This window comes from Macaca fascicularis, chromosome 4 (assembly GCF_037993035.2).
Source record: "Macaca fascicularis isolate 582-1 chromosome 4, T2T-MFA8v1.1".
Taxonomy (NCBI): Eukaryota; Metazoa; Chordata; class Mammalia; order Primates; family Cercopithecidae; genus Macaca; species Macaca fascicularis.
The window spans coordinates 111,868,930-112,157,287 of NC_088378.1; positions in this window are offsets into that span (position 1 = coordinate 111,868,930).

The following is a 288,358-nucleotide window of genomic DNA, read 5'->3' on the forward strand; positions in this document are numbered from 1 at the left end:
CAACAAGTAATTAATTGCTAGTGAATTCTGAGATCTGCTGCTGGCATCTCTCTGCCTGTAACCCCCAAGCTCTCAGCACTGCTTAGACTCAGCTCTGTCTGAGCTCAGTCTTGCTCACAGCATATGCCACCAAAGTTATAGTAGAGGAGTATTGGGCTTTATTGTCAAAATAAAGTTGCCACCTTTGGAAATCTGTCATGCTCAAGTCCCTTGACATTTCTAATGGCATTTTCCATATGTCTTTTGCCAGCTCTCATATCTTTCTGAGAGCTTTATGTGTATTTTGGATTTGGAAGATTTTCCCTTTCCCTTAATTTCATTGAAAATGGAGTGTGTAGGATCATTCCAAGATAGAAGAATAGGAACATCTCTGCTCTGCAGCTTCCGGCATGAGCGATGCAGAAGACTGGTGATGTCTGCATTTCCAACTGAGGTGCCGGGTTCATCTAATTGGGACAGGTTGGACAGTGGGTGCAGCCCACGAAGAGTGAGCTGTAGCAGGGTGGGGCATAGTCTCACCCGGGAAGCACAAGGGGTTGGGGAATTCCCTTTCCTAGTCAAGGGAAGCTGTGACAGATGGTACCTGGAAAATTGGCACTCCTGCCCTAATACTGCACTTTTCCAACAGTCTTAGCAAACAGCACACCAGGAGATTATATCCTGTGCTGGCTCAGGGGGTCCCACACCCACGGAGCCTTGCTCACTGCTAGCACAGCAGTCCAAGATTGAACTGTGAGGTAGCAGCGAGGCTGGGGGAGGGGCGCCCACCATTGCTGAGGCTTGACTAGGTAAACAAAGTGGCCAGAAAGCTCAAACTGGGTGGAGCCCACCACAGGTCAACAAGGCCTCCTGCCTCTAGACTCCACCTCTGGGGGCAGTACATAGCTGAACAAAAGGCAGCAGACAACTTCTGTGGACTTAAACATCCCCATCTGACAGCTTTGAAGAGAACAGTGGTTCTCCCAGCATGGAGTTTGAGGTCTGAGAATGGACAGACTGACTCCTCAAGTGGGTCCTGGAACCCCGAGTAGCCTAACTGGGAGACACCTCCCAGTATGGGCCAACTGATACCTAATACACCCGGTGCCCCTCTAAGATGAAGCTTCCAGAGGAAGGATCAGGCAGCAACGTTTTCAGTTCTGCAATATTTGCTGTTCTGCAGCCTCCACTGGTTAAACCCAGGCAAACAGGATCTGGAGTGGACCTCCAGCAAACTCCAACAGACCACAGCGGAGGGTCCTGACTGTTAGAAGGAAAACTAGCAAGCAGAAAAGAATAGCATCAACATCAACAAAAAGGACATTCACACCAAAACCCCATCTGTAGGTCACCATCATCAAAGACCAAATGTAGATAAAACCACACAGATAGGGAGAAACCAGAACAGAAAAGCTGAAAACTCTAAACACCAGAGCACCTCTTCTCCTCCAAAGAATCACAGCTCCTCACCAGCAACGGAACAAAGCTAGAAGGAGAATGACTTTGACGAGTTGACAGAAGTAGGTTTCAGAACATCGGTAATAACAACCTTCTCCGAGCTAAAGGAAGATGTTCGAGCCCATTGCAAAGAAACTAAAAACCTTGAAAAAAAGATTAGATGAATGGTTAACTAGAATAAACAGCATAGGGAAGACCTTAAATGACCCGATGGAGCTGAAAACCATGGCACAAGAACTACATGATGCATGCACAAGCTTCAGTAGCCAATTTGATCAAGTGGAAGAAAGGATATCAGTGACTGAAGATCAAATAAATGAAATGAAGCAAGAAGAGAAGTTTAGAGAAAGAGGAGTTAAAAGAAATGAACAAAGCCTCCAAGAGATATGGAACAATGTGAAAAGACCAAATATATGTCTGATTGGTGTACCTGAGATGATGGGGAGAATGGAACCAAGTTGGAAAACACTCTTCAGGATATTATTCAGGAGAACTTCCCCAACATAGCAAGGCAGGCCAACATTCAAATTCAGGAAATACAGAGAAAGCCACAAAGATACTCCTTGAGAAGAGCAACCCCAAGACACATAATTGTCATTTCACCAAAGTTGAAATGAAGGAAAAAATGTTAAGGGCAGCCAGAGAGAAAGGTCCCACAAAGGGAAGCCCTTCAGACTAACAGTGGATCGCTCAACAGAAACTCTACAAGCCAGAAGAAGGTGGGGGCCAATATTCAACATTCTTAGAGAAAAGAATTTTCAACCCAGAATTTCATATCCCACCAAACTAAGCTTCATAAGTGAAGGAGAAATAAAATCCTTTACAGACAAGCAAATGCTGTGAGATTTTGGCACCACCAGGCATGCCTTACAAGAGCTCCTGAAGGAAGCAGTAAACATGGAAAGGAACAACTGGTACCAGTCACTGCAAAAACATGTCAAATTGTAAGGACCACTGATGCTAGGATGAAACTGCATCAGCTAATGAGCAAAATAACCAGCTAATATCTTAATGACAGGATCAAATTCACACATAACAATATTAACCTTAAATGTAAATGGGCTAAATGCCCCAATTGAAAGACACAGACTGGCAAATTGGTTAAAGAGTCAAGACCCATCAGTGTGCTATCTTCAGGAGACCCATCTTACATGCAAAGACACACATAGGCTCAAAATAAAGGGATGGAGGAAGACCTACCAAGTAAATAAACAAACAAGCAAACAAAAGCAGGGGTTGCAATCCTAGTCTCTGATAAAACACTTTAAACCAACAAAGATCAAAAGAGACGAAGAAGGCCATTACATAATGGTAAAGGGATCAATTCAACAAGAAGAGCTAACTATCCTAAATATATATGCACCCAATACAGGAGCACCCAGATTCATCAAGCAAGTCCTTAGAGATCGAGAAAGAGACTTAGACTCCCACACAATAATAATGGGAGAATTTAGCACCCCACTGTCAACATTAGACAGATCAATGAGACAGAAAGTTAGCAAGGATATCCAGGACTTGAACTCAGCTCTGCACCAAGCAGACCTAATAGTCATTTACAGGGCTTTCCACCCCAAATCAACAGAATATACATTTTTCTCGGCACCACATCACACTTATGCCAAAATTGACCACATAGTTGGAAGTAAAGCACTCCTGAGCAAATGTAAAAGAACAGAAATCCTAACAAACTGTCTCTCAGACCACAGTGCAATCAAATTAGAACTCAGGATTAAGAAACTCACTCAAAACTGCAAAACTACCTGGAAACTGAACAACCTGCTCCTGAATGACGACTGGGTAAATAACAAAATTAAGGCAGAGATAGAGATGTTCTTTGAAACCAATGGGAACAAAGACACAATATACCAGAATCTCTGGGACACATTTAAAGCACTATGTAAAGGGAAATTTATAGCAGTAAATGCCCACAAAAGAAATCAGGAAACATCTAAAATTGACACCCTTACATCACAATTAAAAGAACTAGAGAAACAAGAGCAAGCATATTCAAAAGCTAGCAGAAGGCAAGAAATAACTAAGATCAGAGCAGAACTGAAGGAGATAGAGTTACAAAAAACTTCAAAAAATTTATGAATTGGGAGCTGTTTTGTTGAAAAGATCAAAAAAATTGATAGACTTCTAGCAATTCTAATAAAGAAGAAAAGAAAGAAGAATCAAATAGATATAACAAAAAACGATAAAGGGGATATCACCATTAATCCCAGAGAAATACAAACTACCATCAGAGAATACAATAAACACCTCTATGCAAATAAACTATAAAATCTAGAAGAAATGAATCAATTCCTGGACACATACACCCACCCAAGACTAAACCAGGAAGAAGTAGAATCTCTGAATAGACCAATCAAGGTTCTGAAATTGAGGCAATAATTAATAGCCTACCAATAAAAAAACGTCCAGGACCAGACAGTTTCACAGCTAAATTCTACCAGAGGTACAAAGAGGAGCTGATACCACTCCTTCTGAAAGTATTTCAATCAATAGAAAAAGAGGGAATCCTCCTTAACTCATTTTATGAGGCTAGTATCATCCTGATACCAAAGCCTGGCAGAAACACACACAAAAAATAGAATTTTAGACCAACATCCCTGTTGAACATCGATACAAAAATCTTCAAGAAAATATGGGCAAACTGAACCCAGCAACACACCAAAAAGCTTATCCACCATATGCAGAAAGCTTATCTGGCTAGCCATATGCAGAAAGCTGAAATTTGATCCCTTCCTTACACCTTGTAAAAAATTAATTCAAGATGAATTAAAGACTTAAATCAGACCTAAAACCATAAAAACCCTAGAAGAAAACCTGGGCAATAACAATCCGGACATAGGCATGGGCAAGGACTTCATGACTAAAACACCAAAAGCAATGGCAGCAAAAGCCAAAATAGACAAATGGGATCCAATTAAACTAAAGAGCTTCTGTACAGCTGAAGAAACTACCATCAAAGTGAACAGGCAACCTACAGAATGGGAGAAAATTTTTGCAATCTACCTATTTGACAAAGGACTAATATCCAGAATCTACAAAGAACTTAAACAAATTTACAAGAAAAAACAACCCCAATCAAAAAGTGGGCAAAGGATAGGAACAGACAGTTCTCAAAAGAAGACATTTATGCTGCCAACAGACACATGAAAAAGTGCTCATCATCACTGGCCATTAGAGAAATGCAAATCAAAACCATAATGAGATACCATCTCACACCAGTTAGAATGGCAATCTTTAAAAAGTCAGGAAACAATAGGTGCTGGAGAGGATGTGCAGAAATAGGCACACTTTTACACTGTTGGTGAGAGTGTAAACTAGTTCTTCCATTGTGGAAGACAGTGTGGCAATTCCTCAAGGATCTGGAACTAGAAATACCATTTGACCCAGTGCTCCCTTTACTGGGTATTTACCCAAAAGATTATAAATCATGCTACTATAAAGTCACATACACACATATGTTTATTGCGGCACTATTCACAATAGCAAAGACTTGGAACCAACCCAAATGTCCATCAGTGATATATTGGATTAAGAAAATGGGGCACATATACACCATGGAATACTATGCAGCCATAAGAAAGGATGAGTTCATGTCCTTTGTAGGGACATGGATGAAACTGGAAACCATCATTCTCAGCAAACTATCACAAGGACAGAAAATTAAACACCACATATTCCCACTCAGAAGTGGGCATTGAACAATGAGAACACTTGGACACAGGGTGGGAAACATCACACACCAGGGCCTGTTTTGGGGTGAGGGAAGAGGGCAGGGATAGCATTATGAGAAATACCTAATGCAAATGATGAGTTAATGGTTGCAGCACACCAACATGGAAAATGTATATATATGTAACAAACCTGCACATTGTGCACATGTACCCTAGAACTTAAAGTATAATAAATAAATAAATAAATAAATAGAAAGTAGAGTGTGTGTGTCTGAGACATTTTTATTTTCCATGTTGCCTGGAATGTTTTTCAATTTGCTCAAAATATTCCTTAGAATTAGCAACTCTTCTTAGCTACTTTCTTGGTGATAAAGAAATGATTATGCTTTTAAAATTGTTACTTCTAAATACTCCATCAATTTCTGCTGTTATTCCTATACAACATAGAACTCCTTCCAATTCACAATGCTTATTCTTCGTTATCTTCATATGATTTACAGTAAGCTAACTTTTAACATGCAACTTTTCCTGTAGAAGAAATTAGAGCCATCCCTGTTCATGAAATTTCTGTTGTTTTGAGTTAAACATTACATCTGCAAAATCTTGTGTTTCTAACCTCAGTTAATTAACAAAGGTATTTCAGAAAATATATATTGATATACTGTTCCTGAGGGATTAAGTTGTAAAAGAGTATTAACTTTGAAGAGACATATAAATCTCATCTTTTTTTTTTTTTCTTTTTAATGGAAAGGAAAAGTCAAGACATTAACTTATGTGTCTGTCCTGCATGATTATCAAGGACCACAGCATGAGCGGGGATTATAATGCAAGATGTAAATTTTAAGAGATCTCTTGGAATTCACTGTATTTTAGCAATTATAATTTCTTCTGCAAGAAAAAACAGATCTTCCATAAGCTCCTATCACTTTATGAAACCCAAAAGGGTGGTGGCCTGCTATGGTAGAGAAAAAATTTACTAGTTGTGTAATCATACAGATGTTATTTAGACGGGATCATGGCAGGCAGGAGGCAGCACTAGATTGCAGCTCTGGAGAGAGCAGCATACGGAGGCTCGCATTGTAAATTTTAGCTTCAAATACACTGCAAGAACAAACTATCAATCCCGAGAGGACCCACAGATCCTCTGAAGGAAGTGGACTGCTCCTGCAGGACTTGAGAGACACCCCAAATTCTGTCAGTGCCCCAACTGCGGAAGTGGGAAAAGGAGACCCTCCTCTCCTGACCACACACCTGCACTGGAGAAGCTGAAAGTCCATTTACGGGAGAAGTTTCCGACTTTATCTGGAGCCAAGTCAAGTTAGAGAGCCAAGCCAAGCGAAATATAGGGGTAGAGGAAGTAGCAGAAAGGCCCTGGGAGCTCACTGGGTCCCCAAGCAGTCCATTCCTGCCTGACACCACAGGGATCCATCAGGCGAGTGGCCAGAGGAGCAGGGGGGTAAAACTCCACAGGGAGAGGAATTCTGTAGCTGAACTTTGTAACAATTTGAAGGGGAGAAGAAGCCTCCTGTCCAGAACTCGGGGGAGGGTGCGAATGAGGCTTGCAGACCTCACAGGCCAGGGAGAACTAAAACCCTTTTCTCTCACAGCTGGGAAGTGGATAGTCTCGGGCAAGTTTTCAAGCCTGTCTCATCCTCTGCCTGGGAACAGACTCGTGGTGTTGTAGGGGGTGGGGGGCATTGTGGGAGTGACACTGGCTCTTTAGTTTGTGTGGGACCTGGATGAGGTCTGTGATTGCTGACTTTCCCCCACTTCCCTGACAACCTGCATCACTCAGCAGAGGCAGCCGTAATCCTCCTACGTACACAATTCCACTGACCTGGGAATTCACCTCATCTCCCACAGCAGCGGCAGCAAGACCCACTCAAGGAGATTCTGAGCTCACTTAGCCCACCCCCACCTGATGGTCCTTCCCTATTCACCCAGAATAGACAGAAGACAAAGGGCATAAAATCATGGGAGTTCTAGGGTCCCACTCACTGCTGGCCCGTCTCTACATTACTACAACTGATGCTTTCTGGAAAGTGCCACCTCCTTGTAGGAGTCCAACCAGCACAAAAATAGAGCATTAAACCACCAAAGCTAAGGACCCTCATGGGGTCCATTGCACTCTTTGCCACCTCCATGGGAACAGGTGCTGGTAGGTGACTGAGAGACCATAGATAATTCACATCGCAGGACTCTGTACAGTACCAGCATGGAGCTGGGTAGACTCACTAAGTGGCTAGACCCAGAAGAGTGACAACAGTCACTGCAGTTCAGTTCACAGGAAGCCACATTCATAGGAAAAGGGGGAGAGTACTACCTCAAGGAAACACCCCATGGGACAAAAGAATCTGAACAACAGCCTTCAGCCCAACCTTCCCTGTGACAGAGATTACCCAAATGAGAAGGAAACAGAAAACCACCGCCGGTAATATGACAAAACAAGTCTCTTCAACACCTCTAAAAATCACACTAGTTCACCAGCAAAGGATAAAAAGCAAGAAAAAATCCCTGATTTACCTGAAAAATAATTCAGGAGGTTACTTATTAAGCTAATCGGGGAGGGAACAGAGAAAGGCAAAGCCCAATGCAAGGAAATGCGAAAAAATTATACAAGAAGTGAAGGGAGAAATATTTATGGAAATAGCTTAAAGAAAAAACAGTAAAAAATTCAGAAAGTTTTGGACACACTTTTAGAAATCCAAAATGCTCTGGAAAGTCTCAGCAATATAGTTGAACAAGTAGAAGAGATAAATTCAGAGCTTGAAGGGGTTAAGGACATGAATAGACAATTCTCAAAAGAAGATATACAAATGACCAACAAATATAAGAAAAAATGCTCAACATCACTAGTGATCATAAATAACTAAAAGTAGAACTACCATTTGATCCAGCAATCCCACTACTGGGTATCTACCCAGATAAATATAAGTCATTATTCGGAAAAGATACTTGCACCCGGATGTTTATAGCAGCACATTTCACAACTGCAAAAATCATGAACCAACTCAAAAAACAACCCATCAATCAACAAATGGATAAAGAAACTGTGGTGTGTGTGTGTGTGTGTATGTTTATACATATGTAATATACTATGTGTTTATATTATATATAATACACTATATGTTTATATTATATATAATATACTATATGTTTATATTGTATATGTATATAAAATACTACACAGCCATACAAATAATGAATTAACAACATTTGCAGTGACCTGGATGCAATTGGAGACTATTACTCTAAGTGATGTAACTCAGAAATAGAAAACCAAACATCATAAACATCATATGTTCTCACTGATATGTGGGGCCTAAGCTATGAGGACACAAAGGCATAAGGATGATACAATGGACTTTGGAGACTTGTGGGGAAGAGTGGGAGGGGGGTGAGGGAAAAAGGCTACAAATATTTTCCAGTGTATACTGCTGGGGTTATGGGTGTATCAAAATCTCACAAATCACCACTAAAGGGCTTACCCATGTAACCAAATACCACCTGTACCCCAATAACTTATGACAAATAATTTTTTAAATATGTTATTTAATGTTACTGAATCTCACTCTTATCTGTAAAACAGGACTGAGAAGAATATTTCACATAAAGTTATGTTGAAGATTATAAAAACAATAATTTATTATAAAACATATAGCATATTTTTAAGCGGTAATTATTATTTGGTGGAATGTGGTAAAAGGAACACTTATACTCATAAGAAAAGTGGCTGTATGTATTGAATGTTGTAATGTGCTATCCAACTTCCCTGCTTGGTGATGGTGGAACTCTTTCTTCTTGCTGCAGGGACTTTTGGCTGATGACAGATCGGAGCTAAACCTAGTGACTGATTGATAAGGATTTCAAAGTCCCAGCCCCCCTGCCTTAGTGTGGCATCTCTGAGGACTGTCCTAACTCCAGATGTCCCTATGTGGTTGGTTGAGGCCTCTGCTGCAACTGCATTGCAGTTCAACTTCTCCCTTTGCCCAATCTTTCTTTCTTCTCTCTCTCATGAGTGCTGCTTCTGAGGATATTCCCCAAGAAACGTCCTGTAATCAAATCTGTCTCAAGAGTCTGTGTCCAGGGCGTTCACCCATGAGTGTGTAACTTGAAGAATGCTGTAATTTCTCCCCCTGCTGGCTTATGTGAACGTCAAATGTTAGTGTCAACCACTCATTCATTCAATACTCACTTCTCTTTGTTGACAACCTGCTACATGTCAAGTGCATCTTTTTCAGTTTTCTTAAATGTGTCTTTTCTAACTAGAATGAGGAACTACTCTTAAATAGGGACAAAACATTCTAACATGTTGACAGCAGTGAGAATTTCTGATTGTCTATTATGTATCAGCTAGTAGGAAACTTTCTGTCAGCTTTGCTAGAAAACATTTGCTAAGTAAAAGAAATATATGTTTGATTTATATTGAGAAAAAATGTAACAGCATGAATAAATTATGAAAATATGCAATTATAACACAGGCAGTACATTAGAATAACAGATGCAAACTTGTTTTGTGAATTATTAGGTTATTCTCAAATTATGTATGATTTTATTCTCAAGCTGTTCATTATATCTTTTCTCCTATTTCATTTTATTTGAAAGCATGTTTTTCTAAATGGGAACTGTTTTATGCTGTAAAATTAGAGGCAGCAGGGTGAAATGAGAACATGAGTTTTAGCGTAAAAAAGATTTGGGGTTGAATTCCTTTACCATTTTATAATTGCGACCTTGGAGAAAATGCCATGTTCTCTCATAAGTTAAATGAGGATACTATTACCTACTCAGTAGAGTTTTAAGATAATTAAACAAAAGCATACATGTAGAAAGCACAATGTCTCTTTAAAAGAATTCAATGATCCCCTTCCCGAGTCCAAGTGATCTCATTGTTCAGTTCCCACCTATGAGTGAGAACATGCGGTGTTTGGTTTTCTGTTCTTGTGATAGTTTGCTAAGAATGATGGTTTCCAGCTGCATCACACACCGGGGCCTATCATGGGGAGGGGGGAGGGGGGAGGGATTGCATTGGGAGTTATACCTGATGTAAATGACGAGTTGATGGGTGCTGACGAGTTGATGGGTGCAGCACAGCAACATGGCACAAGTATACATATGTAACAAACCTGCACATTATGCACATGTACCCTAGAACTTAAAGGATAATAATAAAAAAAAAAATAATAAAATAAATAAAAATAAAAGAATACAATGAATAACGATAATTATTGTTGTTATTATAGTAACTTGTTCACATATGATGCTGATTAAATGCATTAAATGCACACAATTAAATGCATTACTAATACCTGGGAATTCAGGATTCCCAAGTGATCATTTGAGAGGTCACATAACAGAAAATTCTCATGTAGACCAATTAATTCAATATTGTGAGGATTATATGAGTTGATATAAGCACATGCCCAAATCAGTTTTTTATACTAGTTAATGAGTATATCCTTTAAATAGTAGTTTGTTAAATACATAGTGGCTTGAATATTTCTTTTTTTTATTTCTGTTTTTTTTTCTTTTTTTTTTTTAAATTATACTTTAAGTTCTAGGTTACATGTGCACAACGTACAGGTTTGTTACATATATATATATATATATATATATATATATATATATATATGCCATGTGCTGCATCCATTAACTCATCATTTATATTAGCTATATCTCCTAATGCTATCCCTCCCCTGTACCCCTCCCCACAATAGGACCTGGTGTGTGATGCTCCCCTTCCTGTGTCCAGGTGATCTCATTGTTCAGTTCTCACCTATGAGTGAGAACATGTGGTATTTGGTTTTCTGTTCTTGCGATAGTTTGCTGAGAATGATGGTTTCCAGCTGCATCCATGTCCCTACAAAGGACACAAACTCATCCTTTTTTATGGCTGCATAGTATTCCGTGGTGTATATGTGCCACATTTTCTTCATCCAGTCTGTCACTGATGGACATTTGGGTTGATTCCAAGTCTTTGCTATTGTGAATAGTGCCACAATAAACATACGTGTGCATGCGTCTTTATAGCAGCATGACTTATATCCTTTGGGTATATCCCCAGTAATGGGATGGCTGGGTCAAATGGTATTTCTAGTTCTAGATCCTTGAAGAAACGCCACACTGTTTTCCACAATGGTTGAACTAGTTTACAGTCCCACCAACAGTGTAAAAGTGTTCCTATTTCTCCACATCCTCTCCAGCACCTGTTTTTTCCTAACTTTTTAATGGTTGTCATTCTAACTGGTGTGAGATGGTATCTCATTGTGGTTTTGATTTGCATTTCTCTGATGGTGAGTGATGATGAGCATTTTTTCATGTGTCTGTTGGCTGCATGAATGTCTTCTTTTGAGAAGTGCCTGTTCATATCCTTTGCCCACTTTTGATGGGGTTGTTTGTTTTTTTGTTGTAAATTCGATTGAGTTCTTTATAGGTTCTGGTTATTAGCCCTTTGTCAGATGAGTAGATTGCAAAAATTTTCTCCCATTCTGTAGGTTGCCTGTTCACTCTGATGGTAGTTTCTTTTGCTGTGCAGAAGCTCTTTAGTTTAATTAGATCCCATTTGTCAATTTTGGCTTTTGCTGCTGTTGCTTTTGGTGTTTTAGACATGAAGTCCTTGCCCATGCCTATATCTTGAATGGTATTTCCTAGGTTTTCTTCTAGGGTTTTTATGGTTTTAGGTCTAACATTTAAGTCTCTAATCCACCTTGAAATAATTTTCGTATAAGGAGTAAGGAAAGGATCCAGTTTCAGCTTTCTACTTATGGCTAGCCAATTTTCCCAGCAACATTTATTAAATAGGGAATCCTTTCCCCATTTCTTGTTTTTGTCAGGTTTATCAAAGATCAGATGGCTGTAGATGTGTGGTATTATTTCTGAGGGCTCTGTTCTGTTCCATTGGACTATATCTCTGTTTTGGTACCAGTACCATGCTGTTTTGGTTACTGTAGCCTTGTAGAATAGTTTGAAGTCTGGTAGCGTGATGCCTCCAGCTTTGTTCTTTTGGCTTAGGATTGTCTTGGCAATGTGGGGGTCTTTTTTGGTTCCATATGAACTTTAAAGCAATTTTTTCCAATTCTGTGAAGAAAGTCATTGGTAGCTTAATGGGGATGGCATTGAATCTATAAATTACCTTGGGAATTATGGCCATTTTCACAATATCAATTCTTCCTACCCATGAGCATGGTATGTTCTTCCATTTGTTTGTGTCCTCTTTTATTTCACTGAGCAGTGGTTTGTAGTTCTCCTTGAAGAAGTCCTTTACATCACTTGTAAGTTGGATTCCTAGGTATTGTATTCTCTTTGAAGCTATTATGAATGGGAGTTCATTCATGATTTGGCTCTCTGTTTGTCTGTTATTGGTGTATAAGAATGCTTGTGATTTTTGCACGTTGATTTTGTATCCTGAGACTTTGCTGAAGTTATCAGCTTAAGGAGATTTTGGGCTGAGACAATGGAGTTTTCTAAATATACAGTAATGTCGTCTGCAAACAGGGACAATTTGACTTCTTCTTTTCCTAACTGAATACCCTTTATTTCTTTCTCTTGCCTGATTGTCCTAGCCAGAACTTCCAACACTATGTTGAATAGGAGTGGTGAGAGAGGGCATCCCTGTCTTGTGCCAGTTTTCAAAGGGAATGCTTCCAGTTTTTGCCCATTCAGTATGATATTGGCTGTGGGTTTGTCATAAATAGCTCTTATTATTTTGAGATATGTTCCATCAGTACCGAATTTATTCAGAGTTTTTAACATGAAAGGCTGTTGAATTTTGTCAAAGGCCTTTTCTGCATCTATTGAGATAATCATGTGGTTTTTGTCTTTGGTTCTGTTTATATGCTGGATTATGTTTATTGATTTGTGTATGTTGAACCAGCCTTGCATCCCAGGGATGAAGCCCACTTGATCATGGTGGATAAGCTTTTTGATGTGCTGCTGGTTTCAGATTGTCAGTATTTTGTTGAGGATTTTTGCATTGATATTCATCAGGGATATTGGTCTAAAATTCTCTTTTTTTTGTTGTATCTCTGTCAGGCTTTGTCGTCAGGATGATATTGGCCTCATAAAATGAGTTAGGGAGGATTCCCTCTTTTTCTATTGGTTGGAATAGTTTCATAAGGAATGGTACCAACTCCTCCTTGTACCTCTGGTAGAATTTGGCTGTGAATCCATCTGGTCCTGGACTTGTTTTGGTTGATAGGCTATTAATTATTGCCTCAATTTCAGAGCCTGCTATTGGTCTATTCAGGGATTCAACTTCTTCCTGGTTTAGTCTTGGGAGAGTGTAAGTGTCCAGGAAATTTTCCATTTCTTCTAGGTTTTCTAGTTTATTTGCGTAGAGGATTTTATAGTATTCTGTGATGGTAGTTTGTATTTCTCTGTGATCGGTGGTGATATCCCCTTTATCATTTTTTTAATTTCGTCTATCTGATTCTTCTGTCTTTTCTACTTTATTAGTCTTGCTAGCAGTCTATCAATTGTGTTGATCTTTTCAAAAAACCAGCTCCTGGATTCATTGATTTTTTGGAGGGTTTTTTGTGTCTCTATCTCCATCAGTTCTGCTCTGATCTTAGTTATTTATTGCCTTCTGCTAGCTTTTGAATGTGTTTGCTCTTGCTTCTCTAGTTCTTTTAATTGTGATGTTAGAGTGTCAATTTTAGATCTTTCCAGCTTTCTCTTGTGAGCATTTAGTGCTATAAATTTCCCTCTACACACTGCTTTCAGTGTGTTCCAGAGATTCTGGTATGTTGTATCTTTGTTCTCATTGGTTTCAAAGAACATCTTTATTTCTGCCTTCATTTTGTTATGTACCCAGTCGTCATTCAGGAGCAGGTTGTTCAGTTTCCATGTAGTTGAGCGGTTTTGATTGAGTTTCTTAGTCCTGAGTTCTAGTTTGATTACACTGCGGTCTGAGAGACAGTTTGTTATAATTTCTGTTCTTTTACATTTGCTGAGGAGTGCTTTACTTCCAACTCTGTGGTCAGTTTTCAAATAAGTGCTATGTGGTGCTGAGAATAATGTATATTCTGTTGATTTGGGGTGGAGAGTTCTGTCGATGTCTATTAAGTCCACTTGGTGCAGAGTTGAGTTCAATTCCTGGACATCCTTGTTAACTTTCTGTCTTGTTGATCTGTCTAATGTTGACAGTGGGTGTTAAAGTCTCCCATTATTATTGTATGGGAGTCTAAGTCTCTTTGTAAGTCTCTAAGGACTTGCTTTATGAATCTGGGTGCTCCTGTATTGGGCGCATATATATTTATGATAATTAGCTCTTCCTGATGAATTGATCCCTTTACCATTATGTAATGGCCTTCTTTGTCTCTTTTGATCTTTGATGGTTTAAAGTCTGTTTTATCAGAGATTAGGATTGCAACCCCTGCTTTTTTTTGTTTTCCATTTGCTTGGTAGATCTTCCTCCATCCCTTTATTTTGAGCCTATGTGTGTCTCTGCATTTGAGATGGGTCTCCTGAATACAGTAAACTGATGAGTCTTGACTCTTTTTCCAATTTGCCAGTCTGTGTCTTTTCATTGGACCATTTAGTCCATTTACATTTAAGGTTAATATTGTTATGTGTGAACTTGGTCCTGTCATTATGATATTAGCTGGTTATTTTGCTCGCTAGTTGATGCAGTTTCTTCCTAGCATCGATGGACTTTACATTTTGACATGTGTTTGCAATGGCTGGTACCTGTTGTTCCTTTCCATGTTTAGTGCTTCCTTCAGGATCTCTTGTAAGGCAGGCCTGGTGGTGACAAAATCTCACAGCATTTGCTTGTCTGTAAAGGATTTTATTTCTCCTTCACTTATGAAACTTAGTTTGCCGGGATATGAGATTCTGGGTTGAAAATTCTTTTCTTTAAGAATGTTGAATATTGGCCCCCACCTTCTTCTGGCTTGTAGAGTTTCTGCTGAGTGATCCACTGTTAGTCTGAAGGGCTTCCCTTTGTGTGTAACTCAACCTTTCTCCCTGGCTGCCCTTAACATGTTTTCCTTCATTTCAACTTTGTTGAATCTGACAATATGTGTCTTGGAGTTGCTCTTCTCAAGGAATATCTTTGTGGTATTCTCTGTGTTTCCTGAATTTGAAAGATAGCCTGCCTTACTAGGTTTGGGAAATTCTGGATGATATCCTGCAGAGTGTTTTCCAGCTTGGTTACATTTTCCCCATCACTTTCAGGCACGCCAATCAGACATAGATTTGGTGTTTTCACATAATCCCATACTTCTTGGAGGCTTTGTTCATTTCTTTTTACTCTTTTTTCTCCACACTTCTCTTCTCACTTCATTTCATTCATTTGATCTTCAATCGCTGATACTCTTTCTTCCAGTTGATCGAGTTGGTTACTGAAGCTTGTGCATTTGTCACGTATTTCTCGTCTATGGTTTTCATCTCTATCAGTTATTTTAAGGTCTTCTCTGCATTGATTATTCTAGTTATCCATTCATCCATTCTTTTTTCAAGGTTTTTAGTTTCTTTCCACTGGTTACGTAGTTCCTCCTTTAGCTCTGAGAAGTTTGATCGACTGAAGCCTTCTTCTCTCAGCTCATCAAAGTCATTCTTGGTCCAGCTTTGTTCCATTGCTGGCGATGAGCTGCATTCCTTTGGAGGGGAGATGCGCTCTGATTTTTTGAATTTCCAGCTTTTCTGCACTGCTTTTTCCCCATCTTTGTGGTTTTATCTACCTTTGGTCTTGATGATGGTGACGTACTGATGGGGTTTTGGTGTGGGTGTCCTTTCTGTGTGTTAGTTTTCTTGTAACAGTCAGGACCCTCAGCTGTAGGTCTGTTGGAGATTGCCTGAGGTCCACTCCAGACCCTGTTTGCCTGGGTATCAGCAGTGGAGGCTCAGTTGAAACCACCCATCTTCTGTGTCACTCACGCTGGGAGCTGGAGGCTGTTGCAGTTCCTCTTCGGCCATCTTCGGTGCCAATCCCCGAATATTTCTTGTTTTAAGTAAGTATTTTGTTCTATTGTTAAAATTATTGGTCTGCTTTAGTTACAATAGCATGGGTCTTACAACTTTTATCCGTTTCCTAGGAAGGCAAACTTTTCTAAAAATTTGTTCTAAAATGGTCACAGATATGAACCATGTCTATGTATGTCTGTGTCTATGTATTTAATAGTAAAACAATAAAAATAAAATAGAAAAATTATTGAACATAACTTTGATGGAAATAAAGCTTTAAGAGAATTGTAGTTCATACATTTTCTCTGACTTCTACATCAACTAATACTTTGTTTGAGTTTTCGCAAATATACCTAAGATGGATGTAGACCAAATGCTTCAATGTAGACCAAAAGTGAGGCTCAGTTCACTTTGAAGGTGCCAGATGAAAAAATAGGTTTTTTTTTTTTAGTGGTCTTCCTACCTTGGGAGTTTTGAGATATTTTCTAGAATGTCGTTTGTAGTTAGTAAATACTAGGGAAAGACCTTGGTGCACTTTGATATTGTCACGCTAGTCACAGATCTGAACTAAATCTTAGATATGGCATAATGCCAAAAAGACCACCTTGAAATATATGACAAATGCATTAGCTTGGAGCAACAGAGATTCATGTATCTTAATTTTCTAATACTTTAAAACTGGTGTGGCATGGAAAATAAGTGATTTGGTAGCAATTATGAGAATTTTTCATCCCTGGGCCACATTTGTAATAGTTCCCAAAGAAGAAAAAAAAAAAGTCTTCAAAATGTGTGTGTACATGCGGTTATAGCTTTAGTGTCTAAACTTTGGATGACTATTATAGTGCTGATTAGGCTACAGCAAAGTAGCAGAATCATCTATGGAGAGGATAGCCCACTCTACACTTTAGGGGGAGTCATAAGGCAGGTGAGGGATCCAAAAAATGCCATGGATCTTGTTATGGGGGAGCCTATGTGATAAAATGACAGTGAGAGCCACAACAGGAATCCCATGTGAGTACAGCTAATAGAGTATTTGTCTACTTGTGGTAATGGCTTCCTTTAGTAAGGTCAAATTCACAGAAAAGAAAAGCAAATGTGAATCTTACATCTTTGTTATAAGGGTTATAGCTAGTCAGCTGTGTTCCTTTAGGCAAGTCACTTTAAGTATTCATGACTGCTCTACCAAGGGTGGGGGCATAATGTAATTAGAAGGACGTTGAAAAACATAAAGTGCTACATAAACATAAGTTATTGCCATTTATAATTTAATTCATTTTTAGAAGCTTTTAAATGTCAAAGATATTTACATGTTTAATTTTCTTCTAACATAGTGTTGAGAATACCATTTCCATGGTAAAGGGCAGAAGAGAGTTTCCTTTCTGATCCTAGAATTATTTTTCATGAATGGCTAATGGAGATGCTATCAGATAGGCTGTATAACTGGTTCCAAAGTTTTTTTTATTTTGTTTTGTTTTTCAACTTTTATTTTAAGTTCTGGGGTACATGTGCAGAATGTACAAGTCTGTTAAATATGTAAACATGTGGGTGTAGGCATTGAGTAAATACACCCCATTCCATATGGGAGAAATTGGCCAAAACGAAGGCGCTACAGGCCCCATGTGAGTCAGAAATCCAGCAGGGCAGTCATATCTTAAAGCTCCAAAATGAACTCCTTTGACTCCAGGTCTCACATCCAGGTCCTGCTGATGCAAAAGGTGGGCTCCCTTGGTCTTGGGCTGCTCCACCCCTGTGGTTTTGCAGGGTACAGCTCCCCTTCTGGCTGCTTTAAAGGGCTGGTATTAGGTGCTTGTGGCTTTTCCAGGTGCACACTGCAAGCTCTTGGTGGACCTACCATTCTAGGGTCTAGAGGACAGTGGCCCTCTTCTCACAGCTCTATTAGGCAGTGCCCCAGTGGTGGCTCTGTGGGGGCTCTGACCCTACATTTCCCTTCTTCATGGGCATAGCGGAGATTCTCCATGAGGGCTCTGCCCCTACAGCAAACTTTTGCCTGGACATTCAGGCCTTTCCATATATCCTCTGAAATCTAGGTAGAGGTTCCCACACCTCAGTTCTTGACTTCTGTGCACCCAAAGGTCCAACACCACATGGAACCTACCAAGGCTTGGGGCTTTTAACTTCTGAAGCAATAGTCCAAGCTATATATTGGCTCCTTTTAGCCATGGCTAGAGCAGCTGGGATGCAGTCCTGAGGGTGCACGGAGCAGGGGGTCCTGGACCCTGCCAGAAAATCATTTTTTCCTCATAGGCCTCCAGACCTGTGATGGGGAGGGCTGCCATGAAGGTCTGTGACATTTTCCCCATTGTCTTGGTGATTAACATTTGGCTCCTTGTTATTTATTCAAATTTCTGCAGCCAGCTTGAATTTCTCCCCAGAAAAAAAACAGTTTTTCTTTTCTATCACATCATTAGGCTGCAAATTTTTCAAATGTTTAACCTCTGCTTCCTCTTGAATGCTTTGTCATTTAGAAATTTCTTCCACCAGATACCCTAAATCATCTCTCTCAAGTTCAAAGTTCCACAGATCTCTCGGTCAGGGGCAGAATGCTGCCATTCTCTTTGCATAACAAGAGTGACCTTTAGTCTAGTTCCCAACAAGTTCCAACTGAGACCACCTCAGCCTGGACTTTATTGTTCATATCACTATCAGCATTTTGGTCAAAGCCATTAAGCAAATCTCTAAGAAGTTCAAAACTTTCATATTTTCCTATCTTCTTCTGAGTCTTCCAAACTGTTTCAACCTCTGCCTGTTACCTAGTTCCAAAATCACTTTCACATTTTCAGATATCTTTACAGCAGCTCTCCACTACTTGCTACCAATTTACTTTATAAGTCCACTCACATGCTGCTAATAAAGACACATCTGAGACTGGGTAATTTCTAAATTAAAGAAGTTTAATTGACTTATAGTTCAGCATGGCTGGGGAGTCCTCAGGAAACTTACAATCATGGTGAAAGAGGGAGCAAACACATCCTTCTTCACATGATGGCAGGAAGGAAAAGTGCTGAGGAAAAGGGGAAAAAGACTTATAAAACCATCAGATCTCATGGGAACTCACTCAGTATCATGAGAGCACCAGCATGGGGGCTGCTCCCATGACTCAATTACCTCCCACTAGGTTCCTTCTATGACATGTGGGCATTATGGGTGCTACAATTCAAGATAATATTTGGGTGGGGACTCAGCCAAATCATATCACTAGACATATTATTTCTGAGGAATTATTTGACAAGCAATTATTTGCATTCAAAAGAGACAGGCAGTTGATGATGGTGATATATTTTGCTGAAGCTTGGATAACTGGGAGAATGAATGATGAAGGCATTTGCAGAATGGCATTTCTCCTAGGTGATGCCTAGAAGACAGAGGTTGAAAATAATGAACATTTTAGAGACCTCGGGTATTATACTGAAAACAGATATTTAAATAAAGATGTATGTATTAAACATTGACACCTCTGTTATTTTTCCCTGTTTCACTCTAAGTATGATGATCCCAGCACCACAGCTTTCAATCCAGGGAACAATTGAGAATTATTATTATCATTTTTTTTTATTGAGACAACGTCTCACTCTATTGCCAGACTGGAACACAGTGGCACATCATGGCTTACTGTGACCTTAAACTGGGCTCAAGTGATACTCCTGCCTAAGTCCCTCAAGTATCTGGGAGTACAGGAATGTGCTATCATATCTGGCTGTGCTTTATTTTTTGTAGAGACAGAGTTTCACTGTGTCGCTCAGGTTGATCTCAAACTCCTGACCTCAAGTGATTTTACCTCAGCCTTCCAATGTGTGGGATTACAGATGTGAGCCACCACACCTGGCCAACAAATCTTTCTTAAAGAAACTGATGAGATCTATGAATATGACTATTTTGAGGATGTCCCAACAAAGGACAAGATTTCTTATTGATCTCTCCAATATGTAGTGCACCACAAGCCCGTTTAATTACATATTGCTTCTAGTAAGCGTGGATAAGAATTTACTTCTAAATATCACAGGATGACAAAATATTACTTTATATTTTGGGCAATTGTCTAACCATAACAACAATAATAAAATCAGACAAAACAAACAAATGACAAAAGAAATTCAGAGAAGACAGGTTGAATACAAGCACCTGAAGAAAAATGCAAAGACACCTGTAACTAATATTCTTGGAATGAAAAGAGAATATGTGGAATATAAAAATGTGGAAGAGGATACTATTAAAATAAATAGTCAACAAAAATATTTTTTTTAGGAATAAAATGCTTAGAAAAGTTAAATCTAACAGCAAAAATACAATAGCAGTTTCACTGAAAATGTTTTCCAGAAAATAAAAAGAAAAGGAAAGAGGATTCAAAATCCAAATGGTAAGATTTCCAGAAAATGAATGAGAAAATTATTAAAGAAAAATTCCAAGATTTTAAAGAAATTTCCCCAAACAGTAAGCAGAACAGTAAGTTGTGGAGTGAAGGCCCAGTGAATATCCAGTTAAAAAAATGGAAACAAGCCAATGGCAAAGAGATTCCTATTATAAATTTATTGTCTGCCACACAATGACCTTTTAGTTAGTGCCCACTATTGCAGAGAATGACCAGACATTTGTCCCATTATTTTATTTCTTTTTTTGTTGTTAGAATGTAGCAATGAGGACATGAGATAATTGAAGGCAGTGCAATGGTAGTTAAAAACATAGTCTTGGATTTTTATGTATCTGAATTAAAATACTTAGTCCAGAGTGTGAAACATCTGAATTCTGAAAAAATGTTTGCTATTTATATTGATAGTAGATATTTTCCTTTCATGTTAATTGATAACTGCTTAACAGTTAGGTTTGAATATAATTCATAATTTGTTTCTGATATGATGTATATCAGGAAATAAAGATTTCAACAATAATAATTAAAAATATTAAATACATATTTACATATTATATTGGTGTTGGTTTTGATGCTGCTTTGTTAATGTTCCTAAATCAGATGCTATTTTATTTTATTTTCTGAGCTTATAATAAGAATAATACACTACAACTGAGCACATTTGTCCTCACCACCCATATTTGTTATTGAGCTTCTAATACATTTTCCATTTCATTAATGTGTATCACAATTGATTTACCACCTCTAGGAAAAAAAATTGCATATGATCATATTGTGTTTGGAAATTTAACACATCTTTCTCTTCTGGCATTGGAATGCTTGGAACATGTATAACAATAGGACAATATCTATGTCGGGAAGAGAATCAGTTGAAGCCCCTGGATGTTACTGGTTCTGGACTGTTTACCTTCCAGACTTTTCAAGCGAGAAAACCAAAGCAAAGCAAGCACATAAAAACCATTTAGTGGATTTAAACCTTTGTTAGTTATTTTAATTATGCGTGCAGCATGATTCTTTTCCTAATACAACTAGACTTAATTTATAGTAATATCTGAATTACTATATTCACAACATAGTTTTATTGGCTTACAGTAGCCAATAAAATTTGTTGTTTCCTAAGGGATCCATGCTATGGAAAACAAGTGTGAGTAAATTGGAAAATGTCTTGGTTTCAGAAAAGGCTTTTGAACTCGTTTCTCTACTTTGATGATCTTAGCCCAGCTACTGGACCTTGAGTCTAAGTTCAGTAGCTAGACTCTGACACCTTGAATAATAATAGAGAGGACATTTATTCATGCATTTATTGAAAATATTTTTATATGTTTTGAAGAGTGTTTATTTTGTTAGGTTTGCTATAGCATAATACTAGTTTTGTAAAACAAATTCAATAATATTTCATATTTTTTGAAAGTTGTGAAGCATTCATATAGGGATAACCCATTTCTTAAAAATTTGGGAAAATTTCTCTAGAAATATTTCTGAGTCCTACATTGCCCTTGAAGTTTATTCTTTGAGACTGTTTCTTATTTTCTCATGGTTTTGTTCTATTTAGTTTCAATTTCTCCTTGAGATTGTTTTGATATTTTAGATTTTATTTTAAAATTTCTAATTTTATTTCTTCAAACTTACAATTTACTAAATAAAATTCAAGTTAACCATCTGTAAAAAATAATATTTATATAATTTATATAATTTTCAATTTGCCTTTCATATGGTTGTGTTTCATTTTTATGATAACCAGTGTTATAGTTTTGTAAAACTGAATATTTTGTAAATTTTATTTGGGTTTTAAAAGTAGCTCTAACATAGAGCAAATTCCGCAATAGGTCATTCAAGGACATCTAACTCCTTCCAGATTTCTGGTTTCCTGTAATTAGCACATAATTTTCAACCCCGTGTTTAACCCAAAATGTTTTCTGGAAACCCAGATACTCTTCACAACTGAGTTCAAGGCAGAAAGCAAAAACAAGAAGGAAGGTAAAAAGAGAAGCTCCAGGCAATACATCTCCCTTACATTTCATTGGTCTCTACTATTTTCAAGGGTAGCTGGGAAATGTAGTTTTGCAACGGGACATATTGCCCAAGTTGTTAGTAAAGAAGGGGAGGATGGCAATTGGGTAGGCAATTCTCAGTGTTTGCCACACTAAAATAAATAAATAAATAAATAAATAAATAAATAAATAAAAATTGTGCATACCACCTAGTCCAAGTTGTGGGAAGATCTATTGGGAAAAATGCTTGAAGTAATTTATTACTGGTTCCTTAGCGTTCACAGATAAAATTAAGGTTGTTCAAGTGTGATTAACAAAATTCTACACTGCTAAATACCATTATATATTGCAGCAGAATTATAGTGACAATTGTAGTTTAGAAACCAAAATTTGTTATGCTCATTTCTTTTTTGGCCTATAATAAGCATTAATAAATTAATTTTTCTTCATTACAGAGTTGACTATATCTTAGTCTTTGTTTTTTATTTCCAGTTGTGTGTTTTCACACACATTGGCTTAGTTTTTCTCTCAAATATAAAAAAAAAGAAAAACATTGCTTCACTAACACTTTTCTCAGGATAACAAAATGAAATATGGGTAGTTTCTTTTGCTGTGCAGAATCTCTTAAGTTTAATTAGATCCTATTTGTCAAGTTTTGCTTTTGTTGTGATTGCTTTTGGCATCTTCATATTGAAATCCTTGCCCAAGCCTATGTCCTGAATGGTATTGCCTCAGTTGTCTTCCAGGGTTTTTACAGTTTTTGGTTTTACATTTAAGTCTTTAATCGTCTTGAATTAATATTTTTATATGGTAAAAGGTAAGGGGCCAGCTTCAATCTTCTGCATAGGCTGACCAGTTATCCCAGCACCATTTATTGAATAGTGAATTATTTCCTCCATTGCTGGTTTTTGTCAACTTTGTCAAAGATCAGATGATTGTAGGCATGCAGCATTACTTCTGGGCTCTCTATTCCATTCCATTCATCTACATGTCTGTTTTTGTACCAGTACCATGCTGTTTTGGTTACTATAGCCTAGAGTATAGTTTGAATTTGGGTGGTGTGATGCCTCCAGCTTTTTTTTATTATTACTTGTTTTTTACTTTGTACTGCCTTGGCTACTCAGGCTTTAATGGTTCTATATAAATTTTAAAATAGTTTTTTTGAGTTCTATGCAGAATGTCAGTTTCAAAAGAAGACATATGTGTAACCAACAAGCATGTAAAAAAAGCTCAACATTGCTGATCATTAGAGAAATTTAAATCAAAACCATCTCACACCAGTCAGAATGGCTGTTACTAAAAAGTGAAAAACCAAAACCAAAACCAAAACAAACAAACAAAAAACAGATGCTGACAAGGCTGTAGAAAAAAGGGAATGCTTATCACTGGTGATGGGAGTGTAAATTAGTTCAACCATTGTGGAAAACAGTGTGGTGATTCCTCAAAGAGCTAAAAACAGAACCTCCATTCAACCCAGCAATTCCATTATTGAATATATACCCCCAAAAATATAAATTATTCAATTATAAAGACACATGCATATGTTCACTGCAGTACTATTCACAATAGCAAAGACACGGAATCAACCTAAATGCCCACCAATGGTAGACCGGATAAAGAAAATATTTTACATATACACCATGAAATACTATGCAGCCATAAAAACGAAAAGTTCCTGTCCTTTCCAGGAACATGGAAGGAACTAGAGACCATTACCCTTAGCAAACTAAGGCAGGAACAGAAAACCAAATACCACATTTTCTCACTTACATGTGGGAGTTAAATGATAAGAACACATGGAAACATAGAGGGGAACAACACACATTGGGGTCTATGGGAGGGTGGTAGGTGGGAGGAGGGAGAGGATCAGGAAACATAATTAATGGGTACTAGGCTCAATACCTAGGTGATGGAATAATCTGTATGAAAAAATGTATGCCCATGATATACATTTACCAGTGTAACCTGCACATCCTGCATATGCACGCCAAACTTAAAAGTTAATTTTTTTTCTTCAGTGTAAATATACCAGGCATCTGCTTAACTAGATCACTTAGAATCATTATGGTAAGTTCATTTGCTTAATCAATATAAGGAACCACAACAAGATATTCTTCAGCTTTCCCCTTTCTCTTTAGAAATGAAAAATTTTAGTTCAATAATTATAAATAAATTATATTTAAGGAAAACACATGTAGAATTGGGCTCAATTCCAACAAGAATTTGTCTAATCTAGGTTAATTGTTTTGTGAAAATAAATTATACATTTAGTTCCTGTGTATATGTGTATATACATTGGCAGTAGCATCAGCCTGCAAGTTGATTGAAAATATATCAACTATATATTGACAAATGTTTTAAATTATTTAGTTTCTATTTTATGATATTTTGTTTTAATTAGCATAGGTTACTTAATAGTTTTGGCACAGCAAAAGAAACTATCAACAGAGCAGACAGCCTACACATGAGAGAAAGTTTCTGCAAACTATGCATATGACAAAGGTCTAATATCCAGCATCTATAAAGAACTTAAGCAAATTTACAAGAAAAAAACATAAAACACCATTAAAAAGTGGGCAAAGGATATGAACAGAAACTTTTCAAAAGAAAATTCTTTATGTTTGGTGGCATTTCAAATGTATTATAAATTATGATTTATTTTTAACTCGTGACTAAAGTTTGTTGATAGAATTAATTTCTTATATTAGCTTTTTTATGTATTTGATGATTCCATTTCTGTCACCTAATAATTATTAATCCCTAAGTGACCTCTGTGGTTCTGCTACCACATTTCTAAAGTAAGTATATTATGGTACCTAACGTTTTAGTTACTTGTGAGAAAGAGATAATAAGTCAACACTTTCAAAGAAGTGTCTGGCTTATAGTAATAATTTTTTTTGCAATTAGGCCAAATATTAATATCATGATCATCATCATCACAAGTATTGATTCACTTATTAATTTGTGACAGGGTATAGGACATTAAACTTGGATTTAATTATCTTGGTCCTCCACTAACTAGATAACTCACATGGGGCAAGGCACTTAAATCTTCTGGGTCTTATTTCTTCATCTGTAAAGTCAAACTAACTATAAGGAACTATAATGCTGTACAACATAGCTTTTTTCCTATATACATGTACTAGCCACGCAAGGAACTGAATATTACTTCTAAATAGGACCATGTGGCTGATAGTTATCATATCAGGAAATGCTAGTCTATAATATTCTGGGATTCTAAATTTAAATACATTCATCAACAAAACAAGGCTATAACTGGAAAAAGTAGTTTTGAGACCCATGATATTCATTTACTCCCAGAAGTGGTCAGCTTTCAGGGAATATCTGAGGTGCTGGGTATTACTGGGCTGAGATGGCCTTATTTGTTTTCACTTATACACAAGTCAATTTATTTTTCCATTATATTTGCATATTTTAATCATGAGTGACCACTTTCTTAATGAAGTCTATGCTTGTTTTGTTTGTTTGTTTGTTTTCTGTTTTTTTGAGACAGAGTCTTGCTCTGTCAGCAGGCTGGAGTGCAGTGTCGTGATCTTGGCCTCTTGAGTTGAAGCAATTCTTATATCTCAGCCTCCCAAGTGTCTGGGACTACAGGTGTGCACTACCACACCCAGCTAATTTTTTGAATATTTAGTAGAGATGGCTTTTTGCCATTTTGGCCAGCCCGGTCTTGAAATTTCGGCCTCAAGTGATCTACCCACCTCGGTTGCTCAAAGTGCTGGCATTACAGGTGTGAGCCACCATGCCTGGCCTATGCTTGTGGTTTTAATTGATATATTTTAAAATCTGGTGATTATACTGAAATTGGCTCACAAAAGCCCAGAAAAATAAATCTATGTCAATAGTGAAATGTATAGGCTTATACAGTAGTGGCATTTCTACCCTGGATACACATTAGAATTACTTGGGGGATGGGGGTTTTAGAAATCCTGATTTTTGAATCCCATTCTCAGATTCTTATTTACTTGGTATAAGATGGGGCCATGCTTTGGAATGTTTTCAGGTGATTCAAATAGGCAATTAGGGTGAGAACCATTGGCTAAAACCTTTGGGGAGAGTAACATAACATCAATTCTCACAGCATTCCAGGAACTGGGGCCATGAGCTATTATGTACATTTCAGAGTCACATTTGTCAAATCTCGGTATGTGTAGAATTGCGTTAGGGGCTTACAGGAATCTTCATTTTGGTAGGCGCACCAGTGATGCTGATGCAGAAGTAGCTTGGGAGGTAAAAGATCTCCAATGAGAACACAAAACACTGCTGAAAAAAATCATAGATGACACTAACAAATGGAAAACCCTTCCATGCTCACAGATTGGAAGAATCAATATCATTAAAGTGGCCATACTGCCCAGAGCAATTCAGCACTATTCCTATCATACTACCAACATCATTTTTCACAGACATAGAAAAAAGCTTTCTAAAATTCACATGGAACCAAAAAGAGCCCGAATAGATAAAGCAATGCTACACAAAAATAACAAAGGTGGAGGCAGCGCATTACCTGACTTCAAACTATGCTATCAGGCTATTCACAATAGCAAAGATGTGGAATCAACCTAAATGCCCGTCAATAATGAATTGGATAAAGAAAATATGGTATGTATATACCAATGGAATACTACTCAGCCATAAAAAGAAAGAAACCATGTCCTTTGCAGCAACATGGATGCAGTTAGAGGTCATTGTTCCAAGAAAATTAATGCAGAAATAGGAAACCAAATACCACATGTTGTAACTTCTAAGTGGTTGCTAAATGTGGGGTACACATGGACATAAAGATGAGAACAATAGACACTAGGACTGCTAAAGGGGGGATGAAGAGGCAACAAGGGTTGGAAAATTATCCAGTACTATGCTCAGTACCTACATGATGAGATCAGTCATATCATAAACATCTGCATCACGAAAGCATCACCAAATACACCCATGTAACAAACCTGTGCATGTACTCCCTGAATCTAAAATAAAAGTTGAAATTATTAAAAAAATAAATTTTTTAAAAGAAGGAGTTTGGATTACATGTTGAGAACCTTTGTGTTTTACAGCACTCTCTTTCAAATATTCCACATATAAATGCTTTGTGTTGCTCTTTGATGTAGGTATAAATGTTAATATAAGTAAATATAGTTGTCCCTCAGTATCCAAGAGAGGAATTGATTCCAAGACCTCCCTTGGATGCCCAAATCCATGAATGCTCAAGTCTCAGATAGAAAATAGCATAATATTTTCTTATAACATAAACATATCCTCCTATATACTTTAAATCATCTCTAGATTACTTATAACATCTAATATGATGTCAGTGCTATGTAAATATTTTTATACTGTATTAGTTAGGGAATATGACAAGAAAGAAAAGTCTGTACATGTTCAGTACAGATGCATTTTTTTCTCAAATATTTGAATATAGTAATATTTGGACTGTGGTTGGTTGAATTCACGGATGTGGAATCCATGAATACAAGAGGCCAACTGTACTCCCACTGTGGCTTCAAATCTAATTTGTTGTACATCCAGTTTATTTTATTTTTACCTTTATCTTTTTGAGACAGAGTCTCACTCTGTCACCCAGGCTGGAATGCAGTGGCACATCTCAGCTCAGTGCAACCTCCACCTCCAGGTCCAAGCAATTCTCGTGCCTCAGCCTCTCGAGTAGCTGGGCCCACAGGTGCAAGTCACCATGCCAGGCTAATTTTTGTATTTTCCGTAGATATGGGTTTTCACCGTGTTACCCAGTCTGGTCTCAAACTCCTGACCTAAGGTGATCCGCCTGGCTCGGCCTATCAAAATGCTGGATTTACAGGTGTGAGCCACTGAACCCAGCATGTCCATCCACTTTGTTCAGGATATAGTAACATTGAAATAAATGATTTTTAAAATAAGAACAAAGAAAATGTTTTTCCTTCCAGAAGGGAGCAACATTCATATGAAGACCAACAACCATATAAAGAAAAGATTAACACCACTTATTGTTAGAGAAATGTAAATCAAAGGTACAACAAGATATCATCTCACACCAGTCAGAATGGCTACTATTAAAATAAAAAAACAATAGACGCTGGTGAGGCTGTAGAGAAAAAAGGAACACTTATACACTGTTGATGAGAGTGTAAATTCAACCATTGTAGAATACAGTGTAGTGATTCCTCAAAGATCTAGACAGAAATACCATTCAATCCAGCAATCCCATTACTGGGTATATATCCAAAGAAATATAAATCATTCTATCATAAAGACACATGCACGCATATGTTCACTGCAGCACCATTCACAATAGCAAAGATATGGAATCAATTTTCATGCCCATCAATAAAAGAAAGAATAAAGAAAATATGTTACATGTACATCATGGAATACTATGCAGCCATAAAAAAGAATGATATCGTGTCTTTTACAGGGACATGGATGGAGCTGGAGGCCATTATCCTTAGCAAACTAATACAGGAAGAGAAAACCAAATATCACATGTTCTCACTTATAAATGGGAGCTAAACAATGAGAACACATGAACAAATGGAGGAAAACAACACACACTGGGGCCTATGGGAGGATGGAAGATGAGAGGAGGGAGAGAATTAGGAAAAATAACTAATGTGTACTAAGCTTAATGTCTGGGTGATGAAATAATCTGTACAAAAAAAAGCCCATGACACCATTTGCCTATGTAGCAAACTTGCATATCCTGCACATGTATTCTGAAATTAAATAAACATTAAAAATAAATGTTAAAATAAATTAAAATAAACGTTAAAAAAGATACAAAAAATAAGCATGCATAACTTTAACTTTTAGTATTGCAACTTTTTACAGAATACTCTGCTACATAAATGAATTAAGTGTACTATTTTGTTTAATAGCATTTTTACTGTTGTTCTTCAATCACATCTCTAACATAAATTCTTTAAAATCAGGCAAACTGGTACTGGACACTGCAAAACATACCAAATTGTAAAGATCATCCACACTGTGAGGAAACTGCATCAACTAGTAGGCAAAATAACCAGCTAGCGTCATAATGACAGGATCAATTTCACACATAACAATATTAACCTCAAATGTGAATGGGCTAAATGCCCCAATTAAAAGACACAGACTGGCATATTGGATAAAGAGTCAAGACCCATCGGTGTGCTGTATTCAGGAGGCCCATCTCAAAATAAAGGGATGGAGGAATATTTACCAAGCAAAAGGAAAGCAAAAAATAAATAAGTAAGTAAGTAAATAAATAAATAAATACACAAATAAATAAAAGCAGGGATTGCAATCCTAGTCTCTAATAAAACAGACTTTAAACCAGCAAAGATAAAAAATGACGAAGAAAGACATTACATAATGGTCAAGGGATCAATGCAACAAGAAGAGCTAACTATCCTAAATATATATGCACCCAATACAGGAGCACCAGATTCATAAAGCAAGTCCTTAGAGACTTACAAGGAGACTTAGACTCCCACACAATAATAGTGGGAGACTTTAATACCCCACTGTCAATATTAGGCAGATCAATGAGACAGAAAATTAACAAGAATATTCAGGAATTGAACTCAGATGTGGACCCATCAGACCTAATAGACATCTACAGAACTCTCCACCCCAAATCAACAGATTATACATTCTTCTCAACACCACATCGCACTTATTCTAAAATTGACTGCATAATTGGAAGTAAAACACTCCTCAGAAAATGCAAAATAATAGAAATCGTAACAAACAGTGTCTCAGAACACAATGAAATCAAATTAGAAGTCAGGATTAATAAATTCACTCAAAACTGCACAACTACATGGAAACTGAACAACATGCTCCTGAATGACAATGGTGAATAACAAAATTAAGGCAGAAATGGGTAAGTTCCTTGAAACCAATGAGAACAAAGAGACAACATACCAGAATCTCTGGAACACATTTAAAACAGTGTTTATAGGGAAATTTATAGCACTAAATGTCCACAGGAGAAAGAAGGAAAGATCCAAAATTTACACCCTAACATCACAATTAAAAGAACTAGAGAAGCAAGAGCAAACAAATTCAAAAGCTAGCAGAAGACAAGAAATAACTAAGATCAGAGCAGAACTGAAGGAAATAGAGACACTGAAAACCCTTCAAAACAATGAGCCCAGAAGCTGGTTTATTGAAAAGGTTAACAAAATAGATAACCACTAGTCAGACTAATAACTAAGAAAAGAGAAGAATCAAATAGACACAATGAAAAATGATAAAAGGGATATCACCATGGATCCCACAGAAATGCAAACTACTATCAGAGAATACTAAAAACACCTCTACACAAATAAACTAGAAAATCAGGAAGAAATTTATAAATTCCTGGACACATACACCCTACCAAGACTAAACCAGGAAGCTGTTGAATCCCTGAATAGACCAATAACAAGTTCTGAAATTGAGGCAGTAATTAATAGCCTACCAATCAAGAAAAGCCCAGGACCCGACGGATTCACAGCCAAATTCTACCAGAGGTACAAAGAGAAGCTGGTACCATTCCTTCTGAAACTATTCCAAACAGTGTAAAATGAGGGACTTCTCCCTAACTCATATTATGAAGCCAGCATCATATTGATGCCAAAACCTGGCAGAGACTCAACAAAAAAAGAAAATTTCAGGCCAATATACCTGGTGAACATTGATGCAAAAATCCTTAATAACATACTGGCAAACCGAATCCAGCAGAATATCAAAAAGCTTATCCACCATGATCATGTTGGTTTCATCCCTGAGATGCAAGTATAGTTCAACATATGCAAATCGATAAACACAATTGATAACATAAACAAAAACAATGACAAAAATCACATTGATTATCTCAGTAGATGCAGAAAAGGCCTTCAATAAAATTCAACATCCCTTCACAGTAAAACCTCTCAAGAAACTAGGTATTCATGGAACGTATCTCAAAATAATTAGAGCTACTTATGACAAACCCACAGCCAGTATCATACTGAATAGGCACAAACTGGAAACATTCCCTTTGAGAACTGGCACAAGACAAGAATGCCCTCTCTCATGACTCCTATTCAACATAGTATTGGAATTTTGACCAGGGCAACCAGGCAAGAGAAAGAAAGAAAGGGTTTTCAAATAGGAATAGAGGAAGTCAAATTGTCTTTATTTGCAGATGACATGATTGTATATTTAGAAAACCCCATCCTCTCAGCCCCAAATCTCCTTAAGCTTATAAGAAACTTCAGCAAATCTCAGGATATAAAATAAACGTGCAAAAATCACAAGCATTCCTATACACCAGTAACTGACAAACGGAGAGCCAAATCATGACTGAACTCCCATTCACATTATTACAAAGTGAATAAAATGCCTAGGAATCCAACTTACAAGAGATGCGAAGGACCTCTTCAAGGAGAACTACAAACCACTGCTCAAGGAAATAAGAGAGGACACAAACAAATGAAAAACATTCCATGCTCATGGATAGAAAGAATCAATATTGTGAAAATGGCCACCTTGCCCAAAGTAATTTATAGATTCAATGCTATCCCCATCAAGCTACCACTGACTTTCTTCACAGAATTAGAAAACTCTACTTTAAATTTCATATTTAACTGAAAGAGAGCCTGTATAGCCAAGACAATCCTAAGCAAAAAGAACAAAGCTGGAGGCATCATGCTACCTGACTTCAAACTATACTGCAAGGCTACAGTAACCAAAACAGCATGGTGCTGGTTCTAAAACAGATATATAGATCAATGGAATAGAACAGAGGCCTCAGAAATAACACCACACTTCTACAAACATCTGACAAAAACAAGAAATGGTGAAAGAATTCCCTATTTAATAAATGGTGTTGGGAAAACTGACTAGCCATATTCAGAATACTGAAACTGGACCCCTTCCTTACACCTTATACAAAAATTAACTTAAGATGGATTAAAGACATAAACGTAAGACCTAAAACCATAAAAACCCTAGAAGAAAACCTAGGCAATACCATTCAGGACATAGACATGGGCAAATAGTTCATGACTAAAACACCAAAAACAATGGCAACAAAAGCCAAAATTGACAAATGGCATCTAATTAAACTAAAGAGCTCCTGTATAGCAAAAGAAACTATCATCAGAGTGAACAGGTATCCTACAGAATGGGAAAAATTCTTTGCAATCTATCCATCTGACAAAGGACTAATATTCAGAATCTACAAATAACTTAAACAAGTGTACAAGAAAACAACCCCATCAAAAAGTGGGCAAAGGATATAACAGACACTTCTTAAAAGAAGACATTTATGCAGCCAAAAACATGAAAAAAAGGTCATCATTACTGGTCATTAGAAAAATGCAAATCAAAACCACAATGAGATACCATCTCACACGAATAGAATGGAGATCATTAAAAAGTCAGGAAACAACAGATACTGGAGAAGATGTGAAGAAATAGGAACGCTTTTACAGTGTTGGTGGGAATGTAAATTAGTTCAACCATTGTGGAAGACAGTGTGGTGATCCTCAAGGATCTAGAACCAGAACCACCATTTGACGCAGTGATCCCGTTACTGGGTATACACCCAAAGGATTATAAATCATTGTACTATAAAGACACATGCACATGTATGTTTATGGCAGCACTGTTCATGATGGCAAAGACTTGGAACCGACCCAAATGCCTATCAATGATAGACTGGATAAAGAAAATGTGGCACATATGCACCATGGAATACCATGCAGCTATAAAAAAGGATGAGTTCATGTCCTTTGCAGGGACATGGATGAAGCTGGAAACCATCATTCTCAGCAAACTAACACAAGAGCAGGAAACGAAACACCACATGTTCTCGCTCATAAGTGGGAGGTGAACAATGAGAATACATGGACACTGAAAGGAGAGCAACACACACAGGTCTGTCGGGGGGTGAGGGGTTATGGGAGGGATAGCATTAGGAGAAATACCTAATGGAGATGATGGGTTGATGGGTGCTGCAAACCACCATGACACGTGTATACCTATGTAACAAACTTGCACATTCTGCACATGTATCACAGAACTTAAAGTATAAAAATGAAAAAGAAAGAATAAGAAAAAAAAAGAAATTTGATTTTGCCAAGACACTCAGAATGTATCAGGCTCAGTAATGAGCTCACATTAATCAAGCTCACAGAAGACTCATCTATAAAACAGATTGCTAACTCATTAATTCAAATGAAATAGAACTTCTAATGCTCAAGAATATTTTTATCAGCTGGTCAGTATATCTTCACTTCAGCAATAAAGCTTTATGTGGAGCAGGTGTCATCAGAATATTGCTTGGTAAGCACAAGCAAGGTAGATTAGGTCTTCCTTGTACATCAATAGTATTGTATTAATGCCTTCTAAAGTTTATTCATTAAGTTCCTTGACTACATTTCAGCAATGCGTTTTTTTTTCCTGATTTCATTTAGGAAGGGGTTTTCTCATGGCAATGAACTGTGAATTAGCATGAGGATGTTGGTTGCCGTTTTTGCAAATAGCTGATTTCATATGTTACAGTTTTTAACTCCAGTTATCTTAAATTATTATGAAACTGTTAAATATAATTTACCATGAACCTGTGTGTGTAGTATATGATTTTTTAATAAAGCAAAATGGTTTAAAATGTACAAAAATATATACAGAAAAAAATGAATAGAATACTTCATGTTTTGGGCCATAATTTTGAATAAGCATGGTCTACATATCTGTACTTGGTACAAACAACTATCTGGTACAAATAGTTAAAAAATGAGATATATATTACAATTTTAAATACTTGTACTAAACACTTTGATATTATACAGACCCAACAATTTTTATGCAAATACTTACCAAAAATTACCATAGCTATTTATTATGATGTTTAAAAATTTTACTTACTAACATTAACTCATAAAAACGGCGGCCTCTGATGAGTAATGTGCTAGTTTTGCTGCCTTTTAAGATTATCTTTACATATAAATATTAGGTCTTTTAACAAGATATGCTCTTCTTTTTTTGGCTCTGAAACCAAAGCATTAACAAATTTCAAGGTTGGACAAAAAATATTTTTATCATTAATTACTTTTTAAATAGCAACTTTTAGTTAGCAATAATTATTTTTCTGTCAACTAATACTGATGGATTGCACATTATCTGTTAGAAATGTGTAGAAATATATAATTTTATCTTGATTTATTACTTTAGTTATTAATTTTATTTATTATTGCTATTATAATTATTATTTATCATTACCAAGGTAGAAGTATGAATTACAATAACCTTTTTAAAAAATGATTTGACATACTTATTAAAATTTAAAATGTGCATTTCTTTTGACCTAGCAATCCCACTTTTAGAAATATGTTTTTCGGAAATAAAATAATCAGTATATTGGCATACAGGTACAAAGATTTTCAATGAAGATATGATTTATTATTTTAAATATAACAATCTGAAAGTTATCTGATACATCAAAGGATGGGATATCATGGGATCATTTCTTTTTAATTTTTAATTTTAATTTGTGATGGTACATAGTAGTTTTGTATATTTATGTGGTACATGAGATATTTTGATATAGGCACACAATGCTTAATAATCACATCATGTAAAATGTGGTACTCATCCACTCAAGCATTTATCCTTTGTGTTACAAACAATCCAGTTATACTGTTTTGAATATTTTAAAATGTACAATTAAATTATTATTGACTATTGTCACCCCACTGTGTTCTCAAATACTAGTTCTTATCCATTCTTTCTTTTTTTTGTACCCGTTATCCAACCTCACTTCCCCTCCTCTACCCTCCCACTACTTTTCCCAGTCTCTGGTAATCATCATTCTACTCTTTATCTCTATTAGTTTATTTGTTTTGATTTTTAGATCCCACAAGTAAGTGAGAACATGTAATATTTGTCTTTCTGTGCCTGCCTTATTTCACTTAGCATAATGACCTCCAGTTCCATTCGTGTTGTTGCACATGACAGGATCTAATTTTTTCGTATGTCTGAATAGTACCCCACTGTGTATAAGTACCACATTTTCATTATTCATTCATCTATTGATGGATACTTAGGTTGCTTCCAAATTGTGGCTATTGCAAACAGTGCTGCAACAAACATGGGAGTTCAGACATCTCTCAATATACTGATTTTCATGGACCTATTTTTAAATCATAAACTATATCCATAAGTAGTAACTTAGCAAAATATGTAAAATACCAATCACTGTGTATTTATTTCATTTTGTTAAAAAGTAAAGAGGGATATGAATAAATATCCCTCAATTCAATAAATATCCCATAATTACATACAAATATATGTAAATATATGTGTATACATACACGTGTTTCATGGGTTAAGTGAAAGACAAAATATGATATACATAAAATCATTAATATATTTATTTATAAATGTAGATCGGAAGGGGTATGTGAGGAGAAACTATTAGTTGTCATCATATAGCACTATATTTGGTCAATTTGTTTCAATAAGCAAGTATTTTACTTTTTTAAGTTAAAAGAGTAACTTGCTAATACATTCAATTGTTGTATTTTTCAGTTTTGTTTTCATTTTTCACTTAAATATTCTTGGACTTAATTGTGTTTAATATCACTTTTTATGACCACTTAAAATCATTGGTGGACTTTGTTGATCATCCTGAAGCCACTCCAAATATATATAGTCCTGTAAATTTTTGTTGTTTTTTTGCTTTCAAGGTGGAAATTGTTTCAATTCTTTGACACTATTTTATTCATATTCTGTCTTCACTTATCAAGATATACTTACTGGGAGAGCAAGCCAGAGTGAATATTTTAGGCATTGATTTGGGAGGAGGTATGAGTAATGTATTAAGGGCAAGATGGAAGAGAATTTATTGACATTTAGGCACTCATCCTTGACTTGAAACTCAATGTTCTGGGAAAGACAACTAGATCTAGTCCTAATAGACTTGTAATTGATTGAATTGTGTTCTCCACAAATTCATATCTTAACCCTAAATGTGATTTTATTTGGAAATGGAGTCTTAAGTAATTAAGGTTAATTGGATCATAATGATGGGGCCCTAATTTAATAGAACTCCTATCCTTATAAGAGGAAGAGACACCATATCTCCTCACATGTGCACTGAAGAAGGTCGTGAGATGACCCAGTGAGAATTTGTATTGTTTAAGCCACCCAGTCTGTGGTATTTGTTACAGCAGCTCAGATTAATACAAGGATTCAATGGGTTCTTGAGATATAACCTACAACAAGTAATGTGGTAATACTAAAATTGATTTGCCTAATATTGAAGAAAACAGAAGGCTCAAATAGATTCTAAAAATTTAGGCTCATTATTATGTGAGATCAGAAGCATTCATCATCTATGTTTTCTAGATGGACCTATAGGACAACTTCTTAACTAATGCAATGTAGAATACACTAACAAGAGGATCCCTAATATCTGTAGTAAATGTGGTTAACTGGAAGAGAAAGGAAGGAGAATTATGGAGTTTTAGAAAGGCAGAAGCCAGGAGGCAGCAATTTATTTTCAAAAGCAATGTGAATATGAGCCGTTTTTACTCATAACTCTTCTGATACAAAATGTTTAGGGTTTTCCCACACTAACAACCAGTTCTCCAACTCTCTGGACACCAAATGGGTGCCCCACAACCTAATTCAAATATGACCCTAACTGCTTAGAGTTAGCATCAGACTCCAGAGGTTTAAGGGCTCAGTAACAAAAGACTGCCCTCATGTCAGATACCAGTTTCAAGTGCCAAGTACCCAAGGTACTTGCACTTCTGTGTGACTTGTATACAATGTGGGGGTTCCCACAACCCCTACTTCAGGTTCAATCATTTGCTAGAACAGCTCATAGAGCCAAGGAAAGCACTTTATTTACTATTACCAGTTTATTATATATGAAGGAAGAAATTAACAGAGGCACATATATACATAGCATCCTGGATGGGATAAAATGCCTTGGTTTGTTGACTGAGATACTGAAACAAATAGGATTGGGAAGACAGTTCACAAGGAATTTCTAGAAAAGGCATGGGGAGGGACTTATGGGAGTGGACACAGAATAGGCAGATTTTTGTGTCTCATATTAATGCTCATTACAGAGCACCCACCACAAAATAGGTCACTGAATAACTATATGCACAGAAAGGCTCATCCTTTGGGTGAGAGCCAGTCTCTCCTGTGCTGATACAGTAGTCCAAAGTACAGAAAAGGCATAGCTATAGGAATCAAGTCCTGGACCCACTATGCACCTTCTTGCCAAGGCTAATCTAGCTACTGCCACTAACAAAGCTCAGTTACTAGCAAAGACTTATGGTAAACTGTCAATATGGTAAAATTCCTGGAGAAATCAAGTGTCATTTTCTGGCAGGGATAAGTATCATATCAAACTCCTTCTATGCCGGATGGGATGGCTATTTGTTCTGAGTAGAGATAACATCTCATTATGGATCTGTTTTACCTGCCCCTACTGCCTCGACCAGTATCCTCACCTGAGAGCTTACATACTGCCTGATGGATTTTTTTGTCATGATATACCATACCATATCGGCTCAGTGTAAGGGATTTGTTTTACAACAAAGGAGTTGCAATAATTGGTGTGTGCCTGTGGGGTATATTTCTCTCACTATATACCTTCACCTAGAAGCAGCCTATGAGACAAAACAATGAATGTCTTATAAAGACTAAACTAAGGTAACAGCTTAGGAACAACCTCTAGCAGGTTGAACCTTGTCCTCCATGATGAGTGATTACTGTCAACCAACTGCTGATACATAGTGTTGTGCTGCAAGTAGCTAGAATTCATGGGTCCAGAACCAAGGGGAAGAAGTGGCATTGGGACTTCTCAACATTGTTTCCTGTGACTCAACTTGCTGAATTTATTTTTCTGTTCTTGCAACCTTGTATTCTACCTGACTTTGTACTGGTTCTCAGACTTTAGATCAACTGGATCCCTGCCTAGATTAACGGGCAAAGAAAGGAACTATCTAACTGATGACCACAAGGACACACAGTTGCTGCTAAAAATGAGAGATGAGACGAGTGTATATTGCAGCCAGCAGCTTCATCAGAATAATGCTTGATCTTTCTATGTCCAGAGATGATGGTTAAGAGCTATTTTAAAAATCATGACACAGGCCGGGCACAGTGGCTCATGCTTGTAATCCCAGCACTTTGGGAGGCTGAGGCAGGCAGATCACAAGGTCAGGAGATCGAGACCATCTTGGCCAACATGGTGAAAACCTGTCTCCACTAAAAGTACAAAAATTAGCTGGGTGTGGTGGCACGTGCCTGTAATCCCAGCTACTCAGGAGGCTGAGGCAGGAAAATTGCTTGAACCAGGGAGTCGGAGATTGCAGTGAGCCGAGATTGTGCCCCTGCACTCCAGCCTGGTGACAGAGTGAGACTCCGTATCAAAAGAAAAAAAAAATCATGACACAAAAAAGAGTGACTCAACTAAGAGCTCAGGACATTTAAGGATGAGGGTCCAGGTGCCACAGCAGAACAGCAACACTTATTTGCTGAAATGCTATGTTGGAAGGCAAAGAATATCCAGAACCAGTGACAGAAGAGGCAGGTGATCAAAAACACTTAACAGTCTGAGGACCAGCTACAGCAATGAGGACTGTAGTTTGGTTTATTAATCTTCTTTCATTCAGTATTAGTAAATATCATTGCTGTCTCCCCCCTGGAATAAGACTGTATGTGATAGTCTGGACTTAACGCAGGGCACAAACAGACATGAAAGGTGCCATATATGGAGAGTATTGCACAGCTTTTATAAATTACTTCAAAATTAAATCCCCTTGCCCTATTAATCTAGCCACTACCATAGCAACCTATTTCACTAAGGCGTCTATTAGCTTCACACAGGCACAGGTTGACAGTGCCTTGCGTTAGAAGTGCACTTCTTGATTCTTATTTCTTGCCCGGTGTCTTCTTTGATGCTGAGGTGTGGGCACCCATGGGAACCTGTTTGGAAATTACAGAGAGCCCAAATATGTGGACCATATAGTGCCCTGTGTGGAGGGATGGAATTTTGTTCCTAGTGGGCCTCTAGAAGCTAGAAAAGACAAGGAGACATTCTTCCCCAAAGCCCCCAGAGAGGCAGGCAGCTCTGTTTTGACTTTAGCCCAGTGAGACTCATGTCAGACTCCTGACCTACAGAGCTGTAAGACAATAGATTTGTTTTGCTTTAGGCTATTGAGTTTATGAAAATTCATTACAGCTACAGAAGAAAGCTAATATGCCACTTGACCCATTTTATTTACTGATCATTTCCCCTTTACAAGACTGCAGTTACTTTCAATTGTTCTCCATGTCTTCACCTCATTGTTAGGGTAGTATTTCAGGTGCTACAACCTGAAACTCCAGAATCTTCACAATCTAAGAAAAATAGGTAGTATTTTTCTATCTGTACTCCTTTTGCTCCTTAATTATATCTCTCTAACCCAACAAGTTTAGTAATGTATTTGCCAACTACATCTTCAGAATGCAAGCCTCTTATGGCAGAGATTTTTCTTTTCTATAATCATCATCAATGTGTATTTTATGCCATATTTCTACATATATAGATGTGAAAAATATATGTATTTCATATCTATATACATATATAGACAGAAAGAGAATGAATGAGTGTTAAATTAGTGTTTTTTTTTTCAAACTAAATCATACATAGAAGCTTTATATGTAAATTAAATAAATGAAGAACTATTTGGAGAGAGCAGGTAGGGGGCCCAGAACCCCACTAGCTCAAGCCCTTAGGAATAGACCAAACCTGTTGCCCACAGACAAGGAAAGTTGGTTGGCTGGTCAGTCAGTCTCTTTCTCTCTGAATTCTCTATTTTTATGGCCTCCAACTGATTAAGTTAGACCCAAGAAGACTAACCAGGATATTTGCTCTTATATATCCCTTACTTAAAGTCAACTGATCAGAAATGTTAAGTATAGCTACAAAATCCCATTAGAGACACCTTTAGATTTGTGTTTGATCGAATTACTGGGGGCTGTAGACTAGCTGAGCTGATGTGTCAAGAAAGCCATCACAATAATTATAACTTTGTTTTCAAATAAGTAAGAATTTGAACTTTCTAATACAATTAATTTATATACTAAAGGAATATCTAAAATTTCTTTAAAATGTCCTACATCATTACAACCTTCATTATAATTTGGATAATATATTGTTAACAAAATTATTTATTGGAAGTATAAACAGCACTTGTAGGTTAGTGAAATGCAGGTTAATGTTTTTATAGAGAACTGAAGTTCCAAGCTAATAGATCATTTCTTGGAGTACAAAATAGAGAGCAAGGACTTTTCAGAGTATAGCAAGAAAAGAAAATCTCTTTTTAAAATCATTTAAATAGACCGTGTTTAAAGGAAACTTTGAACAAGTGCATCAACAAAGATGAAAAACCTTCTACGAATTGTAGAAGCATTCTTAAAGATATGCCTGCCTACCGACAGTTCAGAGCAGGCCTAATGTACAATACATAATCTACAAGGATTCTTATTTATGATAGAAAGCAAAGAATGACATCAGTTTTTTTTTTTAGAAAAAAATGTATTGCATACCCTCCCCAAAGAAAATTTCAATACTTAAGCACATACTTCATACTCATAATCATTTTAACAAATAATGGAAAACTCAAGGCTTGATTGTTAACTACATCAAGATCTGACTATGAACACTGAAACCATTTGAATATAAAGCAAAATTAACTTACAAGTGTAATAACAAAGTGAATGCAGATACAAAATTCTTGAGATCTACTTTCTTAGTAAGTAATAGCACTGTGAAGAGAAATTACAGATGTTCTTTCTCAATCACTTCATGGAACTGAAAAAGTAAGAGGCAAAACTGTTCAAATTTTGTCTTCAAAAACCAGATATAAAAAGAGATAAAAACTTCTCGCCCTAATTTTAAAAAAATAGAAGATAAAAATCCCAGAAGGTATAGGCTTTTTAACTTACTCATACCTCCCAGGAACTGAACTATAGGAAGGCAACATTCTGGCACTGTTCTATAATATATACAAAAATGGGAGAAAAGAAACAGAAGAAAGTGAGGCTAGAGTGGGAAAAAATCAAGTGGAAAATCACTAAGGTATATACCTTAACCTAGCTTTGACAAAATATGTAGAATTCTACAGAGAAAAGAAGAAATCATCATGACTTGTCATTTTTCATGATGAACTTTGAGGATAAGTTAATTTGGAAAGTATGGGTCTAAGGCAAATGTCCAATTTGGTGTATTGGACTCTGATACAGGATATTTCACTAAATTTCATTTGAAAAGGGTCTGCCCGGCACAGTGACTCACACCTGTAATCCCAGCACTTTGGGAGGTTGAGGCGGGTAGATCACCTGAGGTCAGGAGTTCAAGGCCAGCCTGACCAACATGGAGAAACCCTGTCTCTACTAAAAATACAAAATTAGCCAGGCATGGTGGTGCATGCCTGTATTCCCAGCTACTCAGGAGGCTGAGGTAGAAGAATTGCTTGAACCCGGTAGGCGGAGGTTGTGGTGGGCTGAGATCGCCCCATTGCACTTCAGCCTGGGCAACAAGAGGGAAACTCCGTCTCAAAAACAAAAACAAAAAAGCAAAAAACAGGGTCCTTCAACAAAGAATGTGCATACCTCCAGTAAAGAATATTTACCCAAATGAAAGGGGAAAAATAAAATCTGCAGATTGAAAGGATATATTGTGTTCTAGAAAAAATGTTGTTAATCATGCCCTAGGAAACATATTTTCTCATTCTGTTATGATGTTCAAGGATAAGGAATACTTAGTGATAAAAACAAGTCACCTTGAATAGGGTAGCTGTAATAAAAGAACTAGTATCATGCTGATGACAGATGATAATGGTATGATATCTTCAAAATCTGAAGGGCATGTATAAATCAAGAAGTTAACAAATAGCCAAGTCAAAGTACAATAAGAGTTTAATGTAACAAAGAGTAATCACCATTCAGAAAACAAAATACCAAAATTTTGAATGCTGATAAAGTGCAACTTTACTATTTTGGTAGATAATTGTCAATCTCTATGTCTTGTACCTGAACCGACTTCCCATTTTAAAGAAATCCTAGAAAGGTGGGATTTGTCTTATCTGCAGAATATAGACAGTATTAAATGTTTCCTTTACCCATCCTCTGACAACTGGTCCATGGATATGTGCAAGAAGCATAGCCAAATTCTCCCATCCACAACTAAGACTACTGAATGCAATGTATGTAATAGGGACATTTAGGTATTTTCACAGACTTTGGAGTAGAAGAAGAGGTATATTGTCACATGGAAACAACTTTCCAGAAGCATGGAAATGAATTTGCAGGGGCGTCAAAGTACATTATCATTTCAATGTGTATCCAATCATGTCAATGATCCAAGCAATGGCAAGTATCTACCTAGCTAACTACAGAGGAGACTGATGACACAGCAGCATCTTGTGAATGCCTGGCCACCCTTGACTCCTGCCTTAGCTGAGTTCTCCAATCATTCTGTAAATTCTCTGAATTACTCAATACATTTAGAATAAATGCATTCTCTCATGTTACCCAGTCAATTCAATTTCTGTGTTTGCAACCAAGACTCGCCAATAATGTATAACAAATTTCAGTCAAGCGAGACATGAATCAAAATTAAGACATCAAGTTTTGAGAAGATAGGATATATTTCAGCAATTTCCTTTATTTTAATTAGTTGATTTTTCAAATTAAATGCAAATGAAGTTTAAACATATTTAATAACTTAATTTTAAAATATATATTAACTGTATACTAATATATAGAAATACTATAACATTTATATAAAACAATGGCTATGTATCGTGTTATCTGGTTTTTATCTGTATTTATCTTCAGAAAGGTTTCTGGAAGGTTACTACAAGGCCACAGTAACCAAAACAGCGTGGTATTGGTACCGAAACAGATGTATAGACCAATGGAGGAGAACAGAGACCTCAGAAATAGCACCACATGTCTACAACTGTCTGATCTTCCACAGACCTGACAAAGAACAAGCAGTGGGGAAAGGATCTCCTATTCAGTAAATGGTGCTGGGAAAACTGTCCAGCCATATGCAGAAAACTGAAACTGGACCACTTCCTTACACCTTATACAAAAATTAACTCAAGATGGATTAAAAACTTAAATGTAAAACCCAAAACCATAAAAACCTAGAGGAAAACCTAGGCAATACCATTCAGGACATAGGCATGGGCAAAGACTTCATGACAAAAATGCCAAAAGCAATTGCAACAAAGCCAGAATTGATAAATGGGATATTAATTTTCTATTAATGATTACTATTTTGGATTATAGGGTTTCAGTTGATTGAATAAACTTCTTTGGTACTTTGCTATACTGCTTGAATACTGTATAACACATAATTTTTATATAACAAAATTATTATTTTTAAGACATTAGAAAGGAAGATTTATAGGGCTTAAAACAAATAATATTTACAAGTTCTATTTTCCTCTGAGAACACTACATGTTACTTAAACTGTTCCGTGATTGAGTGGCAGCATGTTGTAATAAAAAGTGCATTGTCCTAAGACCCAGGACTTATTCAGATTCATGACTGCGTGTTCTTGAAATATTGGCTACCTCCACAGACCATTTTCTTACATTGGAAATGAACTAATCTGGCTAAGCAATCTCTTGGTTTTCACATTTATAAAATTTTGTGACTAAAAATTGGAATTAATGACATACTCGAACAACATATAACAACATATACATGTGTATATACACATATATACATAGTTTGATATAAAACTATAATATCTGATAAGGTTACCTTTAAGTCAATGGCACATGATCTTTTTGGCGTCTTGCACAAGGAGTTTTCTGAATACCGTATTTTTCTCTGAATTAGGTCCCATGTTTTATCACTGAGCTCTTTTGATAACTCCAGTTTCAATCAGCATTTAAACAAATCCGCCAAGAAAAAAAGATCTCCTACTATTTATTTGCCAAGTTCCTGTACAGTTTTATAGTCCTTAATTTGCAGAAAAGAAAAATTGACATACAAAACTTAATATAGCACTTAGTATGCCAGCACAGCTTTAAGCACCTTACATATATTCACTCATTTAATCTTGACAATATTATTATATCCTTTCTATAAATAGAGAAATTGCCTAAGATCACATAGCTACTAAGTGGTTGAACTGAATTTAAACCAATGCAGTGAGGCTCCTGAATCTGTGCTCCTACCCACTATGCAGTCAGTACTCCTCTGAGTTACCACCTTACCTCAGGTCACCAGTATTGAACTCTCTTTGTGTCAGATGCTGTCAGGCACTAGAGATTCAACAGGGCATTCAACTCGTGCCTCAACTAACTTGAAACACGTTGCTTATTTTCTTTTGAAAACTTTTTAAAAAATTTCCTTATAGTAAAATAAACCTTAAAAATGCTCAGTTACTTACCTCACCAATGTTTTTCTGACTCCTCAACAAAACAGGCTTTCCATTCAAATCAGCTTAATTTGATTTGCCTCCCTTATACACAACTTAGTTGCTCTCCTGAAAGAGCCCTACTATACATTGGAAAGTCCTTCATTGTTTTCATACCTGTCTACCACCTCCTCCAAATTTAAGGAAAACTCAGTGACAAATACATATCCCCCCCATGTCCTCTCCTCAGGGATCAGTTGGACAAACAACAGTTATCAAGTTTTCAGTAAGTTGAATATTTCGTTAAAGCATCCTTTATGTTGTTCAGGTGCAAGGGTTTATGTGCTTTTATTTGAAAGTGTTTGTGTTGGTGGTCGGGGAGAATAGGGAGATGAGATCTAGAAGTCAGAAATATTATAAATTCTTCAATTCTGAAAATAATTGTATTCCACTCCAAAGCAACTACTACAATTGACTATCAATATTAAAATTGTCCATTAGTTCAACAAATATTTATGAAGTGGCTACTAGATACTCTATAAATTTCATATTATAAAATCAAATTTGATTAACTATTAAAAAAATTTGAGTTCTCTAATTTAAAGATCTTAGGCATACATATTTTTAAAAAAATATATTCATTTTAAATACCTGAGGCTTTTATCCTTAAATATCAGTTTAACCATAAAATGTTGATTAAAGAATTGAACATTTAATAACTAATTAAAATCTGTGTCTCTGATTTTATTACAAGCCATTATTGAATACACAGCTTAATACTGGTTAATGTCCACACACCAGTAAGATGATAACCAAAAATCCTTATTAATCTGGTCCTTGAGTAAAATATCAGTGTGCCTTTGTATAACCTACTTACTACACTATAACAGCTATTAAACTATCATTTAGTTTCTATCATTTTTTATTCTTTACCTAAAATAAAATATAATTCTAACATTATAATTAAATATTTGACATTCCTCCTGACATTGCCCAGATTCTAGAGACCATCTTTTGAAATGTGACTTTTATTTATTTATAGATTAGTTAATGAAAATATTTCCAAACAGTCTTTATTTAACCCATCACTATTTATATAGTGAATATAATTATATAGACATCATCTTCATCCAAAATTAACGCTTGAACTTTTCACATGCTGTTGATCCCTAATCGGTTAAAAAAGAAGGTAATTTGCTTTTCAAATATATAGATTAAATAGACATTTAAAAATCATGTAATAGAAGGAACAATTTAGAAGTTTGGTAGTATGGACTATGTTTACATAATGGCAACAGTGTCACCCTCCCTCAGCTCTCAGCTACCCTAATATTTTAAACAGCAAGGAGTACCATTTGGTAAGGCTGACTGTAAGGAGTTCTAGTTCCTCTAGAAATAGCAAGTGCCTCAATTTTATTGAACATTAGCTATTCAAGAATCATGGTGTGCCTTGTGAATTTTTTGAGATTTATAAACACAGATTCAACACAGTGAGTATTATAAATACCCACTTCAATTGTATTCTAAAGAAAAAAGTTTTTTAAATGTTTACATCAATACTTAAGATAATAAGTTAAATGCAGATATTTACTTTAGAGAACTAGGGGTTCTCTCTTTGAATGTAAACATTCAGTCTTAGGCCAACAAAAAAGAAAATGTTAATTTTTAAATGAGTGATAAATGGGATGTATATTTATAAAATTGAAAATAGGTGCAAGAAAGATTTTGATAAACAAATGAAACAAAATTAACCTTTTATTTTTCATACAGCTATAGTATTTTTGGTGATGACTTTAAGTTTCTCATAATAAAATTTATATATAGTTTTAATAGTACATTCATGATTCTTCAGTTTGGAAAGACGATAATTAAAGTTAATAAAGGACAGATTAATTCAGATAATTTAGTTGTCTTCAAATATTCATTTGTAAGTTTATTATTTGAATTTTGAATGTATTTCCTCCCTTATAGAGACAACACTGTAAATGGTGAATTTTGGTTCTCAGTCCAGCACTCAAATTTTATGAGATTTCTGCGTCTATTGCCATTTTCTCCTCAAACTTGTTCAAGACGATTTTAAAACCACAAGAGGAAAAGAATGGAAAAGGAGCATGGTAATTAACAAACAGAACCTACAGTGATAGTAAAGGAAGCCCAGGAAGAGTTTTATGCAAGAATCTCCCTTACTCCTGATATTCCTCTTAGTTCCCACCCTGCTCCTCGGTTATAAATCCAAACTTGCCCTTATTGGATTTGGAGTCACGCCCAATCTTTCCCCTACCACAAGACCCTATTATAGTGGCCCCTATACCTATCATCATATCCCCTCTAGAATAAATCTGCTTTTCTGTCTTTAACAAGTATCATTAAACACTTTTTTAAAAATAACATCAACCATTAGTGCTTACCACTGCACAGGATGGCAGTGACTTTCAGTCTTTGGGCAGAGACCATTCCATATGAGAGACTTGTTCAAATACAGTTTCAAAACACAAGGAGCAACAACAGAGGGGAAAAAGATGCAGGAAAAAAAATTAAGAAACAAATTTTTGGTAATATCTAAATTCAACTCAGGTATTAAGAGTCTTCAAATGACTCCTGAGTTGGATTTAGGTATCTAATTTTTTAAGTTCTTACTAAGCTAACTCAAAAGTGCTTCAGGTGTTTATGGGCTTGGTTAGGTACTATCCTTGAGCAGTAAAAAAGCTTAAGGTGATGTCAATAAATATTTATTTGTGCTGTTATGATGTTCTGGGAACATCAAATTATTTCTCATTTTCAAGTACATTTGGAGACAGTATAAATGGATTTAAAAGTTTTCAAAGATTTTAGATATAAAATAGAAAATGTCAGGTGTTAAGTCCCCCTCCTCTAGTTTTTTTTACAGTTGTCGGGCCTTACATTTGTAGAACCTCTGTCAACAGAGTCCGAGCTGGTCTTGACCAAACCTAGGAATGTGTTATAAATTATTAAGTGAGTGCTACAGTGAAATTGATTAATATAAGGCCAATGTCCAATAGCCTGTTCACTCTCAGCCACTCTTTCTTCCTAACTCTATGATCATCCTATGATAATACAGGTGGACTTAGTTTCCTGACAGCAGTCCAGCTTCCTAATGGGAAAATATTGAGCCCTATTCTGAATCCCAGTTACTTGGATTGGATCTAGAGGCACCATGTAGATATTATCAGTCATTTCCCTATCTTAATTCTGCAGCTCAAAAGTGAGTTAATAATGTCTCAATGTTTGCTTGGAGATTTTTATTTGAAGGTCTGATTAGATGAGAATCAGCACCATTCATCTGGTTTCCTTCCTGGTCCACTGATGAAGAGCCAACATTCCTAACTGCTACACTACAGTTATTGGAAGCTGAACTATAAATGCTTTCCAGATTAATTCTAACTCTCAAACAATTAAGTTACTTTTCTCTGTATTCACCATCATTTATATTTTCCTCCCCACAGTAGGGATAAATTACAGAAGTTCTTAAAGCAGAGTACATTATTTGGCATGTGTCAGCCAATACAGAAAACATGCAGGCTCCCTGCTTCCTTCCCACAACCTCCAGTCGCAGAGATGGAGACCTTCTTCTTAAAAATAGAACCACACGGGTTTCTGAGTACAACTTCCTGAGATGATGTGGCATGAGTTATTCTTAGACTAAAATGGCCATTGCCTGGCCTCCTTTCAGAGGACAAATCAAGTAGCAGAGTTAGGCCTCAGCTGGTCCTTTGAGATACCCTGAAGGTACATGCCACAGAGTTATTTCCTGCCTTTTGTGGCATGGGCTTTTTGCCTTCAATCACTCAATTGATATATTTTTTGCTATGTACCTTTGAAATTTTATTTGTTCCTCATATTTTTCAAAGAAGTCTCCCTGTTTTTAATAATTTTTCTAAAGATGTCTGAAATACGTTTAATCACAGTCATGCACACAAGGCAACTGCTCGTCAAGGGTATCCAGCAAAGCATTTAGACAAGCATACTATTTGCATAGAAGGATTGGATAATGTATCACATTACCAATAAACACTTTCTTTGCAGTAAATCCTTATAATCTCACAATTATATAACACATTAGCAATGGGGTCTATATAGAAGGTAAGAATTCCTAAGGTAATTTTTTCTTGATCTGTACACTCTTAAGGCTCTACAGATTTGTATTAGCTATCTGTTGCTATATTCAAATTACTCCAAAACTTAGTGGCTTGAAAGAATAAGAAAGAATAAATGTTTATTATCTTACAATCCGTGGGTCAGAATCAGAATACACCTTTGCTGTGTCCTCTGCATGAGTCTCTCACAGGCAGAAATCAAGGTACTAGCCAAGACATAAATCTCAAGGTTAGACTAGAGGAGATATACCTCCAATCTCACTTATGTGGCTGTTGACAGGCATCAGGTCTTCACTGGCCCGAGACATCAGATCCTTGCCAGTAGGCTTCTTAATAAGAATAACTCACGACACGGCAGAGTGAGAGCTGAGAGAGAGAAAGAGATGGGCAGAGAAACAGAGAGCGAAGGCGAGAAACTCAGTCTTTTTGCAATCTAATCTTGGAAGTGAGATTCTGTTACTGTTTTTTAGATTCCTGCAGGTCGGCCCAGCTCACAAAGAAGGAAAGTTGGGATCCATGGAAGCTATTTTAGAGGCCACAGGACTACTGCATAATTTCTTTTTCATTTTCTTTCATTCACTTATTGAAGTTTCTAAGAACATACTATGTGCCTAGCTTTGCTGGTACTGAGGAAATATAAATGGAAAAGGAATATAAGGCCTTTTCATAAAGGACCTTCTACTTGCAAAGGACAACAAAATTATAAAACAGATTTAAAACATAATTATATTTTAACAAGAACCATATTTTAAAATATGCCCTGAGATATATTTCTCCTTTATAAACAAGTTTACTTCTGTCTTAAGGGACACAAAGAATGTGAAGAAAAATATCACCAGACAAAATGTGTTGTCCATTGGTTTCCCAAAGACTCAGGAGAAAGACATAGGGGATGACAGCATTTCAGAGGCATACTCTTTCTCCTCACTCTCAGCTGGAAGTAGGATGTAGTGGGAGGAACACAGGAAACAGGTAAAGATGTTTAGAAGAATTCTGTACCAGAGCTCAGCCTGGGTAAAGAAACATTGGAACAGCAGAGAAAAGACCAGGAGTTTCACTAGGCTTGGGCTTCAACACCGAATGCCTTCTGGGAAATGTGAGGATTCATCCCAGATCTGGAATGAGAAGTAGATGGGAGAAGGGATCTACCAGCTAACGGCTTTTTCTTCAAGCAACATGTAATTAATGCTTCTACTTAATTAGTCACTCTATTCACAAAATTTTGTTACTATTACTTCACTTCAGCTAGATGTCTCATGCCTTTAGGAGCTGCCAGTTAGCTGAATTATATTAAAACTTTAGAACGAATGGTTCAGCACTTTTTGTTCTACAGCAATATAGGCAGCTAAGAACATGCTTAGATCAGAACAAGAAAATATTTGATGCAGTGAAAAAGAAGAAATATATTCTAAGCAGAAAATTTATATTTTCCTGTGCTGTTCCTGAAATCTTTACATCAATTTTTCAGGTATTATCAATAGAGAAAAGGTATATATTTTACTTTATTATTTTTTCATTGAATAACTATAAACCTCAATTTCTGTAATTTGCATTTAGGTTAAATACATTTTGATTTCACTATTTTTTCTACAGAGAATTGACAGATGTCTTAACAAAATATGACAGCTGTTTTTTAGACAATGAAGCATAATCAATTTTTGTGTACAGTTAAAAAATGATATACACCATCTGTAGACCAGTAATGAGTTTTACTGTTTTCCATTATCTGCACAGTATTGTTCAAAATAATAATTCAATATACATTTTGTTAATGAAATCTTCTGGCTCACTCATTAAAATAAACTCTGATTTTCAAAATGTTGCACTCACATTTATTAATCTCTTTATCTCAGTTTTCAGAATATAATTAATCTATATTTATTGGCTTGATATACAAAATGCTCTCTTTTGGGAGGTGTCATCATCTAGCTGGTATTGCCAACTTCATAGAGAAACCATGTTTTTGATTTATTTTTTTTTTAAAACAAAACCTTACAAACACATAAGAAGCAAATATCTCTTGAATAACAAATATGTAAATTAACAACTTCAATAGAAAATACACTCTGGAATACTCCCCCACCAAAAAGTTATTCACATAAAAATATATGACTTTATTGTGACAATTTAAATATACATTTTTTCTGTATAACTTAATAACTCTTTTATCTAGCTAACATTGTTGTATGACTATAGTATACAATACATATACAAAATATGTGTCATCGACAATGGATCAGAAGACTTCTGGTCGACAGTCAGTTATTAGTAATTAAGTTTTGGGGGAGTCAAAGTTACGTGCAGATGTTTAACACCTGCTGGGAGACAAGGGAAGGCCAGTGCCCCTAAACCCTGTGGTGTTCAAGGGCCAACTGTAATGAGAAAAGTATATATCATTTAAACTACTTACACATTTTTAGGAAATGTTTACTATCGGGGGAACCAGCCCCCAATATTTCAACATACGTTCTTTTTTATTTTCCCTAAGTGTCGGCCTGTCTGAGAAATAAAGAGAAAGAGTACGAAAGAGAGAAATTTTACAACTGGGTCTCTGGGGATGACATCACATGTCCGCAGGTTCCGTCATGCCCCTGAGCCTCAAAACCAGGAAGTTTTTTTTAGGGATTTCAAAAGGGGAGGAGTGTATGAATAGGGAGTGGGTCACAGAGATCACATACTTCAAATGGCAATAAAAGATCACAGGGGCAGAAGGACAGAGCAAGGTCACAAGGCCAGGGCAAAATTAGAATTACTAATGAGATTCCATGTCCCACTATGAGCGCATTGTCATTGATAAACATCTTAACAGGAAACAGGGTTCAAGAGCAGAGAACCAGTCTGACTAGAATTCGCCAGGCTGGAATTTCCTAATTCTAGCAAGTCTGAGGGCGCTGCGGGAGACCAGGGCATACTTCATCCCTTATCTTCAACTGCATAAGGCAGACATCCCCAGAGTGGCTGTCCATAGGCTCCCTGTGGGAATGCATTCCATTCCCAGGGTTGTTCCTTACTGGGAAAAGAATTTAGCGATATTTCTCCTACTTGTTTTCTGCAATAAGAAAAATATGACTCTTCTGCCCAACACTGCAGGCAGGCAGACCTTATGGTCATCTCCCGTGTTCCCTGAATATCGCTGTTATCCTGTTCTTTTTCAGGGTGCCAAGATTTCATAGTGTTCAAACACACATGTTTTACAAACAATTTGTGCAGTTAACACAATCATCACAGGGTCCTGAGGTGGCATATGTCCGCAGCTTATGAAGATGACAGAATTAAGAGATGAAAGTAAAGACAGGCATAGGAAATTATAAGAGTATTGATTGGGGAAGTGATAAATGACCATGAAATCTTCACAATTTATGTTCTGCCGTGGCTTCAGCCGGTCCCTCCATTTGGGGTCCCTGACTTCCCACAACAGTTTACAAATTATACAAAAAAGATTTTTAGCAGCAGTATGAAATGGATAATCTTAGCATAAAAGAGTGTTAATAAATATCTCATAATTAAAATTCAGCATATTTGCTTGTTGATTTCAGTTCCCTATAGATTCTGGATATTAGGCCTTTGTCAGATGTGTATTTCACAAATACCTTCTGTCATTCTGTAGATTACCTGTTTGCTCTATTGATTTTTTTTTTCTTTCTGTGCAGAAGCTCCTTACTTTAGTTAGGTCCTATTGTCTATTCTTGTTTTCATTAGAATTACTTTTGGGGACTTCACCAAAAATTCTTTGCCAAGGCTAATGTTGAAAAGAGTATTTCCTAGGTTGTCTTCAAGGATTTTTATAGTTTGAGGTCTTATGTTTCTATCTTTAATCCATCTTGAGTTTATATTTTTATATGGTGAAAGGTAAGGGTCCAGCTTTAATATTCTGCATAGGCTGGCCAGTTATCCCAGCACCACTTATTGAATAGGGAGTCCTTTCCTCATTGGTTGTTTTTGTCAGCCTTTTCAAAGATCAGAAGGTTGTAGGTGTGTGGCTTTATTTCTGAGTTTCCCATTCTGTTCCTCTTTGTCTATATGTCTGTTTTTGTGCCAGTACCAAGCTGTTTTGGTTACTGTAGTTTTATAGTATAGTTTGAAGCCGCTGGCTTTGTTCTTTTAAATTAGCATTGCTTTGGCTATTTGGACTCTTTTTTATTTCCATATGTATTTTAGAATAGTTTTTTTTTTCTATTTCTATAAAGAATGGCATCAGTAATTTGATGGGAATATCGTCGAATCTGTAAATGCTTTGGGAAGTATTCTTTGCAATTTGCCCATTTTTGTAACATTGATTCTTCCAATCCATGAGCATGGAATGTTTTTTCATTTATTTGTGTCATCTCTGATTTCTTTCATCAGTGTTTTGTATTGAAAAATGGTTGAAGGACATCAACAGACACTTTTCAAAAGAACACATTCAAATGGTCAACAAACATGAAAAAATGCTCAGCATCACTCATCACTAGGTAAATGCAAATCAAAACCACAATGAGATACCATCTCACACCAGTCAAAATGGCTATTACTAAAAAGTCAAAAAATAGCACATGCTGATGAGGCTGTGGAGAAAAGGGAATACTTATACACTGTTGGTGGAAATGTAAATTAGTCCAGCCACTGTGGAAAGCAGTCCCAAGATTTCTCAAAAAACTTAAAACAGAGTTACCATTTGACCCAGCAATCTTATAATAGGGTATATTCCCAAAAGAAAGTAAATCAACCCACCAAAAAGGCACATGCACTCATATGTTCATCACAGCACTATTCACAATAGCAAAGACATGGAATCAACCCAGGTGCTCAAGAAACAGATATTCCAACTTATATAAATTATGCTAGAACATGGAGTGAGGGAAGCCAGCTAATGAACACTCCAAGGCAAACATATAGCATTTATTTTTTAAAGTATTATAAAAACTAAATAATAGGTTAATCACACCTACCAATTTAGATAAAAAAAAAAGTCAAAAAAAAAATGTTTCAAAACCAAGTCCAGAGCTACGTTAAGTAAAATTTTTTAAAAAGCATTATATCTAAGTAGGATTTATCCAGAAAGACAAAAAAATTTCCACACTAGAAATCTACAGATGGACTTCTAACTGATAAGACAAAGGAATCGTATTATAGAAATGTTCTGTAAAATACTGCGAAATATATTAAAATATGTAGCTGATTTATTGAAGAAAACGGCATAAAATTTTCAAGTGCCAAAAATAAGAAAGGTCCTTCAAGCTGAAACTATATATATAAGTAAAAGTCTTAGTAATAGTAAGGAAATTGCCAGTGTATATATACCTGAGAGTCTGGCATTTTTTACTCTCCATAAAACAAGCGATAGAAGAAGTCTCCCTGCATCAGATGATATTCAATAATGTGTTTTTAGTGAATGGAAAACAAACACAGAACTCCTAGAGAAGTGTGTCTTCCAGAAAGTGCATCTTATTCTGACCTGCACAAGATTTATATATTGACTGGAAATACATGTCGGTGCTAGATCATTAAATTTTTTAGGAGAAAGGGTAACGTAATCAGGTTTAAAAAGGATTATTAATTTGAAAAGGAACACTTTGAAGTTTATATATTCAAATAAGAGCAGAGTTGGGAGTATGCATAAATTGAACAATGTGGCTATTGCAATGCTCCAGTATGGATAATGTCATTGTGATTGAATGCAGAAAACTATGTAGAACTATCATTTAAGGAGATAAAGGGATTTGGTATTAATAAAGAATGGGATATAAAGAGATAAGGTGAGGGGAATAAAGAAATATCACAACTTACTGTAGAATTCTGGAATGTCATACTGTTCTTTGGAGTGTGAAAAATGGAAGAAGCTCGAGTTTGGAGGAGATGACCCTGAGTTTGGTTTTGTACATGATTTTTTGTAAGATGGCCTTAGGTGACATAAGAAAAAAAGAAATGCATCCATTGATAAATTTGATATGAACCCGAACATGAGTTAAAAATGTGAATCATCTACATTTAAAAGCAATTGAATCTTCAAGTATGGATGATTTTACCTAAGGGAAAGTAGAAGTGATAAGGCCAAGCCTCAGGACTTTAAATCTCCTCCAAAGAGAGGAAATTAAGCTTTCCAAGAAGACCAAGGATGAACAGCACTGATTGCTATTGCTATAAAAATGTCCAGAAAAAGGTATATTTTTAACATCTATTGGAATTAATGACTTAGTGGCTTAAGTAAGCTTTTTTTAATGGAATGATGGAACCAGAAATCAGATTGGGTTAGGTAGATATGAAAGGCAAATGACTAGGAAGAAACAGGAACCTGGTAGTAGTAACTGACTTTAGAAAGAGATCCTGGATGACTGGGAAATTAGAAAGGTGTAAATATTCTTTCACTGTATACATTTTACACATTTTAAAATTTTACACAATTTAAGATGTGTAAAATGTGTAAAATCTTCCACATTCTATCTTTTAGCTAATCATAAATGATATAAGTAAAGGAAGTTTTAGAAAATGGTAAAATGCTGATGTGTTTGCTTTTGTTGAAATGAAAATCTCTCAAGACAAATTTCACAAGTAGCAGCTGGTTTTTAAACATGAACACTAAAGATTATCCTTATATTACATAGAGCCTTATAAAGAAATTGCTGTGAATAATACAGGATTGTTAGCAGGTCTCATTTACTTTTCTTTGTTCTTTGACACTGTAGACAGAAATCATTTATGACCTCTGTTAGTCTATTTTACATTGCTATAAAGGAATTTCTGAGACTGGGTAATTTATTTGTATTTTCCTTTATTTCGCCTCATGGTTCTTCAGACTGAACAAGAAACATAGTACCATCTGCTTCAGGTGAGGCCTCAGGAAGGTTACAATCATAGCAGAAGGCAGAAGGAGGAACCAGCATATCACATGACAAGAGAAGGAGCAAGAGAGAATAGTAGGTGCCAGACTTGGGAACAATCAGTTATTGCACTAACTTATAGACACAGGTAGGGCACCAAGCATTAATGAGGGATCTGCCCCTGCGACCCAAACATCTCCAGGCCTCACTTTCAACACTGGAGGCCACATTTCAATATGAGATTTGGAGGGGAAAAACATGCAAACTATTTCAGACCCTAACCTCCATGAGCTCACTGTAGATCTGTGGCTACACATGATAATACTGAACCTGCAATGAAATTGTGACAAGTAAATTTGATGAGAAATAAATCTACATGAATCAGATAATCTCTGGTAGAATATAACTGATACAATGCTTTACACTGACAACATCTGTCCTCATATTATATGCTATTTAATTATTGTGATAGGTGTAATGTATGGTCTATTCCTTCAGAACAATTAATGCACAATGATAACACCCCTGCTGCTGATCATTCCTCATCACTGGCATAACCCATCACCTCAAACACATATAATGAGCCTTCTAGCTCAGTTCTCCTCAGACTCTGATGCAGCCTTGTGAGATAAAGCCACATGTCTTATCCATGCTCAGATTTGGGGGCTTCTGAGCTATGGAATCCCCTTGCCAGTGCCTGATGTCTCCCCTCCCCAGCATTAGCCCAGCGATTAATTCTCCAGTATGTAGGCCTCCTCTATTAGGGGTTTCAACAAATGAGAAAAGTCTAATTTGCAGTCCCAGTGTGCAGTGGGTTGTAAAACCTCTATCTTCTAAACTTATCTCTGCCTCTGTAATTCCTCTCTCCCAGTTCATTTCCTGTAGCCTAAAATGGAATCATCATCTTTTCTGCATACCTGGAAACTTTGCTTAGGTAATTTTCTACCCTTTCTGTAGTTTAGAGGACCAGAAACATTTATTCTTTCAGGGGGGAAGTTCCAAGATGGCCAAATAGGAACAGCTCCAGCCTCCAGCTCACAGTGTGAGCAACACAGAAGACAGGCGATTTCTGCATTTCCAACTGAGGTATCGGGTTCACCTCACTGGGGTGTTTTGGACAGTGGGTGCAGGAGAGTGGGGGCAGCCCACCAAGTGAGAGTCAAAGCAGGGTGAAGCATCACCTCACCCAGGAAGCACAAGGGGGAGGCAAACGTCCTTCCCTAGCCAAGGGAAACCATGGCACACAACACCTGGAAAATTGGGTCATTCCCACCCTAATACTGTGCTTTACCAAAGGTCTTAGCAAACGGCACACAGGAGATTACATCCTGCACCTGGCTCAGAGGGTCCCATACCCAAGGAGCCTCCCTCATTGATAGCACAACACTCTGAGATCTAACTGTAAGGCAGCAGCGAGGCTGGGGGAGGGGCACCCGCCATTAATGAGGCTTGAGTAGGTAAACAAAGTGGCCGGAAAGCTCAAACTGTGTGTAGCCCACTGCAACTCAAGGAGGCCTGCCTGCCTCTGTAGACTCCACCTCTGGGGACAGGCAATAGCCAAACAAAAGGCAGCAGAAACCTCTGCAGATTTAAATGTCCCTGTCTGACAGTTTTGAAGAGAGTAGTTGTTCTCCCAAAACTGTGTTTGAGATCTGAGAACAGACAGACTGCCTGCTCAAGTGGGTCCCTGACCCCCAAGTAGCCTGTCGGGGAGACACCACCAACTAGGGGCAGACTAACACCTCACACCTCACACTGCCATGTACCCCTCTGAGATGAAGCTTCCAGAGGAATGAACAGGCAACAACGTTTGCTATTCAGCAATATTCACTTTTCTGCAGTGTCTGCTGCTGATATTCAGGCAAACAGGGTCTGGAGTGGACCTCCAGCAAATTCCAACAGACCTGCGGCTGAGGGTCCTGATTATTAAAAGGAAAACTAACAAACAGAAAGGACATCCACACCAAAACCCCATCTATACGTCACCATCATCAAAGACCAAAGGTAGATAAAACCACAAAGATGGGGAAAAAACAGGGAGGAAAACTGAAAATTCTAAAAATCAGAGTGCCTCTCCCCCTCCAAAGGAACACAGCTCCTTGACAGTGGAACAAAGCTGGATGGAGAATGACATTGACGAGTTGAGAGAAGAAGGCTTCAGATGATCAAACTTCTCCGAGCTAAAGGAGGAAGATTGAACCCATCACAAAGAAGCTAAAAACCTTGAGAAAAGGTTTGATGAATGGCTAACTAGAAGAACCAATGTAGAGAAGGCCTTAAATGACCAGATAGAGCTGAAAACCATGGCACAAGAGCTATGTGACAAATGCACAAGTTTCAGTAAACGATTCAGTCAACTGGAAGAGAGGGTATCAGTGACTGAAGATCAAATGAATGAAGTGAAGCGAGAAGAGAAGTTTAGAGAAGAAACAGCAAAAAGAAATTAACAGAGGCTCCAAGACATATGGGACTATGTGAAAAGACCAAATCTACCTCTGATTGGTGTACCTGAAAGTGAGGGGGAAAATGGAACCAAGATGGAAAACACTCTGCAGGATATTATCCAGGAGAACATCCCCAACCTAGCAAGGCAGGCCAACATTCAAATTCAGGAAATACAGAGAAAGCCACAAAGATACTCCTCGAGAAGAGCAACTCCAAGACACATAATCATCAGATTCACCAAAGTTGAAATGAAGGAAAAAATGTTAAGGGCAGTCAGAGAGAAAGGTCGGGTTATCCACAAAGGGAAGCCCATCAGACTAACAGTGGATCTCTCAGCGGAAACTCTACAAGTCAAAAGAGAGTGGGGGGCCAATATTCAACATTCTTAAAGAAAAGAATTTTCAACCCAGAATTTCATGTCCAGCCAAACTAAGTTTCATAAGTGAAGGAGAAATAAAATCCTTTAGAGACAAGCAAATGCTGGGAGATTTTTGTCACCACCAGGCCTGCCCTACAAGAGCTCCTGAAGGAAGCACTAAACATGGAAAGGAACAACAGGTACCAGCCATTGCAAAAACATGTCAAAATGTAAAGTCCATTGATGCTAGGAAGAAACTGCATCAACTAGCGAGCAAAATAGCCAGCTAATGTCGTCATGACTCCCACATAATAACGGGAGACTTTAACATCCCAGTGTCAACATTAGACAGATCAACAAGACAGAAAGTTAACAAGGATATCCAGGAATTGAACTCAGCTCTGCAGCAAGCAGACCTAATAGACATCTATAGAACTCTCCACCCCAAATCAACAGAAAATACATTCTTCTCAGCACCACATCACACTTATTCCAAAATTGACCATATAGTTGGAAGCAAAGCACTCCTGAGCAAATGTGAAAGAACAGAAACTATAACAAACTGTTTCTCAGACCACAGTGCAATCAAACTAGAACTCAGGACTAAGAAACTCAATCAAAACCGCTCAACTACATGGAAACTGAACAACCTGCTCCTGAATGACTACTGAGTACATAACAAAATGAAGGCAGAGATAAAGATGTTCTTTGAAACCAATGAGAACAAATATACAACATACTAGAATCTCTGGGACACATTTAAAGCAGTGTGTAGAGGGAAATTTATAGAACTAAATGTCCACAAGAGAAATCAGGAAACATCTAAAATTGACATGCTAACATCACAATTAAAAGAACTAGAGAAGCAAGAGCAAACACATTCAAAAGCTAGCAGAAGGCAAGAAATAACTAAGATCAGAGCAGAACCGAAGGAGATAGAGACACAAAAACCCTCCAAAAAATCGATGAATCCAGGAGCTGGTTTTCTGAAAAGATCAATAAAATTGATAGACTGCTAGGAAGACTAATAAAGAAGAAAAGAGAGAAGAATCAAATAGATACAATAAAAATGATAAACGGGATATTGCCACTGACCCCACAGAAATACAAACGACCATCAGAGAATACTGTAAACACCTCTATGCAAATAAACCAGAAAACCTAGAAGAAATGGATAAATTCCTGGACACTTACACTCCCAAGACTAAACCAGGAAGAAGTTGAATCCCTAAATAGACCAATAGCAGGCTCTGAAATTGAAGCAATAATTAGCCTACCAACCAAAAAAGTCCAGGACTAGATGGATTCACAGCCAAATTCTACCAGAGGTACAAGGAGGAGTTGGTACCATTCCTTATGAAACTATTCCAATCAATAGAAAAAGAAGGAATCCTCCCTAACTCATTTTATGAGGCCAACATCATCCTGATAACAAAGCCTGGCAGAGACACTACAAAAAAAGAGAATTTTAGACCAATATCCCTGATGAACATCGATGTGAAAATCCTCAATAAAACACTGGCAAACCGAATCCAGCAGCACATCAAAAAGCTTATCCACAATGATCAAGTGGGCTTCATCCCTGGGATGCAAGGCTGGTTCAACATACACAAATCAATAAACGTAATCCAGCATATAAAGAGAACCAAAGACAAAAACCACATGATTATCTCAATAGATGCAGAAAAGGCCTTTGACAAAATTCAGCAGCCCTTCATGCTATAAATTCTCAATAAATTCAGTATTGATGGAACATATCTCAAAATAATAAGAACTATTTATGACAAACCCACAGCTGATATCATTCTGAATGGGCAAAAACTGAAGCATTCTATCTGAAAACTGGCACAGGACAGAGATGCCCTCTCTCATTACTCCTATTCAACATAGTGTTGGAAGTTCTGGCCAGGGCAATCAGGTAGGAGAAAGAAAGAAAGGGTATTCAATTCAATTAGGAAAAGAGGAAGTCAAATTGCCCCTTTTTGCAGATGACATGATTGTATATTTAGAAAACCCCATCGTCTCAGCCCCAAATCTCCTTAAACTGCTAAGCAACTTCAACAAAGTTTCAGGATATAAAATCAACATGCAAAAATCACAAACACTCCCATACACCACTAATAGACAAACAGAGACCCAAAGTATTAGTGAACTTCCGTTCACAATTGCTACAAAGAGAATAAAATACCTAGGTATTCAACTTACAAGGGATGTGAAAGACCTCTTCAAGGAAAACTACAAACCAATATTCAATGAAATAAAAGAGGACACAAACAAATGGAAGAACGTTCCATGCTCATGGATAGGAAGAATCAATATTGTGAAAATGGCCATACTGCCCAAGGTAATCTATAGATTCAATGCCATCCCCATTAAGCTACCAATGACTTTCTTCACAGAATTGGAAAAAACTGCTTTAAAGTTCATATGGAACCAAAAGAGAGTCCACATTGCCAAGGCAATCCTAAGTCAAAAGAACAAAGCTGGAAGCATCATGCTACCTGACTTCAAACTATACTCAAGGCTACAGTAAACAAAACAGCATGGTACTGGTACCAAAACAGAGATATAGACCAATGGAACAGAACAGAGCTCTCAGAAGTAATACCACACATCTACAGCCATCTGATCTTTTACCAACCTGAGAAAAACAAGAAATGGGAAAAGGATTCCCTATTTAATAAATGGTGCTGGAAAAACTGGCTAACCATATGTAGAAAGCTGAAATTGGATCCCTTCCTTACACCTTATACAAATAATAATCCAAGATGGATTAGAGACTTAAATGTTAGACCTAAAGCCATAAAAACCTTAGAAGAAAACCTAACCAATACCATTCTGGACAAAGGCATGGGTAAGGACTTCATGTCTAAAACACAAAAAGCAACGGCAACAAAAGCCAAAATTGACAAATGGGATCTAATTAAACTAAAGAGCTTCTGCACAGCAAAAGAAACTACCATCAGAGTGAACAGGCAACCTACAGAATGGGAGAAAAATTTTTGCAATCTACTTATCTGACAAAGGGCTAATATCCAGAACCTACAAAGAAAACACATTTACAAGAAGCAAACAACCTCACCAAGAAGTGGGAAAAGGATATGAACAGACACTTCTCAAAAGAAGACATTTATGCAGCCAACAGACACATGAAAAAATGCTCATCAGCACTAGCCATCAAAGAAATGCAAATCAAAACCACAATGAGATACCATCTCACACCAGTTAGAATGGCGATCATTGAAAAGTAAGGGAACAACAGGTGCTGGAGAGGATGTGGAGAAACAGGAACACTTTTACACCATTGGTGGGACTGTAAACTAGTTCAACCATTGTGGAAGACAGTGTGGCGATTCCTCAAGGATCTAGAACTAGAAATACTAGTTGACCCAGCCATCCCATTACTGGGGATATACCCAAAGGATTATAAATCATGCTGCTATAAAGACACATGCACACGTTATGTTTACTGCGGCACTACTCACAATAGCAAAGACTTGGAACCAACCCAAATGTCCATCAGTGACAGACTGTATTAAGAAAATGTGGCACATATACACCATGGAATGCTATATAGCCATAAAAAGGATAAGTTTAAGTCCTTTGCAGGGACATGGATGCAGCTGGAAACCATCATTCTCAGCAAACTATCGCAAGATCAGAAAACCAAACACTGCATGTTCTCACTCATAGGTGGGAAGTGAACAATGAGAACACTTGGACACAGGAAGGGGAACATCACACATCAGGGCCTGTTGTGGGGTGGGGGTAGGGGGGAGGGATAGCATTAGGAGATATACCTAATGTAAATGATGAGTTAATGGGTGCAGCACACCAACATGACACATGTATACATATGTAACAAACCTGCACATTCTGCACATGTACTCTAGAACATAAAGTATAATAAAAAATTAATAAATAAATAAAAATATTTATTGCAAAAAATTATTCTTTCAAAATTTTGGCTTCTGCAAAATAAGTCACTTTCAAGTCTACTTTTGTTTCTGCTCCAGGTATTAAAAATTAGATTTGAAAACCGAAAGTGCTTATAAATTCTTTGTTCCTTTTCTCTGGCTGTATCTCCCTGTCCCAAATCAAAGATTATCTTAACTTTAATAAGCAGATAGCTGAAGAGCAACATACATTACTGAGGTTTTTTAATACACTATTTAAAAAGTATTATCTCACTATTATACTAAAACAGAGATGGAAACTGACCCGTGTTTTTTTAACTTGTTTCTTATATTTTGATATCATGTTGGATGATCTGATACAAGCTTGTTGTCTGCTATGTATATAATATGTAATTTTCATGGATTTGTAGAGAAGAAATGAAGTTACCATGAATTAGGAATATTTGTATTGTATAGCTGCTTCTTCTATCTAATTATTATCAAAAAACAGTGTTGCAGATATATTATTGACCAAATTGTTGATTAATTATGACCAAAGCTATTTTAGCAAACATCTTAAATTCTGATTTTTTTAATTTAGCAAATAAAACTAAAAGGTACTCCATTATATTATTCGCATCACTTCTACTAACAATTTACATGTACCTTTTGTCACTAGTTTCTTCAAAAAGTTATACAAGTAACTTATATATCTCCAACCTCAAAATGCTCCAGGACCTTTATTATGTGTCCATGTGTTTGTGTGTACACGTATGGGCATGTGTTTGTCTTGGTTTTTGTTATGACTAAAATAACTGTTCCTTTATCTGCTTTGGAAATCTATTTAGGCAAAAATCAACCATCACATAAATGTGGCTCCAATTAGGTTTCTTTTTGTTCACTTCTAGGAGTACTTGGAATACCATTGTATGCAGACCCTCTCCCTCTCTGAGTTTTTCAATTTTTACCTTGTCTTCAGCTTAGCTGACAATTAAAAATACACAGCTGTGCACTTATTTTATAAAGAATACAAATATTCCAGCCACCTGTCAGGGAGTATAACTTCAAAAGGTCTGCCACTAAATAGAAAGCTTTCAAAAGCCCAGTAAAGAGAAACAGAGTTAATAGATGTTGAATTCATTATTCCAGTAATATAGCAGGAAGTATATGCAATTTATTCATCTTTTAGATAATTCAAAATTTATCCTTGAAATAAGCTAGATCATCTGAGAGCCACACACTTGAGTCTCATTACTTTTGTTCTTTTCTCCTGCTGTAAGTGTGTTTTTGTGCTTTGGTATCATGACATCAATCTGTATTAAGAACATGTAACTAGGTTTATGGTTAAACTTAAATTTCCTTATCAAGGGTAGTTTTGTCTATCTTTATAAAACAGTTTGTTTTTATCTTATAAATTCTAAAATGTAGGCATATATCTCCCCCTCTCTCTGACACACACACACACACACACACACACACACACACACACAGAGACATGCACACACACAAATGGCTGCCAGAAGTTTACTGTCTATTTGTGTCCCACTTCTGGCAAGCACAATATGTACTAATCTAAATAATTTAAGCTGTTTGAAAATTTTCCCGCTCTATTTTTATTTTGCCTTTCATTTTCCAGATTTATTGTATCTTTGGTTTGATACATCTTTATAAAATGCTTTAAATCATTTTTTAAACAAGGAATAAGTGTAAGTATATTCTGTTTTAATTCTTTTAGTCTCATATTATCAAAATTATAATTTAGCACCTTCTTTTTTCTCCTTGCTTAAGGGCATGCATGCACTTGCTGTCTGGCATCTGAACAAAAATATAGAATAGGACAGGTGTGGTGGCTCATGCCTGTAAACCCAGCACTTTGGGAGGCCAAGACAAAAGGATTGTTTGAGCTCAGGAGTTCCTGAGGAACATGAGACTCCATCTCAAAAAACAAAATACACACACACACACACACACACACACACACACACACATACATATATATATATATGTATGTATATAAAAATATCCTCCAGGAAACTTTGGATGTCATTAAATAAAAACTCATAAAAATGTAGACATAACTTGGGGAAACTGTGGGTTCATCTCTAGAGTACCACAACAAGGCAAGTCACAAAAATTTTTGTTTCCCAGTGTATATAAAAGCTATGTTTACATTATACTATAGTCTATTATAATTTGTTCAATGTCACTATGTTCTTAAAAGGGCACATACCTAATTTTTAAAATATTGCATTGCTAAAAAATATTAATGATCATCTGAGCCTTCAACCAGTCCTAATCTTTTGACTGGCTGGGGGTCTTGCCTCAATGTTGATGGTTGCTGACTAATCAGGGTTGGGGTGGCTGTGGCAATTTCTGAAAATAAGACAATAATGATGTTGGCCACATTGAATCTTCCTTTTGTGAAAGATTTCTGTGTAGTATATGATACTCTTTCATAGCATTTTTACCCACAGGAGAACTTCTTTCAAAATTGGATTCAATCCCCTTAAATCATGCTCCTGCTTTTTGAATTAAGTTTATGTAATATTCTAAATCCTTTATTGTCATTTCAACAATGTTCACAGCGTCTTCACCAAAAGTAGATTCTATCTCAAGAAACCACTTTCTTTGCTCATCCATAAAAAGCAACTCATCGTCTGTTCAAATTTGATCATGCATATGTTAGCTCGCTCTTATATTGTTAGAAAGGAATAACAGACTGGGTAATTTATAAAGGAAAGAGGTGTAATTGATTCATTGTTCTGCAGGCTGTAAATGCATGACACGGACATCTGCTTGGCATCTGGGTAAGCCTCAGGAACTTTTACTCATGGGGTAAGGCAAAGTGAGAACAAGCATGTCACGTGGAGAGAACAGAAGCAAGGGGAAGGGTGTCATATACTTTTAAACAACCAGATCTCATGAGAACTCACTCACTATTGCAAGGACAGCACCAAGCCATAAGGGATCCAGTCCCATGACCCAAACATCTACCACCAGGCTTCCCTTCCAACATTGGATTGAGATTTCAATCTCATTTCAACATGAGATTGGTGCAGGACAAATTTCCAAACCATATCAATGCAATTATAGCAATTCAATCACATCTTCACGCTCCACTTCTAATTCTAGTTCTCTGTCCATTTCTACCATATTTGCAGTGACTTCTTTCACTTAAGTCTTGAATCTCTCAAAGTCATCCAGGAGGGTTGGAATCAGCTTCTTTCAAACTCCTGTTTATGTGGATATTTTGACCTCTTCCCAGGAATCACTAATATTCCTAATGACATCTAGAATGGTGAAGGCTTTCCAGAAGTCTTCCAATTGACTTTGCCCAAATCCATAAGATGAATCACTATCTATGAAAGCTATGGCCTTACAAAATGTATTTCTTAAATAATAGACTCGAGGGTCAAAATCACTACTTGATCCATGGACTACAGAATGGATGCTATGTTATCAGGCATGGAAACAACGTTAATCTTCTTGTATATCTACATCAGGGCTCTTGGGTTACCAGGGCATTGTCAATGAGTAGTAATATTTTGAAAGGAATCTGTTTTCCTGTTCAGTTGATCTCAATGGTGGGCTTAAAATATTCAGTAAACCATGCTGTAAACAGATGTACTATCATACAGAATTTGTTTTTCCATTTATAGCTTTTGATTTTTCTTTTTTTTTTGAGACAGAGTCTTGCTCTGTTACCCAGGCTGGAGTGCAGTAGGTGATCTCAGCTCACTGCAACTTCTGCCTCCTGGGTTCAAGCGATTCTCCTGCCTCAGCCTCCTAAGTATCTGGGATTACAGGCACCCGCCACCACACTTGGCTAATTTTTGTATATTTGGTAAAGACGAGGTTTCACTATGTTGGCCAGACTGGTCTCGAACTCCAGACCTTGTGAGCCGCCCGCCTCAGCCTCACAAAGTGCTGGGATTACAGGCCTGAGCCACCCCACCCGGGTATAGCTTTCAATTTAAAGTGAGAAATGTCTAACTCTTTGTTCCATTTGAACAGTTAGAAGGCATTGTAGGGTTATTAATTGGCCTAATTTAAATATTATTGTGTGAATATCAGTGTGTAGGGAGTGAATAGGCAATGTCAGTGAATATCAGTGACTAGGGAGGCTTGAGGGAAGGAATAGGAATGAAGAAATGGCCAGTGGGTGAAGCAGTCAAAGCTCACACAATATTTATTAAATTTGCTGTCTTATATGGGCACATTTCTTGGCTTCCCAAAACAATTAAACAACATCAAAGATCACTGGTCACAGATTACCATAACAGATATAATAATAATGAAAAGATTTGAAATATTGTGAAAATTATCAAAACATGACACAGAGATACAAAATGAGCACAAGGTGTTGGGAAAATGGCACCGGTAAACTTGCTTGACACAGGGCTGCCACAAACCTTTGATTTGTAAAAATTGCAGTATCTGCACAGTGCAACAAAGCAAAACACAATGAGACAATATATGCCTGTAAAAACTTAATTTGTTTCCTTTAATAAATTATTTGACCTTTTTGTATATACAGACATTCATAGTTCTACCAATGTTGTGAAATTCTGACTTATCCTTTAGAATATTACAGTAATCTGTGTGTACTGTTATAATTATGCAATACCAGTGCTATGCACCAGATTTTATTCCCATATTCTCATTCTGCTTACTTCATTATGTATGTTGAAGATGCTATAAAAGTTCTGGGTGATTTTTATTTTCTATTTTTCATTGCTATGATTTTAGGTAGAGTTAGTCCAGAGTAATGTTGTAGCTGTATAGAGCTGATTTGAGCAATACCTGTTCATTATCTACCCATTAAAGCACTTCTTAAAAGTTATAATAAATAATGAATTGCTTACATGCGTAGGTTTCTTTCATTAGTCTCTAAGTTCCTAGAAAAAACAGTCTTACATATTTTGAGGTCTTCAGTGCCAACACAGGATATAGAATACAGTGTGTATTCCATGAACATTGTTGAATAAATTTTTAATGAATAAAATAAATCATATTTTTATTAATTAAGACCTTGTAAAATGAGATGACTAATGATATCCCTTATTAGCTGTCTTAAATTTCCAGCTTCTTCTACCCCATGTCTGTTCTGCTACCCAAAAAGGTTTTCTTACAAATATCCAATTTTCAACCAAGTTTTAATATCTCCCCCAAATTACCACCTTTAGAAATCATATATTCATAGAAGCACACTTTTGTCACTCGATTATTTGAAATATCTTGGTAAAATATGTTAAAAATATATATGTGAGTGTGTGTGAGTATGTGTGTGGAGGGTTGTTAATTATAAAGCCTAAGCATATGGGGATTGTAAAAATAAATTAGAAAAAAATCCCATCCTAATATTTACAAATCGATAGGAGAGACAAGCACAGGTGTACTTCTAATATAATATGTTTATCAGTAAATATTAAATATTTCTTGAATGTTCCCTTGTAAGCCATTATCAAGTTCAAACCATTTTAGTTGGTTTATTTTTCCAGTGTACCAATTTTGTATGCCTTCTCAGATTCATTCTCTTAATTCTTTCTTTCCAAAGAAGATACCTCTTTACAAGCTCACCTAGCTGGCTCATCAAGTTCCTATAGTCACTGAGTTCCTGTATCTCCTGCCATTTTCTTACTTAGATGAAATGCCACCTTATTGGGCAGGGACTATAGCTTCTTGAATGATTGCTAAGTAAAAGGCTGCCACAACCCAGAAATTCAAGGAATTTCATTCTATGGAGTGTTTCTTGACTGGGAGACGTAAGAGAAACAAACAAAGGCATTTATTCTCTTTTTTTCTTTTCATACTGTTCTCTAAGGTATGATTTCTCTTTACAGTTCTTGCAAAGAAAGTCCCACATGTAAAGAAGCCTATGCCTGCTAAACAATGTCTATTTCACCTTGAGAACTGTGAAAGGTATCCACTGCAGTGATAAGCATATTTTTCATTGTTGTCACCTCCTTTTGATTTCACTCTCAACACCCTGGGCTTGCACTTCCCAAAGAATGTGGCTTTAATCCTTTTCTGAGGCTTTGATTTTTACAAGATCAAATCTAAGATCATACTTAAAAATTAAACACAACAGTGTTTTGAATTTTTCTTTCTATTATATAGACTTTCTCCTCCTGTGTGGGGTGATGAACCTACGTATTTTTTTTTTTAAATTCTGAACTGTTTACCATATTTTTTTAGAACATAGTGTCTGTTATTTAAATCTGTATGAAGATCTTCATCAAAGGTAACTTTGTCTTCTAGAAGGATGCTTACCAGAGGCTTAGAAGAGTGGTGGGGGCCTTGGGAGGAGGTAGGGATGGTTAATGGCTACAAAAAAAAAAAAAAAAAATAGAAAGAATGAATAACTATTTGATAGTGCAACAGGGTGACTATAGTCCATAATAACTTAATGGTACATGTTAAAATAGCTTAAAGAGTGTGATTAGATTGTTTGCTTTGAAATGTCTTTGTAGGGTCTCATGTACCCCACAAATATATACACCTACTGTGTACCATAAAAAATTTAAAAAAATAAATTTCAACAAAAGAATACAAGAAGAAGAAAAAAGAGAAAAAAATAGAAATGGTAAACATGCTAAGTGGTGAAATTAGTTTACTATTAAGAAAATCCTTAGAAATCAGTTTTTCTGAGTTTCTCTGTATAACTATATACATCTGTTAAGTTAGGCTGTCTGAAATAGTTAAGCAGGAAAATATACTTGTTTGGAAACTATTTTGAAGGACATAATGAAAACCAGTTAAACTCTTAACTTGAATTTTTTCATAAAACAAAATTGTGAAAAACTTAAGAAAGTTAAAGTGAAGTAATTTTAAAGCTCCCCCTCCAAATTAGTCATTCTTTAAATAAGATATATAACATAGTCAACTCTGGTAATACCCTCCACTGGAGGTCAAAAACATACACGCTACAGGTTAAATATTTGTAAAAGGATAGCTAATTTTATGACCACCCATAAATATTTTTAGCCTAGGACAACAATATGGATAATAAAACATATTCATGATGCAAACCATTCACCTACATGGGTCAAGAACAATTTTTCTTTTACCTATGTATTCAAGCATTTGTTTGGGGTTTTTTTTTTTTTTTTTTTTTTTTTTTTTTGGGTGTATGATATGGTGGGGTTACTTTTTCAAGCATAAAGACACTTGTAGATGGCATAAGTGGTAAATTACAGAATATGGGAAATATCCCTCACACTTATATTTAAACAACAGTAAATGAACTAAATTAGTTGTGAAATTCACTCTTGTCAGCAGCGTGAATTGAACATTACCATATGACTCTTACTTCTCTATGTCATCAATATCACTGCATCTCATAGTTATTTGTAAGACCTTTGTCTTATACCATTTAAACTAGAAATGTATTTATCCCTTCTATATCTTGTGAAGGGAAGATAAATCTTGGGGCCCCCAAAATCACTAAGCTAAAGGGAAAAGTTAAGCTGGGAACTGCTTAGGGCAAACTTGCCTCCCAGTGTACTCAAAGTCTCCTCTCTGTTCACTGCAATAAATGCATATCTCATTGCCTCCTTAGGTCAGGCTATTCAGACATTCAAAAGAATGCAACCATTTGTCTCGTATCTACCTGTGACAGGGAAGCCCCTTCCCTGCTTCAAGTTGTCCCACCCTTGCTTTGAGATGTCCCTCGTTTTCCAAACTGAAACAATGTTCGTCTTACATACGTTGATTGATGTCTCATGTATCCCTAAAATGTTTAAAATCAAACTGTGCTCTGACCACCTTGGGCACATGTAAGGGTTCACAATCTTAAATGATATGTAAATATGAAAGAGAATAGAGACCAAAATATAACTCTCAACAAAGTGTTTTTAATCAAATTAAACTCATAGGAAAACCTTGAAAGGATAAACAGTAATAATAATAATAATAATAACTAGCATGTTGATTACCTGTGTTTCTCTTCCAGATTTATTCTCTTGTCTTATTCACCTGCTCTCTGTCTCTGAGCAGTATGAATTGTATTGTCAATGGCTTCCTTTCCCTTGGGCTTCTGATTACATTTGGCCAATAGGAAAGGGGAACACCAAAGCAGATTAAAGGAAGAGAAAATAGTAAGATCAATTTACTCTAGTTTTTTTGTACGAGGCTATACAATTCCCTGTCAAAGGAAAGTCAAGAAACCTAACTGTATTTTCAATATGGATGTCCATTATCTTTGTTTCTGACTCAGCCAGTGTGAGCACCACCCTTCTCAGATGCAAAGTAAAATGTCTAAACTAGAGGAGCTCTGTATTTTCATCTGGAACCTAGGAGATATTTATTTTCTAATCTAAGTCATTCACTCCATGTATTTTACTATTTCTTTCGACTTTTGTCCACACCTAAATACTCTTCCAATGTCTGCTTCAGCACCATATCCCCCATGTGTTTCTAACCATTAGAAACAATGGAAGCAGCAGTTTCTGAAGAGGTAATGGGGAGCAATGGAAGATACAATAAAGGAGCAGTGGTTGTTCAGAAAGTATTCTCCTGTCTAACCACTGAATTACCAACTCCCTCTTTTTTTCTAACTTTCACCTGTATAAACTACTATGTACTACTTTTAATAAGCATCACTTTCACAAAGTCTCAAGGATGTTCTAATGACAAGCTACAAATGTTTTCATCAATATTTGGAGAAATATGATGATTTTTATGTAAGGAATAATATTTAAAGATTTTAACTTCAAAGTCCTTCTTTCCCATCTCCACTTGCTCTTGCTGGCCCAGAAACTCTTCCTCATTCTTTAACCCTAAGAGTAGTAGGATTGCAACCTGGAATATTGGGAAAGTAAATGAATTGCTTTAGTCAGAGTATAGACAGGAGTTAGAAGCCAAATCATTTTATATGTGTAAGAGTCCCAAAGTTGGAAAGAAAAAAAATTCTGTTATAGCTTTTGATTTTCAAAAGAACTCAGTTTTAGAATTTGAAACAAAACATGGAGGACAAGAAAAAGTTCAGGAAAGTTAATCAGAGAGCTTAGAAGAATGCAGCATGAAACATAAAGACAAATTATTTGTACATGCAAAGATAACAAAAGCCTTCCTGATCAAGGAAGGAACAAGCTTTGGAGAAAATCAAAAGGAATCTGAGCAGGGTTTAAATGTTGCCTTGGTTCTTGAGAAGGTGCCACTGTTATCACTTGTTAGGAGAGGATAATTGGGAGTGGGTACAGCCCTTCACCTGACTTAATTTGTATGAGTATGCCTGTCTTCTTACTGAGAAAATAAAGGGTAGTAGCTCCACCAGTAAAAAAAAATTATTGAAGCAATAAGAATTTTTTTTGTGAAGAAACCCTTTTAGCAATTCCAAATATTATGTCCAGGGAACCACAAGTTTTTACTTAGCTGTGTATGCGTATGTCCCCATTACGTTATAAACTCTTCACACATTGGTGGAAATATGGCACACACTTCGTATACCTGCTCCATAAATGTTAGTTAAATGAACACCTAAACTTAATAATGTAGCTTATCTTCACTTCTGTTGTTACACCACTGGTAGAACTGGAAGAAAGCAAGATTTTCAAGGAGTTACAAAAGTCAGCGTCTGCCAATAACATAGTCCTTTAGCTTCAATTTCCACTCAAGAACACCATCCATAAATATTTAAAACATTTTAAATATACGTTTTATGTCATTTTCACATTAGCTTAAATATTATTTGTATCATATAATTTTATCAATCAAAACCAAACTAATCAAAATCAATTCTCAAATTATATTAGATTTTCCATTCTGATATATTTTCTTAGTAAGTTCAAAGAGATTGCTATAGTTAATCCTGGCAAATGTTCGAATCATTCAATTCAATTTGGAGGGAAGTCTATTCCTGTATGCCCTCTTAGAGTTAAGTTATATTCTATGACATCTTGTATACTCTGAGGTTGTTGAGGCATGTATCTGTGGTTTATGCATTGAAGCAGAAACAGGGAAAACACTTATACAACTGTTTTAATAGTTGTAGAGACTGGTGTTTCCATGTTTACCTTTATTTTAACCCAGTGTGGATTCTAACTAAGAATGAAAGAATCAACTCTGCGGGTCTTTTTAGCTCTACAACAGTGTATAGATTCACCCTGAGTTATTGATTCACCTACCTAGCTACCACCATTCCCTTCACAAAGCCATCACAAATGCTGCCCAAAACTGGTATTGAAGAGCTCCAAAGGTCAGCTGAAGAACACAGAGCATTCTTTTTGCTGAATGTCTGCGGGTTATGTTTTGCTTTCCTTTACTTGCTCCTTTTGGAATTAGTCATGACACATTTTTCTTTTTTAGCATAAACGCATCAGTATTCACAGATACTATGAATAAGTTTTTTTTCCACCTAGGTACATTGAATATCCCATATTTCACAGAATGAAACAGATTTAGCATTACACTTGCTTCTTTAAAAAAAGAAATAAAATAGTTATTTTCTAACGTATTTCTAAATATAATTTTGCCCCAGAAACTATATTGAATACAAGTGTGTTTTGAAAGAACTGATTTTAAGTATTTGTATTTGTTTTATATCACAAGAAATAGTAGCTACAAATTTAGAGACAGATTCTTACTTTTCTAAATTGATTTATAATATTTTTCAAGAAATATTTGTGCTTAATGCTGCTTCTTGAGCAAATTACATCTGGATTATCATTGGTTTATTTCATAATCTAGTTGTGCATCTCTGAGATGAAAAGGCATACAATAATTTTTCAATTTGAATTACAATTTTTATATGTATTTAAAGTATGTATATTAAAACTGTCTACTAATATTTAATACATTAAACTGCATACGTATTAAATATATGCATATACAGACATTCTCACTTAAAGTAGTAACATGGAAAAAAGTCTATTGACTATGCCACCTTTTTTTCTACTGAGTTTCATTAGAAGATTTACAAAGTATTCTATAAGAATTTTTATTTATTTGTTTATTAGTTTGATTTAAGTTTTAACTTTCTGGTATACTTGGAAAAGTCAGGTCCTTTGTCTTACTAATTTATAAACCAAAAGTTGAAGCTTTGAGATAAATATAATCAGTCCTTCCTTGCAGTAATAAAAAAAACTAATAAAGTAGTTAATGACTACATAATGAGGTATGTTTTCCTCTAAGGAATTAGAATGCTTACCATTTTATCTCTAAGTTCCAGAATTAAATATACATTATGTCTATCCAACATGAAAGCACCAGACATTTGGTTAAAAACTAGTTTAGTTGTTTTAAAGCCTACCTCATATGTCAATGGATAGTTGGTAGAACCTATTTTCACTGCTATAAAATATCTGACTGGTATCAATGAAAACAATGTATTTTTCTGACATTAAGCCATGTAAATATCCAACAGCCCCCCTCTTGTCTCTTATTAGTCTTTCACACATTTCATTTTCTCAGATATTTTTTATAGGGCTCCCAGTACAAAACAAATTATCATCAACTTTAATTTCTTAATGATTTAAGTCCCTATTAAAAAAAAAGAAAAAAAAAAAAAGAAAAAAACTACAGCCACTGATTTAATTATAATTACTTCAGTTTCTAGTTCTTTGATATTCAAGTTAAATAACTGTTCTGACATATTACGGATAAATTTTATTAGCATCCTTTCTAAAGGGCTTATGTGATCCAAAAAAGAGACATGTTTTCAGGTTGTCTATTCCTTGTCATCTATTTTTATTCAATGCATTTCCCTTTGAGTAGTAGAAGTTACAGAAGTTTTAAAGGCAGATTTTGAAATTGACATTGGTGTAGAATAATTTCTACAAACTTGTTTCGTATAAAATTTCTTCACAGAAATAAGATAAATGTTTTGTAGATGATAAAATGAACTACACATTCCCTTTTATGAGTCAGTTTCTGCCTCCAGCTTACTAATGACTGTAACTCATTACCATAGATGGTGTCTTATAATTTACAGAATGAGCAAAATTCCTACTCTGTGAAAGAATTAAGCACCAAATCAGATCATTTTTACTTTAAGGAAAATTTCTCATTATCCACACTTTTTCTAAGGCAAGCCTTAGCCCTGTTTCTTCCTGACTGCCAGGAAGATTTGTAGGTAGTAAGACAAATGCAGGAAAGCCACATGTCATGGGCAATTGCCTGGACTGCTAAATTGTTTAGGTAAGTCGCTAACAACTTGTAAAAGAGTACTAAGAGCAGTTAAATGTGTTATGCCCGTTAACTGATTTACACCTAATAATTTAAGGTGCAAATTTTGACCTGTAATACCCAAAAAACTGGGACAGAAGAACGAATTTAGGTTAAGTATCTTATAGTGTTGTATTCATTGTGAGATATGATGAGGTTTCTCTTCAAATAGCCTGATCAATCCTTTATTCTTTAATTCATAGTACCCCCCATCCCTTTTTCCTTTTTCTCTTTTTTCTTCCTTTCTGCCTTTGTTACATGCCTAGGCATGCCACAGTACCAGGCGTTATCAGTACCAGCTCACATTCCTTTCCTTATTTGGAAAGAATACTAACTCTCTAACTCATTGCACATACCCCTTCCCCTTTCCCCTCTCCCGCTTACATGCCCACTTTATCTAAAAAAAGTTCAAATGTTTAGCCAACCGGGGGATTAGTTTAGATTGTACAGCCTGACCCCGGCCAATGGTGAAAAGGTACAGGGGCAGGACTTGCGTCAGGAATAAAGGTTCTTGTGCCCCTTTGTTCAGGTGTGCTCTCATGGCAACTGGCCAAGGAGAAGCACCCCTCTGTGCAGAAGTAAAATTACTTTGCTCAGAATCCTTTGTTTGAGTGTTCAATTTCCTTAGGATTTTAAACATTATTCCCAACATTCGTAAAAAGGCACTTAGAATGAAAGATCCTCTGCTAATTATGAAAAATGTTTATAGATTTTTTTTTAACCCAGAGGAAGCTCTTTTCTGATTTAAGAGTTCCTAGTCAAAGTAAGCCACCTAAAATAGCCCCATTTAAAAAAATATTTAAAATATCCCAATCTTCTTTGATAAATCATACACTTTACCTATTATATCTTTTTTATACTAAATTGTGTAAATCTGTAGATAATGTGCTATGAATTTTAAAGGAAAAACCAGAGGAAAGCTGTTAGAATTAGAATGGTAAAACTTTCAGTCTGTTGAACATAATATACTCTTGTTGTCTTTTCAGATGTTTTCTGACATCTTTTAAAAAGCATAGTGATTACTTTCCATGCCATTTTTTAAAAAGTCATTTGTTCTTTAAGTATATTTTTGTTCACCCAAATAACTAATTCTTTTTTCTTAATTGTATCATTATTTTTTACTGGCATTGTTGAAACAGATACCTGAATACGTAAGTTAATGAAAATATTAGAATTATTAATTTTCAAAATTTTTTTGAGACTGAGTCTCACTCTGTCACCCAGGTTGGAGTGCAGTGGCATGATCTCAGCTCACTGCAACCTCCGCCTCCTGGGTTCAAGTGATTCTCATGCCTCAGACTCCCGAGTAGCTGGGATTACAGGCTTGCACTACTACACCTGGCTAATTTTTTTGTATTTTTATTAGAGGCAGGGTTTTCCCATGTTGGTCAGGCTGGTCTCAAACTCCTGACCTCAAGTGATCCACCCACCTCTGCCGTCCTAAGTTCTGGGATTGCAGGCATGAGCTACTGCACCAAGCCATTAATTTTTAAATTAATTTTAAACTCCCATATGGAAATGTGGCAGGCCAGGTTTCACTAACAACTGTTTCGGTACTGACTGAGTGGTTAAGTTCAATATTAAAGCCAATTCCTTATACGAAGGCTGAGATGTAACAAAAGCCCGTGAAGAGTTTTGCCTAGGCTTTCCTGGGCCTTAAAGCATGACAAAATAATGAAGGAATTCTTAACGGACCCATTTAGAGTTAAACATGTTTTATTGTGGGTCTGAAGAAACTCCCCAGGCCTCCAAAAACAAGTTTACTGGGGATCTGAAGGAACTCTTCAGGGATTTAGTAGGAGACAAGGGTGGTCACCCCAGCACCTGGACCCATTTAGATTACATAAATTTACTGAGGCTCCAGAGAAAGGTCTTCAGTACTCAGACCTTAGTTACAGATTAAAAGAAGTTAATCACTTAGATGATTCTTTAGATGAATGCACACTTACACATATACATATAGCTTAGAAGGTATATAAGCTCTAGAAAACTTTGTAATTTTGAGTTGGTCTAGCAAGAGTTTCCAAGCCTTCTCCCTGTAACTGGTTACAGAAATAAAAACTCTCTTCCTCCCCAGTTCATCTGCATCTCATTATTTGGCCACAGGAAATAGCAGCCTGACCATCAGTTTGGTCTGGTAACAGAAATTTTCAGGTATAGTTTCTGTCATCTCATGCTAAACATTAAAGAACACTTTCAAATAGTTTAATATAAAATTCAGTTTAATATAAAATACAGTTTAATAAAAATGCCATCAAATAGTTTAATATAAGCTTGAATAATTTAATATAAACAAATTTTGTTTACAGTTATTATTTGCTCAAGAGCAAAGCCAAAGTCAATACCAAATAAATAAATCAATCCTGAGACGTGGAGAGAAATGGAACAAAAGCCCTAATGGCATCAGGTCAGGAGCTTGTTCTGCCTCTGGACTTCTTCTCTGGGAGATAAGAAACATTATCATATTTAAGATTTCTTTTATTTTGTAGGCAAAAGTATGCTAAGTGATATAGCATCTTAAGTATGTTTTTACATAAGTAGCTGTAGCAGCTATTTAATGTTAAAAATTTACATGTATTGAATTCATCCATTCATTTTAATACTGCAGATGACTTCTACATTAGCCTAATAAAACAAAGACAAGCCATTTTAATCTTCCAGTGACCTGACTAGTGTGAGTACTTAATGACCATTACTTACAAATGGCACCAAGTTCCCAATGCCTCTATCCTAGGGCAGGATACTCTTACAGTAGGCCATTATCCACTCAGGATGAATGTCAATGTCTATTATGAGATGAGTAGCTCCTTTTGGCCAGCTAATTGACCTCTAGTTCCTCTCCAAGATTATTGTTAAAAAGTCTTAAGAAGTTAACTTTGGGTCAAAAAATCATGCACTTAAGATTTCCCCTCGGCCTCAAGCATGCACAGTGCCTTCCACTACTGTTTCTCCCCTTCTTTCAATCATACATTTAACCCTGACTGATTCATAATAAAATCTCCTATCAATTTTGTTAGGTCAGTAATGTGAATTTATTTCTCATTAATTAATTTTATTCTAAGACTTCTTTGTTGTTGTTGTTGTTGTTTTGTTTTGTTTTGTTTTGTTTTTTTATTATACTTTAAGTTCTAGGGTACATGTGCATAACGTGCAGGTTTGTTACATATGTATACTTGTGCCATGTTGGTTCGCTGCACCCATCAACTCGTCACCACCCATCAACTCGTCATTTACATCAAGTATAACTCCCAATGCAATCCCTCCCCCCTCCCCCCTCCCCATGATAGGCCCCGGTGTGTGATGTTCCCCTTCCCGAGTCCAAGTGATCTCATTGTTCAGTTCCCACCTATGAGTGAGAACATGCGGTGTTTGGTTTTTTGTTCTTGCGATAGTTTGCTGAGAATGATGGTTTCCAGCTGCATCCATGTCCCTACAAAGGACACAAACTCATCCTTTTTTATGGCTGCATAGTATTCCATGGTGTATATGTGCCACATTTTCTTAATCTAGTCTGTCGCTGATGGACATTTGGGTTGATTCCAAGTCTTTGCTATTGTGAATAGCGCTGCAATAAACATACGTGTGCATGTGTCTTTATAGCAGCATGATTTATAATCCTTTGGGTATATACCCAGTAATGGGATGGCTGGGTCATATGGTACTTCTAGTTCTAGATCCTTGAGGAATCGCCATACTGTTTTCCATAATGGTTGAACTAGTTTACAATCCCACCAGCAGTGTAAAAGTGTTCCTGTTTCTCCACATCCTCTCCAGCACCTGTTGTTTCCTGACTTATGAATGATCGCCATTCTAACTGGTGTGAGATGGTATCTCATTGTGGTTTTGATTTGCATTTCTCTGATGGCCAGTGATGATGAGCATTTTTTCATGTGTCTGTTGGCTGTATGAATGTCCTCTTTTGAGAAATGTCTGTTCATATCCTTTGCCCACTTTTTGATGGGGTTGTTTGTTTTTTTCTTGTAAATTTGTTTGAGTTCTTTGTAGGTTCTGGATATTAGCCCTTTGTCAGATGAGTAGATTGCAAAAATTTTCTCCCATTCTGTAGGTTGCCTGTTCACTCTGATGGTAGTTTCTTTTGCTGTGCAGAAGGTCTTTAGTTTAATGAGATCCCATTTGTGAATTTTGGCTTTTGTTGCCATTGCTTTTGGTGTTTTGGACATGAAGTCCTTGCCCATGCCTATGTCCTGAATGGTATTACCTAGGTTTTCTTCTAGGGTTTTTATGATATTGGGTCTAATATTTAAGTCTCTAATCCATCTTGAATTAATTTTCGTATAAGGAGTAAGGAAAGGATCCAGTTTCAGCTTTCTACTTATGGCTAGCCAATTTTCCCAGCACCATTTATTAAATAGGGAATCCTTTCCCCATTTCTTGTTTTTCTCAAGTTTGTCAAAGATCAGATGGCTGTAGATGTGTGGTATTATTTCTGAGGACTCTGTTCTGTTCCATTTGTCTATATCTCTGTTTTGGTACCAGTACCATGCTGTTTTGTTTACTGTAGCCTTGTAGTATAGTTTGAAGTCAGGTAGCGTGATGCCTCCAGCTTTGTTCTTTTGACTTAGGATTGTCTTGGAGATGCGGGCTCTTTTTTGGTTCCATATGAACTTTAAAGCAGTTTTTTCCAATTCTGTGAAGAAACTCGTTGGTAGCTTGATGGGGATGGCATTGAATCTATAAATTACCTTGGGCAGTATGGCCATTTTCACGATATTGATTCTTCCTATCCATGAGCATGGTATGTTCTTCCATTTGTTTGTGTCTTCTTTGATTTCACTGAGCAGTGGTTTGTAGTTCTCCTTGAAGAGGTCCTTTACATCCCTTGTAAGTTGGATTCCTAGGTATTTTATTCTCTTTGAAGCAATTGTGAATGGAAGTTCATTCCTGATTTGGCTCTCTGTTTGTCTGTTATTGGTGTATAAGAATGCTTGTGATTTTTGCACATTAATTTTGTATCCTGAGACTTTGCTGAAGTTGCTTATCAGCTTAAGGAGATTTTGGGCTGAGACAATGGGGTTTTCTAAATATACAATCATGTCATCTGCAAACAGGGACAATTTGACTTCTTCTTTTCCTAACTGAATACCCTTGATTTCTTTCTCTTGCCTAATTGCCCTAGCCAGAACTTCCAACACTATGCTGAATAAGAGTGGTGAGAGAGGGCATCCCTGTCTTGTGCCAGTTTTCAAAGGGAATTTTTCCAGTTTTTGCCCATTCAGTATGATATTGGCTGTGGGTTTGTCATAGATAGCTCTTATTATTTTGAGGTACATTCCATCAATACCGAATTTATTGAGCGTTTTTAGCATGAAGGGCTGTTGAATTTTGTCAAAAGCCTTTTCTGCATCTATTGAGATAATCATGTGGTTTTTGTCTTTGGTTCTGTTTATATGCTGGATTATGTTTATTGATTTGCGAATGTTGAACCAGCCTTGCATCCGAGGGATGAAGCCCACTTGATCATGGTGGATAAGCTTTTTAATGTGTTGCTGAATCCGGTTTGCCAGTACTTTATTGAGGATTTTTGCATCGATGTTCATCAGGGATATTGGTCTAAAATTCTCTTTTTTTGTTGTGTCTCTGCCAGGCTTTGGTATCAGGATGATGTTGGCCTCATAAAATGAGTTAGGGAGGATTCCCTCTTTTCCTATTGATTGGAATAGTTTCAGAAGGAATGGTACCAACTCCTCCTTGTACCTCTGGTAGAATTCAGCTGTGAATCCATCTGGTCCTGGACTTTTTTTGGTTGGTAGGCTATTAATTATTGCCTCAATTTCAGAGCCTGCTATTGGTCTATTCAGGGATTCAACTTCTTCCTGGTTTAGTCTTGGAAGAGTGTAAGTGTCCAGGAAATTATCCATTTCTTCTAGATTTTCCAGTTTATTTGCGTAGAGGTGTTTATAGTATTCTCTGATGGTAGTTTGTATTTCTGTGGGGTCGGTGGTGATATCCCCTTTATCATTTTTAATTGCGTCGATTTGATTCTTCTCTCTTTTCTTCTTTATTAGTCTTGCTAGTGGTCTGTCAATTTTGTTGATCTTTCCAAAAAACCAACTCCTGGATTCATTGATTTTTCGGAGGGTTTTTTGTGTTTCTATCTCCTTCAGTTCTGCTCTGATCTTAGTTATTTCTTGCCTTCTGCTAGCTTTCGAATGTGTTTGCTCTTGCTTCTCTAGTTCTTTTAATTGCAATGTTAGAGTGTCAATTTTAGATCTTTCCTGCTTTCTCTTGTGGGCATTTAGTGCTATAAATTTCCCTCTACACACTGCTTTAAATGTGTCCCAGAGATTCTGGTATGTTGTATCTTTGTTCTCATTGGTTTCAAAGAACATCTTTATTTCTGCCTTCATTTCGTTATGTACCCAGTAGTCATTCAGGAGCAGGTTGTTCAGTTTCCATGTAGTTGAGCGGTTTTGATTGAGTTTCTTAGTCCTGAGTTCTAGTTTGATTGCACTGTGGTCTGAGAGACAGTTTGTTATAATTTCTGTTCTTGTACATTTGCTGAGGAGTGCTTTACTTCCAATTACGTGGTCAATTTTGGAGTAAGTACGATGTGGTGCTGAGAAGAATGTATATTCTGTTGATTTGGGGTGAAAGTTCTATAGATGTCTATTAGGTCTGCTTGCTGCAGAGATGAGTTCAATTCCTGGATATCCTTGTTAACTTTCTGTCTCGTTGATCTGTCTAATGTTGACAGTGGAGTGTTGAATTCTCCCATTATTATTGTATGGGAGTCTAAGTCTCTTTGTAAGTCTCTAAGGACTTGCTTGATGAATCTGGGTGCTCCTGTATTGGGTGCATATATATTTGGGATAGTTAGCTCTTCCTGTTGAATTGATCCCTTTACCATTATGTAATGGCCTTCTTTGTCTCTTTTGATCTTTGATGGTTTAAAGTCTGTTTTATCAGAGACTAGTATTGCAACCCCCGCTTTTTTTTGTTCTCCATTTGCTTGGTAAATCTTCCTCCATCCCTTTATTTTGAGCCTATGTATGTCTCTGCGTGTGAGATGGGTCTCCTGAATACAGCAGACTGATGGGTCTTGACTCTTTATCCAGTTTGCCAGTCTGTGTCTTTTAATTAGAGCATTTAATCCATTTACATTTAAGGTTAAGATTGTTATGTGTGAACTTGATCCTGCCATTATGATATTAACTGGTTATTTTGCTCGTTAGTTGATGCAGTTTCTTCCTTGCCTCGATGGTCTTTACATTTTGGCATGTTTTTGCAATGGCTGGTACCGGTTGTTCCTTTCCATGTTTAGTGCTTCCTTCAGGGTCTCTTGTAAGGCAGGCCTAGTGGTGACAAAATCTCTAAGCATTTGCTTATCTGTAAAGGATTTTATTTCTCCTTCACTTATGAAACTTAGTTTGGCTGGATATGAAATTCTGGGTTTAAAATTCTTTTCTTTAAGAATGTTGAATATTGGCCCCCACTCTCTTCTGGCTTGTAGAGTTTCTGCCGAGAGATCTGCTGTTAGTCTGATGGGCTTCCCTTTGTGGGTAACCCGACCTTTCTCTCTGGCTGCCCTTAAGATTTTTTCCTTCATTTCAACTTTGGTGAATCTGGCAATTATGTGTCTTGGAGTTGCTCTTCTCGAGGAGTATCTTTGTGGCGTTCTCTGTATTTCCTGGATTTGAATGTTGGCCTGCCCTACTAGGTTGGGGAAGTTCTCCTGGATGATATCCTGAAGAGTGTTTTCCAACTTGGTTCCATTTTCCCCCTCACTTTCAGGCACCCCAATCAGACGTAGATTTGGTCTTTTTACATAATCCCATACTTCTTGCAGGCTTTGTTCATTTCTTTTTCTTCTTTTTTCTTTTGGTTTCTCTTCTCGCTTCATTTCATTCATTTGATCCTCAATCGCTGATACTCTTTCTTCCAGTTAATCGAGTCGGTTACTGAAGCTTGTGCATTTGTCACGTATTTCTCGTGTCATGGTTTTCATCTCTTTCATTTCGTTTAGGACCTTCTCTGCATTAATTACTCTAGCTATCAATTCTTCCACTTTTTTTTCAAGATTTTTAGTTTCTTTGCGCTGGGTACGTAATTCCTCCTTTAGCTCTGAGAAATTTGATGAACTGAAGCCTTCTTCTCTCATCTCGTCAAAGTCATTCTCCGTCCAGCTTTGATCCATTGCTGGCGATGAGCTGCGCTCCTTTGCCGGGGGAGATGCGCTCTTATTTTTGGAATTTCCAGCTTTTCTGCCCTGCTTTTTCCCCATCTTTGTGGTTTTATCTGCCTCTGGTCTTTGATGATGGTGATGTACTGATGGGGTTTTGGTGTAGGTGTCCTTCCTGTTTGATAGTTTTCCTTCTAACAGTCAGGACCCTCAGCTGTAGGTCTGTTGGAGATTGCTTGAGGTCCACTCCAGATCCTGTTTGCCTGGGTATCAGCAGCAGAGGCTGCAGAAGATAGAATATTTCTGAACAGCGAGTGTACCTGTCTGATTCTTGCTTTGGAAGCTTCCTCTCAGGGGTGTACTCCACCCTGTGAGGTGTGGGGTGTCAGACTGCCCCTAGTGGGGGATGTCTCCCAGTTAGGCTGCTCAGGGGTCAGGGACCCACTTGAGCAGGGAGTCTGTCCCTTCTCAGATCTCAGCCTCCGTGTTGGGAGATCCACTGCTCTCTTCAAAGCTGTCAGACAGAGTCGTTTGCGTCTGCCGAGTTTTCTGCTGCGTTTGTTATTGTTTACTGTGCCCTGTCCCCAGAGGTGGAGTCTACAGAGACAGGCAGGTTTCCTTGAGCTGCTGTGAGCTCCACCCAGTTCGAGCTTCCCAGAGGCTTTGTTTACCTACTTAAGCCTCAATAATGGCGGGCGCCCCTCCCCCAGCCTCGCTGCTGCCTTGCCGGTAGATCACAGACTGCTGTGCTAGCAATGAGGGAGGCTCCGTGGGTGTGGGACCCTCCTGGCCAGGTGTGGGATATGATCTCCTGGTGTGCCTGTTTGCTTAAAGCGCAGTATTGGGGTGGGAGTTACCCGCTTTTCCAGGTGTTGTGTGTCTCAGTTCCCCTGGCTAGGAAACGGGATTCCCTTCCCCCTTGCTTCCCAGGTGAGGCAATGCCTCGCCCTGCTTCAGCTCTCGCTGGTCGGGCTGCAGCAGCTGACCAGCACTGATCGTCCGGCACTCCCCAGTGAGATGAACCCAGTACCTCAGTTGAAAATGCAGAAATCACCGGTCTTCTGTGTGGCTCGTGCTGGGAGTTGGAGACTGGAGCTGTTCCTATTCCGCCATCTTGCTCCGCCCCCACCTGACTGAAGTTTTAAAAAATAAATTGTATTTGTAAATTCTGGTCAAAGCTTTAGTAATAATTATTCTACTACATACATTATTTTATTGGTTATAACATGGGTCATATGCAGAAGCTATCAAACTTCTTTTTCTGTATATTAGTTTCTTGAGCTCAATAAAACATTTTCTTTTATTTATGTATAGAGAAAATGTCAATATTACATTTCATTAGTTTGAAAGGGCATTTTTGTGTGTATCTATCCAAACCTTTTTGCAGAATTAAATCAGAAAACATTTTTATGGAACAGTTATAAAAATTTAATAACTTTTATTACTACTTAGAAGGCATACCTTGCCTAGATTTTTTTTCCTTTTAATTTTAAAACTTGGATCCAAACTTTCCCTTTTAGTGTTTTTTTGATGCCTTTAAAAAAGAGGTTTATACCAGCAATCCCATGACTGGGTACATACCCAAAGGATTATAAATCATTCTACTATAAAGACACATGCACACGTATGTTTACTGCAGCACTATTTACAATAGCAAAGACTTGGAACCAACCCAAATGACCATCAATGATAGACTGGATAAAGAAAATGTGGCACATATACACCATGGAATACTCTGCAGCCATAAAAAAGAATGAATTAATGTCCTTTGCAGGGACACAGATGAAACTGAAAACTATCATTCTCAGTAAAGTAATGCAGGAGCAGAAAACCAAACACCGCATGTTCTTACTCATAAGTTGGAGTTGAACATGAGAACATATGGTCACAGGAAGGGGAACATTACACACTGGGGCCTGTCGGGAGTGGGAGGCAAGGGGAGGGAAAGCATTAGAACAAATAACTAATGCATGTGGGGCTTAAAACCTAGATAGATGGGTTGATGGGTGCAGTGAATCACCATGGCACATGTAAACCTGTGTAACAAACCTGCACATTCTGCGCGTGTATCCCAGAACTTAAAGTAAAATAATAATAATATAAAAGGGGTTTATAGTAGAAACTTTGGGATTCTCCTAGCAGCCACTTTCCTCTTCACTTTTTTTAGGGATATGATCTTTTAAATGTAATTTTAAAAGTTATAATTGATACATAATAATTTCACATATTTCCTTTTCACTTTCTTACTTAGAGCAATTGAATCAGTGACAGTTCCATGTCTTGATAGAGGTAAAGAGCCCACAAGATGCTGCTAGAATACAGAGAAAGACTTGCTTCCTACTTTGCTGAAGTCTTAGGAAGAGAAGTTCTCTATTTACTAGATTGGTGATTCTCAATCTTTAGCATGTGTTAGAATCACGATTACCCAGAGGGCCTACTAAATAAAACACAAATTACAAGGCACCACCTCCAGCTGGGTGGAGCCTGAGTTATTACATTTCTAATAAATTATGTTATTGATTTTGATGCTAATGGTCCCAGTACCACATTTTGAGAGCTGCTGATCTGATCAGTGGTTCTCAACTCTGTCAGCACTTTTGAGATACCTGGGGAGTTTATGAACACAGGAAGTTCCTGCTTTGCATGGTAGCGCGGGATTGTAGAAATGGCAATACAATCTGAAATCATGCAAAGTGATCTTAATTATCGATCATTAAGAAAATTCAAATTATTCCTTGATTTTTTGGCAAATTATTAAAAACTATCTTGCTGTCTCATTAATGTTGTGAAATTTTAAAGTAACCTAGTATTTATTTAGTAATGAAAACATCACAAACGTTGAGAAATACATTTACTTTTTTGTAGAAAACTTACATAAAGTTGCCTTCTTGTATCATTTATGATGCTGAATGAGCATCTCTTCTATGCTTTTGCAAATTATCACACTCCTTTCCGACTTTAGGTCAGCTTCCAACATTTTATCCTCTGTGCTTTCAATGCCATGAGATATCTCAGATTTCCTTTAATGCAAAACTTCTTGCCAATGTCACTTCCTCTGGAGCATCTTTATTCTCTTCCTCACAACCACTTTCCTCATTCATGCTGATAAGTTTACCTTCACTATATTTGTCTCTTCCACATCTAGGATCTATCAAACAGCAGCAGTGTCAACACATTCCCACAATAGACTATTCCATTTACACTGAATTTTCATTTCACTCCCAGAATTATCATTTTTATTTCTTTGCTGCCCTTTTAACCAGGTTGGCCAATTTCCTTTTGTGATTACCCATATTATAATATGTTACATGGGTTTAGAGACACACTTTGATGTAGTGAACTGATGAACAGTGCAGTGATGAGTCACAAGCATGCTTTAAAAAAAGTGGTGTGATTGATCACTGACCCCATGAGTACCTGTTTTTTATGTAGAAATTTGTGGACTGAAGAACTGACAGTAAAGTTTGCACTTTATACAATTATACAATTCCTCACAATTAATATGCCATCGCAACTGAAATTTCAGCAGGGTTGTTGGGGAACAGGTGTTATTTAACTAAGCCATAATAACTGAAAGCTGCATACAGAAACCATGTAAAGCAAGGACTGCCTTTAATAGCACTACCTGGTCCCCATCTCAGACCAATACCCTTAGAATCTCTGAGACAGGATTCAGGCCATGATATTATTTCACAATCTCCCTCGAGTCATACTAATATGCAAGCTCTAGAACAGTGTTCCTCAAAATGTAGTGTTCGTAGAAATCATTTGGAGGACGTAGGCAGATTCTTAGGCCCCATCCCATGGATACACTTTGAGTAGTTGGATATAATGACAGTTTATCGTCCGAGTGGGAAGCCGACAGCTGTGGCAACTACTTTTGTTACCATATAGAAAGCCACTGGAGCATATATTTGGCACATGAAGGAGGGCAGGACTGGGAGAATTATTGTGAACTCAGGATGGAAATCTGATGAGTTGATGAACCTCAAAATTAAACTACAGCTAGGTTCTCCTTTCCTAGGAATTTTCAGTTACATAAACCAATAAATTCTTTTTAAAGCAGTTTTCAGTTAGATCTTGATATTGATAATACCAAGAACTCAACCTCACAAAAGATTAAATCATTGTGTAAATTTTCTTTTATTTCATCAGTGTGGTTATTTTTTCATTACATATTTAAGAAATGGGCAAAGTGGAAGAGATCTTTGGGTGTTTTCAGGAGAGGTGCAAGTGGGAAAGGAGATGACTTCATAGTGTTTTTGAATAATAAAGCCTCTCTCAAGTTAGGCTTTCATCTTTTAAGGGGTGATTTTTAATATCAGGTATAAAAAAATTATCCAGACATTTGTTAAGTGATACTTGATATATGATTAATTTTGAATGGAAGTAACTTTATTTTTTGTCTATAAGTTTGATAGCAACACTTTTATTAGTGAAAAATTCTGATGAGTATATTAGTGTCATTTATTATACTTAGCAAACAACTGACTTAGCAAAATAACTGGAAAGCTCAATTATTTGCTCTTTCCATTTCATCTAATTATGCATTGCCAATAAATTTAATAAAAACTCTTCACTTAATAAGCCTTCTCATAATTAAACACACATTAAATTTTTACTCAATTTTCTTTCCATTGCCTGGTTTATTAGTTTGGTAAGGCCTGCCATAACAGTACCACAGACTGGGTGTGGTTTAAACACAACAAATTTATTTTCTCACAATTCTGGAGTCTAGAAGTCTGAGATCAAGGTGTCTGCAGGTTTGATTTCTCCCGAAGCCTTTCTTGCCATGAAGATGCCTGTCTTCTCCCTGTTTCACATGGTCTTCTCTCCACGTGTCTGTGCCCTAATCTCCTTCTTAGAAGAACACGGTCATATTGGGTTAGGGCTCACCCTAATGACTGTATTTTAACTTCATTGCCTCTTTAAAGATCTTATCTCCGAATGAAGTTATATTCTGAGGCTCTGAGAGTTGGGATGTCAACATTTGAATTTGGGAGGGGGGCATAATTCAGCCCACAGTACCCAGGAAATTTTAATTTCCTCATTGATCAGTTTAGGCTCTATTTTTCTAACTCCTTCTTTTCCCTCTTTCTCCCCATCTGTCTCCTTCTTCTTTTCTTTTTTATTGTTTGTCCTATAAATTGTCTTCCATTTTTTATGCTTTCTTTTTAATAACTGGAAATGGATGTTAGATAAGATAATTTAAGGGCTGGTGATGAGGGCTGTGCTGCCCAAATTACAAGAACATTTATTTCTTTACGAATTGTACTGTGCTTGGTGAGGTCTCAGTAAAGGGTAAAAATGTGTTAAAGCATATAATCAAACCTCCAAAAACCATTTTCTTTTTCCTAAGGGGAATGATAAATTACCTGTTCATAATTTAAAGTTAAATTTATACCAAGCCTCGCTACAAAGTTTCCAAAGGTGATGTGGGAATGAACGGCTTGACCTTGGCTGAATGTGAAACTTGTGAGTAATACAGTAAGGTGTGTTTGTGGTGGACATAAAATGACTTATGTCTGTTCTTGGCAAATAAGCATTTCCTGTACTTCATGCTTTATTTCACCTTCAAAATAAAGTTCTTGAAAATGTAGCTATATTATGCCACTAAATGATAACTTGGACTGAGTTTGCCAGATGACATTATTAAAAGCTTAAAGTCAGTTAACTCTATATGAATGATCTGCAAGGTAATGCATATTAGATTAACTTATTATTTATATATACACTGAAATTCATCATAAGAATACTACTGACAGTTATTCTCCCATAATGAAAAATTACCTTTAAGACAATAAGAAGCCCTTGTAATTCTCCTATTTTATTGAAATGTAAGAGAACAACTTTTGATTTACACGTTTTGCATTTTGAACAAATGTGTTCATATGTTTAAACATTTCTCTCTTGAAGAGGATTTCTGACTTGTTTTTCTAACTTTATTTAAGGCAATTCTTTTTTTCTTCTATTTTTTCTCTTTTTTATCCCAAAAATTTGCATTTCTTTCCTCTGATTCTTGAAGTATCAAAACTAATATATTGTGTTCTGTATACTATCTGATATTAAAACCTTAGTAATAAGCAGACAGTATATTTGACAAGATAATATTTCAAAAGAGTTCATAACTTTTTGGAAGAATTATAGTTTATTTGGTAACTTATGGTCTCTGGAGTCAGTTGTTTTCAAACATTTTTGTTATGTTTGATTTTATTTTTATTCTTTAAAGTTTTGTTTTAATTGGCAATTTAATAATTGTAAATATTTATAGGATATGATGTGATATTTCAATGCATGTGTACATTTTGTAATGACCAAATATTTTAAAAAGCAGAACTCATGTAACTCCAAAGTGTAAAATAATAAAAAGGCATTTCCTATTGGTGAAGCAGGATAGGAGGGCCTTTTGATGCCAGAGAAGCTCTGATAAACCTTGGGCATCGGTGACATGAGTTTCAGGCCATTAGTCTGAGTGTCACATGCCCCAGAATATTTTTTCTCAGGAATCCTTGCAGTACTTGCTTTACAGAAGATCTAGTCTCTTGCTAGGATTCTTACATAAAATTATGCATAATATTGATTCATATAAAATACAAATAATAAATATAACAAATAAATGTTACATATTATACCTAAAAGTCTCACCAATATTGATGTTACTGAATGAAAATTCACAGGTGCACAGGAAAAAACCAAAGCCAAGGTGAAGAATTTGTTGGATAGGTGTGGCATCAGTTGTATCTGTGTTCTGATGAAACTGCCTGTTTTCTACCTAGCTTCTGCTCTTGTTCAAATTCAACTCTAGTGGATGCCATTTCTATTAATCCTTTAACTATTATTGCTTTACATCCTATTATAATTGTCCTTATAGCCATTTTAATGCTCTGTTTTCTTTCTGAATGTCCCTATTCATGTTACCATCTATGAACAGAACTTGCCCCTTCTTCCCCTGGTAATTTATTGAGCTATTCTTCTGACATTCTCATTTATCCCTTTAATAGCAGCTGCTGCTAATCTTGTCTACTCCTTATTTCATGGCAGTTCACACAGATCTTATACTTGACAAAACTAAAGGGAAAAATAAGCCAAGTTATAATTTATTCTGATCAACAGATATTTCCCTTAAAATATTATTGACTTAAAATTTACCAGATAAAGGCCGGGCGCGGTGGCTCAAGCCTGTAATCCCAGCACTTTGGGAGGCCGAGACGGGTGGATCACGAGGTCAGGAGATCGAGACCATCTTGGCTAACACGGTGAAACCCCGTCTCTACTAAAAAATACAAAAAAGTAGCCGGGCGATGTGGCGGACGCCTGGAGTCCCAGCTACTCGGGAGGCTGAGGCAGGAGAATGGCGTGAACCCGGGAGACGGAGCTTGCAGTGAGCTGAGATCCGGCCACTGCACTCCAGCTTGGGCGACAGAGCGAGACTCCGTCTCAAAAAAAAAAAAAAAAAAAAAAAAAAAATTACCAGATAATACAGCAGCGTAGACTTTCGTTAAAATCTTCCTATTTGAATATTTTGAGTTATAGTTAACTAAATCATCATTCATCTCTATTAGCCTTATTTTAATGAGAGTTGTGGCAGAATCTTTTAAGAAAGGACAGGCATCATTTACTCTGATGAACATAGAAGTTATCTTCTTCTTCTATTCAATAATTCTCAGAGTACATGTTTTTTTTTTCAAAATATAGTTTAAGCCGCCAATAGTTTAGTCAGTTGGCAGCTTAGTTGATATAAAGGATTAAGCTGTTCAGATATAAAAATCTATATAGAGCCAGCAACTAGAAATACATATAATGTTTCAGAGCGTTTATTTGTCAGTACACCAAGAGGCAGTGCTTGAAAATCTTTCTGTGGGAAAAAAAGATTATAGAACTAACTTCTGGCCACTTAGAGGTAAATCATTAAACAATGGTAGTCATATTGTTAGAAAAAGAAACCACTTTATTTTAACAACGAGACCCAGAGAAAGACTAAGTGGCTCAACTAAGGTTAAATGGCCAGGTCACAGCCAACCCAGGGTGGAAATTTTGTCTTCATGTACTAGAGTAATATTCTTTCCATATATTAAGAATTAAAGATTTAATTAATATAAAATACTCACAAGTGATAACTGTGGCAAATCTTATGTATGCTAGATCTCTGACCTTCCTACAGAGCAGTTATTGTCTTCATTTTAATGCTGAGAACTCTGAATCTTGGTGACATTTAAGTTGCTCAAGTTCATCCAGATGGAAAGTGACTAAGCAGAGTTTTGGATGGTGCCTGTAACACATCCAATCTCTGGATCATCTCTACAGTGCAATATAGTTTCTAGTCTCTGAGATAAAGGAAATACTACTGAGTTTACATTCTAACCTTACTGTTAAAACAATCATGATAAGCTGAATTTATTAAAGGTCTCCTAGTACAACTGTTCAGGAAAGCCAGCTTTTAAGCTGTGAACCACCGTTCCCTGCTCCTGTGACCACGATCCTAGGGATGTAATTGATTTAGGTGAACTTTTGGATTTAAGTTTCTCTGTCAATAAAATATTGAATTAGGGGCTATATAGAGTTAAAATTCAATGGCTGACTATTGCCACTATCTGATTACTACTAAAAGCTGCAAACAGTTCAGATTAACTCTACTTTATGAGTTAAATATCTGACTCTTCCTTACTGCAGTTCAACTCTTGTATATTTAGTAGAGATGGGGTTTCATTATGTTGGTCAGGCAGGTCTCAAACTCCTCATCTCAAGTGATCCGCCCACCTTGGCTCCCCAAAGTGCAGGGATTACAGGCGTGAGCCACCGTACCCAGCCTATTTTATATCTTTAAACATCATTAGAATGACAACCAAGAGTTAAACAGTTTGCACCAGACTAATCCCAATTATCTAGAGATTATCAGCAGTAATACCAACCAGAAGTTGGCACAGGGCAGAGACAAATAGATGCTGAGGGAGAAGGTTTGAGTCATAGGTTCTGGGTCCACCACTCAGTGTTGCATAACCTTAAACCTTTCAATTCTTATATGTATGTAAATGGGGACAATAATTTTGTCTGTCCCATAACATTGCAAAAACAAATGGAATCATGTATTTTATAACATTATAATAAATGGAAGGAATTGTTATTAATTCCTATAGTCCATTATGATATAATGTAGACATTCGAAGCAGAAATTTACCAAATAACAATTCATATAAGCACAGCTTTCAGACAACCAAATTTGTAATTTGTTGTAAGGAAAACCTGACACTTTAATGTGTCCTAGAAAAACAAAGAGAATAGAAAGCTCACCACATGCCAAATATCTGTGACAAAGTTGCCCCTTGGTAAATATTATAATAAAATAGTAAATAATTAATTTAGAGAAGAGAAAATAGGAAAACTAATTATCAAACTTGCAGGAGGGTAAATACAATACAAAGGGACTCAGAAAAATAAATTGAGGATATTTGCATCGAGTCAGTCAATCCAAATTTTTAAAAATGTAAAAATTTGCTTATTAACTAACATGAAGACTGACTACAGTCCTCTCTGTGACCATAGGGTTTAAAATATACCAATTTGCTAAAGCTGAGGTTGGTCTCACTCTTGAATAATTTATGGAGAAACTGAATCTCATTGGAGACAGATGTAAGTGGGAAACTTCAGATAAAAGAATTAAAATTCTCTTTTTTGTTACTTTTGCAGTTTAATGCATTTTAAAGTGTACAGTTGAGGGAAAAATATACTAATAAAATTAAGGTTGAAAATTGAATATAGCCTGATAGCTGCAATCATATACTGTTAAAATGATGAAAAAGAAAACTGATACCTCACTGCATACAAGGCAGTTATTGCATTGCCTGAGTTGTGTAGAAACCATTAAAATTCTCCATTTAATATGCAATTTTATTAATAACATATTTTCATTCCTTCCTCAAATTCTGAATTGTTGGGTATCATATTTCACCTCTACATCACTCAGCATGCACTATTTTTCTACCCAATACTCTTTTCTACAATTAATCCCCATGTTCAGTTTTCAAAACTTAAAAAAAATTCACTTTTCATCTTTTCTTCCAGATAGGATTTGCAGTGAACTATTTCAGTAGTCAACTGTCATGAAAAGGCTACGTTAATTGCCCTCAAATATCAGGTACATACATAACAGGCGGGAGCTTATTAAAATGCAGATTTCTGTTCCTAGTCCTAAAGATCATTACATAATTGGAGCTCATGAATCTGTTATTTTAACCAGAGGCAGATGATCTCTAGATACATGGAGAAACCAATAATTTGATATATGTGAACACAAATGAGAGGAATTTAGGGTGTGGTAGCTCTGAGAAATTTAAAAACTTTTCTAAAGGGAAAGAGAAAAGGATGAATATTAATTGGACATAGGCAGATTGTGCTAAGTGCTTTACACATGATGTCTCAATTAATCTTAACAACATCTGAGGGGTGGACATTATCATCACAGTTTTAGTATCGTGACTTGTAAAATAATGAAGCTGGATATTCAATTAAGTTTTTAGCATTAATGCCCATTGGGATTCTGCTTGTTATTACAATTCATTATGAATTTTCATGTTTTAAAAAACTGACAAATAATATTAAAATATCAGTATATAAATATGTGAATATTTAGTGTGATGAAGGCAAGGATAAAAAAACAACTTTAATAGGAAATACTTCCTAAGCGATATTATTAATTAAATCCAAAAACCTAGTACGACGAATTAGTGAAGGGCACATTGTTTTTAGTCACTGGGGAGTTGGGGGAGGACAAATAAAGAACTGTAGGATCATTTAATAATTTCCTAATTTTGCATGAGAGTGTTTCCTATCCTCCAAAAGGAAAGGGGAAAAGACATATACAAGAAGTTGAAATTGGTTAGGATTATGAAAGGGAAATTCTTAAATCACAATTACAGTTCAGAGATTGGGTACTTAAAAATAAATCAGTACATTTATTTTATATTATTCACAGTTAGCACTATATTTTTCATTTAGATACAATAGTGCAGTGTGTGTGTGTGTGTGTGTGTGTGTGTGTGATGGAAGGCAGGACACAGACAAAACTATATTTAAGGAGTGGGAAAATTTTGATGTTTATATGAACCTCAAGATGCAGCTCAGCTTCTCTTACTGATCTTAACTACTTTACCCAGTGTTGTTCTATGAACCTCATCCTAGCTCTCACACCCTGAGTGTCTGAACTACTCCTCTTGTTTGTCAACATAATCCAGCCCAATCTCTTTGCAAATCTAAGGTCTAGCTCCCACAGCTTCTCTCCATTTTTTACCCTAGCTTGGGCTTTCAGGTCTTTTCCAGAGCTCTGATCTGTGGTGACATGCTCTCCCATAAGTATATGAATAATTCTGAAATTTAGCCTTCTGGAAGTCCCCTTCCAGAATTAATTCAAGAAAGTGGCTTCCTCCCATAGCTTACATGTTTGGGTAGGCCACCTCCGTGACTATTCAACTTGAAGACCATCTCAATTATATACTTGGCTTTACCCTCCTTTCTTAATTCAGAGTGGAAATAAAACAGATAAATAAAATAAAACTTCAGAGGATAGACATACTTTGAATATAATCTGACAGTTTTAATTTTTCAGACAATTAAGAATGTGAGTAGAAAACTAGTGACTTGATTTTATTAGTTACTAAGAGTTCAGAAAAGGTCAGTGTTTTAATTTCCAGAATGATTAGCAATTACATGTAAAATTTGCATTTCTGAACCAATGTATTTTAATTGCATTAGACTATTATGCATTTAAGAGGGTAAAATTTTATACAACAGTATACAATGCCATATTTGCTTTTTAGTCAAATAAATATACAGATATGAAAGACATACTTTTTCTTATTCAATTATTTCTTTTCAACCAGTAATATGTAATATATACACAGTAATATATAGTAATATATACATAGTAATATATAGTAATATATATTGCATATATATTGTAATTATAGCATACAGTATTATGTATAGTAATCACAGTGTGCTTTGTGGAATGCACAAGATCCAGCTTCTATTCAATTTTGTATCAGTCATTCAAGAAAAATAAAAGTCATTCTGGGTATTTTAAGCAGGAAGAGTCTTAATACAGGGAATTAAAGCCTTAAAATAAGGTATACGACTATAAGGCTGGAGAAAGCTGCTGTTAGGGAATTCAGAAATGGAGACATCACAGCACAAGGACACCCCAACTATGAGGTTAGCAATCTGTACCGCAGAAGTGAGGGGCCCCTCCAGAAGAGGTCCAGATATCTGATAGCACAAGAAGTGGCTGTCCAAGAGCTCACCTAGCAGCAACAGTGAAAGCAAAGGTAAAATTCCATGTCCAACAGCTGTCGTCAGAGATGAATAGATTCTCCACTTTTGCTTTCTGAATCTAGCATGAACAACTCTTTTTGCTATCATCTGTGGAGAAATTGACTAGAAAGGAGATTTTTTTTTTTTTTTTTGACGTTTAGGGATTATACTGAGTGTAAATAAATCACATCTGAAACAATAAAACAATGATAAGTAATCATTCACATTTTGGGTGAAAATTTTTAGTAATGACCAGTTCTCAAATTCTCAAAACAAATTTCTATTTTTCATTTATTTGCTAGCTCTGAGTGCTAGATTTACCTGAGTTTGAATGACACTGAACTTTTCTTTAACTTGCATTCTTTCTTTTTGTCTGCTCTCTGTCATAGAACATGCATCATAAGCCTTCCTTATTCAAAGGAGGAGGCTAAATAATTCTGAGTCCTTTATAATTTTCTCACATCAAGTGGATTTAAACTGCAATGTATCTCAATATTTTGAGTTTCCACTGCAGAATGTACCTTTGTTTTTATTAACATTTATTTTTTGAGACAGAGTCTCACTCTGTCACCCAGACTGGTGTGCGGACGTGCAATATGGGCTCACTGCAACTTCTGCCTCCACTGCTCAAGTGATCCTCCTTCTCAGCCTCCAGAGCAGCTGGGACTACAGGCATCCACCACCATGCCCAGCTAACTTATATTTTATTTTTATTTTTATTTTTTTGTAGAGACAGGGGTTTTTCCATGTTGTCCAGGCTGGCTCGAGCTCCTGAGCCTGCCTTGGCCGCTCAAAGTCCTGGGATTACAGGCGTGAGTCGCTGTGCCTGGCTTTTATCTTTGTTTTTTGCTGTTGATATTAATGTAATGATGTGGCCTGATCCATGTAGTCTACAGAAGATATATCTTTTTCTGTTAATTTAGCTTAATATTGCAGTGTATATATTTCTGAAACACACATTAACCTTCCTGACACAAACAAATAAACCCCACAAAAACAAAAACAATAGGTTTCAAAATAAATAATTGTCCCTTCTTCCTAATTTCAAATTGTTTTTGACTCTAAATGTAGGATGTTTTGTGATTTTTTATTAAATTTTATTTTAGTCATTTTTGCCAGTTCTAATCTTTCAAGATTTTTTGAATGCAAGCCGTTTTTCTTTTTAAGGCTCTGAATTAATTTTGAATAAGTCGATTAAATTTCTTTTGTATTTAAGAGTGAGGCTATATGAACTATAACTATTTGTACACTTTTTTTTTTTTTTTTTGAGACAGAGTCTCGCCCGTCGCCCAGGTTGGAGTATGAGGCATGATCTTGGCTCACTGCAGCTTCCACCTCCTGGGTTCAAACGATTCTCTTGCCTCAGCCTCAGGAATAGCTGGGGGTTACAGGCATGCACCACCATGCCGGGCTAATTTTTGTGTTTTTAGTAGAGACCGGGTTTCACCATGTTGGCCAGGCTGGACTTGACCTCCTGACCTCAGGTGATCCACTTGCCTCGGCCTCCCAAACTACTGGGATTACAGGCATGAGCCACCATGCCCAGCCATGTAGACATAATTATATATCTTGTTTTTCTTGCTAGAAACCTGCCCTATTGGGAATATTCTTCTGGTTGTGCCTTTCCTTATTCTTCATTCCCCCTCCATGACTCCTTTTATCAATTGCTCTTAGTGCTTCTATCCTATTTTGATCTTGGTCTTTCAAACATGTGAGCTTCAAGTACTTCATTGACATGGTTGAAAGGTAGTCTCAAGAAGACAGAGACACTAAGAGACTATTTACCAAAATATAGTAGACCAAAAGCAAGAATAAAAGTAATGCTAAAGACTGTAATAGGACATTCAAGATGTAATTTGCTGGTGTATTCTAAAATTCATTTGTTACTTTTCCTATCTAAAAATAACAAGTTTTAAGTTAAAATTTAGTGAAAATAAACTGTCTATTTAAATGAACAAACATGAAAAGCTAAATAATATAAAACAGATATGCTTAGCTCATTTTTATTTATTATATAATAATAGATATGTTTGTTTTATCTATAGGAAGTGACAATTTTACTCCTTAGATTATGAATAAAATAGATCTAGGAGAAAAGCATAATTTTCTGAAAGGTGGAAATTTATTATATAATGGCATTATTTTATTATATTAATTGCAGGAAAATATATCTATTAATATCCAAAATTTAAAATACCCTTGAAATCTCTGAGACCAAAGAACTATTCATTTTTCTTCATGGGACGTTCTAATATCACTGTAATGAATGAAATGTCAAATTTCTGCATTATGTATTTACGATATAGAGAACATGTAGAGAAGACAATTGAAAAGATTTTCCTTGTCTTTGATAGCATTGTATTTCTAGGTGCAAATTATATTTGCAACAAAAGCACATAATAAAGCAAACATTTCATATTCTATACAATTTTTATGGTTAGAATTTGGCTTACTTACTCGAGCCACAAGATAGAAAGGAGTTGAATAGTAAGAAAGTGCCAAAAACTAGTTAATGTTGGAGTGGAGAGCTCTTGTCCTTCAGGTAACTATTCCATCATTAACCATGGTCTCTAGTAAGTAGAATTAATTTGGTTTTTATTTTTCTTCCTGAGTTACTAGTTATAACTTTGTTACTTGTAAAAGTTCTTAAGGAGAACAAACGTATATAATACAAACAGACATTTTGGTTCACCCAATAGCTGAGCCATAGAAATCAATATCAAGATCTCTCAAAACCACACAGTTACATGGAAGTTAAACAAACTTACTCCTGAATGACTTTTGGGTAAACAACAAAATTAAGGGAGATATCAAAACATTCTTTGAAATAAATGAAAATAGAGATTCAACATACCAAACTATCTGGTGTGGAGCAAAAGCAGTGTTAAAAGTTTATAGCCCTGAACAGCTACCTCAAAAAGCTAAAAAGATCTCAAATTAATTATCTAACATAAAACCTAGAGGAACTAGAAAAACAAGAACAAACTAACCCCAAATCTAGCAGAAGAAAAGAAATAACTAAAACCAGAGTGGAACTGAATGAAATTAAGATATAGAAATCCATACAAAATATCAATTAAACCAAAAGTTGATTTTTTCAAAAGGATGAACAAGCTCAATAGACTGCTACCTAGATTGACAAAGAAGAAAAGAGAAAATCCAAAAAAGCACCATCAGAAATGACAAAGATGACATTACAACTAACGTCACAGAAATACAAAAGATCCTGAGACTATTATGAACAACTCAACTCTATGTACACAAACTAGAAAATCTAGAGAAAATAGATAAATTCCTGGAAATACACAATCTCCCAAGATTGAACCAGGAAGAAATTGAAGCCCTAAACAGACCAATATTGACTTCCAAAAATGAAACAGTAACAGAAAACCTATCAACCAAAAAAAGCTCTGGACCAGTTAGATTCATAGCCAAATACTACCAGATGTACAAAGAGAAGCGGGTACCAATTCTACTGAAACTATTCCAGAAATTGAGGATGAGGGACTCCTCCCTAAATTATTCTATTAAAGTAGCATCACCCTGATTCCAAACTTAGTAGAGACACAATGCAAAAAGAAAACTACAGGCCAAAATTTCTGATGAATATATATGCAAAATGCTAAACAAAATACTAGGAAACCAAATTCAAGAGCATATCAAAAAGTTAATTCACTGTGATCAAGGAGGCTTCATTCCTGGGATACCAGGTTGATTTAACATATGTGAATCAGTAAATGTGGTTTACCACATAAACAGAATTAAAAGCAAAAACCATATGATCATCTCAATAGATGCAGAAAAAATCCAGCATCCTTCCATGATAAAAACCTCAAAGAAACTAGGCATCAAAGGAACATACCTCAAAATCATAAGAGCCATCTGATATGACAAACCTACAGGCAACTTCATGATGAATGGACACAAGCTGGAAGGATTCCTTTTGAGAACTGAAACAAGACAAAGTTTCCCACTCTCACCACTCCTATTCAACATGGTACTGAAAGTGTTAGCCAGAGCGATCAGGCAAGAAAAAGAAATAAAAGGCATCCAGATAGGAAAAAGAGAATTCAAACTCCCTCTCTTTGTGGATGGTATGATCCTCCGACTAGAAAACCCTAAGGACTCCATCAAAAGGCTCCTGAAACTGATAAATTTAGTAAAATTTTAGTTTACAAAATAAATGTACAAAAATTCATAGCACTTCTATATACCAATAATGTTCAAGGTGAGAACCAAATCACAAATGCTATCTCATTTACAATATCCATGAAAAATAAAACAGCTAGGAATAAATCTAGCCAAGGAGGTAAATGATCCCCACAAGGAGAACTATAAAACACTGCTGAAGGAAATCATAGATGACATAAACAAATGGAAAAACATCCCATGCTCATAGATTGGAAGAATAAATATCATTAAAATGGTCGTACTGTCCAAAGTAATCTACAGATTTAGCACTATTTCTATTAAATTTCAAATGTCATTCTTCACAGAATTAAAAAAAAAAAAACTATTCTAAAATTCCCATGGAACCAAAAAAGAGCTCAAATATCCAGCAATACCAAGCAAAAACAAAACAAAACAACAAGAAAACAAAGTCAGAGTCATCACATTACCTGGCTTTGTACTATAAAGCAACAGTAACCAAACAGCATGGTGCTGGTACGAAACAGGCACATAGACCAATGGAGCAGAAGGGAGAACCCAGAAGTAAAGCAGCCCACCCATAGCCATACGATTTTCAACAGAATCAACAAAAATAGACAATGGCAAAATACTCCATATTTAACAAATGGTACTGCCATGGCTGGCTAGTCACATACTAGTCACATACAGAAGAATGAACTAGACCCTTATTTTTCACCATCTACAAAAATTATATCAAGATGGATTAAAGGAATAAATCAAGATGAATTACATTTTAATGTAAGACCTCAAACTATAAAAATTCTAGAAGAAAACGTAGGAAATACCATTTTTGATATTGATCTTGGGAAAGACTTTATGACTAAGTCATCAAAAGCAATTGCAACAAAAACAAAAATTAACAAGGGGGACCTAGCTAAACTAAAGAGCTTCTGCACAGCAAAGAAAACTGTCAAAAGAGCAAACAGACAACCTACAGAATGGGAAAAAATATTTGCAAAGTTTGCATCTGACAAAGATATAACACCTAGAAACTATAAGGAATTTAAATAATTCAACAAGCAAAAGTCAAATAACCCCATAAAAAATAGGAAAAAGAACAATGAACAGACACTTTTCAAAAGAAGACTTCTCAAAAGCAAGCAAACATGAAAACATGCTCCGCATAATGAATGATCAGAGAAATGCAAATCAAAACTGCAATGAGATACCATCTCACACCAGTCAGAATGTTAAAAAGTCAAAAACAACAGGTGCTGGTGAGGCTGCAGAGAAAAGGGAAAGCTTACACACCGTTGATGGAGATGTAAATTAGTTCAGCCTTTGTGGAAAGCACTTTGGAGATTTTTCAAAGAACTTAAAACAGACCTATCATTCAATGCAGCATTCCCATTACTGAGTATATATCCGAAAGAACAAAAATCTTTCTACCAAAAAGACATATGCATTCACATGTTCATCACAGCACTATTCACAATTGCTAAAACATGGAATCAGCCTAGGTATTTGTCAGTGATGGACTGGATAAAGAAAATGTAGTACCCATACACCATGGAATATCATGCAGCCATGAAAGAGAATAAAATCATGTCTTTGCACAACATGGATGCAGCTGGAGACCATTATCCTAAGCAAATTAATGCAGAAACTGAAAACCAAATACTGCATGTTCTCACTTATCAGTGGGAGCTAAACGTTGGGTACTTATGAACATAAAGATGGCAAAATTAGACCCTGAGACTTACTAGAGCAGGGATGAGGAGTCAAGGGTGGAAAAACTAACAATTGGGTACTATGCTCAGTACCTGAGTGACTGGATCATTCATACTGCAAACCCCAGCATCTTGCAGTATGCTCAGTTAACAAACCTGCATATGTACACCCTGAATCTAAAATAGAAGTTGAAAACAAAAATAAAAGTTACATTACATAAAAACATTACAACCCAAGTTTTATTACTCTAATAGCTACAACTATTTCTTTTATGATCATTCCTCATTTAAGCATACTCTTTTGTTGAGTACTTAAGCTGTTTCTAATTTTTGTACTATTTTAAATAATGTTAAAGAATTTGACATGACATTTTTAAATCGGGTTTGTTTCTTCAAGATTAACAACTAAAAGTGAAATTACTAGATTAGAAGCAGTGATTTTTTTCTTAGAATTAAAAAATAATAAAAATAGCCAGATGTGGTGGCTCATGCCTGTAATCCCAACACTTTGGGAGGGGGGTCAGGTGGATCATCTGAGGTCAGGAGTTTGAGGCCAGCCTGGTCAACATGATGAAACCCTGTCCCTACTAAAAATACAAAATATTAGCCAAGTGTGGTGGGATGCACCTGTAATCACAGCTACACTGGAGGCTGAGGCAAGAGAATCACTTGAACCTGGGAGACAGAGGTTGAAATGAGTCGAGATAGCGCCACTGCATTCCAGCCTGGGCAACAAGAGTGAAACTCTGTCTCAAATAAACAAACAAGCAAATATTATCATACAAATAAAATGACAGAAGACAATTCTTTCTTGAACAGTTATGAAACGTGTAGCTATCTTATGTGCATTATTTATTTCAACTCTCAGTAAGTTCTCAGGGTGGATATTATTCCCCTTTTTAAATAGATAAACTGAGGCTCAGGTTGGTTAAATGACTTTCCCAAACTCATGCAACTAATTGTGTCAGAGTCCCAGATATTAATATTACTCTATCTGCAACAAAACCTCTTTCTCTTTTTCTTAAAAAATGCAAGACAGAAGGGAGTATCTCCTATTTGACTTTTATCATATCCGTTTATTATAATCACAAAAGAGTAAATTTTACCCAAATTAATGTAGCTCCTTCTTCCTGGAAATTTTGCGCCTAAGCCCTGGCATATCAAAATAATAAAAAAGCAGTTGTTATTTTTTAAAACTACAATTGCCAAGAGAAAGATTTATAGCTTTTCTGATAAGTTACTGAAGGATTACAGTGACAGCAAAATATTCATGGTGACAAATCATGCTTTACAAACTTAATAGGAGAAAACCAATAGAAAAAGGAAATTAAACACTGATTTTGTGAATTAAGCACTTCTCATTGTTTTTTGTTTGTTTGCTTTTTGTTTGTTTGTTTGTTTTTTTGAGATGGAATCTCACTCTGTCACCCAGGCTGGGGTTCAATAGCATGATCTTGGCTCACTGCAACTGCAGCCTCCCAGGTTCAAGTTATTCTCCTGTCTCAGCCTCCTTAGTAGCTGGGACTACAGGCTGGCACCACTATGCCTGGCCAATTTGTGTATTTTTAGTAGAGACGGGGTTTCACCATGTTGGCCAAGCTGGTCTGGAACTCCTGACCTCAGGTGATCAACCCACCTTGGCCTCCAAAAGTGGTGGGATTACAGGCCTGAGCCACTGTACTCAGCCTACAGCACTGTACTTTTTGAGTCGTTTTTTCCCTCTAAAATCCCAAAAGGACAGCTAAGGTTTTGTAAGGTTATGTAACTTTCCAACTGGTTAACCAGTCAGTGATGAGGTCAGTATTCAAACCTATCATTCCAATTTCAAAGGTGATGCTTTTTGATTCTTGGTTAGCATATATGCAATACTATAATTCAAAGTTTATGATTAGCAGTGATTGAATAAAGTTGTTAAACTGATATTTATTGAGTGCTTACTGAATGCTAAAACATGTTTAGCATTTTATCTGGATTAGCATAATCCTCAAAATAGTCTTTTGATATAAGTTTTCTTATTATCCCATTTTACAGATTTGGGATCTCAGATGCAGGGAGATAAATAAAGATGTAGCAAGTATAAGAATCCTTGTTCAATTCCAAATTTACCTCCAATTTGATGTTTTTGAATTAAGTTACAGTGCATTATACATTTCCCTAGAGTAGGGTTTAAATAAGCAAAGCAATTAGATGCCAATGAAATATTGGGATTTTAATGCAGATATTTAAATAATCACCATAAAAAACAAGTAGAGATTCAATGTCATATTTATTATATTGTAAATTTTTTAAATAGAACTGAAATGTATAATGTAGTTGATTGCAAATATATGAAGAATTAACATCCTTGTCAAGTCAAACATCCTTGTTTATTTTTTATATAGGTACTAGAAGATAACAAAAAATAAAAATAAGTTATTTGATAAGATGGTGGTATTATGGATTAATCTTGTCCGTAACTTTATCTATTTTGTGATTACACTGTATTTTTTACTTTTTAAGATAAGGGCTGATTTTTGAAAATATACATGATGTTTACATATATAAAAAATACATATCAATGAAATGATTTTTATTGCAAAGAAAAATAAATTTTATGTGGGAGTATGAAAGCTTAAAATAACCTTATAATTTACACTAACCCCTTTGTCTTTAATTTATATGCATGAGTTTTAAAGTCTTTACATGAACTTAATTTTATGTTATTTTCTCTTTTTAATCTGTCATATACAAATCGATGGTGTATATAAGATGAAAATGAAGCATTTCAAATCCATTCAATCATGATTATTTTCATTAGAATAAACTTTTTCCACTGCAAAATCTGTATGTAACATTTGGAGGCTGTGTTTCTGAAACTGGTAAATACTCAGTGTTTTTGTTACTCCAGTCACTATGAGAATTTGCTTTACTATGCCTTCAGTAACAAATTTATGGATAGATTTAGACTTTCAGACATGGCATATTGGAAAATTTTGACCAACTTTCCTGCTGAGAAAAAAATGAGGAAAGATGAATATTTACCTGAAGGCATGGAAAGTCAATAAGGCAATGCAGAATGAGAAGGTTAAGATTTGGAAGAAGAGAGGTATATCTAATATTTGGAGCTGATTTTGCTCTTAGTGTTTCTGTAGATTTCAGATGAGGTGACTGAGTGGCTGAGAAACTGAAAGGGACCTGTGAAAATCTTGTGAAGCGAAAGGGACAAAAAGTCAAGTTTAGTTCATTCTCAGAGAAGGCCCATTAAGTCTCCTGTATTTGGTTGACACTCTGAAGAGTTGTATTCTGGAAGCAAGGGAATGTAATCAAAATAAGTCAGCCTTGTATAGATTGAAATCCAGTTTTGGATCATTTCAAGTCCTCATGTTGGATAAAGATACTCCCAGAATTCTGTATCTTTAACAGGTTGCAGAGACAAATGTAAATATTCTCCTGAGGACTATATCATCATCTGAAGCCACATTAGTTTTACAATTTTAGATTTACAATGCTGCCCATTCAAACATAATAGACACACAAACAGTTAAGAGAACAAGAATGAAAATAAAGAAAAAGCAATAGACAATAGAAACATACCAATGGAGAAATGTATTAGGAAGGAACTTATCAGACACATATGTGTTTATGCATTTATTTTAAAATTTATTATTATTATTTTCTTCTTAGAGACAGGGTCTCACTCTGAACCAAGTTTGGAATGCAGTACAATACCCAGTAGTGTATCATTGCTCATTACAGCCTTGACTACATGGGCTCAAGTGATCCTTCTGCCTCAGCCTCCCAACTAGCTGGAACTACAGGCAGGCACCACCACACCCAACTATTTTTTGTTTTAATTTTGTTTTTGTAGAGACAGGGTCTTGTTTTGTTGCCCAGAGTTGTGTATCTCTATCCCTCTCTTTTTCTCTAGATAGATAGAAAGATAGATAGATAGATGATAGGTAGATAGATAGATAGATAGATAGATAGATAGATAGACAGACAAAGAAAATCGAAGTTTTATAACTGAAAACAAAAATACAATATTTAAAATTGAGAAATCAATGACTAGGTTTAGAGGTAGTTTGGAGCAGGAGCAGAGCAAGATGGCTAAAAAGAAGCCTTCACCAATGACCCCTTCTGCGGGAACACTACATTTTAACAAAAAACTACACACAAAAAAAGTATCATCATAAGAACCAAAAACTGGGTCAATAATAACAGTACCTGGTTCTGGTTTTAACTTTATATTGCTCAAAGAGGCACTAAGGAAGGTTGCAAAGACAGTCTTGAATTGCTGATACCACCCCTCCTCCATCCCCTGGCAGTAGTCTTGTGTCATGGAGAGAGAATCTGTGTACTTGCGGGAGGGAGAGCACAGCAACTGAGAGACTTAGCATTTAATTCAGTGCTGCCCTGTCACAGCAAAGACGAAAGCCATTCTGGGCTCCTCTGGTGCCCGCACATGGAGGAGCATGTGGACAAGACCTAGCCAGAGGGAAATTACCCACCAAAGTGGTTGAAATTTGGTATCCACAAACCTCACCACCACAAGCTGAAGTGCTCTGAGGTTCTAAGTAAACTTGAAAGGGAGTCTAGGATACAAGGACGGCAATTCTTAGGTAAATCTTAGTATTGGGCTGGATTTAGAGCCAGTGGACTAGGGCAGCATGTGACCGATGGAGATACCAGCTGGGTCAGCTAAGGGAGTGCTTGCACCACCTCTCCTGCAACCCCAGGCAGCTCAGCTCACAGAAACAAAAGTGACTCCTTCCTTCTGCTTTAAGACAGGAGAGAAATGAGTAAAGAGAACTTTGTCTTGCATCTTGGATACCAGTTCAGTCATAATACAATAGGGCACTGGGCAGAGTCAAGGCCCACACTGCTGGCCCTGTCTCCCAGGCAGCATTTCTAGATACACCTTGGACCAGAATGGAACCAATTGCCTTGAAGAGAAGGACCCATTCCTGGCAAAATTGTTCACCTGCTGACTGAAGAGTTTTGGGTCCTGAATAACCAACAGCAATACCCATGTAGCATGCTGTGGGCCTTGGGTGAGACCCAGCACATACCCAGCTCTGATGGCTATGGTGAAAAACTCCTTCTGCTTCAGGAAAGCAGAGGAAAACGTAAAGGGGACTAGCAAGAGAAAGGAAACAAATATACAATGGCTCTTCAATACATCCGGCAGCCGACTTTCCATTATGGGGCAGGAGAGAGTGGCACTGGAGAAAACAAAACAAAACAAACAAACAACCCAACTTTATCCTAGAATAGTATATTTGGCTAAAATAACCTTCAAACATAATGGAGAAATAAATATCTTCCCAGACAAATAAAAGATGAGGGAATTTGTCAACACCTGGACTGTCCCACAAGAAATGCTAAAGGGAGTTCTATCTGAAAGAAAAAATGTGAATGAGCAATAAAATATCATCTGAAGGGCAAAACTCACTGCTCATAGTAAGTACACAGAAAAACACAGTATTTTATAATACTTTAACTATGGTGTATAAAGTACTTTTATGTTAAGTCAAAAGACTAAATGATGAACAAATCCAAAAAATAACTATAACTTTTCAAGACATATATAGTAGAATAGCATATGTAGAAACAACAGAAATATAAAAGGTGAGGTTGCAAAGTTAAAGAGTAGAATTTTTATTAGTTTTCTTTTTGCATGTTTGTTTGTTAATGCAATTAGTGTTGTCATCATTTAAAATTATGGTTTATAAGATAGTATTTACAAGCCTAATGGTACCTCAATTCCAGAAATATATAATGAATACAGAAGAAATTAAAAGCAAGACCTTAAATCATACCAACAGAAAAAAAAAAATCACCTTCACTAAAAGGCAAACAGGAAAGAAGGAAAGAAGGAAGAGAAGACCACAAAACAACTAGAAAACAAATAACAAAATGACAAAAGTATGTCTTTATTTATCAATGATAACATTGAACGTAAATGGACTACACTCTCCAATCAAAAGACGTAGAGTGGCTGAATGGATAAAAAAAAAAAAAAAAAGGCCCCAAATCTGTTGACTATAAGAAACACACTTCATCTATAAAGATACACACAGACTGAAAATATATGGATGGAAGAAGATATTCCACGCCAATGGAAATGAAAACAGAGCAGGTACTTTTATATCCGAAAAAATAAATTTCAGGAAAAAAACTGTAAGAGACAAAGAAAGTCATTATATAATGATAAAGGGGTCAATTCAGCAAGAGGATATAACAATTGCAAATATATATGCACCCAATGCTGGAGCAACCAGCTATACAAAGAAAATATTGTTAGAGCTACAGAGAGAGGTAGACATTAATACAATAATAGCTGGAGATTTCAACACCCCACTGTTAGCATTGAACAGATCTTCCAGACAGAAATCCCCCAAAAAACATCAGACTGAATCTGCACTACAGACCAAATGTACAGAATAGATATTTACAGAACATTTCATGCAAAGGCTGCAGAATACACAATCTTTTCCTCAGTACATGATGATTTTTAAGTATGGAACACATGTTAGGTCACAAGATAAGTCTTAGAACATTCAAAAATTTTGAAGAATGTGAAGCAACTTCTCTGACCACAATGAAGTAAAACTAAAAATCACTAACAAGAGCAAATTCGGAAACTATGGAAACATGTACAAATTAAACAACAGGATCCTGTTTAACCAATGGATCAATGAATAAGAAAAAAAGAAATTAAAAAATTTATTGAAACAAATAATAATGTAAACATGATGGCCGGTCGCAGTGGCTCACGCCTGTAATCCCAGCACTTTGGGAGGCCAAGGCAGGCAGATCACGAGGTCAGGAGATCGAGACCATCCTGGCTAACATGGTGAAACCCAGTCTCTACTAAAAATACAAAAAAAACAAAAACAAAAAAAACAAAAAACTAGCAGGGCGTGGTGGCGGGTGCCTGTAGTCCCATCTACTCGGGAGGCTGAGGCAGGAGAATGGCGTGGACCCGGGAGGTGGAGCTTGCAGTAAGCCTAGAGAGTTGCACTGCATTCCAGCCTGGGCGACAGAGCAAGACTCCATCTCCCGTCCCAAAAAAAAGAAAGAAAAAGTTCAATGAAACAAAAAGTTGTGTTTTTGAAAAGGTAAAAAAAAAAAAAAAAAAAAAAAAAAAAGTGACAAACCTTTAGCCAGATTAACTAAGGAAAAAAGAGAGAAGACCCAAATAAATAAAATTGGAGGTTAAAAAAAAATTACAACTGATATCATAGAAATTCAGAGGATCATTAGTGGCCACAAGAAGCAACTATATGCCAATAAATTGGAAAATCTAGAGGAAATGGATAAATTCCTAGACACGTACAATGTACCAAGATTGAATCAGGAAGAAATCCCAAACCTGAATAGACCAAAAACAAGTAGCAAAATCAAAGACATAATAAAAAGTTTCCCATTAATGAAAAGCCTGTGTCCCGAGTGTTTCACTATTGAATTCTACCAAACATTAAAAAAAAAAAAAAAAATGATGCCAATGCTACTCAAACTATTTTGAAATTCTGAGAAGGAAATACTTCTAAACTCATTCCACAAGACCAGTGCCAACATTAAACAAATACACAAAATAAGGGAAATTACAGGCCAATATCACTGGTAAATATAGATGAAAAAATCCTCAACAAAATGCTAGCAAACCAAATTCAACAGTGAATTCAGAAGGTCATTCATCATGACCAAGGAGGAATTATTCCAGAGATGTAAAGAGAGTTCAACTTATGTAAATTAATCAATATGATGCATGATATCAGTAGAATAAAGGAGAATAACCAGTGATAATTTCAACTGCTGCTGAAAGAGCATTTGATAAAATTCAGCATCCTTTTATGATAAAAACCCTCAAAAACTGGGTGAAGAAGGAACATACCTTAATATAATAAAAACCATATACAATAGACCCACAGCTGATATCACACTGAATGGGGAAAACCTGAAAGCTATTCCTCTAAATTACGGAACACGACATGCATGCCCACATTGACCATTGTTACTGAACATAATGTCAGAAGTCTTAGCTAGAGCAGACAAGAGAAAGAAATACAGGGCATCATAGTTGTAAAGAAAGAAGCTAAATTATCCTTGTTTGCAGATGATATGCTCTTATATTTGGAAGAATCTAAAGACTCCACTAAAATACTATTAGAACTGATAAACAGGCCAGATGCAGTGGCTCAAGCCTGTAATCCTAGCACTTTGGGAAGCTGAGGTGGGTGGATCACCTGAGGTCAGGGGTTCGAGACCAGCCTGGCCAACATGGCAAAATCCAATCTCTACTAAAAATACAAAACTTAGCTGAGCATGGTGGTGCATGCCTGTGATCCCAGCTACTCAGGAGGCTGAGGCAGGAGAATCGCTTGAACCCAGGAAGTGGAGGTTTCAGTGAGACAAGATCGCATCACTGCACTCCACCCTGGGCGACAGAGCAAGACTCCATCTCAAAAAAAAAAAAAAAAAAAAAAAAAACCTGATAAAAAAAGTTGCAGGATACAAAATCAACAAACAAAAATCAGTGGCATTTCTATATGCCAACAGTGAACAATCTGAAAAAGAAATTAAGGAAGTTACTCCATTTATAATAGTTACAAATAAATTTAATTACCTAGGAATTAATTTAACCAAAGAAGTGAACAATTTCTACAATGGAAACAATAAAATGCCAATGAAAGAAACTGAATAAGACACAAAAAATGGAAAGATATTCCATGTTCATGAATTGGAAGAATAAATATTGTTAAAATGTCCATACTACCCAAAGCAATCTACAGATTCAATGTGATTCCTGTAAAAATACCAATTATGGCTTTCACAGAAATAGAAAAAAAAAATCCTAAAATTTATGTGGAACCACAAAAGACCCAGAATAGCCAACACCTTCTGATCAAAAAGAGAAAAACTGGAAGATTCACATTACTTAACTTCAAATTATACTACAGAGCTATAGTAACCAAAACAGCATTGTACTAGAATTAAAAACAGACACATATACCAATGAAACAAAAGAAAGAACCCAGAAGCAAATTCACACACCTGCAGTGAATCACTTTTCAGCAAAGGTGTCAAGAACATACAATGGAGAAAAGCCAATCTGTTCCATAAATGGTGGTGGGATAACTGGATATTCATATGCAGAAGAATAAAACCAGACCCCTATATCTCATAACATACATAAATCAAATCAAACTGGATTAAACACTTACTTCTAAGACCTCAAAATATAAATATACTACGATAAAACATCAGGGAAACTCTTCAGGAAATTGGAGTGGACAAAGATTTCTTGAGTAATAACCCATAAGCACAGTCAGTCAAAGAAAAAATGGACAAATGGGATCAAATCAAGTTAAAAAGCTTCTGCACAACAAAGGAAATCATCAACAAAGTGAAGAGACTGCCAACAGAATGGAAGAAAATATTTGCAAACTATCCATGTAACGAGGGATTAATAACCAGAATATATAAGGATCTCTAACAACTCAATAAGAAAAAAAAAAAATCTAAGAATCAAATTTAAAATGGACTAAAGATCTGAATAAATATTTCTCAAAGAAAGACATACAAATGGCAAACAGACATATAAAAAGGTGCTCAACATCATTGATCATCAGAGAAATGCAAATCAAAGCTACAATGAGATATTATCTCACCCCAGTGAAAGTAGTTTATATCCAAAGGCAGGGTATAGCAAATGCTGGAGAAGATTGGAGAAAAGAGAACCCGTGTACACTGTTAATGGGAATGTAAATTAGTACAACTACTATGGAGAACAATTTGGAGTTTCCTCAAAAAATGAAAAATAGAGCTACCATAAGATCCAGCAATCTCACTGCTAGGTATATACCTTCAAAAGAAGGAAATGAGTATATGGAAAAGATACATGTGTTCTCACATTTATTGCAGCACTGTTCACAATAGCCAAGATCTGGAAGCAACCTAAGTGTCTGTCAACAGACAAATAACCAAAGAAAATGTGGTACATATACACAATGGAGTTGTATTCGGTCATAAAAAAGAATGAGATCCTGTTACTTGCAACAACATGGATGAAACTGGAGGTAATTGTGTTAAGTGAACACAAACAGCACAGAAAGACAGATTTCACATGTTGAGGCATGGTTAATGAGCACATGAATTAATTAGAAAGAGTAAATAAGATCTAGTATTTGATGGCACAACATTGTGACTATAGTGACTAATAATTTAATGGTACATTTAAAAATAAAAAAGGTTATAATTGAATGGTTTGTTACACAAAGGATAAATGCTTGAGGGCATGGATATACCATTTACCATGATGCAATTATTATGCATTGCAGGCCTGAATAAAAATATCTCATGTACTTTATATATATACACACACACACACACACACACACACACACACAGAGTTCTCTTTCTATATATATAGAGTTCTTTTATACATATATATCTTAAGTACTTCATATATATACACATATATGCACATACGTATGTGTATATATATATGGTATGTGTACATACCTAATATGTACTCACAAAAATTAAAAATTAAAAAAAAAAGCAGATTGGGTGCAGTTGAAGAGAGAATTAATTACCTGAGATATGACTTTATGACAGAATCAAGGGTGGCTAGAAGACAAAGGAATGGTATCTCCAAGGTGCCAATATAAAATAACTGCCAGTGAGATTCCTAAACCCAAGAGATTTTCCTTGAAGATTAAAGATGAAGACAGTCTTGAAGCCACAATAACAAAAACATCCTGAATTTATTACTAAAGATAAGTTAAAGGAAATAATAAAGACTTGCTTTCTGTTGATAAGAAGAAAATCCCAACTGGAATGCCAATCATGCAGAAGGGAATAGAAAAACAGTGAAATTTTAATTATCTGGAACAAATATAAATAAATAGTTACTCTATAAAAGAGCAATAACAATCATTCCTAGGATTTAAAGTATTTGTAGAATAAAAATTATGACAATAATAATTCAAAAGACAGGAGGTAGGTCAAAGGAATAAAGTTATTTTAGCTCCTTTCATTGTGCTACAGTAGGTAAATATGCCAATTAAGCTCATCCCTGGAATTTCAGAACACCTTATCCCTTTTCCTTCTTTATTTCTCTGCATAGCATTACCAGTTACTGGCTATGTATATGTGTTGGTTACTCATATTTATTGTCTCTATTTCATTCTGATATAGTTTGGCTGTGTCCCTACCCAGATCTCACCTTAAATTGTAATAATCCCTACATGTCATGGGAGGGAGCTGGTGGGAGATAACTGAATTATGGGGGCGAGTTTTTCCTGTGCTGTTCTTGTGAGTCTGAATAAGTCTCACAAGATCTGATGGTTTCATAAATGGGAGTTCCCCTGCCCAAGCTCTCTTGCCTGCTGCTATGTAAGATGTGACTTTGCTCCTCATTTGCCTTCTGTCATGATTGTGAGGCCTCCCCAGCCACGTGGAACTCTGAGTCAATTAAACCTCCTTTCCGCCTGGGCTCAATGGCTCATGCCTGTAATCTTGGCACTTTGGGAGGCAGAGGCGACTGGATCACCTAAGGTCAGGAGTTCAAGACAAGCCTGGCCAACATGGCAAAACCCTGTCTCTACTAAAAATACAAAAATTAGCCAGGTGTGGTGGCAGGCGCTTGTAATCCCAGCCACTCGGGAGGCTGAGGCAGGAGAAATGCATGAATCTGGGAGGTGGAGGTTGCAGTGAGTGAGCCAAGATTGCGCCACTGCACTCCAGCCTGGGCAACAAGAGTGAAATCCTGTCTCAAAAAAAAAAAAAAAAAAAAAGAGAGAGAGAGAAGAAAACACCTCTTTTCCTTATAAATTACCCAGTCTCAGGTATGTCTTTATTAGCAGCCTGACAACAGAATAATACATATTCATAGTATTAATAACACCTGGCTTCAGCAGCTAGGAAAATATATGCCCCAAAACATTTGTTGAATCAGTTAATAATAAATATGGTGGTAAAATATTTGCAAATGTACTTCTTGATATAATGTAGTAATATATAAATAATTTCTCATATGTAGCAAATACTGTTAAAAATAATAAATCTTAAAGGGGTTATTTGGAAAAGATATGTCTGTTTCACTCTGTCTTTTAGCTTTGACTTATCAAACTCAGCTGGATTGGTAATATGATATACTGACATAATCCAAGTCAACATGGCATTTTAATAATTGTCAAAGTGTAAAAAATGAAGGTTAAAGTGGATCATAATATCATGAGAAAGATGATTAATGATTACCTTTATAAATGTTAATGTATTTTATTCTGTGTTATATCAGAGTTATTCATGTCATTTTCCATATATATGCAAATTAATCTAACTGTGGAAGTAGTAGGTTATCATCTTGTCTCTCTATATAAAAATATTTGTAGTTTAAGATAATGACACAGATTTTTTGAATTATTTAAAATGTTTCTATACCTACTTAGAAATGTGACAAAAAGTTTTATTGAATTAAGATGTTTGGTAATGTTAAGTTCTCCATGCCAATCATGTATTTTTCAATTAATAAATCTATGACAGTGGGAATACATTTTGTTAGATGAGAGAGTAAATAAACAGCATTTCCAAATAAATCATCTGGAAGAAGTGAAAAACTTAAAAATATAAACTGTTTAATAAAATGCCATGCATCGGTCAGAGTGCTAGCAGGAGGAGGGGGGGTGGAAACATTTAAATGAGTTAAAGTGAGCTTAGTGAAAGTGCTGTTTATAAAGCGGTACACAGGATATGGAGCACAGAGAAGGGATGGTGTTGTATTCCAGATCTTAGCAACTACAGGGAGCTCCTTCAATTTCTAGGCCTGAGTAAGGAATTGGAGAGAAGTAGAGCTGGGACTATGGTTCTAGGGAGAGATACCCAACAGAAGATGAGGCCTCCTGTAAATGTATACAGCTCACTAGCTGAGGGAGTAAGCATCCTCCCTCATTTTCCTTTTGCCTTCAGAGCTCCGCCTTGTATCTCTCATTGTTCAAATATAATCCCAAAGACTGATGGCAAAGGAATATGGGAGATTCAGTTCATCAAATTTAGTCTTCTGGGAGACCAAGCAGAGTGGAGAAGGACAATTACTACATTTGCAGGGCAAAGGCACAACATTAAGCACATACTCTCAATAACTAAATAGATAAAAGTGAAATAAAACATGAAGCTACAAACATTGCACTGAATTTTTGACTGGTGCTACATGATTTCCAAGTTATTCTGATGATCATGTAAGTCATAATGTTTAAAGTGAATAAATACATCTATCACACAATGAAAACTATTGCTGAAAAAAACACATTTCAGAAGCCTGAAGTCAAAGTGTTTTTCTCATAACCATATTAAAAATCATGTAAATAAACCCTAGTAATGCAACCACTAATCATGTAAGTTGAGGTTTGGGGACAGTAAATGGATGCTAAAGCAATGAACAGAATAAATTTAATGAAAATTGAATCTTAATAAGATTTAAGGCTGTTTCTTAACAAATTATAACTTTTAATCATTTCTAGATTAACCAATGCTTCAAAGATATTTTGATCCATAAGCTTATTCATTTATTTAATCATTTGATTAGAAACTCTATGTTCCAGGGATTACATATCGGTCAGAAATGAACACTGATTTTTTTTAGTCCGCACTCTAAAGATACTAGATATCTAAAATAATTTCTTAGTCTTATAAGCTTGTAGAAAAAAATTCTCTCTAGCATGTTTTTCTCCTATTCTAATACCACAATAATCATCAATGCAGAAGACTTCTGTGACCATATGTGTGGGTATTTTTCCCCCACACACCAAGCAGCAGACACCAGGTAGGTGTTCTCTCATTCAGTTAGAGAGCTATCTAACTGAATTAGACAGTGTTCAGTTAGAGAACACTGTCTCCAGCTAGATACTGTCAGATCCCACAAGTTGAGGAATCAGTCCCCAAGACTGTCCCCCACTTCACACTAGTGGTAAGTCCGAGCCTGTAAAACTTCTAACCAAACAGCTTTAAGTTGGTATTTCCATGACCCCGTGTTTGGGTACAATTAATTTGCTGTAGCAGCTCCAAGAACTCGGAGAAACAGTTATGTTTATTGGTTTATTACATAGGATATTGCAAAGAATACAGGTGAAAAGATGGGATGTATGGGGAAAGGGATATGGAGCATCCATGCCTTCCCTGGGTGCACCACCCTGCAGGAATCTCCACATATTTACCTATCTGGAAGCTCACTGAACCCTGTCCTCTTTTACAGAGGCTTCATGACGTTGGCATTTCTTCCCCCAGGGTATAGGACGAGACTCTTTCATGGGAGGGTCTTAAGATAAACAGTGTTAAAGATGGGGAACCTTAGAGTCCTGCCCTGGAGCAGGTAAAATGAGAGCCTAAGAAGGTCAGAGGCCTGCCCCTGAGAACTAACACACCCAATGTTATAACAACAGACTAACAAGAGTTATGGGAGTTATGAGCCAGGAACCTTCACTGAAAACCAATATATGATAACACTACAGCATGTTAGAACATATTACACATTACTTACATTTACTAAATATTAATATTGGAAGGGATGTCCTGATAGTTGACCATCAATCTATCAAACAAAATATTGCTGTACTCAATGGCATATTAACGGACTCATTTATTTTATAATGAATGTTACCAAGAGGAATTTCTTTAATAACAACAGTACACCCCAAAGGAATAGGATAAAGATATTTTATAATTATATTGATTTTCAAACTTTATTTATTTATTTTTTTGAGAAAGGGTCTCAAAATATTTTGCCCAGGCTGAGTGCAGTGATATGATCATCACTCGCAGTGTTAGCGGTGGAAGAGATCTGGGTTACCCCAAGTTACCAGTGGCTTATCCATAGGGATCCATAGCAACTCCAATCCTTGCCTCCTCAGAAGAAAGAATTTGACTCAGGGGCATAAAGCAGAAAAAGGTACTAAGGCAAGTTTCAGAGCAGGAGTGAAGTATATTTAAAAAGGCTTTACGACAGGAAAGAAAGGAAAGAACCCTTGGAAGAGATTCAGCAGAGAGCTTCAAAGTCAAAGAGAGAACAAACCAAGTGCCTTTAACCTTGAGCTGGGACTTTATAGGCTCGCCTCTTTCTCAGATTCTTCCCTTAGGGTTGGCTTCCAGCATGCAAAGAGTCCTCCTTACCTTTCAGAATTGAGCATGTGCAGTGTGTTTAGGGAGTTATGTGCATATCCATTTGAGGCTTTCTTCCTTTTTCTGGTAGAGTGTACCCAGAAGATCATACTTCACCATTTTTGTCTCTTAATGTTAGTGCAGAAACTCTTGGTCCATCATTTCAGAAATGGATGAATTATTTATTAACTAAGCATAAGTCAGTGTCTCTGAGAAAACAGAATGTATTGAACTGGTTTAAATGGAAAGCATTTATTATGGTATATGTACACGTAAGAGGACAAGAATAACTAAATGATATTGTAACATCAAGAGACTAGAAACACCAGGAAACAATTTCCACCCCTGGGAAGGGCTGAATATTTACTGGAGCCCCCGGAAAGATCTGTGAAAGGAGAGGTGTCATTGCTGCCAGAGTAGGAGCACTGATAGGGGGAGAGAAGCGGAAGGATATACTCTAACTTCCCTCTTTCTACCCTTCAATCTCTATTGTCATTTCCTTTTGTCCAAAATTACTCAAAGCCAGAGGGCAAGGGCTTCAGGTGATATCCGCCAGGGCACCAAGAGGGCAGAAAAAGATATTTAGAGGTAAATGAAAAATAACAAGCAGAATAAGTAACAAGGTTCATCACATCCATCTCTGCAACATACTAATCAAATTTATGTAAGTTTTATTTATCTTTTGGCTGAAAATTCAAAACATTATTTTCTTTTTTTTTTTTCTTTAAACCATTTGTCAGGGGCGAAGAAAACCACATTTTAAAAAGCAGAAGCCATTCATCCATTCATTTTGTAAGATATTTCTATTTTTACAAAGAAATCTCAAGCCACTTCATTGTTGTAAAAGTAAGAAAAGTTTATTAATGACTTCAATTTCAAAGTACTTTTGATTAATTAGAGCCAAGTACAGTGAGAGGCAAACTACTTTTCATTAATGATTGTTTTCATTGTTTCTATTATAAATATCTCTAATTGACAGCACACATTTTCCAAATAGTCGGTATTATTAGATTAGAAACCTGATGTTGTTCACATCTGGGCACATGAGCAAGAAATAATTAAATTTAATAATAGTGAAAAGAACCCACAGTAATCCATTATGCCACTACTCTAGCATGAGCAGTGAAGTTGAGTGGGTGCCAAATTAGAAAATAAATCCCTAAAAATACGCCAATTACTGTAAACATAATAAAATTCCCTTTCAATTTCAAGTAAATATGAACCATCCTCATCACCTTGAATAGAACCTCTTAGGAATCTATTGCTTCTGAATTTTAGATGCCTTGTAATGCACATTAGTTGCAAAAATTTTATAAAAGCTTAATGAGAAGATACATTTTTAAAGCAATGATAACCCCATTGGGATATATAACTCAACTATTGAAACTTATTCCTATAACTGAATATCTATGACTAACGCATCTGTGACTTAATTTGTATGTAATTTGGTATAATTACTCTGAGTTTTAATTGGACAAATAAGAAGTAACCACCCAAGAACATTGAGAGGATCATATGTCGTTTACAATTTTTTTTTTTTACAATACTATATTCCTATCCAGATCTGAGGTTACTTTCATTTAATTAAGTAAAATGTCTAAAAAATCTTTAAATTAAAAACTACTCTCACCATAAATCTTTTAGGAATAAAATAACTCTAATCCCTGAATTACATGGATTTGTGTTAAATTATTCAAAACTGAGAATTTAACTCCAGTATATTTTTCTGTATCATTGTAGGCATGGCAAGGAGCTGAACTTGTAGTCAAGGAAAAGTGAGGAGTAAGAGAGAGAAGATAATCTAATTGTGCACTAGTTTCCACAGAGTAGTGTGTCTTGCCAACTGCAAGAGCCTGTCTCTTCTGTGAGTTTCTGTCTCTTCTACTCGAAAAATGTTCTCTCAAAGCAAAGCACTAAATTAATCTCGGAAAATTCTGTTTCATGTTAAGTAAAATATATATGTCAGGGACTGAATTAAGACTTTTAAATGTTTAATTTGTGGAGGAAGAAAAATCCATTACAGAACTTGCTACTGGAAAAATTGCTGGTTTGAAATTAGAAATATGTTTGTATTCCTCCGAAGAGAGATGTCAGTACCATAGAAAAAGCAGTGAAGTTGAGTGGGTGCCAAATTAGAAAATAAATTCCTCAGGGAGATTGTTTTGAGGAATACACACATATATCGATTGCCAGGGCATATTGATTCCCAGGGCTTGAGACCTCAGCAGTAATTGTTCCCCTCCGAATAGAATTTCCCTAGTTCTTAAGTTGTTTTCCAAGTATGCTGTGAATATTGTGTTACTTCCTTTCCAGAGTAAGTTTTGGGAAGAGAGAGGGGAAGAGAACACAAAGACATCAGGCATATTATTGTTAATAGGAGAGGAGTGGGGTAATAAAGTTGACACACCTGTTTTACAGTTCCTCCCGGGGTCAGGCCTAGAGATGTCCCAAATCTTTAGTAACAATTGAATCACGAGAGAGAATCAATTAGAAGCAAAGCAGATTCACTGGGGAATTGAGGTTTTAAAAAATGAATTTTTGCATCCTTTTCCTTGCTAAATGCAATGTGAAATCCTTCATAATTCTGTACAGTATGCTTCTATTTCTTGAAAATATCAAATTTAAAAAGTAAAATATTTCACTTATTCTCATGTGATGTGACATGGAGGTTTTTTTTATTATTATACTTTAAGTTCTAGGGTACATGTGCACAACATGCAGGTTTGTTACATATGTATACATGAGTCATGTTGGAGTGCTGCACCCATTAACTCGTCATTTACGTTAGGTATATCTCCTAATGCTATCCCTCCCCCCTTCCCCCTCCCCCCTCCCCACAATAGGACCTGGTGTGTGATGTTTTATTACAGTTATATTTGGACTGGTTGAGTAATAGTTTAAGATATTACTTTTTTTCCTATTTATACTCATCTCATTTTCCTTTCTGCTTAAGGCAGCATATTTTCTGTCTTTTGTTTCTAAAACCCTTAGTTTCAGAGTGAAGAGAGGATAGACAAGAGCAATAAAGTGAACTAGGTTAAACTACAAAACTTGGTATAAATTCTAAATCTGGGGAGAATTATGACTCAGTCATGTCTAAGACTGCTTTCAGTTTGGTTTACTACCAAATCAGGACAAATATTTAATGCAAAGGACAAACACAAGATTAGGATATAAGTGAGTAGATATACCTAGTCTTAGTACCTGCATGATGTGAGAATATACCAGATTAGAGGAACTCAGAATTATGGACTCTTTCCCTCAATTCTATTCCAGACTATGGTGTCATAGGAGGGCATGGTGGTATTCCAGTCTCCACACAAGATTATGAGGTTATGACATAAGGGGATTCTTCCTTGGCCATAGTTAGGTACTGTACTTTTAAGTTCTGTTTTACTACATCATCAGGTCTACTCAAAATTTTTATTTGGAAAGCCTAACCATGGCCTATCATAAAAAACTAAAATGGTATTTTTTCCAGTGAAGGGAAAGACATCACACAGATCACACACACACACACACACACACACACACACACACACACACACAGAGAGAGAGAGAGAGAGAGAGAGAGAATCAGTCCAGGCAGAAGTAGAAGGTGTGCTGAACAAGGACACGTGTTAATTTTTTTAACCTTACCAAAAAAAATAGAGACTTAAAATCCAAAAGTAATTCACAGAAAATAATTATACGTCTGTTACACCTGAATTTGTGAACTGAGTTTCATTTGTCTTATAGCCATTAATTATTTTTTTCATTGTATTTGTGAAGTTAATAGGTATTAACTATTAATAGGTTAATAGGTCTTGAGACTCCACCTGCCTTTGAACTTAATCATCTTTATTTTTCTCCTCATTGACTTTTAAAGATACTTTTATTTGATCTCATTATCCAAAATTCATGCTGCCGTGCCCTATTTGTTGTTGGTAACTATGTTGTTATAAACTAAATGTTTGTGTCTGTCCCTATTCATATGTTGAAATCTAATCTCCCATGTGATGGTATCCCCCACCTTCAAAGGTGGGGGCTTTGGAAGGTAATTAGGTCATGAAGGAAGAGTCCTCATGAATGAGATGAATGCCCTTATGCGAGGCCATAGAACTAGCTAGTTCTCTTTCCACTATATAGGATTACAAGTCAGCTGTCTGCAACCCTAAAGAGAACCCTCACCAGAACATGATCATGCTGGCACCCCAATCTTGGACTTTCAGCCTCAAGAACTGTGAGAAATAAATATTTGTTGTTTAAGTCACTGAGCCTATGGTAATTTTTTATAGCAGCCTGAGCTAACTAAGACAGAGGTAAATTATAGCTCCTATTCTATCACTCAGACATCTGGTGATAATGAGCATGACTGCTCATTTCCCACAATGAACAAAACAACATATTTTATAAAGCTTATCTTTTTGTGTGTTTTATAAAATCACATTTGATTTTTATATATATTAAATATATGTATTTAATTAAATCTATATGTTATATATTACATATATTTTGTATATATTATATATATTATATATAATGTATATATTTTATACATATTATATATTAAATTTCCTTGGAAAAATAAATATTTTAGTGCTAGACATACTGAGACTTAAACAAATATTTTCATTAGAATAGTAATCAGTTCTTATTGTCAGGAATGCTTAGCAAAGGAAAATGGAGAAGTTAGAGCATTAGGCCTTTTCAGCCATATTATTATATACTACAGACAAAGTTCCTTCCTTGGCAAGAGAAAATGGATTGTTACTTTTTAAGTGGCAAGAACAATATTGTGTAAATGTCATCTTAAAAACGTGTTGCACACATCAATGGCAAGGCTGTATTATTTTGTTCCATATGGAAGAGAATAAGCCTCATAAGAGTTACTTCATTATAGATTCTCTAAAACAATTTGCAGCTGTCCACATGGACCTTAAAACCTCTGTACAACTGAATATGAAACATTTGAAATATTTTGTTGGCAATTATATGTAAAATGCTTGCCTTTATAGTAACAATTGCTTTCTAGACCACTTTGAAATATTTCTTTAAAAGCAATACAAAAACCCTCAAAAAAAATCTATAGTTTTAAAGATCTATAAATACAAAAATGTATATTTAGGTGTATAGTATTTAAAGAAAATATAATGTTAGAATTATGCCAAGGACAAATTATTTTTATATCTCATATATTGTGATAATTTTATATTTGATATATCTTAAATATCTATTTAATATATGATCCATTTTATATGACTTACATTTTCTAAACAATATTTTTTCTACTTCCCTGCTTAACAAAATATAATACTAGAGACTAGACACATAATTTGAGTGTTTAGAAATTTAAAAATAAAATCCCAATGTTGAGTGGCCTTCAATTTTTTATTTATTATAAAATTAGTAATCTGCTATATGTAAACATTAAATTAAGATATCTGGACTAACTGGATTTTTAGAAAACTGTATCTAATATTTAACTGCATTCGTGAGATGACTAAATAAACTGTAAATTAATATGGATGAAATGGAAGATGCATACAATGTTTCTCTATATTGAATAAACTTGGGAAATTACCAATAGTCAGTGGCAGTTTTGTTTGTGGAGGGATAGGGTGGGTATGCTTTTATCCAAGGGTATGTCTGTGTTTTCGAGGGGGCACCTGTGTGTACGTATCTAAACTTAACATCTCGAATTTTTCCAGAATTTTTATATTTTAAAATATCTTCCTTTGTGCCCACATGTTTATTCATACTTGTCAACCAATTTGTCTCAATTTTTGGTTTAGTAAAATGGTCACCACAGGCATACAAACTCTAGGTAAAATTTGAGCCATCCTGTCTCCTCTAATTGCACAACTGGTTAACACCTAGCATACAAATTAGATCCCAAACACTCTCAAAGTGAGGACTGTCACAGAAAAGACACATAAGGTCAAATAAATGTTTGCTACTAGAGACATGAGAACATGCTGTGCACCAGAGAGCAGAGAATCAATCACTGTGTTATGGACATGAATCTGAATTTAATCCAAACCTGAGTGAACTAAGAGGATGTCACATGGAGAGGTACTTTAGGAAGATTTTAATTCCAAAGTATTTATAAGTAAGCATAGTTTGTGTTTTGATTTTTAAATAGAACACTTTTAGTAACAGATTGCGAAGTAGCACAATGGCAATACAGTGTTTTTGTCACTTTGAAAAATAGTCTTAACAATGAACACAAATTTTCAGGTAAATAAAGCCCACTTAGGATAAAGCTAATGAGGCATTTATTGAAGAAGAGAATATGTGAAAATTACAAAGGCTGGAGAGAAAAAGTCTTGTATTCTTACAGTTTAGGATACTCAGAGTAATATATAATGCTGTAAGGATTAACTTCCTAAATGCCTTCCATTATCATCATCTCCTATTGTGTGTGTGTCCACAGAAAAATAGCATACATCACAGAGTAAATTATTGTTGTAAGAGCAGAAATAAACAAATAGGACATAATATCCCACTTTGGAAAATAATATCCAGAATCTATACACAGACTCTTAGAGAAGAAGTTTCATTCAAAAATGACAGATATTCTGAATGCCTAAAAAGAAATGCTTATACTCATTAAGAAACTTTCCATTTCTTGAAGCATTGTAGCACATCTATGGAAGATAAGTAATTATCCATGGATCCTTAATAATTACAGAGTTTTATTTTTAAAGCATCTCTCTAAAGTTCAGAGGCATATTGTCAAGGCAACCATGAGGTCTGAATAAAAGTTAGAACCATCTCCATGTTAGCACTGTATGCAAGAAAAAAAAAAAGAAAACTGCTTAGTGTACACATATGAAATGCTACCCAAACAGAAATGTCCTAAAAACAGGAGTGATAAAAATAATGTTTCAAACACAGAGTGCCCTTTACCCCAAAGTCAAGCTCCAGTGCTGAGTTGGCTACATAGACTAATGAAAATAAACTTAATATTAACAAAAATGGCCTGAAATAATATAAAGTCACAATCCTTCCTCAGACCCAGAGTCACTAACACAGTGAAACTCTTAGTTGCTTAGCACACATTGTGCTCATTTTGGGTTGGTTTCATGGAACTGACTTATTAATTTCTCAAGATGGAAAAATAAAACAGTCACACAGCTTTAAATATCAGTGGGATTAAAAATGATGTTTATTTAGATTTTAAGTAAATGTACTATATACATTTAGAGGTCAAATTTGTAACATTAATGCTCCTGATAATACACTGGAGAGAAAAGAAGAAAAGTGATTGCTTCATTGTTTTTATATTTATCACTTTCATTAATATGTTTTCACAAAACTAGTAGATTATCATTCACTTGTTTACAGTGTATTATGATGACTATTCCAATAATATAAGAATAAAGGATGGTAAATCTTAATGTTTTTAGGTAGAGTGTACATCCACTATTAAAGAGTTTTTGTATTGAAATGTGGTTTACCAATGAAGAAATGATTGTTGTCTGTCTATAAAGTTTTATCCAATGGAGGCAGAGTAAGATGGCCAGCCATATAGAAGTTTCCACCAATTATCCTCCCTGAAGGAACACCAATCTGCCCTTCTCCCATTTCCTGGCAGTAACTGCATGACACAGAAAGAGAATCTGTACACCTAGGGGAAGGAGAGCACAGTGATGGTGGGACTTAGTGTTGGAACTCAATGCTGCCTGTCACAATGAAAAGCAACACCCAGTGAAACTCAGCCAATGCCCATGGAGAAAGCATTTAGACCAGCCCCAGCCAGAGGTGAATTGTCCACCCTAGCAACTGAAACTTGAGTTCTGTCAAGCTTTGCCACTGCCGGTTAAAATGTTCTGGGGTTCTAAATAAACTTGAAAAGCAGTTTGGGCCACAAGGACTTCAACTCCTAGGCAAATTCTAGTTCTGGATTGGGCTTAGAGCCAGTGGACTTGGGTGGAACATGACTTAGTGAGACACCAGCCAGAACAGCCAAGATAGTGCTTGCACTACTCCTCCCCCAGCTCCAGGTAGCACAGCTTGCAGCTTCGAAAGAAACACTTTCCTTCCACTGAGGAGAGGAGAGGGAAGGATAAAGAGGACTTTGTCTTGCAGCTTGGTTACCAGCTCAGCCACAGTAAGATATGGCAACAACCAGACTCCTGAGGCACCCATTTGAGGCCCTAGTTCACAGATGATATTTCTAGACATACCCTGGGACAGAAGGGAACCAGCTGCTTTGAAGGAAAGGATCCAGTCTTGACAGTATTTATCACCTGCTGACTGAAGGGCCCTTGGGCCCTGAATAAACAGCAGCAGTATCCAGGTAGTACACACCATGGGCCTGGGATAAGACTGAGACATGCTGGCTTCAGATGTAACACAGCACATTGCCAGCTGTGGTAGCTATGGGAAGAGACTCCTTCTGCTTGAGAAAAGCAGAGGGTAAAGTAACAGGGGCTTTGTCTTGCACCATAGATGTCAGCTTGGCCACAGTGGAGTAGAGCACCAAGTGGGCGATTCCATACCTTGGCTCTTGAACAGCATTTCTGGATCAGCCCTGGATCAGAGGGGAACCAATTACCCTGAAGTGTGAGTCCCAGGACTGGCAGTGTGCGCCACAAGCCAGCTGAAGGACCCTTGGGCCTTGAGTGAACATCAGCAGTATCCTGGAAGTACTCCCCCATGGGTCTGTGGTGGTGGTGGTGGCCATGAGGAGAGACTCTCCTGCTTGTGGAAAAAAGGAGAGAAGAGTGGAAAGGACTTTGTCTCATAGCTTGTGTGCCAGCTCAGCTGCTAAGGACTAGAGCACCAGGTAGATACCTAAGGTTTTGAACTCTGTGGACTAGCTGCCAGACAGCATTTTGGGCCAGACCGGAGCAAGGGGGAAATCACCATCCTCAAGGGAAAGACAGAAGTTAGACTGGCTTCACTACCTGTTGATTGTAGAGTTATAGGGCCTTGAGTAAACAGAGGTGGTAGTCAGGTAATGGTTACATCAGGCCTTGAGTGACACTCAGTTGTGCGCTGGCTTCAAGCCTGACCAAGCACAGTCACAGTGGTGGTGGCCACAGGGGTGCTACTGTCACCTCTCCCCCAGCACCAGGCAGACCAAAACAGAGAGAGACTACATTTATTTGGGAGAAAGTAACATAAGCGAACAAGGCTCTCTGCCTGGTAATCTAGAGAATTCTTCTGGATTTTATCCAACACCACCAAGGCAGTACCCCTACTAGTCTACAAGAGCTATGGTGTTACGGGGCTTGGGGTGCCCCCAAATGCAGGTAAGGTTTCAGTGACCAAACAGATCACAACACTCAAGTTCCTTTGAATTCTTGGAAAACTTTCCCAAGAAGGAGGGGTACAAACAAATTCAGATTAAGAAGACTTCAATAAAGATCTAACTGTTCAATGTTCAGACACTGACAAAAACCCACAAGCATCACAACCATCCAGGAAAACATGACCTCACCAAATGAATTAAATAAGAAATCAGGGACCAATCTCAGAGAGACAAATATATGTGACTTCAGAGAGAGGATTCAGAATAGCTGTTTTGAGAAAGCTCAATTAAATTCAAGATAACACAGAAAAGAAACTCAAAATCCTACCAGATGAGCTTAATAAAGAGATTGAAATAAAAAAGAAGCAAGCAGATATTCTGGAGTTGAAAAAAATCAATTGACATACTGAAGACTGCATCAGAGTCTCTTAATAGCAGAATTGATTGAACAGAATAAATAATTAGTGAGCTTGAAGATAGGCTATTTGAAAATATAGTCACAGGAGATAAAGAAAAAAGGAACAAAAATAAATGCAGCATGCCTAGGGCAAATCTAAGAGTTATTGGCCTTAAAGAGAAAGTAGAGAAATAGAGATAGAAAGTTTATTCAAAGGGCTAATAACAGAGAACTTTCCAAACCTAAAGAAATATATCAATATTCAAGTACAAGAGGGTTATATAGAACACCAAGCAGATTTAACTCAAAGAAGACTACTTCAAGGGATTTAATAATTACACTCCCAAAGATCAAAGATAAAGAAAGTATCCTAAAACTGGCAACAGGGGAAAAAAAAAAAAAAACAAGTAACATACAATGGAGATCCAATACATTGGTGGCAGAGTTTTTGGTGGAAACCTTATAGGCCAGGAGAGAGTGGCATGATATATTTAAAGAGTTTAAAGAAAAAAAAATTACCCTAGAATAATTTATCCTTCAAGATTAAGGAGAAATAAAGATTTTCCCAGACAAACAAAAGCTGAGGGATTTCATAAACACCAGACCTGTCCTACAAAAGATGCTAAAGGGAGTACTTCAATAAGAAATAAAAGGATGTTAATGAGAATGAGTAATCACCTGAAGGTACAAAACTCACTGCTAATAGTAAGTACATGGAAAACCACAGACTATTATATCACTGGTAATAGTAAGTACATGGAAAAACCACAGAATATTATGTCATTTAAACTATGGTGTGTAAATTACTTTTAACCTAGGAAGAAAGACTAAATGATAAACTAAGAAAAATAAAAAATCCTACACTAACTTTTCAAGACATGGACAGTACAATAAAATACAAACAGAAACAACAAAATGTTAAAAAGCAGAGATACAATGTTAAAGTGCAGAGTTTTTATTAGTTTTCTGTTTGCTCATCTGTCAGTTAGTTTGTTTTTGCAGTCAGTGTTAAGTTGTCATCAGCTTAAAATAATGAGTAATAAGACAGCATTTGCAAGCCTAGTGGTAATCTAAAATAAAAAAAAAAAACATTCAACAGATGAACAAAAAATAAAAAGCAATAAATTAAGGCATATGACCAGAGAAAATCATCTTCACAAAACAGAAGACAGGAAAGAAAAACGGAAGAGAAGATCAGAAAGCAAATAACAAACTGGCAGGAGTAAGCCTTTACTTATCAATAATAATTATGAACGTAAATGCACTAAACTCCCTCTTTTAATTTTGCAAATTAAAGGACATAGGGTAGCTGAATGGATAAAAACCAAACAAGACCTAACAATCTGTTGCCTACAAGAAACAGACTTTGCCATAAAGAAACATATTGGGCCGGGCGCGGTGGCTCAAGCCTGTAATCCCAGCACTTTGGGAGGCCGAGGCGGGCGGATCACAAGGTCAGGAGATCGAGACCACAGTGAAACCCCGTCTCTACTAAAAATACAAAAAATTAGCCGGGCGTGGTGGCGGGCGCCTGTAGTCCTAACTACTCAGGAGGCTGAGGCAGGAGAATGGCGTGAACCCAGGAGGCGGAGCTTGCAGTGAGCCGAGATCGTGCCACTGCACTCCAGCCTGGGCAACAGTGTGAGACTCCGTCTCAAAAAAAAAAAAAAAAAAAAAAAAAATATTGACTGAAAGTAAAGAAATAGGAAACATTATTCCATGCAAATGGAAATCAGAAAAGAGCAGGAGTAGTTATATTTACATAAGACAAATTGATTTCAAGACAAAAACTATCAAAAGAGACAACAAAGGTCATTATATGATGATTTAAAAAAGGGGGTCAAATCAGTGAGAGGATATCACAATTGCAAATACTTACAGACACAATACTGGTACACACAGATATATGAAGCAAATATTATTAGACCTAAAGAAAGAGATGTGCCTCAATACAATAATAGATGGATACTTAACACTTTACTTTCAGCATTGGACAGTCCTCAGGACAGATAATTAACAAGTAAACATTGGACTTAATGACCAAATGGACCTAATAGATATTTACAGAGCATTTCATCCAACAGCTGCAGAATACATGTTCTTCTCCTCAGCACATAGATCATTCTCAAAGACTGACCACATGTTAGGTCACAAAACAAGTCTGAAAACATTCAAAAAATTGATATGACATCAACTATCTTCTGTGACCAAATGGAATAAAAGTAGAAATTAATAACAGGAGTAAATTTGGGAATTATACAAACACATGAAAATTAAACAATATGCACCTCAATGACTACTGGGTCAATAAAGACATTAAGAAGGAAATTGGAAAATTTCTTGAAACAAATGATAATGGAAACACAGCATACCAAAACCTATCAGATACAACAAAAGCAGTACTAAGAGGAAAGTTTATAGCTAGAGGCATCTATGTCAAAAAAGTAGAAATACTCCAAATAAACAAACAAATGACACATCTTAAAACACTAGAAACACAAGAGCAAAGTAAACCCAAAATTAGTAGAAAAGAAATAATAAAGAATTAGAGTAAAAAACTTTATATTTTAAAAAAGAAAATGATACAAAAGACAAAACAAAAAGTTGGTTCTTTGTGAAGTCAAACAAAATTGACAAACCTTCAATGAAACTAAGAAAAATAGAACATCCAAAGAAATAAACTCAGAGATAAAAAGAAGACATTACTACTGATACTGCAAAAATTCAATGGATCATTAGAAGCTACTGTGAGCAACTATATGCCAAAAAATTAGAAAATCTAGGAGAAATGGATACATTCTTGGACACATACAACCTACCAAGAATACATACTTGGACACATGTATCTTGGACACATACAACCTACCAAGAATCAACCATGAAGTAATCAAAAACCTGAACAGACCAATAACAAGTAATGATATCCAAGCCATAATAACATGTCTCCCAGAAAAGAAAACCCGGGATCTGATGGCTTCACTGCTGAATTTTACCATTTAAAAAAATTACTAATCTTACTTAAGCTAGTCCAAAAGTGGAGGAGAAGGAAATACTTCCAATTTCATTCTATGAGGCCAATATTACTCTGATACCAAAAACCAGACAAAGACACACACACATGCACACGCACGCACACACCCGCACACATAAAACTGTCAAGGCACAGAGAAATCCAAGCACTTTGGAAGGCTGAGGTGGGAGGAGTGCTTGAGCTCAAAAGTTGGAGACCAGGCTGAGCAATAGGAAGAAACACCATCACTACAAAAAATCCAAAAAAAAAAAAAAAGGGAGGTGTGGTTACACATGCCTGTAGTACCAGCTGCTTGAAAGGTTAAGGCGGGAGGATTGCTTGAGTCCAGGAGACAGAGGTTGCAGTAAGCCAAGATCCATTCTAGCCTGGGCGACAGAAAAATACTGTCCAAATAATAATAATAGTAATAATAATAATAGTAATAATAATAATAATAGTAGTAATCAAAATGAAAGAAAACTATAGGCCAATATCACTGGTGAATATTGATACAGAAATCCTCAACAAAAAACCAGCAAACCAAATTCAACAATACATTTAAAAGATCATTCATTGTGACCAAGTGAAATTTATCCCAGAGATGCAAAGAGGGTTCAACATATGTAAATCAATGTGATGCATCGTATCAACAGAATGAAAGACAAACCATATGAGCATTTCAACTGATGCTTAAAAAAACCATTTGATAAAATTCAATATCCTTTCATGATAAAAACCATCAAAAACTGGATGGAGAAGCAACATACCTCAACATAACAAAATCCATATATGGCAGACCCATAGCTAATATCATACTGAATGGGAAAAATGGAAAGTCTTTCCTCCAAGATCTGGAATATGGCAAGGATTCTAACTTTCACCACTGTTGTTCAACATACCATTGTAAGTCTTAGCTAGAGCAATCAGAAGAGAAAGAAATAAAAGGCATCCAAATTATAAAGGAAGAACTCAAATTATCCTTGTTTGCAGATGATTGAATCTTATATTTGAAAAAAACCTAAAGACTAGATCAAAATATTATTAGAACTGATAAACAAATTCAGTAAAGTTTCAGGATACAAAATCAGCATACAAACATCAATAACATTTCTACATAACAACAGCAAACAATCTGAAAAAGCCATCAAGAAAATCATCTCATTTATGATAAAAATAAATAAAATTAAATAATTAGAAATTAATCAAGAAGTAAAATATCTCTACAGTGAAGATAATAAAACATTAATGAAATAAATTAAAGAAGACACAGAATATTTGAAAGATATTTCGTGTTCATGGATTGGAAGAATCAATATTGTTAAACTACCCATACAACACAAAGTGGTCTAAAGATTCAATGCAATCTTCTTCAAAATACCAATGATATTCTTCATAGAAATGTTTAAAAATCCTAAAATTTATATTGAACCACAAAAGACCACAAATAGCCAAAACCATCCTAAGCAAAGTAAACAAAACTGGAGGAATCATGTTACTTGACTTCAAATTATACTACATAGCTATAGTAACCGAAACGGCATGGTACTGGCATAAAAACAGACACATAGACCAGTGAAACACAATAGAGAACCCAGAAAAAAAAACCATACACCTACATGAAACTCATTTTCAATAAAGTTGCCAAGAACATACACTTGGGGAAAAGACCATCTGTTTAGTAAATGGTGGTGGGAAAACTGGACATCTATATGCAGAAGAATGAAACATACAAAATTATATACAAAAACCAAACCAAATGAATTAAAAAATTAAGTCTAAGACTTCAGGCCATGAAACTGCTATAAGAAAACATTGGGGAAACTTCTCAAGATATTGGGAAAAGATTTGAGTAATGGTAACACACAAGCACAGGGAACGAAAGCAAAAGTAGACAAAAGAGATCACATCAAGTTCAAAATTTCTGCATAGCAAAGGAAACAGTCAACAGGGTGAAGTGACAACCACAAGAACAGAAAACCAAACACCACATGTTCTCACTCATAGGTGGGAATTGAACAATGAGATCACTTGGACACAGGAAGGGGAACATCACACACCAGGTCCTATTTTGGGGTGAGGGGAGGGGGGAGGGATAGCATTAGGAGATACACCTAATGTAAATGACGAGTTAATGGGTGCAGCACACCAACATGGCACATGTATACATATGTAACAAACCTGCAATTTGTGCACATGTACCCTAGAACTTAAAGTATAATAAAAAAGAAAAAAAATGAGGAAAATATCTGTAAACTATCCATATGACAAGGAATTAATAACCAGAATATACAAGGAGCTCAAATAACTCTATAGGAAAAAATCCAATAATCCAATTAAAAATGGCCTAAAAATCTTAATAGACAGTTCTCAAATGCTTAAATGAAGACATACAAATGACAAACACACATATTAAAAGATGCTCAACACAGTTTATCATCAGAAAAATGCCAATCAAAACCATAATGAGATATCATCTCACCTCACTGAAGACTGCTTTTATCCCAAACGAAGACAATCAGGAATACTGGCACAGATGGGGAGAAAAAAGATACATATACTTGTGTACACTGTTGGGTGGATTTGGAAGCAACCCTAGTGTCCATCAACAGATGAATGACTAAAGAAAATGTGGTACATATACAGAATGGAGTACAATTCAGCCATAAAAAATAATGAAATCCTGTCATTTGCAGCAATGTGAATGGAACAGTAAGTAACTGTGTTGAGTGAAATAAGGCAGGCACAGAAAGACACACTTCACATATTCTTATTTAAACGATTGAACTCATGGAGGTAGAGAGTAGAATGAGTGTTTATCAGAGACTCGGAAGGGTAGTGGGGAATTGAGAAGAAGTGGGCATGGTTAATGGGTAACAAAAGAACAAATAAGATCTGATATTTGATAGCACAACAGGGTGATTATAGTCAATAAAAATTTTTAATCATACATTTTAAAATAACCAAAAGAGTATAATTGCATTGTTTGAAACACAAAGGGTAAATGTTTAATGGGATGGATTCCCCATTTACCCCGATGTGACTATTATGCATTGTATGCCTGTGTCAAAATATGTACTTCATAAATGTATAGACCTACTATTTACCCACAAAAATTAAACATAAAAAATAGTTTTGGCTGGGCATGGTGGTTCAAGCCTATAATCCCAGCACTTTGGGAGGCCGTGGTGGGAGGATCACTTGAGTCTAGGAGTTTGAGACCAGTTTGGGCTACATGGCGAAATGCCATCTCTACAAAACATACAAAAATTAGGTGGTGTAGTGATGTGCATTTGTAATCCCAGCTACCCAGGAGGCTGAGGTGGGAGAATCAGCTGAGCCATAGAGGTCTAGGCTGCAGTGATCCATGATTACATCACTGCATTCCAGCCTAGGCAACAGAGTGAGACCCTGTGTCAAAAAAAAAAAAAAAAATTAAAACAGTTTTACTACCTTAGTAAATAATTCAATGTAGATGAGAGCCGATTTAATACTAAATTTTATTTTATACAGGCATTGGTACTGCAAAATTATGGGCATAAATAAAATTCAATGTCAATGTAGCTTTTCAATACTAAAATAATCTTAGGTGTTAAAATTTGTGTAACTAAAATCTACAGATTTACCACCACTGCTGGTTTGCTGAAGATAGATTATTGTTATACTACATTTTCCGTTTTGGTTTAATGTTTTCAAATTTTCCTTACAAAAATCCTTTGACATATAGATTATAATTCATGCCTTATACATTATAGGTTTCTTGAAACCTGCAGCATCTCTTTCAGAACCAACAAAAGGAGACAAGAATGCACTGAATGGTAGGAAAAGATATCAGATGTTAGTACAGTAACAAAAATTTGAGTAAGAGAATGGCTATTTACAGATACCTCACTTAGAACAATAAGCAGCCTAAACAAAGCTCAAGACTATCACAATTTAAAATGAACAAAAGATAATCATTTCTATTTATCGACTTTGGCCCATCATAAACAATTAATTTTGTGTTCAATATCTTAAACCATAGTCCCACAGCCGCAGGATCATTTCAGAGACATTATCTTCCTGACAATTCCTTAAGGCTGCCAAGTCTTAATACCTCTCTGCCTATGCTGTTTTTTTTTTTTTTTTTTCCTCCAGATACTGTTTCATCAGATATCCAGGGGGCTTACTGCATGGTTACTTTATGTCTCTCTTCACTATTCTGACCACCAACATAGAACCCCATTCATGTCCTAACTTGACTAAATTTTATTTTACATTCTACCAATTACCTCATAGCTTCTCTCAAACATTCACATATATTTGTTTATATGTTCATTGTCTGCATCTTTCCCTCAAAAAATATTATGTTTACTGCTATATTTCCTGAGTCTAGACACATCTAGTTCACAATGGCAGTTCAAAGATATGTTTTAATAAATGAATTAACTTCAGTGGCTTTTCATTATTGCTCATGCTAAAAAATGATAATGGTGATTAAGAAACCCTTTAAAGCTTTTCACATCATGAGAATGTTTTGTTTTTCCCAAGACAGTAGAAAAAGGTTGCCAAGTGGTAGTTTAGGGAAGGTGTATAAGGCACTTTCCCCTCTTCAGGAAGCTAAACTCTTCTTTAGTAGTCAGAAATTGCTCTGCTTCATACTTTTAGCTGAAGTGTTGATTTCTGTATTTTTTTTTTTGTATATCTTGTTTTTGTAGACTAAATATGAGTATAAAACAATGAAAGTTTATTATTTCAATCAGTGTTAAAATTATACTTTTCTTAAAACAAGAAAGCGGTTAGATATGTAAGCTACTGTTTGGAAAGTTAAGCATTACTACCCAGTCACAGATGTATAACAAGGCATCCACACTCCTCATCTATAAAGTGAACAGAGGAGTAGTATAACTTGACCTGCCTAAATAAAATATTTTACAAATTATAAAAATATGAAGCAGTTCATTTTAATAAAGCCATTGGACATAGTCTTGTCAAAATATCCTGGTTAATTACATAAATTCACTATTTTGTTTGGGCATTCAGTTAATGTGGGCAACACACATCCCTTCTGTCGTATTTGCTTATTGTTTGACGTTTTTACTTTGGCTTTTAGAACAAGTATCATATTGCTTTAAATCTTTTCCAACTGGATAACTGGATTAAGAGAACAATCCTCACTGAAAAAAATGGGAACATGTGTATACAATTATCAATGTATTCAACATCATCTTGCCTTTAGGAGAACTTTCACACTTTCTTCTTATTGTCTGCCCTACATCCCACAGAGAGTCTTTGTACTAGGTGAGTTCCCACTCTGAAACTTATTTCCTGCTATAGTCCATAATATAAGTTTTCTTTTTTTGATACTTCTCTACCAAATAAGTGATGAAACTTGTACAGAAGTTGGATTCACAGCTGTCTTTGTACCCCTTTTACAATCATGAAGGTAATTCAAGGTGTGCCCCCAAAAGAACAAAATGATAATCATGTCTTCATCTCTGGATTGCTAATATCTTGCATCCTATCTAGTGCTCAATAAATCTGTGTAAATGAATGACTGATTGAATGAATAAATTAAAATGACCCATTTTGTAGCCTTATTGTTGACTATTTATCATGTGATATTATTTGCTTTGATGTTATACTTCCATGTGTTTAGAGGAAGCTTTACTCTAAACACACCTCCCTAAACATTGGAGAAGTTTTGTGCACACAAAACTTCAGAGCAACTTTAAATTACACGATCGGGAGCATTTAACAAAATAGGCTGTATTCTCTTTTTGCCCATGACAACTATAATAATTATAACTAGATTATTATCCTATTTCAAATCTTGTCAACACATAAATATATATATATTTCAATAAATTTCTTTCCATGTGAGAGATTTCTCCTTCCCCTTTGTAATTTACTATGCAACAAATATTAAACTATCTCCATTAACATTTACTTTTTCCCCATTTAGGGGAAATAACATAAGATGGAAAAGCCATATTAATAATCTATAGAAAGAGTATAAAGGCATATAAATTCAAGGAAAAATAGACAACTAATTTAAAGTATTATAAAATATTAAAGATTTATTTTATAGCATTTAGGCATATCACATAATGGTCAAGAACATGAGTTCTGTAATAAATTATGTCCATACTGAAAATTAGAATCCTGATTCTCTAACTAGAAATATGAACCTAAGCACATTATTTCACCTCAGCTTCTTTACCCTGCCATTTGGGTTTACAACCATATTGTTTCTTCTAAAAGATAATTGTTGTTGAATGTTCAGAATAGCACCTGCATATAAAACACATTCTATAGCAATTTTCAGCAGTATTATTAATAAAATAATTGTTATCTGTTAGAAGAGAAATCTCAAGCCTTTGGGTGGATAAGGTGTATGTATTTCTAACTAAACAACAATTAATGTTTAAGCTATAATTAAGGGTAATGACAAAAACACATGAAAAATAGAATGTTCACTAATGATACCTTTGATATGTAGGATAGGGAAGCTCTTCAAATGCTGGTAAGTAAACATATTAAATAAATAAAAACCCATCTTAGCAATTTTCTCCTACCACAAACTTTGGACACTTTTAGTGAAAGGCAAACATTTCCGCCTTGCATCATTTTTTCCAATCTCACTGGCCTAACTCCAACCAGAGCCTATATTCATTCAATCCTAGTATAAAAATTTCCTTTAGTCTTCCATCTCTAGACTCTGTTCATCAAATCTATTATGCTCATCAATTTATAAATTAATTTTCAGAAAGCATTGTTTTGGTAGAGTCAGTCTCAGGCTGCAAAGCCTTAACTGACTTCTCTATTGCCTATAGAATAAAGCTCAGGTTCTTTAACTCTCACTCAAAGATTCCTGTACTTAGTCTCAATCTCTATTTCTAAACTTTTTCTTTATTTTCTGTCCTATGTAAAACTTGCAAGTTATAGCCAAGGTGAAATTTTCTAGATATCATGTCATTGTATCACATCGCGTATCATGCTATACTCTGTCTCATCTATCTAGTCATTTAGATTATGTGTACCATATACCTGAGTTGGACAGTATGTTTATAAAATATTTGAATTCCACAAAATAATGGAGTGCTTTGTGTAAAATGTATGCTCAATCAATACTTTTTATGCAGTGATGAATCCTATATTCAAGACTAGACTAAGGAGCTCTTGAAGTAGAGATTAAACCCAGTTTGGACTCAAATAAGTTACCCAACCCATGTCCCTCTTCCCAGTTTTTAATGCTCATGGTAATTCTTTGTCTTAAATATCTCTTTATATCTGATTTCTCTTTTATTCCATCTCGTTGGTCTCACCAAGGTCCCATCCTCTTGTGTCTGGATTATTGCAAGTGTTCTAACTGGCTTCCCTACTTTCAAACCCAGTCTGCTGCATTTCATCTTGCTCACTGCTTCCAGGATGATTCTCACCAAGCTCTAGTCTGAGAATATCCTGCAGTGGGTTTCTCATTGCCTATAGCACAAAATCTAACCTCTTTTAAAAAAACACCCAAAGTTCATAGGTTCTGACCTTCATCTACCTTAATTCATGTTTTATTTTCTCTCTTTCTACCCTATGAAACTATAGTACCTGCAGTTTTGCAGTTCATATGATATTTAGTGAATATGTGCTTTTATTTATTATGGTAGACCCTAGGGTGATCCCCAATAATTCTCAACCTTCAGTGACTACACCTTTGCATAATCCCTTTCCTTGAAATGTGGGCTGAATCTGTGATTAAATTCTAACCAATAGAATTTGGTGAAGGTGATGGGATAAGGCTATGCTCTATGGCAAAGACAAAGGGATTTTGCAAATGTAATTAAGGTCCTATAACAGTTGATTTTTGAATTAACAAAAGGGGGTTTCTCCCAGGTAGGCATGACCTAATCAGCTGAAAGCCCTTAACACTGAGAGTTTCTTCTGCTGGCCTTGCAGAGGCAAACATCCATATTTCAAATGTCCATGGGCAAATCCTTGTAGACGGGGTCTGTGGGTGGTGTCCAGGATCTGAGTGAAGCCTCCAGGCCAATAGCCAGTAAAAAGCCATGACATCAGCACTACAACCACAAGGAAATCAATTCTGCCAACAAGCTGAATGAGTGGAAGCTGATTCTTCCCTGCTTGGAGCTACTAAGTGAGACTGTAGACCAAGCCAGCACCTTGAATGCAGCATGTGAGACACTGAGTACAGTGCTCAGCTAGGCATGCCCAGACCCAGACACATGGAAGTTATGAGACAATTAATGTGTGTTGTTTTAAGCCACTAAGTTGGTAGTACTTTTTTACTCAGCAAAATATAACTAATAAACCATAATATTGTCTTTTCCTGCAATATATTTGCCCCCTATTTTCTACTCAGTTCTATATCCTACTAAAACAATCCTTTCACAATCTAAATATCACCTCCTCCACAAATCCTTTTCTTGTTTATTATTTTTGATTAATTATACATGCTTTTGTCTTCTGAGAGTATTTTCCACCTATTATTGTTAATATGAATCATACCATATTGAAATTTGATTTTAATGTTCATTTTTCTCTATGAACAAGGACTTTCTTGATAGGAGACTAAGCAAGTATATATGCATTTGATACATAACATAATAATTATTAAATTAGGTGATCCAATGTCATCTGCTGTGTTTATCAGCAGTATTTTATGGGTTCTTATTGTACTTCAAACTATCCATTTGAACCTTGAAATTCCCTGCTAAAAAAAAAAGTGGAAACAGAGTTCTCATAAAAGGACACACCACAGAGATTGGAAATGTAGTAAAATTCAGGGAGACAAGACAAGGTTTCATAGTAAAAGAATGATTTTTTTTTTTTGAAGAGTTGACGTTAACAATACTAGTTTTAAAAAGTGATTTGATCTTGATGAGAATGACTTCCAAATTTTACAGTTACTGTGAAAAGAAATAAAATGAGATGAATTACAATGAAAAGTAAATAAGGAAAATAGTTGCTTATACCTTGAGTTCTGACACAGTATGAATGATGATGGCTTCATAGTGTTTGATCTATGACATATGAAATAAGTTTTAGAACCCACTAACATATGGTTAGATTAAAAGGGAGATAATGTATGCTGAAAGCCTAAGCTAAGTATATAGAGCCTGATACGTATATAATTTAGCCTTTTCCACTACTGGCATGGCTTTCACATGATAGCATGTTATTCCACTGTATTTTCACATGCCTACATCACAGAGAAATTGTGAAAATACAGTGGAAGAACATGGGTAACATTTATTTGAAAACTACAATATGCCTTAGAAATACATGCTACCATTTTCCACCCACTAACATATGGTTAGATTAAAAGGGAGATAATGAATGCTGAAAGCCTAAGCTAAGTATAAAGAGCCGGATACATATATAATTTAGCCTTTTCCACTGCTGGTATGGCTTTCAAAGATGCTGAGGAGTTTTAGTAAGCCATTTAATGTAGTATGCCATCATAATGCAAAGAGTTCTCTCTAATCAAAGGAAGTTTTTGTCCTATCCCTTAATATAGTCAGTCATGTAAAACATAAAATATCCATAACTAATAGAATGCTGGTAGTTATCCACCATGGTGCTGTCATATAGCCTATGAAGTGATTTTTTTCCTCAACTCAAGGGTATAATTGTATTAATAGGAAAATAATGCAACAACATCTTGAGCAACAGCATGTTCAAGGGCCTCATGCTGGCTCTTATTTCTGGTTATAGATACTCACTTTCACATAGACTATTTTGACAGTTATCAAATTGTAATTCAGGTAAGCTATCAATACATGTATTTTTAGAATGACTCTTTTTGCTCAAAATTGTACAGCCAATAATTACCAATGCTCAACCCACCTCTCCAGAGTGGCTTCAGAGATCTGTTACTTTATTGTCATTGATCACATGCCAATTAGCTACCATATCAGCTTGCCTCCACCCCTTCATATGAGGAGAGGAAAATAACTGCATAAGTAACTTCTATTATTTCTGCCTTTTTATTTATTGCTGTTAGGATGCTGCCCAGGATTTAGAATCTAGAAAATAATGTGACAGAAACAACTAGAGTACTATTATCACATTATTAATGTGTCTAAGGCCTAATCAAAATGATAAGGGTTTAACAGCCATATCCGGAAAACCTGTGGCTAGATATTTTAATTGCCTGGTATCTGAAAGGTTAGACATATAGCTGCACAATTCTCTGAAACAAAGGCCTAGGCATTGCATAAAATCTTTCAGAGAAGTATCAGGCAATTTGTCAAGCTTAATGTCTAGGAAGGTGTCTATTAAAAAAAGATCTAAGAGAAAATTAAAAAGTACAAAGAAATCTATATTAAGGGATTTCTTGGCTTGCCACAATTAGCTGTAAAACTGTGGGTATATCACTTATAACTATTGAACATCAATTTTCCCATTGGTAAAATTGTTTAAATACATAATAAAATATATCTAAAATTTTTTAATTTGACTACACAGCTAGGCACAGAAATTGTCATATATAAAACACAAACCACATAATGGCTTTTCCCTTTTTAACCAGAGAGTAAAACATGTTAATACACACACACACACACACACACACACACACACACAGATAACAAAAGATATAACTAGTCATTCTAACTTAAGATTTCAGCACATGAAGGACAACTGAGTTTGGCTATAAATAACTTGTCTATATTTTAAAAACAAAATGTAATTAAGCTTTTTTTAAAAAAAAATATGTGTATTACTATTTTAAGTGTGTCCTTTCATAGGAATAGATGGAGTCAAATCGGTGTGAAGGAAAGGGCATCAAATATACAATTTTACAAAAAAGTTAATGAAACTTTTTGGGTTTCAATTTTCCTTTAAATTCAATGAGATATTTGAACTTTAGTCCTATCTGTTATGTATATTTAAGCTCATTTTAAAAACTCAGATACACTTGCAAATATGTATTGATTCTATATCCTGATTTCAAATATGACTTTTTATTTCCAACATAATTTTGAATTATAAGAAATGCCATGCCTTAACTATATCTTTACAAATATTTATTAATGCACTATCCATGCAGTAGCTATCCTTGTGTGGCAGATTTACATACAAAACATGTTTAGACATTGATTTCCAAGAGGCTATAGTCTAACAGAAAAACAAAATATGCATAAAAATGTCAGTACCGAAAATTAAATAACTATATGCCATAAGATATAAAAACATGTCAGTTTAGTGAGAAAATGCATATTTACCCATTTGTTCATTCATTCACTCAACAATTATTCATTATATGTCTACTGAATGGGAAAAGCATGTCTCATAAAGTTACCTTTAATAATAGAAATGTAGGCCAGGTACGGTAGCTTATACCTATAATCCCAGCACTTTGGGAGACCAAGACAGGATAATTGCTTAAACCCAGGAGTTCAAGCCCAGCCTCGGCAACCTCATCTTTACAAAATAATTTTTTGTAAATTATTACAATAATTTGTAAATTATTTTGTAAATAATATAGTGAGACCTCATCTTTACTAAATAATTTTTAAAATAGCAGGGTGTTGCAGTGCATGCCTGTAGTCCAAGCTACTTGAGAGACTGAGGTGGGAGAATTGCTTGAGCCTGGGAAGTCGAGGCTGCAGTGAGCCATGATTGCACCACTGCACTCCAGCCTGGATGACAAAGAAAGATGCTGTCTCAAATAATAATAATAATAATAGAAACGTAGTCAGAAAACTATGTTGTCTTCCATAAGAAAGGAATTTTTAACAATTGTTTTGTTGTGATGTATACTTACATATTTATCATTGCTTCTTTTGTTCATCATACTGTTAGCTATAATTTACTGGGTACACAGCTTATTCCATCAACTATTTTGATAGGTAAAATAATCATCTTGCAAAGATATTCATGCCCTAATGCCTGGAACCTGTGAATATTTTTCTTTAATGGAAAAACAGGCTTTGCAAAAGGAATTAAGGACCTTGAGGTAGGGAGATGATCTTGTGTTTTGTGGGCGAGACAATCTAATCACAACAGTTCTTAAAGGTGGAAAGGAAGAGCCAGAAAGGTCGGAGACATGTGAGGTGAGATAGTCTCAACCTCCAATTGCCAGCTTTGAAGATGAAGGGAGGGGACATTGAATGAAGTAATATGATAGTCTCTAGAACCTCAGAGCTGTCGTTAGTTTATAGTCAGCAAGAAAACGGGGAGCTAACTAAGTCCTATAAACACAAGGGACTTACGTTATCAATAACTCAAATAAGCAAAAATTTAACTTCTCCACTAGAGTTTCCTGAAAGGAAAACAGACACTGACCACTTGACTTTAGCTCAGTGAAACCTGTACCAGACTTCCGTACAGAACTGTAAGATAAAAAATTTGTGTTTATTTATGCCATTGGTTTCTAATCATTTATGTCAGCAATATGAAACTAACATAATTGTATTAAAATATATACATAATTAAGAACAGAACATATTATACACTGTTGAGGACTTTACAGTCTTGCAGTTATTAGGTTATGATGCTTGTTGGCCACTAGGAAAAGAAGAAGTCAAATTGTCTGTTTGCAGATGACATGATTGATTGTATATTTAGAAAACCCCATCGTCTCAGCCCCAAATCTCCTCAAGCTGATAAGCAACTTCAGCAAAGTCTCAGGACAAAATCAATGTGCAAAAATCACAAGCATTCTTATAAACCAGTAACAGACAAACAGAGAGCCAAGCCATGAATGAACTCCCATTCACAATAGCTTCAAAGAGAATAAAATACCTGGGAATCCAACTTACAAAGGATGTAAAGGACCTCTTCAGGGAGAACTACAAACCACTACTCAGTGAAATAAGAGGACACAAACAAATGGAAGAACATACCATGCTCATGGATAGGAAGAATCAATATTGTGAAAATGGCCATACTGCCCAAGGTTATTTATAGATTCAATTCCATCCCCATTAACCTACCAATGACTTTCTTCACAGAATTGGAAAAAACTGCTTTAAAGTTCATGTGGAACCAAAAAAGACCCCACATTGCCAATACAATCCTAAGCCAAAAGAAGAAAACTGGAGGCATCATGCTACCTGACTTCAAACTATACTACAAGGCTACAGTAACCAAAACAGCATGGTACTGGTACCAAAACAGAGATATAGACCAATGGAACAGAACAGAGACCTCAGAAATAATACCACACATCTACAGCCATCTGATCTTTGACAAACCTGACAAAAACAAGAAATGGGGAAAGGATTCCCTATTTAATAAATGGTGCTGGGAAAATTGGCTAGCCATAAGTAGAAAGCTGAAACTGGATCCTGCCCTTACTCCTTATATGAAAATTAATTCAAGATGGATTAGAGACTTAAATGTTAGACCTAAAACCATAAAAACCCTAGAAGAAAACCTAGGTATTACCATTCAGGACATAGGCATGGGCAAGGACTTCATGTCTAAAATACCAAAAGCAATGGCAACAAAAGCCAAAATTGACAAATGGGATCTAATTAAACTAAACAGCTTCTGCACAGCAAAAGGAACTACCCTAAGAGTGAACAGACAACCTACAGAATGGGAGAAAATTTTTGCAATCTACGTATCTGACAAAGGGCTAATATCCAGAAGCTATAAAGAACTCAATCAAATTTACGAGACAAAAACAACCCCATCAAAAAGTGGGCAAAGGATATGAACAGACACTTCTCAAAAGAAGACATTCATACAACCAACAGACATATGAAAAAATGCTCATCATCACTAGCCATCAGAGAAATGCAAATCAAAACCACAATGAGATACCATCTCACACCAGTTACAATGGCGATCATTAAAAAATCAGGAAAAAACAGGTACTGGAGAGGATGTGGAGAAATAGGAACACTTTTACACTGTTGGTGGGACTGTAAACTAGTTCAACCATTGTAGAAAACAGTGTGATGATTCCTCAAGGATCTAGAACTAGAAATACCATTTGACCCAGCCATCCCATTACTGGGGATATACCCAAAGGATTATAAGTCATGCTGCTATAAAGATACATGCACACGTATGTTTATTGCAGCACTATTCACAATAGCAAAGACTTGGAATCAACCCAAATGTCCATCAGTGACAGACTGGATTAAGAAAATGTGGCACATATACACCATGGAATACTATGTAGCCATAAAAAAGGATGAGTTCATGTCCTTTGTAAGGACATGGATGTAGCTGGAAACCATCATTCTCAGCAAACTATTGCAGGAACAGAAAACCAAATACTGCATGTTCTCACTCATAGGTGGGAATTGAACAATGAGATCACTTGGACACAGGGAGGGGATCATCACACACCAGGTCCTATTGTGGGGAGGGGGTACGGGGGAGGGATAGCATTAGGAGATATACCTAATGTAAATGACGAGTTAATGGGTGCAGCACACCAACATGGCGCATGTATACATATGTAACAAACCTGCACGTTGTGCACATGTACCCTAGAACTTAAAGTATAAAAAAAAAAAAAGTTTTTATTACCCATTGGTGCTGTTCAGAGATATTCTGTTTCTCTTTGTAGGCATAGAGTAAGAATGAATGTTTCTGACTCCTTGAGGAAGGCCTAGCCATGTGATTTGATTTGACCAATGAACTGTAAGCAGAAGAGACATGAGTTATGTCCAGGTGAAACACTTTCAAAATCAGAACGTTATTTGCTGTAACTTTTTAAATCTTCTCCTATGACTAGAAATGTTCTAGATTTTTCTGAATTTTTTTATGAGATCAAGCAAAAGTAGAATCCCTCCCTAACCTGGGGCACATGAAGTATGAACAATTTAAAAAACTTTGCTTTAAGTCATGAAGTTTAGAGTTAGTTTATTTTCATAGTGTAACCAATATAGTTTATACTGACTGAAATACTGACCAAAAGAAAAAGGGAAAAAAATGTTCCCCTGGTGTTCTGGGCTGAATAACAGACAAGTCCAGTTAGTTTAATGATATATTCATAAGCAGAGGAAAATATAATTCTTTTGTTCTGTTTTGCAAAATTACATATAAACATAACAGTACAGACGAATTAGACAGTTATAAGAAAATCAACTCCCCCCACCGAAAAAAAAAAAAAAAAAAAACGTTTTGTGCTTCCAGTAAATGGACTACTTTAAGACAAACTCTACTACTGAGGATAAGTAGAAATATGGGGCGTTAGAAAATCAGTGTGCTGGCTTCAGGGAGCTACCAAGGGAGAGAAGATATACAGAGCTAAGATTTGGGAGAAGAAAAAAGCTAAGGCAAGTGATTCTGTTCTCCCCTCAAAACCGTCACAGCAACTTAGGGACTGTTAAGAGATTTCCTCCATCTTATGGGGTTTGGTGATAAAAACTAGTGTTCAGGGTCTGCCTAGCATGGAGCCCTGGAAAGTGCCTTACATTCTAGTTGTGAGAATATGCAAAAACTGACACTAGCCAAGTCCTTAAAATGCCTGAGGCCCAGTTTCAAATAATCTCAATTTCTGATTGAACTTAGGTGACCTGGACCTAGCCTAGTTTTCTGACATAAACAAATTGAATATTTTCAGGAAGAATGGATTATCATTCATTACCTCAAATGACCTTTACTACTTTTCATACACAGTCTCCAACATGTAGTCAACAATAACCATGCATATGGAAAGGCAAGACTTGACCGAAAAAATTCAAGAAAAAAAAGTGAAGACAATAGAAACAGACTCATAGCAGAGCCAGATATTGAATTTACCAATCATGAACTATGAAGTAAACATGATGAATATTTCAAGAAACTCAAAAAGAAGATACAGAACTTTTTCAGAGTTCAACACTAGGAAAATATCAAGTGAAAAATTCTAGAAATGGAAACTATAATAACTAAAATAAAAAAATTAATCATGGATTTAAATTCAGATTGTGCATAGCCAAAATAAGAATTCATAAAATATAAGATAGGATGAAGCTTGAAACATTGAGAGAATAAAAATAAATTATATCAAGGATAAAGACAGCATAAACACAAAAGGGGAGGATGAAGAGGTCAAAGATATGCATTTGGAGTTTCAAAATGAGAACAGAAAAAATGAGGCAGGAGCAATATTTAAAGAGATAAGACATCAATTCATAGAATCAAGAATAATTAAAATGATATGAACAAAGAAAATCCACTTGGTATATTCTAGTAACAATGGAGAAAACCAAATACATAGAGAAAATTATTGTAGCTAGGGAAAAAGACACATTATATCTAAAGGAACAATGATGATTGACAGCTATTTTTTTTTCCATAGGGAGGGTGGAAGCCAGAAAACTATGGACCGATATCTTCAAAGAACTGAAAGGAATTTGTTTTAAAAGAAAGCAAAATAAAGACACCTTTAGACCAACAAAACTTAAAGGAATTTGTCAACCACAGTTCTGCACTAAAAGAAATAGTATGAAACAGGTGGATCACCTGAAGTCAGGAGTTCGAGACCAGCCTGGCCAACAGTGAAACCCTGTCTCTGCTAAAAATAAAAAAAAATTAGCCAGGTGTGGTGGTGGGTGCCTGTAATCCCAGCTACTAGGGAGGCTGAGGCAGGAAAATCATGTGAACCCAGGAGGCAGAGGTTGCAGTGAGCTGAGATCGCGTTATTGCACTTTAGCCTGGGCAACAAGAGCCAAACTCTGTCTCAAAAGAAAAAAAAAGAAAAAGAAAAAGTAAACAAGGCTCTTAAGCCAGAAAGAAATGACTCAGATTTAAATTCAAAATAGAAAAATAAAGAAAAAGCAATAGAAAAAGAATATATGAGTATAAATTTTAAAGAATTTTAAAAATAATATATAAATTACAAAAGTTATGTTATATAATTATATTTTGCAAATATGCTACTTGTTAGATTTAAAGTCATTTTTTGTTATATAAAGCAATAATAATGTATTTTTCATTATAAGATATGTGCAAAATTAAAATACACAACAATAGCTCAAAGAATGGCATGATATTCACAGTGTTAAAATGTTGTAAAATCTTTGTACTATCCTGGCAATAGCAAAAATAAAAAAATACATATTAGACTTTAATAACCAGTGGCTTATGTTGTAATCTCTAGGGCAGCCATTAAAAGAATAGTAAAATAATTTATAACTGTTAGGCTGACTAATAGAGGGAAATATGGAACATTTCTTTATCATAAAAGGGTCAATTCACCAGAGAACTACAACGATCTAAAGTCTGTATGCACCTAAAAATTTAAAAGAAATACATAAACTTATATGCATCTAAATTTGTATGCCTCCTAATATATAAAACAAAAACTGATATCTTGAAAGGAGACTGAAAATCCACAATTATAGTGAGAGATTTTAACACGTCTATCAAAAACTGATAGAATAAACAGGTTAAAAATGTGTAAGGGAATGGAAGATTTGATCAGAAGTAACAAATTTGTTTTAATTGCTATGAACACATTGTATTGACTTCCTTAGTCTGTTGTAACAAAGTGCCACAAACCAGCTGGGTAGCTGAAACAGAAATTTATTGTCTAACAGTTCTAGAGACTGGTAGTCGGAAACCAAATTGTTACCAGAGCCATGCTCCTTCAGAAGGCACTAGGAAATTTCTTTTCTAGGCCTCTCTTCTACTTTTTGGTAGTTACCTGGCTTATGGCATTATAAATTCAATCTTCACATGGCATTATCCCTCTGTGACTTCAAGTGGCATTTTTTTTCTATTTTATTTCATTTTATTTTTCACAATTTTATATAAATTTAGCTTTTAGTTTCAGGGGATACATGTACATGTTGGTTAATGGGCATATTGTGATGCTGAGGTTTGGAGTATAAAAAAATCCCATCACCCAGATAGTAAACATCGTACCCAGTGTTTTCACCCTTGCCCTACTTCTTCTCTCCCTACTTTGATAATCCCAAGTATGTATTATTTCCATTTTTATATCTATGTGTACCCAATATTTAGCTCCCACTTATAAATGAGAACATGTAGTATTTCTGTTCCTGTGTTAATTTGCTTAGGTTAATGGCCTTCAGCTGCATCCATATTGCTGCAAATAATATGCTTTTGTTCATTTTTATGGCTGCATAGTAAATGGCATATATGTACCATGTTTTCTTTATTCAACCCACCATTGATGGGCATCTGGGTTGATTCCATGTCTTTGCTATTGTGAATAGTTCTGCAATGAACATACATGAGCATGTGTCTTTATGTGTCTTTATGGTAGAACAATTTATTTTCCTTTGGATATATATTCAGTAATGAGACTGCTAGATCCAATGATAGTTCTGTTTTGATTATTTGAGAAATCTCTAAATGGCTTTCCACAGTGGTTGAACTAATTTACATTCCTACCAACAGTGTATAGAGTGTTCCCTTTTCTCTGCAGTCTCGCCAATATCTGATATTTTTTGACTTTTCAGTAATAGCCACTGTGACTCATGTGAGATCATATCTGATGGTGGTTTTGATTTTCATTTCTCTGATGATTAGTGATGTGGAACATTTTTTTCATATGATTGTTGGCTGTATGTATGTCTTCTTTTGAAATGTGCCTGTTCATATTCTTTGCCCATTTTTTTTTTTTGAGATGGAGTCTTGCTGTGTTGCCCAGGCTAGAGTGCAGTAGTACAACCTTGGCTCACTGAAACTTCTGCCTCCAGGGTTCAAGCAATTCTTCTGCCTCAGCCTCCCGAGTAACTGGGATTTCAGGCGCCCATCACCTTGCCTGGCTAATTTCTGTATTTTTAATAGAGATGGGGCTTTGCCATGCTGCCCAGGCTGGTCAACAAGTGATCCGCCTGCTTCGGCCTCCCAAAGTGCTGGGATTACAGGCATGAGCCCAACCATTTACCCATTTTTTTAAATGGGCTGTTTGTTTTTGCATGTTTAATTATTCAAGTCTCTTATAGATTCTGGATATTAGATCTTTTTCACATACATAGTTTATGAATATTTTCTCCCATTCCATAGGCTGTTTACTGTGTCGATGGTTTCCTTTGTTGTGCAGAAACTCTTTAATTTTTTAGGTTTCACTTGTCAGTTTTTATTTTTGTTGCCATTGCTTTTCAGGACTAAGACATAAATTCTTTCCCAGGTCTGATTTCCAGAATGGTATTTCCTAGGTTGTTTTCTAAGATTTTTATAGTTTTAGGTCTTATATGTAAATCTTTAATCCATCTTGGGCTAATTTGTAGCTGGTGAAAAGTAGGGGTCCACTTTCATTCTTCTACATAAGTAGTTACGCAGCACTATTTATTGAACAGATAATCCTTTACTTATTGCTTATTTTTGTTGACTTTGTTGAAGATCAGATGGCCATAAATGTGTGGCTTTATTTCTGAGTTCTCTATTCTGTTTCATTGGTCTATTTGTCTTTTTTCTTCTTCAATTTTTATTTTAAGTCCAGGGATAGATGTGCAGGATGTGCAGGTCTGTTACATAGGTAAACGTGTGCCATAGTGGTTTGCTACACAGATCATCTGATCACCTAGGTATTACGCCCAGCACCCATTAGCTATTCTTCCTGATACTCTCCCTCCCCTCACTCCCACTTGTAGCAGGCTCCAGTGTGTGTTGTTCTCCGCCATGTGTCCATGTGTTCTCATCATTCAACTCCCACTTATAAGTGAGAGCAGTGTTTGGTCTTCTGTTTCTGCATTAGTTTGCTGAGGATAATGGCTTCCAACTCTATCCATATCCCTGCAAAGGACATGATCTCGTTCCTTTTTATGGCTGCGTATTTGTCTGTTTTTGTACCAGTACCATGCTGTTATGTTTACTGTTGCCTTATAGTATAGTTTGAAGTTGCCTTATAGTATAGTTTGAAACCAGAGGCATCATATTCTTTTTGCTTAGGTTTCATTCTTTTTGCTTAGGATTGCTTTGGCTAAACTGGCTCTTTTTTTGGTCCCTTGTGAATTTTAGAATAGTTTTTTTTGTTTTTTCTCATTCTGTGAAAAATAATGTTGGTAGTTTGATAGAAATAGCATTGAATCTGTAGATTGCTTTAAGCAGTATGGCCATCTTAGTGATGTTGATTCTTCCAATATATGAGCATGGAATTTTTTTTCATTTGCTTCTGTCATCTATGATTTTTTTCCACAGTGATTTCTAAGTCTTAATGTAGAAATCGTTTACCTCCTTGGTTAGATGTATTTCTGGGTATTTTTTTTTCTCTGACTATTGTAAATTGGATTGTGTTCTTGATTTGGCTCCCAGTTTAAACATTATTCATGTATAAAAATGTTAATGATTTCTGTACATTGATTTTGTACTCTAATACTTTATCAAAGTTATTTATCAGTTCTAGGATCTTCTTGGTGGAGTCTATAGGGTTTTCTAGAGATAAGATCATATCATCAACAAAGAGAGATATTTTGACTTCTCCTCTTCCTCTTTGGATGTCTTTTATTTCTTGCTTCCAGCTTTTGCTCATTCAGTATGATGTTGGCTGTGGGTTTATCATAGATAGTTCTTATTATTTTAAGGTATGTTCTCTTGAATGTCACTCTTTTTATAACAATACTAGTCATCTGGATTAGGAGCCCATCCTACTCTGCTATGACCTAATCTTAATATAATGAATTATGTCTGCAATAACTCTATTTCCAAATAAGGTCACATTTTGGGATATTGAGGGTTAGGACTTCAACATAGAAATTTTGGAGATACAATTCAACTTATAAAACATATGAATGACCCAACAAGTGTGCATTTGAAGTGTTTACCAAGATAGACATATACTGGGCCATAAAACTGGCCTCTGTAAAATTAAAAGAATTGGGAACATGAGTGAATTAAGTAGAAGTTTCTTTTAAAAACCCCAGTGAATTCTCCATATTTGCAACAGTTACATTCTGAAAAGTCTCCATGAATATTGAATTAATGAATATTTAATTGTTACATCTAGGGGAAATATGTACATATAAATACATATCACATAAACTGTATTCTTAAGTTACCAAGATTTTATTTTCTTCATTATTAAAAAAAGAAAATAAGGCTCAAAGTGTTAAGCATCTTGCCTGAGGCTACCCTACTCCCTAACAGATGCCAGAATTGGGATTTAAATGCTGTCCAGCTACCCCATAGTCAGAACTTCTGGCACTACACTGCACTGTTCCCATCATCTTGATCCTCTCATCATATTTGTATGACAGCTGAAACAAGAATGCAGGGTGTTGCCTTGTTTTACCTCAGCTGGGAACATGTGCATCATCAGGTAGACTCGAATTCTTCACCACTCTTTGCATGTCTGCCAGTGGCAGTGCAATAAGTATTGATTTTGGGACTACGAATGAATTTTTGTGAGTAAGCAAATTTGCAAATATAGGATTCATAAATAAGTAGGATGGACTGTAACTAGAAAATCTTCATAAATATAGAAATTAAGCAATATACTTCTGAAAATCCAATGCATCAAAAAGTAATCACAATGGAAATAAAAACTATTTTAACATCATCATAGCAACCAAATAGCATATCAAAATTTGTAGGATAAAACTAAATCAGGATTTAAAGGAACTTAATTACATTCAAAGCAAATATTAGAAAAGAAGAAAGAGAAAAATTAGTTAAATTGCCTGTTTCCAGATAACATGATCTTGCGTATAAACTCTAACAACTGTACCAAAAAAGCTGTTAGAACTAATAATTTCAGTAAAGTTGCAAAGTATGAAATCAACATACAGAAGTCATTGAAATTTTTATACAATAACAAGAAACTACCTGAAAAATAATCAAGAAAACAACCATATTTACAATGGCTACAAAAATAATGAAAATAGGAATAAATTTGAGCACGAGGTGAAAAATCTATAAACTGAATGAATGGTAAGTACGAGAGAGAATTTAGAGAAAAGAGAATACCTGCAAAGTATTGGTGGGAATGTATTACCCCCCACCCTGTCCAACTAACCTTACCAACCTCTGTAACCCTTCTCTATTCTCTATCTTCATGTGTTCAATTGTTTTGATACATAGATGCCACAAATAAGTGAGAACATGTAATGTTTGTCTTTTCACTTAACATAATGCAGAGTCCATTTCACTTAACATAATGACCTAATGACCTTCAGTTCCATCAATGTTGTTGCAAATAACAGGAACTCATTTCTTTTTTTATGTAAATTAGTATAGTCATTATGAAAAACAGTATGGTGACTCCTCAAAAAATTAAAAATAGAACTGCCATATGATTCAGCAATCTCAGTGTTCATCAACAGATGACCAGATGAAGAAAATGTGGTACTTATGTACAATGTAGTACTTATTCAGCAATCCTACTACTGGGTATATATTCAAAAGATATGAAATCAGTTCTTCTGATATATGTCTACATTCTCATGGTCATTGCAGCATTATTCACAATAGCCAAGATATATATTATTGTATAAAAATTTCAATGACTTCTTACTTGGAGGCTTTTTATTATGAGTTCAATCTCCTTACTTGTTACTAGGTTGTTAGGTTTTTAGATGACTTCCTGGTTCGATCTTGGTAGGTTATATGTGTCCAGGAATTTGTCTGTTTCTTCTTGAGTTTTCCAGTTTATTAGCATATATTTGCTCATAGAAGCCACTAATATTCCTTTGAATTTTGGGGGGCGGTGGTATCAGGTGTAATGTCTCCTTTTCGATCTCTGATTTTATTTATTTGGATCTTCTCTGTTTATTTCTTAGTTAACCTAGCATAAAGTTTGTCAATTTTGTTTAACTTTTACAAAAACAACTTCTTGTTTAATTGATCTTTTGTATTTATGTATATTGTATTTTTTTCCATTTCTATTTATTTCTGCTCTAATCTTTATTGTTTCTTTTATTCTATTAATTTTAGGTTTGTTTTGCTCTTGCTTTTCTAGTTCTTTAAGATACATCATGAGATTGTTTATTTGAAGTTTTTCTTCTTTTTTGATGTAGGCACTTATAGCCATAAATGTCTGTCTCTTTAGTGCTGCTTTTGCTGTATCCTATTTGATTTGGTATGTTGTGTTTTCATCATCGTTTGTCTCAAGAGATTTTTAAATTTCCTTCTTAATTTCTTCATTGACTCGCTGGTCATTCAGGAGTATTTTGTTTAATTTCCATATGTTTGTATAGTTTTCAAAATTCCCCTTGTTATTGATTTATAGTTTTATTCTAATGTGATCAGAGAAGATCCTTGACACTATTTTAATTTTCTGCATGCTTTCAGACTTGTTTTGTATCTAACTATATTAGTCAGGATTATCTAGAGGGACCAAAATAATAGGGTATGTGTATATATAAAAGGGAATTTGTTAAGGAGAATTGACTCACAGGATCACAAGGTGAAGTCTCATGATAGGCCGCCCGCAAGCTGAGGAGCAAGGAAGCCAGAAGTGGCTCAGTCTGAGTCCCTGAGCTCAAAATTAGAAAAAGCCAGCAGTGCAGCCTTCAGCCTGTGGCCAAAGGCCTGAGAGCCTTTGGCAAACCACTAGTGTAAGTCCAAGAGTCCAAAAGTCAAGGAACATGGAGTTCGATGTTTGAGGGCAGGAAGCACCCAGCACCAGAGAAAGATGAAGACCCAAGACTCAGCAAGTCAGCTTCTTCCACCTGTCCGCTTTTTCTAGATCCGCTTGCAGATGATTGGATGGTGCCCACCCACATTGTGGGTTGGTCTTTCTGAGGGTGGGTCTTTCTCTTCCAGCCCACTGACTCAAATGTTAATGTCTTTTGACAACATGCGGAAACACCCAGACACACCCAGAAACGATACTTTACATCCTTCAATCCAATTAAGTTGAAACTTAATATTAACCATCTCACTAACATATGGTCTGTTTTTGAGCATGATCCATGTGCAGAGGAAAAGAACGTGTATTCTGCAGCCTTTGAATGAAATGTTCCATAAATATTTGTTAGTCCCATTCATTCTATAGTGCAGACTAAGTCTGATGTTTCTTTGTTCATTTTCTGTCTGAGTCAATGCTGAAAGTAGGGTGTTGAAATCTCCAGCTATTGTTATAGTGGGACCTAATTCTCACTTAACTCTAACAATATTTGCTTTGTATATCTTGATGCTCCTGTGTTGGGTGCATATTTATTTAAAATTGTTATATCCTTTTGCTGAATTGACTCCTTTGTCCTTATATAATGACCTTCTTTGTCTCTTCTCACAGTTTTTGTCTTGAAATCCATTTTGTCTAATATAAGGATAGCTATTCCTGCTCTTTTTTGGTTTCCATTAACTTGGGATATCTTTATCTATCCCTTTATCTTTTGTCTATGTGTGACTTTCTAGGTGAAGAGTATATCTTGTAGGCAATAGATTACAGGGTATTTTTTTTTTTAAATCCATTTGGCTACTCTCTTTTGATTGGAGAGTTTAGTCCATTGATATTCAATGTTATTATTGATAAGTAGAGACTTACACTTGCCATTTTGTTACTTGTTTTCTTGTTATTTTGTTGTCTTCTCTTTCTTCTTTTCTGTCTTCCTTTTAGTGAAGGTTATTTTCCCCGCTGGTATGATATAATTTCTTGCTTTTAATTTTTTGTATATCCATTGTATGTTTTTCATTTTGAGGTTACCATGAGGCTTGCAAATATTATCTTATAACCCACTATTTTAAATTATGACAATTTAATGCTGATTGCATATACAAGCATGCAAAAAGAAAACCAATAAAAACTCTATATTTCAACTTCATGCCTTTGACTTTTTGGTTTTTTTCTTTTTTAGTATACTCTCTATGTCTTAGAAAGTTGTAATTATTTTTATTTTTTCATTATTTAGTCTTTCTACTTATGAGTAGTTTACACACCATAATTACAGTATTGAATTATTCTTTTTTTCTGTGTGCTTACTATTACCAGCAAGTTTTGCACTTTCAGATAATCCGTTATTGCTTATTAACATCTTTTGTTTCAGATTGATGAACTCCGTTCAGCATTTCTTTTAGGAAAGGTCTGGTGTTGATGAAATCTCTCAGTTTTTGTTCATCTGGGAAGGTGTTTATTTCTCTTTTAACTTGAAGGGTTTTTTCACTGAATATATTAATCTAGGGTGAAAGGTTTTTTTCTTCTGCACTTTATGTCATGTCACCTCCTGGTCTGTAAGGATTCCACTGAAAAGTCTGCTGTCAGACAAATTGGAATTCCACTGTTTCTTATTTGTATCTTTCCTCCTGTTGCTTTTAGGATTGTTTCTATATCTTTGAGCTTTGGGAATTTGATTAGTAAATGCTGTAAGGCAGTCTTCTTTGCGTTAAATCTGTTTGGTGTTCTATAACCCTGTACTTGAATGTTGATATCTTTCTCTAAGTTTGGGAAATTCTCTGTTACTATCTCTGAATAAACTTTCAACCCTTATTTTTTTTTTTTATCGTCCTCCTCTTTAAAGCCAATATCTCTTAGATTTGCTCTTTTGAATCTCTTTTATAGATCTTGTAGGACTGCTTCATTGTGGTTTATTCTTTTTTCTTTTGTCTACTCTTATTGTATATTTTCAAATAGCCTATCTTCAACCTCACTAATTCTTTATTCTGCTCAATCAATTCTGCTACCTACTGATGCATTCTTCCATATGTCAATTGTATTATTCAACTCTAGAATTTCTGCCTGATTCTTTTTAATTATTTCAATGTCTTTGTTACATTTTTTTAATAGAAATCTGAATTTCTTTCCTGTGTTACCTTGAATTTCTTTGAGTTGCCTCAAAACAGCTATTTTGAATTCTCTGTCTGAAAGGTCACATTTCTTTGTTCCCCAAAGATGGTCCCTGGTGCCTTACATAGTGTTTTTTGTTTGTTTGTTTGTTTTTTCTCTGATGGAGTCTCACTCCTTCTCCCAGGCTGGAGTGCAATGGTGTGATCTCGGCTCACTGCAACTTCTGCCTCCTGGGTTTAAGCGATTCTCCTGCCTCAGCCTCCTGAGTACCTGGGATTACAGGTGAGCGCCACCATGACTGGCTAATTTTTGTGTTTTTTTATTAGAGAATGTTTCACCATGTTGGTCAGGTGGGTCAGTGCCTTATTTAGTTCCTTTGGTTAGGTCATGTTTTCCTGGATGATATTGATATCTATAGATGTTTGTCAGTGTCTGGGCATTGAAGAGTTATGTATTTATTGTAGTTTCATAATCTGGGCTTGTTTGTGCCTGTCCTTCTTGAGAAGGCTATCTGTTCAAAAGGACTTGGGTCCCAAGCCCAATATTACTGTGTTTTTTTGCAGAGTTATAGTGATACCACCTTAGTGGTCTTAGATAAGATCTGGAAGGATTATCCGGATCACCAAGCAGAGAGTTTTGGTTTTTTTCCCCTTACTTTCTCCCAAGCAAATGGAGTCTCTTTCTGTCTCTGTGTCAAGCTGCCTGGAGCTGGGGATGTGGTGATGCTGGCACTCCTGCAACCACCACCACTAAGACTGTGCTGGGTCTTTTCCAAAGCCAGCACAGCACTGGGCCTTGCTCAAAGTCTGCTGTAACTGCTACTTGCCTACCACCTATGTTCACTCATGGCCCTAGGGTTCTACAATTAGCAGGTAGTAAAACCAGCCAGGTTTGTCTCCTTCCCTTCAGGGCAGCAAGTTCCCCCAGGCCTTGAGTAAGTCCAGAGATGCTATCTGGGAGTCAAGGTTTAGAGTCAAAAACATTAGAAATTTGCCTAATGTTCTGTTCTATTGCAGCTAATCTGGCACTCAAACTACAAAAATAAGTCCTTCGCCTTCTTCCCTTTTCCATAGGCAGAGGAGCCTCTCCTTGTGGGCACCACCACCACCATCCCCCAGGGCATTTCTGCCAGTCCATCGCCAATATTCACTTAAAGCTCAAGGGCTCTTCAGTTAGCTTGTGGTGAATTCTGCCTGGCCTTGGACTCCCTCTTCAGGGCAATGGGCTCCCCTGTGGCCCAGGGCAGGTTCAGAAATGTTGTCCAAGAGCCTAGGCCTCCACTTGGGGACCTCGAGAGCCTACTTTTTGCTCTACCGCACTGTAGCTGAGCTGGTACCTAAGATGTGAGACAAAGTCCCCTTTACTTTTCTCTCTGCTTTCTCAAATAAGTCTTTCACGACAACCACCGTAAGTGATGAATCTTGCCAGGACTGGGTCCTTTCTTTAAGACAGCAGTTCCCTTTTGGACCAGGATGTGTCTAGAAATGTCATCTGGGAGCCAGGACCTGGAATGGGGGTCCTATGACTCTGCTCAGTGCCCTACCCTACTGTCGTTGAGCAGGTATCCAAGATGCAAGACAAAGTCCTCTTTAATCTTTGCTCTCTGTCCCTTAAGAGAAGAAAGGAGACACTTTCATTGCTGCTAGTTGCACTGCCTGGGATTGTGGGAGGGATGGCTCAAGCACTTCTTTAGCTGCGCAAGCTGGTGTCTCCCTAGGTCACATGCTAACTTAGTCCTTTGGCTCTGAACCCAGCCTAACACTAGGAATTGCTTAGGAATTGCAGTCTTTGTATCCTAAACTGCCTTTCAAGTTTACATAGAACCCCAGAGCACTTTTCCCCATGATGGGGAGGCTTTCTAAGAAACTTAAATTTTAGCTGATGGGAAGGGCAATTCCCCTCCGGCTAGGTCTGGTCCAAATGCTCCCTCTGTGCAGGAGCACTGACTGAGCCCAGCATGGCTTTACTCTGTGCTATGACAGGGCAACACTGAGTTCAATGTAATATCCTCTAGTCACTTTGCTCTTTCTCCCCCAAATGCATAGACTCTGCTTTGCAGGGACACTGCCAGTGAATATAGGAGGGGTGGCATACAAGATTCGAGATGACTCTCTAACCCTCCTCAATGCCTCTTTCAATAATATGAGATTAAAAGCACGTACTATAATTGTTCACCCGATTTTTGGTTCTTGTGATGGTGTTCTTCTGTGTGCAGATAGTTGTTAAAAGTTGATGTTTCTGTAGGGAGATATGAATAGTATAGGCTTCTATTTTGTCATCTTGCTCCACCATCTCCATAGAAATCTTGATACCAAAACCTAAGGAAAACTACTAAAGGAAATACAGGCAAATACTTTTCATGAAAATACAGACATACAAAATTGGATGGAGTCCATGAACTTACCCACAATAATAGGGATAGTTGGTTTATTTAAAAAGTGTAACTGAAGAGAAGTTGAGAAAGGATCTTCCTTTTAATATCTTGTGACTGGTAAATTGGATATACATGTTGAAACAAAACTGACCCCTTCCTCAAAACACTTATTTCACATGCATTGTAGATCTAAATATAAAAATGAAACTTCAAGATAACATAAAGAATGCCTTTCTTTTCTTGGGATAGACAAATATTTCTTAAATACAAAAAGTTATAACTGTAACTTATGAAAAATGTTGGCACATTGAGTTATATTAAAATTAATTTTATTTCACTATAGACACAAGAAAGTGGTAATGCACAGAGTTAGAGAAGACTTACAGAGCTCTAGAACCTAAAAGTGAACACTTATCTGAAGCATATTAAGAAACCTTTAAAATAAAAAAGACACATTTCAATAGAAAAAAATGGGTAAGAATCTTGAACAGGCACTTCACAGGTGAACACATCAAAAAGAGAATAGAAACAAGAAGTTTCTCAGCTTCATACTTATTAGGCAAGGCTAATGAAAATCATAATGAGCTATCATACATTCTGTATAACTGTATGGTTAATACTGAGCAATGGGAAAATTGTATAATGGAGAAATTCCTAGATGCTTTGGAAGTTAAGCTATGTTCAATTCTTTTGGGAAGCTGTTTGGTAGCATCTAGTATAATTAAATAAATTTGTGCTAACTCAGCAATTCAACTTGCTGGTGCATAGAACTACAAAACATAAAGTGAAATTCTAATAGAAGAATTATTTATTAAAACTTCAATACCTATCAAAAGTTAAATAAGTAGATGAATAAGTTACATAAATGGATAAAGTGGAGATACTTATACAATGACATATTACATACCAGTGAAAATAATGAACTGCTGCATGCATAGAGTAGCTCACAAACATAATGTTTAAGTAAACAAGCTTAACAGAAAAGAACATTTATAATTTCACTTATATAAAGTTTAAAAAGTATAAAACCATTCTAAGGTGTCAGAAGTAAGAAGATAATTTTGATTTGCACTGGGAGGGAACACAAAGGCTGACACTGTTCCTCATCATGTTCTATTTCTTGACTTCTAAGTTTGTTACATTGGTAAATTTACTTTGTGACGAATGAACTGTTCACCTATGGTTATATATTCTTTTGTACTTATGTTATAATTCAGTGAAAAAGTTTACAGTAACTTTGACATACTAAAGTGAGATTTTAATTGATCAAAACCAATGAGCTAGTCTGAAAATATACAATTTTTGAAAAGAACCTTTAGCAGTCTTCTTTGAAGTCTACTTCTAGAGTGTACTTTAGAAGTCTACTTCTAGAACTACTGGAGTTCTTCTATGCTCTTAAAATGTCTATAATATGTTATTTTGACTCATAAAATGAAAAAAAGGTTAATTATTTAGACAGGTGATCTGGCAAAAATGTCAACATAAACATCATAATATCTAATTTCAGCTTATAATCCTGGATAATTAATTTTATAATTTAAAATTTTAAATGTTATAACAGAAATAGACTGCCAGAACTGATTTTAGTTTGGGAATCTTAATTGCGTACATTTTAATAAAGCAGACTAAATTTTACTAGAAGACTACCACATTTCAAAATTAGAAGTCTCTCATTTCACATATTGTTAAATGTACCTATGAATTATCTTAAAACATCTTTTCTTATCTAGTCATTTCCGCATACTCTCAGACATAAAATTCGTATTAATGTAAATGCATTATAAATAATTACTTTCTGAAGTAGTTCCTGAAGTTAGAAGTTTGTTTATTATGGAAAAAGAAAACAAAACTATTGAAATTGCTACATAGAATGGTGACAATAGTTCTGTTTTTGGCCCTAACCCATGGTTTGGATGCCAAATAATCAACTGAATCGAATTAGGAGGCTTCAAAATATAGCTAACCTATGAATGAAGCATGTAGTCATTTTTCACTAAAATATTACAGTTCTTTTTAAGTGTCATGTACTATATATAAAATAAAGAATAAAAGGAATATTCGGAAGAACTTTATAACATTTATTGAATTGAGTTACTTCACAACAGTGTACTAGCCAATTATACAAAGGTACAATTGATAACTATATTTTTATATATTTGATTATAATTATGAATTCCATTTGGATAAGCACTCAGTAGCTAACATCAAAATGACTTACATTAAGGGCTTCAAAAGTTAGCAATATTATCACTCCTCCTTATTCCTAATCACTTTCTGTATACACGCACAGACACATACAGACACACAATCTCACACACACTCCCACATTCCTTGTTTCCTCTTTAGGTCTTAGCAGATTATGTAGATAGTAATAAAGTCCAAGACAAGCAAAGGGTGTACAATAAATGTTGTGTTCATAAAGGCAAAATAGGCAAGTAAGGAATAGGCTTTTATCTACTTTTATTGATAAAATAACTTATCTGGGCTATATTAATTCTCAGTGTTTGCAGTTTTAACAACAGATATTCAAAAGGAAAATTAGCATTTACACTCATAACAAAGCTTTGTTTTTATAGCAATTTACACTGTATAAAACTTTTTTATATTCCTAACCATATTGTATGTCTACAATAATCTCAAGCAGTTATTAGGGAAGGGAATATAAGTCCAATTTTATAAATGAGTAAACAATATCTCAGAGAAGTTAAGGGAATAATAACAAGTTGTATAACTAGTAAATATAAACTGTAGCTAGAATTTTTTGATAACCAAATCAGTGCTTTATCAATATATTAGCCATTTTCTACATTTATTTTCCACATCACAAAAATACCAAGAACAGTTATAATAATAACTTATAATAATAATTGCTTAGGACTATTTGGTTCTGAACTTTGTGTCTCTTTTAAAACTGTTTTTCAGTATTTCCAGCTTCATAGATGACTAGACATTGAAAATTGAACCTTAGGAAACTTTTAAATTAATTAGACAATATTGCATAATAATGAAACAAATTCAAAGTTTTTAATATGATTTTCAAAAATATAACTAGTTGAGAGAAATGAGAAATCCAATTTGCTTAAGAATTGGCTGTTGAGAAATAACAACATATAAAAATCTCAAATAAAAACCAGATTAATAGCAAGTTGTTGCTTCCATGAAAAGGATTCTTGTTTTGCAAAATATATGTATGCAGATTCAGTCAATAACAAATATTTGTAAACAAATAAAGTGATTACAGGTACAGAAATTCAGTTCGTAGCTTACTATTCAATAGAGTATCTGCTTTGTAAAAGATGGTGGACCACAAAATACTCAACGGATTTTGGTTTTCAAAACACAGTGATGCTATCCAAGGCTAAATGGATACTTGAAATTGGGATTGGATCTGGTGCTGAGACACAACTTTTACTCGGTTATTGATTTTTCTTTCCTCTATTATTCCAAGGAGGGTGACTACCATTTTTGTACTTTATAGAGCAGTCTAGAGGAAAGGGTTAAGCATGTAAGCTTTGGGGACAGAAAGTCATATTTTCAAAATATAATAGCTATATGACCTTGGATATGTTTATAAAACTCTCTTAACTCTGTTTTCCTGTCTACAAAATGGTAATAATTATAAAACTTGGCAGTCCTAAAGGGATGTTGGAACTAAATGCAAGTGAAGATTTTTTCACAGTAGTTGACACATAGTAAGTACTCAGTATACTATAGCTATTATTACTGTCATTATTGTTAATATTATGTCTATTTATTTTAGCTCTTTAATGTAACAAGTGCAGAACCATAATCTCACATCCCTCAGAGTCACGCTGATCTTGTATTTTTTGGTCCTTTGACTAGTTTAGTGATTTATTACAAGAAACCTAGTTAGTTTGTGCATTCTTTTTCTTTCTTATATTTCTCATTTGTAAAGACTGATAAACCAACTAGACTTTCAGACCTGGTGACATAAATGTCTTATGATGAGAGTTGAACATTTTTGCAAATTAGTTCTCAAGAGGTTGCTGTCTTCACTGTAATCTACTTTATAAACTCTAGAGAAAGAAAAGTTCTCAAACATACCTCACATTATTGTATTTCATGTGTTGGAAATGAATAGAGTGTTCTTGTTTGAGAAAATGTTGTTTTCTAAGGAGTTGTAGGAAATTAAAATAAAAATTTAAAGAGTGAGACCAGATTTTAGGAAGTGCTCATTTTAGGACATTAACTTAAAGAATTTAGATAAATGATAGCAGATGTATTTAATATGTCTTGTACACGTTGATGGATTATTAGAAGCTTTCAAATTTTCTGAGTTAAAAATGATTATAAAGACATATCTTGCCTCTTTAGTAAAACTTGTGGTCATTAATTTTCAATATCTGACTTGAAATATGGAGAAACACCTGAGAAGTGTCTACAATACTGAGCTAAACTATTTAGTCAGAACTAAGGACTAGAAAAATCTCAGGTTACAGAGTCTTTGAGGAAGATTGGTTTATTGGTTTGGTAGGCCATGTAAGGCAGATTGAAGAGGCAAGGCTGGATTAGAGAGACTGAGTCTGTTGAAACAATGCAAATTATTCACAGCACCTTTTTTGTTATTCTACAGTACATACTTTGTGAGTGTTTGCCTGAAAGACTTATAGCTTCACTGAAGTATCTAAAATGCACTTGCATTCTTGAAGATCAGAACTGAAAAGCAAATGTGTCTATCAGTCAAGATAGACTTGGTTAATTAATGTCTCACTTCAAAATCTCCAAGGCTGAAAGCAAGAAATATTTCTCATTCATGATATGTGTTCATCACATGCTAACAGAGGACCCTAGCCACATCTTTCCAGTTGAATGGAGACGAGTTCACTGTTGTGAAATACCTTATTGTGTGCCATGATTTGATCTTCCTAACAATTCCATTCAGGTGTCGGCACAGGTGATACATTAATTATTTAATTGATATGGAATCTGAGACTCAGACAGGTAAAGGGGATTGACCCTAGTTGTGTGACTGGAAAGCAAAGCAGCCATCGGTCTCATTTATTCAAATCCAGTAAAGTAATTGCTCGAGCTAGTGCTTTTTCAACTTTAATGCTCATGTAGTTTGGGAGTGGGCCTGAGATTCTGAATTTTTATCAAGATCTCAAGCAATGTCCACACGGCTGATCCATACTTGAGTAGCAAGACTTTAGATGAAACTCACATCATTTCCTGTAACTTCTCAAACACCACAGTCCACATATGCTTGCTGCCACTCTTCCACGTTTGAAGGCCTTTTGAGGCCAAGTAGGGACTACAAGTTAAGTTTCACAAATGTTCTTGAAATTTGTAAAACTTTTAGTAAAACTTTCCAAAATGTGCAGATGATGAAGAAAGAAGAAAATGTTATTTTGCTGTGACTGTATCATTTGATTACCCTTGAATTATGATGATAGTTAGCTAATGTTTATACTGGTGATGTACACTTCATCTTCCTAAGCAGCAACTCTAAATCCATAGAGGTGAGAGTGAAGGAGAGAAGGTAATTGAGTGCTGACTCAGTATCAGTTATAAATTTCATTGTGTTTATAACACATTGATAGCTATTAAAAGCGGTGTTTTGTGAAAATTACATTTATTACTTTCTTACTTAAGTTTCCACAGAGAAATCACTTTTTGCCACATGACTACACATTTGACATTTTGAATTGTAAGTGGAGTTCTCTATCATAAATAATATTTTGAGGTCACTGTGTGTTATTCAATTCAAAGCAGAGGGGTTGAACAAAAAATATTTAGTTTCAAGGACAAAATAGAAGACAATTGACTAAAAGAATTTATTTGGGTATGGTTAGTCAGAGAGTGTTTAGGGAAAATTTGTTTGAAATTTTGGTGATGAAGTCACCTGGCAGACTCTGAAGAGACACATCAATGAGGTTTGACACACTGCTGATTGCACCATTAAATCACCAAAATGGAGTTGATTTGTCTCATCAGGTCAAGTGAAAAAAATGTGATGGTAAGCTCTTTCTCAAATTTTCTTACTGAAGCTTCTCCAAATAAATCTATATTTTGCATTGAGCCAGGCTAATTGACCATAACACTCTATATTTAATAACAAGATATTTAGACTAAGCACTATGCTTCCTTAAGCAGGGTCAAATGACTATTTATAGAAAGCTGAGGAAACATTCATGATATTAGCACTGCAGAAAGATATTTGATGAACTGCAGGACATTTTGACTTTATATAGGAAAAGAGAAAAAAGTTAAAGGTTATCATAGGCTATTGGACAAATTACTAATTGTCCATAAAACCTACACTTGAGTTGATGTTACAACTTAGCACCCATGGAGAATATCAGAAGTCAACTTTTAGTTTACTTTATAATCTAAATATTTGTGACAATAAGAAGCATAGGTATACAAACATTTTTCATATTGTGACATTCTAGTACACAAGTTATTCAGATACAAATGTTTATTTATTAGGGAAAAACAAATCTGAGATCCTACTCAATTCAAAACACTAGAATAGGTATTATGGGGATAACAGACAATATGTTGGTAATAATTATCATCATTACAATGGTAATTATATTTCTTCTAAGTTCTTAGGTATATTCAAAAAAATCTATCAATAACTATAATAAGATGGTACTAATTTATACGTGTACCAATTGTTTTTGAAAGTGGTCATTTTACCGCAAATGTCAGTACTATTAATATTATTTTACCTTTTCTGAGATATAGAGAAGTCTCATTTTAAAGAAGTTTCATCATACATGTTCTTACATTTTATTTTGTGAGTTGCTTTTTTATTTCAGAAATGCTTTGGTCTTTTTCAAAGGATATATAAATTTCTTTTTTTTTTTTTTGAGACGGAGTCTCGCTCTGCCACCCAGGCTGGAGTGCAGTGGCCGGATCTCAGCTCACTGCAAGCTCCGCCTCCCGGGTTCACGCCATTCTCCTGCCTCAGCCTCCCGAGTAGCTGGGACTCCAGGCGTCCGCCACCTCGCCCGGCTAGTTTTTTGTATTTTTTTAGTAGAGACGGGGTTTCACCGTGTCAGCCAGGATGGTCTCGATCTCCTGACCTCGTGATCCGCCCGTCTCGGCCTCCCAAAGTGCTGGGATTACAGGCTTGAGCCACCGCGCCCGGCCTGGATATATAAATTTCTAGATAGCAGTCGATTGGGTTTTTGAGGTATGTTCTCTAAATGTTTACGGTACAACAATTCTAATATTACAGAAACTCTTTCAGAAAATAGAAAAGGAGAAAAATCTTCCTCACTATTTTCATGTAGTCAGTATAACCAGTGACCTAAATCAGACAAATCTAGTGTAAGAATTTTAAAAATGTGCCGGGTGCAGTGGCTCACACCTGTAATCCCAGCACTTTGGGAGGCCAAGTGGGGCAGATCACCAGGTTAGGAGATTGAGACCATCCTGGCCAACATGGTGAAACCCCATCTCTATTAAAAATAGAAAAATTAGACAGGCATGGTGGCAAGCTCCTGTAGTCCCAGCTACTAGGGAGGCTGAGGCGCGAGAATTGCTTGAACCCAGGAGGCAGAGGTTAACACGAGCCAAGATCGCCACTGCACTCTAGCCTGGCAACAGAACAAGACTCTGTTTCAAAAAAAAAAAAAAAAAAAAAAAGAATGTAAAAAATGTAGATCAATGTCACTTATAAATGCAAAAGCTCTAATATAGACTATAATCATGTAATGAAAGTGGAGATAATTCTAGTAATAAAAGGATAATATTGGATATTTAAAAAGAAAGGAAAAAACCGTTTGATCACATCAATAGACAATTACATTTGATAAAATTAGTTCCTATTCTTGATAAAAACTATAGCTAACAAGGAATATCTTCAACAAAGCAAACACTCTCAACATGTTCAAGGATAATAAAGAATAAATGCTAAACGTTTATGATAAGTATTATAATTACTGGTAAAAGATTAGAAATATTCTGTTACAATTTGACAATAGTTAAGAATGTTTGCTTCCCTGATTACATTCAATATTATTCCAGTATGCCCTAGCAAGTAGAGTAACACAGGAAAAAATTAATAAAATGTACAAGGAAGGAATAGAATTATCATTATTTATAGGTGATATAATTCTTTCTTTTCTTTTCTTTTCTTTTTTTTTTTTTTTTGAGATGGAGTCTTGCTCTGTCGCCCAGGCTGGAGTGCAGTGGCATGATCTCAGCTCACTGCAAGCTCTGCCTCCTGGGTTCACACCATTCTCCTGCCTCAGCCTCCTGAGTAACTGGGACTACAGGCCCCGCCACCAAGCCCTGCTAATTTTTGGTATTTTTAGTAGAGACAGGGTTTCACCATGTTAGCCAGGATGGTCTTGATCTCCTGACCTCGTGATCCGCCAGCCTCGGCTTCCCAAAGTGCTGGGATTACAGGTGTGAGCCACCACGTCTGGCTGGTGATATAATATTTTATACGAAAATGTATGAGAAAATACAAGCATATCTTTGGCATTAATTTTATATATCTATGTATAACAATCAATTTCATTCTTATACAGTCACAAAATTATTAACAATGTAATTTTTAAAATGATGTCATTTATTATAACAACAAAACTAATGAAATAAATGAAAGATACTATGTGTAAAAGTGACAAGATATTTAATAGAGAAAATTAATTAGTTAATAGACATTTACAAAATTCTAAATAAATGAACAGGTGTTCTTAAACTGAACTGACACCATGGTATTTTTTAAACTTATTATCGTAAAATGATTAATTTTCCCCAAATATCTTAAGTATTTGTTGGAACTCTATTCAAAATCCTGACAGAGTTTTCCATAGACAATGTTAGGTGATTCTGACATTTGTCAAGAAGAGTAAAGAACCAAAAACTGCCCCCAATTTTTTTAATTAAAAGAAAAAAACAAGGATGCTTGTCTTACTAGATACCAAGATTTACTCTTATTTGTATAAAGGCCCATGGATAGATATATTGATTAACTAGTGAAATACAGAATTGAAGAAAACACTTTCATATGTTCAGCGTCTTACATTTGGCTTATACTCAAAGAGTTTATTATTTAATAAATGATCTTGAGGCAACTAGTTATATCAAAATTGATTTACTTTGGGAATAATATAAGAACTTACATGGGAATTAAGCTAACTGTGAAAAAAATACTATTTTTAGAAGAGAAGTGAATGTCTGTAATGCTGGTGTAAAGTTTGTTGTTGTTTTAAAGAAAACGGTACCAATTGTAAAGGAAAATGTTGATAATTTGATTGTATTAAATTTGTGAAAAAAACAACTTCTGTTCATCTAAAAGCACGATAAAAACTAAGGAGATAATCCACAGACTTGAAGAATATATTTGTCATGCATATAATCATTATATGTAGACAGCTTCTGAAATTAATAAGACAAACAATAGAAAAATGAGCAAAGGGCATAAATAGATAATTCATAAAATATACACCCTGAGTGTCCAAAATCCAAAAGGATATTCAACTTTAACCACAATCAAACTGATGTGAATTAAAATCACAACAAAATAACATGGATGCCAATCAGATGGGGAGAAAAAGGCTCACAGCACCTACAGTTGGAAAGAACTGTGAGAAACGGACTCATCCTTTTGAGGTGGGAGGGCAGTAGCACTCTTTGAAAATGCAATTTATATGTTACTTATGACTGAAAAGGCCATATTTACCAGGCCCAGCACTTTCACTCCTAGATAATTTCTTTCACATGACACAATGAGACATCAGCAGGGTTTGCAGTAGTAAAAACTGGAAACATTGATCAATATTACTACTGCTTATTGATGCCTGGTTCTCTTTTCCTTTTTGACTCTGTGGAACCTACTTTTCTCAGCTGAACATGACTGGTTCTAGCCAGCAAACATGGAATGGAAGTGAATTGAATAATTTCCCTGTTTCTCTCCCCCTTGCCACAGGGGCCACAATTTTCCAGGTAGGAAACCTTAATCACTCGGATCCCTGAGTACACTGTGGAGCTGAGCATATTCTTAAACTATAGTAGACTCTATCTAAGCAAGAAATGAACTTTTGTTTTTCTGGTGTTTGGGGGTTGTTTTCCTATTCCAGTAAAAACCTAGCCTTTCCTGACTGATACAACTTAAATGTCATCCACAGGAAAATTAATAAATTGCAGAACACCAATAAAATGAGATACTATACCACTATGAAATAATTAACAAGAATTATACATCAAAACATAAAAAACCCAGTGTGGTTCCGTGTACCTGTAGCCCCAGCTTGAACACAGGAGTTCAAGTCCAGATGAGGTAGGAAATGGACAGAACTTATTTTCCAGCCCCAATGGGATGAAGTGAAGAAACTGGCAGGAACCAGCAGATGGAGACAAAAGTGGTCCCTAGTTGCCCTCATTGCTTATTAGCATAAGACATTCCCACTAGTGCCATGACAATTTGCAATTACTATAGCCATGACCCAGAAGCTACTGCCCCTTTCCATTGAAATGACCCAGAAGTTGCTGCCTCTTTCCTAGAATATTCTGAATAACTCACCCCTCAGTTTGCATTAATCCACCCTAAAGTGGAAATAAGTGGCTATAAATACAATTGACAATAGTCATAAGCGGCTCTGAGCACACTGCCTGTGAGTTAGCCATGCTCCACAAGGAGCAACTCATCAATAAAAGATTGTTGTTTAACACCATCAGCTCACCCTCAAATTTCCTTCTAGGTGAATCCAAGAAGCCTCCTGGGCTAAGCCCCAATGTTGGGACTTGCCTGCCTGCTGGCATCACAGACTGGGCAACATAGCAAGACCCCAATCTCTAAAACACACACACAAATACAAAAACAAATCAAAGCATGGACAAAGCTCTCCGAAACAATTTTGACTGTAGACATGTGCTAGCTTCAGTGGCTCAGGAGTTAGGGTGGTCGTTAGCTCTCCATGTCAGCTGATCCAGTGCCTAAGAGTAGCAACAGAACCTAGGTCTGAGTGTGGGCACTCTTGGAACAGTTCTAGCTTCAGAGTCATGGCATGCATAGAATTAGGAGAGGTGAAACCTTCTTTGCCAAAGTGACTCGTCAGGAGCTACTTCTTAGGTAGGGATCAGGTGTGGGGCCATGTCTCCCTCTCTGAGGTTCCCCAGCAGGAATGGCTGTTGGTTACCAATGGTGAGAGATGCCAGTGTCCTCTAAGAAGCAGGCCATTGGAACCAGGGTGGTTCTTGGCATGCGGTAGATATCACTGGCTTCTGCCCTTCTTACTTGCTCCTAGCTGTCTCTTGACATCTCAAGTTTGCCAGTATTCACCAGCAATTCTGTCTATATGCTCCTTCTTTCTTCTTTTCCTTCTTCTTCTTCTTCTTCCTTTTTCATGTGCTATTGTGTTTCTGCAGATTCTTGTATGCTCCTTTGAGCCCTCTGAGCTATTTTAATTTGTAAATAGCTGTCTAAAGTTGTTTTTATGTGTGTGTGTGTGTAGGAATAAAGACTGATTTCTCTTACTTTGCCTTCTTGGTAATATCTTTTTTTATAATATAAATACGATTTTCCTGATTCTGGAAAGTTGTGCATTCTAAAATTTACCTTAATTAATTTGAGGGTTTGTGAGTGAGATGGTTTGGTCGTATGTTCCCCCTCCAGTTTTATCTTGAATTGTAATCCCCATGTGTTGAGGGAGGGACCTGGTGGGAGGTGATTAGACCTATTCTATTCTCATGATAGTGAGGGAGTTCTTCTGAGATTTGATGGTTTTAAAAGTGACAGTTTTCCCTTGTGTACTCTCTCTCTCTCTCTCCTGCTGCCTTGTGAAGGTGTCTGCTCCCTTTTGCTTTCTGCCATAATTGTAGGTTTCCAGAGGCCTCTACAGCCATGCAGAACTGTGAGTCAATTAAACCTCTTTTGTTTATAAATTATCCATTCTCAGGTAGTTTTTTTATAGCAGTGTGAAAACGGACTAATGCAGTGAGCATGTTTAATTTTTGCTTTATTTTTATTTTTTTTCAGCCCCAGGACACTCGCATGCTTTATTTTTAAATATTTTCTTTGATACATTGATATTCATTTTTCTATATTTCTTGAGTTACTCCAAACAATTTAGCCCTCAAATCACTGTATTATTTTTATGGTTGTTTAAACAGAGTATGAAGTAAATACTTGAAAATATAGTAGCTGAATTTGTCATTGAATTTCAAACGCTTATAAGTATAATCAGAAAAGAAGACTAGAATAAAAGTGTTAAATTCACACTGTATAAATATTTTCTCATACACACATATTCAAAATATTGATCATGAAGAAGTAAAAATGTACTTATTAAATACTTTCTTTTTGAATATAACCTGTGACTAATACTGCCACATACTTGTTCCTCACAATAGTTACTTCACATCTGAAAATTTACCTTTTTCTATATTTGTATTTTATAGTCAAAGCTCAAGACCTTAGGAAATTTCTTTTTACATTTGTAAACATTTTTGATGACTCTGTTATTCTGACAAAAAAAAAAACCTTAAATTATGATGCAAATATCTCATAGAGGGTAGCAGACAATATGACAAAAAATAATGAACATTCTCTATTTTCCAGGCAGTGATTTTTCAACAATTGTTCAATTTATGGGAATGGTGGTAGATAAACAAAATGGTTAACTCCTGAAAGTTTTCCATTATTCTGTAATTTAAAAGCAAAAAGAGCGACTGTAATTTAACATTAACAATCATAAATTCTCATTCTTCGTTGAGTGTGGTGACAGTTCAAGCTCAGTACATACTTTAAATTTCTGGTGTTTAGTCACACATGCCTTTCATAGCTGTTGAAAAGTATAAATAAATCTTTGAAGTAATAAAATAGTTTGCTATAGGGATAACTTAGTGATATAGCTTCAGAATAATTTAACTCCTTTGAACCAGAAGATCAAACATTTTACCTTTAATCCTTTAAATTGTGTTTCATGCCATTTATTCAGATTTTGACAAGGTCTTAAAAGTGTTTCTATGTACTTCATATGAATATTGAATATTTTGAATATTTCTCAAGACAATAGAATGTTCACTAGTATTGTTTTATGTCCAACAAGGCATAAGAGCAAGTATCTTAATATTTGTGAGTTAATCACCAGAAATATTTATGCAGTATCTAATATATAGATGCTATATATTATAGGATATAGCATTTGCATGCAAAAATCCTATCTTTAAGATCTTACTGAAATCTGTGGAATAAATCACAATAAATTTCTATTGAGTTCTTCCCTATGCCACACATTTTACTGAACATTGAATGTACAGCAATTGAGTTGTCATTCAGCATTTTTGCCTTCACAATACTGAAAGTATATAGAATATTAAAATAATTGGAATGTGATCAGGTGATATTTAAAAAACAGAAGGATTGCTTTAATAATTTAATTTTAAAGTGCAAAATACAATGTAAATAAATTCAAACTGGTGTGTCATTGAGGTATGGTTGCTATTGCACAAACACTCAAAGGCACTGTTTTATACCAGCCTACATAAAATACTAATTAATTAATTAAACACTAATTAATGAAACATTAATTAATTTTAATAATTAAGGCAAAATTTATTACTTTGATAATGCTAACTCAAATCTTTGAATCTGTGATTTTAGATGAGAAAAAGTATACACATTATCTATCAAAGCTGTTTTTTTGACATTTCCACCAGGGGGCACTACCCACATTTAATGTAAAAATTAAAACCCTTTCTAAGTTACAAATGTTTCTGACAAATATTTGGCTTCAAATGATTTCTTTGTAAGTAAAAAAATTAAACTTTTGAGTGAAAATGCAATGTTATATTTCCAACGTATTTTCCACAATAACTTGGGCAGATACTAGGTTACAAAGTCCTCTTTATGAAATCAAAAGACTTAGAATGTATTGTTTTATTCAAATTATTCACTAAAATCCATTTAATGTCAGCAGGAATTAATTCATTATCTACCAAATATTTAAAAAATAGTTTTCTTAATTGTAGCTTGTGTTTTGGATTTAAGTCCTTGTTACAGTAAAAGTTATAAATTTTAATTAAAATGAATAAAATAATCTAGGGATTTTATTGAGATAGGCTACATAAGAAAAATAAAGTGTATTCTTTCTGCCTGTTCATCAGACCCTAGTTTTCTCTAATTTCATTAATATGTTAAGTTCGTGCTACTTTTATTACAGTTCATTTCTTTATTATAAGAATTAAATGCTTCCTTACCATAAAGATGTAAATGTTAGTATTTATAACTGCTAGAATTAAAAATATTCCCTGTGCTTAAAAAGTTGATATTTAGCTTACATTTGTTTACTATTTTTATATCTATAAGAAAATATGTGTGCTTATGTGGAGTTTTTTGAATAATCTAACTAAAACATTCATTATTACAGTTGTTTAAAATAGAGATTATGTCTGTAGTTTTAATAAAAGAGTATCACTACAAAGGTAACACAAGTAGGAGCAGATGTCTACAGTCTAAAGTATGGATAGTTGCAATGCTTAAAAGATCACCATTTTAAGATCATAAGTAGGAACACAGTAGTCTATGGCTTAGATCAAGTGAAAGTATGCCTCAAATTGTTAATCTCTTAAATGCTAAAAAGCCTCTCTCTTTTAAATGACAAATTGGTTATAAAGTTCTCTGTAAATCATCAGGCTGATAACCCTTTGATTTCTTAATCTTTATAATGTTGCTGTAACTGTAGGTTTGGGATTAACATTATCTTGAAGGTTTCAAAATTTAATCAATCAAAAAACAGGGATTTAATTCAGCGTCTGTAAGATGCTCAATTCTAACATATTAGAAAATTCTACTACGTAATTCTACTATGTATTAGAAATTTTCTACTATGTAGAAAATTCTACTAAGAGAATTTGAAACTTAAACTCCTTCCAGTCAAACCCTACTCTTCAATACCTGTTCTGTGTAAAACTATTAGCTTTCCTTTTAATTGGTGATAGAAAAGCCATTTGCTTATTCAAACAAGCAGCTATTATTAATTTTAACGGAGTGTAAATAGTTGTTCATTTTATATATTTTACTTGAACAAGAACAAACTAGGAGAAGGATGGTAAAATATGGCTATAGATTAGGTATATGTTAGTGATTTTAGAGTGCATTTTATATTTATTCATCTATTCCACATTTTTGAAGTCTTACTATGTAGCAAGTGCTATGTTGTGCACTGGTGATATAATGGAAAATAACACAATGTTTTCAAAGGGAGTTTTAGTAAAGGATTCAAGGAAGAGTGAGGAAATAATGAGTTCACTTCTTTAAAATTTAATATTCCGATATTTAAAAAGTGTGTAATCATGAAATACCATGCATTGTCTACATAGAGCACACCCTTTAAGCTATAAAATTTTAGCCCTGTACATTGTCTTTTAGTTATTTTGTAACTCTGTAAATTATAGGTAACTGATTAACAGGCAGATTGTCTCATATCTGGTAGCAGTTCAAATGCCTTCCCAGCTCCAGCTTCCCCATCCTCATGGAAAAACCAGTTTAACCTCTATTTGCACATTGACATCAATATATCTTTATGCTATATAAATTTGCTTCCCTCTGGTTCCCTCATGAGTAAAAACTCTTTAACGCAGGTTCATTTTTATATGGTTTGGATTGTGTCCCCACCCAAATCTTATTTCAAATTGTAATCCCAAATGTTGGAGGAGGGGCCTGGTGGGAGGTGATTGGATCATGAAGGCAGATTTCCCTCTTGCTGTTCTTATGATTGTGAGTGAGTTCGCATGAGATCCGGTTGTTTAAGAGTGTGGCGTACCTCCCTCTTCTCTCTCCTCCCCCTGTTCCAGCTATGTAAGATATCCTTGCTTCCCCTTTGCCTTCGGCCATGATTGTAAATTTCCTGAAGTCTCCCTAGCCATGCTTCCTGTACAGCCTGCGGAACTGTGAACCAATTAAACTTATTGTCTCTTTAAATTACCTTGTCACAGTTATTTCTTTACATCAATGTGCAAACAATGTAATACAACTTTTTATTTCTTTGAGAGTCACAATCTTACTCTTTTTTCAAAGTTATCCTTTAACACTATATATATATATATCTATATTTATATAGGATATGAGAGTTTGGATTTCAGAAGTTTGTTGATAGAAGGCACCTGAATTCATAGGAGCAGATGAGATCCCCCAGAGAAAGTGGATATAAAGGTAAAAAAAAAAAAAAAAAAAAAGTTGAATAAAGAATGGTGAGGAAGATTACAATTTAAAAAGCAAGATTTGGAAGGATTCCTTTTTATCAAACATTTATTTCTTTCTTGAATTCTACTAAAAGGAATGTAATTTTTATTTCTAAATGCATGCTAAGGTATCTGGAGTAGAAAGGCCCAAAATACATTGGCATAGCAATTTAGAATGACAGATTTTAAAAGCAGAATTTGTAAACTAAGGCACATCTAGAACAGCAATTTCAACCTTGGCTGTACATTAGAATTATTTGTGGTTTTAAAAATACTGATGCCTTGATTCTGTCAAAGAATGCCCCATATGTCCCAGCCAATAGACAAAATGGACTCCCTGTGACTGAGTTAAAATAGAACCATGTGGCTATGGCTGGAATGGGACATCTCTCACCTCCACTAGCTGTGTCAAAGAAACATCTGACAAAGACTTCTGGTTTTGGGCTTAGAAACGAATCAATCAGAGCTTCCCTGCTCCATCCAGTCGGGGCTTAGCTATGTTGACCAATTAGAACTAAGCAAGTTTGAATCCTTTATTTGCATAAACAGACTTGATTGGGAACCTGTGTGGATACGTTTGCTATAAAACCCTGATTCTCCTTTGTTTCTCTGAAATGCATCTTCATTTTACATGAAAGCTGTGTCTCCCTAGTGTGTAAACTGTTCACTGGAATAAAGTCTCTTTTGTCCACATTTCTCTCGAAGGAACTTTTGTTCACAATTGCCTCCCCAGAGATTTTTGTTTAGCTAATTCAGGGTGGGGCCTGGGCTCCGGGGTTTTTAAAAAGGTAATTCCAACGTGCAACCAAAGTTGAGATGCACTGGTCTAGGTAGGAATAGTCAGGATGCTAAAAGCCATGAAAGAGATAATGAGGCCGGGCGCGGTGGCTCAAGCCTGTAATCCCAGCACTTTGGAGGCCGAGACGGGCGGATCACGAGGTCAGGAGATCGAGACCATCCTGGCTAACAAGGTGAAACCCCGTCTCTACTAAAAAATACAAAAAAATTAGCCGGGCGAGGTGGCGGGCGCCTGTAGTCCCAGCTACTCGGGTGGCTGAGGCAGGAGAATGGCCTGAACCCTGGAGGCGGAGCTTGCAGTGAGCTGAGATCCGGCCACTGCACTCCAACCTGGGCGACAGAGCAAGACTCCATCTCAAAAAAAAAAAAGAAAGAAAGAGATAATGAGGAATCCTTCAGGATATGGTATGGGAGGGGAATGGAAGGAATAAGTCTGTCAGAAAGAAGATTCCAAAGAAATGTAGCTGTCTGCAAATGTTGAAGGATTTTCATGCAAGTCTTTATTCTGTTCTATATATGTAGAAATGAGACATTAAATGGAAATAGTTTAGGTTTACACAAGAAACCTCAAATGATCTAAAATGTGTTAAAGTAGCATAGATTTATTTGCAGCTACGTTAACACTGAGACATTAAGGGATGTCTAACATAGATTTTCCTTTACTACAATATTATAAATTTGACTGAACTAGTCATCTCCTTCAAAGCCAAAGATTGACTACACTTAATGGTTCTGTGAAAATAATTTGAAATATACCATTAAATATATTAATTATCATTGAATATAGTTATTCTTCCTTCATAATTTGTTTCTGAATTTATATTTATTTACACATATTGAATATTTCTTTTGAAATTTTACTTGCCTAAGTACCCAGACACCCTTTGGATGTTAATTTACTCTACATTGACTAGTCTCTCTCTCTTTCTATTGGATATTGTGTTTTTCTGTTTGTTTGTTTAGAAAGTCAACTTTTATAGTTAAATATTGCTGCATATTGGACGGTGCTCAGTTTAGAACGACTAACAAGATTTATGATCAGCCTAGAGTAAAACTTACTAAACCAGCACACTAAGCTCACTGTGTGTCTCACTATAATTTAAAGAAATATAAATTAAACTCTTCACTCATTTTGCAAGGAAGACAAATAAACCTATTACGTTTTTAAGCTCTTTTTTCCATTAAATGAAGAATATGTTTAGTTTTTTTAATTAAATTGTTGCTTTAATAAAAACATTGTTAATCCAAATTCCATGCTGAATACTCATAATTTTATTATACTGTAAATTATTAAATATATTACTTAATGCTGATATTAATCTTTTCATGATAATATACATAAAATATGTGACAAAACTTTAATCAACAGAAATGTATATAGAATGGAAAAACAAATAATCTTTCTTTGGGCCCTCTCCCCCTTTCTTCCTTCCTTCTTCCCTCCCTCCATTTTCTGCTTTTGCATATGCTCTCGTTCCTTCTTTTACTGTTTTCTTCCCTGCTTCTCTTGTTTTTCATCAGTTTCTAACTTTTCTTCTTTTTGTCTTTGACTTGACTTAGAACAGTTTTATAAAAAATTCTGGTCTTCCTGAAGGTGAGTTTTCTTTAATGGAAATATGCTCACCAATGTAAAAATTAGACACGTTTACGTAATGAAGAACTCCTTTTTAAACTACTGTTCTCCTGTCTTTATCTTTCTTTTCTTTCTATTTATGATATGAGTAATTGCATCTACAATGTTAAAACTCTCTACCTTTCGATTTCCAATGGGCTTGTTCACACCAACCTAGTTTGAATACCTTTTCAGTCTCCTTTTTGGCTTCTTATGATCCTTCCTCATGCCTTCTCCATTTCCTACCCAGAGGCTCTCTTTTCTGTGTTTTTTTGTTTTTTTTCTCTCAAATAAACTCAAGGATTTAATTTTTATTTTTAACCAAGTAGTTCAGGATTTCTAATATCCTGATAGTTTTATTCCATGTTAAGCTGCTTACCCAGTTCCAATTACCCACAGGTTACTTTAGTTTCTATGACTGCTTATCTCTTCTTTCCCATGGAGAAGCAGGTCAAATTACTAATCTCTCTAAGACTGTTTCCTCACTTATAAATTAAAAAGAATAATAGTACTTGCATCATAGGATTGTTTAATATAAAATAAGATGATTCATTAACAGCACTTTAAAAAGTGCCTGGCACTATGTGGCTGATACATGGTGAATGCTCTATAAATAATACCTGATATTTCAGTTGCTATGATTGTTGTGATGTCACTCTCCTAATATGGGTATCTGATTACTTTATCCCTAGAATATAAAAATATTTTCTAATTGGATTTATTATTTTAAGTTTTCTGTTCAATTTATTAGGGATTGTGCTTAAAAAACAATCTTCCTAAAATGCCACTTGTATTATTTCACTCTGTGCTGAAAAAAAGCTTGAATGGGTCTTGATTTCTGATTGTCTCAAGTATCATTACCTACATAACTTTTTTTTTTTTCTAACCATCATGATACTTCTTGAATTATCACTTCCTATCGTGAGAAATTCTAGAATATGCGTATTTGGTCTTTGTAACTTTTCTGTATTTTCAAATTGCATTTCAGAATAAGTTCATCTTTAGTCACTTCTATTAAGAATATGTATTTGAAATAGGAACCAAGTGTCAGGAAGGAAAAAAATGAAGGTAAAGTATGACACAGCATATTAGATATTTGTGTTTGTTTGCAAAAGAGCCATGAGATCAATAAAGCAAATAAACTAGAATTATTTGGATCTCTTGAACTACACTTTAAAGTATTTTAGGAGAGAGAGAGCAGAGCCACTTAAGAAAAGCGATTGGAATGTACCCTAACAAATTTAATTGGCTGCAATATAGTTAAAACTATATAAAACAGGGCGCTTAAAAGGGAGGAGTGGTGAGAACTGTAGGCAAACAACAACAACAAACTTTTCACTTAAATTGAACTGAGCAAATTGAATATCATATGTTTTAAAATTTAAGCCAGACTAGACTGTAAGAAGCATCATTCTTTTAAAGAATAAACACCCTTCAGTTAAATGATGAAACATGTTTTGTTATTGCTTAGAAATTTTTATATTTTTTAAAGAGATCTTATAAGCTTAGTTTAACACAACTTTCATTATATACTTCTGTGTATACATAAAAAGGAAAATAAGCAACTAAATTGTTTAACGTGATACTAAATTGTTAACATTCAGAGGCTAAATTATTTTTTCAATGCACAGACAATGATTGTGATTTTTCACACCAGATGGTCTGCTCTGTTATCAAATGTATTGGTGATGCAGAAGTTTTTTTTTTTTTTTAATTCCATAAAAAATTAAACTTAGCAGTGTGTGCTCTAAAACAGATTTTACAATTGTGCAGAGCTAGCAGGCTTCGCAATTACCTAGAGTTAGCCTGCTTTTGATTTCTGCTATAGTAGCGTTAATAAAATTCCTAATCACTACATTTCTCATCTCTTTCTCACCACCATTTTGTTTCTAAAGGTTAAAAGATTACTTTATTATTATGGATTGGGTAGTTTTACAAATTGGAACCTAGTAGGCAGGATTTGACATTGAAGCATCTACTACTTGAGCTGCTCTAGTAATGAAAAATTCATGAGATTGTTGCCTTCCCAACAGTGATGGTGAAACATCTTCAACTGTAAGATGCCATTTGATTGAAAGTTATAGCTCAACTTCATGTGATATTGGGAGTCATATCATCTTCTCCCCACCCCTCTGTATATTAGGAACAATATCATAGAGAGAGTGTAAAACCCCTGTGACATTGAAAGTATCATTCTTTCTTCTTCTGGGTATTAGGAAAAATATCAAAAGGGGTGTAAATTTTCGGTGAGATTGAAAGTAACATAATACTTTCCTCCCTTCTTATTAAAAACAATATCACAGGGGGGTGTAAACTCCCCACGATATTAGGAATAATATCATCCTCTCTCGCCTGTATATTGAGAACAATATCACAGGGCGTTTTTACAGCCCGTGTGATATTGCAGGTAATATCATCCTCTCTCAACATGGATAATAAAAACAATATCACAGGCATGTGTACACTCTGTGCAATATTAAGAGTAATATCATCCTCTCTTCTCCTAAATATTAGGAGCAATATCATAGGGGGAGTGTACACCTCCTGCGATATTGAGAATAGTATCATATTTATCCTACTGATTATTAGAAACAATATCACAGGAAGTTGGGGTACAGCCTCTGCATGGCTGGAGGTAACATTATCCTCTCCCCTTCTGGATATTAGGAGGAATATCACAGAGGGGTGTACACCCCGTGCGATATTGAAAGTAGTATCATCCTCTACTTCACTGAAATTAAGAACAGTATCACAGGTGGCATGCAAGCTCCCTGTGATCTTGGGAGTAATATCATTCTCTTCTCCCCTAGATATTAGGAACAATATCACAGGGTGGGTGTAGACCCCCTGTGATATTGGGATTAATATCATCCTCTCTCCCACTGGATATTAGAAACAATATCCCAGGAAAGTTGTACACCTGCTGCATTATTGGGAGTAATATAATTCTCTCCCACTTGGATATTAGGAACAATATCAAAGGTGGGGTGTACACCCCCTGTAGTATTGAAAGTAATATCACCCTCTCCCTCCACTGGATATTATAAACAGTAACACAACAAACAATATCACATACACTGCAATATTGGTAATAATATTGTCTCCTCCGCTGTATTTAGGAACAATGTCACAAAGTAATTTACACCACCTTCGGTATTGAGAGTAATACCTTCCTCTTTCCTACTGGATATTAGAAAAAAATCTCACAGGGAGTGTGTACACCCCCTGCGATATTGGGAGTATTATCATCCTCTTCCCGCCTGGATATTAGGAACAATATCAAGGGTTTTTGTACAACCCTTGCAATATTGAGAGTAATATCATCCTCTCTTTTCCCAGATATTAGAAACAATATCACTGGGCGGGGGAGGGGGTTGCACACACCCTGCGATATTGGAAGTAATATTATCCTCTCTTTCCCTGGATATTAGGAACAAAAATCATAGGGCAGGTGAACACTCCCTGAGATATTGGAGTAACATCATTCTTTTCCTTTCTGGATATTAGAAACAATATCGCAAAGCAGGTGTTCACCCCCTGCGGTATTGGAAGTAATATCAGCCTCTTAACCTTTGGATATTAGAAACAATATCACAGGGGCTGCTTTACACCCTCTGCGATTTTGAATGTAATATCATTCCCTTTCACTCTGGATAACAGGAACAATACCACGGAAGGGGGTGTACAACCAATGCGATATTAGGAATAACATCAACCTCTCTCCCCCTGGATATTAGGAAAAATATCAAAGAATTGGTGTACATTCCCTGCGATATTAAAAGTAATATCCTCTCCCTCCTCTAATATTAAAAACAATATCTGGGGTGCGGTATAAACTTCCTGGGATATTGGGAGTAATATTATCCTCTCCCACACTGTATAATAGAAACAGTATCAAAAGGGGTGTTGTACTCCCCATGCGATATTACAAGTAATATCATCCTCTCCCAACCTGGATATTATAAACCATATCACAGGGGAGTGTACACGCCCTGCAATATTGGGAGTAATGTCATCCTCTTATCTCCTGAATATTAGGAACAATATCACAGGAGGAGTGTACACCCCTTGTGATATTGAGAGTAATATTACTTACTTCCATTCTGAAAAGTAGAAAAAATATCACACGGAGTGTTTACAGCCCTGTGATATTAGGAGAAATATTCTCCTTTCCACCCCTGGATATTAGGAAAAATATCACAAAGGGGTGTACACCCTCTGCAATATTGAAAGTAATATCCTCTCCTTCAGTGGACATTAAGAATAATATTACAGGGGATGTGTAAACCACCTGCTACATTAAAAGTAATATTATCTTCTCCTTCCGCGGATGTTAAAAACAATATTACAGGAAAGTTGTACACCTTCTGCCATATAAGGAGTAATATTATTTTCCCTTTCCCTGGATATAAAGAACAAAATCAAAAGAAGTGTGTATACCTCCTGCTATATCAGGAGTAATGTCATCCTTTCCCCTCCTGAATATTAGGAAAAATATTACAGGGGATTTGTACAACAACCGGGATATTAGTAGTAATATCATCCTCTTTTCCCCTGAATATTAGGAAAAATATCGCAGAGTGAATGTACATCCCCTGCGATATTGAGAGTAATATTGTCATATCCACCCGTGGATATTAGAAACAATATCGCAAAAGGGGGATGAACACCCCCTGTGATATTGGGAGTAATATCATCCTCTTGCCCCCTGGATACTAGGAACAATATCACGGGGGCTTACACCCATGGAATATTTCAAGTCATATCATTCTTTATTCCACTGGATGTTAGAAACAATATCACAGGAGGGGTGTACGCACTCTGCGATATTGGGGTTAATATAATCTCCACCCCCCCGATATTAGAAACAATATTACAGATGGCATGTAACCCCCTTTGTGATATTGACAGAAATATCATCCTCTTTCCAACTGGATATAAGAAACAACAATATCACAAGAGAGGTGAATACTGAAATATTGGGATTAATATCATATTGAGAGTAATATCGTCCTCTTCCCCCCGAATATTAGGAGTAATATCACAGACTGGATTTACACCTCCTGCGATATTGAGAGTGATAGTATCCTCTCTCCCTTTGGATATTATAAACAATATCACAAAGGGGGGTGTACAACCCCTCCGATATTGGGAGTAATATCCTCTTACCGCCTGAGTATTAAGAACTGTATCACAGCAGGGTTTATACCTCCTACAATATTGAGAGTCATATCATCCTCTCTTCCACTGGATATTAGAATAATGTCATCCTGTTCCTTCCTGTATATAAGGAAAAATGTCAGAGGGCGGGTGTACACCCGCTGCAATATCAGGAGTAATATCATCCTCTCTTCCTCTAGATATTAGGAACAATATCATAGGGAGCTGTACTCCCACTTGTGATATTGAAAGTAATACCATTTATCTCTTTCCCTGTATATTAGGAACAATATAACGGGGGTTTGACACCCCCTATAATATTTGTAGTAATATCGTTCTGTCCGTTCCTGGATATTAGGAACAGTATCACAAGAAGGTTGTACACCCTTTGCGATATTGAAAATAATAATATCCTCTCTCCTCCTGGAAGTTGGGAACAATATTACTGAGAGGGTGTACACCCCCTGCCATATTGGAAGTAATAACATCTTCTCCCTCCTGGACATTTAACACCATATCACAGGGGTGGTGATTACCCCCTACGATATTGGGAGTAATATTATCCTCTCTCCTCTTGAATATTAGGAATAATATTACAGGGGGTGTGTACACTTTCTGCGATAATAGGAGTAATGTCATCCTCTCCTCACCTGGATATTAGGAGCAATATCACAGGAAAGCTGTACACTCCCTGCAATATTGAAAGCAGTATCATCTTCTTCCACCCTGGATATTATAAGTAATATCACAATGGGGCGTATACTCCCTGTGAAATTGGAAGTAGTATTATCCTTCTCTCCCTTTGAATATTAAAAACAGTGTCGCAGAAATTGTGTACACCCCCTGCCATATTAGGAGTAATACTATCCTCTCCTAATCTGGATATTAGGAACAATATCACAGTGGGAGTGTACACATCCTCCGACGTTGGAAGTAATATCATCTTTCTCCCCTGAATATTAGAAACAATATCACGCGTGGAGTGTCTAGGCCTTGCAACATTGGGAGTGACATCATTTATTCCCCTTCTGGATATTAGGAACAACATCATAGGGTGGTTGTGCACGCCCTGCGATATTAAGAATGTTATCATCCTCTCTCTACCTGGATATTAGGAGCAATATTGCGGGGGAGTTAAATACACCCTGCTGTATTGAGAGTAATATCATTCTTTCTCTACCTGGATATATCTATATCACAGGGGCGTGTATAAGTCCTGTGATATTGAAAGTAATATCATCCTATTTCCCTCTGGATATTAGGAACAATATCACACGGGGATGTACACCCCCTGTAATACTGGGAGTAGTATTTTTTTCCCGCCTGGATATTAGAAACAGTATCACGAGGGGTGTACTCCCTCTACAATAGTGAGAGTAATATCTTCCTCTCCACCCCTGGATATTAGGAACAATATAACCGGGAAGGGTGTACACCCCCTGCGATATTGAAAGCAATATCATTTTCTCCCCCCAAAATTATTAGGAACAATTATCACAGGGAGGCTGTACACTCAGTGCGATATTGAGAGTAATGTCATCCTCTCTTCCCCTGGATATGAAAAACATTCAAAGAAGGTGTGTACAACCTCTGGGATATTGAGAGTAATATCATCCTCTCCCCTCTTTAGTAATAGTAACAGTATCACAGGGTGGGTGTACACCCCATGTGATATTGGGGGTCATATTATTTTCTTCTCCCTCCCCGTGTATTAGGAACAATATCACTGAGGAAGTATATTGGGAGTAGTATAATTCTCTCGTTATCTGGATGCTAGGAAAAATATCACGAGGGAATGTACATCTTCTGCGATATTGAAAGTAATATGATCCTCTTCCTTTCTTTATATTAAAAGCATTATCACAGGTGTGTGTGTAATTCTCTGTGATACTGGGAATAATATCATCCTCACCCCGCTGTCTATTGAGAATAATATCACAAGGGATGTGTACACATCGTGCTGTATTGCAGTTAATATCATCCTCCCTCAACCTGGATATTAAAAACAAAATTACAAGGGAGTGTACATGCCGTGCGATGTTGAGAATAATATAATCTTCTCTTCTCTTGGGTATTAGAAACAATATCACAAAGGGGTGTACTTTCCCCTATATATTAAAAGTAATATCATCCTCTTTTTCACTGGAATTTACGAACAATATTACACAAGGTTTGTAAAACTTATGTGATATTGGGAGAAGTATAATCCTCTCCCCATCTGGATATTAGGAACCAAATTACAGAGGGGGTTGTATATCTCCTGCGATATGGGGAGTCATATTATCCTGTTTCCCCCTGGATATTAAAAACAAAATCCCATGAAAGTTGTACACATACTGCGATATTGGAAGTAATATCATTCTCTCCCCACTCCTGAATATTTGAAATAGTATTACAGTGGGGTTGTACACCCAATGAGATATTGAAAGTAATATCATCCTCTTCCCTCCTAAATATTAGGAAAAATATCACGAGAGGGTTCTACACTTCCTGCGATATTGGGAATAATATCATCCTCGTCCCCCCTGAATATTAGGAATAATATAACAGAGTGGGTGTACACCTCCTGCGATATTGAGAGTGATACTATACTCTCTCCTCCCGGATATCAGAAACAACATCACAAAGGGGGGTGTGCACCCCCTGCAATATTGTGAGTAAGATCCTCTTCTTACCTCCTGGATATTAAGAAGTGTATCAAAGGAGTGTTTACACCTCCTGCAATATTGGAAGTTATATCATCCTCTCTCCCAGTAGATATTAGAAACAATCTCATGGCGGTGGGGGTTACACTCTCTGCGATATTGGCACTAATATCGTCCTCTCCCCCTCTTGATATTAGGAGCAATATCACAGGGGGCCATGTAAACTCTGTGATATTGACAGTAATATCATCTTTGTCGCCCCTGTATATTATTAACAATATAACAGGAGGGATGTACACTCCTTGCGATATTGCTAGTAATATTATCCTATTGCTCCCTTGATAGTCAGAACAATATCACAAATATTGAGAGTAATATTGAGAGTAATATCATCTTCTCTTCTTCCTGCAATATTGAGAGTCCGCCTGCAATATTGAGAGTAATATCGTCTTCTCTTCTTCTAGATACTAGGACCTATATCCTAGGAAGGATGTACACTCCCTGTGATACTTGGAGTAAGATCATCCGCTTTTTCCGTTTTAGCTAAGAACAATACCAAAGGAGACGTTCACACACTCTGTGATATTGGACTAATGTCATTCTTTCGATTCTGGATATTAGCAACAATATCACGGGATGGGGGTGTTCACTTCTGCGATATTGGGAGCAGCTTCTTAACTTTTGTATATTAGGAACAATATCACTGAAGAACTGTACACCCTCTATGATATAGAGGTGTACAGGGTGTATAGGGTGTAAAATCATCCTCTTTCTCCTTGGATATTAGGAATAACATCACAGAAGGGGTGTACACTCCCTGTGACATTGAAAGTAATATCATTTTTTCTCCCTTTATATTAGGAACAATATCACAGGGAGGTGTAAATTCCCTGCGATATTGAAAGTAATATAATCCTCTTCCCTTCTGTATATTAAGAACAATATCACAGATAGGGTGTACACTCGTTGCGATATTGCAAGCAATAGCATCATCTCCCAAACTGGATATTAAATACGATATCACAGGGCGGTGTACACGCCCTGCAATATTGGGAGTAATAGCATCTTCTGCTTTTAATGATATTTGGAAAAATGTCACAGGAAGAATGTACGGTTTCTGCGATATTGAGAGTAATACTATCATCTCCCTCTTTGGATATTAGAACCAATATGACGGGGGGGGGGCGCGTGTACAGCTCCTCCGATATTGGGAGTCATATTATCCTCTCCGCCACTGGATATTAGGAACAATACCACAGAGGGGTGTACACCCTCTGCGATATTGAAAGTAATATCATTCTCTTATTAACTGGATTTTAAAAACAATATCACAGTGGGTGTGTAAACCCCCTGCGTTATTGGGATTAATATGTCCTCTTCTCCACTGAATATTAGAAACAAAATTACAGGGAAGGTATAGATCCCCTGCGATATTGGGAGCAAGATCATCCTCTCCCCCTCTGACTATTAGGAACAATATCACAGAAAATGTGTACACCCCCTGCGATATTGGGAATAATATCATCCTCTTCCCTTCTGGATATTAGGAACAATATCACAGTGGGAGTGTACACCCCGTGAGATATTAGAAGTAATACCATCCTTTTTCTCCCTGGATATTACAAACAATATCACAAAGGGGGTGTACACGCCCTGCGATATTGGGAGTTACATTAATTTCTCCCAACCTAAGTATTAGACACAGTATCACAGGAAGTTGTACACTCCCAGCGATACTAAGAAAAATATCATCCTCTTTTTCCCTTGGATATTAAAAATTATTTCAAAGTGGGGCGATGTGCAACCTATGGGATATTAAGAGTAATATTCTCTCCCCAAACTAAATATTAGGAACAATATCACAGGGAGGGCGGACACCCCATGCGATATTTGGAGTCATATTATTCTCTCTTCCCCAGTATGTATTAGGAACAATACCACAGAGGGAGTGTACACACCCGGCGATATTGGGAGTTATATCACCATCTTCCCGCCTTAATATTAGGAAAAACATCACTGGGAAATTTTACGACATTGTGATATTGATAGTAATATAATCCTCTTCCTCCTTTCATATTAAAAGCAATATCACAGGGCGGGTGTAAACACCCTGTGATATTTGAAGTAATACCATCCTCTCCCCATCCTGTATATTAGAAAGAATATCACAGGGAGTGTGTACACCCCATACGATATTGCAAGTAATATCATTCTCTCTTCCTCTAGATATTAGAAAAAAAATATTACAGGGGGGTGTACACCGTCTGTGATATTGAAAGTAATATAATCCTTTTCCTCCCTTGTTATTAAAAACAATATTACGGGAGGCGTGTAAACTTCTCGCGACTTTAGGAATAATATCATCCTCTCCCACTCCCCCTCCGTATATTGAGAATAATATCAGAGGGGGGTTGTACACGCTGTGTGATATTGCAGGTAATGTCATCCTCTCTCAACTTGGATTTTTTTTTAAAAAATCACAGAGGAGTGTACACGCCATATGATATTGGGAATAATATTATACTCTCTGCTCTTAAATGTTAGAAACAATATCACAGGGGGAGTGTACACCACCTGCAATATTGAAAGTAATATCATTTTCTCCTCCTCATGTATATTAGAAACAATATCATAGGGAGGGGGGAACAGTCTCTGCGTGGTTGGGGGTAAAATTATCCTCTCCCCTCCTGGATATTAGGAGGAATATCACAGAGGCGGGTACAGTCCCTGTGATACTGAAACTAACATCATACTCTCCTTCACTGGAAATTAGGAACAATATCACAGTGGGTGTGTAGACCTTCTGCTATATTGGGAGTAATATCATCCTCTCCCCTCTGGATATTAGGAACAATATTACAGAGGGGTGTACACCCCTTGTGATATTGGGAGTCATATGACCCTCTCGCCCCAAGAGATTAAAAACAATATCACAGGAAAGTTGTACACCTGTTGCTATATTGGAAGTAATATCATCCTCCCTCCCCACTTAATATTTGGAAAAAATTCACAGTGACGGTGTACACCCCCTGCGGTATTGACAGTAACAATATACTCTCACCTCCTAGATACTAAAAACAATATCACAGGAGGGGTCTACAATTCCTGCGGTATTGAAAGTAATATCATACTCTTCCTCCCTGAATATGAGGACTAATATCACAGGGTGGGAGTATGCCTCCTGCTATGTTGAGAGTAGAATTATCCTCTCCCCTCCTGGATATTGGAAACAATATCACAAAGGGAGGTGTACACCTCCTGTGATATTGGGAATAATATCATCCTCTCCCCACCTGGATATTAAGAACAATATCACAGAAGGGTTTACACGTCCTGCGATATCGGAAGTAGTATCACCCTCTCTTGATTGGAAATTACAATCTCACGGGGGGCAGGTGTACACCCCGTGCGATATTGGGAGTAATATCATCCTCTGCCCCTCTTGATATTAGAAACAATAACACAAGGGGCGTGTAAACCATCTGTGATATTGACAGTAATATCCTCTTCTCCTCTGAATATTAGGAACAATATCACAGGAGGTGTGTACGCCCCCTGCTATGTTGCAAGTAATGTCATCCTCTTCTCCCCTTGATATTAGAAACAATATCAAAAAGCGAGTGTACACCACCTGCAATATTGGGAGTAATATCATTCTCTCTTCTAGATATTAGGAACAATATAACAGGGGGAAAGTACACCTTCTGCAATATTGGGAGTAATATCATCCGCTCCTTTTCTGGATATTAGGAACAATATCAAAGGAGGGGTTAACACCCTCTGTAATATTGGAGTAACATAATTTTTTCCCTTCATTGATATTAGCAACAGTATCACGGGAGCGGGGGTATGTTCACTTCTGCGATGTTGAGAGTTAGAGCAGGCTCTTAACCATTGGATGTTAGGAACAATATCACTGAAGTGGGGTACACCCCCTACGGTATTAGGAGTAATATCATCCTCTCCCTCCCTGGATATTATGAGCAATATCACACCCCGTGCGATACTGGTGCGATGTTGAAAGTAATATCATCCTCTATTTCCCTTTATACTAGGAACAATCTTACAGAGTTGGGAGAGACTCTCTGCGATATTGGGAGTAATATCATCGTTTCTCTTTCTGTATATTAGAAACAATATCACGGGAAGGAGGTGTACACCCCACTCAATATTCCAGGCATGTCATTATCTCCCAACCTGGATATTAAAAACAGTATCACAGGGGGCTGTACACGCCCTGCGATGTTGGGAGTAATATTATCCTCTTCCCTTCTTGATTTTAGAAACAATATCACAGGAAGAGTGTACACTTCCTGTGAAATTGAGACTAATATTATCTCCCCACCCCCGTGAATATTAGAGACAATATGATAGGGGTGTGTGTACAGCTCCCTCAATATTGGGAGACATATTATCTCATTTGTCCCTGGATATTAGGAACAATATCACAGGGGTGTGTACATCCAATGCGACATTGAAAGTAATATCATTCTCTTTCACTGGAGATTAGAAACAGTATCACAGGGGGTGGGTAAATCCCCTTCAATATTGAAAGTAATATTATCCTTTCCCACCCTGGACATTAGGAACAATATTACAAGGGGAGTGTACACCTTCTGAGATATTGGAAGTAAGATCATCCGCCCCCTCTCTGAATATTAGCAACAATTTCAGAGAAATGGTTTACCCCAGACCTCCCACTATGTTGGGAGTAATACCATCCTTTTCCCTTCTGGATATTAGGAAAAATATCACAGGGAGAGTGTATACCCCTTGAGATATTGGAAGTAATACCATCCTCTTTATCCTTGGATATTAGAAACAATATCACAAAGGGAGTGTACAACCCTTGCGATATTGGGAATGATATCATCCTCTCTCCCCCTGGACACTAGGAACAATATCACAGGGGTACTTTACACCCCCTGCTATATTGGGAGTAATATCATCTTTTTCCCCCCTGAATATTGGAAACTATATCATGGGGGGAAGGGAGTGTACAACACCTGCGATATTGAAAGTAATATTCTCTCTTCCTCTGAATATTACAAACAATATCACAAATGGGTTGTAAAACCCCCTTGATATTAGAATTAATATCGTTTTATCTCCACTTGGATATTAGAAACAATATCAAGGGTGGGGAGGATGTACACCATCTGTGATAGTGAAAGTAATATCACCCTTTCTTCACTGGGATATTAGGAATAATATCACTGGGGGAGGTGTACACCCCCTGCAATATTGGGAGTAATATTATTTTCTCCCGACTTAAATATTAAGAACAACGTAACAGGGGGAGCATACACCTCTTGTGATATTGAGAGTAATATCATCTTCTCTTCCCATGGATATTAGGAAAAATATCAAAGGGGAGGTGTACACCCCAAGGGATACTGGAAGTAATATCATGCTCTACCTCATTAAATATTAGGAACAATTTCAAAGGGAGGGTGTACACCCCTACGATTTTGAGAGTAATATCATCCTCTCCTCCCTCCCCCTATATTAGGAACAATATCACAGAGGGAGTGTAAACAAACTGCGATATTGGGAGTAATATCATCCTCTCTCCCTCTAGATATTAGGAAAAATATCACTGGGAAGGTGTAAATCCCCTGCGATATTGAAAGTAATGTAATTATCTTCCTCCCTTCGTACTACAAATAATATCACGGGGGGAGTGGTGTGAACTCCCTGCAGTATTTTGAGTAATAGCATCCTCTTTCACCCTGTATATTAGGAGCAGTATCTCAGAGGGTGTATACACCCCGTGCGATATTGCAAGTAGTATAATTCTCTCCCAACCCAGATATTAAAGACAGTATCACAGGAGGACGTACATGCCCTGTGATACTGGGAGTAATATTATCCTCTTCTCTCCTGGATATTAGAAACAATATCACAGGGGGAGTGTACACCCCCTGTGATATAAAGAGTAACATCATTTTCTCCCCACTGGATATTAGAAACAGTATCACAGGGGGGTTGTACAGCCCCTGTGATATTAGGAGTAATATTATTTTATTTCCCTCCCACCCAGATATTAGGAGCAATATCACAGGAAAGTGTAAACTCCCTGCGATACTGAAAGTAATATCATCCTCTCTTTCACTGGAAATTAAGAACAATGTTACAAAATGTGATATTGGTAGTAATGTCATCCTCTTTCCACCACAGTATTAGAAGAAATATTATGGAAGGTGTATACACTCCCTACAATAGTGGCAGTAATATCATCCTCTCTACATTTTGATATTAAAAACGATATTACAGATAAGTTGTACACTTGCTGCCATATTGGGAGTAATATCATCCTCTTGTCAACTGGGTATTAGAAACAACATCACAGAAGGGTGTACACTCCCTCACTCTCAATGATATAGAGATTAATAGCATTTTCTCCCTCCCTGGATATTAGAAACAATATAACATGTAAGGTGTACAGCCCCTGCGATATTGGGAGTAATCTTATTTGCCCACCCCCTGGATATTAGGAACAATGTCACAGGGAGTTGTACACCCTCTGCGATATTGAAAGTAATATCATCGTCTCCCTTCCTGGATTTTAGAAACAATATCACAAGAAGGGTGTACAAGCTTTGCAATATTTGGAATAATATCATTCTCTTCCTCTCTGGATATTAGGAACCATATTACAAGGGGGTGTACAATTCCTACGAAATTGGGAGTAATATCATCTTCTCCCCGCCTGGATATAAGAACAATATCACAGCGGGGTGTACCCAGTCTGCGATGTTGGGAGTAATATCATCCTGTCACCACCCCCCGATATTAAAAACAATATCACAAGAGGGAGCACACTACTTGAGATATTGGGAGTAATGTCATCCTCTCTCTCCCTGGATATTAAGAGCAATATCACAGGTGGTGTGTAGAGTTTCTGCGATAATGGGAGTAATGTCATCCTCTCCCATCCTGGATATTAGAAACAATATCAAAGGATGGATGTACGCTTTCTGCGATATTCAAAATAGTATCATCATTTTTTTCCCCCTGGATATTATGAACAATATCACAAGGGGTGTACATCCCCGGTGATATTGGGAGTAAGATCATATTCTCCCTCTCTGAATATTAGGAAGAATATCACAGGAAGGGTGTACACTTCCTGCGATATTGGGAGTTATATCACCCTCCTCTCTTCTGGTTATTAAGAACAATATCACAGTAGGAGTGTACACTCCCTGCGATATTGGAAGTAACGCCATCCTTTTTCCCACTAGATATTAGAAACAATATCACCAAAGGGGTGTACACCTTCTGTGATATTGAGAGTGACAGCATTTATTTCCCTCTTGATATTAGGAACACTATCACAGGGGGTTGTGCACCCCCTAAGATATTGAGAGTGATATCATTTTCTGCCCCTCCTCATATTAGGAATAATATCACAATGATTTGTACACCCCATGCAATATTGCAAGTAATATCATCCTCTCCCAAACTGGATATTAAGAACAATATCACAGTAGAGTGTACACGCTCTGCGATATTGGGAGTAATGTCATTCTCTCCTCTCCTGGATATTAGAAACAATATCACAGGGGGAGCGTACACCCTCTGCGATATTGAGATTAATATTATTTTCTCTCCCCAGATATTAAAAACAATGTAAAAGAGGGGGGTATACAGCCGTTGCGATATTGGGAGTAGTATTATCTTCTCCCCCCACCCCGGATTTTAGAAACAGTATTACAGGGGGGTGTACACCCCCTGAGAAATTGAAAGTAATGTTATCCTTTCCTTCACTGGAAATTGAGAACAGTATCACAGGGATTGTGTAAACCTCCTCAGATGTTGGAAGTATTGTCATCCTCTTGTTGGGATTCACTCCGGATGGTGGCAGAAATATTAAAGAGAAACATTAGGGGAGGTTATAGGGAATAGGCACAAACCTATTTGGAAGGCTGAAAGGTTACATAGCTTGTAATAATTGAACAGGCTGAAGGCGCCAGTTCTTACCTTAGAACATTAGGTCACAGGGTAAAGACAAGAGACAATAGAGGCTTCCCCAGTTAAGTCTGTTTACCCTACCTCTATAAAGTAATCTTTAAGCCAGATGGCCCTCTTGAGGGAAGGCCGACCAGGGAAATTGCCCCCTAATGGTATTTACTTTAGGCTGCCGTACCTGAGCTTTAATCATTTGTAGAACTACTCTCTTAACCATGTTAATTATCCTGAAGTGTGTTTACCCAAAGCTTCTGTTGTTAATTCTATACTAAATAAATGCCTGGAGTACCAGCTGAACGGGGCTGGCCAGCAGTGACAAACCTCTTTTGGTGTGTAGGCGGTCGGACACTCAGCAGGACCGGTAAAACAGAATATCTGTGTGTCGGTGTACGTTTATTCATCCGTCGCCAGGTTAGGAGTCTGCAAGGGACAGACTCCCCGCCGCTAGTGCCACCGTGAAAGGAGTGCTACCTCATCCTGTCTCCCCATGGATATTAGGAATAATATTACGGGGAGGGGAGTACAACCAATGCAATATTAGGAGTAATATCAGCCTCTCCTCCCCTGGATATTAAAAACAGTATCAAAGAAAAGCTGTACACCTGCTGCGATATTGAGTAATATCATCTCTTCCCTCCTTGATATTAGATACAATATCACAGGTGGGGTGTACAACCTCTATTATAGTGAGAGTAACACCCTCTCAACCCCTCGATATTGGAAACAATATCACCGGGGGTGGTGTACTTTCCCTGCGATATGGAGAGGAATATAATTTTCTCCCAATCTAAATATTAAGAATAATATCACAGAGGAGGTTCCCCCCCGCCCCGACTTGGGATATTGAGATTAATATCATCCTATCCACCACTGTGTATTAGGAAAAATAACAAAGGGTGGGTGTACAACCTCTGGGAAAATAGAAGTAATATTCTCTCTCCACCTAAATATTTGGAAAAATATCAAAGGAAGGGTGTACAACACTTCGATATTTGGAGCAATATCGCTCCCTGTATATTAGGAAAAATATCATACAGTGAGTGTACACTTCCTGCAATATTAAGAGTAGTATAATCCTCTATTCCCCTGGATATTAGGAAAAGTATCACTGGGAAGGTGTACAACCCCTGCGATATTGAAAATAATATAATCCTCACCCTCCCTTCATACTATAAAAAAAAAATCACAAGGAGGGTGTAAACTCCCTGTAATATTGGGAATAATATAATCCTCTCCCCCACCCCCTTATACTAGGAACAATATCACAGGGGTGTGTACAACCCATGCGATATTGCAAGTAATATCATCTTCCCCCAACCTGGATATTAAAAACAATATCACCAGAGGGTGTAAAAGTCCTGCGATATTAAGAGTAATATAACCTCTCCTCTCCTGGATATTAGAAATAATATCATAGAGGGAGTGTACACCACCTGTGGCATTAAGAGTAATGTAACTTTCTCTTCCCCTAGGCATTAGAAACAATATCAGAAGGTGGGTGTACAGCCCTTGTGATACTGGGAGTAATATTATCTTCTCATCGCCCTCCTCGGATATTAGGAACAGCAGGGGGATGTACACTCCCTGCGATATTGAAAGTAATATCATCCTCTTCTTCACTGAAATTAAGAACAGTATCACAGGGGGTGAGTGGTGATTAATATTACCCTCTCTTCCCCTGGATATTAGGAACAATATTACAAGGTGGGATGTGTTCAGACCCTGTCATATTGGAAGTAATATCATCCTCTCTGCCACTGGATATTAAAAACAGTATCACAGAAAAGTTGTACACCTGCTGCATTATAGGGAGTAATATCATTCTCTCCCACCTGGATACAAGGAACAATATCACAGGTGGAGTGTACACTCCCTGCGATATTGAGAGTGATATCATCCTCTTCCCCGCTGGATATTAGAAACAGTATCACAACAAGCAATATCACACTTCCTGCGATGTTGGTAATAATATTGTCTCCTCCGCTGTATATTAGGAAAAATATCACAAAGTAGTTTACACCAGCTTCGATATTGAGAGTAATATCATCTCCTTTTTTTAACTGGATATTTCAAATATCCTCATAACCTGAATATTAGAAATAATGTCACAGAGGGAGTGTACACTCCCTACGATACTGAGAGTAATATTACTTACTCCCTTTCTGGATTTAGAAACAATATCACACAGGGTGCATACAGCCCCAGCGATAATAGGAGTAATATTCTTCCCACCCCTGGATATTTTAAAAAAATCACAGAGGTGTGTACACCCCCTGCGATATTGAAAGTAATATCATCCTCTCCTTCACTGGAAGTTAAGAACAATATCACAAGGGGTGTGTAAACTCCCTGCTATATTGAAAGAAATATTATCGCCTCCTTCCTGGCATATTAAAAACAAAATTACAGGAGAGTTGTACACCTTCTGCAATATAGAGAGTAATATTATTTTCCTTCTCCCTGGATATTAAGAACAATATCAAAAGAGGTGTGTGCATCCCCTGGGACATTGGGAGTAATGTCATTCTTTCTCTCCTGGATATTAGGAAAAATGTTACAAGTTGTTGGTAGAACAACTGCGATATTGGGAGTAATATCATCCACTTTCCCCCTGAATGTTAGAAAAAAGTAGCTCCCCCACCCCTGGATATTAGCAACAATATCACGGGGGGGTATTGGGAGTAAATATCAACCTCCTCCTCCTGGATATTAGGAACAATATCAAATTTGGTGTACACACTCTCTGAGATATTGGGAGTAATATCATCCTCTCCCCCGCCCCCCGGTTATTAGGAACAACATCACAGGATGGGTGTGCACCCCCTGCGATATTGAAAGTAATATCATCCTCTTCCCCACTGGATATTGGAAACCATATCTCAGTGGAGGGTGTACACTCTCTGTGATATTGAGGGTAATATCATCTTCTCCCCACCCCCACTCTGGATATTAGGAATAATATTACAGAGAAATTTACACCACCTGCAATATTGGAAGTAATAGCCCTTCTTTCTTAGAAACAATCTCACAGGGAGTGCGTACAACCCCTGCGGTATTGGAAGTAATATCATCCTCTTCCCCCTGGATATTAGGAACAATATCACAGGGCTGGTGTACACCCCTTGCATTATGGAGAGCAACATCATCCTGTCTTTTCCTAGATATTAGAACAATATCACAAGGGGGTGTATACACCCTGCGATATTGGGACTAATATCATCCTCTCTTTCCTTTGCTATTAGGAACAAAATCACAAGGGGGTTGAACACTTTCTGCGATGTTTGGAGTAATATCATTCTTTTCCTTCCTGGATATTAGAAATAACGTCACAAATGGTGTTTTCATCACCTGCGGTTTTGGGAGTAATATCAACCTCTTAGTCTTTGGATATTAGAAACAATATAACAGCAGGGAGCCGGGGATGTACACCCTCTGCAATATTGAGAGTAACATCATCCTCTTTCCCCCAGGATATTAGAAATAATATCACAAGAGAAGTTCTACACCCCCTGCGATATTGGGAGTAATATCAACCTCTCCTCCCTGGATATTAGGAACAATATCACAGAATTGGTGTACACCCCCTATGACATTGAAAATAATATCATCCTGTCTATCCATTCACATTGGGAACAATATCTTGGGGTGGGGTGTAAATTCCTGTGATATTGGGAGTAATATCATCCTCTTACCTCCTGGATATTAGGAACAATATCACAGAGGGAGCGTACACCCACTGCGATATTGATAGTAAAATCATTTACTACCCTTCTGGATATTAGAAACAATATCACAAGGGGTGCGCACAGCCCCTGCAATATTGGGAGTAATATTATTTTCTCCCCCTCCTGGATATTAGAAAAAAAAAAATCACAAGTGTTGTACACACCCTGTGATATAGAAAGTAATATCATCCTCTTCTTTACTGGACACTAAGAACAATATTACTGGGAGTGTGTAAACCCCCTGAGATATTTAAAGTAATATTCTCCTCTCCTCCCTGGGATATTAAAAACAATATTACAGGAAAGTTCACACTTTCTGTGATATTGGGAGAAATGTCATTTCCTTCCTCCCTGAACATTAAGAACAATATTAAAAGAGGGTGTACACCCCCTGCAATATTTGAAGTAATCTTTTCCTCTCCTGGATATTAGGAACAACATTACAGGTGTTTTGTACATCCCTTGCGATATTGGGGTTAATATCATCCTCTTCTCCCCTGGATATTAGAAAAAATATCTCAAAGGGAAGGTGTACACCTGCGATATTGGGAGTAATATCAGCCTCTTGCTCCCTGTGTATTAGAAAATATATCATAGGGGGGCTTGCACTGATGCAATATTGGAAGTCATATTAGCCTTTCTTCCACTGGATAGTAGAAACAATCTCACAGGAGGAGTGTACACCCCTGTGATATTGGGAGTAGTATAATCTCTTCCCCCCACTTTACATTAAAAGCAATACCACAGGGCGTGTAACCTCCCTGTGATATTGACAGTAATATCATCCTCTCCTTATATCACTGGATATAAGGAATAATATCACAAGAGGGATGTACACCTCATGCGATATTAGGAATAGTATCATCTTTTCTCCTGAATATTAGGAACAGTATCACAAGGCGGTGTACACTCCCTGAAATATCGGGAGTAATATCATCCTCTCTTCCTCCAGGTATTAGGAACAATATCACACGGGGAGTGTCCACCCGTGGTATTGGGAGTAATATCATCATCTTTTTCCGTGGATATTAGAAACAATATCATGGAGTGGGACTTACACCCCCTATGATATTTGTGGTAATATCATTCTGTTCCATCCTGGATATTAGAAACAATATCACAAGAAGGTTGTACATCCTTTGCAATATTGGGGTAATATCATCCTCTCTCCCCCTGGAAATTAGGAACAATATTACAGGAAGCCTGTACACCTCCTGTCATATTGGGAGTAATATCAGTTTCTCCCTCCCCCCCCCCCACGGATATTTAACGCAATATCCCACGGGTGGTGTATACCCACTGAGAAATAGGGAGTAATATCATCCTTTTCTCCCTTGATATTAGAAACAATATCAAAAGGGAGTGTACATCCCTTGCGATATTGGGAGTAATATCTTTCTTTGGAAATTATGAACAATATCACAGAGGGTGTGCACAGTTTCTGCAATGATGGGAGTAATTTCATTCTCTCCCCCTGGATATTAAAAACAATATCACATGGTGGTTTTACACTCCCTGCGATATTGAAAGCAGTATCATCCTCTTTTCTCCTGGACATTAAAAACAATATCACAGGGGGCTGTATACCCCCTGCAATATTGGCAGTAATATCCTCTCCCCTTCTGAATATTAAAAACAATGTATCACAGAAAGGGTTTATACCTTCTGCGATATTAGGAGTAATATCATCCTTTTCTCTTCTGGATATTAGGAACATTATCACAGTGGGAGACTACACTCCCTGAGACACTGGAAGTAGCATCATCCTCTTTCCTCCTCAATATTAGAAACAATATCACAGGGGAGATTTACACCCGCTGTGATATTGGAGTGATATCATTTATTCCCCTTCTGGATATTAGTAATGATATCACAGGGTGGGTGTACACCTCCTGCCGTGTTAAGAATGATATCATCCTCTCCCTTTCTTGATATTAGGAACAATATTACAGGGGAAGTGAACACCCCCTGATATATTGAGTGTAATATCTAATTGGGTATATTATAACAATTTATACTAGAACAATATACCCTAAGGAATATAAATTGTTCTACCACAAAGACACATGCACACATATGTTCACAACAGAAAAAACATGGAAGCAACCTAAATGCTTATCAATGGTAGACTGGATAAAGAAAATGTGGTACATATACACCATGGAATACTCTACAGGCATAAAAAAGAATGAGGTCATGTTCTCTGCAGTAACATGTATGGAGCTGGAGGCCATTGTCTTAGGGAAACCAACACAGGAACAGAAAAAACAACATGTGTTCTCCCTTTGAAGTGGAAACTAAACAACAAGAATACATGGACACAAAAAGGGGAACAGCAAACACAGGGGCCTACTTGAGGGTGAAGAATAAGAAGAAGGAGAGGATTAGCAAGAACACTTATTGGGTATTATGCTTATTACCTGGGTGCTGAAATAAACTGTACAACAAACCCTCATGACACACACTTTATCTATATAAGAAACCTACACATTTGCCACTGAACCTAAAATAGAAGTTCAAAGAAAAGGAAAATGAGAGTGCTAGAAGAGAATATTTTCAAAATTCTTTTTCATGCAATAGAACTCATGACCTTATTATAGATTTTACTGAGACCACAGAATATTTATGGGGCACTGCACTACAAAGAGAATATATCTCTCCTCATTTTTACTGTGCAAATTTTGTATATTTTTCTATATGTTGTGGATATGGACTAAAACAAGGGAGAAATACTTTAATATCAGGAAAAACACAAAATATATTCCAACTAAACTTTGGAAATCAGATTTGCGATTCCATTCATGCTATGATCTGCACTAAATTGTATATCAGGTGCTGGGTCAAATATGAAGATCCAAATTACTCTACTTTTAACTTCAAGGAGCTTGCAATTTACCACTAGGCCCTGTGGCAGGAGGGGAAGATAACTTGAGTCTGGAAGGGCTGAGAAAATTCTACTATCTGATTGTAGTTAGAATCTTACCTCTGGTTCCACTGGCTTCACTTTATTTTACTTAAAATTACTCATCCCAACTCTGAAGTTAATGATGTATGTCTAACACCAAACATCAATTGTTCTTATTCATCTACAGCTTGATAGTGAACATTGACATATGTGGGCAAAAATAAACAAGACTTAATGAATGTTAAAATTGAACCGTGACCTTGAAGGGCTTGCACAGTGTTGACAATTTATCATTTTTAAGTTGAGCAGTATTGTAATATAAGCAAGAGGATCTGTACATGGAAGATAACCTGCCATTCCTAAAATACATCATTTGATAGTAACAACACTTAGTAGACACCCACACCAACCTAATGACAACCATTTGTTACCTTGAAGACAAGAATGTTCTTTTATGGGAATACTTGTTACTATGAAATTAGTTTTCTCTAAATTGTTGTTATTCACTTTTTTATTAGTAGCTGACATTTATTGCATGATGATCTATTCGTTCATGAATTGCATGCTGATTTATTTAGACATGATGAATTGAAAGCCTTGAGTGTAGTCTCTGTCCTTAATGCTCCAAGTTTCCTCCTCATTGCATGCAACATACATTTAGAATTACCCAAAAAGTAAAATTCATGTATAGTATTCTTTATGCTATGAGGCACTTCAAAGCAAAATCAATTAAACTCAGTAAATTATTATTTAAAAGTGACTTTGAACTCAGGATTATATCAGGCAAGAGGGCCTGAATATAAAAACAGGTTAAAAGAAGTTACCTGCCATTTGGAGTTTACTCTTATATTGGAAAATAAATTATATATAAATATATATATATAAAACATATATTCACATCTTTGAATTTACATGTGAAAGCATATATGTGTGCACATCTATATGTGTTATATTTTCTAACATATACATATGCATGTACACATATGCTGAACATTTCAAGATACTGAAAATGTCTTTATTCCAAAATCAGTAAAACAGGTTTGTTTTATTTTTCCCCTTGTACTGTATTTTGAAAGGGATTGCCATGCCAAGGTTATAGCAATGCAATTGTTTGCTTCTAGTAGAGTCTTCAAATGTATGTCTTTCATCTCTCACCACTGAAAATCTGAATAAAATACTCTAATTATAAATTTTATGAAAATGTTTTTTAAACCAAAAATACACAGAAAAATGTTTTCATTATTGTAATACTTTCTCTTTTGCTGAATTTTCTCCACCATAAGGGTGATGTGTGAATCTTATACTTTTCACTTTGAATGCTAACATGTCTTAGGCAAAACGTCCCATCAGACTTAGAACTCATTAATCATTCATAGCGCAACTAGCTTTCTTCACCTCCTCCACAAATCCAGGATACTGGTATGGAAACATACATTGAAAGATGTCCAGGTCATAAATTAAAAGCTTAAACTAATGATATATTTCTAATGATTTCATTAATCATAACATTTCCACATTGGAAGAGAATTTTAATCTAGTCTCAGCCCCCATCCAAAGCAATAATTATTTTCAGAACATTTCAGATATATTGCTATTTAGCTTTTGCCTGAATTGCTTCACAAAATAATCCTTTCCAATATTAGATATCTCAAATTGTTAGGAATTGTTTAAGATCTATCTTGAAATTTCTTCCCGTATGTCCTAACCCTAACATCCATATAATGTCCCTCAAATGCTAAGTCAATAATTATATTCCCTTTTGCGCCTCTCAGGCTAAACATATCCTGTATCCTTAACCATTCATTGTGTGAAGCAAGAGCTTTACAAATCCTTTCAATGTCTCTCTTAGTTAGCTTCCTGGGGTTATATTTTAACTGCCTAATATCTTTATAACATGGAACTTGTAACTCGACCTAATACATTGTTTTTTGTGGAGTGTGACTTTAGATCACAAAGAAACTATTACTTCCCCTTTTTGGTACTTGTATTTGTTCAATATAAGCTTTCACTGTTTTTTAATGAGTATTTTATATTGCTGATTCTTAGTGTGCTTTGTGTCAAAATAAACCCTTTCACATAAACTTATGCTAAGCCAAGATTCTGCCCTACTATGGTTAAGAGATGAGAAGTGAACAAAGAAAGAACAAGAACAATACAATAGAGTTTAAAGAAGGAAGGGTGGTTCACAGCATTCAGTATAGCAGGGAGAGTGAGGAAGGTGAGGACTGGAGAGAAAGAGAAGACTGAGCCCATGGCGGTCAGTATTCACTCAACCTTAAGATAGTAACTTTAGAATGAATGAGGTAATAAAATATGGATATTAAAAGATTAAGAAGTGAGTAGAGTAAGTATAAGAAAGTCCTTAGAGGATTTGGAATATGAAAGTGTGAAAGAAAGCAGTTCTGAGGGGAAAAATGCTCAAGTGGTTTGTTTTTGTTTTGTTTTGCTTTTTTTAGGATAGAAGAAATAGGGAATAAGTTTTGGCTAAGGAAAAGGAGCTAGGGATTATTCCCTCTTCTTTTACAGTTAGAGTTATTTGTGTACTGACATTCTCTGTGCACTGTCATAAGCATCTTGAGAGCAGGACTGATTCCCATTAGGCTTTTTAGCACTCCGTTATTCACATCACAGGCACTACAAAGATATTTGTTGAATTGAATTGTGTCATTTCTCCCAATAGGCATTTTTCTTCAGAGGTTACTCTAAGTAATTCTGCAATCACAGCGCAACTTTGTTTCATTTTCTTGTTTGGTTTCTTCCTTTGTCTGTGAAAGGTTAAAAAAAAAAAAAAGAAGAAGAAGAAAAATTTTAGATACATATTAGCAATTTTTTTGGTATATCTGGTTAACATATAAAGACAAGAGACAGTAAAGATTACCAAAGGAATGGTTGTAAATAGAGAAGACAAGAGGAAAAAGGATTAGGCCTAGAGCACTACAATATTTCATTATTATTATTATTATCATCATACTTTAAGTTCTGGGTTACATGTGTGGAATGTGCAGTTTTGTTACATAGGTATACACGTGCCCTGGTGGTTTGCTGCATCCATCAACCCGTCACCTACATTAGGTATTTATCCTAATGTTATCCCTCCCCTAGTCCCCAACCCCCTGACAGATCACGGTGTTTGATGTTCCCCTCCCTGTGTTCATATGTTCTCATTGTTCAACTCCCACTTATAAGTGAGATGCGGTGTTTGGTTTTCTGATCTTGTGATAGCTTGCTGAGAATGATGGTTTCCAGCTTCATAAATGTCCCTGCAAAGGACATGAACTCATCCTTTTTTATGGCTACATAGTATTCCATGATGTATATGTGCCACATTTTTTGAATCCAGTCAATTACTGATGGACATTTGTGTTGGTTCCAAGTCTTTGCTATTGTGAATAGTGTGGCAATAAACATACACGTGCATGTGTCTTTATCGTAGAATGATTTATAGTCCTTTGGGTATATGCCCAGTAATGGAATTGCTGGATCAAATGATATTTCCAGTTCTAGATCCTTGAGGAATCACCACATTGTCTTCCACAATAGTTGAACTAATTTACACTCCTACCAACAGTGTAAAAGTGTTGCTATTTCTCCACCTCTCCAGCACCTGTTGTTTCCTGACTTTTTAATGATCACCATTCTAATTGGCATGAGATGGTATCTCATTGTGCTTTTGATTTGCATTTCTCTAATTACCATTGATGAGCATATTTTCATATGTCTGTTGGCTGAATAATGTCTTCTTTTGCGAAGTGCCTTTTGCCAGTTTTTGATGGGGTTGTTTGTTTTTTTCTTGTACATTTCTTTAAGTTATTTGTAGATTCTGTATGCCATCTCAAGAGAGTGTTAGCCCTTTGTCAAATGGATAGATTACAAAAATTTTCTCCCATTCTGTAGGTTGCCTGTTCACTCTGATGATAGTTTCTTTTGCTGTGCAGAGGCTCTTTAGTTTAATTAGATCCCATTGCCAATTTTAACTTTTGTTGCCATTGCTTTTGGTGCTTTAGACATGAAGTGTTTGCCCATGTCTGTGTCCTGAATGATATTGCTCAGGTTTTCTTCTAAGATTTTTATGGTCCTATGTCTTACATTTAAGTCTTTGACCCATTTTGAGTTGATTTTTGTATAAGGTGTGAGGAAGGGGTCCAATTTCAGTTTTCCGCATATGGCTACCCAGTTTTCCCAACACCATTTATTAAATAGGGAATCTTTTCCCCATTGCTTGTGTGTGTCAAGTTTGTCAAAGATCAGATATTTGTAGCTGTGTGGTGTTATTTCTGAGGCCTCCTTTCTGTTCCATTGGTCTATACCTCTGTTTTGGTACCAGTACCATGCTGTTTTGGTTACTGTAGTCTTGTAATACAGTTTGAAGTCAGGTAGCATGATGTTCCAGCTTTGTTCTTCTGGCCCAGGATTGTCTTGGTATGTGGGCTCTTTTTGGGTCCCATATGATGTTTAAAGTAGTTTTTCTCCAATTCTGTAAAGAAAGTCAGTGGTGGCTTGATGGGGATAGCATTGAATCTATAAATTGTTTTGGGAAGAATGGCCATTTTCATAATATGGATTCTTCCTATCCATGAGCATGGAATGTTTTTCAATTTGTTTGAGTCCTCTCTTATTTCCTTGAGCAGTGGTTTCTAGTTCTCCTTGAAGAGGTCCTTCACATCCCCTGTATGTTGTATTCCCAGGTATTTTATTCTCCTTGTAGCAATTGTGAATGGGAGTTCACTCATGATTTGGCTCTCTGTTTGTCTATTATTTGTGTATAGGAATGCTTGTGATTTTTGCACATTGATTTTGTATCCTGAGACTTTCCTGAAGTTGCTTATCAGCTTAAGGAGATTTTGGGCTAAAACAATGGGGTTTTCTAAATATACAATCATGTTATCTGTAAACAGAGACAATTTGACTTCCTCTCTTCCTATTTGAATATCCTTTATTGCTTTCTCTTGCCTGATTGCCATGGCCAGAACTTCCAGTACTATGTTGAATAGGAGTGGTGAGAGAGGGCATCCTTGTCTTGAGAGCACTCCAATATTAAGAAGTGAAAGAGAGAACAATTAAAGTAGCTTGAAAGTAAATCGCCAATGAGAGAGAAAGCAAACAAGAGAGTGTAATACCCTGAAAGTCAAAAGGAGAAAGTGTGTAAGGAGAAGGAAATGATCTAAAGTATCATACACTATTCATGATTCAAGTAACACGACTGGAAACTGATCATTAGATTCAGCAACTTTGAACACATGAGTGACCTCAAAATAAAGTTCCTGAATATCTAGCTCTTACATACCCTTTGTGTTTATTCCCATTTGTTGTTGTTGTTGTTGCTGCTGCTGCTGTTGTTGTTGTTTTAGACAGGGTCTCAATCTGCCACCTGGACTGGAGTGCAGTGGCGCGATCTTGATCTCAGCTCGTTGCAGTCTCGACCTCCTAGGTTCAAGGGATCCTCCTTCCTCAGCCAACCAGTAGTAGAGCTGGGACCACAGGCCCACTACGTCCCTGTAATTTTAATATATTTAGTAGAGGCATGGATTCTCCATGTTGTCCAGGTTGGTCCGGAACTTTATTGGTCCGGGCTGAGGTGATCAGCCGCCTCCATCACCCAAAGTGCTCAGATTACAGCTGTGAGCCAGGGTGCCTGGCTAACTTTGTGTTTACTCTGTGAACCCCAAATATGTGAGACAGGTCTCAGTCAATTTTGGAAATTTATTCTGCTAAAGTTAAGGACATGCACCTGAGACACAGCCTTAGGAGGTCTCCAAGATGTGCAGGGTACAACAATATATATAAGATGTACGTTGGTTCTTTTTGGAAAGGTGGGAGAACTCGAAGTGGGGATGGGGCTTCCAGGTAATAGGTAGAGAAGAGACAAATGATTGCATTCTTTTGAGTTGCTCATTAGCCTTTTTAAAGAAGGCAATCAGATACACATTTATCTCAATGAACAGAAGGATGACGTTGGGTTCTGTCTGTCCTTTGTCCACAAGGAAATTCCTTGTGAGGGAGGTACATAGCACTTTAATTTGTGTAGTTATCTTTAGGAATAGAAGGGGAGGCAACTTTGCCCTAAGCAGTGTCCAGCTTGGCTTTTCCCTTTGGCTTAGTGATTTGGGAGTTCCACGATTTATTTTTCTTTCACATTTCTTATAGTCTCTTAGAAATTGTGGTTATATGGCTTCTATTCTGCCTTCAAGGACTATAAATTAGTATTCTCATAAATATTAGTATTTGCATTATTCAGAAATTTATTTCACAAATCTGATGAGCACCAACTGTATTCCAGGCTCTGTATTAAGCCTTTTACATACTGCACTCAATAAGAAATGTATGAGATTACCTTCATGGAGCTTAAAGTCTGTGGCAGAAATTGCTAATTTGTTGCCTATCCCAATGCCATTTTCCTCATATTCCTTGCACATAGAATCTTTTTTACAGATATTGGGCAGCCTTGTGTTGGACTTCTTCTAAATTACCAGAAGAGAATGCTGAATAGTTATTGCTCACTATAGTATTCCTTTAGCCAGCAACTGTTTGAAGAATGGCGTACCATCCAACTGTGATCATGAGACTTAAGGAGAAGTCTAGGAATAGACTTCTGTTTTTAAATGGCCTCATTGTCTGTGATAGTACCTGAGGTTCGTTGTCTCACAGCCATCATGGAAAACTAGGATGCAAACACACCAGGAGTAAGATTAAGAGTGGAAGTTTAATAGGTGATGGAAAGGGACTAGCTCTCTCTGCCGCAGAGAGAAGGGTCCCAAATGGGTTTTCTGCTTCCGTGGTGAAATGAAGGGGATTTTATAGATGAGCTTGAGGAGGCAGTGTCTGATGTACACAGGATGCAAAAGATTGGTTGGATCAGGTGTGTTATTTGCATAAGGTGCAAAATACTTGTTAGGGCTACGTATGCCATTTGCATAGAGCACAAAATTCTGGCCACCCTCACCCTAATCTTTTATTCTGCAGATGGGTTCTCTGCCCAGCCTGCACCATGTTGCCTGTTTCTTTACTGTACATGTGGTGACAAAGAAAAGGGAAGATGGAGCCTCCATGTTGAACATACACGGTCCCCAGGTAGCCTTCTTCTATTGGTACAGCTGCCGGCATTCACCTGTGCAAGCTTTCAGCTTGCTTATCTGTTGGCAACTCGATTTTTTAGGCTGCTCTTTGTTAGAAAAAAAATAATTTCTTGTGCTGCTTTTTGTTAGAAAGGAAGACTTGCAGAGGACTTTTTTAACCTCATTATCTTCCTAAATATTTATTTTTTATATCTCCTGTATCAATATGAGAAAATGGTGAAACTTGTTCTAAAAGCAAGGTATAAGCACATATCATTTATGACAGTTTATACAACTCACCTGCTGGTCATCTTACCTCAAAGAAGAAATCATATATGGGGATTCTTGTCACACATGCAGCCTCCATTTGAATAATAAATGCTAGTATTAACCTGGAAATATAAAAGTTAGATTAAAGTTTATGTAACTTTAAAAGCTAGTTTAAATAATAAATTTATGCTGTTATCCTCAGTTAAGGTAAGTAATAACATAAAGGAAGATTTGTTAATTCAAAATTAACATCTGAAAAATCTATTTTGGACCTGCAAGACAAAGTGAATGTATTGGGAAAGGCCAGATACCAAAAGTAAATAAACATCGAAAGAGGAAAAGAAAACATAAGGAAGAAGTAGAATAGCAAGAGAATGCTGAAAAGAACTACAAACTTAACATGCCATTTTTTCGATGTTCGTATTATATATTCATTCTTTAGATGTAAAATAGCCCAGATTGAGATCCTTGTCATGGGAAGTGACTTTTTTTTTTTTTTTTTTTTTTAAATACATACCATTCAAGTTCGAGTTTCAACAAGAAAGCTTTCTCATTTGTAAAACAGCTTATCACTTTTAGGAAGCCTACAAAGTCATGTGATGATCTTTTCTTAGTGTAACATCAGTAGTAGGATTAAAAAAGTTAAAGAAAATTTATTATTTAGTTTCACTCTCCAGAAATTTCCATCTTGATTATGTTAAATGTAAATATATTTTTAGATTTTAAGGTAAATATTTTTAATCTTCAGCTCTTTCTGAATGACTTGTAGTAAACATCAAGCTAACAGCAATGGATCACAGTGTATAATTGCTTATAAGAACAAATTCACTATCTGAATGTATGGAATCAGATAGAAAGAACCGAGTAATTCGTAAGGTGATATACCTAAAATCACAAAATTTAGTAGGGAAAAAGAACAGAAATTTTGAAATACTCTATTTTAAATAGGAAAAGGATATGTTTACATTCAGTCTCTGTCCTTTTAAAACGATTTCATAGGCTGGGCGCGGTGGCTCACGTCTGTAATCCCAGCACTTTGGGAGGCCGAGGTGGGTGGATCACGAGGTCAAGAGATAAAGACCATCCTGCCCAACATGGTGAAATCCCGTCTCTACTAACAATACAAAAATTAGCTGGGTGTGGTGGCACACCACTGTAGTCCCAGTTTCTCGGGAGGCTGACACAGGAGAATGGCTTGAGCCCGGGAGGTGGAGATTGCAGTGAGCCCAGATCACGCCACTGCACTCCAGTCTGGCAGCAGAGCGAGACTTCATCTCAAAAAACAAAAACAAAAACGAAAATTAATAGTTCTCATTCTCATTTCAAAACTTTATTGATATTAGAAGTCTTTACAGAAATTTGAAAGAGAAAAGCAAAAGCATTCTAGAGTATCTCCTACTTAAACACGACCTAAACTAATTACCATTCTGCCTTGCACCCAACTTCTTGACTACTCAAGTCGACAGTGGCAGAATACAGGAAAAAACAGGATGAAGTAGAAATAATGATCTTACCTAGTTCTTTCTCAGGGACAAGATAAATGACATTTCGTATGTTATTTACTTGCTATGTATTTCCAATTATCACACAAAAATCACTCACATTTTATAAACACATTTTTAATGTAGGCCTATTTATGTTAAACAAATTGTGTTACTGAAAATTGCACAAGAAACTATAAAAATTTTTGTGAAAAGACTATTCCATGTAGAAAGAGGTGCCTCTCAGGTAGATATCCTAATTAAATATTTTTGACTAATTCTGAAAAGGCATCCAAACTGAATGCAGTCAAATTGATTTGGTGAATTTCCCGGCATGTAGGAAGTCATTTATTCAATATCTCACAAAGGAACTGACTGATGTATTCAATTTAAGTGAAAGGTGGAAATAAGTCTGGATTTTTTTTTTTTTTTTTTTTTTTTTTTTAACGGAGCTTTGGTTAGCTCTTGTTGCACAGGCTAGAGTACAATGGTGCAATCTTGGCTCACTGCAATCTCCGCCTCCCAGGTTCAAGTGATTTTCCTGCCTCAGCCTCCTGAGTAGCTGGGATTACAGGCATGCGCCACCATGCCTGGCTAATTTTGTATTTTTAGTAGAGACACAGTTTCTCCATGTTGGCCAGGCTGGTCTCGAACTCCCGACCTCAGGTGATCCACCAGCCTCAGGCTCCCAAAATGCTGGGATTACAGATGTGAGCCACCATGCCTGGCCATGAGTCTGGAATTAATGGGTACTTAGAGACTAAGAAGTTTGATCAACTCAATGAGCACTTTGATGACCATTGCAGTTTGATTGACAAGCAAATGAATGAGTTATTTTGGTCAAAACTTTGTACTAATTACATCACTTTCTGTTTCATTTTGCATCTATGTGAATTAATACTAAATAATTAATTTTCAGTGGAAGTACATTAGCAACACTTAGAGAAATATCCTTCAGTGTACCTAGGGAATCCCACAGTCTTCCTGACCAAAAAAAGAAAAGAAAAGAAAAGAAAAGAATTTAAATGAAGAACAACAAATATAATAATGTATATTTATAAACAGAAAAGGAGTCCTGAGTGTCTTTTGAAATATAAATACCAGAAATTCTAGTTTTGCAGAAAATTTAATGTCTATCTGGTTTGAAAGATTTAACAACTGTTAAAGTAACCAGTATTTCAGAGGATATGGGGGAAAGTAAACCAGCTTTTTCATTGTGCTGCTTCAGGAGGACTAATAAAATAGAAACAACAAAAGCACTTTTAGAATATGATTCCAATGCAGTGGTAGTACATGACTCATTTTATTGAACAATTTAAGTGTGATAGCCAGAAGGCAGACTGAAAATTTCTGTTTAAATGGTCAGTCCTAAAGGAGAGTATAAAAGGAAAACAGGGAAGAAAACTCAGAGATAGGTCAGAGGATAGATATTTAGGACTTTTTTCTTTTATCTGCCAAGACTATATACATAGTAATTTTATTTAATTGTTCTTTAATGTTTATAAGAATCTTGGTCACAACACATCAACAATAAAGACAATGGAAAAGAGTATTTGTCTACAGATACACACACAGATGCTCACACATACATATACACACATATAACTGAATTAGTATTTGTTATAAATTGAATGTTTGCATTGTCCCCAAATTCATATATTGAAGCTGTAATTCCAGGTGGAATGGTACTTGGAGATGAGGCTTTGGGAGGTAATTATGTTATATGAGGTCAAGTGGGTGGAGTCTCTATAAGACGACTAGTGCCCTATGAAAAGAGAACATCAAAGAAGACAGTTGTCTAGAAGCCAGGAGGAGGGGATTCACCAAGAACCAAATATGGTCTTGAACTTTTCAGCATCCAGAACTGTAAGAAATAAACGTCTGATATTTAAGCTCCTCAGTCTATTGCATTTTGTTACAGCAGGCCACACTAAGTCAGTAATACAAAACTTGAGTTTCTCCTCCACATAATTTGTTCTCGTGGAGTGAAATAAGTTTTTAGAGGTGATATAAACAACACAACTAAAGTGCTTTAGACCTCAGTTCTAGGACTAGCATTGATCTGTCCATATAATTTAACATTATTTATTTATATTTTTATTTCGCTTATCTGTAAAACATATTGCACTTAGATAAATTTTAAAGTACCTTCTTGCTTTTAAAAATTGTTTGATATTATGGGAACCATTGATAGAAGATGAATTAGTTTTTTTTTTTAATTCCTAGGTACAATAGAATATGCTGGCTTGAGTTTGAACAAAATAGTTTCACAAATTTTGAAAAAATTTTCTCACCAAAAATCATAGTTAGTTATAATTTGCTTCTTTTTTTCCTTTTATTCTGCTTTGTACATATAACTATATATGGCAAGTATTAAGGTATTAAGGGGGTTAATAAATGATGTATCTATGTATACTTTTCAAGTTTGCAGCTATTGAACTTCATTAATGATAAAGCTGCTTAAAGCAAAAGGCTTTGATCTCTGGCCAAACTAGCTTTCTGTTATAACCTGCCCATGCCAACATCCTGACCCCTTACCCTTCTTATGTTATTCAGTTACATAATACGCCTGAGATTAAAAAAAAATCTGTTTGTAGATAAGACACATGCTGCCTCCCAGAGTCTATGGAAATGAGGGCAGCAAATTAAATGCATATCTTCTGCAGAGTTTTACTAAATTACCTCCAGCAAGAAATGTGTTTCAATAGATGTCACTAAACAAGAAGCAAACTCTTTTAATAAGGGAGTGAGTGAGTCAAGTGGCCAGTAATGTTCCTCTAGTAGATATCACTTGGCATGAAAACATGAGGAGTGAAAAGTATTCCATATCTTTTGCAAGCAATAGGAACTCTTACATTGGGATCCACCTTTAATATGCTCATGAGCATCCTGTGCGTGTGTGTGCACATGAGTGCATGCATTTTTCTGGAAGTGGGTGCAGAGCCTTTGTTATAGTCTCAGTGGAATCAGTGGACTGAAAATATACCATCCATGGATATGGACAGTTGAATTGGGCTATTTATCTTGTCATCCAGTAAAATAAATAGTGGGAATGAATTTATTTCCTCACTGAATCAAAATGTAAAGGTCAAAATTTTCAGTTATTTTGATATAAACTAGTAAGAGAGTCAGTATACATCTAAGTACTTGTCTTTACATTCCTTTAGTTGATTTCAGGAACACGTACATCTTATGCTATATGTTAACCCTTTCCCTAAATTGATAATGTACCCTGCATCTCACACACATAGAGTGGAGCACCATTATTACAGTAGAAGATGTTCAGCTAGATCTACCCATAAACATTAACATGAGTTCATCTTTATAGTAAGTTTAAACCAATAATCCTTGATAATTCTTTAAGTGGATAATAAATAACATGTATAAGAGGTGACACAGAAGGGATTTGGGAAGAATAATGGAAGTTGAAGTCATGCCAATGATTACCACGTTGAAATAGTGGCTTGCTGTTGCTTTCCTCTCTCTTCCCCTATTGCTTTCTCCTTTAGCTATCATTCCTCTGTTTGCCCCCTTCAATATGTCAGTACAAAAACATATTACAAAAAGAGACATATTGAAGACTTTTTTATTACATGAAAAAGTGTACTTTTCCATTTCACATTCAAGTAATACATTATTTACATAATTGCAGATGTCATAAGTCAGGTCATTTTGCCCATTAATTCATTGAATGAACATTTGTTAAACACCTTCTAAGTTACAGATGCTGAACTATGTTCAGGGAATACAGAAGTGAATAAAAGATCATACCTTTGGATAAATCTATGGTTTTGTCATCTCTATGTGTATACATATATACACATTTATTTTACAATTATATATAAAATATCTAAAAATAAGGTAAATTAATAAATACATATAATAAAATAAATATAAGTATAGTATATATAAAATGTTATCTGGAAATACCCATGCTTATGTTAATATTCAAGTTAATGTAGTCAATCTTATTTAAATTTAAGTTTAAATGTAATATTCAGCTTTTTAAAACAAATTAGGTATGAGAAAATGCCTTACTAAAGATAAGGCAATGGATACTTAGTGAAGCAGATATGTTGTTCCATCATTGTCAAATTTTTGCATAGCAAAAGAAAACTATGTATAATTTCTTTGTGATATATTCAGCCATGATACAACATTGAGCTATGAGCAAAATCCTCCTTTTGCCGAATTCTCCAGTCAGACTGAGGTACAAAGAAGGCCAGCTTACTTTCCAAGGTCAAATTATGAGTCAGAAGCTGGTTAGTCAATAGAAAAGAAGACACTTCTGATTTGTAAATCCTTTACTGTAACTACTTGATAATCCACTTATACTTGACAAGCATTCAGTACTACAGCTACTAGTCTTTTTACATTTTTCATCCAAAAATATAGTAAATAGCAGTGACTACATTGCTGTGAAATCCTGTAAACAGGATTATCCTCAAGTACTCTTTCTGCAAACCTCAACCCATATAAAATTTCCAAAAGGAACAATTTAAATTTGGTGAAATATATAGTTTTTAGTGAAAAAAAAAAAAAAAAAGAGTAACAAAGGCTCCCATAAATCACAAGTTAAGGCAATTTAGGAAGAATACAATGACCATATGGAGCCTTATTGTATTATGTAGATGGAATAAAAAATATCAAGAACAAAATTTGACACCATAAACAGGACATAAAATTAATTATTTACTAATTGAAAGAATCTGGGAGGTCTAGTGGCATAGGTAGTAAATATTATATTTTATCTTCTTTACTAAAGGCCAATAACGTGTACCTATAATGATGTTTTATTCTGTGCAATATGAAGTAGAGTCCAACAGACCTAATGTTTTCAATGAGAGAAAAGAGTTGTCAAACTTGGAACAGCCTGCTGTTCCATTATGATGTGGACTAGAAATAATGGTTACTTCTATATATAGATAAAAGATCATTTAATTTTCTAGTTTTATGAACTATTTAATATTTACAAATTATTAAAATATTCAGAACACTACCAGAAACAAAAAGAACTAATTAACATAGACTTGGAGAATTGGATTGGGGAGACTCTGAATGTTTCCTTGGTGAGGTGATGATGACCTGGCATTATATTTCCTTTCCAATACTCCAGCTTGGTTGGGGGAGGGGCATCCACTATGACTGAGGCTTGAGTAGGCTATTTTCCCCTCATGGTGTAAACTAGGCTGACAGGAAATTTGGACTGGTGGAGTCCACCACAGCTCAGCAAAACCACTGTAGCCAGACTGCCTCTCTGTATTCCTCCTCTCTGGGCAGGGCATCTCTAAAAGAAAGGCAGCAGCTCCAGTCGGGGGTTTATAGGTAAAACTCCCATCTCCCTGGGACAGAGTACCTCAGGGAAGGGGTGGTTGGTGCAGCTTCAGCAGACTTAAACGTTCCTGCCTGCCAGCTCTGAAGAGAGCAGCAGATCTCCTAGCACAGGGCTCCAGCTCTGCTAAGAGACAGACTGCCTCCTCAAGTGAGTCCCTGACTCCCGTGCCTCCTGAGAAGGAGACACCTCCCAGCAAGGGTCAACAGACACCTCATACAGGATAGCTCCAGCTGGCATCTGGTGGGTGCCTCTCAAGGATGAAGCTTACAGTGGAAGGAACAGGAAGCAACCTTTGCTGTTTTGAAGCCTCTGCTGATGATACCCAGGCAAACAGGGTCTGGAGTGAACACCCAGCAAACTCCAGCAGACCTACAGAAGAGGGGCCTGACTGTTAGAAGGAAAACTAACAAACAGAAAGGATTAGCATCAACATCAATAAAAAGGACATCCACACAGAAACTCCATCTGAAGGTCACCAACATCAAAGACTGAAGGTAGATAAATCCACAAAGATGAGGAAAAACAAGTGCAGCAAGGCTGAAAATTCCAAAAACCAAAATACCTCTTCTCCGCCAAAGGATCACAACTTCTTGCCAGCAAGGGAACAAAACTGGATGGAGAATGAGTTTGACAAATTGACAGAAATAGGCTTCCGAGGATGGGTAATAAACTCCTCTGAGCTAAAGAAGCATGTTCTAACCCAATGCAAGGGAGTTAAGAACCTTGAAAAAAGGTTAGAGGAATTGATAACTAGAATAACCAGTTTAGAGAAGAACATAAATGACCTAATGAAGCTGAAAAACACAGCACAAGAACTTCGTGAAGCATATACAAGTATCAATAGCCAAATCGATCAAATGGAAGAAAGGATATCAGAGACTGAAGATCAACTTAATGAAATAAAGTGTGAAGGCAAGATTACAGAAAAAAGAATGAAAAGGAATGAACAAAGCCTCCAAGAAATATGGGACTATGTGAAAAGACCAAACTTATGTTTGATTGGTGTACCTGAAAGTGACAGGGAGAATAGAACCAAGTTGGAAAACACTCTTCAGGATATTATCCAGGAGAACTTCCCCAAACTAGCAAGACAGGCCAACATTCAAATTCAGGAAATACAGAGAACACCACAAAGATACTCCTCGAGAAGGGCTTCCCCAAGACACAAAATTGTCAGATTCACCAAGGTCAAAATGAAGGAAAAATTGTTAAGGGCAGCCAGAGAGTAATGTCAGGCTACCCACAAAGGGAAGCCCATCAGACTAACAGTGAATCTCTCTGCAGAAACCCTATAAGCCAGAAGAGAGTGAGGGCCAATATTCAACTCTCTTAAAGAAAAGAATTTTAAACTCAGAATTTCATATCCAGCCAAACTAAGCTTCATTAGCAAAGGAGAAATAAAATCCTTTACAAACAAGCAAATACTGAGGGATTTTGTCACCATCAGGCCTGCCTTATAGAGCTCCTGAAGGAAGCACTAAATGTGGAAAGGACAAATGGTACCAGCCACTGCAAAAACATACCAAATTGTAGAGACCATTGACACTATGAAGAAAGCGCATCAACTAATGGGCAAAATGACCAGCTAGCATCACAATGGCAGGATCAAATTCACACATAGCAATATTAACCTTCAATGTAAATGGGCTAAATGCCCCAATTAAAAGGTACAGACTGGCAAATTGGATAAAGAGTCAAGACCCATCAGCGTGCTATATTCAAGAGACCAATGTCATGTGCAAAGACACACACAGGCTCAAAATAAAGGGATGGAGGAATATTTACCAAGCAAATGGAAAGCAAAAAAAAAAAAGCAGGGGTTGTGATCCTAGTCTCTGATAAAACAGACTTTAAACCAACAAAGATTAAAAAAAAAAAAAAAAGAAGAAGGGCATTACATAATGGTAAAAGGATTAACGCAACAAGAAGAGCTAACTATCCTAAATATACATGCACCCAATACAGGAGTACCCAGATTCAAAAAGCAAGTTCTCAGAGACCTACAAAGATACTTAGACTCCCACACAATAATAGTAGGAGACTTTAATATTCCACTGTCAATATTAGAGAGATCAATGAGACAGCAAATTAAGAAGGATATTCAGGACTTGAATTCAGCTCTGGACTAAACAGACCTAATAGACATCTACAGAAATCTCTACCCTAAATCAACAGAATATACATTCTTCTCAGCACCACATTGCACTTATTCTATAATTGATCACATAATTGCAAATAAAATACTCCTTAGCAAATACAAAAGAACTGAAATCATAACAAACAATCTCTCAGACCACAGTGCAATTCAATTAGAACTCAGCATTAAGAAACTCACTCAAAATCACACAACTACATGGAAACTGAGCAACCTGCTCCTGAATGACTACTGGGTACATAACGAAATGAAGGCAGAAATAAAGACCTTCTTTGGAAACAATGAGAATAAAGACACAACGTACTAGAATCTCTGGGTCACATTTAAAGCAGTGAGTAGAGGGAAATTTATAGCACTAAATGCCCACAAGAGAAAGGAGGAAAGATCTAAAATTGACACTCTAACATAAAAATTAAAAGAACTATATAAGCAACAGCAAACAAACTCAAAAGCTAGAAGAAGACAAGAAATAACTAAGATCAGAGCAGAACTGAAGGATATAGAGACAGGAGAAATCTTTCAAAAAATCCATGAATCCAGCAGCTGGTTTTTTGAAAAGATCAACAAAATAGACAGACTGCTAGCCAGACTAATAAAGAAGAAAAAATAGAAGAATCAAATAGATGCAATAAAAAAGATATAGGGGCTATCACCACTGATCCCACAGAAATATAAACTACCATCCAAGAATACTATAGACACCTCTATGCAAATAAACTAGAAAATCTAGAAGAAATTGATACATTTTTTAAAGCCCAGTAGTTATCCAGGTAAATTTTTGGTTTGAATTAAAGGTCCTGAACCTTAAAGAAGCTTTGAAAATTAATTTCCTAGGAGGTGCATTTCTTTATTTATAGTAAAGTTCACATTCCATAAAGTCCAGGTGATTGAAACTAATGGTGTAAAATTGTCAAATTGCCTCCATCTTATTTTTTCAGATGTTTACTGCATTCTTTTGTTCATGACATTGTGTAAAAATTATAGTAAGGGATTCTAAGACTATCAGAAAGAGACTTTGATTTCAAAGGTCAATAATCTAGGGGTGATAAGATCTTAATATTGAAATGAGGGGGAGACTTTTGCTGTAATAAAGGGTAGGATTTGAACAGATGAAAGGGAAAAATGGTAATCAAGAGCACAAAATTAGGACACTTTGCAGTATATTCAGAAAACCTTATACAGGAATTGTTTGTCTGACATGTGAGTCATGTAAAGGATATTGTGGACAAGAGATAAAGTAGGAAAGACTGGTTGAGGCAAGACCACAAAGAGCCTTAAAGATCATACTTAGAGGAATTTGAATTATATAGTACAAGAGAGTACTAGCTCTCAGTCTCTTCAATAGCCTTTCTCTACTCTGCCTTCCTGGGCTACAGCGGCTGCAAAGTTAGATATCATGTTTCCTATACTGCTATGTAGCTAGGATTCTCATTGAAAATTACATTCTACCAATTTGATAGACTTGAGTGAAATTTGAAATTAGAATTTTTTTTTTTTTTTTGCAATCATGTTCATCTTTCCAGGTTCTTGCTTCATGGATGCCAAGCAGCCAACAGTATGCCAAGGAGAGGATAGCGATGATTTCATTGCTAGGTGATGTGTTCTATGGGCATATCTCAATTCCCCATCATCCTGAGTAGGCAGACTCCCCTGGTTAGTCAATTTGCTAGTGTTGTTATGGAGATTATTTCTCAAGGCCCTGCCTGTAATCTGTTCAACCATTTTGTAAGCACCCAATTCTTCATCTTAAGTAAATTTGAGATAGAGACATTTATGTGTCAGGCAACTGAATCCTGACAGAAACACTGAATTTACTAGACAATGAGGAGACCCTGTATGTTTAAAGGATTTTGAATGAATTATATGTAATACCTTACACCTTACTGACTTTCTCAGTTATGTTTCATTTAAGCCAATTAAGACTAAGTTACATTTTATGCTGGATCTATAAGATGAAGAATAACCACTATTGAAGTTAAAAACAGATGAAGCTCCAAATGCAATGTGCACCCTAGTAGTAGAGAATTGATTGTGACTTTGAAATTTCACAGGCATTGTCTTCCTAATGTAGCAGCCCATTAATGCAAGGAGGACAATGTACAAGTCCTCCTGGCATAGGAACAAAGTAGTTGAAAAAAACAGTTTTGTATCTCCATTTTTGCCTAGAGAATTCTAAGCCATTTATTTTTGCATGGGGAAGCAGAAATAAAACATAGTGCAAATCTGTGCATGTGAGTCTTTCTGGTTTTTAATTGTTTTCTTTGGCTGAGAAATAATAAACATCAATGGGAAGAAACAATAATGATGAGCTGGTGAGTTACTTTTTTACTGTTTTGAACCACTGAGAACAACACTGTCTGAAAGAAACAATCAGTTGTGGATTATCAATTTTAACTCTTCTTAGCCATTAAATAGAAACTGGTAAAAAGGAAACACATGAGTGAGGTTTTCTTTTTGTTTGTTTGTTCTCTTTCTTTTTCTTTTTCTTTCTTTTTTTTTTTTTTTTTTTTTTTTTTTTTTTTGAGATGGAGTCTCACTCTGTCGCTTGGGCTGGAGTGCAATGGTGGGATCTCGGCTCACTGCAACCTCTGCCTCTCAGGTTCAAGCGATTCTCCTGCCTCAGACTCCCGAGTAGCTGGGATTATAGGTGCCCGCCACACGCCCGGCTAATTTTTGTAGTTTTAGTAGAGACAGGGTTTCACCACGTTGTCCAGGCTGGTCTAGAACAGCTGACCTCAGGTGATCCACCCACCTGGGCCTTCCAAAGTTCTGGGATTACAGGTGTGAGCCACCGCACCCAGCCTTGAGTGAGGTTTTCAATCCATCACTTTTTAAGCTTCTAGGTTGGAAAAAAAAAATTGAATCTAGTCCGTGGCCATCATATCAAAAGAACATCAGATTGCTGGTGCTAATAAAACTATGAACAGAAAAATGGAGAAAGCCAGCATTCATCTTAAAGAGGCTTATTTTCTCCATTCCAGCCTGTTTTATGTCAGCAAAATAGAGCTGCCAGGAGACAGCCTCTACCTCCAGCTGCCTGGACACTGTGACTGAAGCTGCCATATACTTGCTCTCCTGATGTGACCTAGATCAGGGGCCACACTTCACCAGAAGACCCAACTATTTCTGGGATGGAAGACTTTCGGTCTCCCATCACTCTCCCTCCCTATACGATTCATAAGGCCTAGAACACTTGCTTAGGGTCTTAGTTCACACAGGTGGAAAGGAGAGAAGTCGTCATTTATGTAATGGAAGGTTTGCAGGGACGTTAAATTATAACATTCTGTTTTCAGAGTAGGTGAGGAGCCCAGGAGACTAGAACTCATTATGTTTCTGTGTTCCTATTAAAAGGTTATATTCTCTAGAGCAGAAAATGGAAACCTTCACATTTCAGGATAAATACTTTATAAGAACCAAAATTACTTCAGACTAAGAAGAAGGGAATTATACATTAGTTATGATGGTTTTCACAATTAAAAACAACCAGCCAAGATAAAACAAGCTGGATGAGGAAAAAAGGAACATACACTTCACAAAAGTATATTGATATTCATTATTTGGTTGAAGGACATTCTTAGTAAAAAATGATGTACCAGAGATTTAGAATATAAATAAAGAACATCTACATTAATCTATTAACACATGCTCCTTTGGAAATTAGAAATAAAACAAAAGGAAATTTAAAAAAAAACGGTAAAATTACTTTTCTAGCAACATAAAGAGTTAGTAACAAGCACAAGAGTCTAAACTTTGTGAATGAATGGGCTTTGAGGCCAACACTAGCTTTGGCATTTGCTAGCTGTATGTCTTCATGCATATTGTGCAATCTCTCCATGCCTCAATTTTTTAATCTACCTTATATTCCCCATTTTCTTTTCTCCTCCAGAGATAAGCACATAAGGGTAGAGAAAATATATCTTATTATTAATGGGTAAACTTAGACACATTTATTTCAAATTTTGTAATTTTCTCAAACATAAAAATTTAATATGGCTACTTTAAAATTAAATTATTTAATATTGCTTGTTTTAAATAATGGAAAAGTATTGACTTACAGTTATTAGAGTCTTTTCTTCTTAATAATCAAGGAAGTAATTACCCTACTCTAACTATGCTAACCAAAATAAAAGCAACTGATATTAATATCAGTGCCTTTTTACTTTTTCCATTCTGTAATAATTTTATAAATCAGGTTTTTAAAATTTATTTTAATTATACAAAAAATATACCTTCATCACAAAAATTCAAATAATAACAGTGTCTATTCCGCATGTAATGGTAAAGATTCTAAAATTTTAGCATTAATTTCTCTGTCTGCTAAGGCTTTTGTTAGGTACCCTTTATCAAGCTAAAGAATTTTCCTTAGCCAAGCCTTAGTGAATAGTGTGTTCTTTAAAATGTACTTTAAACTTTATTAGTCTTTTTGAAATACTTTTCTCTTTTATTTGTAAGTCTTATTAATTACATTAACAACTTTTTTGATGTTCAACAATTGTTACATTTCTAATATAAAACCCACAGTTCATGATGTATCATTCCTTCATTACACGTATTATAGCTGGATCGAATCTGTTCATATTTTATCATAGTTCAGTTAGAATATTCTGTCTTTTCAAGTGAGATTAGCCTATAACTTTTGCTTTTATGTCATTCTTGGAACCATAGTCATGTTGATCTTAATGAACTGGGGACATTTTCCCCTTTTTCCTGCTCCAATGCAGTTTATTGGAACGCAAAGGACTGATTGGTAATCCTCACTGTTGAACACCTCGGGCTAATGCTCCTATTTTATGTGAATGCAGCAATGTTTTCACTTTCTTCTATGTTATTGCTCAGAGTTTCCAATTTTTCTTGAGCTTTTATGAATATTTTTAAAAATCTTATTTCTCATTTAGACATTCAAATTTATTGGTATAAAATTCCATACCATGTAGGGTACAATTAAAAATAAATGAAAACAAAACAAAATTCTGTTCTATAAGCATTTATGCTCTTCTCATTCTTAATAGTGTATATTCATCTTAATAGTATCTTTTTTTCTTGATAAGCTTTGCCAAACCATTGATTTTTATATATTATTTAAGATCAGCTTTTTATTTTTTAATCAACTCTAATAAGTTATTCTTTCTGATTCATTAATTTTTGTCCACATTTTTATTTACAGCTTGTATTATACCATCTTTGTGTTTCTTTCACTGATATTTTCCTAGTTTATTAAGTGAGAAATTTTTGTTCAATTATTTTAAAGCATTCTTGCATTTCCACCAATATACTGATGCTCTAGCTTTACCTTTTTTCCCTGTGTTTATTGGATTCAATATGTAGGGAAGTCATAGAAATTTGTTTTCAATTTTAATTTCTACTTTGATTGACTCTTGAACACAAGAGCTATTTAAAAGAGAATTTAAAATTTTTCGAGTGAATAAAGTTTTTAAAAATTTCCTTTTGTTTTATTTCTAAATGTATGGTTTGTGGGAAGTAAATGTGATTTTTGTGAATTTTGCATTTTGAAAATTTTAGAAATATTTTTCTGGTGTACTAAGTGGTCACATTTAGTGAATAGCTCAAGTGAATTTTAAAACAATGTATACTTTATATTTAAGGCTTATAAGGTATAAGGAAATATGTATCTCTATATCTCCATCTGGCTCTACTTTTACTTCTATATCTATGCATTGTAACTTAAGTTCTGTCTCATCATCATGATTTCCTGAAATAATATTTTTAAATCTTCTATTATTTTGAATCATAAAATTTCACCTCTTGTTTCATTCAGTTTTTGCTTTAAATATTTAAGCTGTGTTTTAGGTGATACTTTGTTAGGTTATATAAAGATTTGCTTTACCAGATCTTTGTGAATCAACGTGAAATATTCTACTACTTGTAAATAAGCACAAGTTAACATTAGGCGAACATCACTCCAGACACTCTCTATGAATAACTAGAAAAGTAAAATGTATATGGGTGGTAAATACATAAACAGACAGAAACAGATAATTAACTTTTATCTGAGTGATATATTATACTGTATTTACTTTAACACATTTGGTCTTGAAGTTTATTTTTCTATCTTTTAATATTCTGAAACATGAATAACTTCTCATTACCTTTTTCCTGGTATATCTTTTTGAAAATCCTAGATGATTAGTCTCACTCTGTTGATGTATATTATGAATGTCGTGATGTAGTTGATGTATAGTTGCACTTGTAGATTGTGTCTTGGTCTTATTAGATGTTTTGTCTTGCTAATAACATATTGTGGGGTATTTTTCCAAACCAATGTGAAAATGTTTCTCTCTTTTTTTTTTTTTTTTTATAAATCTGCTTTGGCATTTGAAAAAGCTATTCCAAGTTTTAGTAATTAAAAAAAATTTTTTTTTATTTTTATACTTTAAGTTCTAGGGTACATGTGCATAACATGCAGGTTTGTTAAATACGTATACTTGTGCCATGTTGGTGTGCTGCACGCATCAACTCGTCAGCACCCATCAACTCGTCATTTACATCAGGTATACTCATTTACATCAGGTATGTTTCTCTTTTACCCATCAACTTGTCATTTACATCAGGTATGTTTCTCTTTTAATAGTAAAATGTAATACGTTCACATGAGCATATTTACATTATTTTGATTGCTAATGTGTTTTCACTATTCCTACAATTTTATTTTATTTTACATTATAATGGTAAGTTTGAGTTCCCTTATTTTCTTTCCTTCCTTTCATCTTTCCTTCTTTTCTTCCAGAGTTTTACCTGTCTCATAATTATACAGTTAAATAATTCTAATTTTTATATAATTATGGCCTATAAAATGTATCATCTTTGTTGTGCTACAGTTCCCATTTCTACAATTCTATTTTTATATTCTAATGTATTTTATGTTTTCCTCTAGTTCTTTTACCATAGTTGTCTTTTTCTTTCATGAATTATTTAATTCATTTTTTATTGGTTGTATTTTGCCTTTTGTAATTTTTTTCTTTTTTTCTTTCTTTTTTTTTTAATTATTATTATACTTTAAGTTCTAGGGTACATGTGCATAACGTGCAGGTTTGTTACATATGTATACCTGTGCCATGTTGGTGTGCTGCACCCATCAACTCGTCAGCACCCATCAACTCGTCATTTACATCAGGTATAACTCCCAATGCAATCCCTCCCCCCTCCCCCCTCCCCATGATAGGCCCCGGTGTGTTTACAGGGCCTGAGGTTTGAGGTTGAGACACTTATATCTGTTGTCCTTATTAATAATTCTGAAATTCAAAAAGAAAATTAAAAGGTGTGTTTGTGTTTGTGTTTCTATAATTTTGAACCAATATTATTAGGCAGCAAATTCTGACATAAGCTGATGAAAACCTATTTCTAATCTATATTTACTCTCTTAGGTGTGAATATTAATAAATTTTTCTGAAGAAACATTAATGCATGTGATAAGTCATTATGTGATCTTAGCCTGCTGACAAGCTTATGTAATAACAATATATGTGTCATAAGATTATATCATATAATCTTTCTGGAATCTAGCAAATTTTGAATTACAGAACATTCATTTTGGAAAACAAATTGTGGACCTATACACAAAGCAAGACCTATACACATTTAGGGGCTAAAAAAAAAGAAGACAAAGTAGAGTTTTTTTCTCTCAGAATTTTGTAGATACTGTTTTAATGACTTTTGTTACTCAACTTTGGTATATCAAAGACTTAAGCAACGTATTCTAATTTATTTTTATCTTCTATGTAATTTACATTTTCCTGCCTGAATTTATGAATAATTTTTTTAATCACTGGAATCCAGTAACTTAAAGAAAGCATGTGTCAGTGTGTATCTTTCTATATTAGCATTATAACAGTTAGCATTAGCTATATTAGAGTTACCTGTTAGCAGTGAGCCTATTTGATTCATACTTTCAGCTTTTTTTCCCTCATTTTACAGAAATTTTTATTTTCTAAATATGATTCAGTGATTCTGGAGTTTTTATGATCTATTTTTTGGTTTCTCAAATTTAGGAACAATAATCTTTATGCTGGATCATTTTTACCCTTTTTAACTTATTTATTGTAATTATTTCATATTTCTTTTATTCCAGAAATTATTTGACTTTGTCTATAATCAGTATATTTTGTCAATTTACATTTACTTATTATTTTTGTAAGGGTACACTGATTAACTCAACAGTTTCTATTTTCATTGCTTTCTGTTACCTAATTAACTCACCTATGAGGTCTTCATAAAATTCATTGATATTGTAAGTGCTTATCTAGAATAAATATCTACACAGGATTCCACTTTCCCATTTTTGTGACTGTTCTTTTAGAATGGCTTCTTGACAGGTCTTTTGCATGTTATATATTCTTTTCTCAAATTGTTTTGGTAAGTGTGGTTTCAATGTCTTTTTTTTTTTTTTCTTCATTTTGCTCATACTTCATGGGAAAGATTCATTCACTCATTTTGTCTGATTTAATGATGATAAAGTCTCAGTGATATGCTCTCTACTTTTTGTTCTCTTGTCTTCCTAACTAAGCTAGGGATTGAGGATTGTGTTCTATCTACTTTTTGGGAGCCTGAGGGTAAAGATAGTGAGTAGAAAAATCTCAGCAGTCTTTGGCATTCTTACTTGAAGAATCTACTCTCTGTTTTAGATTTTTCCTTTTCAGGTCCACTTTCTTGTCTAAGTAATCTACTTCTGGAGGACTCTCCTCACATGTCACATTGCCTTCCTGGTAAAACGGGAGCTCTGAACTATGGCCAGATCTCGTCTTATGTTTGTTGTTGTTGTTATCTTCTGAGATTCTTGGTGACAGATGTCAGAAAATTTGTTTTTAATCCCTAGTCCTTTCTTCATTCCTTAGTTGCACGATTTGGGGCAACTGTTTTTGCCTTCCCTTGATGTTTCTTCATCTGTAAAATTAGAATAATATAGCATTTATTCATTTTCATAAGAAAGTTGATCATGTCAATATAGGAAATACAAAGTGAGAATTAGCTATTTTATCAGTTGAGGAAATAAAAGTCCTACCAACAAAGACAGATCTTTTTGTAATCAGTATGGGATGAAAGAAAAATCAGTGTATTTGTATGCAGCCTACAGGAGTCTAAAATGTCAGGATGAAATTTCACATTTCATTTATTCAATGATATGGTTTAACTTTGTGTTCCCACCCTAATCTCATCTTGAATTGTAATCCTCATAATCCCCATGTATTGAGGGAGAGACCTGGTGGGAGGTGAATGTATCATGGGCGCAGTTTCCCCCATGCTGTTCTTGTGATAGTGAGTGAGTTCTCATGAGATCGGATGCCATTATAAGTATTTTACAATTCCTCCTACATGAACAATCTCTCTCTCATGCTGCTATGTACAATGTGCCTGCTTCCCCTTCTGACACGATTGTAAGTTTTCTGAGGCCTCCCCAGCCATGTGGAACTGTGAGTCAATTAAACCTCTTTCCTTTATAAATAACTCAGTCTCAGGGAAGTTCTTTATAGCAGTGTGAGAACAAACTAATACGTACAGCAAACCAAACAAAAGAGGCATAAAACTCATCTCTGTAGGAAACACATGGTTATTTCAGGAGATAGACTCCCAGGTTAACTGCAGAGATATGTGATTACATTTTCAGGGCTGATGAAGTCCATGATTTTGGAGATATCTCTGCATTGTATAACTGGAGACTGGGTTTATCTGGGTCCTGAAGAGACTGATTTACATTCTATAATGTCAATTAAGACTTAAGACCATTATGTTTTCAAGGAAACCCTTACAGTCACCACATTATAATTATTCAACCCTGAATCTGTTCCTATTGAAATAGTGTTAGAGTGATAAAGTGGGATTATTTTCTACTTCTGCACTGCTTCTAGGATTTGGGAGTAGGAATAGAAGTCACACTAAGCCATATCACAGATTATGTATAAGATTTTGCACCATTCCTAATTTGTTGTTGATGAATTGTTTGTTCATTATTAAAATTCGTTTTTTATTTCTTGCTTTTTATTTTTGGCATTGAGAAAGAGTTTTGTGATCCATCTTCACTCTGCCATTTTGCCTAGAAATGCAACCTTTAATTTTTTTCTACTAAGAAAAATATAACCCTTAGATTCATATTTAAAAGAGGTTTCAATGGGCTGAAAAGTATGTTCAAGAGAAATCAAATTAAGAGACCTTACTAAGCACATGTACTGACATTTATATGTAAACAATTTGTTTTAAAGGAAACTGCAACTGAAAATTGTTGCTCTTGGCAGCATGTAGCCCTTCACTGCTTTCATAGCTTTGTGCTGACATCTAAGTGTTATTTAAAATGACCAGACCAAAACTGGTGACTCTCTGTTGAAGGGCACGAGCTCATCAGCCCGCATTAATACAGAGGGCAATTGAGCAACCAGTGTTCTGTATTCAGTCACCTGTAACTTCTTATACCAACACATTTCTCACAATGGTGCCATCTCCAGTGAAATTTAGGAGGGAAGGAAATCTGCAAATTAGCAATGCGTCACTTAAAACTTCCTGCTTGCTCTTTTTATAGCTTCCCTCTAGAAGCTCATCTTTCTTTCTGTAATCATCAACAGAATGAATCACTTGCTCATTGTTAACCTTTTATCTCCATGAAGTGAAGGTGACGATGAAACACTTCTCTGTAAGACTTCCTTGGCAGCTGTCCCACAATGCCTGCTGGCCTGTTTTGATCCCATTCCATATGTCCACAATTTAAGTGGCAATACAACTCTCTCTGAATTGTATCATACAGCACTGCAGGGCACAATGCTGTGTTACCTGCTTTTGGAAATAATCTTTTCAGCTTATTTCAATTTTCACATTAAAGAACTGGCTGCCTGAAACTTGATGATTACAGACTTGTAAGGACAGGATCAAACAGAAGAAGATGCTAGCAGGAAGTCAAATGTGAGAGCATTATTCTGCATGCATAATAGAGTCTTTGTCCGCTTTTAATAAATTTGAAGCCATTGGTAGTATTATTGACTCAGACATATCACTGCAGTTAGCTATTCTTACAAACTAATTCTAATGAAATGCTTAAGTGTAATACCTTACAGAGAAGTAATTTCAAAGGAGTATTATCAAATATTTATTAATTGTTGAAGAGCTTAAAGAGTTAATATATAAATGGATTCTTCTCTAGAAAACTTCCTATTTAATGAATCAAAAAGAAAAAAAAAGTAGTCAATTATTTGTCTCTTGATTAAAGACTCTGAGTAATGATTTTCTTCTAGGAAGAATTTCGTTTTCTTTAAATGAAATTAATGTTAGTGAACAGACATTGTTATCTTTTTGCTTAATCTGTTGTGTGTTTATTTTGTTTTTATCTGTAACTTTCTAGAATGACTGTTTGTTAATTTAGTAATTAATCAGTGATGAAACAATTTTTCCTGTCAGTGTATTTATAAATGAGGAAGTAAAGATCCATTACTATTGTTAAGGATTTATTTTTCTGTTCAGTGAAAAACAATTTACTTGAAAGCCTGTTTATTCTTAGTCACCACAGGTTAATAAACATAAATTTTGACACTCAAAGCTGGTAAATTAAAAGACTTGTTAGTTTAATATTTAAAGCAACCATTTCACAGTGTATTTCCCTGTAAATACTTTGAATATATTTTAGTGTGCTAGTGATTGAAGAAGAAAATTATTCATTTAATGATCATATATTTTTTTCATGAACACAGCAGCAATTCATTTTAAATTTTGTCACTACAATATTTTAGTTCATTTGTTATTAATTCTTTTTCCATGGTTGCTATCAAACTCCATTTGAAAAGTTACCTTAACTTCAAAGTTAATCAAAATGGTATTAACATACAGCTGAATACCTCTTTACAAACAAATCTTAATACTTTCTTTGGGCCCATGAGTACATATAGGTATGATAAAACTGCGTATCTATATATATTACTTTAAACATAGGATGCCCATCTTTTTTATCCTCACAACTTGTATCAAGTTGAATTTCCTTAGTAGAGACCTGTCTTAGTCTGTTTATCCTATTATAATAAATTGCCACAGACTGGGTAATTTATAAGTAACAGAAATTTATTTCTCACAGTTCTGAAGGCTAGGAAGTATACCAAGGCACTGGTATCTAATGAGTGCTTTCGTGCTCTGTCCTCACATGGTAGAAGAGCAGAGGAGAGCAAACCCACTCCTCCAAGCCCTTTTTATAATGGCATTATTCCATTTCTGAGGATGGAACCTTCCTCACCAAAGCATTTCCCAAAGGCCCCACCTCCCAAAAGTGTTGCCTTGGGGATACCTTTTCTAATATATGAATTTTGGGTGACACTTTCAGTCCATAACAAAACCATTTAATTCAGTTGTTTTACAAGTGGTAGGCATTCAATAAGTTCGGTTAAGTTATTGACTTGAACATGTGTGACAACATTGCCAAAGAGGCACTGAGCATAAATTCATTTGAAGACTTTTCCAAAAGTCATAACTAAGTTGAGTGTGCTATATTAACATAAACTTAGTGTTTGCCTATCAGTTTCTTACACTCAATTATCTTATCTCTAAAAATTTGTCATTGCATACTTATCCTCATACCCGACAAATGATGATATGAAGGCCTTCCCTGAAAACTTTCGCTTTGTCTCTTCTAAATTTCATCAGTGTACCATCTTCTTTTATGATATATTGGAGCAATCAAGTGAAAGGCTTACATTGTAATTTGACTTGCATATTTTCATGGAGCTTTTCATTACTTTTTAATAATTTACCCCAAATCCATTATTTCTCTGCAATATAGTGGGTCATGAATAAAGCAACCTCCCTGATCTCATAAAACTTGCTTTTTACTCCTATGTTTTCTTAAACACTCACAAAAAATAGTAAGTAGTAAAACATAAAACTTATGAATGAAATAGAGAATGGAAGACAACTAAAACTTACCCTTTCATTAAACATTAAACATTAACAGGTAACATTAAAATATTATAGAAACCATAAAATAATAATAATAATAATGGCTGACATTCATTGGAAACTTATATACAGATTTACTATATACAAAATAAACCATACCTAGATATTGATTGCTATTGCCACTTAAGAGATACAAAAATCTGGGACCCAGAGAAAAGTGTGTTTGAGATTCTTGGATATTAAAAACTATGATTACAAAACTGAATTATTACTTGAGTAAAATTCAATACTAAGTTTTAAGCCTGACATTCAAATCTTTTTATAATCTACTTTTTAAGTTATTATTAATTTTCTACTTGATATCTCACATGATGGTCATTTTCTTCATCGCACTGAGCTAGTGTGTGATAGGCAGTGGGAAACCGATTTAGTAGTAAAAAGACTTGGAGTCTAGTTTCTATGTGACCTTGTGAAAGTTTCTAGGTTTCTAAATGCTCCTTTGTGAAATGAGAAGATTGTACCATTCTCTGATGCTATTACCAAATCTTATCATCTGTACATTTTCTTTCTCCTTTTTTTGTTGTTTTTTATTTGTTTTGTTCTTCTTTAGCCTAAAACTTCACCTTAAAGTTTATCTCAATTTCTCAGATTTCCAAATCACCATAGCATAAGATAACTACTTTGATTTGTAGTGGTATGAGCTTATATACTTTATTGTCATTTCAAGTTTCCCTTACTGTATGACCTGTGGCAGAGGAAAAGTAGTGGAGCGAGAAGTCAAACCGAAGCCAATGCTTATGTATTTGGAGTGGGAAGTGAAGCATAAACTGTGAGATGAAAAAGATAGTGTATATAAAGTAGCAATAAAAGCAAGTCAAAAATCATGGAATAGCAAGCAGGAAATAATGAGATATGACTTTGGAGATTTTGAAGGACAGGATGGTGATTATGAAGGAGAATATGTTGTTGCGGGCCAGGTTCATGCTTATTGTAGAATTCCATTAGTTCTTAGAGTGATTCTGTGTGGTCTTCAATAGAAATTGAAGGTAATTTTGGTGAGGAGTCTTGTGTTACAGATAGTTAACCGGTTAGCTATCAGCTACCTATAGGTCAGAGTCTCCAAGAAGCTTCTTAAAAATACTCAGTTTAAATTATTTTGTAAATGCTATTTTTTATACTTTTCAGTCTAATGAAATTTTTACTACTTTTTTTAGGGATTTCTTTAAACTTCTAATATTGGAATAATTCCAGACTTACAGAAAAATTGCATGAGTTTTGCAGACAGCTGCCTTACAGCCTTCACCCAGCATCCCCCAATGTTAACATTCCACATGACTGTGGGAAAATTAATAGAGGAGTTAATATTGGTACAACCATACTGAAGAAACTATAGATCTTTAGCAGGTTTTGCCCATCTTCTCTATCAACATCATTTTCTGTTTGAGAATCTGATGCAGGTCATGTCTTTAGTTGTCATGTCTCCTTAGTATCCTTTAATCTTTGTACATTCCTCAGTCTTTCCTTGCTTTCATGCTTTTAAAGAGAACTGGCCAATTATTTTACAGATGTCCTCAGTTTGGGTTTGTCTGATGTACTTTCACGATTAGGTTGAGATTGTGAATTTTTGACAGGTACACCACAGAAGAGTTATGCCATTCTAACAGTGCTATACCAAGAGTACATGAAGTTAATATATCATAACACTGGTGATGTTAACTTTGATCAGTTGGTTAAGATAATGTCAACTCAGTTTCTCTACTGTGCAGTTACTAGATTTGTCTGTAATTAATAATTATGTTGAGTGAGATACTTTGAGACTGTGCAAACATCCTGTTTCTCTTCAAATTTTCACTCATAAATATTAATATTCATAGCTGGACCTTGCCTACAACAATTAATATGGTGGTTTTCTAATGATGGTTTTATATTTCCCTTATTCATTCTAGATTTAACCATTGAAATTTTTCTGTAAGGAATTACTCTCCCATATCCCCCATTTATTTATTTATTAAAAAGTTTATTGATATCACTATGATCTCATGGACATTTATTTTATGGAATTTAATCCAATACTTTTATGATTTATTGTGTTGTCGAAATTATTCTACCTTTAGCTAATAGATACTCTTTCAGAATAGCTTCTGTGCCTTTTTCACATGCTCTCATCCTTTACTGTGCATATATTTATTCCTGATGCCACATAATATTCCAGGTTTCATCTTGCATTTTGCCTGCTCATAGTCTGGTATCAAACACTTCACAAAGGAGATCTGGTTATTTATATTGGAGAATAATGTTTGGAAGCCAAGATATAGGTGTCAGTATGCTTGTGGCAACTGTGTCATTTTTTTCAGGCCCTCTAGATGAACAGAGCTCACAAATATCTGCATGCATACTAATCCATGCATACACACACATAAATATGGATCTATGTAATTGTACATATGTATCTATCTGTCAAAGCATGAATTTACTCTGATTCTAATCCAACACAACAGAGTTAAGGCTTTATATTTAAAGTAGACTTCTTGGAGGGGAAAAATGGTGGTTGAGAGGCAGGGCTAACTTGCAGCTCCCACTCAGACAGGCAGAACAGCACATGAAGGCTTGTATCATAAACTTTTGCTCCAAGAACTACTGCAGGAACATATCAGAAAAACTGAAGTAATTCACAGATCCTTTGAAAGAAGCCACTTGCCACTGTAAACTCTGTGTGACAGTTGAAAAACTATGAGTGCTCAAAGTGTGAAACATGGGGAAAGTTCACTTCTGAACACACATCCTCACTGGGGAACCTGAAAATTCAGATCATGGGAGAAGGATTTAACCATATGTAGGGTTGAAACAAATTTAGAGAGCTGAGCAAAATATAAAAGTAAAAGCAGCAGGAAGAGCCCTGTAGGCACTCCTGGTCCCCAGGGATGCCTAGGGAAGCCATTCCTGACTTTATGTCACAGAGATCCTTGGGGAGGACTGACAGTGGAATTGTCAGTAGAAAGACTACAGGTAAAATAAAGCTTCCATCTGAGCTCTGTAATAGTTTGACCCAGCACAAATTTTCCAGGGCAGAATTGGCATGGGGGAAGTGAGGGCAGGCATGCAAATAGGAAGTGCAGGCAGGCAGGAAGGGGCAGGGCCTGAGAGTCCTGCTTACTTTCTCAGCAGAGAGACTTGTAGCCTGCGGCAAGATCTCAGCCCTCCTCATCAGCTGTCTGGATGTAAACTTGGTGCTACTGGGGAGGCATGGTGGGAGTGAGACAGACTGGCTGCATGGGAGCAGGGTAAGGTCCGTCTCTGCCAGCTTTCCCACATTTTCCTAGCAACCAGTATGATGCAACAGAGGCAGCCATAATCCTGCTGGGAACACAACTTCATTGGCCTCAGAACTCACTCCCATCCACACAGCAGCTGCAGCAAGCCCTGCCCAAAAGGAGTCTTAGCTCAGACACACCTAACACTGCCCCCACCCGATGGTCTTTCTTTACCTACCCAGGTAGCCAAAGATAAAAGACATAATCTCCTGGGAGCTCTATGACCTCACCCATCACATGAGAAACGCGAATACTTATCCAGGTGACCTTAGGGCAAGTTTGTATACCCCCTATACTACCACAGCTCATGCTTTCTTGAAAGTGCCACCTCCTGGCTGGAGATCAATCAACTCAAGTCGTTACAAAACTCGTAAAAGAACAAACCCTGCTCCAAGAAAAGAGAAAACATCTAATTTCACCACGTGTAACATCCTGGCTAACCAGTGGTCCTGAGTCTGTTCACATGACAACTTCACTGCTTCACAGGATTCCAGAAAACCAAGGAATCACCCTTAGTCCGGTTTACTCTGCTGCTACCTCCACCAGAGCAGGTGCTGGTATCCATGACTGAGAGACCTGAAGAGGCATCATATCACAGGACTCTTTGCAGACACTCCTCAGTACCAGCCAAGAGCCTAGTAGCTCTGCTGGATGGCTAAACCCAGAAGACCAATAACAATCACTGCAGTCCAGCCCTCAGGAAGCCACATCGCTAGGGAAAGGGGGACAGTACCACATCAAGGGATCATCCCATGGATAAAATTACCTGAACAATATCCCTTGAGCCACAGATCTTTCCTCTGACATAGTCTACCCAAATGAGAAAGAACTAGTTAAACAATTCTGGTAATATGACAGAACAAGATTCTTCAACCACTCCCAAAAGATTCCACTAGCTCACCAGTGATGGATCCAAACCAATAATAAATCTCTGAATTGCCAGAAAAAGAATTCAGAAGGTCGATTATTAAGCTATTCAAGGAGGCACCAGAGAAAGGTGAAAACCAACTTAAAGAAATTAAAAAAAAAAAAAATGGACTAAAAATTCTCCAGAGAAAAATATAGCATAAATAAAAAGCAATCACATCTTCTGGAAGTAAAACACACAATTAGAGAAATGTAAAATACTCTGGAAAGTTTTGACAGAAGAATTGAACAAGTAGAAAAAAACTTTCAGACCTCTAAGACAAGACTTTGGAATTAACCCAACCAGACAAAGACAAAGAAAAAAATTTAAAATAAATGAACAAAGCCTCCATGAAGTTTGGGATTCTGTTAAGCAACCGAACCTAAGAATAATTTGTGTTGCCAAGGAAGAAGAGCAATCAAAAGTTTGGAAAACTTATCTGAGAAAATATTCATGAAAAACTTCCCTAGCCTTGCTAGAGATCTACATATCCAAATACAAGAAATTCAAAGAACAACTGAGAAATTCATTACAAAAAGATAATCACCTAGGCACATAGTCATCAGGTTATCTAAAATCTAGATGAAGAAAAGAATCTTAAGAGCTGTGAGGTGAAAGCCTCAGGTAACTTATAAAGGAAAACCTACCAGATTAACAACAGATTTGTCAGCAGAAATCCCAAAAGCTATAAGGGATTGGGGTCTTACACATAGCCTCTTTAAACAAAACAGTTAACAGCAAAGAATTTTGTATCTAGCAAAACTAACCTTCATAAATGAAAGAAAGATAAAGTATTTTCAGACAAATCCTGAGAATCTGCCACTACCAAGCTAGCATTAAAAGAACTACTAAAAGAAGTTCTAAATGTTAAATAAATAAATAAATAAACTTCAGAAACACACCAAAATTGAACCTTCCTAAAGCATAAATCTCACAGGGCCTGTAAAATAACAATACAATAAAAAAGGACAAGGTATTCAGGCAACAGATAACACAATGCATCTCAATACTAATGGTTAATGTAAATGGCTTAAATACTCCACTTAAAAGATATAGAACGACAGAATGGATAAGCCATCATCAACCAAGTATCTCCTGTCTTCAAGAGACAAGCTTGACACATAAAGACTCACATAAACTTAAGGTAAAGGGGTGAAAAAATATTTTTCATGCAAATGGACACCAATAGTGAGCAGGAGTAGCTATTCTTATGTCAGATAAAACAGACTGTAAAGCAACACCTGTTAAAAAAGAAAAAAAGGGACATTACATAATGATAAAATATGCAGTTCAACAAGAAATTTTCACAATCCTAAATGTATATGCACCTAATGCTGGAGCTCCCAAATTTATAAAACAATTACTACTAGACCTAAGGAATGAGAGAGACAGCAACACAATAATAGTGGGGGATGTCAGTACTCCACTGACAGCACTACATAAGTCATCAAGTCATCAACAAAGAAACAATGGACTTAAACTATACTCTAGAAGAAATGGACTTAACAGACACTTACAGAACATTCCATCCAACAACTGTAGAATATACATTATGTTCCTCATTACATGAAACATTATCCAGGATAGACTGTATCATAGGCCACAATAGAAGTCTCAATAAATTTAAGAATATCAAAATTATATCAAGTACTCTCTCAGACCACAGTGGGATAAAATTGGAAATCAGCTCCAAGGGGAACCCTCAAAACCACATGAACACATGAAAATTAAATAACCCACTCCCGAGTAACAGTTAAGTCAAAAATGAAATCAAGGCTGGAGTATGGTGGCTCAGGCCTGTAATCCTAGCACTTTGGGAGACTGAGGCATGTGGATCACTTGAGGTCAGGAGTTTAAGATCAGCCTAGCCAACATGGTGAAACCCTGTCTCTACTAAAAATACAAAAACATAGTGGGGCATTGTGGCACATGCCTGTAATTTCAGCTCTTGGGAGACTGAGACAGGAGAATTGCTTAAATTCAGGCGGCGGAGTTTGCAGTGAGCCAAGATCTTGCCATTGCACTCCAACCTGGAAGGCAGAGCAAAACTTCATCTCAAAAAAAAAAAAGAAAAAGAAAAAGAAAAAAAAATAGTAGAAATCAAGATGGGAATTTCAAAAATCTTTGGACTGAATGATAATAGTGACACAGCCTGTCAAAACCTTTTGGATACAACAAAAGTGTTGCTAAGAGGAAAGTTCATAGCATTAAATGCCTACATCAAAAAGTCTGAAAGAACACACATAGACAATCTAAGGTCATACTTCAAGGAACTAGAGAAACAAGAATTAAACGAACCCAAACCCAGCAGAGGGAAAGAAATAATGAATATCGAGCATAACTAAAGAAAAATGAAAAAAATATATATATATAAAAGATCAATGAAACAAAAATCTGCATCTTTGAAAAGATAAAAAAAAAATTGATAGACCATTAGTGAGATTAACCAAGAAGATAGAAGATCCAAAAAATAAGCTTGATTAGAAATAAAACTGGAGATAGTACATCTGATACTACAGAACTACAAAAGATTATTCAAGGCTACTATGAACACCTTTATACCCACAAACTAGCAAACCTAGAGAAGATGGATAAATTCCTGGAAATATGCAACCCTTGTAGAATAAACCAGGAATAAATAGAAACTGTAAACAGACCAATAACAAGCCACAAGATTGAAAGGATAATTTAAAAATTGCCAAAAAAAAAAAAAAAAAAAAAAAAATCCAGGACCAGATGGATTCAGAGCTGATTTCTATCAGACATTCAAAGAAGATTTGGTACCAACCCTATTGAAACTATTATAAAAGATAAAAAATCCTCCTTAAGTAATTCTATGAAGCCATTATTATTCCTATACTAAAAACAAGAAAGGTCATAGCAAACAAACAAACAAACAAACAAAAACTACAGACCATTATCCCTGATAAACATAGATGAAAAATCCTCTACAAAATGCTATCTAATCAAATCCAATAACATAGTAGAAAGGTAATTTGCCATGATCAAGTGTGTTTCATACCAGGGATGCAGGGATAGTTCAACATACACAAGTCAACAAATGTGAAATATCACATAAACAGAATTAAAAGCAAAAATCATATAATGATCTCAATAGGTGTAGGAAAAGCATTTGACAAAATACAGCATCCCTTTATGATTAAAACGGTCAGCAAAATTGGCAAGAAGGGACATACCTTAAGGTAAAAAAAGCCATCTATGACAAACCTACAACCAACGTTATACTGAATAGGGAAAAGTTAATAGCATTCCCCCTGAGAACTGGAACAGAAAAAGATGCCCAGTTTTACCACGTCTATTCAACATAGTACTGGAAGTGTAGCCAGAGCCTTCAGACAAGAGAAAGAAATGGCATCCAAATCACTAATGAAGAAGTCAAACTGTCACTGTTCACTAATGATATGATGTATACCTAGAAAATTCTAAAGACTCATCTATAAAGCTTCTAGATGGGATAACTGAATTCAGTGAAGTTTCAGGATACAAATTCAATGCAAACAAATCAGTAGCTCTGCTATACACAAACAGCAATCAAGCTGAGAATCAAACCAAGAACCCAATCCCTTTCACAATAGCTAAAAATAAAATAATAAAATAAAGTGAAATAAAATACTTAGCAATATACCTAACCAAGGAAGTGAAAGACCTATACAAGGAAAACTACAAAAAATAAAAATAAAAACTGCTGAAAGAAATCATAGATGAAGCAAACATATGGAAACATATCCCATGCTCATGGATGGATATAATCAATGTTGTGATAATGATAATGACCATACTTCCAAAAGCAACCTACAAATTCCACACAATTCCAATAAAAATACCATCATCATTCTGTACAGAACTAGAAAAAATAGTCCTATAATTCGCATGGAACCCAAAAAGAGCCCACATAGCCAAAGCAAGACTAAGCAAAAAGAACAAATCTAGAGACATCACCTTCCCTGAATTTAAACTATACTATAAGGCCATAGTCACCAAAACAGCATGGTACTGATATAAAAGTAGACACATAGACTAAGGGAAGAGAATAGAGAACCCAGAAATAAACTCAAATGCTTACAGCCAATTGACAAAAACATAAAGTGGGGAAATGACACCCTATCCAACAAATGATGCTGTGATAATTGGCAAGCCCAGTTAGAAGAATGAAACTAGACCTTTATCTCTCACCTTATACAAAAATCAATTCAAGGTGGATCAAAGACTTAAATTGAAGAATGAAACCATAAACATTCTATTATAGAAGAGAACATTGAAAATACCCTTCTAGGCATTAGCATAGGCAAAAACTTCATGACCAAGAACTCAAAAGCAAATGCAACAAAAACAAAGATAAATAGATGGGGCTTAATTAAATTAAAAAGCTTCTGCACAGCCAAAGAAATAGTCAGCAAAGTAAACAGGTCACCCACAGACTGGGAGAAAATTTTCACAATCTATCCCTCTAATTATATCCCTCTGGAAATAACTAATATCCAGAATTTACGAGGAACTCAAACAAATCAGTAAGAAAGCAACAAATAACCCAATCAAAAAGTGGGCTAAGGACATGAACAGACAATTCTCAAAGGAAGATATACAAATGGCCAACAAACTTGAAAAAGTGCTTAAAATCACTAATTATCAGGAAAATGCAAATCAAAACCGCAATGTAATACCACCTTGCTCCTGCAAGAATGGCCATAGTTAAAAAATAAAAATAAAAATAAATTTTAAAAGAAAGCTCAACTATAAAAAGGAATCAAGTAATAGCATTCCTAGCAACCTGGATTGACTTTGACTTGCAGTTGGAGACCATTATTCTAAGTGAAGTAACTCAGGAATGAAAAAACAAACATTGTATATTCTCACTTAAAAGTGGGAGCTAAGCTACAAGGACACAAAGGCGTAAGAATGATACGATGGACTTTGGAGACAGACTCAGAGGGAAGGTTGGGAGTGGGGTGAGGAATAAAAGACTACACACTGGGTACGGTGTACACTTCTCGGGTAATGGGCACACCAAAATCTCGGAAATCACCACTGAAGAACTTATTTATGTAACAAAACACCACTTGTTCCCAAAAACCTACTGAAATAAAAATAAATAAATGAATAAAATAAATATGAATAAAGTAGACTTTTTATAGTCAGTATATAATTGAATATTGTTTATTTATCCCAACTAACAGGTTTAATTCATGTCTTTAGATAATTTACATTTAAGTAATTGATATGGTTTAGGTCTGTGTCCCCACCCAAGTCTCATGTCAAATTGTAATCCCCAGTATTGGAGGCAGAATCTGATGGGAGGTGATTGAATCATGGGAATGGATTTCTCATGAATGGTTTAACACCATCTTCTTGGTGCTGTTATCATGATAATGAGTGAGTTCTCAGGAGATCTGTTTGTTAAAGTGTGTAGCACCTCTCCCCTCTCTCTTGCTCCTACTCCTGCCATGTGAGACACTTGCTCCTTCTTTGCATTACACCATGATTGTAAGTTTCCTGAGGCCTCCCCAGAAGATGAGTATATACCAGCATCAAGCTTCCTGTACAGTCTGTGGAACCATGGACCAATTAAACCTCTTTTTTTGTGGATTACCCAGTCTCAGGTATTTCTTTATAGCAATGTGAAAAATAATTAATAGGGTAATTATTGATATATTTGGATTAAAGGTATATTTTGCTATCTGTATCCTAGTTATTCTCTTTGCCTTTTGTTTCTTTTTCCTTCTTGGTTTGCTTTCTCTAGATTTAGTTAGATACTTTTCTGTTATTCAGATTTATATTCACTCAGCTTATTTATATTATGTTTTGTATACACTTTGTGTTTATAAGACACATCTTTAATTAATGAGATGCTACCTTCAATTATTTTTTTATTTCTTCACATGCTATGTAAGAACTTTACAAATTATATTCACAATCTACCCTACCATTTTTGCACTATTGTTGCCATGCATTTTATGCTATAAACACAAAATATATTGCTACCATTTTCACTTTAGTTTTTAAGGATAATTAAAAATAAAAAGGAATATTATTTTTAATGTTTTTATTACATTTATACATATCTTTATTTCCTTGTGTTGATTAGCTTCTCTCTGGTACATGCATTTTTCCAAAACTTCTTTTAAGCATCTTGTAGCATATGTCTGCTGGTGATAAATTCTTCGTTGTTGTTTCAGAAATTCTTTGTTTTTCCTGTATTTTTGAAAACTGTTTTTGTTGAGTACAGAATTCTGGTTTGACAGACGTTTTTCTTTTAATATTTTAAAGATTCTACACCATTTCCTTTTGGTATAAGACAAGAATTCTGCTCTATTGATTATCATTTGTTTTTTCTCTGCCTGTGATGCGTCTTTTTATTCTGGATGCATTTACATGTATACATACATGCATACACATACACATACACATACACATACACACATACACACCTAGGGTTATGATATTTAAACCACAAAAACAAAATAAACAGATAAAATTTTGTTACTATAAGGTATTCATACTTCCTGTGAAATGGTATAATGTTTTTTGAAAGTTAACTTGTTTTAGTTGTAAATCTATATTGCAAACTCTAGAGTAACTACAAAAAAAAGGTAAAAGAAAGAAAAAAATACAACTGATATGTAAAAAGGAAGAGAAAATAAAATCATACAAAATTACTCAACTAAAACCATAAAAGACAGACAAAGAGTGAAAGACAAAAATAAGAACAAAAAACAAGGCCAACAAATATAAAACAGTAATAAATATGATAGATATTGTTTATATTCCACTTTGTAGGATCCTATTATTGAATTATGCTCCAGTGCTATGATTAAGCCTCAAATTTTAGAAAGGGATTGCATTTCCTGCATCTCAGGTGTATAAAATTCACAAGTACCCCTCCTCCTCCTCCACCTTTAGTTTGGGGCCCATCACATGCTCTAATCCCTCTCCCAGTAGGGAACTTTTATTTTGTTTTTTCCCTCTGTTCTTATGCACTGAATGCAAATGAATTATCAGCAATATCCTAAAGGTGAGGTTTTTTTTTAGTTGCTTTTTCATCACAGATTAAGAAGTTTATCCCATGAAAGAGAAAAGGGAGAAAGGTCTGGACAGTTTCATGCACATCTTGTGATGGCTTCTGTTTATTCACCTGGTCTGTATCTAGAGGCAATTTTTCCCAGGATTCTCCTTAGGTTTCCTTGTGAGAAACTGGAAAGGTTTGTGGGGGAAAAGGGTTTGACCTGCTCCTTATATTTGGTTCACAGGGACTTTACACTCTCCCATCAGCTTACGCTCAGCCTTTCTCAATATGTTATCTTTTAAAAATCAGTGTACAGAGATATCTCTTCCAATCATTTGCATGTAATCTTGGCCTGTAGGTGCCTGCACTCCTACGATTTTGGGTTACTTGTTTGTCCTACAATTGCAGCTCTCTGAAAGTTTCTAAAAACATCATGAACTTGCATTTTACTCAGATATTTTTTTTTTTTTTTGAAGCAAGGATGAAACTAATGAATTTTCAAGCTCTCTACTTCCCTGAGCAAAAACCCAGAAGTCTTCCTTGTTGTTTAAATCCAGTATTTTTCCTGTACTCTGAAACTCATTTCTAATAACCGCCCCTGGGATTTCCCTTTAAACATTACCTTATTTTTACTTGCAGATCCACCACCTCTCTTTACAGGCTATCCTCCTACCATTTAAAAATATTCCTGGGGCTCCCTTTTCCTAATAACAACCAATTTTGAAACTACCTGCTTTATTTTCCTGATATTATTGAATCTCTTCATTCATTATGAATTACTAACATCTGATTTCTACCCTATTCACTCCTTTATGGATACTAATATCTGGTTTATTTATGTTTACTGGCCAAATGTTTTAAAATATTCTTCTTTTGAAATTTCTAGACATGGCACCTACCAGATTAGTCTCTTTTTTCCAACTGTTACTTTTTCTGCCTTACTCCAGACTCTTTGCTTGATTTTCTAATTTTTTTTCTCTCTCAGAAAATTCTTACCTTTGTAGTCTCTATTTTCATCATTATTTGGTGCATGCTAGATTCAGGTGAAATCAGACTTTGAGACTGAGATATACTTTTAGGCATTTATTATGGGAGGGTCTTGAGATCAAAACTCATGGGGGAAGAGTAAAAATTAAGTTTGGACAGAATGAGAAGTTGGGCTGTAGCATAGATTTCACAAAGACATCCGCATTCTATATGGCTCTAGCAAAGATAATTGTTTAGGATTGTCTCTCAATGTGGAAAGTGGAGCCAGGCCTTTGGCACCACCTTTATCTTTTCTCCACCTCACCAAAAACATCCCCAAACCCCACAGCCTAGGCAAATTCATTAACCAGTCATTTTATTTTATATGCTCCAGAGAAGAAGCTATGACCCTGTGTATGGCAGTTCTCTTTAGCCAAAGGCAATCTGTGACTGAGGTCATTTTTCTATAATCTCTTAGTTGTCAATAGCCTCAGAAGCTGGAGGTATTAACGTTTTACTCTGAAAATAGAATTTGGATGCACACCACATTGTCCATTCAGGTGGATGACCTCAAATCTACATAACAAAGACTTATCCCTCACCTGATTTCTTGTTTCATGCTTTCTATATGTTACATGGAACAACTACTGAAGGTATAATATACACATAATGAAAATATTAGAAGAGAGAAAGTAACATAAAAAAATTGGAACAATTATGACTGAAAATTTCCCCCATATAATATGAGACACCAAACCACAGATCAAAAAAGCTCAGAGAATCTCAGGGTGGATAAATGCCAAGAAAACTACAACTAGGCATGTCATTTCAAATTACACAAAACCAAAAATAAAGAAAACCATAATGAAAGCCAGAGGAAAAAACACCTTACCCATAGAGGAGCAAAAATAAACATAGCATCCAACTTCTCTTCAAAAACTATGTACGCAAAAAGTATGTCGAGTGACATATTTTGAAGCATTGAGAAAGAGAAAAAAATCGAACTTAAATTCATGTTACTAAGTAAAAGCAGCTAATCTGAAAAGAACACATACCCTGTGACTACAACTCTATGACATACTGGAAAATGTAAAATTATGGAGACAGTTAAAAGATCAGTGGTTAAGGGTTAGGGGAAGGATAAATAGATGGAGCATAGAGGATTTTCGAGCTAATGAAACTATTCTGCATGATACTGTTATGGTAGGTACATGTCATTGCACATTTTTCAAAACCCATAGAATGTACAATACCATGATTGAACCCTAATGTAAACTACGGACTTTGTATAATGACATGTCAATGTTGATTAGTCAATTGTAACACATGTATCATTCTAGTGGAAGACTCTGATAATTGTGAAGGCTATACATGTGTTGGGTATATATGGGTATATAGGAAATCTCTGTAACTTCTGCTCAAATTTGCTGTGAAACTGAACTGCTCTAAAAATATAACCTATTAAAATATATATAGATATATTTACTATAAAGCAACAGTATTCAACACAATTTGTACAATGTGAAATCGACAACAGAATGCATGAATCTTTTTCTCACTTTCTCTTTCAGATTAGAAAATTTTTCAGATGAGATTTGATCAATATTATTAAGTTTACTCTAGAGTCATATTCCTGATTTTAAAGTATTTAATCCTTTAAATATTCTCGGTAATTTGTTTTGGTTTAATAAATAAAGAAAGCACCTAAATTGCAACTCAGTAGTTTTTCGTTGCTTCAATGCCATTAATTTCATAATTCTCACCATCTTCATACATTTATAATGTTTAGTTAATGATATAAAAGTTATATACACAAGTGTAGAAAACTGAACTGCTAGTGATATATGTCTTGGTCATATCCTTGTCAGAAAGAATAGCCCACTGAGACATACTGATATTTCTGACATCCACCTGCTTCCAGGATGAACTATATTTGTGAAGTATGTTTAACTATGTTTCTTTTTTCTTTTTCTTTTTCTTTTTTTTTTTTTTTTTGAGAAGGAGTCTGGCTCTGTAGCCCAGGCTGGAGTGCAGTGGCGCTATCTCGGCTCACTGCAAGCTCCATCTCCCAGGTTCATGCCATTCTCCTGCCTCAGCCTCCTGAATAGCTGGGACTACAGGCGCCCGCCACCATGCTCGGCTAATTTTTCGTATTTTGGTAGAGACAGGGTTTCACCGTGTTAGCCAGGATGGTCTCGATCATCTGACCTCATGATCCGCCCGCCTCAGCCTCCCAAAGTGCTGGGATTACAGGCGTGAGCCACCCTGCCCGGCCTAACTATGTTTCTTAAAGAAAGTTTTCATTGTTGAAGCACAAATGTTTAATAAAAGTTATCCTATTTGTTTACAGGATCAAAAAAGGAAAGTCTTAAACTGCAGTATGGAATACTAGATACTCACTGTCTTCCGTTCCTGCAGGAGAGTAAGATAAATTCTGATGTATGTGTATGTAGACTTGGGAGTGTTATGGGCTGAATTGCATTCCCTCAAAAATTTGCATGTGGAGACCCTAACTCCAGTACCTCAGAATATGACTTTCATTTGGAGAAAAGGCCTTTGAATAAGTAATTAAGTTAAAATCATGTTGTTAGGATCAGCTTTAAACTGGTATGACTGGTGTCCTTATAAGAAGATATTAGCACACAGAGAGACACCAGGTCTGAGCATGCACAGACCAAGGGACCACCATGTGAGGTTACAGCAAGAAAATGGATATTGGATATTTCCGGGACAACAAGAGAGACATCAGAACAAATTAAGCCTGCCAATATCTTGATCTTGGACTTCTAGCCTCAAGCATTATGAGAAAATTAATTTCTATTGTTTAAGCCACTCAATCTGTGGTGTTTTGTTATAGCAGCACTAGAAACTAACAGGGAGTCTGAATGAATATATTATTAACATAATTCAGGAGAAGTACTTACTTGTTCTAAATCATCTGGTATTAGGCAAGGTGAGATAAAATAGGTGCTATACTTATAATCATGCCTGGCACATAAAAACATTCAATAAAATTGTTTCTATCATTACAATTAATATTACCTTCATTTCAAAGGTGATTAGTGAGCTGTGTTGTTAATCTCAACAAGGAAGGCAGCTGTGTTTAGTGAGCTAGCATTGTCCAAAGGACAATAACAGACCATTCAAAACAGTGAATCTGAATGGAAGCAAAAGGTAATATCTACAATGGCACTGTTGCTTTCCTCTGTAGCATTTATCAGACAATCTCCCCTTTGCTTTGTGAAACCTCACCTGCATAGGATTCTCAGAGAGTATATGTATAGGGCAGACAAATGGAGATGTCATTGGACTTGTTTCATCATGTGGGCCTTGAGAGGGTTTTAAATAATTTGGAGAAATAAGTCATGTAACTGAGGGCATCTCTGAGCCTTAGGTAGGTTCATATTAGTTTGACTGATGTCTATTTGGGAGCCATTTTTAATAGATTTTTATTGATCTTTTATTAATATATAATTCCTTGGTGGGTTACTGATAAAATTAATAAATCTTAACTTACATCAAGGACTGAAAGAACATTTGGTGGATATTTTAAATAATATATTAAACTGTAGACAGAAAAATGTGATTCCTTATAATTTATAATGCTTTCATTATGAATCAGAACTGCTGATATCAGAACATTTCTTTGTATTATGTATCACTAAAATTAAACTTCTGTTAAATAAATACTAGCAAAATGAAAGCATGTTATATTGAAACTTATTTTGGTTATTTTCTTCTGAAATATTATACATAAAATGGACATTACTAAGCTAATGTGATGATTCCATATGTTCAGAAAAAATAAGCTTTTCATTCCTTTTCTTAGTAGAAAGGGTCTAGAAATGCCAGGTTTAATCTAATATAACTAACTTTTATTATTAAAGGAGCTTAAACTTCAAAGAAATGAAACAATTAAATAGATTAAGAAACAATATGTGAATTGAATCTCATTTGAGGTTAAACAACTGCTTTGGGTTACATACATTAGCTATTTCACCTATTTCTTACTTAGGAATGGGCTTGCCTAATTCATTTTTTTTTTTTTTTTTTTTTTTTTTTGCAATCGCCAAAAATGTGACAGGAAAACAATTAATTTTACTTTAATGTCTCTTCATTACTGTCGATCCTATCAAAGCATTATGCAACATTTGGAAATATTTCAAATGCCCATGGATATTGTAGAATCTATTTGCGTTTTATCATGAGACAAAAGTAATTGACTAAAATACTCGGCTAAGGGAATTATTAACTTTTTCTCTCAACACTTATTTAATTTCATTTGGTTATTCATGACTCAACTGTTAAACAGCTACATAACTCTAAAGCTTTCTGACCCTGGATCTAGATCATTTGTTAACAGGTAAAATAGGAAAGAAGAAATATCTATGACTGGCCAGTGGCCTGGAAGAATTAGCCAATCACATCATTTTCTGGGGTTGCATTTCTAAGTGAAAGGTGGCATGTCTATAATGGCTAGGATGTATCGTACACAGGATGATGTCTCCAAAGCACTTCTGCCACAACTCTAATACTTGGTTTGACTGTCATCTTCAGGAGTTGCTATGACTTTAGAGAGCAACAGTAATACAAAAATAATAACCCGAACTAAGATTTATAATTGTCATTTCCTGTCACTGCCATTTTGAAGAACTGATGTCACAATAAAGAATGAAACATTATCTAAATGACATATTTCTCAGTATAGGTGAATATATAATAATCACAGATATTGATTGGGCACCTAACACCAATTTTATGATTATTAATGGAAACTTTTTATGTAAACTCAGCAAACAGTTTGAAAAGAAAAATAAAGGATTTTAACATTCAATTTCTGGTATCAATTTTAGCTTGCTCCTAGGTCTGTTTGTATGCGATCATCTTTATTTTACCCTTGGTCTAAGAAAAACTTAGAGCTTTTCATATAGAAGCTTTTATATACATAAATGAAATGGCATTTAACATAGTAGCTGCAACTTTTTTTGTCCTGGAAGAAAATTTGTATAAATAAGTAGAATAAACCATTTGGTTAACCTCCCTGAAAATCATAGCTACTCCAGGAATGTTCACTGTGCACAATGGTGCCAGAAAAACAAGTTGTTTGCACAAAAGTGTGACAGCATCATCCAATTCTCCATAACAAAGCAAACTATTTGCTTTCAAGCAAACATTAAATAAAGAGAATGTCGAATTTTCCATTTCAAGAATAAAGGTTTGAAAGTTACAACAAATTATTCCATGTCAAGATAGAATTTTAACATTTCTCCCTAATTTGTATATATAAAAGGAATTTTGGAGTGTATCTGACAAAATATGGCTTAAAAAGTGAAGAATTCATTACCTGACAAAAGTGTCAATTTAGAGACATCATACATTAAGATTTTTGTGTATTTTAGATTTGCTTTCTTTATTTTTATCTTATTCCACTCGTTTTCTCCTCATTTCTTTCATTTAACAAAATATTTTGAGAGCCTAGAACTAAGGTAATATTTTTGGAGAAGATATATAAAACCATGGTGTACTGGATATTATTGCCGTGTAATAAATTACCCCGAAACCTAGCAGCTTAGCACATATTTATCATTTTCCTGTTTCTGTGTGTCAGGAATCTGGGCATGGCCTAGGTGAGTGCCTCTGTTACAGTTCTGTCATATGATTGCAGTCAAGCTATGGGCTGAGGCTGTAAACCCCAGAAAATGATGTGATTGGCTAATTCTTCCAGGCCACTGGCCAGTCATAGATATTTCTTCTTTCCCATTTTACCTGTTAACAAATGATCCTTTCTTCTGAAGGCTCAACTTCAGGAAAGACTCATTTCCAACTTCACCATATGTTTGTTGCCAGGTCTTAATTCCTGACCTAGTGGTCTTCTTTGGTAGTTGGAGTCTCCTAGGGCAGGTGACCCAAGACAGAGTGAGATAGATTATAGTGTGCCTGTGAGAGAAGGCACAGTTTTCTTGTAATCTATAGATGGAGTGACATTCTATATAACTTTTATTGTTTTCTGTTATTTGAAACAAGTCCTTAAACCCGGAGACCACGGTAAGGGCAAGGTACTACGTAAGGGCATGAATACCAATAGGTGGGGATCACTCACAGCCGTTTTAGCATCTGCCTGACTATAACGAGCTTATCCATTAGATATTTTCAGCTTTAGGTTCCTTGGTACCTAAATTACCATGTACACAGGATAATATTAATAAGTAAATTAATGAACATATATAAAATATATAATAATAATATATTATATAATATATCTATATATTTTGCCCAGACCTCTCAGGGATGAACAAATAAATGTTTTATACTGCAGCATTTTTAAAAAGTAGGCATTAAATATGTCTTAAGATATTTATTTCCTGCAATATCATACTCAAAATTCCTTATCATCTTTCCATTTCCAAGTCTTGCTTGGGGTTCAAATGTCACACTGCACTAGCTACACGGAAGAGAAAGGAGAGGAGTACTACACAGAGTGCTTTAGGAAAAAAATTTGTTCTCTTTCATTTGTGTTGAAGCTTTCCATTCTATTCTACTATGGTTGATGTTAGAGAATAATAGTTTGTCTTCATGCTCCTGACATTTTCCTTCCTTCCATTGAACACAATAATCACTCCAGTGTCGGTTTATTATCTTGGTACTTTGGGAAAAATGGGTTTTGTAATTGGAAGGAAGTTGGATAGGTGTGTTGAGAGGATATGTTGGGGTTAGGACTGATATTAATTTCTCTTCTGTGTGGAAGGTCATGGACTTATACTGTGATCTGCCTTGACTAAAAAAGTAAAGAAAAGTGGTATTTTTGCACATTCTGAGCTTGTGGTTTAATGTTCATACTCACGATACAGCCTTAAACCTGGCCCCCCTTAGCTTTCCAAGAATGAGACTGCAACACAAATAAGAGAAAATTCTAGACATTTGTTCTATAACATCAGATACCTTGGAAGAATGGAAAGTTTCAGCTACGAAAATAGTTGAAAAACATAAAGTTGCCTTCTCCAGTTCTCTTTTTTATAAAACTGTCCTTCCTTCTAATAAAATTCCACTTATTTATTATAATAAGTAGTATGCTATCTTTGTGACTTGAGGATAATAATTATGTTATATGAAGAAAATACATGTTGCTTTCTTCTAGAAATTAATTGAATAAAAAAGTCAAGCAATGTTTTTTTCCACACAATTACATCAATTGTATTTTTTATGGTTGCACAGTAATCCAATAATTTTAAGTGCTATATTTACTTAAAAATCTCTCCTACTGCTGAGCATTTTAGGTTATGGGATTTATTTTGAAAGAGCTGACTGATACATAAGAAAGAATAAGTGTGGGTTTGCATGGTGGGGAGATATCAATCTTTAAAATTTTTTAGAACAATTCAAATGTCATATGTTTCTGCTGATGAGTGTTCATTTCCTTAAATGATTTTTCTATGACTATGTGGATTTAATTTGCCTGATACATTTCTTTGATAAACTCAAAGGAGTATAAGTTAAGGTGAAGAGACCTGAAATCTCAAGCAAAAAGAAAATAAAAAATAATGTAACTTTTTTCTTTGTACCCAGTCTAAATTTAGGTGAAATGTGTCATTGGGGGGTTAAAAAATAACTTGGTATTAAAATAAAAACAGATATATATCAAAGGCAAAAATTTGAATACAGATCTCCACAAGGTTTCCAGAAAAAGCTGCTTAAACTTAGTTAAGCATGAAACAAGCACATGTCCAAACATAAGATGGTCTTAGCTGTTATAAGACGTTGTCCAACCAAGGACTGTGCAATGAGTATTCTGTTCTGAATGTATTAGTGTAATCAAAGGAATGACAAATATTATTGATTCTGTTCACTTTTTCCAAAAATCACAAGCATTCTTATACACCAGTAACAGACAAACAGACAGCCAAATCAGGAATGAACTTCCATTCACAATTGCTTCAAAGAGAATAAAATACCTAGGAATCCAACTTACAAGGGATGTAAAGGACCTCTTCAAGGAGAACTACAAACCACTGCTCAGTGAAATAAAAGAGGACACAAACAAATGGAAGAACATACCATGCTCATGGATAGGAAGAATCAATATTGTGAAAATGGCCATACTGCCCAAGGTTATTTATAGATTCAATGCCATCCCCATCAAGCTACCAATGAGTTTCTTCACAGAATTGGAAAAAAAACTGCTTTAAAGTTCATATGGAACCAAAAAAGAGCCCGCATTGCCAAGACAATCCTAAGTCAAAAGAACAAAGCTGGAGGCATCACGCTACCTGACGTCAAACTATACTACAAGGCTACAGTAAACAAAACAGCATGGTACTGGTACCAAAACAGAGATATAGACCAATGGAACAGAACAGAGTCCTCAGAAATAATACCACACATCTACAGCCATCTGATCTTTGACAAACCTGAGAGAAACAAGAAATGGGGAAAGGATTCCCTATTTAATAAATGGTGCTGGGAAAATTGGCTAGCCATAAGTAGAAAGCTGAAACTGGATCCTTTCCTTACTCCTTATACGAAAATTAATTCAAGATGGATTAGAGACTTAAATGTTAGACCTAATACCATAAAAACCCTAGAAGAAAACCTAGGTAATACCATTCAGGACATAGGCATGGGCAAGGACTTCATGTCTAAAACACCAAAAGCAACGGCAACAGAAGCCAAAATTGACAAATGGGATCTAATTAAACTAAAGAGCTTCTGCACAGCAAAAGAAACTACCATCAGAGTGAACAGGCAACCTACAGAATGGGAGAAAATTTTTGCAGTCTACTTATCTGACAAAGGGCTAATATCCAGAAGCTACAAAGAACTCAAACAAATTTACAAGAAAAAAACAAACAACCCCATCAAAAAGTGGGCAAAGGATATGAACAGACATTTCTCAAAAGAAGACATTCATACAGCCAACAGACACATGAAAAAATGCTCATCATCACTGGCCATCAGAGAAATGCAAATCAAAACCACAATGAGATATCATCTCACACCAGTTAGAATGGCGATCATTAAAAAGTCAGGAAACAACAGGTGCTGGAGAGGATGTGGAGAAATAGGAACACTTTTACACTATTGGTGGGATTGTAAACTAGTTCAACCATTATGGAAAACAGTATGGCAATTCCTCAAGGATCTAGAACTAGATGTACCATATGACCCAGCCATTCCATTACTGGGTATATACCCAAAGGATTATAAATCATGCTGCTATAAAGACACATGCACACGTGTGTTTACTGCGGCACTATTCACAATAGCAAAGACTTGGAATCAACCCAAATGTCCATCAGTGACAGACTGGATTAAGAAAATGTGGCACATCTACACCATGGAATACTATGCAGCCATAAAAAAGAATGAGTTTGTGTCCTTTGTAGGGACATGGATGCAGCCGGAAACCATCATTCTTAGCAAACTATCACAGGAACAGAAAACCAAACACCGCATGTTCTCACTCATAGGTGGGAATGAACAATGAGATCACTTGGACTCGGGAAGGGGAACTTCACACACTGGGGCCTATCATGGGGAGGAGGGAGGGGGGAATGATTGCATTGGGAGTTATACCTGATATAAATGACGAGTTGATGGGTGCTGACGAGTTGATGGGTGCAGCACACCAACATGGCACAAGTATACATATGTAACAAACCTGCACCTTATGCACATGTACCCTAGAACTTAAAGTATAATAATAATAAATAAATAAATAAAATGACTAATTCAGAATATTAGAAAAATACCATTTAATAAAATTAAAATTACAAATATGATTTTGAAAAATGTAAATCAAATTATAAAACATACAATGTACAACACTTAACAATTGCTCACTAGGTAGTCCTCAAGAACCAGACACATACTACATTCTCTTTGTATTCCCTGCATAAAGTAAATACAGGACATAAAACAAGCATCAGATAAATATTTAGTGAAATCAAGAGTAAGATGGCATCCAGAAGATCCAAAGATGTATAAATTGTAATAGTCACAACTGCCATTTAAGAGATCATTCTGATTACAGTGACTGTGCTCTGCATTTTAGAGGTTTCATCCCATTTCATCATCATCCCAATTAGAGTAGGCATTATTATTCCTATTTTAATAATAGAAAAGTTGAGCCTCGAATAGATAAAGTAACTCAACAGGGTGATGTAATAAGTTTAGGTACAGAGATTCAAATGTAGGTATCTGAGTCGAAGCCAGCACACTGGAGTATGCCATGTGGCCCAATATGTAGGGTCCTTATCCTGTAGGCAGTATAGTCTTGCAGATGACCAGTTTTTTCAGTTCTTGCTTCTAGTTTCTAAGTTATGAAAAATTTTCTCTATGCAATTTGTTATAACCCTTTATAGGTTTATTAGAAAGCTGAGAGTGGAATATTATGTCATTTTAGTATATAAATAAATCAAACATAGATGAATTCAGAGTAAATAATACTGAATAGGCAGCAGAAGCAAATTATTTAACCTAGTACAAAAACTTTTGCTATTTAGGAATTTCTTCCCTTCATTTAGATTTGGTTAAACCAAATTAGGACTAAACTCATTTTGAATTGTGTTTAATCTGCCCCTGAAAAGTTGACATGTATGTGAGTAGATAGGCCATGACAAACGGTCAAGAACTAAGTTTCCAGGTACCCATTCCAAACACTAAATCTCATTAACTTGAAAACGTCTATACAAAAGTGTGGTCCTTGTTTCTGAGTCTCAAATAAAAAAATATGAATGGGAAAAAGCTATAAAAGGATCTTTTAACACAGACATTTATAATTTCAGAATTTAAATTTCAGTTTCATTTTTAAATACTTGTTTTGCAAAACATGGTCCTAACATAGGAGTCCTGTCACTGTAATTATTAATATAGTAGTACAAAAAGAGAATCTTAGAATAACAAGAATATTTGTGTGCATGGAACTAATGCCTAATTTCATGGGTTGATCTTTCCTTTAAACATTTGTAAAAATTTCCAAAAATTATGTCTTCTTCATTATAAAAATATAAAGACCCCTCTTCTTCATATCATATTTAGCTGAGTTAGTTATGTAAATTGATGAACTCTCAGTTAACTGTCTTTGGTTGGCTTAATGATTCCAGTTTATATCAGAACACATTTAATTAAAACTAATTATAACCACTGCAACACTATTACAAAGGTTCTGAGGCAGTCTTATCAGTTTCTTTCTTGAATTATTCCTTGGATCATAAAATAGGAATTCCTCTTAAACGTATGCAGATTATCTAAATTTAAATAGATACCTTTTAATAAAGCATATCCATGTAAAGATTGTCCTATATTGGGCTGCACACATTTTTTTAAACCATATTCATTGTCCTCCACATTAAATATGGGGAAGACAAGGGAAAAGCGATTGAATTTTTTCTCTTCATCTTTTCAAATCCCTTCTTCAAGGAAAATAATGGACATACTGCATTAGGTGTGTATTATTTCCTCTGCACTGGAAGAAACATTTTTCACAGATGCAAGAAAGGCTTTTTTCTAAAACTGCACATCCCTGAAACAATACTGAAGCCTAATTTTGGAGCTGCAAAAATGGGTCTACCATACATTTGGCAGTATTGCCTAAAGCCTATTAACCTTAAAACCTGTGTTCAGGTGACTACACATCTCCACTTTCCAAACATTCAGTAGTCCCCTACTGATAAGATATTTGAAAGAGGGTAATGAAAATTAACTTCATAATAATGACCTGGAGACTAACATATGCCTGAAGAAGAGGGCTTTAAAAAAATTACACACATGCCAGGTGCAGTGGCTCATGCCTGTAATCCCAGCACTTTGGGAGGCCAAGGTGGGCGGATCACGAGGTCAGGAGATCGAGACCATCCTGGCTAACACGGTGAAACCCCGTCTCTACTAAAAAAAAAAAAATACAAAAAACTAGCTGGGCATGGTGGCGGGCGCCTGTGGTCCCAGCTATTCGGGAGGCTGAGGCAGGAGAATGGCGTAAACCCGGGAGGCGGAGCTTGCAGTGAGCTGAGATCCGGCCACTGCACTCCAGCCTGGGTGACAGAGTGAGATTCCGTCTCAAAACAACAACAACAACAACAAATAATTAGCCAGGCGTGGTGGCGGGCACCTGTAGTCCCAGCTGCTCGGGAGGCTGAGGCAGGAGAATGGCACGAACCCGGGAGGCGGAACTTGCAGTGAGCCGAGATCATGCCACTGCACTCCAGCCTGGGCAACAGAGCAAGACTCTGTCTCAAAAATAAATAAATAATAAAATAAAATTATATGCAAACATTTGTACATTTTATGTTTACTGGACAGAAGAAATAGTCTTAAATAATTATCAGGGTTTTACTTCCTCATTGCCTTTCTCAAACACTAGCAGCCAAGGGTTGATTAGGCTACTGCTAAGTATGGCTAGAAGTGTTAAACATGAGCATGGACATTTGTTGAAGACTTGTTGCTACTCTGAAGCATTTCTAGAATCTACTTATTTTAATGAAGAATTATTCAGAATGTGTCTTAAAGACTATGCCATCATTTATTTGCTTTCAACAATGTATTATTTGTGTGAGTAGGGAGGAAAATTGTTCAAATAACTCCTGCTGAAGAGTAGGAAACATCTCCAGGGACTTTGAAATGTCTGTAGCTTTAACTTTGATTTTACTCCAGCCATTCTGAAAATGAGCAAACTTCTTAACTGAAAGAAAAGAACATAATAACAATCGTTTATGTTTATCCAGATACACTTTTAACCAAGGAAGAGAGACTCCAAAGTAGTAATTGGCTTACTAAACAGTAATGTTGATCGATAATTCAGCTTCACATGCCAGATACAGACTGCTTTTGCTTAAGTCTTGACTTTTCCACTTATTTGGCTCTGTGCCCTGGTGATTTATTTTATTGCTATATCTCTATTTCTCAAATGAATACTTAGTGTGGATTTCTCATGTTTCAGGCTATTGCTTTAAGCACTTTATCTCAAGTAATTTAACTGACAAAACAATGCAAGAATAGAGGTAGTATCTTTATGCTGGCTTTACAGACGGGGAACTCAAACTCGGAAGTTGTAAGTAACTTGTGAGAGTCACATAGCTGTGAAATAGGAAAGTAGAGATTCTAACTCTAGAAACTAAGGTGCTAGGGCAAAGTCTGTGATCTTAACATTTTCATAGAGTACCTATCAAGCTCTTAGCTTAGATCTGACACAAAATGTATGCCCAATCAATTTCTTATAAGGACAATATTTAAAAAAAAAATTCATTGGAAATAGCATAGGCTGCCTTATTCTATATTTTGTTCCAAGATGAAACTGTTTACAAACCAACAAAATGACAAAGTATAATAAAATATCAAGAAAAGGTTAGCAATTTTTTTTCACTAGATTATGCAGTTTAAGATAGATTGGGGGGGTAATAAAAATTCCCAGCAACTAAGTCACAATTGTTAAAAAATTTCATGTATGAATCCCTTAATTTGAAGGAGAAAGGATTGTATGCTGGAAATAAGATGGGTTCTGGTATTAAACCTATTTAGGCTCCAATCTCTCTCTTTTTTTTTTTTTTTTCTTTCTGAGACAGAGTCTTTCACTGCCACCCAGGCTGGAGTGCAATGGCACAATCTTGGCTCACTGCAACCTCTGCCTCCCGGGTTCAAGCTATTCTGATTCTCCTGCCTCAGCCTCCCAAGTAGCTGAAATTACAGGCACCTGCCACTACACCTGGCTATTTTTTTGTAATTTTAGTAGAGATGGGGTTTCACTATGTTAGCCAGGCTGGTGTCAAACTCCTGACCTCGTGTTCTGCCCACCTTGGCCTCCCAAAGTATTGGGATTATAGGCGTGAGCCACCATGCCCAGCCTAGGCTCCAATCTTAATTTACTAATTGTGTGACTTGGGAAAGTTATGCAGTCTACATGAGACTTGGTTTCATCATCTGAAAAATGGGATTAATAACACTTAACTAATGGACTGATTTAGTGATCTAATGCATAGTATGGAAGATAATGTATACAGAATCGATCCTAAGTATGTCCTAAGGGGCAGAGAAATAAACACTCTAGCAGGGCCATACATTTTCATAAACACAAAGTGAATTTTATGATCTGTGTTACAATGTTTAATTTGAAAGACAAAATGAAAAGCAAAAACACAAAGAATCTTCACATGGAAGCCCTGTATATCTCTTCCCAAATTCTTTTTTAGAGTTTCCTTTGTTTAATTTCCGCTTTCATAATTTGTCATCTTTCCAGCTCTTTTATCTCCTCTTTAAATGTAATTAGGACACCACAGAGCTTGGACTACATAGCCGTGGAGTTAATTTGATTGCAGCTCACATAGGCCTACTGGAGTTCACTCAGCGCACCTCCAACTGGTAGCAAAATGCCCACTGCAAGCTAAGAGGCCCGTAGTGGTTTCCAGGAAAGACAGAGATTTTCAATAATAACGTCCTTAATATAATTCAATTACTAAGATATTTTAATGGAGAAACAATCTCAGTTATAGCTATCTTCAAATTTGTGGCACAGACATTTTTTCCTTGTTTACTTTCTTGACTACTTGTCTCCTTCCAAATTAATGAGAGTTTTCAAGTGTTAACCACCAGAGGGAGCCATGCATTGTTATCAATATATTTCAAACTTTTTTATGCTGACAGGGAAAATGAAATCAGTTGAATGTTTTATTTACAGTACTATATAGTCCTATATCCAAAATAAAGTCACTGCTAATTTATTTCAAACACTGAATTCATGCAAAATTGAACAATTAACATGAAGTCTTTTTATTGTTCCATGTTTACCGTTTCATCCAAAAGAGAAAGTCCCCTAAGGTACTATTTTGTGCTTGAATAAATGAAATATTTCTGGAAAGAAGAAAGATACAAGAGAATATTACTTTCCATTTATAAATTCATTGAAAAAACATTCACATGTAAGAGAATAAACTCTAATGAAAGGGAACCTAGGATGACTGTTAGCAGGAAGTCAGATATTTGTGTCTGTCCTGTTAGAGCAAAGTCATTTATTTGGAGCTACGAAAGAAATAAAAGAACGTGGTTCACTACCATTATTTACAGCGTCCATGAAAGAAGGGAAATTGGGCAGATATAAAGCCACTTAGGGAAACATTCCATGTTTTTACGAGGGAGGAAAAGAGGATACATAACTCTCTCCCAACCCCCTATCTCTACCTTATGCTCTCTATCATCCAACCTTTCCCCTTCCTCTCACCTTGCACAGAAACACTTTAGGGATGTTGTGCAGAAAGGTCTGATGTTTTTCTTTGCCATCGACATATAGCACCAAAAAGTATGTGAACAGCAGATGCCTCCATGTAAACTCATTTTTTCTGTCACTCACAAAATGCTCTTTGACTCCCTGAGTTGAAGCTTAGACCTAATAATTGTGAAACTTGTATAATGGAGTTTATCCGTCAGTCACCCCATAGTGCTCCTGCAGCAATGCATCCCTTCAATTCTTTTCTGCCAGCAGTAAGAAAGACATAGATGGAGGACTATATTTTTCTGTTTACAGAGCTCTTATCATTATGAAGAACTGGAGACAATTAGGAATAATTTAACACACAAATATAAATTTTCATATTTATTAAAAACAATGTTTTGGTGGGGTGTGATGGCTCATGTCTGTAATCCCAGCACTTTGGGAGGCCACGGTCGGGGGATCACGAGGTCAGGAGATCAAGACCATCCTGGCTAACACGGTAAAACCCAGTCTCTACTAAAAAAATACAAAAAAATTAGCCGGGCGAGGTGGCGGGCACCTGTAGTCCCAGCTACTCAGGAGGCTGAGGCAGGAGAATGGTGCGAACCTGGGAGGCGGAGCTTGCAGTGAGCCGAGATCGTGCCACTGCACTCCAGCCTGGGCGACAGAGCGAGACTCTGTCTCAAAAATAAATAAATAAAAATAAAATAAATAAATAAATAAACAAACAATGTTTCAACCAAAAATAGATGTTAAATAATTTCTTAAAAGTGAACTGAATTGAAATTGCATTATCAAAGTTAAGGGAACATGTTACATGGACTAGGTAAGTATTATCTCACTAAAGAGGAATACATAATTTAAACAATTATTTTTGGAATGTTAACAGAAGAGAAAATATATTTAGAGTACTCTCATCTTGTTTGGCAGGGGTGGAGCAGTATTTAATCTAAATATCTTCTCTTGGACTAAGTATACAAGTTTAATTACTTATTAAAATTATCAGCTATACTGATTATGTAAGTCTGTAGGTACAAGTGAATCACAATATTGCATCTTATAAAACCTTCCAAGCTGATCATCCTTCGCTTTAATTCATGAATAATTAGCTGAAACTTGTAAGTAAAATAAAATGCAACTTATAACAAGAAAACCAGTTTCTGTTTCCTAAAATAAGTAGAGCAGTATATAAGTTTTGTTTTCTCTCTCAGGTAAAGTAGCAATTGAAGTGCATAACTATTAAATGGGGACTCTCTATTTCTCTTTAGGGGTGTCTGTATAGCCATATTAGCTATTTGTGTTATCTTGCATAGTAAATTATAAAAATAGCTTTTATTGTTGAGCTCAACTTGGAAGACATTTACTTCCAAACTTGTGAAATTTCCTCTTTCCATAAAAAAGTCATTTTGGTTAGATATTTGTCAAAGTTATCTTTTCCTAACCTGCCTGGTATTAGTTCTGTTACCCCTCATTTAAAAAAAACAAAACAAAAACAAAAACAGAGATTGTGTTTTGTTAAAATTAACTTGTGGTTGGTGTTGACTTGTGGAACAACTGTGAAAGGTGTCAGCACACCTTCGAGTCCGGATAAGACAATATAAATAAAATCCATACATTGAATAGTTATTTTTCCCAGTTGGAATAATTTTTTAAAATCTTATTTTTTTCACTTAGGATTTGTTATTACACTTTATTTCTTTTATCTTTTATATTTATTTTGAATGAGAACATATACCATTATTTCCTTGTTCTGTTATCTGAGGAGCAGATTGTCATATACTTGTTTTGGAGGAAAGGATACTAACAGATTACTTCGGGGAATAGATATCACAGACAACAAAGATGGGCTCTTTGACAAGAAAGTCTACATATTTTTAAAAAAACAGCCCATTTTTAAAAACTCAGTAAATAAAAGTTTATGAAGTATCATCTTAGATTGGATTTCAAACTTAAAGCCTCATCTCCCGCCTGATAGATATTTTAAGTGTTGTTTAGATTTCAACAGTTTAACAATTTTGGCTATGAGGAAAATGCATACATTAAAGTTACAGTTCTCCCTTATAAATTAGTGGAAAACACTGAGATAGGAAATTAACATAGAAAGCCACAATTACCTGAGAAATTATAACTGAAGAAACATCCTTGTCTGTTTTAGAAGTCTGTCATTGTTTTATAAATCCAATTCATAGCTTCCAAAGGAATTAAAATGCAGTCTTGGAGATGAGAAAAAATGCTTTCATATAAACCTGAACCCTGATTTTCAATGAGATGGAGATGTAGTAGTCAGATTATATACATATTCAGTACTAATAAATATGTGGGACATAGGTTTCTGTTAATTTATAAAAAACTATCTCTTTTTATTAATATTATTTTTAATTGATAAATCATAATTGTATGCATTTATGGGGTGCAGTGTGGCATGTTGAATTTCTATATAATGTGCAATGATTATCAACAGATGACTGGATTTTAAAAAGTCATATACACATATATGTATACAATGGAATACTATTCTGCCTTACAAAAGAGGAAAATTCTGTCATTTCAGACAACATGAATGAACCTAGAAGATATTATGCTAAGTGAAACAAGCCAGGCACAGAAAGACAAATACGTCATGATCTCACTTATATGTGGACTCTAGTAAAGTCAAACTCATGGAAGTAGAGAGTAGAACAGTGATTACCAGAGACTGGGGATGGAGGAGAGTGAAGGATTGAGGAAATGTTGTTCAAAGGGTATAGATTTCCAGTTAGATAAATATTTTCTCAAAAGCATTATTGATAGGCGATTTTCAGGTTACACGGAGGCTAAAGGGAAAAGTGAATAGTTGGAGAAGTAAAATTTCAGTAAATTCTGCATTGACAGGGAGTTGGCACTGGTTGGAATCTTGTTATAGATGAACAGTAGATCAAATAACCTAAAATGAGTGTCCTAATTGGTGTGACTAGTAGTAGCTTGATGTCAGACAGAATGAGGATTGGGAAAAGTGAGTATTTCTTTGGGAATGTAGCAGAGAATTCATGTCCAGATAATCAATACCTCATAGAGTATCTATCTATCTATTTATCTGTCTATCTATCTATCTATCATCTATCTATCTATCTAATATTTATATATATGAAAGACTTAGCAAAAAGTCTGACACACACTAAATTATAAATATTAAAAGAATAGTAATAAAATACAGGTATTTTTATCATGGGTATTATTATTTAAAGAGCCTCTCTCTCTCTCTCTCTCTCTCTCTCTCTCTCTCTGCCACCCAGGCTAGAGTGTGGTGGCTTGATCATAGCTCACCGTAACCTCAAACTGCTGACCTCAAGCAATCCTCACACTTCAGCCTCCTGAGTAACTGGGACTACATGCATGCACCACTATGCCCAGCTAATTTTACTTTATTTTATTTTTGTAGAAACAGGGTCTTGCCATCTTGCCCAAGCTGATCTTGAATTCCTAGGTTCAAGCAATCCTCTTGCCTCAGCCTCCCAAAGGACTTGGATTACAGTTGTGAGCCACCATGCCTGGCCTATTATGGATATTATTTAATGGTAAGTTCAAAACTAAATATAGAAGTCCAAAGTACCTTCCTTCAAGAGAATAAATACTTTGATAACTGTTCAAGTACTGGGGAATAAAGAATAAAGAGGTAAAGTTTAGGTTTAGGTACTAACTCTGAAATTTACTAGATCTATGGTTGGTCATTAATTTGCAAAAATCCTCTGAACCTCACGTTCTTCATTTGTGAATTGTAAATAGAATTTCACAAAATAATTCACAAAGAAAGCAGTTTATTGTGAGAACTCAATGACATATCATTTGTGAAAGGTCTCAATACAAGTTAAAGCTCTGTACAAAAAAAAATGATCTTCTTCATTTTTATTACTATACAAAAGTGCCATCTTGACATAAATTAGCTGATATAAGCACTGTGGTCCTTTTCTGACAGTCTTGAAAATCTGTTGTTCAACATGGTCAGGATCATATCCATTTTTTATTCTTTCCTTCATTCCATGTAAGGCCATATGAATCCATAAAAAGGCCAAGTAAGTAATTTCACACTTAGAACATTTCTTTGTGTTGCTGTATAAATATGGCACCATCTGAAGAGAAGACAGGAAATAAGAAAAGTGGATATTCTTCCTATGGAAGTAACATTGTAATGTTTTATGAAAAAATGTACCTCTTAACAATTGCCTGCATTGTTTATTTCAATCATGATTCCTATCAGAAATACCTTACCTTTCATTCCTCCTTGATATCACTGATTTAAAACTTGCCTTATCAGTTCTCTGCCATCTTCCTCTTTAAATGTAATTAAATATACAGGGTATGTTAGTGAACACTATCTTCAGTTATCTTTGAGATGTTTCCTGTATTGTTTATTCCTGGGGAAGGACATCACATCTGTTTTAGTTAGCTTGGGCTGCCATAACGAAACACCATAAATTAGGTGACTTCAACAACAGAAATTTACTTTTCACAGTTCTGAAGGATGGAAGTCTGGGATGAGGGTGCCAGGATGCCTGGGTTCTGATGAGAGCTCTTTTTGACTTGCATATGGACACCTTCTTGCTGTATCCTCACATGGCAGAGAGAGAATGAGCAAGCTGTCTTGTGTCTCTTCTTATAAGGAAACTAATCCTATCATGTAGGTCTCCTACTCATAACCTCATCGAAACCTGATTACCTTCCAAAGGTCCCATCTCCAAATATAATCACATAGAAGGTTAGGTCTTCAACATATGAATTTGAGGAATTCAGTCAATAGCATTCTGTTTTGGGCCCCAAATTCATGTCCTTCTCACATGCAAAGTCTATTAATTCCACCACGACGTCACTAAAACTCTTAACTTGTTTCAGCATCAACTCTAAAGTCTAAAGTCCAAAGATTCATCCAAATATCATCTAAATCAGACATGAGTGAGACTCAAGGTAAATTCATTCTGAGGCAAGATTTCTCTCCAGCTGTGAACCTGTGAAACTAGATAAATTATGTGCTTCCAAACTTCCATGGTAGGAAAGGCATAGAGAAGACATTTCCAGTCCAAATGAGAGAAATATGGAAGAAGGAAGAGGTGACGTCTCAAGCAAACCCAAAACTTAGTAAGACAAGTTTCATTAGCTCTTAAGGTTGCATAATACCCTTTTTTGGTTAGATGCTCTGCACTCCAGTCCAGCTAGGTTGGCATAATTATCCCCTTGGCTCTTCTGAGGCAGACCCACCCCTTAGCCTTGGTGGGGAAACTCCATCCACAGCATTGGTCCTGCTCTTTTAAAACCAAGATGGAGGATGAAGCCTTGCTCCTGGGGTCTGTATACTCTGGTTTGTGGTGGAATCAGTAGTCGTGATGATTTCTAAATGACCATTGGGGTACTACTTCCTTTGACTGAATTCAGTCCATAGTACCATATTCCATACCTTCTTCTCCTGATCACAACTCCTTACTTCAGATCAGTATCTGGGTTAAAATTTTTATTAAATTTCTGATTAAAATATTTTTATTCTTTTAGGAGTGTGCCACATTATCACTGTTAAAAATGCTATTTGTTCTAATCAAGGACTCATGAAGAATCTATGAAAGAAGTTAACTATGAATAACCTCTTCCCACCTATAGGGAAAGCAAGTCAAGCCAACCTACAACAAGATGATGTGGTAGGTTTTTTTAATTTAAAATTCTAATATTATTTTTAGAGAGATTAAATATATGTTGTATAGTATAAGCAATACAATATGATCACCATACCATGGTATATATTGTTTCAGTTGTAAAATTAAATCTGAAGTCTAAATTTTTTTTTAATGACACATTGTAATCCCAGTAGTGAGCTGGGGTTGATGGGTCATATGATAGCCCTGTTTTTAATTTTTTGAGGAAATTCCTTAGTATTTTCCATAATGGCTGTACTAATTTACAATCCCACCAACAGTGTGCAAGTGTTCCCTTTTCTCCACATCCTCACCAATGCTTGCTTTCTTTTTTCCCTATGGTAATTACCATTCTAACTAGAGCAAGGTATTATCTGATTGTAGTTTTGATTTGCATTTTCCTGATGACTAGTAATGTTGAGCAATTTTTAATATATCTGTTGGTCATTTTTATGCCTTCCTTTGAGAAATGTCTGTTAAGCCCTTTTGACCATTTTTTTAATATTTGTCTTTTTGTTGTTGAGTTGTTAAAATTCTTATATATTCCAAAAATTAAACCCTTATCAAATGTAAAGTTTGCAACTATTTTCTCGCATTCCGTAGGTTGCCTGTTTATTCTGTTAATTGTTTCCTTTGCTGTGCAAAAGCTTTTTATTTTGATGTAACCCTATTTGTCTATTTTTTCTTTTAATTGTCTGTGCTTTTGAGGTCTTATTTTAAAAATCCTTGCACATGAACAACACTTCAAGGCCATGAAGCATTTCCCCTGTAATTTCTTCTTGTGTTTTCATAGATTTTTGGTTTTACATTCAAGTTTTTAACCCATTTTTAGTTGAGTTTTTTATATGGTAAGAGTAAGGATCTAAACTCATTCTTCTGCATGTCAATATCTGATTTTCTCATAACCTTTTACCGAAGAGACTATCTTTCCTTCACTGTGTATTCATGGCATCTCTGTTGAAAATCAGTTGGCTGTATGTATGTTGATTTATTTCTGGGATCTGTATTCTGCTCTACTGGTCTATGTGTCTGTTTTATGCCTGTACCATGATATTTTGGTTACTGTGTCTTTGCAGCATATTTTGAAGTCAGGTAGTGTGATGTCTTCAGCTTTGTTCTATTTTCTCAGGATTGTTTGGCCTTTGGGGGTCTTTGTACTTTTGTAAGAATTTTAGGATTTCTTTTTATATTTCTGTGAAGAATGTCATTGGTATTTTAATCCAGATTGCATTAAATCTGTAGATAACTTAGGGTAGCCTGGTCATTTTAACAATATTAATTCTTCTAATCTATGAACCTGGATTATTTTTCCATTTATCTGTGTCTTCTTCAATTTTTTTCATCAACATTTTACAATTTTCAGTGTAGAGATCTTTTACCTCCTTCGTTAACTATATTTTTAGATATCTTATTTTCTTTGTAGCTATTGTAAATTGAATTTTTTTCTTGATTTTTTTCAGATAGTTTACTATTAGCATATAGATAAGCAACTAATTTTTGTATTTTTTGTATCTTGCAACATTACTGAATTTGTTTAATAGTTCTAATAGTTTTTTTGCAAAGTTGAAATCTAAACTTTTATTATCTATTTATAGATTTTCCTTTTCTTTCCTCACTTTTTTTCCATGCTTTCAACAATTCAAAACAAGGAATTTAAATACAATTCAACTTTTTTGTTGTTTGAACATTAAGTTATTTTTAAGTTTGGTCTCCTGAGCTAACTTTCAATAAATGAAAAAAAGGGCTTAAAAATATTTAGAGAGGAAAAATTATAGGCAATTGAACAAGAGATACTAATGTGGGGAAGGAAAAAAAATATGGGAACACTTTCTTCCTTAAGTTTGCATTTTTTCTATATATTCTAAATTTTATATAGCTTTTTCTTTCATTTTCCACCATTGAATCACCAACAGGGAAGAAAAGTGATTGTTAAAAATGAGCACAAAAAAGAAGTGTGGCTGGGAAAATAAAGATGTTAGGAAAAAACAGAAAATGGAAGAAAAAGAGTTAAATCAGGTGAAAGGCTTACAGAAAAGCATGTAAGCTAATAAATTCATCATAACATAAAATTTAGAGGAAAAGTCAGATAAAAATTTATTCCTATTTGTCTGAAAACAAATGTGGGAGAGTTAAGGGTTTATGGAAAACACTTCCCATATAGAATATTTTATTAGTTTGTCCATTCATTCTTTTATCTCTTTACCTATCATTTATTCATTAGTTTATTTTCCTGTCTCTTATTTCGTGAATCAACTACACAGATGCTTCTCAACCAAGGGTGGGGTTACAACCCAAGAAACTCATTATAACCTGAAAAAATTGTAAGTCAAAAGTACATCGTCAACTTAAAATATTTTTAACATTTGATAGGTTTATCCAGGCTTAACCCCATTGTAAGTTGAAGAGCATGCTGAATGCCTATCACTTTTTGCACCATTGTAAAGTTAGTCAAACCCATCATAAGTCAGGGACTATCTGTACTAAAAAGAAGTATTGATTTATAAAAAAAATTGTGCTTCATTGGAAAATTATACACTGCCTAGAGCATATCCTTCCAGGTCATCTGATTCTATAGGATTTATTTCACAACTTTCTAAGTTTTAGATAACTGATGGCAATGCAAAATAATTCTTACCTATAGACATGTAAATTTTGTCTATTGGAGGTTCAGTCATCCCCAATTGTGGACATCCACCCATTCATTTTAATATTCTTGATTTATAATATATCTGTTCTTTGGATTCTCCTTTGACTTGATTGTAGCATCTTAGTAGTTCACTTATTATTAAGTTAAATGAAATTTTTTTAACAGATGTTCATTTATCACAGTATTAGGTTGGTGCAAACATAATTGCAACTTTTGCCATTACTTTTAAAAAGTTCAAATTTTTTTTTGCCATCACTCTTAATGGCAAAAACCTCAATTTCTTTTGCACTAACCTAATATATGACAATCATGATTTACTCATCTTATGAAAATTTTCTTTTAATAGTCCTCTTATTTTATAAATATTACCTTTTCAGATTTTCTTTTGGCGACCAAAGGAGAGGTTAGTAGGGTGCGAATTTGTTATTTCAGTTGTAACCTCATGCTTTATTATTACTAAGGAGATACTGCTTTGGATTTATCCGTTGACAGTGTCTTTAACGTTCAAAATGTAAAGCAGTGGATTAGCATTAATTTATCAGAATATATGTGGAAACAAGTGGGTTTCACAGTACAGAGACTTCATATCTTATTTCCTAAAGCCAGGAGACATCTTTCAACTAGACAATTCCCTGTGGTCCTCAATCTCTCTTCCACTCTTTGTGATTTCTTTAGTGTTACTATAATTTTAAGCCAGCTGATAAAACCACTGAGTTAAATCCATCTACATACTATCAAACCACCTGATTGTCCCCTAACACTTTACCTACTGGGGTAGGATAGTATTATCCTTCCCAGTTTTCTCCTTTATCCTTTATTAATGAGGACAAAGCTCTGATTTTTTTTTTTTTTTTTTAAATCTTGCCCAAATTCCTATTTAAAGGTTCTGGGGAGCCATGCCCTAAAAACCATAAATTCTCATCAGATGGATTTTATTTGACCCTATATATTGTGACTTACTTTCCAGTCTGACTCTGGCATAACATTATGAGACAAGGAAAGAAATCAAAATATTTAACCCCTAAACATGTTTCTCTGCTATATCTTCATCCTTTGTGGGGAAAAAACCTACATCTGTAAAGACTCTCTAATAACATAATTAGATTTTTTTTTTCTGGGCTCTCCCGGTCTTGGAGAGATTAACTAAACGTCTAGCACCTTTTAACTATCTGAAGAAGAAATATTTGCCATCTGTTGTCTCTAAGGGCAGCCACTGTAAGACTTTAAAGGAACCTTGGTCTCTGCTATCTTTTATCTTAATCTGAACATTTCTTTCTATAGATCCCAGGTCTTTCGACAAACTCAACCAATTGTCAACCAGAAAATGTTTAAATTTACCAATAGCCGGAAAGTCCCCACCCCCACTACTCACCCCCACACCCCGCCTGCTTTGAGTTGTCTTGCCTTTCTGAACCAAACCAATGTATTTCTTGAATGTATTTGATTGATATCTCATGTCTCCCTAAAATATATACAATGAAGCTGTACCCTGACCACCTTGGGCACATATTCCTGGGACCTCCTGAAGACTGTCATGGGCCATGGTCACTCATATTTGGCTCAGAATAAACTCTTAAAATATTTTACAGTTTGACTCTTTTCATTGACACTAAAAATCACATAACATTTAAAGCAACTCCTAGAGACATTCATATTTTTCTAAAATATTAAAAATCCATATTTACATTTAAATATGGCAATTGTAGTCTTTCACTTTACTGTATGCTACATGTAGACTCAATCACAGTTTTATAGTTACATTTGAGGAAGGGGGAATGCATATTTTGGTAATATGCCCTCTGTGCTGACTTCATTATAAAATTAATTTTGTCATAATGTCAGCAGAGTTAACAAAAAAGTAGAAAGGAGATTTAAAATAAAACAGAAAAAAAAAGGAAGAAGAAGAAAAGTAAACATTCTGCAGCTCCATGAATAAATGAAGACAGATCCTCTCATCATTTTAAATCCAGAGGGGATTTCCTCCTGGTAATTTACAACTGCATCAAAGAATTAGTTGTTATTTTAAAAATTACCTTAGGCAGAGAAGCGTAATACCTTAAATTAATATCATTAGAATTGCTATAACAATGGAGCATTTTAGAGAAATCTTTATTAATTTATAATAAATAAGACCTTACTTGCTTGTGATCTGCAGAATCAAACATTGATTTCTGATTTAAAAATGTTATTTTGTTGTTTCATTTCAAAACTGCTAAAGAAAGAAAGGAGAACAAAAGTATATTCAGAAGTATATTCTGAATGTTGTATTATTGATTCAGATACTCCTGTACCTAACTGGCTTTCATTCTGTTCAATAATCCTGGAGCATCCTGGTCACGTTTTTCAAAACCGTACTGAAGGAATGCTAACCTGTCCATTAAGATAAAAGGCCCCAAATGTCGTTCCTAACACAAAAGGATTAGGGTCTTTCTGTGTAGCATCACAACTCCTCTCGGCTAAGCAAGGAAGCTGACACTGAAGTGATGGATGACCCCAATGTCTATTATGCATGGCAGCACAGTCCATAACCTCTGAGTCACAGCTTGAAATAACTTTTAACTGCATATATGAATTTTCTTAATAAGACTACTTCTCAGGATATCAGTTTTAAAACAAGTTCCCACATTTTAATTTCAGCACTCAGACTCCTATTTATGCATAATATGGCATTTTGATTTTTACCAAAGAGCAAATTCAGATTCAGGAGGTGAGAGAAGGTCAGTCAAAAAATCAGTGTGAAAATAAAAGGCCTACTTGAGAAGTACTTTAATAAATCTGTAGTTTTTTTGTTTAACCTCTTCATATCTTAAATAGCTTAATATCTCATTTTAAGTGTTCTTACCACCAAAACACAAAAGAAAATCAAACAAACTGTATTAGTCTGTTTTTACATTGCTATAAAGAGCTACCTGAGACTGGGTTATTTATGAAAAAAAAGAGGTTTAATTGACTCACAGTTCTGTATGCTTAACAGGAAGCATGATTGGGAGTCCTCAGGAAACTTACAATCACAGCACAAAGTGAAGGGGAAGTAAACACTTCTTCACAGGGTGGCAGGAGAGAGAGAATGGCAAAGTTCCACACACTTTAAAAGCACCACATCTCATGAGAACCCACCCACTATCATGAAAACAGCATGGGGGAAATCCACCCCTATGATCCATTCACCTTCCACAGGACCCACGTTCAACACATGAGGATTACAATCCCACATGAGATTTGGGTGGGGACATAGAACCAAACTATATCAAAAACAAAACAAACAAAAACCAAAAGGACACAAAGAAAATTTCAGACGTGTCAGACATGTCTTTTACTTTAACTGCGGTGGTAGTGTTCATGGTGTATGTATATGTAGGTACAAACTCATCAAATTGAATACATTATATATGCAGGTTTGTGTTATCAATTATACCTCAATAAAGCTGTTAAAATGTTATCCTTAAAAATTAAAATATTTTAGCCAGATTCATTTTCAAAAGGCCAATAATTCTGATATGTGTCTCTTTTACGTTAACATGGCATGTTGAAACTGGTTTGAAGCTTGTGTTACTAAATTTTGTTCAGTTTTTCATTAAATTACAACAACAACAAAAACTTCAAGGAAGGATCATGAACCAGCTTTTCCACAGTTTGGCTAAAACCAGCTGATCCTGATAGCTTAAGCCCTAATCAGTGGGTGCTCAATAACCAAGAAAATTAATGAGACTTACAATCTGAGAAGACTAGTCGAATAATTAAAAAAAAAAAAAACTATTTCTAGAAAATGCCACCACCCTAATGCAATTGGTAGTAGTAGCAATCTGAAAGGTTATTTAGAAAGAATTGGCATATCCAAATTGATTGACAATATATCACATTGATTTTTGGTTAATTTGTATGCCTGGACCTAGACGACAACAACCAGAAAGATTAAATGCTTCATAAGCTAGAAATAATAAACTAGAAAACTATTTGGAAATAAGAATTATGTCGCTAGTAAAAACCATGTGAACTATAAATACACCCACATGCATTGAAACCATGTATTTAAGATAAAAACAGTATAGAAAAAATTTATAATTTATACTTGTCATAATAGCATACACTATTAAAATAAAAAGATAATTTTAATATGTTTCTAATTTGTAGGCTGTATTTCAAGAAATCAAACACTGTTTCACTGCTAAAGACAAGCATTATTTTGCTAATATGGGAAAATCACTAATGTAATTACATTCATGCATCATTATGATCCATAAAAATAATATACTTCTATGCTGAGACAATTAGATCAAACTTCATGAATAAGAAATTTGGTAATGTAATAAATTGATCTTCTGGGAGATGCTGATTTTTCCTTGTATGCTTTATGGCTTTGGTCTGTGTTGCAGGAATATTTTCATATTCCTCCTGAGATTGAGTAGAATGACAATGAGAAGAATAAAAAAAGAATACAACATTACATTGGCATTCTGTGTTGCATTTGTTAGTTGTCTATATCGGGACACATATTGTTTTGACTTTTTCTACATTTATATATTTGTTTTATATTGCACGATACATGTTTGGACACCATGCTACACATCCCATTATTTGATATTAAAATGATCAACTCTGACAGTGACCAACAGATACATTCTTTAATCTTTCTCTCACCTTTGTTAATGCATGCAATTATACTAGTCAATATTTTCATGAAATGTGAACAGTACAATTGCAACATCATTCTACAAAGACCTCAGAGAAAAACTACCAAACCCAAGATATCAGTTAAAATTCAAATCTTTTGGTTTCCAACTAAAATTTATAATTTACTTGTGTAAAAAATAAGAATAAAAATTCTCACTACACACAATGTGTAAGAATACAAAAGACTTTGATAGTTTGGTGCATTACTGCTAGGTTTGATAGCAGAGTAGACTTGTTATTTTGTGGATGTTTATTCCCAAGTGGGTTGGATGATTGCTTGTAAGTCATTTCATTCCTTGTAAAAGCCCTAGGCTGCTGAGCACCAGGCCTCACCTTCTGTTGGCCTCTTGCTTCTGCATACTTATTGACAGTAAGTTAGAAATCTTTTCTTTATACCACAAACTATATTAGTGGTATAAATAAAATAGGTTATTTTAAAGAATAAAATTTATAATAGAATTATAAAAATGCACAAAATGTGTTTGATATGTTTACTCCATATACTTGTAACTAAAGATAAAAATGCCACAGAAGATATAAATGTGGAATATTATCTAGTTATCTGTAGTTACATTTTAATTCAATTTAAAGAAGAAAGCTTTAGTTTTACAAACCTGGAAATGAGTTATGAGTTTCAAAATTTAAAATACTTTTATGGCCTTCAAATTCCATTTCCACAGTCTGACCGCTCCCTTCCTGATTTTATCATTTCAATAATCTTTCACCTGCTCTACCTGCATATAAAATCCTAGCTCTCCATCTTTAGGCTGTTGCTGGAGTTATTTTATTAAAATCCAAATCATGTCTAATTTCTACTCTCTTTAAAAGGTTTGGTGGTTCTCAAATGCTGATATAATGAAAGCCAGATTTCTTAGTTGGCTTCAGAGCCTTAAGGAACTAGTTTCAACCTGCCTATTCACCTGTTGTGACTTTCAATAAAGCACCAACCACATCAGACCCTTTTCCTTCCTTAATAGACCATTATGCTCTTAGTCCCCAATTCAAGCCATTACCTTCATCTGGAATAACCTCACCCAGCTTTTCCCTTCTCTAATTCGCTCATCTTCCTATGCCCGGTTCAAATGTGCCTCCACCCTGATGCCCCCTTCTTCTCTACAAAATGCAACAATAGTTCTTTACATATGGAATGCTAGGAGCATATGCCACATCCTTTAATTGTCACATCTAGTAATTGAGAAAAATAGAGTATTTTCTACTTGCATGAACTCTACAGTCTGGGAGAATTAGGAATAAACTCATGACTGCTCCCAAGAGGGTGACCTTGGGAACTTAATCTCTAATCTTAAATTTTCTTATCAGGAAAACCAAGGATAATATGAGAAACCATTTTATTGGGATTTTCTAAGTATTAAATTAGTTCATGAATGTAAAATATTTTGCATAGTGCCTAGTATAAATATCCATTTTTTATTTATTTACAATTATTATCATCCCAGGAATAAAATAAGCCATTGACATGCCTATCTCCTGAATCACACCTGTAAGTATTGTTGACTCAAGGAACATAAATTATTCTGCACACATGATGTGCTCTGTTTTATAAAGTGTGATTCAAGAAATATTTATTGAATGAATCAATTAATCATTGAATGGCTTATAGAAGGCAAAGCATTTCTGATTTTTTCCCAAAAATAATTCAGTGTAATCATTTTTATATTATATAAATTATTTTATTAAAATAACCAATAATTTATAAAAACCTTGAATAAAATGCTTTTAGTATTTCTTGAATTTCACATAAAATAAAATATGTCATAGCATTTATAGTCTAGTAGGATGCAAATAAAATGCCTGGATTGCATTTGATCCATCAAAATAAAATAAATTCTTGAAATATTGACATCTATTAGATAAGTTCTGAATTTTAATTTTAGGTATCATATAATATGAGTAATATATATGATTAATTTCAATACTAATAATGATAAAATTGTCATTTATTAAATACATTTTATTTTGCAAGAACTAACTCAAATAATCTTCATAGTATTTGCCCAGGATTGTTATCTTCATGTTAAGGATATAAGTTAATTCAAATCATAAACTTAAAAATAATTAGATTAAAAATATAACAACACTTCTGCTTTTGTCAGTCTGGCAAATGAAAAATCTCACTATGAAAAAGCTTCTTATGCAAAACAATTAGTTTCTGGATAAAACTTACTTTTAAGACGCTTCTGGGCTGGCAGGAGCATGGAAAACTGCAGAGGCTTCTTCTGTGTAAACACAGGCAAACAGAGCTGGAGCAAAAAGCCTTTAGTGTTAACGAAATGCTAACAGCCCCACCCAAGAGCAAATGCCAATGCCTGCACTGTATTTTGGATTCCTAGGCTTGGGCCAGGAACAAGTTGTTAGAGCTGAACCTGATACTGCTTTAAATTTGAATCCTGTAAAAGAATTAAGAAATCCAAGGTTGGAAACATCTCCAGGTTTCTGACAAAAGCAATTGCATAGTCATTCTTAAGTAAGGGCCTCAGGATTACCACTGATAAAAACTAATGGCATCTGAGCTTAGAGGCAAAAATCACCAAGCACAGAAGAAAACTTTCATTATGAGTGAAAATCATCAAGAAAAAAAGGAGATTTAAATCTCTCAGAAGACTTCAGGAATTAGAAATACCCAGAGCAGAATAGAATATAACTATGTATAGACTTTTTAAGTTTTCTTTTGACATATATATATATTTGTCATGTACAGTATGATGTTTTGAAATAAGTATATATTGTGGAATTAATAAATTGGAAAGTTGGGATCACAGAAATGAGCAATAGAGACTATCCACAATGACTAGGCAAATTTGAAAGAGAATGAAATGAAATCTTAAGAAATAAGAAATAAGGCATTTGAAATTAAGAACAAAACAAAACAAGATAGGGTGCTTAGCTATCAGCTAAGACACAACTTAAAGGAAACTGATGAATGGAATATCGGGAAAAAAAATCTATAGTGTAACATTTAGATAAAGGAGGTTGAAAGTACTTTTTTTTAAAGGTTCAAAGATAAGAAAGAAAATTATGAATGCCTAGCATTTGTCTAATGAGTGTCTTCAGAAAGTAAGATAGAATAAAGGCAAAGTTACATTTATAATTATAATGTTAAGAATTTTCTAGAACTGAAGGAAGATAAAAGTCTATAAATACTGAATGACAATGTATAACAAACAGGATAGACTAAAGCAAAAAGAAATGGAAACTCCGCAAAACTATAAGAAAAAAGTGGTTTGAAATTAAAAAAGAGAAAAAAGTTCATGTATAAAAGAATGAGTATTAAACTGACAGATTTCTCAACAAAATCAAAGGATGTTCAAAGAGTGAAATAATAAACTCATGAGAGAAAATAAATGCCAACCTAGAATTCTGTACTTAGCACATTTGTTTTTTCAACCTTCAACCTATGCCAGAAGTATTGTCATCTTAACAGTAAGTCATTCTGATCCACCAGTATAAAATCTTTTTTATTTAAGTCTCATTTAATTTTTAAACAATTTTAATGTTTATTCATGGGTATTTTAATCTTTTTGACACAATTGTATGTGGAATTATTTTCTTAATTTTATTTTGTTTGTTCATGGCTAGTACACAGAAACACAATTCTTTCACACAACTGATCTGCAGATTTAAGTCAATCCCTCTCAACATCCCAGAAGACATTTTTTTGGGCAGTGATTGACAGGTTGATTCTAAAATTCATTTGGAAATATAAAAGAACCATAATAACAAAAAGAATCTTTAAAAAAATCAAAGTTGAAAGATTAATACTTTTCAGTTTAGAAACTTACTACAATGTTCAGTAATCAAAACAGAACAGTATTGGCATAAGAGTAGACATCGAGAATTATGAAATAGAATTGAGAGTCCAGAAATAAACCTTCACATTTATGGTCAACTGAATTTTGAATTTTGACAAGAGTACCAAGAAAATGAAGAAATAATAGTTTTTTCAACAAATTGTATTGAAACACCCGGGTATCCGCATGCAAAAAAATGAGGCTGGATTAATACCTCACACCATACAAAAAATATTAGGTGAGAATGCACCATATTCCTAAAAGTAAGGACTAATTCAATAAAATAAAACATACAGAAGAAAATCTAGGAGTAAAATGTCATAACCTTGAATTATTATGGTTTCCTAGTTATGACATCAAAAGCACCAGCAACAAAAGAAAATAGAAGATAAATTTGATGCTATCAAAAATATTACACTTCAAAGAACACTATCAAGAAAGTGAAAAGTAACCTAGAAAGACAATATTTTAAAATTATATGTCTGACATGATACTTAGATTTAGAATATATAAAGAATTCCTACAACTCAACAATAAAAAGACAAATAACTGAATTTTAAAATTGAGAAAGGTTTTGAATAGACATTCCTCAAATGAAGATATACAAATGGTCAATAAGCACATGAAGAACTGCTCAACACCACTAGTCTTTAGGAAAATACAAATCGAAACCATGAGATATCAATCACACCTACTAGTTTAGCTAGAATAAAAAAGATAGACAATAACATGTTAATGAGGATGTAAAGAAATAGGAATGCTTATACGTTGCCAGTGGCACTGTAAAATGGTATAGAGACTTGGGAAAACAGCCTGGAAGTTACTCAAAATGTTCAACACTGTTATATGACCCTGCAAGTCCACTCTTTTTTCTTTTTTTGAGACGGAGTCTCGCTCTGTCACCCAGGCTGGAGTGCAGTGGCGCCATCTTGGCTCACTGCAAGCTCTGCCTCCCGGGTTCACGCCATTCTCCTGCCTCAGCCTCCGGAGTAGCTGGGACTACAGGCGCCTGCCACAAGTCCACTCAAAATATATGCCCAAGTGAGTTGAAACATGTCCACACAAAAACTTGCACATGAATCTTCATAGCAGCATTACTTATAACAGCCATAAAGTGGAACTAACCCAAATGGCCACCAACAGATGACTGAATATAGAAATGTGATATAGCCACAAAATTGATTTTTTTTTTTTTTCTTTTTGAGACAGAGTCTCGCTCTGTCGCCCAGGGTGGAGCGCAGTGGCACAATCTCGGCTTACTGCTACCTCCGTCTCCTGTGTTCAAGCACTCTCCTACCTCAGCCTCCCAAGTAGCTGGAATTACAGGCGCCTGCCACACACTGCCACCACATCCAGCTAAGTTTTGCATTTTTAGTAGAGATGGGGTGTCATCACTTTGGCCAGGCTGGTCTCAAACTCCTGACCACAGGCTATCCACCCACCTTGGCCTCCCAAAGTGCTGGGATTACAGGCATGACCCACCGAGCCCAACCAATGGAATATTATCTAACCATACAAAGGGGTGAAGCATTGATAGCAATACAGTGTGAATGCACCTTAAATATATATGTTAAGTCGAATATATAGAACATTACTTTTTAATACAGAGGCTAAAATATAGTGTGAAACTTAGGGTAATAATTTAGGTGCAATATTTTGGCCAAAACAGATTTTAAAAGAACCGATAGCTTCTTGATTGGGTCACAAAGCTGCCTTAGGTTTTTAATGTACAGAATTGACCACTAAGTAATGAAGTTACTTCATTGTGATATAAAATTCATGATAGAAAGTGAAAAGTTGTCCCCTTTGTGGGAAAGTTAGCATGAATGCCAAATAATGTACAAGAAGATCTATATTTAATATTCAAACACTTACCCTTCTGAGCCAAGAAACTCAAACAAAAAGATATACTCAGATGTGAGTATTTGTAATCTAATTACCACTTTATCTCTTTTATGATTTAGTAATTCTGGTTAAAAAATGTTTTCTGTTAAACAACTCTGCATTATAACATTACATTTTCAGTCTGACTTAGGGATGGGGTATTATTATATTTAAGAGATATAAGCCAGATTTGTTTAAAAAAAAAAAAAACAGGAAAAAATCTCTCTTTTTTTTTTTTTTGAGACGGAGTCTCGCTCTGTCGCCCAGGCCGGAGTGCAGTGGCCAGATCTCAGCTCACTGCAAGTTCCGCCTCCCGGGTTCGCGCCATTCTCCTGCCTCAGCCTCCCGAGTAGCTGGGACTACAGGCGCCTGCCACCTCGCCCGGCTAGTTTTTTTGTATTTTTTAGTAGAGACGGGGTTTCACCGTGTTAACCAGGATGATCTCGATCTCCTGACCTCGTGATCCACCCATCTCGGCCTCCCAAAGTGCTGGGTTACAGGCTTGAGCCACCGCGCCCGGCCACATCTCTTAAGTCATATTGACTGAAACCAAAATTTTTTTAAATTTCCACATATGAATTTATACCTTAATTCTATAAAAATTGTTGTGTGTTAGCCATTCAGAAAAATGTACCAGCGCACAGTCAGTAATATAATCTCTGCCACCATAACCTAGAGAACACATACCAGTCAAACAAGGCATAATATCTAACTGAAAATAGCAACTTGATGCTGGCATTTTGCAATTCCGGATGGTGTCTGCGGATCCCGATTTTAGTGGAGAATTGTCAGTTTTCATGTGAGAGGCTCTTGAATGATTGCATCAATATTTCATTTCTAACTATTCACCATATAACCTTTGAAAAAAAGTAGTTATATATTCTGCAATGAAAAATGAATGGTTAACAGGATTCATCTAGTTCTTTGAGTGACTCTATGCAATATTTCTTTTGAGAAAATTAAATAATATATTTATTTTCTATAAAAACCTATTAGTAGAGAAGTTTTCTTTCTCAGAGCTAAAATATCAAAGGCAGTATAAGATTATGTAATTCATAAATACAAAAATATCAATAAAATTTATAGAAAATCTTAAGTAATTATTACATAATCTTAAGTATTATTACATAAGCTATGGTGAATCTGATGATGGAGACAGGAAACTTGAGAAATACTCAAAGTCATGGAAATCTTCAATTCAGTGGTTAAATTTATAATGCATTCTGCCTACACTATGTAACATTAATAAATCTATTATTAAAATGTTAAGCCAAATTTTCAGTGTTTGTTGAGACAAGAATAGAAAAAGCAGGATAGAATGTCATTTAACATGCACTGTTTTGTAAAGATCAGTACAGGCCCCTTACATTGGAATGGGTGCTTTGGTTCCACACTAGACTTTCTGACTCCAAATATTTGGGCATAGTAACCAAAGAAAACTTCAACAAACTTCCCTGGTGATTATTTTGAACCCTTATATTTGAGAGTAATGGGTATAGGGAGATATTCCTTCATTGCTTTAAGGAATTAAAGCAATATTCTTTCATAGTTGATATTCCTTCATAGTTGATATTCCTTCATTGTTTTAAGGAATCTTTATGCACAGTTAGCTATCAAACCATGAAAGTCAGTACCTTATAATGCAAAAGAATAAAATGAAAGATTTTATTGACCTTGGACAAATCACTTTCCTTCTTTAGGCTTTAGTTCCCTCAACTATTGAATGAGGCATTAAGCTAGGTGACTTCTGGTGAGCCTTTCCATTTTATCATTTTACTGAAATCTGGTGCTAAAAGGTATGTAAGCTTGTCATATGTTATGTTCAAGGGATACAAAGCTTCTATCACGCATATAGGCATATTCAATTAATAATCTTATTTCAAATGAAAATTTAATAAGCCCTAAATTTATAGAAATCAGAAAATGACATATGTAAAGATATATGAAAGGAAATAGCACTGTAATTAATCAGTACAGAGATTTCACTTCTGCTCCCTCTAGAATAATGTAGTCTGGTTGCTTCTCCAGAAATATTGCACCTGAACTTTGGAGCAGTCACTAAGAAATGGTAAAATTTCTTCATTAAGGATCACTGCTTGCTGTGGGCTCTTTCTCTCTAGAAGCAGTTATCTGAAAACACTGGATTAATTTTTTACTCAAAATCTATTAAAAAATAACTTTATGTTAAAGCATCCACTTAAAACTTATTGCATGCTACGAACAGGATGACTTGGAAATAAAAATATACAAATATTAAAACAAACAAAAAACACTCCTACATAATTTCTCCGACTATGTCATTAGATTTCACCTTGCACTGATGAAGAAAGTGATGCTTTATGCAGTTACCACAAGAAATTGCTCAAAAACATGAAACAACTGGTATGGCCTAGGCAATACATGACCTGAATGACACTTGCCTTATTACATAATTCATAAGCAAAGAAGATTCCTTCTACAGCTGAGATCTATAATAACTCAAATCTCTCCTTTGGTTTAAAAGGCTTGCTGAAATTTACACACATGGAACCAAAGCACTACTAAAGTAACTACTTTGGTCTCTGTATGGAAACTGGATCATTCACTCATTAAAATTTCCTGCTTTTTTCATAAAGAGACCTTTGAGAGTCTTTGCTATGTGTTGGAGACCAATAGTATTTCTTGCCATTTCACTTGTTTCCGTTTATATGATAATATTAAATTCCCACTTCTAGGCTTCTGAGAGCATATTCTGAATTCCAATGTATTGATTCAGGTTTACAATTTCCCAAATAGCCTTTGTGGAGCTCTGGAAATATTCTACTCACAACTCTGAGCTCTCTATTTCCGTATTTGTTTTCTTTTACTGGATTTCAACATTACACAGGTGTGCCAGGAAAGAATAATAATGCCCTAATCTATTTTCATTTTGACAATATAGACTGGGTATATTTTTTCCTCTTTGATGGTAGATTTGTAAATTTTCATCTTGAAAACATTAAATTGATTAGTGTCATATGGGTCTGTCATTTAGAAGCCTCTGATCTTTCTCTTTCTCTCCATGTATTTCTCACTGACCCATTGGAACTACCTTATCAAATTTCTAAACTTTTTCAAATTTCTTTTTTTTAATTTATTTTTATTTTTATTTTTTATTTTTATTTTTGGAGATGGAGTCTCACTCTGTCTCCCAGGGTGGAGTGTGGTGGCGCAATCTCGGCTCACTGCAACCTCTGCCTCCCGGGTTCAAGCTATTCTCCTGCTTCAGCCTCCTGAATAGCTGGGATCACAGGCGCCTGCCACCACACCAGGCTAATTTTTGAATTTTTAGTACAGATGGAGTTATACCATGTTGGCCAGGCTGGTCTCGAACTCCTGACTTCGTGATCCACCCTCCTCAGCCTCCCAAAGTGTTGGGATTACAGGCATGAGCCACTGCACCCAGCCACTTTTTGTAATTTCTTTTGATTTTTTTTAGTACTCTTCACTTTTTTGTTCTTCCCTTATGTTGAATAATTATCAATGACTCATAATTCAACTCTAAACAATAAAACTAATAAAAATGAACAAATAAGTCCTTTATATATGTCAAAGATCAAAAGACAAGGCTTGCAGTGAAAGCATCTTGTATTAGGAAACTACGTAATAGCTCTTATAACTAACACATCTTAAAATCTTAGTACCTTTCATAATAAACATGTATCTCTTTCTCATACAACCATGCCAAGAAAGGGTTCTTCATCAGGGTATGGGAAAGTTTTTTTTCATAAGCTATCAGACATCAAACCAAGAGATTCACTTTTTGCCAGACAGCACATAGAGGAAGAGATGGTGGAGAAAGCACATCTGCCTCTTATTCATTTTGAGACAGTGATATATGTCCCTTCTCTTATTCCATTGGTGAAGACTAGTCAACTGGCTCGATCTAGCTGCAAAGGAGTCTGGGAATTATACTTCCTCTCTAGACAGATGAGTCTTAGCAGCAATGAATGATGCTATGGAAAAGAAGCATGAATCTTTGGTAGACAGATACTTTTCCTATTTGGCAGAAATGAATGGGAGATTCATAGCAAATGCATCAATTCACATTTCATTTCCACTATTCTAAGGTATATTCAATCATAGTCACCTTTTTGAAGTCAAACACTTATTCTCCATTGTAAAGAGGGATGTGCTATTCAAAATTCATGTAACTCAGAGCATTAGTTTTATTTTGAATATTTTATACCTCTCAAAATTTAGAAATATAGTAAGATATATTTAGACATTTTGGAAACACTGAGTATTGCGGGGCTTTATTATTTTACTTATGAGCATTAATTAACTACCTAAATGTATATTACACTGTGTGATCCTTTCATTATGGTATGGTGAAACAGAAAAATTAGTCTGTTTACCGTGTGAAGATTTTACCCCTTTTGGTTTCATTTACTCAATTATAAAATGACACTAATAATGGCTCATCCAACACAGTTGTGCTGATACTATAGTACACAGCTTCAAAGTTTACATTATGGTTTCTTGCACAAGAAAAAATGTCCCATAAGTTTATGTCCTATTTAAAAGCTTACATTTTAAACGACAAAAACAAGAAAGCTATAAAGGAAAAGAGAGAGAAAAAGAAAAGAGAAGTAAAACAAATAAGTTAACTGCAATCTTGAGCAGAGAGCTTCTATTGTACATTATGGCCCTTGAGATGAGGAACCTTTGTCATTCATTTGCACCTTGGATTCTGCTGCAGTGCCTCAATAGTGCCACAATACTTAATAAGGAATTGTGAACTGTTTATTGAATTATATTATTTATATCATATTCACAATGAGAAAATGTATAATAAGAATGCTGGTCAAGTGTATAATTTATGTGTTTTTATATACTCATAAAGTATTGTAGAGAGTTTTGCTGCCTGATCAAGTAAATCTTCTGAGAGAAGATCGTAGTTTAGAAATGATTTTTTTTTTTTTTTAAATAGGGTCTCCCTCTGTCACCCAGGCTGGAGTGCAGTGGTGCAATTAGCTCAGCTGTGACCTTCCAGGCTCAAATGATTCTGCCACCTCAGCCTCCCAAGTAGCTGGGGTACAGGTGTGCACCACCATGTCTGGTTAATTTTTTTGTATGAAACACGGGGTTTCATCATATTGCCCAGGCTGATCTTGAACTCCTGGGCTCAAGTTATCCACCCTCCTTGATCTCCCAAAGTGCTGAGATTACAGTGGCTTCAGCCACTGTGCCCAGAAATTCTTTAAGCTATACAAATAATTCTACAAATTTACATTCAGATTACAACATAAACATTGCTATAAATACATTTCAGCAGAGCCAAGAAGCAATTAATAAAGTTATAAGCAAAACTGGTTTTTGTACTCCTTGATCATCTTAGGCAAATTTGATGTTGAAAGTAAAATTTCTCAAATATAAAGTTACTTTGTATTGAGGAAACAATCTGATCACTATCATAAGCCCTGTTACTTATATGCAATTAAGTCTTTCAATCTTGCAAATGATGGATGATCTTAAATATTTCATAATTTAAAAGTTGTTCATATATAAGGTTTAGTGAACTGCAGAAATCACGATCATATTCTTGTGTGAATGTTACTGCATTCTTCCCTAAAAATAGGAATATTTCCTTTTTATTTAGAGTAAAATAAAGTGGAATTTTACAATATATTGCATTAATTTTATAAAGGTGGACAGAAACTTTAGTTACTTTGCATTAAAAACATTTTCTTAGGAATATATTTAAAGGTATAATCCATATAATATTTACATATTCAGTTTTCGAAGGTAACCATTGTTCACTCAAAATTTTCTTTCAAATATTAGAAATATAATTATTATATTCTTTCAGTTGCAACCAAATGAGTGCTTTTTCTTTTGGAAATACACTTTTTATCACTCTGTAAGAAAACCTGATGAATAAAATTTTTTTCCAGTTAATTTAAATTCTCTGTCAAGATTACGCTTTCTTTTGCACACACATACACACACAGAGAGACAAGCACAAATGCATTTATTGTTTTATGTAAAATAATTATATTATCAGACTAATACAATGAATATAGTTAGTTACACCCCTCCCTATTATACCCGAATCACCCAAACAATTGCTTTTGCACAAAAACACAGAGCCTGTTTAACAAACACATAGGCAGAATAGTGTATGTTTTAACATCTCTGTACGTATTTTTTTCTCTTCAGATTTACCAGGATATGTGATTCACTAGCTATAGATTTCAGGACTATTGACATTGCTTTAGAGATTTTCTGAGAAAGACATTTAGTCTTCAAGTGTTAAATGCAAACATTTAACACAGAAAGATGAAGTATCATCCTGAGAAAAGCAAAAAACTCATCTATCTTTATTTATATAAGATTCTGGTATTTTCTTATGATAAGCAACTACAAGCCTCAAGGTTTCATTAGATAAGTAATTTATATTCAATGATAAGGATGTTACCTTTTAATACTATTCTCAATTATAGCTCTATCAATTTAGATGACAGTTAGTAATGTGTCATTTAAAATTAATGGCTTTGTCAGTGTTTCTCAATTATTCTGAGATTAATATTTCCCAAGGTAATAGTAGGAGGAGAAAAATATATTTTGAGACATTTTATGGGTACAGCTGAAAGCAAATTATGTCAAACAGGATTTGGATAGACATTTAATGTCTCCTTTCTATGTTAAGAACATGGCGTCAGGCCGGGCGCGGTGGCTAATGCCTGTAATCGCAGCACTTTGGGAGGCTGTGGTGGGCGGATCACTTGTGGCCAGGAGTTCAAGACAAGCCTGGCCAACATGGCAAAACCCCGTCTCTACTAAAAATACAAAAATTAGCGATTTAATAGTGAACCCACCTGTAATCTCAGCTACTTGGGAGGCTGAGGCAGGAGAATCGCTTGAACCTGGGAGGCAGAGGTTTCAGTGAGCCGAGATCACACCACTGCATTCCAGCCTGGGCAACAGAGTGAGACTTCGTCTCAAAAACAAAACAAAACAAACAAACAAAACATGCTGTCTCCAGTTAGTCAATGTTGAGATAAATTAATAAAAATTAACATAAACTTTTAGAAAAGAAAAATATATTCACAATTATACAATTATAATGAGTTTGAAATTGAAATTGTCAGTGGAAAGAAGAAATAACGATTGTTGTGAGTTAGTTTTAAATATATTATGTATACCAGATTTTCTTCACACAAGAAAAGATGCACTGTACAAATATTGATGACTAAGAAAATAAGTGCATGGAAAGTTCTTATTTAAGAGAAGATGGCAAAACAGGAAATGCTTCCCTCACTGAAAAATCAAGAGATGCCACAGAACAAAAAGATGTTTTATGAATAATTTCTCAAACTATGAGAAAGGCTTGTGGAAGCAGAAATGTGCAAGAAGTAGAGAGGGAAATGGCAAAGAAAATACCTGAGTGACACTGAAGGAAGATAGGTATTGAAGGAGTTTCCACATATTCTTGGAATCATTTTTAGGATCATTGCTTTCACTATACCATCTTAGTGCAAAAAGCTGAAAGTTAATGTCAATTACCTCTGCCAAAAAAATTAGAAATAAGTAAAGAAAATCAAAGAATGAGACAAATATGTAGAGATATGGGTGACAAAAGTAGACATAGTAGAGCACCAGAAAAAGATAAAATGATATGGTGAAAGTAATAATTGTGATAACAAATAATAAGCAAGAATTTTCCAAATTAAAGACAAATTGAATTATGCCAAATTGAATAATGCCAAGCATGACGGAGAGAACAGAAAAAAAAAGCAAAAATGAAAATAATGACCAAACCACATACATTTTATTAAAACCTATATCAAAGAAAAGTAAAAATTCTAAATTCCTAAGTAGAAAAAGCAGATCACTTAACAAGAAAGAGAAAGTAAATCTGACATCAGACTTTTAAACGACAACACTGGGTAAAAGAAGACAATGGATTTTTGGCTTTAGAGTTGAAGAAAAATAACCTTGATTTCAAACTTAGAATTTTATATGTAGCTAAATATTATTAAATAAGAGATTATATAATCTTAGGTTCTGAAAAACCTCAGAAATATTATTACATAACAATTTTGTTTGAATGCAAAAGACAAGAATTATTCTATGAGGAAGAGTATTTAAACTGAGGCATATTAAAATATATGGGAATGGAAGATGAATATAAAATTAGTCAGATTTTCCATTATCTAACTGAGAAACTTTTTATATATATATATGTGTGTGTGTATATATATGTATGTGTATATATGTGTGTGTGTGTATATATACACATACACATATATATATATATATATATATATATATATATTTTTTTTTTTTTTTTTTCTGAGACAGAGTCTCATTCTGTCACTCTGTCGCCCAGGCTGGAGTGCAGTAGCGCGATCTCCACTCACTACAAGCTCCGCCTCTGGGGTTCACGCCATTCTCCTGCCTCAACCTCCTGAGTAGCTGGGACTATAGGCACCTGCCACCACGCCTGGCTAATTTTTTGTATTTTTGGTAGAGACGGGGTTTCACCGTGTTAGCCAGGATGGTCTGGATCTCCTGACTTCGTGATCCACCCGCCTCGGCCTCCCAAAGTGCTGGGATTACAGGTGTGAGCCACCACGCTCAGCTACAAAATATTATACTTAACAATCTACAAATACCATTTTAGGTAATACTAACATGGCAGGTGTGGGACAGGAATATTAATAAAGGTGGGGACTAATGAGAAAAGGGAGATAAAATTATAGGTATTTGCCCTGAGTGCAGATGGAGGTAGAGAAGATGGAGTGGGATAAATAGTTAAATTTAAAACATTTTAAAGTAAAAAACAGAAATAACTGTGAGTTATGATAATTTAAGAATAACTATAATGTGTCTAAAAACATAATATATAGCTCTTAAATGAGAAAAATATTTGATTGATCTAATGAAAGGCAGGCATGCAAGTGGTGAACCCTTGCTTCTGGAGACAGCCACAAAACATTCCTTCTGCCATAAAAGCAAAATGAGGGAAAACCTCTTTGATATTGCAGAAAAGTGGGAAACCTTTTCATGTTCAACATTTTGCACTGATGTAAAGAAGTTTGCTATTTCTGAAAGAGGGACAAAAAATACCCTAATGCACAAATGCCATCCCAACTTCCATTCACCAAAATATAGGGGAATGTTTGGCTACCAAGTCTGGAAGGAAAAGTCATTCTGAGAAAACCCTGCCCTTGATGCTAAAGTACACAAGTTTTTCGTGTGACTCAACCTTAGGAGAAATTAAAAACACTTTTTAACTTCACCACAAGCCTTGCACTGCACAATAAGCAGCAGCAGTCTGTTGTTGTGGGAGACAAATGCGGAGAGAGACTGCCATCTATGGCACAGTCAGGGAGAGCAATTGGAAGCCTTTTGGTGGCAGAGTAAAACCACTTAGAAAAACTCTGTAATATCCAAGGCCTCAAGCCTTACATAAGCACCTGTGCTCCATCTGTGGAGAAATCTGAAGTCTGTTGTTCACTGTAGGAAACTATAACAACAATAAAACTATCCATAATTCAAGTACTGCCAAGGTTGATTCAACCATCCACACTAATTATCTAACAGAAGAAGTGCCATTTCTATTTATGAGGAAAAATACTATTCACTTGTTTCCACTTTTTTTTTTACACAAAATATCCGAAAGTCAAGAAAGATTTATAAGATGAACAGAAGAGCAAGAAAAAAGATATCAGAACAGACACAGAGACTGTCCAGATATCAGCATCTAAATAACTGATTAATACATTTAGTGTAAAATGTGAGCAAAATAAATCAATAAACAGGAAACTTAAGTAGAGAAAAGGAAACACACACACACAAAAATAAACCATTTTAACTGATGCTCAAAAAATATAATATCAGAGATGAAGAAATTCCTGCCATGGGATTTTTCAGTAGATTCGGTCTAGCAGAAGAAAAAATCAAAGAACTTGAACTTAGGGCAATAGAAATCATCTATGTCAAAGCACAAAGTAGAAGGGAAAAAAGAAAAGAGAATAGCAGGAACAACACAGAACGTTCAAGACCTGTGGGACACAGGCAAGTGAGCTAACGTGTAATTCAAATTTCAAAAGTAGAAAATAATGAGAACAATGAAGAAGTATTTGACTATATAACAGTCACACTTTTTCAAAAATTAACAAAAAACGACAAAAACTACAAATTCAAGATGCTCAGAGATGACCCGAGTAAAAGTACACAGAAAAAAACACATACATTACCATCAAACTTCTGAAAACCAAATAAAGAGATAAGTTTGAAGGTGGCCAGAGGAAAAATGTAATATTGTTTACAAAAGCAAAAAGATAAGAACAATGAGAGGCTTGTGTGCAGAATTATCCAAGTCAGTGACAACAGCCAGCCAATTTTAAAGTAGGAAGAAAATAAAAATAAAACATGGCCTGCAAATATCTACATCCAGTGAAAATGTCCTCCAAAGTGAGTGTGAAATAAAAATATTTCTATATTTAAAAGCAGAATAATTAATGGCTAGAAAGCTTGCCCTAGAAGCATGTTAAATTTTTATAGGAAGAATGAAAATGACATCAAATGAAAATTTGAATATACACAAAAAATTGGAAACTGCCAGAAATGATAACAATATTGATAAAAATAAAAGTCAATTTTTACATTTTTAATTTATTTGCAGCCAATAAATATAAATGTTTTGTGCAGCTTCTAATAACTGTAGAAATACAATAATACAAAGGCTAGAGGGAAAATAGACAACACTTTTGTAAGATTCTTATTCTATACATGAAGTATATGTACACGAAGGGACAAAAATTCAACCAGATAACAAACTGGCAATTTAACATTACCTAATGATGAAAGGGCTAATTTCTCAAGAAGAAACAGTAATCTTTGCACCTAAGAACAGAAGTTCCAAAACATAAAGCAAAACAGATAGAAAAAAAAGGACAAATAGATGACTCTACAGTAACTGATAGAAAGTAGACAAAAAGTTCGTTAAAGGTAAAGAAACACTATAAAATCAACTTGCCCTTCTATAGACAACTCTGCCCCAAACAGTAGAATTTATGTTCTTTTCAATAGCTTTAAAATTATTGAAATAATGCAGAGTATGTTATTTTACCACAAAAAGTAAAACTAACAATTGATAGTATTTCAATTAGGTCAATTTTGTTAATCATATTTCTAAAATCTTCCACATTAGAACAGACTCCTTCTTCTATTAGTTGCTAAAATGTGTCATAAACATTTCACATTATAGGAGTGATTTTGTCTATTTTTCTCTTTGTGTCTATTATATCCTGCTTTATGTATTTCAAGATCATGTTAGCAGGTGAAAACAAATTTAGGACTGTAATATTTCCTGATGGATTGATTTCATTTTGAGGAAATATTCCTCTTTATCTTCAATAATGCTTTCTTATCTTAAAGACTGCATAGTAACTATACAAGTACAAAACTAATTAATTTTTGCATAGCATAACCTTTTCTGTTCTTTTACTTGCAATAGTTTTATGTCTTTATGTGTAAAGTCTATCTTTTGTAAACAGCAATCTTGTTTCTCTTTAATTTCAAAATGTTGGTCTTTTAATTTAATAATTATTAGATTTTTAAATGTACTGTCTTATTATGTTTTTCATCACACTGTTTTATGCTCTTTTTTCTTTCTTGCTTTCTTTTAGCAAAACTCTAAGTTTCTCTTTTTTTTTTCTTGTGTTAGTTTGTCAGTATTACATGCTTTTATTATTCTTTTGGTCACTAGTCTAATGATTAAAATCTGCATTCATGATTTACTAAATGATAAGACTTTTTCCACTTCTTAGATATTGCAAGATCATAAAACACTGTTTGTTTATGTGCTATTACTTTTACTATTATGTATGTGGATTTTACTCCTTTATGTATTTTAAAGCCTAAAGACATTATTTTTTCTTTCAGCTCTTTTAGTTTTTCCCAATTGATACCTAATGCATAATCAGCATTAAGTGCTTGGTAGTCTAAATCTTTGATTTGAACGTTTTCTTCATAGCTGAATATACCTCTTGTGAATGAATGTCCATTATTACATGTTATTTTACACTTCTAGGTTAAACTTGGGGCCAATAGAAGTAGTTCTATTTTTCCAATTCATATTTTTAACAAGAGATACACATATTCCACCAAGCCCATTATCCATTAGTAAAATTTTATTGTGAGATATTCATTGGAAGATACATATAAAGCCATTAAATTAATGAAAAGAAAAAATATCAAATTGTAAACAACTTAGAAAAACAAGCTATTAAAATTAATCAATAATTTATAACACTTTTATATGATCAGAGAGAATTCCTACATACAGCTAACCAAGAATCTGCTTTAACTATATGTCACTGATGTATTTTCAAAAACTATTCATCTATAGCTAATATCTCTCTTAATTTTGTAATTCATCCTATTATGACATTAATTTTTCTTTCTTATCTAGTTTGGGGTTTCTGGATATACAGGCAATTAGGAATAGTTTAAAAATATCTTAATGCTGTAATGCAAGTTGTACAGAAAATCTGATACTATGAAATAATATCAAAAGTTGGAATGATTGTGGGAAATTTATTTTAATATAATCTTACTGAGAAATCATCGGGGGAAACCCCACCCCCGATATTCAACATGGGTTCTTTTCTTTTTCCCTAAGTGTCAGCTGGTCTGACAAATAAAGGGGAAGAGTACAAGAGAGAGAACTTTTAAAGCTGGGTATCCAGGGGAGACATCACATGTTGGCAGGTTCCATGAGCTCCCTGAGCCATAAAACCAGCAAGTTTTTATTAGCAATTTTCAAAAGGGGAGGGAGTACACGAATAGGGTGTGGGTCACAGAGATCACATGCTTCACAAGGTAATAAATCATATCACAAAGCAAATGGAGGCAGGGCGAGATCACAAGACCACAAGATGGGGCGAAATTAAAATTGCTGATGAAGTTTCGGGCACACATTGTCATTGATAACATCTTATCAGGAGAGAGGGTTTGAGAGCAGACAACCTGTCTGACCAAAATTTATTAGGCAGGAATTTCCTCATCCTAATAAGCCTGGGAGCACTACAGGAGACTGGGGCTTATTTCATCCCTTTAGCTTTGACCGTAAAAGACAACCACCTCCAAGGGGGCCATTCATAGGCCTACCCTCAGGGATGCATTCTCTTTCTCAGGGATGTTCCTTGCTGAGAAAAAGAATTCAGCGATATTTCTCCTATTTGCTCTTGAAAGAAGAGAAATATGGCTCTGTTCCGCCTGGCTCACCAGCAGTCAGAGTTTAAGGTTATCTCTCTGGTTCCCTGAACATTGCTGCCATCCTGTTCTCTTTTCAAGGTGCCCAGATTTCATATTGTTCAAACACACATGCTCTACAAACAATTTGTGCAGTTAGCGCAATCATCATAGGGTCCTGAGGCCACATATATCCTCCTCAGTTTATGAACATGATGGGATTAAGAGATTAAAGTAAAGACAGGCATAGGAAATCACAAGGGATATTGATTGGGGAAGTGATAAGTGTCCATGAAATCTTCACAATTTATGTTCAGAGATTGCAGTAAAGACAGGCATAAGAAATTATAAAAGTATTAATTTGGGGAACTAATAAACGTCCATGAAATCTTCACAATTTATGTTCTTCTGCCATGGCTTCAGCCAGTCCCTCTGTTCAGGGTCCCTGACTTCCCACAACAGGAATGTTGAAGACTCTGACTAACCACAGGTATATTCAAGCAAATCCACCGTCAGAAGTAACTGCAGGAGACACTGACAATGAATTATAAAAATCAGATGTCAGAATACACTTACTGTTATTATTGATGTCAATAGGATAGCTATTGACTTTATTAATAGTACAATGATATATGACAACTGTAGTTTTAATTTCATTAAAGAGTTGAAAATTCACTGTAGCTTTGTAGCTACTTGTGAGCTATCTACATATATTCTGCTTTTCTTTTTTTTCCTTCAAGTATAAATTTAGTTAATCCATATTTGTGAATTGGCATGCTCTTTGAGTCATGATTTTTAATTTACCAAATATTTCTTAATTTCAAAAAAATGTTAAACCCCCTCTTCAACAGCAAAAATCTAAAAGACATTGTGATCCAAAGGCATAGGAATGGGTCACTGGAATGTTTAAAATGAAAAAAAGGGATTGAGTTTGTTATTAATCTGGTCCCACCCCTTGAGCAACTGAATCTCAATCCTTTTGGGGACTATCTGAAAAAGTTTCATAGACTTTCCACTAAAATTGTCTTCCTGAGAGACAGAAGAGTAAAGTATTTATCAATAGGTTCCTGTGAATTCCCAGTTTTTCAAGGTTTGTCCTATGGGCAGCTAATTCCATTACACTTCTGTTTTCATGCATGTGTCAGAACAGGCTTCCTTTCAGTGGCAGAAGAGAGACCCTAGGTAGAAAGTCAAAAGCAGACAGTTCATCCAAGCTAGAATCTGCCGAATGTTTTCTACACATAGCTAGTTGCTAAAGCTGTAGTGAAAAGGTGGGTTGAGAGAATATGAGAAAGGTCACAACAAGTCTCTGAGCCTTCTCCACCTCCATAAAATTATAATGTACATTTCTACCTTTATTGTATTAATATGAAAGGCACATTAATAAATTATTTCATGTGAAATCATAACTACATTTCTCAAATAAACTTTACTTGAGCATGATGATAATATAGAGCAAGGTATAACTTACTGAGAATTTAAGATATTCATACCGATGACTAACAAGACATTTGTATCTAAATTCTTTGTATGTTTTAAGATTTGTATTGGTGTCCATTTCTTCAAAAATGAGAAAGAATTATTGCTTATACGCTAGAAAAAATTAGATAACATAGATTTTACCTAACGCTTATTTTTTAAAGCATGTGTTTTATACTTAATGGAATTTAGATCTATAGTAAACAATTTTGATTCATAATTGTTGGTCCACTGACACCTGTTACCATGCCATAAGTAAACCTGCATGATTTGATCATTTTTGAATATATCATTTCTATTGAAATATTATAATTTAAAGCAAGTTATATAGAGCATTTTAATTAAAATTTTTAATTTACTTTTTCCATTCATTCAAAAATCATACTTTAATATTTATTACCTTACATTTCTAAATTCAAAATTATTGCCTTTATTTCCACTTGTTGAAACTATTTTATCTTAATTTGTATTTACTTGATTTTTAAAAGTTTTCTTTTTTTTTCACTTTTATTTTAAGTACAGGGGTACCTTTGCAGATTTGTTATGTAGGCAAATTATGTGTTAAGGGGGTTTGGTGTACAGGTTATTTTATCAACCAGGAAATAGGCATAGATTTATTTAATTCGTTGAAAAATGGCATTACAGATTCTGGATATTAGACTCTTGACATATGTATAGTTTGCAAATATTTTCTCACGTTCTGTAGGTTGTCTGTTTACTGTGTTGGTAGTTTCTTTAGTAGTGCAGAAGCACTTCAGTTTAATAAGGTCCCATTTGTCAATTTTTGTTTTGTTGCAATTGCTTTTGACAGCTTTACT